This window comes from Achroia grisella, unplaced genomic scaffold (assembly GCF_030625045.1).
Source record: "Achroia grisella isolate CSIRO2021 unplaced genomic scaffold, CSIRO_AGI_Agris_v1 utg1174, whole genome shotgun sequence".
Lineage (NCBI taxonomy): Eukaryota > Metazoa > Arthropoda > Insecta > Lepidoptera > Pyralidae > Achroia > Achroia grisella.
Window position 1 is genome coordinate 747,381 of NW_026712590.1, and position 287,209 is coordinate 1,034,589.

The 287,209-nt window shown below is 32.1% G+C and overlaps 2 protein-coding genes across 6 annotated transcripts; both read left to right on the top strand.

Moving 5' to 3' along the window:
- The first annotated feature begins 14,710 nt into the window (after positions 1-14,710).
- On the top strand, positions 14,711-227,172 carry LOC131851368 (IQ motif and SEC7 domain-containing protein 2). 5 transcript variants are annotated; one of them, XM_059201863.1, is made up of 23 exons: positions 14,711-14,968; positions 43,688-43,710; positions 114,505-114,875; positions 205,488-205,666; positions 207,153-207,297; positions 208,337-208,426; positions 210,710-210,930; positions 212,008-212,128; positions 212,722-212,851; positions 214,270-214,366; positions 214,967-215,117; positions 215,772-215,919; positions 216,638-216,832; positions 218,029-218,246; positions 218,491-218,671; positions 219,154-219,363; positions 219,913-220,050; positions 220,572-220,698; positions 221,354-221,554; positions 222,473-222,551; positions 224,641-224,768; positions 225,517-225,657; positions 225,935-227,172. In XM_059201863.1, exons 3-23 carry the CDS (start codon positions 114,727-114,729, stop codon positions 226,036-226,038), a joined length of 3,153 nt encoding a protein of 1,050 aa, XP_059057846.1. In that variant the 5' UTR covers positions 14,711-14,968; positions 43,688-43,710; positions 114,505-114,726; the 3' UTR covers positions 226,039-227,172. The 5 variants fall into 5 exon arrangements, with proteins under 5 accessions (XP_059057846.1, XP_059057852.1, XP_059057874.1 ...); XM_059201869.1 differs by having other exon boundaries at positions 207,186-207,297; XM_059201891.1 differs by lacking the exon at positions 208,337-208,426.
- A 7,954-nt stretch (positions 227,173-235,126) lies between these two features.
- Positions 235,127-238,743, top strand: LOC131851944 (homeobox protein Hox-B2a-like). The gene is made up of 6 exons (XM_059202506.1): positions 235,127-235,254; positions 235,962-236,086; positions 236,634-236,676; positions 237,085-237,208; positions 237,632-237,773; positions 238,061-238,743. The coding sequence occupies exons 1-6, from the start codon at positions 235,127-235,129 to the stop codon at positions 238,741-238,743; spliced, it is 1,245 nt and encodes a 414-aa protein (XP_059058489.1).
- Positions 238,744-287,209: the final 48,466 nt, after the last annotated feature.

Below are 287,209 nucleotides of genomic sequence, written 5' to 3' on the forward strand. Positions count from 1 at the left end.
GACTATTTCTTAGCACAGATCAAAGTTGTTCGAACTGAAACAAATATATAATATAATGTTGGTATGCATATAAGTGGAAAATCAGTAAGTTTTATAAGTTGAGATATTAATATTAACGTGTATATGTCTTAACTTATAATGTCTTCAACATATGAGGAATACATTACCTGCATACGTCTATTCAGATAACATAGGTAATAAGAGTGCACGACTTAATAGAGATATGTGTAGAAAAAACGAAGTAAGTGGCATAATGCACTAGTCTCGTCATACAAAATATTTGATCTATCATAAAAAACTTAGCTTTTGAACAATAAACGGCAGCCGCTTACGAGAGCAAACAGTAAAAGCTTCATTGACTACGGTTAGATTACCTACAGCAGTTAAATAAAGCACATCGCCTCTTAATTAAAACCAAACAATTCGGATAGCAGTGATTTCTAGTTGAATTTAAATAATGTATTTCAACTTCCGGAATGTGGTATTTAGAGCAGTCAAAATGGAATGTACTAAAAAAATAGTGTAGATAAAATGCACTGATTGTTTATTCACAAACAATGTTATAGATATTGGTGATATTAGTAAATATGTACGAATAACTTAGTACGGTATGTTAGTACCAGGTATGCTAGTATCTTTACATAGTAAAAAACAAAGTCGCCGCCTCTGTCTTGTCTCTTATGTCTTTAAAATTACGTAACGGATTTTAATGCAGTTTTCAGAAATAGATAGAGTGCCTCAAGAGGAAGGTTTGTATGTATAATAATTCATGTTATAGTACAGAACTGTAGTATTTTTAATATAAATGAAATAAAATGTGCACTTTATAATATATATTTTAATTACCTGAAGTAATCACGTTTACAGCACAGAGTATAGATCGGAAAAGGGGAGAGCTTTTTAGTTTTTTATTTTACATTACAAATTAGGTTGCGTTCCATTTCACATCAAGAACAAACAGAGAAATTCAAAGATGTGTAATTCATCTGTGCCGGACGGGTCGCTAGTAAGGTATAAAGAGGTAAAGTTTGTGAAAATGTTCGGGATAATCTCCGGTACTGCTGATCCGACTTTAAAACTTCTTATAGTGTTGGAAAGCTATCGAGAAAGGTATAGACAATGAAAAATAAAATAAATAGTTACAATGAAAAATATTTCAAAACGGGGTAAACGTAACTTGAAACATTTTGTTGTTTCTGAAGCGTTAAGAATGTTATAAGAAATAGCTTTAATAAGTTATATCGAGCACAAAATCAGGAAGGAATCAGGAATGATTTAAAATGTATGTATACTTAATCGCTACTACTGATAATTTGTAAAAACAAATATAGCTTCCATAAAGCTGTTCAAATTATCGCTGACATTTAAAAAAAAAACAATAGTAATGGATACAGATATTCAATTAAACTACGACAACTTTTAAAATCTCGGCAAGCAAATTCATACAATAATTTATATCAATATGAAGTACAATGTCACATTACAAGTTAATTAAGTACCTAACTTATACCGAACTTGCTCCATTTAGCCATTTTAAGTTCTTGAAATGGTCGATTAACTGAATGCATTTAACATTTCAAGCGAGTTGTACATGGACTGGAATAAATTTAATGTCGCATACAATGTTTAAATGGAAGGACCTGATAATTATCTATTTGTGAAGTGATGTGTAAATACTCACGACTGCATGTTTGAGGTACTGACTACTGCGCAAATGTTTGTTCAACGTTGACAGGGCGCTGACGGCTCAAGCAAGACACTCTTCTGGGAATCCATACAAAAATTCCTTGTGCACACAGAAGCTGGTCTATTTCACGTAATAGGTTCGTGTTGAAACTGGATTGGATTCGAATACGGAGGCTTTCCGTTTGTTTGTTTATTTGTGAGCTCGTGAACTATTATTGTTGGAAAGCCTCTAGTAAATTTCAAAGTAATACTCAACGCGTAATACTATAGGCTGTGTAATATCTTATCTGTGCTATAGACAACATGGAATATAGCTATAGAGCTGTAAAATTTAAATTGACTACCGTAAATTCATCCTGCAACCTGTATCTCTGTATATGGTTGTTAATAGAATACCTTCTCGAGTAAAAAATCTCAATTCTACATACTATAGCTTACAAAGGAATGTCGCTGTCAACGAAGTGCGTGAAATCGCGTCACCCGCAAAAGGTTACAGAATGAATCATGCATTAGTTACATGAAGAGTCTTCGAAAACTAACGTAGAGTGCATTGCATGTCTTAATGCACTTCCAACAAAAAGAGAAACACACATCTCGTATCGATAGAACGTGACAGTAACATCTTCACGAAAACATGTTAAACAACCTAACTTGTTAATCCGATCACGTGATTTCCGTCTGTAATTCATAAGTAACTAAAGTTCATTCTACTATAAAATACGACTGTGAAGGATTTCAGAATCGAACCCGTTTTTGGTACAAATGAAATGCACCAAGAAAAGGGACGGGGCTACAAAAAGCAATCGCGGTAAAGCAACTAAACTCGAAAGCTTAAAGGACTTGTGCTGTATTTTGTTTTGTACGAGCGAGATAACTTGATCAGTCTCACAATTCACCAAACATCACAATAACCGAGATGTGAACATATTAATAAATCTATTCTCAGTGGAATATGAATTAAAGTTGCATTCAAAGAAAAATCTTAAGCCCTTTCGTGCCGCTCAGAACGTAAAAAGAACAATTTACAAGTTCGTCTGGCGCAAAGTGGGACGGAGGATATATTCGAGCACGTTAGAAAGGGACGTCAAGTAAGCGGTCCGAAGTTGGAGGCTGTGTATTTTTTCTGAGTTATTATGCCGGTTTCGATCTTTAATTAAGACATTTTGTGCATTTATAATGAAATAACAACATGAGTCAACGTTACCGACACCTCGAAATGCTCGCCGTAAAGTATTTGACCTAAGAGGTAGAATGAGTTATCTATACTTAAGTGGTTTTTATTTTTGAGAATAATTTTTATGAGCCCGCTCACACTGATGCAGCTCTAAAAAATATTGCGGTATTTTTAAAAATTATTGTTTGTCCACTGTAACTTTAGGAAGATTTAATGAGTTCAGAATATTATTGTTTATTTTTAAATCACATACACGAACACATATATATGTCCCCTAAGAACAGTTATGGCGAATTCACCAGGAATTAAATCCTGGTGAATTCACCATGATGGGCTAACTGATCCGATTTCATCCGTCACTGGTATACAATGGTATACCGTTAGCGCAAAAAGGTGCACCATTTTTTTGAGGGTTTTAGTCTACTGTCAGGTGCTAGACCTGTAGCATAGCCACCTACATAGATCTATTGTGCTTGCCCTTTTTCATGGTTCACCTAGACTTGGTTTTTATCGGCTCAAGATAGAGTGTATATTTTCCACAGGAGATATTTCGTTTATGCATGAGCAGGCTACAACCACATAGAAAAATGCAGCATATCATTTGCTTTGTTAGTTATGTTTGGGTTAAGATGAGGCAGTGAAATTATTGAATATGGAGGCATGACATCTCAATACTCCGGAATGGCAACGCCTGAGAATCACGGGCGTGACATGATTACGTATTATCTGCGATGATGTTATTTTTATTTGGGAGGTTTCGGCTATAGTCAGGTGCTTGGACTACTTCGCTACGTAGACCCATCAGGGATAAGAATTGAAGGATATTCTTAGGAGCGGTGGTTTTAAACTCCTTAGGATAGAGTGTAATCTTTCCAAAGGAGATATTACGTTCATGCATGAGTGGGCTACAACCACATAGGATGTGTAATGGCGTTTCCCTTTCAGTTTAGCAAAATCTGCAGATTTTTGTTATGCACAGGCCTAGGTTTGCCATGTGTTTGTTCAATTTTCTTTTGAGGGTCGTAGTCATGATGCATATGTTGTTTTTACTTAATAGCAATAGTCTATTGGAGTATTTGTTCGAGTAGCCCTATATTAGGGCTTTAGAATGTACAAATCCTGCGATTTCCGATGATGTTAACATCATGTGGACAGCTAGCTTGCCATTCCAGTTAAATAAAAAAGAAGGGTGAACAACATGGAAGTTAACCTAACATCATACATCGCTAACAATGGAATTATTGTTCCCATTACTGACAACCCCCTCCCTTTCCCCTAGGAAAGGAACTGGCGACATATCTGTAACTATTTACATGTAATTAGATAAACGTGTGAAAGAAATAAATCTATCAAAAGCTTAGTATACAATTTTATGTGTTTACAAGGTGTAGTTATAACACCTGCAAACGAGCTGATTAGCAGATCCAAGTTCGCGATTATAAGCAAAAAATCGTGGGATTGTTTATACAATTCGTATTTCATAACAATCATAATATTTGATTATTAATCGTGTTATGTGGTATTTATATTACGGTCGAGTTGTTTAGAATAGGTGGAAAATTATATAAGTATAATGTAGTTATTTCCCGCCGGTTTACCTAACATCATTTATATCTGTTGTAATTTTCAAATATTTACGTAGATAAATAACAATATAAGGAAAATATTTGGAGATAGAGATTTATTGGAAAGATTGTCAAGCAGTATATTTAACTACTAGCTATGCCCGCGACTTCGTCTGAGTGGAGTAGTCGACTAACGATGAATTTACATACAAACTTTCATTCCCTATTTTATTCTACCCCATTGAGGGTAATTTTTTTACAAACTTTGAATGTCATATTTATTTATATTTAATATATGGTAATTTTTTTAAGATATGTTTCAAGTTTCTAGCCTTAAAAATGACGATACTTACATATAATGTTTCATCTCCCCTTTCAACCCCTTACAATCTACTTTCACAAGGTGCCAAATGTGTGTATCAAATTTTATTTAAATCAGTTGGCTACCCAGTTGAATAATTCAGAAATTAACCAATGGTTTCTATAGGGCCACTTTCAGGTCGACCCGTAAGGGTGCCACTAGTCATCTACTCATAGACCCTTTCACATATGGTAGTTTCTTTTTAATAGTATAAAAGTGACCGTTTAGTTAAATTTACGTTCACAGAAATAACAAACCATGATTTTAAACACACATGGGACACAAAAACGAAAATGAACGACCACAAAATAATGCTACAACTACAGGCTAACAACGATATTCTCACCCAAACCGGTTCAGGAATAAGCGATCAATTTTATTAAGAGGGTTAACATAAAAGTTAAAAAAAATAAACACTTTGATAACAGTAACGTGTGACAGGCTCTGGCGGAGGAATTTATGTAAATCTATGGAAGTATAAATGTCAAGTTACAACTTTTACCCAACTGCCAAAAGGATGATAATGTTTCGGATGTGTTCGTTTATGTGTGTAAAACTGTAAATATTTATTTGCATGTTATATGTATGAACAGGATTTTACTAATGTACAAAATGCGAAAGTTGAAATGTTTATTTATTATCTTAATATAATCCCTGAATTTGTTAATTAACTCTTGGAATTTGTTAATTAACTTTGGAATGGTCTCTGAACTCACCGTTCAGAGACCATTCTTACTGCTTTTCTGCTTCAGAGACCATTCCACTGTCGTTGACAGCAGCTAGTACATCATTATAATTCATTCACTTTATAGAAAGCGACTACCAGAATGAATAATATGAATTGTATTATAACTAGAAGTCTCTTGTTAAATAAATTACTACAAGGATATTAATGTATAGATTTGATAATTTACTATATAGGTTGTTATCATAAACACACCTGCTAAATAAAACAGAACATGACCTCCAACCGCAGATTTAAGAATGTTACAGACACGTACAAAGAATATTGACGACCTAATCAAATGGATATTCGATTCGATTTAAAAGAGTTCAAAATTGTTACAACTATAATTTTTTGTGAAATTATAATTATTAATTACGTAGAATGTTAAACACTTGTAACATTTCGCATATAAAATTCATCAGATCATTGAGTACTTATTTATATATAATAATTAGCTACACATTTATGTATGTATGTTATGTTAATGATGAATGTTATAGAAATTTATATATATTTTACCTTGTTTATATATACGTATATTTTTCACATTTCTCATTTATATTACTGCACCGCCAACAATCTATCTCTGCACCACTCATGGTTGACTGGTAGATAACGCCGCAAGGTGTTAAGTCCGCTATTGTTTTGTGCATTGAAGTTAAATAAATAAAATTATCACAATTAATATTATGAATGGAAAAGTGTGTATTTATATGGAATTGTAATATTAAAAAGGCTCACTGTCGACCTTGTAGAATCCTTTTTATGTATATAAGTACATACATGAACGGCGTCAAAGACACTACATTACATGATGGTCCTAGTACTTATTACCAGTTGTCATTCCCGAGTACTTTGACATCATGGGTCCGTAAATTTAATGTAGTGATAGAATAATCATCATCTGATCTCATCAACTGAAATACACCTTACAAAGTAAGGCTGTACAGCTTAAAGTATGTTGTAAAGACAAAAGTGCCCACGCAGATGACTCTGTACGAATTTACCTCGGTCTAAATCACTTATATCAGAAATTATTTCAACAGGGTTCGCTGCTGTATGGCAACTGAATAGACAAATTTGAGTAAAGTCAGCATATGGTTATGAATTCCCATGAAGTTCTTTAGCAATTACTACAGATGACACTGCAAGATATTTTAACACTATTACATTACATAAAACCATGATGCATCGTCATGTGAAAAAAGATGAAATATTATTCCATGGTTTCATTACATTTCTGGAATGATTTACCTGCAGTTTCTATCTGATTACACATTACGTCATTTTATTCAGATACTAACTGTTCCCGTGACATCGTACGTGTGTAATTCAGTAATTATAATAAATAGATTAGATCGTCGAGATTCGATCATAATTAATTCTAAGTTTAAAGTTTGAATAATATTAAGGTTCAGTTAGCTTTAAACAAATCAAGGGATTATATTTTACTATTCATGAAATAATAATCCATACGAGGCCTAGCCAAAAGATTTTTTCGAAATTTAGATTTGAAGTTATCTAAGATTAAGAATTTGAATTGTAAACGGTTATGAAGGTATAAAATAAGGAGTTTAGCATAATGATATAAAGAAACAAACTAATAAGAGTACGGACTATATGTCTGTGGAGAAAAAATAAAATATATTCCTCTGTATGCGCAATTTTCGTACAAAGCTTTTGCTTCACGAATTATAATAATACAATATCACCCAATTAACTGTTTGCCCTATGGTTGACTGGGAAAAAATGCCTTAAAGTGTTAGGCCCATTATGTGTACCTTTATTTGTGTATATATACATTAAAGTTTTAATAACTATCTGGATGCAAGGCGATCCTCCACCGTGCGTTTTTCTAGAAATTTTTTGGCTACGCATGACCACATTGTGGGATCACTTTCTAGCAATGGTATTTCCGAACTGATATCATATTGAAACCTCCAAGAAAAGAGCTGATACCCTCATAACGGGCCGGAAACGCACTTACAATTCGCTTAGTGGGTGCTCATGGGCGGCGGTAATCACTTACTAACAGGTGAGCTGCAAGCTCGTTTGTCCTCTATGCTATAAAAAATCTCAAGACTCTTAAACATTATGCTTGTACGCTCTATGTATCTATGCCTACTACCGCCTACTACCAGTAAACTGCATATAGGGTACAAGGAGCTGCAAATAAGAACAGCATCTCATCTAAACTGTATTGGTAAAGATTGCTACAGGTTGTTAATTTTAAATGGACTATACAGTGGCTACTTGTAAGCAAGTTAATGTAGATAGATACTTAAATTAATAGTGATGAAATTTAAAGTATAATACAGTGAAGTAATCTATACATATAAATAACCGTTTTTTATTACATGCATATGAATATAAATACGGTACATACATACGGTACATACCAAAATAACATTTTTTATAATTTTTGTCTGTCTGCCGGAACAAACTCCAGCTAATTTCTGAAATAGTTGGACCAAATTATGACGGGACTTTTTTTGAGAGCTAGCTGATGTAATAAGCAGTAACTTTGTCTACTTTTATTTTAGAAAAATAAAGAAAATTCCATGCGGACGAAATCGCGGGAACAGCTAGTAAAATATGATTACAGTTTCTCTAATAAACTTTCAATAATATTAATATTGTAATAATATATCGAGAAATCAATATAATAATAATATCTCAAGACAACTCACATAGCGCCATCTAGTCGCAAGCTATGCAGAGTTACAGGTTGTAGTATTACGGAATGAGAGACCTGTGTATATGTATGAAATCTGTATTTATTGTAGTTTTTAAATTAATATTAAAAAATAAATAAATATATTTTATGTACAGGAGCTGAAATCCGGGGTCGGTCTCGGATGCTGGAGTGTGTGCTGCACTCCAACGATTCGTTGCTGGAGTGTGCCGTTGGAGAGATGATATCCTCGCTCTAGAATTCAATGTCCTCTTCAAATTCAGTATTTTCACTCCTTTTTCTCTTTTTCTTCATAACAATATTGTTATATTTTCTTTCCAGTTTTGTACGTTAAGCTCTGTATTGTTTGTTTACTATTTACTCTAAATTATTACACATGTCATTTAACTTTTTAATATTTAATAGTTTTCTTTTCTTGCCATTATTTTTTTGTTTACTCATAATCTAAATATATATAACTCAAAGGTGACGGACATAGTGATCTATCAACGTACAGCCCAAACCACTGGACGAATCGGGCTGAAATTCGGCATGCAGGTAGATGTTATGACGTACGCATCCGCTAAGAAAGGATTTTGATTAGTTCTACCCCCAAGGGGATAAAATAGGGGATGAAAGTTTCTATGAAACTTTGTCAATTTTAAACCGATCGGGCTAAGACTTTGCATGCATAAAGCTACTATGATGTAGGCATCCCCTAAGAAAGGTTTATGATATATTCCATCCCTAAGGAGATAAATTAACGCGAGCGAAGCCGCGGGCAAAGGCTAGTTATATATATATGTTTTATATTCATACCACATAACATTAAAGAAGTAGACAGGTGATATATTATTTAAAATAATATTTTATTAATCTGCCTCTTAGTTCACACGACGACTGAGATGATTCACACGGCAGTCGTGGGGACGCTGCCATCTGTATTGTCCTGTCCTGTTCTTTGTAATTTACTTCCGCAAATATAATGTTAATAAATAAAGCAATTGCATTAAATACCACGGAGCCATGACATCGAAGTCCCCCGGAATGGAATGCATAGAATGTTGCCATGGCGTCACGTAACGTCGTAATATACTTGGTGCTGTTCATACCATATATGTGATGATGTGATGTGACAGACGATCAGGTGGGTTGTCAGCTTATTTGCGTATAGCGTTCCAAATTCCATTCCAAAAAATCATGGTTTTTTCTAGAACTAAGTAAAAATTGGTAAGAGAACTTGAGAGTAACTAATTAAGTTTTAACTAAAGCAAATTTAGAATTTGTGTCCCTTCACTTATCTCATCCCGAGAAAATACGAAACCTTATAAATTGGTTATAGATACAATCCCAATTTGGTACATGTTTTATCAGAATCGGCCGAGGCAATTATTGATGTCGTGAACATGAAGGTGTTTGTTAATTAGATCTTTGTTATCAATAAATCCCATCCAACCAATCAATGGCTGTGTTATCTCACAGAACTGCACTGAAATATTATCACATTAGATTTTTTAATTAACTTATCTCTACCTTACCACTTACCATCAGGTGGGCCGTTAGCTTGTTTGCCATTACAGTTACAAAAAATGTACCACAACACTAACGTTGCGATACTTCTGTAGTAAACGTTTTTTATAAAATCCATACCATCTAAATGCTCTATTATATATGTATGTTGGTCTCTCCATCTGTCTGTTAACTTTACAAGACTAAACTGCTCAAGCGACTGTAATGAATTTTGACGAGGGATTACGTTTTTTTTCTTATGGATGATAATGGAATGGTGGACCCGCCTGCGCTAACGGTTTACGCTGGCGGGGCACCAGTGGAGGAGGATAAGATCAGCATGAGGTCAGGTCAGCTAGTCCATCGTAGTAAATCCACCAGGAATTTGTAACAATGGTTTCCAGGAGGAACCACGTGAAAGTCGACCTGACATGGTACAGTACTAGCAATGGGGTTATTAGTCCACATTACTAACAACCCCCTGCCCCCCAGGGATTGTGTTAAGAACAAGCTATCTTTTATTTAAAAAAAAACAGCAGAAGCACGTGTAAAACCTGGCACTTTTACATAATAATCTCAGGACAATTCACACAGCGCCATCTAGACCCAAGTTAAGCTAGCTAGAGCTTGGGGTACTAGATAACTGATACATATACATAGATTTTTTTTTTTGTAAATACATACATATAATACATAGAAAACACCCAGACCGATACAAACAATCATACTTATGGATACAAATGTATGTGCCGTGCGAGGAATCGAACCCGCGACCATCGGTCGTAAAGCGGTGTGCTAGACCGCTAGACCACCGAGGTCGTATATATATACAGAATTGGGGTTTACATCATAGTAGTGTGTGATAGCGGCATCACAGATATCACGTTATCACGTGATACCCGTGATGCTGCTCATGCATTACCATTCTAGAGGACTAAGATGCCTCTTGTCCTGTAATTTCATTGCCTGTTGTATATCATATAACCGAAACACAGCTTTAAAAGCAAGCTGTGTTGCAGCTGAAATAGGCTTGGGTTAGGTACTTATTTAGAGAACATTTTACGTCTACCTCTGGGGTAATATGCGTATTCTTGTGTGACCATCGTTATCCACGTATCAAATGAAATCGATATCCAAATAAGGTATAAAGATTCTATATACGTATAATTGAATCATCTAAAAATTGAAAATATAAACTCTGGGGCGAAACGCAATCGTAGATAACAGCGGGACAAAAAATGAGAAGTCGATATATACTAGTGAGATGTGTGAGTGGAACAGAAAGATATAAAGTCATAAATATTGCACAGCTGGATTCTCCTTACCCGATACTTTTTTCTCCAAAAACGAATATCTGTGAGTCGTTTACGGGTTGAGTATAGTCGAGTACGCAAGTGTTATTTAAATGTCCCATAGTTAGGAAAAAAAATTTTTGGGACAATATATTTATATTAATATAAATTAGTAAAGTATGTCTATTTATTGGTTTGCTACTTTTTCAATAACGGCTGAAACGGTCATTAATGGTCATTATTCAAAATTGACGTTAAGGTAAATTGTAAAAAACCAAAAATATGGATGAATTCGCGGTTGAAGTTAGTCTGCAATAAAATTTCTTCTATGGTAATGAGACTTTACAATAATATAATATATTTTAGACTTTAGCCAGTTTGTAGACTATATTTTCGGCCGATCAGTGTTTTATAAGCTGTGTTCCAAATAATGGTTTGGATAAAGAGTTTTTATGTGAATAATACAAAAATAATGAACTGTGCTAATAGATACATATAGTGTACAAATTAAGCAAGTACTATATGAATATTTTATGACAGCAACAATCGTATTACTTGCTATTATTCTGTTATATTATAATCTGTGTTATTTTCCACTGAAATGACTTGTTGAACTGTAGAATAAAGACTAAATATAAAATGTGGTTAGAGTTAGGTACCTCCATAAATATATTTTCCGTTTTAACTTCCTAATAATTACAAATTTCGAAGTCATTGAACTCTCCATTGAAAATAAGTAAAACGTTTTGTTCATAACATTACTTCTAGGGCAAGCCAATAAATCTAAATAGGCTTTATTGGGAACCCTATAGAGGACCCGACGTCGCGGCTATATCAACATAACATGCGTTATTAATACTATCGGGGACCTCATCGATTAGTCATAGCATTATCGGGTTAAGAAGTCATTTGTTATTTACTTTTTTATTGTAGAGTAGCGTCTAACTGCGGAAGATGGGTTAAACCAAGTGACAGTACAGCTCTGTGGGAATTAATATTAAATTGCTTTTATGTGAAGTTAATTCTTATCTGTGGTATTTTATTATTCTTAGTCATAATAATCACAGACGACTGTTATTTATTTTTTTATTTGATTTCCACAAAAACGACTATTTCTGGTGTTTTTTTGTAGTTGCCGTTCAATTAGATTAGATACTTTAGTTACTTTAGATAACTGGCAAGAAACTAAACTGCTACATTGATATATGTTCTGTTGTTGCGTTTTGTTTCTAAAGAGGACTGGCACTATTACTAGCAAGGTTTAAAATTAAAATTGTATGTATGAATTGGTATGTATCTACTATTTGAGACAATATTTTAAATGGTTAAATTTTAAATTATTTATTGTTAGTTTTTGACATTTCTTCCAATTATTATCTACTACACCACTTCTGCTACACTTTCACCCACTTACCACTTCACATGTCACGCTATTTTATATTGATTGGAGGAGATCTCTTTAAGATATAAGTCCTTCCTTGCTCACGTTGTTGGAAATTAACATTGTTAATATATTTAAAAGTGCAATAAGGAATGTATAAAATAGTCATTTCAACCAATCTAGTAGAATTTCATGGTCCGGTGTATTTAAACCACAAAGCCATATGTAAATCACGCGTCCAATTCACCTATTTCAAAAAGGAAACGTTCACATCGGGAGAACTTGAGATTGTAGTTGTGAGTTGCTTTTTTTACGTCGTAAACTTTCCGAGAAGAGGTGAGTGAGAAAAAAAGTGGGAGTCGTTTCGAAAACTCCAAATGAACGGTTTTGGTAGACTTCCGCCCGTGATGACCGCTGGCGACGAGGGCATTAGGGTGTACGCACAGAGAAACTATAGACTCGTAATTTACCATCATCAATATTAAGACTGTAAATAGAATAGAAATAATATTTATTTAGATAAACTTAATACACTTTTAAATAGATATTGTATTAATTCTATCGCTCTTTCGAATTTTAAATTAATATATTATTATCTGAATACTCACTGATAATTTATTCTTCAATAATGAAACCTTTACCACGTGATGAAATTACTACTAATATAATTTATATACTAAAAAAACGACCATTCAACCTCTATTTTATTACTATAGTAATCTTCTTTACACCGTTTTTTTTCTTTACTTACAAAATTGTATTTCGAACACAGATGAATTCAATAAAGTTGATACTTAAATATAATTTTAAACCAAATATGTCAAATATATATCGTTTTTCAATATAAAGGCATGCTATTGTGTATATAAATAAAATTAAGCAAATAACTTGAGCATATTATTACGAATAAATTCGACTCTATACTACCCTAGTTCGCGGCGTGAAGAATGTTATTAAGTGGGTGAGCAGAAAAAACAAAAATATCTCTATCGGCGTCCGAGACGTGATAATTAGTAGATATAGGAGTTCTGATCCGCCGTCACGGACAAACACGTTTTTATAATCGAATATGTGGAAATATTACTTACCTACTATTATTTATTAGACTACCTACTTTATGATGTCAATTTGTCATGTTTTGGCGGATGTAGTTACAGACTATATATACCATAAAAATACATGATTATATTCCTATTCCTATATTATACCGTATACTATTAAAAAAAAATAGCATCTCCAACAAAATAAAAATCATGTAGGTAGTACATTTTAGCCGATTATGACGTCAGGTATTTGTATTATAGTATAGAATATAATAGTATAGTACAGATTCAATTGAGAAGAACTGGCAAAAAACTCAACTGATTTTTTTAAGTTGTTTATGTAGAGTATCAGTTAATTTTGACGAATCTAGAATTATCAAAGCAAATATTAGTGCACATACCCAAGGATGCATAGCGTTGAAACTTTATATTTCTACTTGTGTATAAAATATACTACTATATTCCCTACAGCACATAAATATAATCGGTAAAATTAGTTTCATAAATCTTCCATTTTAATTAGATGGGCAACGCTAAATAATATGTACATATTTCACATAACGACATCTATTTTTGACCCCCTACCAGCGGAGCTAACGGTATACGCTGCGCTGGCAGGGCTCCATTGAAGGATTATAGGGGTCTGAAATCAGATTAGCAGCCTATGTTGTCGACTTCACATAATTTTCAGGGAAAACCGCGCAAAGGTCGACCTGGCATGCTACGTTGATATTAATAGAACCACTATTAACCATTATTAACAATTTCCTTATCCATATACGGTTATTTGCTATTACCACCGTATCTAGTTATTACATTATTAATTCTAACTAATTAATTATTAATATTGAATAGATTATTGACTAAATTATTGTCATTAAATAAAACTATAAACTATTGCAATCTTGCCTCGTTATTGGTAACACGAAATAAAAAGAGTATAATTACGTTTGACGAAAAACGGATGGATTTTAGATAAAATAATTAACGCCATCTGTATTGAACGGACAAATCATAAATAAGCAACGTGGAAACAGTAGGAACTAATAAACGGGCGGCAGAATGCATCATGTGCTACAAAACTTCCAAATCATTTCCTAATTTTCTAATAGATGTCGCTAACTGCAACTATATGCTTTGAACAATGCTAATAGATGGCGCTAATATAACCCGGCTCATGAGAATGTTCATTTAATAAGCGGAAGACTTTACAATGAAACGTGGTACTAAATTTAGTTGGTTTATAATAAAAGCAATGTTGAAGTCGATATGAACCAGCCACTGTTCTGTCGCGATGTTGTCAGTCTGTTGTCGTGTTCCAAGCAAAATACTGTGAATGTAATGTCACTTTACCAACTGGATTTGTCGTGAAACTGCTGTGTTGTGTTATATTTACTTCAATTGTGACTGAATATTGTATGAAATATTAAGCTTAGAAGCCGGTAAATGCAGTGAAGTGTTTGTTTGTGATTTTTAGTGACCGTTTTTGTGTTGAATCGTGTCTTGAAGCTAAGATCGCCGCGATTACTTCAAGTTCGCCGGCTTATCATGTTGTGGTGAGTGTATGATCGATATTTACCCCCTTTTAGTCTTCAAAGGGCTCTTTTTGTACAAAATAATACTTGTTTAAATTATTTTTAATTGATAAAATGAATGTTTTTAGTTGTCTAGCCTCAATATCTAGCAAAACGATCCTATAAATAATGAATTACCGTTGTTCGTATTTCCCACACATCTAATTACCGCTGTTTACTGCCTTATTATTTAATAATTGTCATGTACACACATAATTTCAAGTTAAACCAATATTTTTTTAATGTTTATCTTATTTTCGTAAACATAAACAGTGCAATTATTCAGCTAAATATCATCTGGAAATGCCTTCAACGCTTTCTAAATGTAATCTATTCATTATTCATCTAATTTGATACAGAAATAATTCATAATGAAAAAAATATTAACGGTCTTTTTAATGAATTGAAAAAAAATCAAACATGGATCAAACAGCAAGTCAAAACAATAGATGGGAATGGTATTCTAACATCATCCCTTAATATTAGTATTGTTATGTGGATGTAATAATTATTCAGAGTATCAATTATTGTTTATTTAATAACTAGGTAGGTACTTCAAAAAAATAGAAGATTAACTTCTACAATTTTAAAAAGGAGGTGGATTATAAGTACTCATACAATGTGGGCATACATTTTATGGGTATTTATTAATTGATTAAGCTAAATTAAATCCTGTAGTTTTGTAAGTCTTTTCAATGTTATTCATAATTACATCATTAATTTGACGTATAAATATATTAATTTTCTCTTTAAATGTTAATTAAGTATAATAATAATTCTGTACAATACACATAGTACTATCTAGCCCCAAGCTAAGTAGAGCTTGTGATATAGGTACTGGACTATTGATCCAGATACTTAAATACATTGTTTTTGTAAATATATACATGGAAATGTTAACTATAAATAACAAAGATTAACTGGATAATATGTTTTTTGTTGTGTATTTATATCAAAGCAACACACTCTATTTTTTTAGTTTTTATAAAAATTTCTTTATGGGTATTACAAGGTCAGGAATGGAATTTACACACATCAGATTATACAGAAACAATTCCCTACTTTCTGAAGACATAATGTTAAAAAAATTCAAAATGAATAAAAATTAACATTCAACAAAAAATAAATCCAATTTCGCAACCTCATTACTATAAAACATAATCACTTAAGATTGTTTCAAAACCAAGTCGTACTGAATGTTACTCCTATTGCAAAATATCTGTTTAATATGTTGCCAAAATTAATTAACAGAAAAATATCAGTGTTAATGACTCACATGTTATCCTTAATAAAGTTACATAGTTTAATTAACAAAAGAAAATATATTCTTTCAAGTTTACATCACAAACTTATGCAACTTATAATGTGGTTGTTTTTCATTAAATCATACAATGCAACTTTTATGCAACATTATTACTTATATGATTCATGACTATATTCGAGCATCTCTTTAGTTAGTTGGCTAAATACAGAAAACTTATACTAGGTTCTCTGTATGTTTTCTATTTGTAATTCAATAAAACCATTTCTATATAATATATGTAAATTTACATAATATACACTATTCTTTATTACAAGCATATAGTAACAAAAAATATAATTTGTTTGACATCAAATTTGTCCATGGATGTTTGAATGCAAATTTGGATTCAAAATTTCAAATATTATCTAATATTATCTATACCCAAATACAATATTTTTGATTAGATATTTATTAATAAAAATTTAAATTATTTCATATATTTAGTTTTATAATTACTAATACTAATTTTAAAAACACTATGAATACTGAAGACATAATAAATAAATAAATAAATTCAGTGTATATTATCCTGCTAACATATAAAATGTTTATTCTATGTTTTTGTTATATGATTTTTTTTAATCAAGACATGGTTCTTTACTATACAAAATGTGTTACAGCAACTGTAACATGGTTGTAACATAATACTACCCACGTAAAATATCCATTCCCATTCCTAGGAACTACAAAATTATAAGGTATCATGTCAGCATACCTGGTAATATTATTGGTACATGTTAATAAATAATAAAGAACACTGGACTATTAACACAGCGCCATCTAGTCCATGATAAGCAGAGCTTTTGTTATGGGTACTAGACAACTGATATAAATACTTAAGTAGATATTTTTTTTGTAAATACAGACGTACTTAATATTAGAAAACACAAATACCGATACAAATAATTATACTCATGAATACAAATGTTTGCTCCAAGCGAGGAATCAAAACCGCGACCATCGGAAGTAAAGCGGTGTGCTAAACCGCTAGACCACCGTGTTATTCTACAATCTAGTATTAGACCTGTGAAAGAAGTTTATAGACAATAGAAATAGTTGAGGTTGTTGTAGATGACTATCCGTATCTCTGTACTAAATTATCACAGATGTCTAGGATGACACCTTATATGATAGCATGACGTGTCAACACTATCAGTTTATCAAGTTTCCGTTCATTCTTTTATCGTATCAATTGCTACTGCAATATGTAATATCATTTTGGGGTTAAGTGTTTATCATAATAATATTGACATATTTTTGTCATGGTTTATCTAATCTTAAACATATGCATTAATCTTCAAAATATCTTTTATCCTACTGTATATCTATGAACGGGCCTCCAGCAAGGTGGACCGACTGTCTGGTCAAGATCGCTGGAAGGCGTTGTATGCGAGCACCGCAGAATGGATAGCAGTTGTAGAGATTATTCGGGGAGGCTAACACTTATTGTACCATGACAGTAATGCTTATAACGGGTACGATGGTTTAGCGGTTTAGCACACTGCCTTACATCCGATGGTCGCAGCTTCGATTCCTCGCACGGTAAAAACATTTGTATTCATGAGTATAATAGTTTGTATCGGTCTGGGTGTTTTCTATGTATAATATGTATGTATTTACGTACAAGAAAATGTGTCTAGGTGTGTGAATATTAGTTGTCATACCATAATTTAGCGTGGGACTAGATGGCGATAAGTGAATTACTGATATTAAAAATGATAATTTGATCTGTCTGTTGGTACCTTTTTACGAATAACAGCAAATGAATATAATGGAATTTAACGTGTAACGTAATCAAGGACATAGGTTATATTTATCTCTATTCAAAAGTGCTTAAATATAAGTTTATTTGAATAAATAATTTTCTATTCTATTCTCTAATAGCAGACAAGATAATGGGAAAACATTATGTGTATAATATAGTGCAGCCACTGAAAAAAAGGGTTACCTGAAATTTTCACGAAGCAAGGACGTGGGAAAATTATTTACGCGCAGGTATTTTCTTTTAGTTTGTTGTATTCATGGTTTATAGTACGTTTATGTACCTGATCAAGTACTCTCTGCCTATCCCATAACAAGCGTAGTATGTTACGCATAGATATTGATGGTGGTATTACTGTTACACGAATAACTACTAGTGAACTGTATAATTCATATTTTTTTGGATATGTTTGTTTGTGAGACGAATAATTAGTACAGAACCCCTCTATAATGTATCTTGCTGTCATGCTATCATAACTTTGTTAGATCATCATTCATAATAGTACAGACCCAAATTCTTTATTTACTTGTCGACAGATGTGTGTTTGTTTTAATACCCTTTCGAGGGTGTGATTTTCTCATACATATTCTTCTGAAGGGTGTTGACTGTTTACAGTTCTATTATCTAATATTATCTTTTCTCATATTTGATGCACAATGCCCGTTTATCATTAGGCGAGGTGTGGTCACTTAGAATTACCTATAAAAACAATAAGTTGTTATTATGGTCTTTGCAAATGAAACAAAAGAATCCATAAATTTAGTTGTGTTTAATGTCCTGTCCGCAATAATATAGTTGAAAAGTCCTGTGTATTAATATAGAATAAGATCTATCTGTGTACCAAATTTTATTCGAATCCGTCCAGTAGTTTTTTCGTAAAAGAATAACAAACATTCATCTTCACATAATTTCGCGTTTATAAAAGTATGGATGAAACCACACAATTCGTGCAAAACAGTGATAGTTAGATCACATGTGATAATATTTATTGCTAATTAGTTACGTAGTTTTGCACCTTTCTGAAATTACGTCCTCCTCCAGACAGTGGTACAGTCAGCTTCAAATAAATCGATGGCATAAAATTATCATAGGACACACAAATTGAATAAAGTACGCTGTCAGAATATTAATAACCCTTATGTGTTAACCATTCAAAGAGACACATTTCTATTTTAAATAAGCCGGCAGAATGAATCCTTTTTTTAATAAATCGATTAAATTTGGGGCGTAAAAGTAAATTCATTAGTTTTGAAATTAAAACGTTGAAACTGACATGTAACTTATGCGTCGCTTAATATTTGAAGCCAACTGTACAGTTAGTGTAGCTAAAGTATACCTAATGTTAATTATGCTAAAAAGACACACCTGTTCGATATTCCACTAGACACCTCGAAGCAAGCAGGTGTCCTGACTAATAAAACTAAAAATAAAAATTAGTCAACCAATGCGTTTATTTGTATCTACTTATGTAGTAGTTAAACCATAGGACTTTTAAAACTCGTGTGGTCAAAACTGATTAGCTGTTATTAGTTACTTGAAAAACAAATTTTATTGTTTACTATTTAGGATCACAGATGAATAGAATGGATATAATCTTTATTGAAATAAATTAATACATATCAACACTTTTAAGTCTGTGTTCCGGAGTAGAGGTGGAAAAAAAAAGGTCTCATTTTTTAATTCCACCACTACTCCGGAACACAGACTTATCACAAGAAGAAAGAGCAAAAAACTTTGTGTTGCTCTTTTAAATTAACCTCGTTCTAAGTAAATATACATTAACAAGGATTAGGCATGCGACAATGACAATGGAAACCATTACACACTCAATATTTATGTATTCATATAAACTGAATGATGAATTGACATATTACTCTACTATAATACTCGTTATCTAAATTAAAACTCAGTAATATTATCAGTTCTAGTTGGTATAGTATTTTTTTAAAGTATAATGTCTTGTTAATTGTAAGCACAAATTTGTGATATAAATGTCGTAAGGTTGCGCTTAATATATTAAATATATTTTAATGTTATATATAATGTAATTGTGTCGGTGTAAACTTTGTTGGTGACATAATGAAATTAAAAAAAAAAACGATATATTCAGAAGATTCAGTTCACCCAAATAAGCATCAAAGGCATCGAAAGGTCGCTATCACAGTTCCTTACGTTCTCGGGGCAACGCCCTACCCGGTTCTTATTTTTTTCTCGGTCTGCGGCTATAAGCCCCGGCACACATGCATCGGAGCCGTTAAACCAGACAATGGTGTCTACACATCTGGGCTGGTGATGTCACACACTCCCCTCGGTTGATGGTCAATGTATTTTGTATAGCTTACGGTATTACGTCGCATTACCTATGGGGTTGTGACAGTGCCTAAAATGTAACATGCTACGTCAATTGACTGAGTAGATTGCCTAAAATGAAGATACCAATAAGCTATCATACCATATACACTGTGTCTAAGACATAACTTTTGGTTGACAACTATACATATAAAATCTTATTTCATTCCCATATGGCAGTTAGTTATGTAAAATAATTGTTAACAATTTTTAATGATAATTTAACTGAAACTCTGATACATCAGTAATATCTTTACATAGTATAAAACAATGCCCGTCGCTGTCTATTCGCTTATATCTTTTAAATAACACAAAGTATTTTAATGTAGTTTTCAGCAATAGATAGAGTAATTCAAGAGGAAGGTTTATATATAAATTACATGTACACCCGTGTGAAATTTGGGCGGGTAGATAGTATATATAATAAATCGCAAAACTATAATTATCTACATAATTTTAAATTGTTTGTAATGAGAATGGTTTGCAACGTCACTACGTAATTAAACCCATGGTCTGATCCATTAAATGAAGTATGAAAAGAGCGAGTCTAATAGTTGAATTGCGATTCAAAATTATAAACAAGGATCGATTTAGATCGAATTAGATTTTGTGCAAAGTCATCCGTGTGTGTCACCTATTTCAGAGGCCCATCAGATTGTTAAATATTATTTTGGTTGAAAAGTGCAAGTACGGTAATATGGCGTCTTGGTACTCTGAAATTGTAGCTGGATCTTGTGATGACGTCATGTCTGTGATGCTGTCCGATATAAGCGATGCTACAATGGTTACCACTTACCTTAAGGTACGGGGCGTCAGCTCTTGCCGTTCTAGGTACATAAAAAACTGGCGACCTAACCAAACTGCGCATAGTTATGTAATAGGGTAAAAATGTGGCCAATACAGTATAGTTTCCTTTGTTCATGGCATCCTTCATAATGTCTTCAACCCTGTTAATCAGTAACCTAGAGAATAGTTTACTGATTAACAGTTAGCACTATCCTATCATCTTGTTAACCCGTCTTATTGATATAATATACACAAAACAGTTTATGTTTAAATTAAAATCCATGTGGGCGAAACCGCAATGAAAAACTGGTCTAGATATAGGATGATTTTAGTTACATGGCTGACCTCATCTTTCCAATTTGGATATCATAAACATTACATATTCGCACGTTGGTATTGTTAAAATGGGGCAGTAGAGCATACAATTCACGAACGGATCTAAAGCTACAGTCAACAAGCATCTTGGAAAGCATACAAGTATGTGTAATATATTTTTTATTAGTCCAAACGGACAATATTTTTTACAAATAAGTAAAGAAATTATCCCAAATCATTACATACTATAAAACAAAGTCGTTGTCGCTGTATGTCCGTCCCTATGTATGCTTAAATCTTTAAACCTACGGAACGGATTTTGTAGCGGTTTTTTTTAAATATATAGAGTGATTCAAGAGGAATGTTTATATGTATAATACATGTACACCCGTGCGAAGCCTGGGCGAGTAGCTAGTTAGTATATAAATGAGAGAGTTCCGGGGTAACAAACATAAATACAACCGAATTCATAATCTCCATTTTTGAAGTCGGCTATTAAATATAAATGAAGCCGACTCTTTACCTATTATTCAGGTATGGAAAGAGGATCAACGTTATAACAATCCAATTAATTTGTAACCAACAAAACAAATTCCACTGGGAACCATTTTCAATTCACCACATTTTTGTATTTAAATTTATTATTATCTATACATATAAATAAAATTGGGGTATCTGTTTGTAATATTGAAATAACCGTTTTTTACTGCATGCATATTTACAATTACAATTTTTGTCTGTCTGTCTGTCTGTCTGTCGGTCTGTTTGTTCCGGCTAATCTCTGAAATGGCTGGACCGATTTTGACGAGACTTTTATTGGCAGGTAGCTGATGTAATAAGGAGTAACTTAGGCTATTTTTAGTTTAGAAAATTTATTTTAATTTAGAAAAATTAAGTTAAGTTCCACGCGGACGAAGTCGCTGGTACAGCTAGTATATAATAAAAATATAGCTGAGCGCTGTCTGTACATAAAAGATGAAGAATGTACATATGATTAATAGAAATATAACAAGAATTAGAATAGAAGTTAGAATATTTATCGGTTTATCAGCGCGTAAATACGCGCTAATCTAAACGTCTATTCTTTCTATGGGAGATAAATTAGTGGAATCTAAGATGAATCAAGCTATGGATAAATTTGGTACATACTGACTTTGGTAACAATTATCACAATTCTATAATACCAAGACAAAAAGTAGACGAAAATCAAAATCAAAATTAATACAAAAAGCATCATCATCTGGAAGATAAGGAAGAACCTTGTTCCATTTATATATGTGTTTATATTTGTATTAATTTTGAATGGTATTATATAAAAATGCGCAGTTTGCAACAGCATATAATATTAAAGCGAAATTAAATGAAATGGCATTTAAATAAAATTAATGAAGCTTCATTAAAAATATTGAGTTTGTTTTACTCCAATTGGTTTACAACAAAAACTTATACGGGTACGAAGTCGCGGGCTTAACTAGTTCAATAACGAAAAATAAAAATACAATATTGTTAAATTTGGAAAGCATTGTAATTTATAAAGTGCTCCTCCAGAGAATCTTGATATAATCAGTCTTCGCTATATTTATACAACCAACGACAGATTACCGAGTGTTTTTGTTATCTATTCGATGGACAGTTGACTGCTTTCAAGGGAATAAGATTAAAGAAACATAGCAAGTAAATGTTTTTTTCTTTAATCTCTTTACCTTGCTCAGTTTAACTTTATTTTATGAAAGAAATACAGTATAAGGAAAAGTATTTCCCAATGTGCCATGTTACAATGCGAATTATTGGTGAAATATAGACGGTATTACGGATACAATTTCGACATTATTTTTTATATTTATTGATATGACATTGCAATACAAAATAGCTAAGTTTAAATCGCTTATTGTGTTGTACTTTTGTATTCAAATGCTGTTGGCCGCAGCTGGTCGTTACCATGAGATTGAAGAGCTCAGAGGGCACTTTCGGAAGAAGGGGTTAAATGCCAATTCCTGCATGACGGATATCACTTTAGCTTAGGGCACCACTGGGGTTTGGAAACCCTGAGGCTATTGTAATAGAGCGTGCAATGGGACGGGGGATTATTATAAGACTTAGTTAAATATTTTATTGTAGATCATATCGTTAGTAATTAAATCTCTCTAAATTTAAATAGAAATAGAAATAGAAATAGAAATAATCTTTATTCAAATAAACTCATTACAAGCACTTTTGAATAGTCATATTTTGATTCTACCACTCATTCGGAATGCAGATTCATCACAAGAAGAATGAGCAAGAAACTTGTGTGTTGCTCTTTTTAATAGATATTTTTTTTTATATAAATAATTACAGTATAACAAGTAAGAGGCATGCGATAATCAACATAGAAGTCGCTACGCACTCATTATTAATGTAATCAGATAATATTGTCAGTGCTATAGATTTAAAGTTTTTCTATAAAAACATTATTATCGTTAACGAATTCTTCAATTTTATAGTAAGCTTTTTTGCAAAGGAACTGTTTTATTTGACATTTAAATCTTTTTTCTGGCAGATTTATAACAGACTCTGGTATTTTATTGTAAAACCTTACGCAATTGCCATAAAACGAATTACTAACTTTAGCCAAACGACATTTAGGTAAAATCAGTTTGTTATTGTTACGTAAGCTTTTATTAGTGCAATCACTAACTCTTTTGAAACTGTCTATATTCCTTCTGGCATAGATGATATTTTCATAAATGTATTGAGAAGCAACGGTGAGGATATTTGATTCCTTAAAACACTCTCGCAATGACTCCCTGGAACCCATACCATAAATGGAGCGAATGGCCCTCTTTTGTAAAGTAAATATTGTATTTATATCAGCTGCTTTGCCCCATAACAAAATACCATACGACATAATGCTATGGAAATAGCTAAAATAGACAAGTTTAGCCGTTGCCACGTCTGTTAATTGTCTAATTCTTCTTAGCGCGTAAGCGGCAGAACTAAGTCGACTCGCCAATTTAGTAATATGAGCACCCCATTGCAACTTGGAATCTAATGTGATACCTAGAAATACAGTATCGTCAACAAAATTAATAGATTTATTGTCCAATACGATTTTTGAATCTACCGGCCTTACATTGGGGAGAGTAAATTTGATACATTTAGTTTTATTTGCATTTAGTAGCATATTATTTGCCGTAAACCATTTTAAAACATAAGAGAGAGAACCGTTTACTTCGTCCATATCATCAATATGTCGATTGACTTTGAATACTAATGAAGTATCATCAGCAAACAGAACTATGTCAGCTATCTTTTCTACCATATAAGGAAGATCGTTTATGTAAACTAAAAATAAGAAAGGACCTAGAATAGAGCCCTGAGGAACACCCATTTTAATACTAGTTCCCTCAGACTTTACACCATTTATTTCAACAACTTGCATTCTATTATTTAGATAGGATTTCATCATGCATAGTGCTTCATATCTAATACCGTAATATTCTAATTTGAGTAAGAGTGTTTCATGATCAACGCAATCAAATGCTTTTGAGAGGTCACAGAATACACCGATAGCATCCTGTGACCTCTCCCAACAGTCAAAAATGAAGAATGAATTTAGTTTATTGAGTGTTAATTTCTTGCGTTCTCAACCACACTTTGACGTCCTCCGTGGTCTAGCGTACCGCTTTACTCCCGTTGGTTGCGGGTACGGTTCCTCGCATTCCTCGTACAAACTCTTGTATTCATGAGTATGACTGTATTGGTCTGAGTTTTTCTATGTATGTTATGTATGTATTAAAAAATATGCATATATATCTGTAGTACCCTTAACACTATCATATCACATCCAGTTCCAGCTAAGCAGAGCTCTTGTTACGGACCCAAGCTCTGCTTAGTTTAGGACTAGATGGAGCTGTGTGAATTATTCTGAGATATTATTATTATAATCGAAACGCGAGTTCCCAATAGCTAAAGTGCTAAGGTCAGTGTATTTCCTCAAGGAGAGCTTCGGTTGTAATCGTGCTATTAATCTCAAAGGAGAAAAGGATGGTAGAAGTCGGTCATTGTCACTTTGTGTGGGTCGAGAATGCCTTTCGCAGTCATCGTACCCGCACCGTGACATGACTGTTTCTTGACCTAGTAAACTCGACTGATGACCTGACTCGCCAATTTCTGACAATTTGCTCTTAACTTATTTTGAAAGTCATTTAACATATAATAGGAAAAATGTAATCGTTTCACACTTTCATTTGTACTACCTGCATTGCAGGTTACACCGCTGGCGTGAATTAGTGTAAAATTTATCTTTTATGTAATGGATTGACAAACAAGTTAACGGCCTGCCTGATGATAGGTGATAGCGGTCGCCTATATACATGAATACCACGGACGTTATGTCATGATGTGATGTCCGTACCTCGAATATCCTCAGTACCTCACATGCGTCTTTATTTCAGAAGAAAGATATGGTGAAGCACCATATCTTAGTCCTACTTAATAACAGTACAAAAATGTGTTTTCACAGTTAACAATAATAAACATACAATTTTGTTTTATTTATATGTCTTATTCTGTAATTGCATCGCCTTATCTCACCCTTCTACCGAAATACATCTTACAAAACAAGTTGCTTGAAGGTTAATTTTTATCTAGGTCAATCATTGTCCCGCAAATGAAGTCTCCGGTGAACAGCTGACATGCGGGAAAAAAATCCAAGCGGAAAAATTTACGGTACATATATTAACCCGTATGTTCGTAGATAAATGTAAACATACTTCGCGTTCTATTACGATTCATATATAATGTATTCAATTGGAAACTACAACTGAACGAGTCAATGAACTTGAAAAAAAAATTGGCGTTGAATGGAAATATCTCGTGCATGATTTATTCATGAAACATTGAGGGGTGGCATGAGATTATTAAAAATGTTTTAGTTGTTTACAAATGGAAAATAGAAATGAATTAGATTTTAATATTCCTCCCTGTCCCCTAGACTATACATTATATTTTTATCACATTTTTACAATTTTATGAAGAATGCTGAAGCCAATGATTTAAGCATTTATATTTGGAAAATCGCTATCTAATAATGATAATGGATCAACAACAATAAATAAGTACATGTATATGACGTCATTTATAATTTTATAAAATACTAATGAATACATTTATTCGTGGCGTATTGAAACTCATGAAGAATAATTTTATACCATCTGGGGTTTTTCTCATATTTCTACAGCGTAAATTAACTCATATTTAAAGACAAATTTTGTGAAAACTTAATTTTTTTCTTCAGTTTGTATCACGTGAACTCTTATTATTAATATATGTATATTTAAAGTACCTTGAGTGAATTTGAATTGTATCAGCTTGGCTATAAGAGATTGCTGAAATAGCAATATGTTTTGTAATACACTTTCTAATACTGTGTTTTGTGTATCTGTGTGGACATAGTGTCTATTATTGTTATTACCTAGTTGGTGCCTGCGATTTCACTAAATACATGAAAATATTACACAATGTGACTGTTTGCTAATTGTAAGTGATTGTTTGTAATTGATAGCGTCCACTCCAATGTTATCACGATAGAATCGCTCCTTTTTTTGTATTGTCAAATTATTTATTTCATTTCGCCATTTATCATTATTTTATTCTAATCATTACATCATCGTATAATTTATACAATCATTTCTATGTAACCATAGAAATGATTGTATAAATTATACGATCTATTGGTTTTCATATTTTAGTCATTGATTATTATCAAATTACATTTCGCATATTATCGTTGTAACCGTAACTGGATCATTTTGCATATTATATTTTACATCGATATCTAGTCGATTAAATAAACATACTATTACAACTGTTATCCCAGATGGGGTAGTCAGAGACATTGTAAAAGGTCGACATTGAACTTACATGCCTATATTTTGCAAGATATTTATGTTTTAGCAGTGAAGAATTGGTCCAAAAGTGAAATTCATATACCTATATTTTTTAGGGTCAGCCTGATTCAAACTCATGGTCCTCTAAGTCGGGGTAGTAAACCACTAATTGCACACTGCAGTTATTGTAGCTGTTCTCAAACCTTGTTGAAACGTTTTTTAAGGTAAGGATAGATTACGCAACATCTCATACTACATCGTCCCTGTACGTACTACCAACATAGCTACACATAAACACTCGTACAAGTCATTAAAAAAACAATTGTACAAAAACGTGGATGAGTTCATCATAAACACAATGGGATGAAACAGTACATAATCTTGATCAAAAACTGTTTACCATATTGCTGCGAAAGAGGCCAAGAGCGACAAACAACGGAGAACACTGTCCAATTAAGAAGATCTCTAAAATGTGTCCACGCCATAAACAAAAGTTAGTTCATCGTGGGAGGTATGACGGTTCAAGCTGTACTGGGTCAGGTGCATAACTGTCCAACACATTATGATCCCATATTAGAACGAGGTTGCCTATTGTTGGGGATCTGTTAAGATTGGTCATTCAAAACAATACTGCCACCGTGATAATGACTGTTGCATCATCAGGTCATTCAATTTCCCGGTGATGTTTTACTCAGCAATTCTCTTCTATTGATATTGTTATCAAATTAATAATTTTGTTACGGTTTTATTTTTTGTTCGCTTTTGCTGCGTTTTTACGCTTCGCTTGCTAAATGCCCAAATAAAAGCCTTTATTTTTTATACGAACAAGCTGACGGTCCACCTAATGGAAAGTGGTAACCGTAACCTATATACATATGTGTATATGTATGTACACAAACAATATTACTTTAGACAATGTTTTCAGTATCTATCAGGTGGTTTTCTTTTATTAGATTAATATGATATAATGCATCGTAAGGTATCCTTTCTGGCTGGGCACTAATAGAATGATAAGACGAATATGAAGTCATGTCAGTTAACCCATCGAGGCACAAGGAATTTACATGGTTTCCTGGGAAGATGAAGTTCAGATACATTGTTAGCAATGGGACCGCTTGCTTCTGTTATTAATAACCTCTTACAAGCGGTAGTCACCTCAAATTTTCATAATTACAATTGTGTTATAGAGAGAATGCTGGATATCGATGCAGTATTCCGCTGCAAAATTAGGTATTTTATTATCAAAGAGTTTCTTTACTAAAATATTTTATAATGTATACCTTGTATTATAACAATATAGGTACTTATACTTAACCCTGTGATTTGAATTCAGGTCAGTAACCGGCTGTTTATCGTACACCGCACCGCTTTATCCTAGTTACTTAAAACCTGACGTGATGGGTTTACGCAATTTATAGACGGCTGCGGTCAGGGGACACCCGCCTCGTTTTACACCACAACGGGCAATTATTGTATCCGCCTTCATTTTAGGGTTTAATCTTCATATACTACAATATTAGTAGTATCCAATACTATCATTTACACTCCATATCCACCGTTCTCATATAATCGGTACGTGGTAGGATGAGCAAAATCTGCGTGATGTCTCGCCAAATTGTGTATTTCAGCTGCTAAGCATATTGCTTTAGACAATTCATACCGGCATCTAGTCCCAATATAAGTAGAGCTTATGTTGTGGGTACTAAACTACTTATAGAAATACATTTATTTATTTATTAAAACGTTACTGTACAAATACACATATATAGATGCATATTGCGAGCTTGACACCTTGAGGCATTAATATTTACATAAATGTTTTTTATCATAAAATACAATGTAGTAGTTTTGCTGTTCCTGAGGACTATGCTAGTTTCAGACAGAACTGATTGGACTAAAACACAAAATTTTAATTTTTACCGTTTCTATTATTAGCTTGCACATAGACAAAATAATTATTGTTTTCAATTGTCTTACGTTAATGGAGTCCTCCTTATGTTTTATATAGGTATAGTGTATACATATGGCACTTATACATCAACTTGATTACATAACGCGTGAGTAATATTAATTTAATATTGTGTTACTACATTTCTCCTATAATCACATTCGCACGTCATGTCTTGTCAGCTTTTCTTGATAGTATCCAATTCCATATCTTGGGAGGTGACAACACATTGTCGTCCCAGACTACAGTATGTTCTATATAACAGACAAGAAGCTCATATTGCTATAAGTAGTTAGGTTCATTTTAGAGTGCATATAATGAAACTACGTTTTTCGCATTTTTAAATTATGAAATTATAGACTCAACGTTAAAGTTGTCATAATTAAGTTATTTTACACTAGTCAATTTTATTACGCTATCGGCGGTAAAGGATATGATTTGCGCTTCTATTATAAAAAAAAAACAATGCATACAAATTGGATATATGCAGAAATAGGTAAACGGTGGGTATAATTGTTCATATATATATAATGTGCAAATTGGAAAACAAATACCAGAGAAAAACTTCAGTCGCATTATGAAGTGTAATTAATGAAACTAGTGCTCAGACGTTGATCAAATGTATATGAGACCATGCGAGAAACATCAGCTTTCAAGTCAAACAATAATCATAATTAACTAATGTAGAAAATTATAGGTATATATGCAATACAGCATATTTTTTTCGAAAATGTCTTTTTTTTTGTCATATTTCACATTTCTATCTGTCATTGAATTACCATAGATAATTTATGCAATTTATTTACTTGTATTGAACATTAGTGAAAACCTATTAAATGCATATTTTCTACGGAATGCTCTTAAGATTATCAATCACACTAGTAAAAACTATAATTTTTTTAACATCTTTTAACGCACATGCCAAGTCCACACTAGATCGTGTTATAATTGAACATGAAATTGTAATTAATTAACGCATAGTTTTAACGAGAAAACGAATTATTGATGCATTTACTTTCACTGAAACATGTTTAAGTTATCTTCAGATTATGTAGTAGTTATAGTAGAATTAACGTTATCCATACAGGTGTGTCTATTGAAAGACTCGACGCTTTGTGGATTTTAAATTTTTGATAGAAACACCCATAATTAATCAAATTATCTGAGGGGCAGTAGTAGATTCGTCCCCAGACAAGTTGAATTCAAAAAGCCTTAGTGAAATATTGCCAAGTCAATGGGTCCACAATGTATGATTACACCATCAGAAATTACGGTCGTGAATATTAATACATCCGATTATACATTTATAGACGCATCCTATATATAGTATATAATGAAACGACAAAAATAAATGAAGCATTTGTACAACACCATCTATTGTTTTATTTTTATCTTTACATAGTATAAAATGAAATCGCTTCCACTGTCTGTTCACTTAGATCTTTTAAACTACACACACGTATTTTATTGCAGTTTTAGCAGTAGATAGAGTGATTCAAGAGGAAGATTTATATGTATAGTACATGTACACCCTCTTGAAGCTAGGGCGAGTAGCTAATTAAGAAATAAATGAACAATAGTGGATAGCATATTTAAAATTTATTAGAAAAAAATACAAATTCGTCGCTTAGGCCGATATTTCTCTAACTTTTATTTAGCCTATATGTCGATACACATTAATTAATATTACAGGTAATATGCTTATGTAATAATATCTTTATATATATATATATATATGTGTGTATAAAGATATTATTATATAGGTATATTACCTGTAATATTTCTACTAAAACAAACGTGACGTAATTAGCTTATGAGAGCATTAAGAGAGCAAGCCATGTTGATAAATTAATTTCGTTAAGATATATAGCAAAACATACTTATAACACCGTCGAATTTATCCTACCTTTTCGTAGTAGGTTGCAACTAAAAAGTAGTCTTCACTAATGAAGTGCAAAGTTTTGTCTTAAGTAAAACTTAGTCGGAATTGAGGTGCATAAAGCAGCATTCATTTCACTTAGTGTGGTTTCGCTAAGTAAAATGTACTATACATATATATACTATAAAGGAGGAAACACACGTTAAGTAAAAGCCTATAGGACCAGTAACTTTTCACTAACAGTAACCTTTTCCGCGTTCGATAAGCTTCTTTCTTGGTAAGGTTACAAGTTCTTATCCGTTAATTTAATCTCGCGTATCGATTGTTCGACTTTAACTTCTCAATTTCCCACAGCCTGACGATAAATTTCCCTTAATAACTGACACTGTAGTAAAGGATATCTAAGATACGTATGAAACTTAAACGTTAATAATTTTTCTTTTTTGCAAGGAAATTCTCTTCTTTATATACTTACGTGTACTATATATATTATAAATTATTTATTATTGTATGCTATTTATTATTTATTAAAAAAAAATATGAAAAGGTGATTTGGTGATTTAGAGTATTTTTTGCATATTTACATTTTTTATGACAGTATTATTCATTATTCTTCTTTAGTCGTATACTCTCGACAGAGTGGTTGTGGCTTTTATGATGGGTTTTAGTGGGTTCTCTTCATTGTTCTCCTTGAATGATCGAGCTTCTCTCAATTTGTGTCCATCTGGTACGTTTTTTGGCTTTACGAGAACATTGTACAATGGACTGCTTGCCGATGATAATGATAAGGTCAGTCCATCGCATTGGTGATCGACCCTGAGCACTTTTGCCCTAAACTCTTATTGATTAAATATTAACAAACTCATCAGCTTTACCTAATATTAGAATTAGATTCGCAACATTTAAATGTGATTTTAAATCACATTTAAATCCAAGCCTCTGTTAAACTTAACATGTTATTTCAGTGAATGCCTACTTGGAAGGGGATTATAAAACTTATATTACGGTCTAAAAACGCATACATTAACCTCAATTTATCATGAAATCCTCTTAGGAGCTTACGGCGAATCCTTCCATCGAAGTTGTTGCCCAGTAAGGCTCGGCTTCCTAAATTACAGTTTAATTTGTTTAGTAAGCCTATTAACTTAATAAAAGAGTTAAGTGTTCATGGCCGAAGGTCAGGAGATGATTGAAGCGTTAAATTTCCTTAATTCCGTCATTATACAATATTTATTTTGAACCTAGTTTGAAAAAATATAATTATAGTTTTCAATTGGAAGGACGGTAGCTATTAGAAGGCGATAACTTTGTTGAATGGAACAGATTGTGATTAGGCCGTGAAATGACATAGTATTAAACATAACATCTTAGTCTACTGGTATTATAAAGCATGACTATTATCACGGTGTTACATGATAGCGTCGGTAATGCTGTTCATGTGGGTAAATTATAGGCAAAGTTTACAGCTTACCATCAGCTTGTTTGGTATTCCACTTAAAAAAAAACACATTTTGATGATACTATATATATTTTAAGAAAAGAATCGTCTAAACGTCTGGCTCCTATGGCTGTATTGATATTATTCTGTTTCACGTAATAAATGTATTACATATTTATGACGAAAAATATAACTAGCAATATCCAAATTTCTTAGAAAAGCGACAATATCCAAATAGTCAATTGTGTGTTTCATACGAAATCAATTTTACTATATTGTGACTAATACTTCCATTTGTTATTGTTACACGTTGAATGAATGTACAAGTCTTTTTCGCGACTTCGTCATGCGAAAACCCGAAATACGATCATCGCGTTGGTGAGCCCATATTTAGATATATCGCTCCCACTGCTCATCTAAAATAATAATTTCTTTCCCGCCAAACTTGGGCGGAACAAGTACAATATTTTACAGATGGCTTGTCGGTTTCCCTCCAATTTATTCTGTCGACGTTCGAAATTCAAAATTCTCGAAATACTTTTTCACGTTGTTCGGTTTTTGTTTGAAAGATTGAGGCTCAGAACGATGAGTTCCACGGAATTGTTTACGAAACGGTCAACGATAGACCTATCAAACAAAAGTTTCGCCTACATTTCAAAGATTCGCTTTCACGTCTCGTAAAATAACAACTTTTTTTAATGTTTAATTTTCGTTTTTCGATCTCTGTTAAAATACATTTGAAATAATTCATGTTACAAGCTATTTAGACCGAGATAGATTTCCCTATAAAGTCTGCATTTGTACTTTGTCTTTACTTTGTAAGACAGGTGTCAGTTGAGATAAGGCAGTGAAATTACGGAATGGTAATGTTAACTAGTACTACGGGCGTCACACATGACACGATATCCGATGCCCTGTCCTTGTATATGTGTGTAGGCCAGGGTAATAACTTCCAATTAACTTGTTTGCTTGAATGGCGAACAAGCCGATGATAAGGTTACGTAAATGAAATAGATATAATAGCATTAATTAATTCAAGTTTTTTCAGTAAAATAATATTAATATTAAAGACCTCGGTGGTCTAGCGGTGCTTTAGCACACCGCCTTATTTCCGATAGGCGTGGGTTCGATTCCTCGCACGGCACAAACATTTGTATTTATGAATATGATTGTTTGTATAGGTCTGGGTACTTTCTATGTATAATATGAATGTATTTACGAAAAAAAAATGTATAGTACCTATAACACAAGCTTTAGCTAGCTTAGTTCTATTTAGTTCTAGCTTAGCTACTTAGGTCTAGATAGCACTGTGTGACTAGTCCTGACATTATTATTATTAATAATGTTTTCCTCTACTTAATATTTATGTTTATTTGGTTCCTGCATTGAAGATCGTCCGTATTTAAATATAAACAAACCGATCCGATGTTATCTGGATCTAAATCTGGCGTCATCGGCGCGCGCGCACCCGTATGCACTTGACAGATGAGTCATGGCCGCCCACGGCCACTGCACTCTACGATGGAGTGTTGTGATTTCTGTTTGTTTGTCATTAACATTTGATATTAGCTGCCAAGCTTACTTTATAAGCTGTTGGTGCGATTAGACAGTGAAATTACAGGATGACAGGCATAATTAGTCCTCTGAATTAGCAATGCATGAGTATCACGGGCTTTAAATGATGACGTGATATCCGTAGTGCTGTTCGTGTACAAGGAATTGATGGTTGTTACTTACCATAAGGTAACAACCATCAATTCCTTGCATTCTTGCATCCTTGCATGTCAACTTGTTTACTCCATTAAAAAAATAAATCGGATGTTTATTTATATTTAGATACTTATGAATGTTATTAATATGACCCACTCTATACCACCTATGCTACTGTTTTGGGTTGCCTGGAATATTTATTTAATATTTGTATTACACAATTTATAGTAAGCAGTTGGTAGGTAGTTAAATTCAAAGCAGAGATTATCATTTTAAAATTGTATATATAAAAATTCAATAATAACTAATTCACGTAATTATTAAAAAATTAAGGAATAAAAAACAATCTCTTGAGATCTATAATTTATTTATAATTTCTTCATCTTTTAATGAAAGTGGTAGGTGATTTTATATGTTTATGAATGACACCAGGATAAGTCCACTTTTGCTAACAAATCTCTAAATAATTTTATTACTCTATTATCTATGCATTAAACATAATGTGTGTATATAAATAAGCATAGTAGACTCACCCCCGTACATACAGATATACAGACACTTCCGTTGCTAACAAGCTACTTTTTATAGCTGCAACAACCGAGACGAATCTCCATCAGTCTTGTTTGAAGCCATTGTTGTGGAGTAAGCGTTAAATTGAATTCTTTTTGAATTTATTACGGTTAATATTGCTCGAATCCCGGGACACGTTGTTATACAACGTAGATTGAATACAAAACAGATAAAAAGGTGTTTAGTATTAATAAAAATAGAGATTGTTATATAAGCAAGGATATATATCGATATAATAATTATCCAGGACAATTCACACAGTGCCATCTTGTCCCAAGCTAAGTAGAGCTTTCGTTATGGGTACTACACAATTGATAGAAATAAAACAGTTTTTTTTTAAATATTCAGACCAATACAATCATACTCAGGAATATAAATGTTTGTACCGTGCGAGGAATTGAACCCGCGATTATCAGAAGAAAAGTGTGCTAAACCGCTAGACCACCGGGACAGGATTATATCATAATATATCTTGTTTCTATTATATCGCAATACAGCTTACTTTCAACCGAAATACAGCTTACAAATAAAGTTTATCTAGACAATTTTTTACACTGTACCTCGGTTATGAAATACTAAAAATTGGTTATTTTGTGAGTAATCAATATATCAGGCAATCATCAGGTCTGGACTTTTTACAATTTTGCGTATGCTCCTATCTCCGTCCTTTTGAGACAATCTGTTTTATCGCCAAATTTCATTAACATCAACCGTTTACTCGTAAAATGGTAACCAATAGACAAATGCACACTGAAGTTTATAATATTAATATTGATATATTATAAAACCTTCACATTGATACAGAAATAATTTACCTATGAATGTTTATATTGTGCGGAGAAATGAACCTGCTACAACTGTAAAGTAAAGGCGTTAAACAGCTAGACAGCTAGATCATCGAGGTAATAATGTAATAACACTTATTTCTTATATCACGGTTACAACGTGCTTAATTAATCTACGTTCCATCTCTACATGAGATATTATTACATATCTTATCTCAACTATGACGATTTCGTAACTAATTAAGAAATAGAATAATATTGCTTACACAGTTCCACCTGGCGGTCATATAACATATGTTTCGACATAATGTACTGTATTTACCTAACACTTTCAATTTGAACAGCCTTAAAATGTACACACACCTTACGATTTGGTACCTGCTGTATCGGTCCGATTTATCAATCCTGATAAATAAATGAGGCTAACCTTTCTTATTAATATTGTAAACATGAAAGTATGTTGTGAATACGGTTGTTAGGAAGGAATATAGCTTATACATCAGAATAAAATATAGAGTTTAAAAAAACCTTTTTGTAAATTGGGCAAAATTTTATAATATTCAAGTAAGTGTGAGTGATGCATACGAAGTTTCGCGGATCACTTAGTAGTAATAATATGTGAGTGTCCATTGTACATTGAAGAACATCTAAAAAAAATGGAAAAATATATGAAAATAAAATACTTGCTGTAAAACTTAACCAGTATCATTGGCGTGTTGGTTCGTTTAGACCGCTTATGAAATGCACACATTGAACGCCGTTGTCGACACGGTTCGTTCAGAGTAAACCTAATAATGTGAGCCTAGTCTAAAATTTTGCTTAGGTTTAGGTTATTAGGTAGGAGAGAATTTTGATAATATTATTTTTTGTTTACCACATTCATACATAAAACATGTTTCCTCGAAAATCTCTAAAATTAGATTAGAAGTACAACTTAACAAGTTTATACTGAAGCGTCAGAGAGCTCAAAAGCCAGATTCACAGACGGGTCCCGGATTTGCATACATTTAATATGCACTTTGTGTTGGAATGGAACTACCTATTATGACATAGCGAGCATGTGACTCCGGTGTCTATTATCACATCAAAATGAATGTATTAATTTTGTAGTTCTCCTGTAGGTATTTATAGAAAGTAATAGAAACAAATGGTGACTAATATTTTTAAAGGTCAAATAATAAATGACTATCTCGCTGTTCTACCGTGTGAAATACAGCCTATGTTATTCGCTGATAAGTTTAGTTTAAGTTAAGATTTTTTACATATGTCAGATATATTTTAAGTTTATCTATTAACAACAAACATTTCGTCTGGTGAAGTTTTAAAGGCCAGCAATGGTTGAACCGCCTTTCATAAAAGGAAGGAGGTTCGCAATTAGATTTTTTTTTGTGTTAACGTTTTCTTAAGTGAACTGATTTCGAAGATGATTCTATTTTCTAGACTAGTGTTTTCCATGTCGTATAATCAGCTCAGCCAGCTCATCATGGCGAATGAACAAGAAATAACAATAACAATGGCAACAATTTCCTATAACAACTACTAACAATACCTCCTCCTTCCAAATTATATATAACATAAGTGTAGAATAAAAATTCACAGCAACGGTCATGGGTATAGTGATACGAAAATGACAAATAGGCACATTGAGATTGTTAAATGTCAGCTCTTTCCACATGTGCGCCATATATAATATTAACGGAAATATTTCGGAGGACGAACCGTACCCAAGTGTCTGTTTCAAAATGACTTATAGCTTTACTAGTGTCGAGTAGTGTCCTTTATTTAAGATAGTTCCGGCCATATCTATATTGATTCTGTAAATGCGAAAATGTATGTCTATTTGTTACCTTAACATGACTAAACGGCTAAAAGGATCTGAATAAAATTGATGTGAAGAAGGTATTATGAGGTCGAACATGAAATATCTTTTTAGAGAAAAGAGGAGTTAATTTGGTGCTAAATCACCGGTGACATCTAGTAAGTATTAATATATATATCAAATTGTCTGTAAGAGATTGCTTTAAGCGATAAAGCTTAGCAGCTTTAACAAATAGCTTTGTTAAACACATTTAGCTAGGTGCAACAATTTTTGAAATAAGTTGAGTACTTTTTGAGATTTACCAATTGTATACGTTTATCACTACTTTATGTTACTAGGCCAAGTAGGCTACTTTACAATAGAGTTAGTAAGGTTAATTTAACTCTTTACTGTTCGTTTTGTTCCAATCAATTAACATAAAAATATGTTAAACATATACAATAATAGCGGGCTCAAATATATAGTTAGATAATAAGAGTTTCGTTTTTGCCAGTTATCTATAGTACTCTAAAAGCACTGTATATAGTAAACAAGAGTTGATAAACGGCCATTCAGACCTTCTGTAGTACAAATACGACACTTTTACAATGTTCCTATTGAATTAGGACAAGTGACATATCCAATGAACTATGGAGTTCAATGGATATGACACCCGCTCGTCCTGTTTTGTGGAGTGATGTGGGTTCAATTTACACCGGTGATTTTGAATTCTATTCTATTTTCACGACAATTTCAATTCTATTTTTATGTCAATGTTTGACTTGCTCCCTTCTGGCATCGTAGAAAAGGCGTTTCGTTAAATTAATTCCATTTTGGAATTTCTAATGGTATGGTGTGACTAAAAATAGAAATTTAATTTTCGTTATTGTGAAATGACAATAATTCCCTATGAGACAGACATTTAAGTCACAGGATTAGGTATAATATTGCGTGTGCTTCTATGTTTCAGTTTGCAGAATTTTGAAATTATATTGTATAAGAAAATGTTATATTTAAATACGAGTAATGCCTTAAAAGAATATTTGTTATTGCGTGTTTTTTGTTTTTTTATTTATTTTATTTATTTATTTCATTGACATTATTAATCGCTATATTACATATTCACTTCATCTGAGTTTTGATACTGTAGAAGTTTTCGTGGGGTTAATCATATTTCACTGAGAGGTGAAAGTATCGCGTATAGGCATTATATAAAACTGTCTAGTCTCCCTTACAGAATACACTGAATAACTAAGTACCTCGTGAGCATTTTCTTGACTAATGGACTGAAATTGCCACCATACCATATATAAGGATAACAAAAATGATTAATATTTGCAATTCATCTAATTGATAGATTTATACGAAAATTGACATTAATTATCACTATGTCAACTCTTAATAAAAGAAATTTATTTTGCAACGAAATTCTTCTAATAATTCTGCAAATTGAATTATTCATTCAGAACAAGCCACCATAATATGAATTCTCATACAAATTTATAACCCACGGGCTATAAACGTCGGATTTATTTGCATAAATTAAGATAAAAAATAGAATTATTTGTTCTGGTAGATATAATTTATGAAATGTTAAGTGTATCAATATTTTATATATAAAATATATAAAACGAAGGATTTATTTTATAGCAGAACAATATATATATATATATATATGTATATATATATATAATTATTACTTATATTAAGTTTAATCGAATAAAGATAATTTTTATTTCAATTTTTTATCGTTAAATATTGATGTGATCACTTTTTATAACACAATTGATGAAAATTAATTTAAGAAGTTAAATTAATAAATTATCCCCATATTTTTTGAAAACATTCAAACATTTCTTGAATATTCTTCTTGGATTGTAAAGAACAATGTGATATTTGGACCCTAATGTAGGTAATATCTCAGAGAGTCAAGACGTAGTTTACGATTGAATTTATGTTGAATTTACGATATCTCGTAACAGAATATTTATCGCGGGTCATTTGACTGTCTCAATATGTGCGGGATTTTTATATTTCTTGAAATCGGTTACAGCATGTCAAACTAAATAGATAGTATTTTTAATATAAACAATATTGATAGTCGTAATAACAAGTAATTTATTTTTATTTTCAATTTAGCAACTTTGTTTTCTTGTATTTGTAGAATTTGCTTAAAACATAATTAGTATTTTACATGCTTATGCAAAACATGAAATTTTGAAAATACCTATACTTATTGTAATGTAGATTTTGTAAAAATCATTAAAAAGATATTAGAAGAGTAACAACACTGGAATAAACTATTAATGCAGAGAGATATATAATATTAAATTTATTAAAACATGTCGAGTAATAAAAATACTACATAAAAATGGCACTACTTGCTACTTTACTTTTTATTATATTATAAATATTTACTTTTTCATATAATATCTTCTTTAATTTATTTCCAAGTATGTACTGACTATGAAAAATGTGCTAATCGGCTTTCATATTGAATCCCAGATCATTGGCTTCTGTGACGAACAAAGTCACACCAAAAAGATTTTCTTTTACCACTTTCATTTTAAATCCTAAAAAGCAATCGAGTTTTCAAACGTCGTCCTTTTGAAGTCAGATGAAAATGAAACAGATATTCGCACTTAATCTTAGTAGGGATAAAATAGGTATATTTAGATACAGGATTTCAATATTGGCAACGTTCATAATTCTATTTGGGACGCGGGACAACGGCACAATCCCGGTCTGTCGAAACGAGCTACCTTCGATAACGAATGCGCAAAACAAATCGAATTTGTATCCCGCATTTTTTAGCTCCCGTTTCGTTGAGTGTTTGTCAATTTGTAGATATCTTGCTGTCTTTTGTTTTCAATGCATAGAAAACTATATTTATGTTTATACTTATGGTGTATAATATGAATGAGTTTAATTGGAATCACATAATATATTTTTTATCTCCTATTATGGATGGATTATTTACGAAAAATGAGGAAATACGACACTAACTGTGTCGTATCGTATCAACATTAAAAGAGAAAAGTTATAGGAAGTGGCAAGAGCTTCATCGATAAACGCGCGGCTCTTAAATTATGAATATAATGACTAAATCTAATATAAGATTTAGTTAAAAAAAAGTCGTTTCCAAATTAGTATAGGCCCAATATAAGAGTAAACCTTGTTGATTGTAAAAATAATCATTAAAATTAGTTGATATCTTCCTATTATAAAACTTTTCAAAACATAAAATCTTCAATTGTGATGATGTTGAAATAAAATAACAGAGTGCTTAAACCCTTAGAACTACTATCTAATAATTAAAGAATGACACCGTATCATACATAAAAAAAATGTACGGAAATACTACTCTTATTTAAAGTTGGACGAAAACAGCCGGCGGTAGCACTTACCAGATATTGAAAACCGGAATATTTCGCCGCTGTATTGATCCAATGCACCCTGGAATTGCACTGCTTGCAGTAACGATACGTCAGGGGGCAATTGTATAAACGGCTGTGGATTTTCGACTCTATTTCAAAGTCTAGAAGGTGTATAGGGGAGGTGTCGCCATGGGGGACATAAGTAAGGGGTTTGCCCCACGTGTTACATGCATTATTGCGTGATCTATTTTTTGTTTGTATTTTCGAAGCCAGCGTTTTTGAACTTGTTAGAGGTACTTACATACAAGGAAGATTATTTTGTTAAACGTTTTATTGTTTAAGTAGCTGTGCCCGCCGTTTCACCAGTTTTAAATTTTAATATAAAATATAGCCTATTTTTTTTTTTTTTAACTTTTGTGTTTAATATACATTATTTAAATTATTAACCGGGTCTTAACACGAATAATTTTATGGCAAATAAAGGTATTTACCTCTCTCGACGTTTCGACTAGGTTGCACTAGCCGTTGAGTCAGCTCTTGACCACCTTTTCACAAATTATTAACCAATAATTTAAATAATATAGCCTATTTGTTATTCTAATGCATAACCTATATTACTGTAAATTTTAATCAAAATCCGATCAGTAGTTTTTGCGTGAAAGAGTAACAAACATCCATACTCAAAAACTTTCGCCTTTATAATGTTATTAAGATAAATATAATAATAGTTTACAATTTTTAGCTACGTCCTAAAAAAATATTATGGAAAGTAAATTGTAGCTAAAATTATTTAACTTTGTTCTATTCGCTTCCTTTATACCACAGTGGTGGCATGCAATTAAGCATACGACTCATCTGATGGTTTACTGTACCTCATATTTCCGACGCCTAAAGCATTTGACACAGAATCCATATTCTAATTGTATTTATGATTAATCTGTTTACCAAATTTTATTTAAAAAAACTTTTTATCACTAATTATTTTTATTGGTCATATATTGGTGACATAATTGCAGATTAAACTAATGTAATGCAAATAATGGTCTATTAATCTGTTAATTAGGTGCATTGTTATTTAACGGAGTGCCCTATATTTTATAGCTATATCATTAAGTCTCCCCCATTCTGATTACGCAAGATAGATAATAACACAATGCTGAACATAGTCCCGTATAACGTACATTTGTTCACTTCGCCAACTAAGCAAATATATCGATGTGTTTGGGATGATAAAGGGTCACCATTGTTTGAGTTCTTTTTTGTATTTATGTTAAGGTGCGTTTACACGCTCAGTTATTTGGCCAAAATATTAACTATAGCAATTAAGTGTGTCTAAATTTTATAAATTTATATTGGAAACAATATATTGGAATCGGTGAAGGAAAGGTTAACCACCCAGTTTTTAAAATCACGTAGGTCGTTTAATTCAATAAGAAATCGAAATCTTCTGCACCATGAAGTTTTATAACTCTACTTTTAATATAACTAGTTGTTCTGCGACTTCGTGTACACTTGTAAACGCTATCTATTGATGATAATCGATTCAATGCAAATGCTCAACCACCTTTCCTCATATTTTTGTATAACTATTTTATTCGTTTAATGTTACAAATGCAATAAAGTATAAATAAATAATTTCTATGATCTACTATTAATTTATACAGATTATAGATTATGAAATTATTATTATTAATATAATTTATATTAATTTATTACATAAATTGAATATGTACCATGATAATATTATTTATATTGGGAGCTTCCTCTTGTATCACTCTATCTATGGCTGAAAATTGCATTAAAATTCGTTGCTTAATTTAAAAGATATAAGCCAACAGACAGCGGCGGCGATTTTATTTTTTACTATATATAGATGTGTAAAAATAATATATTAATAAACGATTTCCTAATAATTTTAATAGGTACAGATGCACGTAAAGACGCGAGAAAAATCTAGTATCTATAAAATACTGCATCACACTTGTTCACTTATACCTGTACACACTTGCTCTACTGCACTGCACTATGTCAGATAGGGTCACCATTGTTTGATTTAATTTCGTTTGCTTCTATTGACTTACGTTTCACAAACCAGAACGGAAGTGCAGGGGACAATTTGATGGTGTATTAGTTTGGTCTCGGCTCCCATGAGTTTATGTTGTTGCTCTCATATTGAAATAACATAGCAATTAAAGTAAAAATCCTCGAGTGACTTTTTTGCGTGTCTTTTTATAGTTTATATATATATTTTTTATACTACGATGGTGGCAATCAAGCATACGGCCCATCTGATAGTAAACGGTTACCGTAGCCTATGGACGCTTGAAACACCAGGGGTATCACGTGCGCGTTGCCCACCCTTAAGAAACCTTAATATACCCTTTTTGAAAAACCAAAAATAAAATTTAATTGTTTAATTTTATATTTGTTTATTGTATAAATAATGATATGCCGCTCCAGTGGAAGTCGACCTGATATGGTACATTGGTAGTAATGGATCACTAGTCTCCATTAATAACTAACCCTTCCCCCAATAAGTGATGTAGGTTACAACGTTGCCCCAAATACACCAAAATTGCCATCGCTTCTATGGGTGAGATCTAAAATTTTATAATGATTAAAAAATGCACATTTAAGCAAATGGACAATACATATTTCTTATTATAATGACACCGTAACGAATTAAATTTAATTAATATCAAAGTTTGAAAGTTAGTTATTTCTACATGCATATGTTAATATATATATATTCAAATAGAATAAATAAAATGATGATTTCATTATCTAAAACAGTTTTGTCTTCTGTTACAGGAAATGCTGCTAACTTCTGTGAGGTATGTTAAAACCAAAATTTAAGTCGCCTTCTAAAATAAAATGAAAGGTTTACGATGTGATTATTTTTTTTACAATCGATAGAATAAACTCCCGTGTCGGTAATTTTATTTTTGAAGTTTTTGTTATAATCTTATATTTACTTTTACACTAATGGTATATGCTGGCGGGGCAACAGTGGCCAAGGATAGCACGAGCATGAAATCAGGATCAATTGAAGATTGACCTAATATGGTGCACAGCTATCAATATCTATCACGTCAGCTTGACCTACACATGGTTTCTTCTGGAAACATTCTAGGTGAATTCTCCAAGATGGGACTAACCGACCTGACATCATCTTACCATCCACCATTAGTATACAGGCGATGTATATTTGCCAAGGCGGATGTACCAATCCATGTTCATTCAAACAAAAGAAACTCTCTGGCGTAACTTTAACGTAATTGTCAAAAGTGTATTCTAAATATAATTAGTCTCAAGTGTTTCTGATTAGTAGGCATTTAATTAAAATGAAGGAGTATTAGAATTACATTAATTACACTTTAAGAAAGGTTAGATAAAGTCTCTAATCCCAAGCCAAGCCTGGAGGTTGGTCCGTCTTTGAAATTTAATACATTTATAACAGGAATCCTACATCAACAGAATATACTTTGTGGAAATTTCATCTGCTTGAAATTGTTAAAATAATGTTTGTGTTTTATTTCACTGACCTTTTGTTGCGACAAGTATTATTCGAAAAATTTACATACAAAAGTTGACGATTACAAAAAGGTATTTCAAATTAAATATAAACATTGTAAGCCTATATAACCAGCCAACCTTAATAGATTTGTAAAATTAATGTTTTAACTAGAGGTAGACTTTATAAAAGTCATTTGCGTAGGATACCTACCTCTGTTTTACCTATTTCAGCCGCAAAGCAACTGTTCTGTACGTTGTATTGTAGGGTGAGATATGGTAGTGAAATTACAGAGCGCAGACGTATTTTATTTTTCGATGGCATGGCAACACATGTCGGGTACTATGGGCGTCATGATGACGTGATGTTCGCACTGCACACTCGACTGTTCAAATATTTAGACGACGTTTGGCACCTACCATCAAATAGAGCGTAAGGCCATTATTTACCATTCCAATATACATAAAAAATAGGCACTATTGTTTATCTATACATATAAATAAAATTGGAGTGTCTGTTTGTAATATTGGAATAACCGTTTTGTACTACATGTATATGAATATAAATACGATACATACACCAAAATAACATTTTTTTACAATTTTTGTCTGTCTGTTTGTTCCGGCAAATTGTAAAAATTTTATATATGTATAGATTGGAGTAATCGCCGGACAGTTCGAAATTTAAACTATATGATGTTATTCGCCTTAACCACTAGGCAAGACCATGTCCGGCATGATTTCTAGAACCAAACTATTCATAACTTTACAATACATAATTCACTAGATAATAATATACACACAACTTGTAAACATCGAAACTTGACCCAGCCCTTGTTTCACTTTATAGTTGTACCTATGAAAATTAAATTTCATGGAATTTCATACTACTCGACCAATTCACGTATGCCCCAAGCCATTTGTTAAATTATGCAAACATATCCGTTATTCAATTTCACCGAATAAACATTCAGTTCACGTTGTACTCCAGGCTTACTCTGTATTCGGCGTAGTAATTTGAATGAGTGTATCAAAGACCTATTTACTTGAGATAAATGTTAATTTGCAAAAGCAAGCTTCATACGTCATCATTATAAATTAAAAAAAATATATCCTTGGACAATTCACACACCGCCATATAGCTAAGCCGAGCTTGTGTTACAGCTGTCTAGTACCCAGATAACTGATATAAATATATAGATACTTTTTTGTAAATATATATACCAAAAAGTATACTCATTAATACAAATGTTGATACCGTACGAGGAATCGAACCCGCGACGATCTGAAGTGAAGCGATGTGCTAAACCGCTAGACCACAGAGGCAAAATAAATTTTATAGAAGCGTATCACGTATGTATATTAATAATGAACCCGCCATGGCTTAGTAGTTAACTACTCTGATTTTATAGACTTCATAACAAAAATTTATGTTATTGACATTAAATGGATGACTATATCTCCAGTGATAGAAAACATCGATAACAAATCAAATTAATTCAAAAGACAGCGGTTGATTCGCTTCTTGCCACAGCGTTGGGATAACAGTCCTGCCGTGTACTTGTAATAATATTCACGATTGTTATCCCAGATGTCCTTTTCTTGCCATTTTTAGTATATCGACTACCTTTACTAATTTTTTCAAATTTCTATTTACTGTAGGTAATTGTATGTAAAAATCTGATAATTGTAAAAACATTAGTAACTATGTACCGAACGATACCTTGCCGTAAGTTCGACTGGCACGGGACGTAGTTTTCTTACTTTACTACATTTAAAAATATATCGCTACTAGGAAATATTAAGTAATTTTATATATACTTGATTAGTTTGATAAAAAGTTACATTTATTCCTATAATTTTTAAAAAGAAACAAAAATATTATATTCTTTTCTAAAGTCGAGGCTAAAAAGTTTATATTATGTGTGGTCTATGTGTTTTCGATGGATATAATCTAGGCATAATCTATGCATAGTATTTACAAAAAAAGTATTTATGTATGTTATCATTTGTTTAGCCACACAAAATACGAACTCTGCTTAGCTAGGCGCAGTATGAACCCAGGAAAGATCAGCAAATCCAAGTTAAAATATGACATACAATATATGAACATAAATATGTATATAAAATAGATCAGATAAGTAACAGTTAACATTCGATTATCATATGTAGACTATATATACCAAGAGCTGCGGGCTATATCTATGTATTTAAATTACCAAAATACTTGTTACTTAACGAATTACTAACGCGAGAAGAGACGTCATCTCTAACTAGACGTATGAATGACTAATTGGCAGGGGAGTGCGTCTAGTTAACCAGATTTTGTAACGAACAAACATTGATAAATTGTTATTAAAGTGGTTAATATACCGCCATGTCGGTTGGGCTATGGGGGGACACCACAGATTAGACATGTACGCGTAATTTAGTTTTAAAGCCCTTCCGTTTGATGTGATACGCTAGGTTTGAGTGTGATTACTATCCTATCAAATTAAACTGTTTGTGTGTAATACAATTGCACATCATAGTCATTATTATGTAACTGGAATGATAATATGGTAATAAATATTCTGGTATCTGCAGGACAGGCCCAGCTTAGCGTAGGAATTAATCTTAATATGAGGTAAAGAAAGTACTTCGTTAATTAAATAAATGGTTATTATGAAAAAAAAATTACTAACGTTTTAGTATTTTTTTCAGATGTCTGAAATTAGATGATCAGACATCTGAAAGATCAGAAATCTCGATTCTGTGCCTTAAACTTACAAATATTTTATTTTTAAATTTTAAAAGATGTGGTAGTTTTCGCTTATAAACATAAATAGCATGTCGACTCGATGAAATTATTTTGTAAAGCCAATGATTTGCGTCATGTGTGCCATGCTTGAAAATTACGGTGTCTCCGTGTCCTGGAATTTTACTAATTTATTAATTATTGCTTGTTAGCAATAACTTTATTCCAAAGAGTCTCGCATGCTTCGTAGCAAAAAAATGAACAATATTCACATTCATTTGCTATTCAATATCATTTTAAATGTCATGATCGATTCATATTAAACATGATACATAGATAAAACCTATGTTCGTACAGATAAACAGAAGATATAGACTTTCTCTCCAAATTCAGATAAAGGCATCACTATACATTCAGCTTATGATAATAATACTTAAGTAAGAAGAATATGACATATTGACGTGAAACTAGTGTCAACACAGAGTAATTAGTCCAAACAGAGTTCTCGAAGAAATATAATGTAGCGCATATAATTACATGTTCCCTAAAGAGTTGATATTTATCTCACTATAATTATTGTAATGTGGTTAGTTTATCTGTTATCTACATGTTTAAACAGAACATGTGAATACAAACACAATGCATTACCAAAACGGATTATGTGCCGTTATAAAATATAGTTCACGACTGTAAGGCGGATACAGAGATATTGTCTACATCAGCGGTCTTCAACGTTTTATAAATCAAGGGCTAAAAACATTGTTATTCTGCACAGCGGGCCGCACCATATATATTTTTATAAGGATTTTTTTATTTTATTTTAATTGCAGTTTTTATTACTTAGTTGTTGTTGTTATTGAGAGTGGGCCTATGCTGTTGGCGGGCCGCAGAAACATACCAGCGGGCCGCGGGTTGAAGACCCTTGGTTTACATCGTGGTGAACTTAACATTTGACATTCCTAGATTTCGCTGCGTACATTTGAATTAAGTAGGGTGGGTCTATAGAGGCTTCGGCACTAAAGTGGTAAGAATAACTATCGTCGTGGTTTTTAGCGAGTAGGAGTCCGGTTGTTCCTCTTTTTGATACCATAGGTTTCCATGATAAATTTTCTCGACAAGAAGAGAAAAAGATATACTTTAATCGAATGTTGCCTCGTTGCCAAAATGTGCCTTTTATCTGCGAAGCGAAACTACTACCGTATCCTTCAATTTTTGTCTGTTATCGGTGTTAGTAAGAACTGTGTTGTCACAATTTTTTTGATGTCGGCTATATTTTACTTATTTTACTTGTGACTTTTGGTGGTTACTTTGGATACTAAACAACGAGACCTCGATGTTATTATTTATTTACCATATTTATTGAAATCAAGTTCCGTAGGTAATTTTTCCATCAGGATTTACCACTTTCACCATGTACACCCACGTTAAACCTGTGACCCGTTTTCATGTACCTTTAATGGGAATATGCGACAAACTAATTCCAATACCTCTAATATAGTAAGACCTGATAAGCCTATAAGCTCTCTGCTTAGGGTTGTTTGCACGTTAACAAAGCAAACGCGATGTTTACCTTCTATGTAAGGCGTCGGCGTAACTAAAGAGCTACTGTTTAAGTCAAAAGCTGTGACGAGAAACTTGGAGCTATACATTTTTTTCTTTTTAAAATCATATATTTTTAATAATATATTTATGTTTATCTACAAAGACGAATATATATTATAAAGTGAAGCAGAGCCTTGTAGGCATGTAAAATTCCATGCTAAAATACAGATTTGTGGAGAACTGGCGCCTGTACTAGGTATCCGAAGAACCTGTGTCACAGGTCACTAGATTTTGCGTGCTAAGATTTATATGTATATTCATTGATCGTGAAATGTTAGTAAATAAATTATAAAATTTCCGGAAATCAGTTTTATATGATTAAGAATTGTTTTAAGGGAATTCAATGATAATTTCATTAATTTTCCGTAAGAGAGTTTTTTTGTTTTCGTTTTCAAATAATTGTTTTGAGTTCATTTGAAAATGTCGGATCGATTCAAATTGCATACTACTTTGTAAATGTTGTAATGATCTCTTTTATTATATTTCATATACTAAATATTAATTTATGAAAGTTATCTATCATCTATACATTTTCATTAATTTACGAATACATAAAATTGGAGTGTCTGTTTGTAATATTGAAGTAACCATTTTTTATTAGATGCATATGAATATACATAAGGCACATACACCAAAATATTTTTTTTTACAATTTTTGTCTGTCTGTTTGTTCCGGCTAATCTATGAAATGGCTGGACCGATTTTGACGGCTTTTTTTAGCAGGTAGCTGATGTAAGATTAGGCTACTAATTAAAAAAAAATCTTTTATATTAGAAAAATAAGGTTATATCCACGCAGACGAAGTACAGCTAGTTGTATGATATAGATCGTGTTAACGGGAATTTTATGGTAAGCTCATTAGTTTGAAGTCTTCTTCAGTTAGTTTATAGTTAGTAATGATTATAATAAAAATAACAATAATTGCACTTTGCTTTTCATATGTCTAGACACCGATTATTCCTTCTTCACAACAGACATACGTATAGGGTAAGTGACCCAAACATGGCTACGTTTGTTGTTAGGATATACAGGCTCTATTATAAAAATATTAATTAATTAAAAAGCAATATCCGGTATGCTTGGCGGTTATATCAATATATAATAATTACGTCTATATGTATATAAACCCTCAAGTAAAGCAATTAGTAAAGCTATTAACATTAATTTAATATAGATAGTAGTCGGCATAGTAATTTGAAGTTAAACATACAAAATGAATTTACAATGAATAATGAGAGATTCATTGCTTAGTGGTTAACTAGCTAATTAAGATCTCAAAAACGTTGAGTTCAAATCTGGCCGACACTAAAAATCTTTGAATGTGAATTTATATTTCTAACTGACTCTCCGATGATGGAAACTCCGATAACAAAGCATATTCTTCCGAGAGTCAGCGATAGGCTAACTCCCTTCGGTGCTGGACTGAAATGGATAGAGAAACGTGGGCATGCGTCATTGTTTGTAAATGTATTGGTGGATCGAATAAGGATCTTTAAGCTGTGGTACACGATTATTATTTACATAGGCTTGTTTTCTGTTGTTCTCGTATAAATTGTAATGCAATAGGCATTTTTATATTTATACTTACACTAGTGGATCCGTAGGTACAACTTCGTCTGCCTCACATTTTCTCCGTTTTTGCTACATTTATCATTGGAGCTCTCCGCTTATATTAATCATGGCGTAATTTTAGGCTTTCCTTGATAAATGGCTTATCGAATATTAAAAGTATTTTTTAATCGACTCAGTAATACCGGAGATCACATATCCAAAGACACAAACATTACCTATGTATAATGTTACATATATGTCATAGATATATATCATTAATAAAATAAAACTTTTGAATTAAGGATTTTACACATATTTAGATTAGACTCACAGCAGATATTACTTATATGAGCGGTTAGATGCGCAGGAAAATCTAATATTTATAAGATTTAAACCCGTAGAAATGTGGTTTGCTTGATATTACATAAGGGTTCACTTGACCCGTCCTGAAACGTTGGGTCTGGTCGCTATACAGATCTTTTAGGAATATTACATTCGTATTTATATGCAAACTCTACTGTGTGGGTTATTATCAGAATTTCTTGTAACTGGAATAGCAGTTATAAAAAAAATATGTGCAAAATAACTCATTAAATCAATTATGCCATCATCTTACGGTGGGAGTAGGTATACTGCGCTGACCCCAAATAATGGGATAAAATAAAATCGAACATAATTTTTTACTTGTACTTGTAGGACATTTTAATATACAGATTCAATTGAGAAGATCTGGCAAGCAGTCGACTGAATAACTTTTTTTAAAAAAGACAATTTATATACATTTTGTTCTAGGTGTCTAACATTAAATGAAAATTAAATGATGAATTCCCGTGTATGAACAACTATTGCCATGCACATTTGTCACTTAAATAATCGTGTAGCGAGTGATATACTTTGTAAGACTAAAAGCAACGCAATGATTATCCCATCATCGGCCATTTGTCGTTAGTGCAATCGGGTATACTATTCAACTATAAAAATAAACTTACTGATGTGTGCGAGTAGTGTGTGTATATATAATATACAATAATACTGTCTCTCTTTTTATTACAAACTTTTGTTTCTCCTTTTAGTGTACGGTTAGACTAATCCAATTCGTGCCCATTTTGTTACATTTCTGACCATTTAAACTAATTTATGGATACAGAATGAGAAAATGTGCGCTATATTTTTTATGGTTCTTGGTTTCTTTCATCTCGGAATATTATTTGGTTCTGTGTATTAGTATGTGTTTTGTTGAACAATTAACTAAAAACGTGAAACCAATTGGATAGGATTCAGCTACTTAGTTTGACATACCTACTAATATAAAAAATGCTAAAGTGTTAATGTCTGGTTGTCTATTTTAATATTAAGATGAATGGTAGGTATTATTAGGACGGGAATAAGCAATCTTATCTCAAAAATGAACACGAGATGAAAGTTTCTGGAGACAAAGTCAAAGCATTAGGTCATAAATAGGAAAAAGCGGTAATAGAAATGCCAAGTAGCGAGTCAAAATGTAATTTAAAAAATAATAACTTTTTTATTTTGTTTTGTCTACACTAAAATGTGTATCACAATTTGGGTAAAGCCTTAAGACAATAAGACAACGAAGTCCTGTAGCCTCGGAGGGCACAAGTTTGTTTGAATTATGAAGTTAATATTAGAACGATAAAATAGAACTTTTGGCTTAAACTCGGATTGTCTAAAGAAATTACGCAACTTAAGGAGTTATTTAATACAAGTAAATTTAGTTATGAATGCAGAGAAATGTTTAATTAAGATTTTAGTATTCTGATTTATAAATAGGAGGCGTCGTTGCCTAATTGTTTACTACAGACTAGAGTATATATTAGACGTCATGTTTAAAATGTAATGTATGTAGACAACTGAAAATCTGTGTGTAAATTTAGATTTATTTAATCGAATTAAGTGTTATTTTGCGGAAGTATATTTCACTACTTAATAAATTTATATCCATATTGCAATATGGGTGTAGTAAAATCTGTCGGAATTTGATAGCCATTAGAGAAGGTCGTAGTGGTAGTCAAGTTTCCACACTAAATATTTCACACACACGCTAATTGTAGCGGAATTAAACAAAATAATATAAATCCATTAAGTAGTCAATTTATATTATCTAACCCTCCGGTGATGAAAACGCCGATAACAAACTAAAGGAATCCGAGATGACGCGGCGGTAGGTTTGAAACTCTGCCACGCTGTACTATTGTTTGAATCTGGATGATTATTTTGCATATCAAAATGCTAGTATATTGTACTTGTTCTTTTAATGAATGAATGAATAAATACTATATTTTTTTATTCATTGATTGATATTGGTGATGAAATGTACATTTGGATTACCTATGTGGTGTCCAAATTTACAGGATAAGAACAATGACATGATAGTCTTCTAGAATAGCAATGAATGTCGTCACGGGCGTCACATTATAACCTGATGGAATTCATATAGGCGAGGGTTACTACATGCCATCAGGTGGGCAGTCAACTTGTTTGCCATTCAAATTAAACAAGCGCTTGTGGGTGTGTAGCTGATCTGTATTCTGTTTATGGAGATGGTTGGAAATGAAGTTTGTCAACGATCCTAAGTTCATAATTGGTATCGGGCTCTGAAATCAGAGGAGAAACAGGAACACAGACTGTATTCCCGTTGTGTGTTCTAGCATTCAACACTAGTTTATGCTAGTTATATGGCTATAGCTGTATTTCAATTACTTTGAAGTGTATCATATATTTTAATATTGTTGTTAGGTAACCTACACGTGAGTTATAGATTATAATATTATAAGCTGACCTGTGCAACTTCGTTTCCGTCACATTTTCCCTTTTTATTTTTATTTCGTTACGGGTCCGTTCTTTTGGTCATTACGGCAACCAATTATTTCAAATTGATTGATATATGGATTCTAGACTATATTCTCGCCATCATAGTAGCAATAAAATTAGACAAAATATTTATTCATTAAAAAAATAGGGTTTGGAGATTATAATATTTCATATACATCTGTATATTTATTTATAACCTTATATTTTATAAAAACCCTGTTCTGATGATTACAAATGCAATAACTAAGAATTAACAGAATAGGTACAACTGATTTGAAGTGATTTGCGTACATGTATTCCGTAATCAATATTTATTTACATAGATTATTACTACTATTGTTATTTATTCATAATAAAACGTAACTAATCTATCTGTACAGGGAAGATGTATATATATACAAAACTATACTTCAGGTACTTTCTTAAAAGAAAATAGGACTGTTGTTGTTTCTGTATATCTGAGATATGCACAATAATCTCAGACAGGGGTTAGCCATTTTAATTGCGATTTTCATTAATGTTACATGTATATTTCAGTGGATTTACAAACTAGGGTTGAACCGACCGCACTTACTTAATTACCTAAGGTACGATTTATTACTATTTCTGCTATTTTTACCCAAGACCTCAAAGACACAAAATCTACAAACCCACTATAAATAGACGTTAATAGTAATTTATTGACGTGAAATGGACAAGATCACGTGCCACGTCATCGTAAACCACTCCCCCATTGCCAATTACTTGCACCTGTAGGGAGGGACAACAGTCAATGTATCGATGATAATAAAATTTAGGTAAAATACTAGACCCAGTCGTTACTTCTGTCATATTTCATATAAAAGAATAGAATCATCTGATTCGGATCTGCACACAGCTTCGTGTGTTTACAACACCAGATCACGTCTGAACTAAGGATTGGTTTAATAAATAAAATACCATACTGATGCAGGTGGTTGGTGTATTCTTATTATTAAAATATAAGGCCAACAATGAATACGTGACACCTAATGTTTCAAGCGTCCATAGGCTACGGTAACCATTTATGATCAGATGGGCCATATGCCAGTTTGCTAATATCGTAGTATAAAAAAAATAAGCACTTTTAGTTTTGTAAGCTATCCTCGTATTCACAATGTTTGTAGATTTAACCGAGATGGACGGGATGTAACCCCGTTACTACTCTTTTAAGAACACCGTAGTATTTTATAAATCTAAAGTTTTCGTACATTAACTAAATTATTTAATTACCGCGAATCCCATTAAGGCTTTGAATCAGAATAGATTCGAAATGACTCAGGCCTTATATGTTAAAAAAATAAACTAATATGGTGATCAATTAAAATCATTTAATTTCGTCGAATTGATTTCCTATGAAGTCATATTTTTCTCTGCTATTTATGATCCATAGCATTTAATAAATAACTTAAAGAAGAACTTTGTGCAGACAAAGCTGCGAGTAATAAACAGCTAGAAACGAATTTTGAAATACATGTATTACTAATTGTCTTCAGACCAAACCTTATTAACGTTTATAATCATAAAATTAGTAAGGATTGTTGTAATTAGTATGCATGTGAAAGTTTACTTGTCTTTTAGACGTCATGAAGAAAGCAATAAACAAACAAACTAACTTTCACATTTATAATAGATATTAATGAGCATTCTACGTCTATTATCATCAGATTCTTAATGCATCGAGATTTTGATATTGGAACGTGAAATCGATAAAGTTTCATTAGGTAGGTATATTGTGAACATGACTAGTGTGAAAATACCCACTTTGTCCTGCTGTGTTGCCTAAATTCGCCTTAATAGTATTCTATATGTTGTTAGAACACGATTCATTTAGGTATGTATGCGAATGAAATACATTCAAATTCGTCCAGTAGTGTGAGTGTTCGTCTCAAGAGTAAGGAATATCCATTCATTTATTCGTCCTCACAAACTTTCTCGTATTGGAAGTATTGAAACCGTCAAGAATCCTGCTTTTTAAGTTGTGTTTCAGAAAGTTGAAATATGGTAGTGATATTACTGGGTATAAGTATAGGTCCTTTATAATAGTCACCATTAGGATTACTACGACGTAATGACGTGATGTTCATGGCTGGCACATGTAAATATATAGACAACGGTTACCACTTACCATCAGGTGGGCCATCAGATAGTTTGCCAATACAATTATAATACCTAAAAAATGTCGACATAATGTCGACACTTATTTCGAAGTAGAGGACATTATCCTTGCAACATTACGTCATCATTTCGATTATTCAAATGCTTTTTATTTGAGGGGATAGGGTAGGTCGGGGGTACTTGACAAATTGCCCCAAGGTTAGATGGGGATGATTGAAGTACTTTTATAGATGTTTAGGGTATACTAGCGAATAGACGGGGTTATAGGATTCTCGTTGGATATACCCTTATAGTATCTATCTATGTATGCTTCAGTTCACATAATTTAGTGGGGGAAATTATAATGTATATTTATATCTTTAGACAAAGCTTGGAACAATGATATCGATGTATAAAGAAACTGTAAATGTATAAAGAAACAAATACATCGCGTGTTGGAAGTATTAGACTACTGCGTTGACTTTTCCTGAATTTCGATCTGGAGTTCTTAGATAAATTATTTAATAAATTAGGAAACACGTTTATAAGATATCGAGACTGGCATAATTAATGGTAATTTTCGTGTGGTTTTTTTAATTATTCTACTGTAGTTAGCTGCAGTACTAGTTTAAAGTCCGGTGTAACGGTACTCCTTTATATCGGACTTTAATCTGAACTAATGTTTACTGTAGGAAATAGAATAGTCAGTAAATTGCTTTGGTAATGTGCAGAAAAGTAATTTAGTAATGCAACATATAGTCTATCTTTGCTTACTTAAATATAAATGTTGTTTATAAAATAAATTAGATTTTCATATAATGTTTTATAACTAGTGGATAGTCGTAGATTTAAAAGAAAATGTAACATTACCACGAATTTTGCAACCACTGAACGCGACTTACAAAATAACAACCCTCAATATTACTTCTCTACCATTTATTCTCGTTGGTCGACGACAAATAATCAGTTTAAATACAAAGTAAACATAGTCTGTGGTTCAAATGCGCTGGAATCGTGAACTAAATGGATTACAAATATAAACACATTTGAATCGTGGCCATAAATTTTCACTGCGATAATTTTGAGAATTTATACTAATATTATAAATCCAAATAGTTTCGTGCTTGCTTGAATGCAATAATCTCAAATATTGCTGATTTCTATTGAAAATTTATTGCCTTTTATTGTTCATTAAACCACTTATAGAGCCATATACGTTATAAAAGTAATCTATGACCAACAGGATTAACAAAAGCGGAGTATCATGAAAAAGTTCGAAGAAATCTACGTTCGTACGGGTCATTTAGTAATATGTAATTCACCCCTTTACAAAGAAAACAGTGCATACCCAAACTTCAAAATCCAACGAAACTTATACCAGCCGCACCGAGGAAAGTCTGCTGTTAATATTGTTCATAAAATATTTTTCTTCTGAGTCGATTCCTAATAAGTAGTCAGCTTACTGTGGTATAGTAAGCTGATTATATAATGTTATTATAAAATAGTTATTTGGAACATAGATATTTGCAACACTTATAACATCGTAATCATATCGTGACAGACAAACTAATTTCAACTCACTCTGAACCGGTAGTGTTAGAAACATGAAATTTTGAATGTGCGTTCATGATAAAATTATTGTACAGTCACTAAGAAACTATATCCTGAAATTTCCATTGAAACTTGAGCGGCTTCGGCACTTGGGAATCCACGATTAGCAGGTAGTTTAGTAGGTTTAAAATTCTAAGTGTTATTAGTACACTTATGTATGAGTTCTAAAGACAACCTTTGTTTTTGCTTCATTCTTGCTAAAGAATTTGTACCAGCTACTAAAACAATAGCCTTAGACATCTCCAGACAGTCTCGACTACTCTAACACACCCCCTACATTGATTCAGACCCTTTTCCATTAAACTTAACCAGCGAACAAGATCAAATATTGCTTTATGCTATATCAACAAAGTCTATTTTCGAATAACACTGTCGTATAATGCTTTGTTACGCAACAAAGGAGGTTGACCTTTAATGCAATAAGTTCTAGGTTGTTAGTCCTTTATCAACAATCGTTCGGATGTAATGGAAAATTACTTTAGGTGTGCCCCTCGGTCCCGCGTTGGGCGCCAGTTATGAGGTGTCGAGAGGCAATTTATGAAAGCCGAATGTTTGTTAACAGTTCCTTTACCATTTTAGCTTACGCGTTGTTTTTTGTAGCTTTTACTCATTATACATTTTGACATATTTTTTTTATATATTTTTTCTACTGACGCAAAGCTTAGAAGCAAATAAAATCGCTGACAAACGTCAATAGAAAAATATATTTTTCCTATAAAAAAGAATATTTGCCTATGGACGTTTGTCAGCGATTTTATTTGCTTATCGGCTTATTGTTTACCTAAGTTTACTTTTTTTTAATTTAACGTCGGCGAACTTTCAGAATCGCAAGCAACTTACATTAACCTTGCCAAAGCTAAGCATGATTTATACCTTAATAATATATTTCATGAAATATACCCGTAAAAGTTCTGGCAGGTTATGCTTTTGTATTCCGACGGGGCCATTAAAGTTATCTGTAGAAATATTTTATCGCCAAAATAACAGTTGAAGCAAGCAATTCCATTATGATCTAAGCACAAACATAGTTCAACTTAATATTAAGATGTTTTGGTACTCCTGGAATGGCTTTTTATAATATACTAACTGTTTCCAATGACTTCGTCTACCTTTATTGAACTTACAGATAGTCTGTATAGTGTTATGTCGTTCTTGTGATACAATATATCTTCAAGTCAAATTTCATTATGATTCGATCAACTGCTTTGTCTGCGTAAATAGATAATAAACACTATCTGTTTATTATATATACATATTCAACTATGCATACTCTTTTATATTTTTATAATAATATTTATTGAGGATAATAGTAGAAATGTTAAAACGCAACTCAATGTGTCATTACAGTGTATGTGACGGAGATCGTATAACTGTATATTTATTATACTTATCCTTCAGGGAAAATATCGAAATTGTAGTGAAAAACATATCAAAATGTGTTGCGTGGTTCAAAAGTAAGCGGGAAATAGACGGACAACAACAACGACTGTTTATATGTGTTGGATTGTAGAGGTGATGGATTATGTTATAATATGTATATAAACACAGATGTAAATTACGTTTAACTTTTATAATTTGATCTGCTTTCGCTGAGAAAATTAATGAAAAAACTTTTTGTATACAGTTGTATTCTATTTCTTTTTTAGATCAAACGAAATGCTCATCGGACCCTCTAAGGGTATTAAGGATGTCAGGAATAGTTGACGGCTTTTTTTCATAGATTTCGTGGAAAATAAGATAAACATTTAATTTTCTTTATAAATAGGTATACCTTCCGACTATACTTTTGAAATATAATTTCGTTTTTGTCATATTAAGCTCTTCTAACCTTGAGGTATTTTGGTATCTTATTTTAGGATAACAGGATTATATGGAATATTATTATATTGTTCTCCTACAACGAGGTTACATTATTATATCTTTCGTGAAATTAGAATTTTAATTACAGTGAGTATTCCGTTAATATTAGATGTAACAAAGAACATGACGCAAATTAGCAGTGAACAGCACCTTCATGAAAAAACACCAGTTTACATATATTACCTACCTACTCGTATGCTTTATAACAAACTGTCTGCCACATATAAGTATACTAAGAAAATATGTTTGTATGTTAAGTTTAAATCACAAGGGCTGTAGCAATTATTATTAAATATTCACGTTATGTTGTTAAATATAGGTCAAAATATGCTAAATATATTTTATAACCACGTGAATTTAATGAACTTACTATGTTTTTATTTTTCGTGACGATTGTTGACAATACAAAAAAAATTTAGTGTAAAAATGAACATAAGTTGTTGAGATCAGTACTAGAATAGTATAAAAATAGAACAATAAAAAGGATGAAATAATTATATTTAACCTACTGTTTTATTTATTGTTGTCGTTAATTTTCATCAATAGGTGGCGTTTATAAATGATCACGCTTATGTAGTCGCGGGCACAATTAGTTTCGGAACAAAATGTTACAATACCTAAGATTTTAAATAGATATATATGTAGTTTATCAAGGATTGCCTTTATTCTATTATTCAGTGTCGGCTCAGCTATGTGATCTTCCGCCGGTCCCTATCAACCGTCATATCTGATCTCACTCTCCAAATTCTAATTCAAATTCAAAATATCTTTATTCATGTAGGTCTATTACAGACTCTTATGATATGTCAAATCTACCGTCAGTTCGGAATGATATCGAGACGAGAAGAACTGACAAGAAACTCAGCTCGTATTTTTTTCAAATAATAGTGGAAGATGTTTATGGAAAATTCAAATTTGGAATAGAGTTCAAAGAATACAGTGACCACCAGCATATGCTATCGCAAAGAACTCCTTTTATGGATATTAGTATATCTTTAACACAGTCCATCTATCCATTTTCACGGTCGTCCCCTCTTTTTACATCCATCCATGTATTTTATCAATGTATATCTCTCATAAATAAAATCAACATAGATATATTTGATCTATATCTCATCTTTTTGTCATTATATAATCTGACTAGGACAACAAAGTTTTGCTACTGCATTTGGGCTTCAGGGTGATTTATTCATAACTTCGTCTTATCTTACATTATCCGTAGAAAGATCCTTCCTCGATTGACGAAATCCATTAGTGTAACGTTGTATCCATCTATTCATTGATTATGCAAATGAGTTTCATCAAAAGCAACAAAGGAAAACTATTCCTGTTCACACGCCGATATTGGATTTGTTATCTAATATTAGTCGTTACTAGGTACCTACTGTTTGTCGTTTAATAGCAGTAGTTTTTTTAATTGGTTACCAATTGGTTTGTCTATCTGTGGAACGGTGTTAATTCACTATTCCATACAGCGGCGGTGAAGTTAAGATAAGAGGTATGACATCTTAGTCCTCTGTCAAATGATGACGTGATATCCAAAGTGCTGCATGTATCATAATCGAAAGTTACAGTTACGTAGTACTAAAATAATTTTTAAATTCAACCAGTTTTAACAGTTTCTGCGTTCAGACACACAGATTAATATTATTGCTTAGCGATAAGACCGCCTTTCAGGTTAATGTATATATACTATTTTAATATTTTTTATTTGTATTTGGTGTAATAAAAATTATAAAGAAATAAAATATTTAGGATTTTTACAGTAGCTATCAAAGTCATGTTGTTAAATTCATGAAAGAAACTTTACATGTAACCATCATCTGAATAGACTTGACAAGCTACTGGTGTTAAGTTTTATATTAAAAATATTTAGTTATACGCTCTATAATTTTCATATATCCATTCACCGTCATAGTTTAGTACTTAAATATTTAAATAGTCTACTTCCACCGGAATAATAGCTGTCATGTATCGCTTCTATCTTTTACGATCTCGTGAAATTATGTTTCTTCATTCAGTGGAGCGGAAACGAAAGAGATTGTAAACTAAAACTGTGATAATTTCAAGTCTTTATATCAGTTTATTATCTCAGACATTTTAAGAGGTTTTTTGCGTAATATCCATACTAATAATATGTGAGAGTGTCTGCCTGACCGTCTGTTTATTACCTTTTCACAACGAAACAGCTGAACGGATTTTAATGTAAGGCGAAAAATGTATGTCGTGTTATCTATATATAGGTTGTATCCTTACGACTTTATTTTTATCTATAAAAAGTAGATGAAGTCACAGGAAATAGCTAGTCATATAATTGACATTGGGTTAATAGTAGGTACCTCTAATTTTTGCTTATGCTTGTATACAACATCTTACCGATTGTGAAGCAATTTACATTTTTTCTTCTTAGGATTAGTTAATTACAGTAATTATGAAAGGAAGAATGAAATATTTAATAATTTTTACATTGATTGCACTATATATTAGTTTTATAAGGCGGCAATAAATTGGGAAACTTGTAAGTAAAATCATAATATTTCATATATATAATGAGATACTGAATAGTTTCTTCCGTTTTATATGTACAATCTTATCTTAACGTCGTTTCATTAAATTTTAGCGGATTTTCTAATGTCGATCATAATAACAAAAAAACTAAATCGTCTCAGGTTTTTACAATTTTTATATTTATCCATAGGGGAATTGGGATTGTCTGGTTAAAGGAATTAAAACTAATATCGTTAAGAGTCTTATTTTAATTCCATGTTCTTATACCTATCGTTCCCCTGGGCAATATATCCTTCAATAGGCGGGTAAGAGAAAAAAAAAAACGTTTTCGAAGACAATTGCGAAAATCAGAGACATGAAAATATTATGAATTGATGAGTGTATGAGGTTTTAATTCGGTATAGGCATAGATTTACACCTTATTTTTCTTAGTACTGATTAGGTATAGGATGTTTAGAAAAATGTTTTTATTTTAGAACCATATCCTAAACTTAAGAGCTGTTATATTCTATAAGCGATTACGTAAAGAAGGAAAGACTTAAAATATAATGAAAATTATTTTTATTTTCTGTACATGTATATAAAAGTCCTAAAAATACATTTGCAACTTTTTTTGCCAATGAAAATTTCCTTCTGACGCAACATAACCCTGAAATATTTCATATTTGCCGACACCTCACAAAATAATAGACATTATTCACCGACATATTTGGAGTTTTACGTCAATAATGTACTTTGCGCGTTATTACAAAGGCTGTTTACAATGAACAAGTGTTAAAATTAACAAGTTAATTATTGGACGTGTCCGCTATTATGATGCAATGTTTTACATATAAATTATAGATTTTCACACTAAATTGAATTGTGACAGTTTTGTATCGTTCAGGTGGTATTATAATAAGTTCAGTATAGTATCATTATAATTGGTAATTGCTTTTATTGTGATGTAAAAGAATGATAAATTTATAAATACAATTTTCAAAAATAATATTATATAATTTAGTTCAGTAGAGTAGCATTCATCTTTATAATTTGGTAAATTGAATCCTTCTTCTTGTGATGTGATAAATCTATATTTTAAAATATCTATATGTATCTATATAGCGCCAATTTTTTTTGTACTGTGTAGAAATTTGAATATAACCTCTATATTCAAAGTTCTACACACCATACAATAATTATTTATGTTATTTTACTCAACAATATTTTTGGTTTGTAAAGCTTAATAAAGTAATTTATTATGAATTAGTTTACCTCTATCAAGTATATATGCTAACATGCAAACAACAATTATTCTAATTATTAATAGTGAACAGGAATGCTTAATATAAGTTTTAGCTGATCCACGCGTGGTCAATGTTAAAGCAAGTTCAAGAGCGTGTCTAACACAATGTGGGCTTGGCCTAAAAAAACACCCAAATATGTTTAAATAACTACTTGATGACGTCCTCGTATTCGCCTGCAGAGGATGGCTTTCCCTCCTCCAAAGAGAACTTAATGGGTTCGTTTAAAAACATTCGTAATGGTGATAATGATAATAGTAATCTTTTTTTAGTCGAGCAGTTGACAGTTCAAGTTCACAGTAATCTAATAATATCTCATTGATATTATAAAGCCGATTCAATAGAAAGTGTCAATTATATTATTTATATTTTTGGAGAAATATTTCATTCACGGTCGCAGTTTTGGTTCCAGAACAAAGCAAATATAATAAGAGTATGTATGTCTGTTTTATTGGGCTATTTTCTATAATTATTTCGTGTGCAACAAAGAAGTATAATGTAGATATTTTCTGTCACTCATTAAACACATGTTCTGCTTTGATTTACACGTTAGAAAAAATATTGAATTATTTTGTCTTATAAAAAAAAAACTATTTCGTTAGTATTCACCGGCTATATTCGTATAAAGATATTCTTATTTTATAAAGATTTATTTTCAATATTCATAAAGAGAGAAAAATGGAAAAAAATAACATCGAGTTTTCGTTCAATTCTATTGAAGTAGAAATCTCTAAATGCATTTGAATTTAAATTTATGTCTTCAATAGACCAGCGGTAATATTTAAAGTTTGAATGACTCGAATATAAACAAGAAAAATTTTGAGATGCTATATTAGTATGTATTTGGAAAACTTGTTAGAAGTTAGAAGATATTCTTGCATCACTCTCCGAAAAATCGGAAAATAAATAAGGAAATCATAGACCATCTAAAATAAATATTATGTTAGAAATGTGAAATTGAAGTGAAAATGTGGCATGCTCTATAAAAGATTTGAATGCTGCGTTCTCGATCACAACTTCGTTGCAATATTTTTCGATTTTCGCTTATCCATTTTGTTTGGTATGCTAATCCGCTAGAGAACTGAGTCCGTAAATATATTTGATTTTTATATTAAAATGGCATTCATTGTATACTAGTCAACCCCTCGATCTATTTATGTCTTGCTGTGCTTTTTCTGCACTGTGCTCAGTGACCCATATAAAGCGAACCAACTGTATTGATTTTCTGTCCTACTCATGTGTAAAGTTTGATGTTGACATGGAATTATCTCGTTATAAACTTTGTAATAATATCGGCTAATCTAAAGCCGTCTTACTCTAGATAATCTGTCCAACAGAAGTACGAGAATTGGTTAAGTGACTTATAAATTCACTAAATAAGTAGGTACTGATAATCGTAGTAAGTAATGATTATGGTTAAAAAAAGTGGACTTATTTTGAAGAATATCCTCATGGAGATCCAACCGCCCCGAGGCAGATAAGTTGGTACTATAGTCGGTACGGATAATAGAATTGTGCACCCTCCTGCGGTAACGGTTTAAGCTGGCGGGGCACCCATCGTGGTAAATTTGCAATGAATTTATCACGATGGTTTTCAGGGGAAACCATGTGGAGGTTGGAAACATGGTACAGCCCCCCCAATGAACTGTGTGACACCTACTCACTAAGGAAACGATCGTTGTTAGTTCTTGATTTATTTCCTGCGTTGGGCTAGCTGATGAGGTCAGATCACAAACAGATCACAGATCCTAAACTAACGCCCCAGTAGCGTATACCACGGAATTGATGGATAAATTGGAATCCGCATTAAATAAACCTGTATCTTAGAAGTCCACATAGAATTGCCATCACGGATTAACAAAGGGGTCTAGTGCGGCAAGTTCTGTTATTATATACAGTCCAAATCAATTGATGCAACCATTTCTCAACTAATCGTTTCCATACTGTTGTGGGGCGATTGGTTTCTAATCTGTTGGCTTCTAAAGTTTTGTGTTGGAGATTATATGTAGTTAGCGAAACTCTAGTATGCGTTAACGTTTATCTTAAATGGAACAAACTCGATTCAGAGACTATACAACTTTTTGCAATAAACAATTTTCGATAAATCTTTAATTTAAAACAGTTTCATGTTGCCTGTAGTAGTTTATAAATCGCTCTATCTGAATGTTAAATTATAGCCATCAAATAGAGCTAAGAGAACATATACTTGTTTATAATATGTTTTTATAAAACCCGTAATGTTTGTCTATCTTCAAACCACTTTTCCCCTCCTGTTAATATTGATCCTACTTGGTATTTTTCAACCATAAAAAAGAACAGGCTTTAGTTAAATGAGAAAGCACTTAAACTTTAACATTTTTTGCTGGTTTTTTTCGTAAAACAGACTGGAAAAAATGTGGCTTTTACGGTGCCCTTTATTTTATCCGCCAAGTAGTGAGCTGCCAACATAAAATTAAAACAATAAGTAGGTACTTACAGCCCGCTTAACTTATTATTCAGCTCTTGAGACTGTTTGCTAAATTTATTAATTGTCGTGAAAGTTTAATCTTTATAAATTCTAGTACTTGATTTATAAATTTCATAAGTCTTGTAGGTCTTGTTTTAGGCCTTTCATCGTCAAATCCTGGTCACCATCTGATACGTCCGTCTAGTTACCAAAATCATGGTAGTCGATTATTAATGGTGATAACGGTAGATACTGTGTGCGAGTGATAAGATGAGCATGAAGGGAGGCCAGACTTTCTTGACTAATTAGCTACGAATTAACAATTATGGTTTCCAGAGGCTATCACGTGACACTCAACCTTAGGAGGTCTGGATAACATTTTAATAATAGGGACCCTATTATTAAAAATCGCTTGCGATAATACAAATTGGCGAGACATTACTGATAGATGTAAGGATGAGGATAATTTCAGACCACTTAGCTTATTACTGTGAATTCTCTGACCTCCTACACTCTTTTGAAACCAAATCCAGTTTATCGGCCGTTTCACAACTCTGTATGTATTAGTTACATATTGAATGAACTCAAAAGTTTGTATTGAAATTCGCTATACCCTTATTAATTTTATTTAAAATTAAGGGTGTAGCGAACAATATTGGACAGGATTAATAACGATATTGCCATTAGACAATCTAAAGTCGATATACTGATATCGTATAGAATATAGGTATAGATTCGAGAATTCGGTGAACTTACAAAAGCAATACAAATAAAAACATACATCTATATCATCAGTTCCTTGTCCAATATCCTTACCCATATCTAAGCGAATATGTAACATTTATGATTTTATTTGCTTCGCTTTTGTAAGTTGACCGAATTCTCGAAGTATTTTCTCATAATTTTTTCACACAAGCCACATATTTTCTTAAGTAAGAAGAAAGGTAAATGTTGACAGGTTTCGTAATATTTTATTTGAATTTGCCTTGTTTCGCGAATATGTACAGACATCTTTAGGGTTTTGGGTTTAGGAATATAATCTACAATACAATTAAAGTACATCATGAAATAAAGTAAACAGAAATATTCATTTTATTAAATTAGATAAGTCTATTTGCCTTTCATATATTAAAACCTCTTGCAATCAATCTATTCATTCTCTCACCTACTTCAGTCACTAAGCAGCTTGTTTTGTGAGCTGTTTCGGTTGAAGAGATTTGGCAGCGAAATTACAGGGTATGTAGGAAGCACGACATCTTAGTCCTCCGGAATGCCATGAGCGAACCACATTGACCACCACCACACTGTTATTAGTAGTGTATATAAGTGATTACCACTTACCATCAGATGAACCATAAAAATATCTAAATCTATAATGTCGACAATGTCTACGCAACGACTACAAATTTCCAAAGTAAGCAAACGCTGAAAAGTTTTCACTCTTATATGTATTATACCTGAGTGGTTTAATGTTATCATTCAGATTGTATGATAACAGCACAAAACAAATTACATCTGCCACATTAAGAAAAAACCTCTTAAACGTTGAATCAACTCAATTTTCCTATTATAGTACACCATTATAACCCAATTTTATTCTTAAAACGGCGTTTTCATACACATTAAATGGCAGTCAAAATGTTCATTGCTCCATTCACATAAACATCATAGTTCTCACACAATTCAAAACAATTGAGCGTCGCCGTGTGTTTGCCGCTTAAACGCAATTAGTGTGACCCCGGGGCAATCGTCCAATTACGAGCTGTTATGCGCGCGCGCACCGTTTGTGTACGCGCGCGTTACGCAGTATGATCAATGGACCAGTTTCACGGTAGATACCTAGCGGAAACCATAGTTAAGCTTAATAGAAGAGTGCAATCAACATCCCTGTTTATACGAAATTGAAGTAATAGGTTTGATGGCGGTATTTATTAATATATTTAAATCGGTCTATAATCGAAAAGTTTCAATATTTTTCTTCGTATAGTACAAGAAAATGAAACGCTGCTCACGCATATTTCTAAGGATGTTTTTTTTATTTAACGTCGTCGGAATATAAACTTAAAAGAAAACTGATATTATATTTACCTTATTTTAAAAATACTGCAGAATACCTTTATTGTTACCCTTATTTCCTATATATGCGAACATTTTAAATAGTTTTCTTTCTTAATTAAAATAACTGGAGCATCTTTCATATGAAATTTTAAATGTATAGTACTGGAAAAGTGTGTTATGAGTTAATTTTGCTGTAATTGAATTTTTCTAGACTGAGTTAATACTAAATTCTAGTTTTATAATTAATTAGATATGTCGTGACTCTCATGGGGTCATGCCTTCTCTTCTAACTCCTTCATAGATTTTTTCCATTTAAATTATTCCTGTTTTCAGGCTGAAGCCATTTTGCAAGTCACCACTGTATTGCCTAATTGCTAAAGCGACCTGTTTTTGATTGTTTTAGGAACTAACTATTATGTTGTATCGATTTAGAAATTTTTATTTATATATATTTTATACATATATTTTTATTCTAGATTTTTTTGCAATAAGACCGCCTTTTGTAGATCAATTACTCTGCAATAAAGATTGAATAAAGACTGCAATAAAGATTGAATAAATAAATAAATAAACGTATTATACGTGGTTTTCAAATTACAATTGAGTTGCAACTTTAAGGTATTTGTTCAGTTAAAAAAATACAAACTTAGGAAAGAATTACGGAATGATAACTACGCTACTACAAAATGGTACAGAAGTATATAATAACCAGTTCCATTGCGGCCAATCAATTCTCGTAGTCGGAGCTACGCTGGACGTCGATCAACAAAAAGTGCGATCTCACTGACCTATAGTTATGTCATCTAAACGAGTAGGCGGTACTCTCGACCTCAATAGACCAATGCACTTGTGAGGTGTGTAAAAAACTACACCTACTACCGTTAGTCTTCGGAATGTAGTTAATAAATAATGTAATATATGTATATCGTATGTTACGAGTATGCCTTAAGTGATGCCGTTTCATTGAAGAGCCATACTTGTGTTGGGGATTTGATTAATCAGCTATTGCAATGTTTTACGGGTTATAGTTATACTAATAAAAATGTTTTTTGTTACGTAATACATAGAAATGAAAGTGTAATTATTGCTATTATTGAATAATCGTGATAGTTTTGTATAGATTTACAGACAAATAGTTAATTTATTTATTTATCGTGTGCAGAAGTTACATTTTGTCTTCAATTCCATATTAATATTACATTTGTTATTTTTCGCGGCTAAACATGGCTCATGGGTCATCTGTGGGTCAATATGATGTCTGTAACATCAAATGTGACTGACTGTAACAAAATAAATCATAATACAAGATAGTTGTGCTAATTTACTGTGCTGCATTGTTTCTGAATACAACAATTGCAGTATCGATGCGTTTTATTGTTTCACCCCAAATAATGAGTATGAATCTCTTAGTAGGGGGGAAGGGGATTGTTAGTAATGTGGACTAATAACCCCATCCATATATAATATTACATTTGCTAAATTTTTGAATTTGCCACAATGGGCTAACTCACATAACCTCATAGTCTTCTTATTATACTCCACTGGTGCGCCGTCAATGTATACCATTAGTGCAGGCGGGTGCACCATTCCTTTATCATATATATGAATATGTGAGTCTAAATTAAGACACCACTGCATTTTTTAAAGATGCATTCGTAAGTTCATATATTCTTGCATTTTAAAGCTAACCACGTAACTTCCGGAGAATCCGTCGTGAACTCGTGACACGTGCCGACTGCAAACCAAAGTGGAATAACTCTTAACATGTTCCTTGCCGAGTCGAGGTAAATGCGAATACTCCAGTTCATGTTTATGTCAAAGTTATCTGTGAATTTTATATTCTAAGCCTAGATATAAAGTGCTTAGATTCTTTTTGGTTTTTGTTGCAAACGTAAAATCAAAACCATTTGTTTATAGTTTCAGTGTAATTGTAACTACAGCTTCTATTAATAATTTTACGATTTTAAAACTTATGATTGGTAGAATCTACATTATTTTTATTAGTATTATACATTACGTTATATTTTTTTTTGTTTCTTAACTTTTTTCCACTCTTGTGCTGCGTACATTATTTGGAAGAGATTGAAGATTGCCTTCTGTACCTGCTTCTTTCTTCATTCTACTGTTTTATTTCTCAATGCTCTTAATACTTTTAATGCTGGTGCAATAAAGCATTGTAAATAAATAAATCATGATTGCTATAATAAAATGGAGATACTATATTATTGCATGCTCTCCTTGCTATACGATTTTCCAGCTGTTTACAATGTATTATAAAATGATATGCTTTCTACTCGTATAAATACTATTAAACTGTGCATAGGCATTTTTATTTAATTAATTTACTGGACCAAATACAATATCATGATACTCAAACAACTCAATATTAATATCACATCGTAAATCACTTATCAACATCAATCAACGTTGTTCAACATTTGTAAATCTAAACAGGATGATTTTTTATAACCCATCAGCTGTGTTGTTGATCGTCGAATGTGTGGACGCGCTCCCGGTCTCTACATGCGTACATCGTACACGCAGCTCGGATGTGACGTCATTGTCGTGATAGCGGTACGCGAATAGATTTTTTGTGTTGAAGACGTTACTGTGTCGTGTAACAACGCAATGTGTTTGAATACGATTCAAAAAGTGGTTGGGTCTTCATTAGACTATTTTTAAATCAAATCAAAAATAATTTACCTGTGGAACATTTGAGCCGGTTAAGAATGTTAGATCAATAATTTTTAGTGTATTATAATTAATAGATTTTATTTATTTGGGTAGTCTTATGAAGTCGATTTTATGTGTTTTATAGAATACACTATCATGTCCTGGACATCGGTTTAATATACCTCGCAATATATTCCTTGCGTGTACATCACTCATCTTGTCCTCGAATCTATAAATAATTGGAAATATAATATTTTTTTCCATATAGTAATCTAACTTTATGGCAGTGTTAGAAGAGGTCAGTTTTCGGTTATCAATGTCGTATCGCCCACGGCTGCCAAATTATGTCATTAGGACGCTACATCGCCCACATACGTTTTCGCAATATAGCCATAAACTTTTAGCATCTTAGATGTAATTTTATATAACTTATATAGGTATGGGGTCTTACTAAAATAGTGTCCGTAAATTTTGGAAGTTGATGATATCATTGAATAATATTTTTACACCTGGTATCCCTGGATAATTTACACAACGTCATCAAGGTAAGCAGAGCTTGTGTTATGTATGCTAGGTATAAATACTTAGTTATTTTGTTTTGTAAATACATTCAAAACACCCAGATCAATACAAACAATCATGCTCCTGAAAACAAACGTTTATACCGTGCGAGGTATCGAACTCGCGACCAACGAAAGTAAGATGGTGTGCTTAACCTCTAGACCACCGAGGCCGTCAATATTTTGAAGTGTTTGTCGTTTGTACTGTAATAATAATTAAGAAAAAAAAGTATATAATACTAAGTAAGAAAATGACATACTGCACCGACTCCAAATAAAGGGATGAAGACAAGGCAATGATGATGATAATCGTGATACAATAGGCTAATAAATACAATTATTTCCATAGGCTACGGTAACCGTTTACCATCAGATGAGCCGTATGCTTGTTTGCCACCTACGTGGTATAAAAAAAATATCGTGGTACAATCTGTTACATGTTAAATTGCATTGAGATGCTTTCAACCGTTTAAAATATAACAAACAGAGAAAAATACATACTTTCGCATTTCTAACATTAGTATAAATTATAAGGAACTGTAAAATTATAATTTAATTATTTTATTACTAATTTTATATCCATTTTGTTGCAGGTAACGAACGAGTAGTACAACAATATTCTAAGATATTCGTAGTAAAATGATAGATGAGAATACAATCCACCTATTGGTAAGAGACTACATCTGTTGAAATATATATTTATATAATGTTTTGTTTATTTACATATATTATTATGCTATCGGAGCCTCCGATTTAGTACTACATATATATTTATTTTTAAACCAATAGTATCCATTTATTTATATCAATTGTCTAGTACCCATAACAAGCTCTGCTTAGCGAGATCGGCGTTGTGGTGAACATAATGCTTGATATACTCATATTTAGTGAGCCAAATTATATTTTAATCCAAAGTCCCCTGTTTTCCTACTATAATCTCTCAGAGTAATTCTGACTGACAGACTGATTGCGGTGATGGAAATACCGATAAAAATCCAAATGTATAATCTAATCTAATCCTAGAGACTGTAGTAGACTAACATAACAATTGATACAGAAAATTTAAAAATCGGTAAATACAAACAGTATCGGTACCCCGATACAACAGTTACTATTTGAAAGTAGCATCTAATACTTATATATGAGTATTCATTCAAATAAAGCAAAGCTACATTTAAAATGAAACTTAAGACAATACATTAGTGAAAGCTGCACCCAATTCGGTTAAGCGTTTCTGAGATCACTGCTTACAAAAGCACAGATAAACAGGCAAAAATCTAACAATTATTGTTCTTATTTCTAGTTTTTGTCATACATATATGTACATATTATTTTACTTGTGTATGCAGATCAGTTACAGTTTTATTTTTTGTTTGTGTTTTACCGCGTACACTTAGATTGTGGAATGAACTACCTGCCGAGGTTTTCTTGACAGCATGGGGTTTTTCAAGAAGGGTATATTAAGGTTTCTTAAGGGTCGGCAATGCGCACGTGACACCCCATGGTGTTTCAGGCGTCCATAGGCTACGGTAACCGTTTACCATCAGATGGGTCATATGCTTGTTTGCCACCTGCGTGGTATAAAAAAAATTGTTTATATGTTGATTTTTTTGTATTGTTGTAGGAAGAGATTAGGCATCAACAGGATATGAGACACGACTTTTTAGTCTTGCGAAATGGCAACACATTTTTATTATAACGGGTGTTACATGATAACGTAATATCCCTAGTGCTGTTCATGTATATAGGCGACAATAAATATTTACCATTAGGTGGGCCATTAGTTAGTTGTATGTTATATCAATCTCATAAAAAATATCGGTATAACAAACCGTAATACAAACAATTTTTATATTTGGTCTATGATTTATGTAACTCTATTATTATATAGTCTGTGGTTACTTAGTTGCATAGAACTAACCATAATACACTACCCTACAATTAATTTCCTCAAGATATGAAAGCTAATTACGCGATATACTCGTACAATCTCAGTAAACTATATTGCAGTCATTTCGACTTCCAATAACACGATTTCACCCGAACAACACACGTAACAAGGAAACATCGGATATCCCTCGAGCCACCCCCTTCCACCCTCAATATCCTGAAGCCTATTTAGGTATATTCGTCTTTCACAGTTTCGTAACACTAAATCGGTATTATATTAACCTTTCCCGCGGTTTCGACCACATTTTTCTCCACCTTCCAGATTATTTATTAAAATAAATAATAGAGTCAGGCAACAAACAATATATTACTAGCGAACTCGGTTGCACAAAATTTCAACCCCTATTTCACTCCCTCAGATTATTTTTTAAGATAAAAGTAACCTATGTCGATCTATATATGTAATAAATCTTAATGTATTTAATTAATTAATTAATAGGTTATAATCAGACAGACACACTTTCACGTTTATGTATAATATTATGTATGGTTAATTGTCTTGCTACTAATGGTGATGGCAGGATAATGAGAACAAAAGGTGAATAACCTTTCATTAAATTTTTTTGCTGCCCTTATTCGGAATTTTGTCGGAAGAGGTAGGTCAATAAATCAGAATTGTAGAATTCGCATGAATTTTCCTCGAAAGAATCTCAAGTTGTACGAAATTACCTATTGGACTTCGCAAACTCTTTCAATGTTCTTCAGGTGTCAGTTTCGGCTTTGGGAAATGAAATAACCGGAAACAAGTCTGAGAGGGGAAGTAAATTGATTTAAATACAAAATTAAGTGTAACAATGTATAGCATCTTAGTGCTCCAGAATGGCAATGCATGAGGGTTAACAGGGTCGTAATATGATGATTTCATATTCATGGTGCTGCTCATATATAGCAGCCGTCACACTCCTGAACGGGTGCTACTTGTGGGGACTGGTCTTTTCTGGCTACGGTCACTGATTACACTATTTCCTTTTGACCACATTTCAATAGCATATGCTAGTGGTCACTCTATTCTCTCTAATTTCGAATTTAAAACTGAATCTGTATTTTTGTAAACATGTACAAGCACATTTGAAAAGAATAAGGGCTGAGTCAGTTCTTCTTAGCTCGAACATATACCTAAGAGTCTATAACATACCTACTTGAATAACGATATTTTGATTTGATTTGATTTGTTATATACTTGACAGTTGCCAAGTGTTACCAAAAGTAAAAATAAAATCATCTGTTAATCGAAAGATTGATAGTAATGTATAATATAATAGTAATAATCCAAAATTCTTTGTTGTGTACACAGAAGAAATAATAAGAAAAACAGTAAGTATATCGAAAAGTAATAACAAAAAGCGGTCTAATCGCTATAGGCAATTTCTTATAGACAACCTAGGTACCTTTAAAAATAGAGTAACCTTTAATATAGGTATCACCTTATTTCAGTGGGGATAGGGGTTATTGTTAAGATTAATACACTATATTTGAAGCGTAACGTTTTATCCGATATGTAAACTAGTAGAATATTCATTTCGAAATAATTTGCTATTTATTTTAATCCTATTAACCTCATCTGTTGAATATTATATTACATATTGGCTATGAATTTTAGGCTACACTAAATACAAAGGTTAATTATAAAAGTACATGATTGTAATACCACATCTTGTGTTGAGTTCGTTTTATGAAAATAACTCAACTGGATTGCTAATACACTTATCCGTAATTTTGTTTTGTCTTAATAATATTATAAACGCGAAAGTTTGTACACACAAACGTATGGGTGGATAGATGTTTGTTACTCTTTCATGCAAAACTACTAAATGGATTTTAATGAGGCTTAACAACAATATATACATCATAATCTGCGGGCACAACTAGTGACGTATAAAGTTTCATGCTTTAATATCCTATAATTTCGCTGCCATATCCTCACCCTTGAAACCTCAACACCTATTCCATAACAAAGTGGGCGACATTTATATTGTGTATAAACAAGAAGGTACAAAATAAACAACATTCATAAATACAATCTCAAAATTGGAATATATTACTTAACTTTCTGTTTTATATTAGTACATAAAGAACATATAAAAAAATAGCATACACCTGTACCCTTAGTCCCTAAGAAGATTCCCTTGACGATTACTATGTCTGTCGTTTACGTAGCTTTAGGACGGTCTCGATAGACCTGGCTGGATTGGGTATTGTGTACATGTAATTACTAAAACATGTACATGAATATAGCCCGGAGGTGTGTTGGAAGGCTAACTTGTAGGAGTATGTTAGAATATATAATAAATTAAATAACGGTATCCGCTAGGATGTATATTCTGCAAACGTGTGTATTCAATATTTTTAATACAATATATTAATCAATTGGAAATGGAGGAGAGATTCAGAAATGTTAACTCTTTTTTATAGTAATGGTAAACAAAATTACGGTCTACCCTATGGTAATTGCCGCATATATATCTGAACAGCAGAACAGCCGATATATTACCATGTGGAGCCCGTGGTGCCCGCTACATCATGACTTCTCATTCCAGAGGAATAAGATGTTATTCTTCCGTTTCCTGTAATTTTACAGGCATGTCTTATTATTCACCGAATATAGTTTAGAAAGTAGTTGTTAAAATCCTACGTGTACAACTTTGTACAAATTCATGCTCGATATTGTTGTTATTTGTGAACAATCCCTCGCCATTTTCTTCTTGCAGAACTAGAAATCAGCTGATTCTGAATACAATAGTTATTTCATAATGTATTGGTCACCCTACTTGATTTTCCCCTCGAGAGTAATACAGGGAGGGACATCAATTATTCAGTTAGCCTCCTTTTTTAATGGAAACATTAATTAATGTTTGTTTACGAAACCCACTGGTTTTGAGTGTGGGTTGTAGATATGTTAAGAACAGGGTAGGAGGGTAGATATACTCAGAAACTAGTTAATATTCTGGTGGATATCTTATGATATTTTATTGGATTAATCCATACTAATATTATAGATGCGAGTCTGTATATCTATCTTCTTAAATGAATCCTAATGTTACTTGACCTGAATATTGATTACGGGGATGGACATGACTGTCTCTTATTTTAAAAACACTTTTCTATATATGAATTTATATAAAAAAAAACTGTAGCTGAAAAGTTAAAAGAAATAATACTTTACAATAAACTGTTATCCACTCACGATTTAACAAAGTTCCGAGCAAGCTTTTAATTTGTTTTCCAATCTGATTGTTTTGTGATGCTGGCTGGAGCAGAATGACGTCACAATCTCATTGTATTACGTTAAAAGCGCTTGAAGAAATCCAACAGTGGAAAAAGATAATTAAAATTTGTTCTCTTACCTGTTTAGTTCGCATTGTTTTTAATATAAATATGAAGTTTTTTATGCCTCAAGGGAGCAAAATCTTACATCTACTGTTTTGTGTATACAAATAACAATAAATAACATTCTCTTAACAAAAACCAACATGTGCTGACAGAAAGGACAAAAGAAACTGGAGGAAGAACAAAAGGATAAAATGGGAGTCGTGTCGTATCAAGAATTAAAAAACATGATGGAAGATCGCGGAAAGTGGCAAGAGCTGCACCGACAAGAGCGTAGCTCTTAAATTATAATGAATGAAATGAATGAATGAAGTGCTGACGGAAAAGCTTATTCACATTATCCTTATCTATAAAAGCATAAAATCTAATAAACTTATTTAAACTATTATACTATTTTATATTTTTTTCTTTGAAAATAATTTTCTTCATTTGAAAATGGTCGTTGTTAATTCCTAATGAATTTTCCACGTTGCGCCTACTTAATAGACTTATATTAACTTTATTGTTCACTAGCTAAGTCTGCAACTTTTGACTTGTTTCTGTACCTATTGAAATAAAATATTTAAGTGAACCTCACAATAATAATTTTTAAAAATTTTAACAAAGCGTATGTTTTTTTCTATTACTTCCAGACCTTACGTCTCTTAATCATAGTTTTTCTCACATATCTTTCATGTAAATACAAATATAGAATTTTTATTTTATGTACAGATTCTGTCGTAATAGGTCGCTGGATTTTTTAAGAAGAAAAATGTTCTTGTCATTAAAGAAAATAATCGTGTAATCCCTTAAAAATGTTTTGAAACAATCAAAGAGAAAGATTCAAAAGAAAAATGTTTTCTTAATCTCCTGTGAAATAATTTGAAGACATCACAAACATTTTATTACTTGTTCTCTTTATTTTAATAGACAAAAATGCACAGAAATCCTTTTATGAAAACTTAGGCATTTACTAAGATAACTAATACTTGCGTACTTAGCTATGGTTATTGAGGAAAACATTTAAGGTAAACAACTCAGAAAATGAAAAGAAGCAATAATTAATAATTATTGTGGTCTCAAAAACCACGAAAGATCTAGTGGAGATTCAAAGACTAAAAAGTTTGGAAATAGGTGGCTACAAAGTGCTCAAGTGAGTACATCAGTGGTCATGCGGTTTAGCACATTGCCTTACTTTATTATAATCATGGGTTCGATGCCCGCAATACAAATAATACCTTAATGAGAATTTCTGTTTTTAATGGTATGTATGCACTTCTATATATATTCCTATGTGTATTATGTATAATATGAAAGGTATTTACAATAACAAAATGTTTTTAGGTATATCTATTAGTTGTCTAGTATAATTGGTACGAGACCTGTCTAGTATGTTATCACTACATGGCCCTTACTTATTTTTGTATACTATTTTATTGTTCAAGCAAAATTTAAATAAGATCCGTTCAATCGTGAAAAAGTAACAGACAGACACAGTGGTACACTTTCGAATTCATAACATTAGCATAGATGATATACACTGCCAAACAATTAGCCTCTTTTCTTCAGCAGTCGGTTAAAAAGAGCAACAGAACTAAGGGCGTTATCAGAATGGAATAGAACGGAATGCCTTTTGTAGCCGCCTGTCATGAACACAACCCCCGCTGTTATACCTTACATTGTGTTCAAATCACAATACTTCGATGCGATAGTCGGTCAGGCCGATATCCAGGTAATAGTCAGTGGTCTCTGTGGTTAGCTTTTGTGATGGACTGTTATATTATTTACTAGCCTTTGCCCGCGGTTTCGCTCGCGTTAATATATCCCCTTAGGGGTGGAATTTATCAAAATCCTTTCTTCAGGGATGCCTACGTCATAGTAACTTTATGCATGCAAAGTTTCAGCCCGATCGGTTTAAAATTGACAAAGTTTCATACAAATTGTCATCCCCTATTTTATTCCCTTGGGGGTAAAATTAATCAAAATCATTTCTTAGCGGATGCCTACGTCGTAACCTGCATGCCAAATTTCAGCTCGATCCGTCCAGTGGTTTGGGCTGTGCGTTGTCAGTCACCTTTGAGTTATATATATTTAGATTAGATGCTTGCTATTGGTACTGTAAATAGGACGTGGAATTAAAAAGTAGGTAAAAGTGGTTTTTGATATTGTTTTTACTTTTTTTTCTCTCTTAATATTTTTTGGGAATTTTTGTAAGCAGAAAATAATGATGACTACCCCATCGTACATATGGATTTGGTTTGTGTGTGTGTATGTATCTTGCTTTGTTTATTGGTTAAATTCATTTTATTCCACTCAACTACTAATCGACATAAATAATGTGGAGTCAATAGCGATTGCAAAAACGCTTCTACGTTCCTACATTCTACGTGGAGCTTTAAACAAGATACGAGTACCTATAGATTATATAGTACCTAGTATGGAATCGATCCATTTTAATAAATAAACAGAAAACCTTGGAAAAATCACACACCGCATTATAGTCCCGAGTATATAAGCAGATTTCTAATATAGGTCCTACACAACTGATAGTTATACTTGGTTTTATGTGTATATTTATTTATAATTAAATTTTTACGAGTAATTGCAGGAAAACTTACTATTAAAACTAAGACCTTTGTAACTTCTGCTTCACAAATATGGAATTTAAATACGAAAAAAATATTTAGATATTTTTTTTAAATACATAACTAGCCACAATTAGAAGAAAGTACAGCCATGCATATGGATATTATTTTTTGCAATTTACCATCATCGAATCTTCAATTATCGAAAGATAAACTAGTGTTCTGAACCACTAGACCACCGAGGAGGTGAAATTTATTTCTTTCCTTACAATTAAATTTCTAAGTAACAAACTACATAATTCAAACAATCGCTCCACTCTTATAACCGTGTAACTAAACCAGACAAAGTTACTTTCTCATTAGTAAATATTGACATGTGCTTTAGTTGGCATGGGTCAGTGACCTTGAACTAGTAGTATATGTGAAGTGCTTCTCATAAATTGAAGTGTTTATTGTTTTGTCACGCGATCAAACACACTCTACAATTTTATATGTATCTATATGTGCATACATGTCTTCGACTAATTTGTCAGTTTCCCTGTAAGGCGGGAAATGTTCCAAAGTGTTAATTTTATCACCTACGTAAGGTGAAGTTTGGTTTATCGTAGACTAACCTGTTCTAGCATCTAAATGTAATAAAATCGGGACGAGGCAAATTCTGTCTTTTTGTCAGTTTATCTATTCGTGTGTCAAAGTATCACGTCAAAACTATTATATTATAAATAACACGTTAAATAAGGCTATATCTTTAGGCAAAAAATTACCACAAATTTCTATATATTATTTTTAATTTGACGTGTTCATTATTTATCATGGCGGTTGAGAAGTGCTTAAATATCGTGAACTCAATAAAAATAAATAAATCGTGATAAGTTGCCGTGGTTTTCCTATTTGTATGCACAAATTTTTAATACTAATGTTTTTAGAAAAAAATCTTTGCTTTTAATGTTTCATCTCGTTAATCTGTGGTTTAGCGTCGCGTTGATATGTCAACGAGGCTACCATTTTAAAATTTTAATATTCGCTATAAAAATTCCAGTTTATTAAACCAACGAGCAAGTGGTTATTAAAAAATATGCCTGCAATTTTCACGTACTTTCTAGTACATTTACTTAAGTAGGGTTGCTACCTACGCAAATGTTATTAAACAGGTTTAATTTACTTGCCATGTACTGAAAGATTTCAGGTATACATTATACGTTATATAGCCTCGTTAGATACAGTTAATATGAAACTAACTGATACAGCCACGCGGTGTAGGGGTTCAGTATTTTTTTGTATTTATGATGATCGAATGTTGCACCAGCCTGCGCCAGATGAATACGCTGGCGGGACATTTGTGATAAGGTGATGACGATAATATAACGTATAATATTTGTATCGGTCTGGGTGTTTTCTATGTACATTATATATATATTTACAAAAAATATCTAAGTATTTATATCAGTTATCTAGTACCCATAACTAAAGCTATGCTTACCGTGGGACTAGATGGCGCTGTATTAATTGTTCAGGCTTATTTATTATTAAAGTCAAGTCAGTTGGTAAAGTTAGTAAGTTGTGCGGAATTCTTTAGGAACTAACAGCAAAGGTTCCCACATCGACGTCGACTTGACGTCGTATATTGTTGCTAATTGATCCACAGCAATGGTATATATAATTAAAATATTAAAATCAATAATAATAATAATAGATCTTTAAAGTTGGACTAAAATCAAACATAATTTTTATGAGTTTAGTTAAAAAAAATTCTAAATTTAATTGAATACTATTTTTACTGCAGTAATTGTAGTTTCAGAGTTTATTTCAAACAGACATCATGACGCCAGCTCTTATCATACTCGTATATACAATAAATTACTGTAAAGTGTTAACCATTATTCGAGTGGGAACAGATAATAATAGCTCTTTTGTTCTTACCTGTCTTTATAATAAAGTTTAAAATATAATTTTAGACAAGAAGATTTGGTAAGAAGTTTTAATTAAAACAGCAATATTGTAACTGAGGAGTAGAGAGTTCTGTATTTTTGGCACTTGATTCTGGTAATAAATACTTTTATGAAATATTGTACTGTCTCCGAGACAGTCTTTGTATAAATTCGTCTCCAAGATAATCAATAAAATTGTCAATGTCTGATTTTATTGTTTGCGTCAGTAAGTAGCTTACTTTGTAAACTATAGTCAACTTTGGTTTGTGACGTATGACTTACATTACATGGTAAAGAGGAATCAATTTTCTCTCGTATGGCAACACATAAGGGGTGCCACGAATGTTACCAGACCATGCTATGCTCGTTCATGTTAGTTGACATTTGCTACTCTCCGTCAGGTGGGGCTCAGGTTGTATGTTATTTTATTATAAAATTAATATGTTAGAATTATACAATTCGCCGTTTATATTTGAAATAACAGAATAGAATTATGGGAGATCTGTACGACATCTATAATAGGTACATGTGTAGAATAAATAATTTGAGGTAATAAAATTTAAATACTTTTTGTTAAATTTATGTAACTTGTGTTATGTAGATTATTCTCATGCTGTAGACACGTAAAATATGAATTTAAAAGGTAGCAAATTACTAAGCTCATTATTTTTAATATGACCAACATGCAAATTCGCAACTACTTGCCATTGCAATATGTTTACCATAAATCAACGTTACGCAGTTCTCAAATTACCTATTATGGTGAATCAGCCACTTCCATATAGCCATGAGTAACGTAATTTATTTTCGTACATCCAAAATAAAGCGTTGACGCAACATGCCTTCATGAGTTTGCGGCTAAAACTGAACATCAAAGGCCTGAGCCCGTCCCTGGCACTCCCTGGATGCTACCTCTGACGTCAAAGACGGGGTTGTCTGTTAATTACTGTGTCAAATATTCAGCAAAATACCCGCCCAAATGTGGTTTGTTATTCTTTCGCTTAAATCCCTTTGTGCTCGATGAAGTTTCCATTTATATGATGACAGTTGGCCAAATATTGGGCCAATGTTTGGGACACACTTTTAAATTTTATGAGCTGACCAAATTTACGCTTCCACATGCACCTTGGTCGTCTTTGTAATAACATTTCGGTTCAAAGAGGCAAACAAAACAAGGTAATGTACCTTTTATAATTATACTTCAAATAAGTCCCATTTCGCATGTATGCGGTAATAAAACATTGACTTATTGATCTCTCTATTCTTTATGTAACTGGGAAGATAAATAAGTTGATATCCTAACTGATGGAGAGTAATAACATTCGCTTACAGGCATTAAACAGCACCACGGACATCACAATTTGTGCCGTCCTTGATACTCCCATGAATAGCAATTCTTTCCAGATTCTAGAAAACTTAAGATGTCATGCCTCCCTACCATTCATACCGAAACAGCTAACAAAGTAAGCTGGTATATAAGTATATATTATAAGTTTAATTCAGATATACTTATTATAAAAACATATTCAATATTCTTCGTTTGAAAAATTTACACTACCTTATCCCCCCACCTATAAAAACGTTTAACGTTCATCTAATTAACCAAGTTTAGTTATTATAGTGTGTTATTCCTTCATTTCAAACTACCTATATTCTTCACTAGCCTACAGCGTCTTCATCCGGGTGCTCATAACTTTGTGAGTTTTGTATATATTAACATAATATATAGACTATGCCACTCTGCAATAAGGTAACATATAATAACAACAGTGGAAGGATATATTAAATCAGTACAGTAGTTCCAGCGCTTACATTCTTTATAACAAAATCCATACGCTCTCTTTATAGTATTAGTTTAGAAAGAATGTATGTACTGCACAATATAGTATAATACAGAATACCTCAATAGGAAAAATGTATTTGTAGGTGATTTTAGTTGCAGTGAGTCTTAGGGTAATATGTGATATTATATGTAAAGCGAACACTTTACATGTATTTGAACATTTTTTTTGTCATTTATGATAAAAGATTCATCCAGATGGATATAGACTATATACTACATGTATACACTTTTTATCTACCCAACTGCCGGGATATACCATTTTTGTTAACTGTTTACACTAAAAGGACATGTTTTTGTAATTACCGTGAAAACGGGCAACCGTTCGATCGAAGTGAGTCAGCGGAAAGTTTAAAATCGATTACACGTGGGAAAGACTATCACAATGGCGATGCTTTGGAAACAAATGTCTAAACTTTGATGCAGGTGGAATTGCTTTCTGTACATTCATTTATTATTTAAAACAGTAGTACATTATATAAAGTTTATTAAAATTCATAGTAACATTTTAAATGTGGAGATGTGTCTATATTTTTATTCGACTGTTCTGTTGTACGTATACGTTACTTATTTTATTGTTTTTAACTTAAGTGCTAATATAGATCACTGTAGCACTTCACATCGCAGTTATATTACGTAAAAAAAAAATATTAAAAAAATATTCCCGTTTTCTTTAGTTTTTTTCTCTGCTTAGTTCTTCTAACACTAATATTTAAATACGGTTTTCACTAGTATTTCTAGAATACTAGAAGGTTTTATGTATAGGTCGTCACATATTATTATCCACACGCTTTACAAACCGAGGGGTGACGCTTGTTTTTCATATAGTTTCATAAGACACCCGATGGCCCACCTGATGGCGAGCTATTGAACAGCATTGCGGATACAAAGCGAAGCTTTGACTCATGCGTTAGAATTGCTGAGCATTGAGATGACTTAGCTCCGTTCATATAATATCACATATCTCATCCTTAGAACTTAAGATATATAATGTAAATAACTTGGCGGCAGAAATAGGTAAAACAGCGAACGTTAAAAAAGTCAATCTTTGGATAAAAGTTAGTAGACAATAAACTGCAATTTTCACCGTTTCCATTCCTCACTTTTTTAATAATCCCTCAAGTTGTTTTTACGATGTTTTTATTAGTCGTAAAATCTAATAGCAATTAAAACAGGTGATCGACTATCAATAGTGCACGCGAGTTCATTGACCCTTCTGCCCTTTTGTTATGGTGCTGAATCATTAGACCGAAAAATGGGTGTAATATAGGGTTCGCAATTCTGATATTATTTTATATTAGTGGTGCCAGAGATTTTGTAGGCGTATACCTATATTTGTAGGTCGCAATTTATTGATGGTAAAGAAACGACGATAAGAAATTAAGCATCTATAACGCCACTTATTTTTTTATTAATTAATTAATTAATAAAATTGTAGATACCGTATTGAAAATTTTCACAAACTTTTTATTACTTGGAGTTAAATTATGAATTATTACTTGTTATATTGGAGTATCTTTCAAACTTGTTTTTAGTCTATATGTTGACTCATATATCACAACATATATGAAAATGTCATTTTTATGTGAAAACTTAACAAACAGACAATTTTCGGCTTATTTAGGATTTTATTATATATAGCGATTTGACAAAAATGCCTATGGCGACCCTAATCTAGGATAATAATCGTAGAAGTTATAAAGAATAAAGAGTCTTACACAGCAGGCACTCTACATCGTCTACTTCGTAAGGGAGATAACGTGAATATTGACACTTTGACAACAAAGAGATTTATGAATACACGACAGACAATATGTAATAAATCTCACATGAAAAATGAAACGTACTTCCTGTAACTTACTCGAACAAATGAGTTCCTTCGAGACGTCCCATGTGTTAATCTGGCATAGTTTTGTTATCTATGTGTATAGTAAATTTTATTAAAATTCGTTAAGCCCTTTCAGAGTGATAAAAATGCAAAATATCAAAGTTTCACCTAATATTCTTGACTCTATAGTCTATATAATAATATATTATTAAACTGAATTGTTAGGTTGTAGAGGTTGGTAGTGTGTACTAAACGGATTTTGAATATTCTTTTAGTGTTTGATGCCCACTTTATTGCGAATCTAGATATCCTTAAACTCTATCTACATATACTTAAACTCTGCTAAGTTCTATACTTTGTCAGCGTAATTTTCGTTTAAAATGGTAGAAAGGTTTTTTCGCGTATTAATATATGAAAAATGTAAGGTAGTCCTTATAACTCATTTGAACAGATCAGTTCCTCCGAGACGGTCGGCAGACAAATTGGGATCGTTGGCAGCCCTGATGGCGTGTGCTTATCGATTTTTCATTTAAGCCAAAAGCACTGGTCAGGTAGAGTCTTTAGGCGTTTTTGCATACATTTCAGTTAGTTTGATAAAAAGCTCGCTATTTAGGGCGTACCTATAATAATAATCGCAGGATAATTTACACAGTGTCATATAGACAGAAGCTAAGCAGAGCTTGTATTATGGGTACTAGACAACTAATATAAATACATAGATACATTTTTCTGAATACATACATAATATACATAGAAAACACACAGGCAGACACAAATAATCATATTCATGAATACGAATGTTTGTATCGTGCGAAGAATCGAACCCGCGAGCATCAGATGTAATCCAATGTGCTAAACCGCTAGACCACCGAGGTTGTCATCTATACAGGTAGTATAAAACTTAATAGTAAAAAAGTATGAAAAGTAGTCTAATTTACCCACTTTATAACTTTATAAACCATTAATTAGTTATACATATGGAATGGCAAACAAACTGACGCTCATCTGATGATAAATGGTGTCCGTTACAGATATCATCTGATATCGTGTTAATCTCATGGTGTGATACCATTTCAGAGGATGAAAATATATAATTGTCTGATAGCCTGTCTCGCCTCAGCGAAGTAAGTTACAAGTTACAGATTCAGTTTACCAACGGTAGCAACTGACTTGACCTATCATCTTTCATGATCTATCACTGGTTACCCGCAAATATATATTCCATTAGCACAAGCGGGGGTTGCTGCTCCCGATTAAGCCTTTAAAAAAATCTGTAGGTAGAAAACTTTTCGATACAAAATTACTGAAGACCACTGAAATGATATCGCTCTGAAACGAGCAATAAATCTTCAGGATATAAAATAGAAAAATGAAAATATAATGCCACAAATATTCTACGGTAATAAATCACAATGTTGGCTCTGCGAGCGATTAATCAAAATTGTTAGCATCCAACAAAAGTATCCCACAATCAAATATTTCGTTTTATTACTGAAAGGAACAAATAAATTCAATACATATTAATAAAGTTATAGAAACCACTGAGGTCATCAGTACGCTTAGCCGACTTACAGAAACGATAGTTATACTATTATTTATCAACCGACTTTAAAAAATAGACTGTATTTTGTTATGAATTAGCTCTCGGATTTTGATGATTATTTTATTTTAAAACTAGTGTTTGTCATGTGGTCACTAAATGACTGAATCTTCCCGGAACGGTCAGATTACCTGTCCTGAGAAAATGACCTCTAGTTTAGTTTAGGGTGTCATTCTAAATATTATTATTATAGTTAATCAGGCTTCTTTCATCTTCCTAAATATCGTTGTCCATACACAAATAAATCGGTTGCTGAACAATTAACTGAAATACTGAGAAGTCGAAGACAAATTTGAGAAGTCGTCTGTATATATGTTATATAAGTTTAAGTTTTTTTCTAGTTATACTAGAAAAAAAGAACAAAAATTACTGATCTGATAATATTTCATTAAACACTAGATAACATTACATACTATATAATTAGCTGGCAACATAACCCCCACTCGACATATGCTATTATTAAATAGCGCTGATATTCTGTGTAGGCCATAAGTGACCACACGGATGACTGATGACCATGACTCTTGACAAGAAAAATACAGGATTAGAACAAAAGGATTACAAGATGATGAGGGTATCTATGAGGATTAGTTAGTTATATACTTGATTATATTTGGATAACGTAAATAAAGAATGTTCCACAATAAGACGCGCACGTGTGGTGGAGTCTTTTCTATAAGCAATCGGGCAGATGCGCGTGTGCACCTGGCCGAGATACGTGCACGCGCACCGAGACGGCAACCGCGGGATATTCATCTTGATTGTCATTTACATTTTGCAAGAAAGAGTATTTTAATGTGTTGGGCAATGCGTTGGTATTTATACCTGTACTAGTTGTTCCAGGGACTGGTTTTGCTTTTTTTTTAATTTAAAGGATATATACATACTATCTTTTTTTTATCTATTCTATCTTCTCTTCTTCTGCTTTTTCTATATAAAAGTAACAAAGTCAGGTTAGTTTATAACTCGAGAAAAGATTTCATTGATTACTGATTTGTTGTATGGTAACGAATCAAACAAATCAGAAATCATTAAATCGGTCCAATTAATCGGTTATAAATAAAAGACCTGAAAAGCATTCTCGTTAGTTTTACCGATAATTATAACTATAGAATTATCGGTAAAATTCACGGAAAGACGGCTATTTTGACACACATAAAAATAGTCGAATCGAAATATAAACAGAAGTATCAGGAACATATGACAGCTGTCATTGCCAAATTGATGATTGGTCTTCATTATTCAGTATTTAAGTCTCGAAAGTTGGTGGCGCGTTCGATTCCTCGCACAGTACAAACGTTTGTATTCATGAGTATGATTGTTGTAATTGATCTGGATTTTGATTTAATTGTATATTATATGTATATATATACAAAAAAAAAATGTATTTCTACCTGTTGTGTAGTTACAAGTTCTAATTAGTTTGGAGCTAGATGGCGCAGCGTGAATTTTTCTTTTTTTATACAACTATGGTGTCAATCAAGCACCATCCATCTGATGGTAAACAAGGAATTGTCTTGGGTTATTATTATTAGTATTACCTGTACAATTCTGGAATAGGACACTTCCGTCCTATTCCAGAATTGTGACCCCTAGGGTTCGGGATGAACGATTTAATGTGTCAGTTTGCTCTTTTGTCGCCTGTCCAACTTGATTTTGACAACTCCCCAGCCGTCGTATCCTGGCTTCAACCCACGTCTAAGTCGACCCTAAACCCGACAATTATGCACTCACGTCCCCATCGTATTAGTATGTGTGTATCAGAATAAAGTCGTGTCCACAACGACAGTTTACACAAAACCGGAAGGTTATTTATTGCGATCTATATATGGAAGTGACCTCTGCAATGCTTGGTTACTTGACTACTGGTATTGTTCAATTAGAGATTGGGTCGGTGAACATGCTTTTATTCTTACAAGTTTGCTATTATTATTATAATATCTGTTATATTAATTCTTAGCATATAAGCATTTTGTTATGAATCTCTAGTACTAAAACAATTTTACATTATAAATGTATATACTAATACGGAGTAGTAGGTATATCAATTTTTTTATGCAATATATAAGTACAAATACATAACTTAACTTATATCTAACAAAACTTTAAATTTTAAGATAACATAATAAAATGCTTGATTCTATGATGGGGCTTTAAATAACAAATATTTTATTTAAAGCCCCATCATAGAATCAAGCATACGGCACGTCTGATGGTGAACGGTTGCTATGCAGTTACATATCAATGTAAAATGTCTAAAACGTCTAAAAACCACTTTAATAAGTAGGAGTGGTGTGACCAGTTGTTTGTTGTGCCTTCAAATACTCCTGTTTAGATTTGCACTAGAGCAGTGGTTCTCAAACTGTGGTCCGCGAGACCAAAAGAATAAATGAAAAAATATTAAATTAGATAAAAACTCGCGGCATTCCGTAGTAAAAATATAAAAAGGGTTAAAAAATTTATTGTATTTGTAATATAATCTGTATAAATATAAATTATATGAGTTTTAAAGAACACCTATTAGAAAGGTATATAATTAGATACTGTATGTAACCCTCAAACATTTGTCCAAACCTTGACTGAAAATTTAACAAATATCCTCATGATTGTAAGATTAATATTAGACAGAAAGTATACTCCATCACGTTTAAACATAGGCCCAATTAGAGGAACACATTTTTTTTTTTTAATTTTTGTAAATTCAAAATTTTAATTGAAATCTTTTTATTTGCTACTGTTTACTCATTTGCGTATTGATATGTATTATGTAATGGATTAAGGGACCGTATTAGGCACAATGGTGGAAATAAATATAATCCATCGCCATGTTAGTAAGGTTTTTAGGAACAGTAAAATAACATATAATATATAATAATAGTAACAATAACCCTAGACGATTCACAGCGCCATCTAGTCACAAGCTAAGTATTGCTGGTGTTATGGGTATTAGACAACTGATAGAAGTACTAAATATTTATTTTTGGTAAATACATACATAGTAGGATTCTGATAGTGATGTGTTTGAAAGGTTGAAATAAACTATTAAAGAATAAGTTATATTTAATTATTAATTATTCACTGAATATCTCCATCAGTTAAGAACCACTGCACTAGAGAATCTAGCCCTTTATCCAACTTGTAAGTTGAGTGACCTCAGGAGGCGCCCACGTAAGAAAACAATAGAGCGAGCATATTATATATACGTGTTGTTTTTATATGTACAACGTCAGGTGGTAATGTATTTTCTGCAGTCTATTTACCCATGACGAGACGGACTTGATGGGTTTACTTTAGGAAATTACCAGCCGACTTCTCTACCCACCTGATATTTATTTGTTAATGTTATTTAAATAGTAAAAATCGCTTCTATTTAAAGATAACGGTCGTTTAGCGGTTTGGTGCTAGTACCCCAACTTAAGATTCGAACAGGGTTCGATTTCCGCAAAAGTATTTATTGTTTTCATGGGTACTGCATTGGTATGATTATGTATAGTTGTGTATTGATATAGTATATATATATATATATATAGACAGGACAATTCACAGAACGCCAATACATACATAAAAAATATATAATATTATACTTATGAATACAAATGTTTGTATTCATAAGTATAATTGAATAGTTTAATTAGACCATCTAGGTCGTCATATATTTAACGGTATACCAAGGCATAACAACGTCTTCTGAAACGTCCTAACGTTTAAAGGGAACGCTTACTATTTTCCAGGTGGACCATTCAAAATACATACATAAAAAATATATAATCTTATCTGTAATGAGAATAGTGTAATTGAGTTTTTGGAGCAAACAAATGATTTACCTATTGAATAACCAATTCAAAATATTCCCCTAGGAACAATAATATTTTTACAGCACCCCACTGTACACCTACGCGCGGTGTTAAATTGGAGGTGAAATATCATCAATCAATCACTCAATCCTATTGTATGTTTTATGTTTATTCAATAAACGTTCTTATTTTCTACGTAATACAGACAGATAGATAAATTTTTTTATTAATATCTTTGTGAATGATGGAGACCAAGACGACGAGCAAAGAAAACAGCACCGGTACAGTCATAAAATAATTGTGTATTAATGACTTATGTCATATAAAAACAATATAATATTTATAAAAATATAGACAATAAAAAAGGTATATAAAGTAGTTTCCAACAATTTTAGTACAACTAAGATATAAATAAAAATTCTTAACTGTCTATCTGTATTACGTAGAAAAAATATATATATAATAGTTGCTGTATTAAAAATTCAAAATAGATTAGCTATCAAATATGAATACTATTGTAAAAACCTGACAGTTTTCTGTAGTAGTAAAGTCTGCATTTCTCTGACCTATTTCAGACGCCAAACAGCTCTTGAATCTGTGTTTTGGTAGGCAGCAATGCAATTACAGTATAAGAAACATAACGTCTTAGCCCTCTGGAAAAACATCATATTAACGGTAATAGAATACACATGATAACGTGATGTCAGTAGTGCTATTTACGTGTACAGGCGACGATTACCATCAGATAGGTCGTTAGCTTATTTGTCATTTCAAGAAAATCAACTGATGAAACGACCCTTAGTTCTTATATTTGTAGTCTGTTTTAACATACTGATTACCATGAATACTAAGAAGTATTCAAGTGTATTAGTTTATTATTAAATTTATTTTTTACTTACTACAGAATACTGACGATAATATTTTATTTATGTAGCAGTCGCAAGTCTTTAATCCCCTGAGTGTATTGAAGCGAATTCCTTATGAGAACGTGATTCGCCCGCGGCGTCACAGTACAATTTATATAAAATTGTTTGGATGTGACGCGCCTCCACAGAATTATGTCAGCTTGCAGCTTATGAGTATATGGCCGGATTTAAGACCTCTATACACCGGATTTGTTTGTTTACCGTACGGAAAATGTAACATAATTGGCACGTGAATGCGATTCGACTGATATAATAATCTTTTCAAATAATAATAATGTATAATAACTCAAATTGCATACAGAAAAATATTTATAAAAATAACTTCACATAAATGTACTAAACTGAAATTGCTTATTTTGCTTAAATGTAGTACTTCTATTATTTATATACCTATATACATCAAATGTGCTTGTCGGGTATATTTTTCCAATGTATGTATAGTTTTTGTGTCAGGAATAAAATTTATAATACATATAAAATTCAGGGGAAAATTATTACATCGTGAAATAAATAAGTAGGTCAGTGGGATATGATAGTTAATTGTCAAAACAAAAATAGAATTATATATTAGTAGAACCAAACCACAGATAAATGAGTATTCATACACTATTCGTGGTTACTAGTGAAAAACAAAACTTAAATTGACACAAGCATCCCGCGGTCAGCGTCATAGTCACAAAACGTACCGAAAAATAAAACATTTATGTGTTTATTTCAAAATTTGTATCTCAAATGCACTAACAAGTATTTATGATCCTCAGAAGTCCTTTATTATTAGGCATATTGAGACTTGTTCACGAGTTCTCACTGCTCCCCGGAGGATTATATCCACCGGATTATATCTTTAATATTATTTTTATTATATTGAAGCAGCACTTTGGATGATCTTTTTTTCTCAAGGCTCTCTCTATAATAAAAAGGCTTATCATTTCATATTAAATTATGATCTCAAATTTAAATTAGTGTGTCAATACCTTGTGGTTTACCACCACGACTGAGATCGACAATTTGTTTGGTTAGAGATAAAGAGTACGCTAATAAACCTAATAATGATGCCTAGTTTACAACCACGATTTAAATCGAAAAGTTGTGGGTTCAACGATTCTGTGGACGCCAAAACACTATGTGTCCATTTATACTTCTAATTGTGTATATTTCTGCAGTGATAGAAAAGTCGATAATAAATCACACTAATCCCAAAGATGACGGTAGGTTCATCTCACCAAGTAGGATTCCAATATACCGAGCAAATTGTTATCATGTCAATTGTTCAGTAGATGTTATTGTTAATAATTGGCGACCTCGATGGTCTAGCGGTTTAGAACACTGCTTTCCTACCAATGGTCGCGGGATCGGTACAAGCACTTGTATTTACGAGTATGATTGTTTCTATCGGTCAGGATGTTTTCTATATACATTATGACGTATGTCAAAATAAAATGTACTAAAAAAATGTACTATGTATTTATATCTGTTATCTAGTACCCATAACACTAGCTCTGCTTAAATCGGGACTAGATGGCACTGTGTAAATTGTCCAGGAGTATTATAATATTATTATTATAATTTCTAAATTTGCATAAAAGCTATTTATTTTACCCATTTAACAGCAAAAGATAATCCAATGTATGCCAGACTTTAACAATAAAGAGACATATCATTAAATTCAAATGCAACATTATTTAGAGATTGCGACCTTAGTCTCACCTGTTTCTTCATTTGCCTTCAAGCAGCTTTCCTTGTAAGTAGTGTTTCAGTTGTAGGATAATATCATACTCCTCTGTAATATCAGCATGTGAATTATTTCACGGGGCGAAGGTTGACGATACCCGTAGCGTTGTTCATGTATACAGGCTGAGATTACCGTTTACCATCAGGTAGACAATCAGCTTGTTTGCCCTTCAATTTACATAAAAATATATATTAGTGTAAAGATTTTAATGAGAACTAACTATTTTCATTAAAATAGTTACTCCGACAGTTTCCTTTCTTGTGCTTTCTACATTCCAACATTCTGTTAGTATTTTTGTAACCTCATTCAAAGACCGAACAGTAAATACCAGTATTCTATTATCAAACACGAAACTGCATATGTAGGTCACCGTATATCCAAAAACGGATTAAAATATCATCGCAAAGGCCCCGTCTCCTGGTTAATACTTAATTTGTATACTGAAAATGCAGGAAAGTAGCTAATTTGCGCTTCTCAAACCAATGGTGCGGGCGGATTTTTTTCACTTGAATGTTCTCGAAGAGAATATGTTCTTTGAAGATTAGGCTTTAGAAACCCGCACTTCAAATAGACCTTGAATATCTTTGTAGGTACTTCTTGCGAAGATTAGAAGTGAAAGACGTGGTAAACGTTACAAGGAATATTTCTATAGTATCGTGCTTTCAAATTTACTCTTATAAATTACTGGAAGGAATAGACTGTTACTTAGGTACATGTCAATATCCAGAATATACGCTTTTTAACTTAGTTCATACAAATGGAATAATTCCAACTACTTACTATTGTTACAATTAAATAGATAGATTTGATATTACTTTATTTATAGATAAACATACAATATCACATTTTACATTGTAATAAAATATGATGAAAATAATCAGAATATTAAAAAAATAATTCATTAATTCATTTCAATTATTTATTCATAATTCAAGGGTCACGGTCTTATCGGTGGAGCTCTTGCCACTTCCCACGATCTTCCATCATCCTCTTTAAATGTCGATACGACACGACTCTAATTCTATCTTTAATTTGCTTGATATAACTGTACCTGATCTTCCCCTCCCGCTCTTTTTTTTATATTTTTCCTTCAATACTAATTTTCATAAATTCATCGCACGGTATTAAATGCCCCAACGTATAAAAATTTTAATGAGTGAAAAATACAACTCATTATGTTGATTACGACGAGAACACATTATCATCAATTAAAATTAATTTGGTTAAGTCGTAAACTAAATATATCAATGGATGAAAGATAATGTGTATATAATTTTCAATAAAATGAACAAGTCTTAAATCTTTATAGGCATTATATAATTTAATAAATGTAACAGTGAGTTAGTTTATTCGTTACCTTTTGCACTTTAATGATTCAATCGTCATGAAATTTGGCACATGTTTATGCCAACTTTATTATTAAAAACTGTGTACGTATAATTAATAAAAATCTTGGGATCTAACCACATCTTATTTTTACTGATAAAAAAAAACGTGATAGGATCCCGTGATTTTTAGTATTTGTATTAAAAACTATATATATGTATGTATAAAAAATTATCTTGCGGAGAAAAATGACCAGTCTATATTAATAATATAAAGCCAAGGAGCGGATTTGGTTTGCAGAAAGTAAACCCCGGAACTACTTCACTGTACTTATTAGAGAAATTCTTTCACTGTTTATCCGATACATTATTTCTGAATTATATGGGTTCTGTATTATATTAATAGATATAAAACTCGTTGTGAACAATAGGCGTTGCCGGGGCGGGATAGTAAAGTATAATTCTGTAGCGTTGTGCTCTTACAGTCGTAATATGCTCTTACTGACGCAGTCACATGGGAAATTTAAAGCTGCCTTTGTCATCTCGGTATGTAACACGTGTTTGATCAGAAAGAATAAAGAAATGTAAGACAAATAACTTCCTTTTTTAAGTGAAACAATATGAAGCCTTAAAGGTATACACAAAGTGAAGGTTCCATTGAAATGATGGCTTTTTCATACTTTACTAGCGACCCCTCTTGGTTTCGCACGGATGCATTACAAATCTTTGAAAGTCTCGCCTAGTTCTATAACACGCATGTATTATACATATAAACCATCCTCTTGAATCACTCTATCTATTGCTGAAAACTGCATTAAAATCCGTTGCGTAATTTAAAAGTAATAAGTTAACACACAGCGGCGACGACTTTGTTTATTCTGTGTAAAGATACAATATACATTTTCAGTGTCCTTACATTGATAGTATCGTCTATATTAATGTTAATATATGTAGAAGAGGATATCAATATAAGAACACTGGAAATGAAACTTCTGCCTATCCCATTTTAGGCTATTAGTGTTTTGTCCCTTTCTATACCGTTGAGAAAAAATCTCTGATGAAAGGAACAGAACATCTAATTAGCTAATTTGGGTTTATTGAATGTAATTGTTTGAGGGAATTAACCATTAACTTTAGAGAAATAACATCGAGAGGAAATGTTGAGGACAAAATGGTCGAAAATTTTCAGTTAATTTGCGGACAGCAAATTGCACAATTTTTTATTTTTTTATATATAACTGGAATGCCAAACAATACAATTTCACTGCCAAATCTTAAACGCAACACAATTTTGAAAGTAACTTTGCGGCAGAAATAGGACAGACAGTTACACAGACGGCTTTGTACAAAGTCTACTCTGTAGAATAAAAGATGATTCGTAAAAGAATGTGCGGCATTCTTTCGTTGCAAGTAATTCGAATTTAAATGAGATTCAGATCAGGATTTTTTTCAATATGAACTAATAACAAAAGGCTCTAGTAATCCTATTACGTTCACGTGAATGAAAACTGGCTGTTTTTTTTCAAACGTTAGAAGCACACAGTCGATCTAGATATTAAAAGTAGCAAAACCTTTCAAATTTAAAGTTATCCAGTTCTGCCCTTGATTTTCTATTCGAAAGTTAGCAAAAATACTAAAATTAACGTACTCATGTGTTAACTTAAAAGAGATTTAAGAAGATTTTTATAGGTAAATTATTACTGTATTATATTTTTTTTAAACATTTCGGATTTTCTGTTTGTTCAAATTTAGTAATATGTAAGAGTATTTAAGTATATATGCTTAGGATTAAATGATAGAACGCACGTTGGCTATGGGTATACCCACTTTTTATATCTGTCCTTTAGTCCTATGAGATTTTAAAACTGAATAGGCGTAATACGTATATATTGTTATTCAAAACTCACAATATAGAGAAATGTAAATTAAGTTCAAAATAATTTTCCTCTACGATATAATAGGATTATTTGCCTGAAAACGTACATGTCTCCCGCAGGTTAATAGCTAGCATGTAAACTTGTTGCTGGTTTACATGCGACTTAATTAAAAAAACAGTCAACAGCGTAGTTTCAGTTTGTTTGGAATACTTTATTGCGAATATAGGAAAATAAAATAAAAAATATTTACGCGTACATATATTAGTACAAGTCATTACTAGCTTACCCCGCAAACGTTGTTTTGTTAATTATTAATTAAAATCGCTATTAAAAAATAGGGGTTGGTGATAGAAGGGTTAAAATTTAGGCTAGTATGTATTTTTTTAAATAAAAAAAATTATCCACATAATTAAAAAAAAATGTTAGGGATGGACAACCCTTATCACTTGGGTATGAAAAATAGATAGTAGCCTATTCTCAGACTTGTTGAATATGCATATAAAATTTTGTAAAAATTAGTCAAGCCGTTTCGCAGGAGTATGGTAATAGGCTAACATTGTGACACGATAATTTTGTATATAAGATTGTATAGGTATAGTATAGGTTTCTATACTATGATATATGTTATACTAACACTGTTTCTAGATCTACTAGTCTAGTACCACTAAAATAGGAGGTGTAGAAATTATTAGCCTTAGTTAGGGACTAATTGGCATTATGTAATATTATTATAAGATAAAAAGTATAACTTTTACGATTAACTCTGTAAAAAATTTGCAATTTAGGTATTTGATTAATGAAACTAAACAAAATTCCCAAAACAGCAATCATTTATAATACTTCCGTACAAACTGCGTGGTAACGTTAACCATTTAGTATGCGAAGTTCAAAATTTATCCTCAGATTTCAACTTTGTTTTTTGGGAAATGTGGTTCAGTTTCCTGAGTATTCTTATTTTGGCTTAGTAAGTCTTTTACTAAGCCTGTAAAATTAATGTATGCGACTTTATTTACGTATCCTGCAACAAATTTAAAGAAGTATATGTCCTTCCCCATACCAAGTACTAAGTGTACTTCATAAAACTAATGAATAAATAAAGTAACGTTCTCATTGATTATTTTAGTTATGATTTGAATGTTATAGTTAGATAAAATTATAAGGTACGGAAGCATCGTTGTTCTCCGGAATGGTAGCGCAGGAGGGGTACTATGGCTGTCACACAATGACGTCATACCCGTAGCGAATTACATGTATATAGGCGACGGTTACAACTTACCACCAGGCGGGCTGTCAGCTTATTTGCTATTCCATAAAAAGTATCTAATCTGAAATGTAATGTTTTCTCAGTACAATTTAATTGTCAAGGCTCGCAAAATCCTCTGTGTCACCTTTGAATGTTTACCTTTGCCATTGAAAACACATAACCACCAAAGTTGAATATGAATTATAAACAGAACAAGAGTTCTCTTTTAGGCAACGTCTCGCTTGTATTTTTAGACAAAAACGATGAAAATTTTTAATGAGCCCACGACGCTTTTGTTCAACACATGGCCCTTTATATTTCATTCGCTTAATCGAGTTTCCCGCAACGTTAATATTTTATTAGATACAAAAATTATGTTATGCCTTATTTCCAAATAAAGAGGTATACTAAATAAAGATTTATTTCTCCTACTGATTTATCTCTTCCTAGTTTTAATATGGTCGATTATTGATTGACCGAACGATTTGAATGATCGGGACATATTGATAGACCTGAAAAAGATTTTATATACTATGAACGTCTCTTGCGATAATTGCTTTCTTGGTACCGTCCAGACGCAAAGAGGTAACAAACAAGGATTTTTTAAAAATTAAATTTCGCAAATTTGTCATACGAGATATATTTTTATAATATATAGATCTCCATTACTATGTTAATAATCACGATTTTCATATTTAAAGTTTTTAGCAAAATGCAAGTTGTAAACATAATTTTATTTTGCATTTGCATAATGATGCGTGATGTAATATCATATGACTAAATACTACTGTAGTAATAGCTAATACAATAGCGTGTTTATGTGTCTTGATTGAAAGTTGTATAATTCTAACTACTAGTATTATAAATTCGAAGGTATCTATGTCTGCGTATTTGTTATATTTTAACGACTATGTGACTGAATTAATCTTTATTTAATATATTGTCAAGATAAATTTGAGGACGCTGCTGTTCCCGACATAGGTTATCCTTTATCTTGAAAAATAATTTGGAACATGGTGAAATAGGAGATGAAAGGTTATGCAGACGAAGTCGTCGGTTACAGTTATGTCCGAATTATAAATGCGGAAGTTACTTTTTCTTTTTTACTTTTTCTCGCCTTTACCGCCTACATAGTTAACATAATATATTTGTCATATAGATCGTATTTAGGATGAAGAAGGACTTTGGCTACTCTAAGCCGATTTACTCATGTTCAACCAGACAAAGTAGTAGGCAGAAGTTAGTATTTGGTAATTTTTAAAATACGACATAATTTTTATTGTAATTATGTAACAATAATATAACTTTACCATCTGGAACATAAATACAAAAGCACACTTTGCATATATTTGTTTAACATATGTCGCCCTTATTGCTAAAAGCAATTTCTTATAGACAAGTTTTTGTTATACAATGAAATAAAGTTAGGTATATTACAAGTTTTTATTAAGTCAATCATGGTAACGCAGAGGAAATCGCGTGCAGAAGTTAGTCTTTAATATTAATCCTCAAATCGCATGATTTCCAACTCGACACATGTAAAATGCATCGAGTATTCCGCTCGCGTAACAGAAACGAATTCGTACACGGCGCCATTAACATTTATCAAGAGAAATGGAGTGCTGACATGAGATACTTGAGACGCTGCAACTGTACGGTGCTGCAGTGTGAAAGTCCATTCAATTATAAACTTTATTTGCTAATACTTAGGTCTTAGTTTGTATACAGAAAATTGAAGGACCCTAAAGGTAAATTGAATTAAATTTTGAAGATAGCAATTTAAGGGAAGCATTAATTTATTTTTGGAATTAAGAGTAACTGCATTAAAAACTGCCTCCGTAGTCTTAGCGATTTAGCACACCGCTTTACTTCCGATGGTTGCGGGTTCGATTCCACGTACGGTACAAATATTTGTATTCATGAGTTTTGTATCACTCTGGGGATTTTTTGCGTATAACATGTATGTATTTACGAAAAAAAAAATGTATTTGTGTCGCTGATTTAGTATCCATAACACAAGCTCTGCTTAGCTTGATCTAGATGACGCTGTGTGAATGGGTCTGAGCTATTATTATTATTATTATGTCCAAGAACAGAATTCGTAAGTCATGCTATAAACAAATTGTCCTTCCATACCTATTTTGCATTCGTACCTAGCAGGCTACAGTTTCATCATCAATATTTGCTCTCTGAGCAAAAGCATAGGCCTACTTGCACTGTTGCAGCATACAGATTTTGTAAATACACACATTGTGTGAAGTTTATGGCGTACACCAGTATTTCTTTTTAATTTGTTACTGTTTCAGTTATGAACTTTATTTTATTAATTTAAATAACATTGTTGACCAAATAAAACATGCTACAAATGGCAAACATGCTGCAATGACTATCAATAATTAACCGAAAATTCACAAATAATTTACTCAGTTTGTCCAATGCTCGTTTGCACACTATACTGTAGAAAGAAACAATGGTATAGAGTCAGGAATCTTTCGAAACAGAAGGTTGTAAAACCACGTAGTCAACTTTCTATGTATTGAACGTGTATCGGAAGTCGTGACTACTGATCATTTGCCATGGATCTGTAATGGTCATATATGAACCATATCCCACCATGTAATTGAGTTTTCTGGGTTACTATTATGACCCACTTTCAACTACGTTTATAACGTAAAAGTTGTGTTAACTGACTTTAAACATAGAATGCTTTGAATTCAACTCCACTTCTCAATATTGTCATTGAAATGGCAAACAGTATGACCACCAAAATCTGACCACCTGATGGTAAGTGGTAAAATTTGCTTATATGCATGAACAGCAATATAGATATTACACTATTCTATGACACCTGTAAAACCACTCATCTTTTGTTAAATTGCATGCCTTTTCCACGAGTAGGTATCCACTGTAATTTCACTGTCTTATCTCCGAAACAAAGCTTTACAAAGCAAACTGCTGGACGCTTGAAATGGGTAAACAAAGGTACCCACGCTTACCACTTTTTAACTTCTATGTAGGTTGTTTAAAAAAGGAGTAAATAAATAATGTTTTATTTGTATCATTATCATCATTTCAGCCCGGAAGAAATGAAATTAAATACTTACATTAAGTTCATGTCAATTAAGATTATTTCTATTCTATTTTAATGTAAGTTGGTAAGGGTTACTGGTGCCCAGTGAAAGACGATTAATATGAGGATAAAGTAAGATCAGATAAGTCTTTGTGACGAATTAAGGACGACAGTTTTCGGTTAAGATCATATGGAGATTACATTGATAGTAATGGGTCGGCAACGCACACGTGACAACCCTGATGTTTCAGGCGTCTATAGGCTACGGTAACCGTTTACCACCAGATCTGCCGTATGTTCATTTGCCACCTACATAGTATAAAAGAAATGGAGCCACTAGTCCATATTATTAACTATGCTCTCCACTCTTTACTCCCCTTTTCAATACAATATAATATTTTAACTATGGGAGTTAGTTGATCCGTAGAAATAAGATATAATCGTAACTAATATTATAAATGCGAAAGCGAGTTTCTTTGTTTGTTTGTCACGCTTTCACGCCTTAACGGCTTAACCAATCGTCATTTAATTTGGCACATACGTAGTATAGTGATGACATGCAATTTTTTTTATCACAGTTAATCATGTCCATACTCACAAATAGCATGTGGAATGTCAATTTTTTTAAAGGTTTTCGTTAAGTGTGACTGAATTGGGCAATTATTATCCAGATGACATGTTGTTCATTCGACATATGTAGAGTTTTATTTTAATGCCCTTATGAAATGGGTGGCTTTGTTAAATTTACACCTGGTTATAATGTACTCATTGAGTAATGCATAAGTTATAGCAGTTTGCGTAGTATCAACCTTCTGTAAGGCCAATGTAGTTAAATCAACTAAGTAAACCCAAAGGTTTAGATTTGAGTACTCTGAATAATTTATCAAGGATTATCGTCATTATTTGCGTGGGAACTGGAACTCCGTCGCACCTAATTCTGCCGCTAACACCTTGCTTTGCAAAATGTATTCCGGTCTGAAGGGTGAGATATGGTAGTGAAACTATAAAGTACGGGTATTAAGAACTTATACCTCAAAACAACGTATGTATAGATGATGATAGGCGATGGTTACTTCATTGTGTACCGTCAGATTGTTTGCCAATATAAAAAACATTGAACATTGGATGTAAATTTGTTTGATAAATATTTTTTATTCATTTAAATATTTTTATCTACTTCCTTTTATTTTTATTTCGTATTATTTACTTAAATGCACAGCGCAATCCAAACACAAGTTAAGCTAGCTAGCTTGTGTTATGGGTAACTGATACAAAAATATAGATTTTGTTTTTCGTAAACACATACATATTATACATAGAAAACCGACCGATACAAACAATCATAATCATGAATACAGACACACAAATGTATATGCCGTGCGAGAAATCGAACCCGCGACCATCGGAAGTAAGGTGGTGTGCTAAACCACTAGACCACCGAGGCCGTCAAATATATATACGAGTCAACATCAAGTTCTTAATATGAACTCTAATACAGTCACTAAACTAACAAAGGGCCTCCTGCTTGACCATGCGCGTGTCGTTAATCATTCTACAGCAACGTGATCCGACTGCCAAGCATGGGGCCCGTGAATGAACTGCTATCAATTAACTAGTAAAGAAAATATTGAAAATGGTTTTATAGTGACAGTACAGTTGGTAGGGTTACTATCCGACCGAATTTGATAGGACTTAGTTTTCTGACACAGTGGCGGACATTGCATTACTTTTTTATTTGTATTTATTGTACATAAAAGGCCTACAAATTTTTATTGATGTACATTTACGTATATCTTAGTGTAATTTCGTTCAGCTATCAAGCAGCTTTGTGAGCAGTTTCGATTGATGGAACTTTAAAATTGCAGGGTACTCTGAACTCTATAATTTAAAGAACATGGGCGTCACATAGTTCCTTGCTGCTGTTCATGTATATATGTAGGCAATGGTTACCACTTACCATCAGGTGAAGCCTCAGCTTCTTTGCAATTTTAATTACATAAAATAAATTGGAAAAATAAAAACAAAGCTGATTGTTTTTATTTTGTTGACTTGACTCAAACTCACGCGCGACTGAGAAGAACATAGGCTATAATACTTTTAATCCCTGTCAATCAATAGTTAACAGTAACCAGAAGGAAATTGCGGCTAAAAACTAGTATATTTGATGGCCTCGGTGGTCTAGCGGTTTACCATACCGCCTTACTTCCGACGGTCGCAGGTTCAATTCCTCGGAAAGTATAACAATTTGTATCCATAATGTACGATTGTTTGTGTTGGTCTGGGTGTTTCCTTTGTGTGTATTATGTATCTATTTACAAAATGAAAATATCGGTTGTCTAGTACCCATAACACAAGGTCCACTTAGTTTGGGATTAGATGACGCTGTGTTAATTTTTCAACGTTATTTATTATATTATTTTAAAAGTCAAGTTATAATGTAAATAAGAATAATAATAACCCAGGATAATTCATCAGGATATTCTGGATTATTATTTTTATAACGCTGCGTGAATTATTCTGGGTTATTATTCTTAGTCTTATTTACATTATAATTAGTCAATACATCACATATTCATAGTATTAATGATTATGTCCTAATTAATCCAAATATACAAAGATAAGCATGTTTTTTATATGCAAAATGGAGATTACGTCTTACTTTCAAAGGTGTACCAATAAATTTACTTACTTGATCTTTTAAAAAGAACGGAAATCAGAATCTCGTCGTGTTTGAAGTCGATCGACTATGTAGTAAATGGTTTTACAAATCTATCGTCGCTACGCTACCAATAAATCACGCTTGGTATGCTGCGAGCATGCCAAGTGAAACTGCGCAAACGCATTCTTATTAGGAATGCAAGTAAAAGTATCCCAACGTATTGACTGGATTGACGCTAATATTAAAATTATAGCATTAAAAAGTATGGTAAATATTCAGTATATTGGCAAAAATAAATATGCAAATAGATGGGTCAGTTTTATAAATCTAGATGAATTGACATACAGAAGGAATTGTTTCAGTTTATATCAGGTGTTTCCTGCGGCAATGTTCATTCAAATTCAAATTAAAAAATCATTTATTCATATAAAACATTTTAGCCGCTTATAAACGTCAAATTTCTATATCTATCATATTTTTTCCCTACTGTCCAAGTTCAGTAGATACATATAGTTGTTCATATAGAATGCAATATATATTGCTCTCTGATAATGTAGCTTTCAATCCTTTAAATCATTATTTTATTTTTTGTTTATCGAATATAAACAAACATAATAAATGAAATCTTTCTTCTTTCTATTTTTGTTTTATTCCAATAAACAAAAAAAATATTCATATTCGAAGGGCTCAGCTAGTTTGTTTCTGTTTGTTTTTACGTGATTGAGTAAACGCACAAACTTTCACATTTATAATATTAGTAGAATTGAGAGTTTGCTCATAATCCATTTCAAACGATGCTCGTGATAGCGTGATAGTGTGCATAGCTGTTTGTTTTATTACTCACAATTTGCATATTTCCGTGAATTTGTAACAAAACGATCAAGTGCGAGTGAAAATATGTACGATACCACGCAACAACCAAACGTACAAATCAAACAAAATTAAATATTAATATATGTGTTTCCACTTATTATCTGTTGTAGTGTATTTCAAATTAATTTTATAAATAGTTAAATTCGACTCTACCTGCGAACAAGGTTGTTCACAGGTAGAAACAAATTTATTTCTTTTTAATTACATTTAATTTTACAGCTATAATATTATACAAGAGATTTGATGTATTGACAGTTACTTGAAGAATTAACAAACTTTATACGATTATATCCACTAAGCATTTGTTAAATCAGTATTATTACTGTATCTAAGAGTGCAATAAAGAATATATCAATTATCACCCAGGACTGTACTCTACCAGAGATGTTCGTAAGATCCTTGAATACGCAGTCGAGCATTACACTAACTAAGCATCTTTAGAAACAGATTGTAATCGGTTCATATAGTTCAGAGTAAAATGTCGTACATAAATATAAAAGAGAGAACACAGAAAGACTTATTTAAGGCTATTACGACCCTTACGGTGGTAAAAAATGGATACACGCACAGCCCATTTTTACCCTTGTTAAAATGTGAAAGGTAACTACCGCATTTACCATGGAGGCGAAACCTACAGTATCACCCTGACAGATGGAATGATTGTATAAATTTTCCCCTCCTTTAGCATCAACAGTTATAAGCTTATACATTTCCATACGGTACCCTGTAAACGAAGTATTGCGTGCATCAATACATTTTGATGTAATCTCAGGCACCTTGTAAAATGTTATTACGATTGATTGAATATTTTGTGCAATGATATACACGCGAGGTCATACATCCAGAACGCTTAAGTATTTGTTGTAACAATTTCCTTCTCCTATTATCTCACTGCCGGCGGGTCGCATTAAAACTCAACATTGGGGATTTTGTTAGTTTAATTTGTATTATATGCTGCTTGGTGGCTGAAACAGATGATATCAGTCTATAACATACCTAATACCTATGCAGACGAAACTGTATATAGTATATTCTTGGATGATGTAAAATAGGCCAAAGAGAAACCCATACGTTTGACTGCTCTTTTAATATTACTTAGAATATTCTAAGCATAAGGATAGTTTTATAATCCTCAGTGGTCTAGCGGTTTAGTCTTATTTCCATAGTCGCAGGTTCGTTTCCTCGCATGCCACAAACATTTGTACTCATGAGTATGATTGTTTGTATCGGTTTGATTGTTTCTATATATAATATGTATGTATTTACGAAAAAATGTATATCTATGTATTTGTATCAGGTATCTAGTACCCATAATACAAGCTAGCTGAACTTGGATCTAGATGGCACTATGTGAAATGTCCTGAAATTATTATTATTATTTATAATTCTCAGAACTCAAGATTTATATATACCAGAGCCCGGGAATTACACAGCTTTCCCTTTAAATTTTCGTAAGTGTATACTTACGTAATCTTAATACAATTAATAATTTATATAACAATATAAAGTTTCGTTCGAAGCGTAATTAGTAACAAATCAAATGATTGATGATGAGTAAGAAATTTAATTCAACTGAACACTACTATTTAGAATTAAATCAACCAGGAATATATTATCCCTTACTTAAGTTTGAAACGAGCTTCGATTTTTATGACAAGAATAATATAATCTGTTTCAGATTATTTTCCAAAGATAAGATCTAATATTTTGAATGCAAATGAACAGGAACTTCTGTACCAATTTCATTACTAACTTGATAGTTTTAACCCTTTGTTGATTTAGGCTTAAAATTACTTTAGTCTAACGAAATTAACATAGCTGTGTATATTTTCTTTTGATTGAAAGTAATGGTGCTCGAAATTGCGATAAATAATAGCTTCTGAATTTATTTGCAAGTAAATATTATACATATATATATTAATATTAACATGTATGTGTATATATTAATATAAACAAATTAAAAAGTTTACTTAATATAAAAATGAATAAAGAAATAGATACAGTGGATTATTTAGTTAATTAAAGTAAATACTCAAAGTACTTCATACGCCTGCAGAGCTTTTAGGATTAGAAAACAATAGCTCCTCCGAACCGTAAAATCTCAAAGAGAGATCTTATATTATATAATAATAACCAAAGTTCAATTATAGATAAGAGCTATTAATACGCCCATTTAAATGAACTTATGATTTAAATTTAGTCGGTAAGTAAGGTTATTTCAGAGGTTATTCGCAATTAGCGAGTCTTTTAATTGTCGCTTAAAATCGTCCAATGTTGCATGGACCTCAGAATTTTAGACTATAACCGATTTCCTTCTAAGAGATTCTTCTATGAGACTACTTTTGTGATGAAATGGTAAGAAGGTGTTTGTCCATTTATCGGGATGTTAATTACAGCAACTATTCATAGCATATTGTACAAACTTCAAAAATATTACACAAGTGTACATATGTTGGTTTTTTGATGTTATATTCTGACGAAAAAGAATATGGTTAAATAAAAAAATTAAAATAATTATTTAGTATTGTTTAGGTACTAACCTATTAAGTTATGAGCAAATAGCTTGTTCCTGATAGAAATATTTTAATTTATTTTAATTTACAATGAAGCTATAGTACGTCATACCATTTTTTTAATAAGAAATAATGTAACAATAATAGTCACATAGGGTTTTAAATAATCTCTATAAATGCGTTCCCCCAAATACTTGATTCAGTTAATTCAAATGCTTATAAACTACGTAAAGCAAAATTTATTCTTTGTATGCAAGAAAAAATACCAATTTTATATTATTTGTCTACTAACGCCTTTGTAACTGAAATAAAAATCATGCCCACTATTGCAGACCTGCTTACTTTGCAATCTACAAAGGTAACAAACGTACTCGATTGAAACATAGGTGGAACAAAAATAAAACTAACGTGTTAGCGAAGTTGAACAAGTCAATTAAATGAAACATCAAGGAGACCATAAAAATTAAAGAATCCCAAGAGCCGAGCCCATTAAAATTGTATAGGCAATCAGTACGAGCGTAACATTAATTGGGTCGGAATAAGAATAGGCTAGATTAGATTTATGTATAAGATTTAATTCGTATCATGCTTACCGAGTATATTGTCTTGTTTCTGACATCCCCGATTCAATAATAGATTCTTTTGTTATGCTCGACTAGAACAGATCGCATATGTATGTTAAAAACTAGTTGTTACCCGCGACTTTGTTTGCGTGCATTTTTACTTCTTTTAAAATAATTAATACTTCTAAATTATAAGTAGTCTAAGTTACTACTTATAACATTAAGAATCTGCGAGAGGACGACGTGTCCTGCGAGATGTGCGAGAAATTGCTATCAAATATTGTAGGGCCAGGTGTTTCAGAGATTAGGAAGAATATAAAAAATATTATTGAAATCACATATACATTTTCAGATGCATTTAGAGAAAAACTGTTAATTTGAAGTTATAACCAGACACATTACTTTTTACTACTTTGTACGAAGTCTATATACCTACTATATTCATAAACGCATTTTGATAATGTTTTTACTCTTGAGGCGCTCCTCCTGCTGAAGGTTGGCGCTCATTCTGACGACACGACTGACAGTCTTGAGACAGATCTGAATTACAGAGAAATTGTGCCTGAATACCGTGAAACCACACAAATTGCGGAATAGTAAGCACTTTCTTGAGGAATGTGGGGCAACTATTACGCGAGTGTCCGAAGACAAACAAAATTTATGCCAAGTAAAATAAGGGTACTAAGTATGATTAAAAGTGTTAAAAATTATCACAAAAACCTTTCACCAAACATGGCTATTTTGGTACATAATAGAAATGGAAATAATATTTATTCGAATAAATTTAATATAAGTTCTTTTGAATAGTCTTTATTTCTATTCATAACGCAGACTCACCACAAGGAGAATGAGAAAAACACTTGCGTGTTGCTCTTTTGAATAAACTAACTAACTAAATTTAAATAAACCTTAACAAGGACGAGACATAAAATAATTAACAAGAATCGCTACACACACATTATTTAATCTATCGTTATGTTGCGAATATGATACGAGTCCAATAAAAGTATTTCAGAATTCATATGTCAGATTTTTTGAATCGAGACCGTACAACACTAAACAATAACAATAATTTATGTAAAATTTTAACAATATCAATATTGATCGAGCCCAACTATTGAAGTCGAGCAAAGCTCAAACAAACAACAAGACTCCTATAACTGAAATCAATTAAAAACTTTCCATCCGTCAGGTCAGGTAAAATTGGGAGAGCGGCCGTAATGTAAACACAGTAAACTATTGGGAATTCTAGTACAGCTTTTATGGATTCTGTGAAACTATGTAACTTGTAAACGTGATATACTGGATCAGTATTAATTTCTGTTAAAATACTTTTTTTAAATAATAAGGCTACGACGAGAAAACCCTAAAGATTTGATGATTATACAAAAGAAATTTGGGATGCAGACGCTAGTAAAGACTTCTAAGCAAATCCATAATACATATTTAAGGATGATTATTAAACAAATAGTGTTAGGTAACTTGACTTGGAATATAAAAATAACTATCAGAGTGTCAAAATGTCTATTATATTTCAATATTAGAAAACCACATGTCAGTTTTAAAATGAGTTGAAATTATAATTAAAAAACAGGGATAATAAATACGGTGAATGTCACAAGGTTATACTTACTTCAATCCATATTTTTATTTAAAAAGTAAATTGGAATAAATAATATTTTAGTATGCCATAATTTAATTTTAATTTTTACATTTTATCATTTGTACTTCACAATATAATAATTTTAGAGTAGCATAATATACATTTAAACGATAAAAGGTATGGAAGCCAAATCCGTTCTGATTAAAATTATCATAAAATTAAGTAATTGTGGAAAATGTACTGCGGTACTCCCGATATAATTATGGTCGCAAAGTGAAATTGATTGTACATTTTGTACAAAGATAATATTGAATAAACCTATTGTTGAATACAGGATTCCCCTAGACGCAAGATTATGTCTGTCTAATTATTCGCTTTCAATTATGACTAATCCTTTTAAATCCTACTTGGCTTAGTTTAGGACAATTATAAATCAAAACAAGATGTGTGTCTTATATTTTAGTCATACAAATTTAATTTATATGTAGTTTTAAAACATTTGTCGCATACAGACGAGTAATAGATAATGTACAGATGGACTTTCATATTTTCCGTTCCAATTGAATTCTCTACTTCAGCTATATTTTGGTGTGAGCAACGCCATCTAGTTTGTGTAGTGTTTTGTTTATATTGAATCAGCTGAGATATGAACAGATCGCTTGCGCACGCGTCTGTTATTTCGTAGATATTGTAATAAAGCATCCATAGATGGCGTTAGGTGGTTCGATTATGTCGTGTCTATGTTTATCTTATTTATAGTTTAAATTATTCAATATTATGTTGTTTAGTTTTTCAATTAAAATTCACCTAATAAATATATTTAAAAATAAATTAAATCAATAATAATTTATTCATATAGGACATTTTAGCCGCATGTTAACGTCTAGTTTTTAAATATAGGTATTTTTGTCCCTGCCGTACAGTTTCAGTATGAAGATTCAATAGAGAAGAACTGGGAAGAAATTCGCTGTTTTTTCTTAAAAGCCAGTTTATTTACTTTGTATACGTATGTATATAGTTGACTGTCTAACATTAAATGAAAATCCTATGCATGGACAACTATTGCCATGCACGTTTGTCATTTATATGTCTGTGATGTATGCTCACGTCAAGTATATTACTAAGGTATTAGGCGATCTTCGATGATTTTTATATTAAAGTAATTACTTTAGAATCTAGTTTAGTAATATAATTCATAGTTTACCGTTTAAAGGTAAAAATTGATGAAATAATAGATTACGTGATCATAATGTCTAATCTGTCAACGGAATGAAGGGCTCAATGGTCACCCATCATCCTGCGCGTCCCCTCTCCTTCATTTATAGATCACGGTCTGCTTTATTAAAGTTGACATCGGCGCGTAAACCCTATTAATAAAAGATATTTAAGTCTTCACAAACGACATACTTAGTTTATTAACTAAGTAAGTATTTATATAGATGCCGCCAAAACCAAATTACCTCCATCGCTGCTATATAATAAGATTAGTTTATTATACCGAAGTTGGGCCAAATCATAATAACCTTAAACGGATAGAAATAGATCATAATTTAGTTTAAACCGCATATTTTACGGGTATAGAGTTCGTAGTATAGAGTCGCCAACCGTCCTGTTTTCCCAGGACATGTCCTAGTTTTTGAAGTGTCCTGTGAAGTCCTGAATAGTTATTTGCCAGCGTACTGGATTGTTAAAATATGCGCGCCTCTTAATTACTGATTTTCAGCAGTATAATTTTGTAAAATACTTTTTATTAAAACCCTATTTATATTAATTACTTGAATTTTACTACATATTAATATAAGTGTTGCAAAACTATTACTGCGATCTGTTTTTAAACTGGATAGTCCTGGTTTATTACGCTTTCAATCCTGGTTTTTTAAATTTGGGGTTGGCAACCCTAACGTAGTATATATTGTAGGTTTTGTTGTACTTGTTAACATGGTTGTGATAATATATGTAGTATAATGACGTAGGCATATAGTAGGACTATATATTTTTTATTTTACCAATGTTAATACTACTATTACTCTCTCTAAGACAGCACTGTGACAGTCAGCTGTGTATGCATATGCTGAGTATGGGACCATATTGTCAATTAATAACATATATGTTTAATTTCGTATAGTTTAATTGTTAGTTGATTTTTTATAATTTCCTGTTATTACTTGACAATAAGTTTCTTTTCTTTTTTCTTTCTTTTACTCGCCCATAGCTGTGACTTGATGAGGCTAATATTGGCTATATAAAGGATATTGCTACCAGCTCATCTAGGCAATATATCACAATTTCCCCATACAATATACTACAAACTAATCCATCTTATTTTTTTTTAAAGCTGACTGCAGATTTATGGTAATTGGTAGCTTTCGCCTATGTACACCCTTATCTGTTCTATTGATACTATTACTTAGAATAGACCGTTAGGGTCTTTTGAAAAATTTCATGGACTTTGGAATTATTTAAGGGGCGAAGACGGTTTGTTACAGTTAAGATATACTTACAACACATTTGGTATAGATTAATAACGAGAACGTGAATCAGTGCAAAGTATAAGTATTACAATGCAACAGATCTCCGCATAATTATCGTCAACCGCCGCCGTGGTAATTGGTTAATGAAGTAATTTCTCACCGTCTGGATTCAGCCGTGAAGAGCTACCAAGGCGATGGTCGGCATGGCCCAAGTTATAAACTGTTAGTGTTTTGTCACTTTAAAATAAAAAAGATAACTCGTAAGTCAATGACATATAAGTTAAATAGTTAATATGGCTATATAAGAAACTTATAAGGGAGCTAGTTTTACAGTAATAATACTCTCCTTTCGGTCCTCAGTCCAATTTAAACGAGGATCGTAATTACAAATACCTGAGCCAAAGTTCGAACACTTAGCGATGCCCTCAGACTAAAGTCGTATCCATCAGGCAGGAGGCCTTCTGCCGCTCCATAAATCCTTCCGCGGATTTGGATGTGCCATCTGTATTCGTTCCCTATTGTTCGGTGAAGCTGTAAAGGCCAGAGGTGGTCAACAGCATTAGAATAGTTCGAAAAAAAGTATTGTCTGAGCGGGGTATCTCTGTCTTACCTATTTTAGATGCCATGAAACTTGTTTTGTAAGATTTTAAGGGCGAGGCAGTGAAATTATAAGGTATAGAGGTATGATATTTTAGTCCATCACAATGCTTGCACATTAGTTAGTTATTGTTCAGTTGCAGTAATGCTATCGCTTTATTTCGCATTGTTATCAATGTTTACATTACATTCAACCGAAATTCTGTTAAGTTGTTTATCACACGTACTAAATCCATTACAGATTAGAAATAGAAGAACCTTTATTGCTATTCTTGTCTTTTATTTCGGGCTTCAGTATAAAAATCAACCTGCTTTATGGCAATAATATGTGCGCTAACGGTTTACGCTGGCGGGGCACCAGTGGAGGATGATTAGATGTGCATGTGGTCAGGTCAGTTAGCTCATCATGATAAATTTATCGCGATGGTTTCCAGAGAGAACCGCGTGATACCCAGATAGGTTTTCTGCCTATCACTTGTTCGGGACCTACATCGTACATCATGGGCCTTCCGCTTAGCTTTGTTATTTATATGTTGGTTAGAATTACATATTATGCACGATTATGGGGATATATTTCATACGAGTGGCTTTACACGGATATACGAGTATGCTGAATGATAATTTGTTGTCTACCTATTTGTTATTTCAGTTATATTTGGGAATCCGCAATAGAATTATCATTATCGAAGGATGGTTGATGATGATGGATTTTAGGTTTATTAACAAGTGTCATTACACAATCTTACTGATAGTGGGATGAAAAAATATGAATTTTGGAAAAATAATGATAATGATCATTGGAAAATTAAATAAACGGTAGCTGTGCCAAAATAGTATCAAGAATACCAAATATGATTACAATATTTACAAAAAATCTCGTTACATTCATTTTTCTTGAGTATCTTGCTAACTACCTACTTTTGCAATACAATAGTGCTAAATTTTAATGTGCATCGAACAGAACATTATTAATATCAAGATTAAGACATGACTCAATTCTCGTACTTAGTCATGTGTCAATAGTAATAATTTTCTCGCTTCTTTTAGGTCTTGTTCAGTCCCCTCTGGAAACCGTCGTGGTCAATTCCTGGTGAATTAATCACGATGGGCTAACTACCTTATCTATATTTCATGTGACGTCCGAGATACATTCGTTGGCATTTCTCAGGCACATCATTGAAACTGAAACAGCCGGCGAAACTATTTTCTACATGTCGAAGTTGGTGAAACGGATTCTAACTTTCTACAAAGTCGATATAGGTGTTTCTGTTATCATTGATTTAAAAAAATCACAAAGAAATCTCCATATTCTGTGACCAACTTACAATGCTAATAGGCAGGTAACAAATAAACAAACATTTACATTTAAATTACTTAGGTTCGTCTCGTAAACATAACCTAACCTTTTTACTAGTCACCCTTTGGAAAGGTTTGTTGGGACAAGCAAGCTTTTACGTAAACAAAAGGTGCTTATATAAATTAACGGCGCAGTAATTATCCTCTTTGAAGAATTTAGGCCGCTTAAAGTAGCGCGGACTTCAGTTATCGAATAAGCGTTATATAAAGAATTTGCTTAGGAAGAGATTCTGAAGAAATATTTTTTAAGTCAATGTATACACGTAGACTTAATTTCTATTTTCCTAACCAGGAAGAGAGAAAGCCTGCCCTATTACAACTATAGGGCGGAATATTGCCGCTGCGCCGTAGTCCTAGATTATCAACGCAATCCCAAAACTCCGGCAATGATGCTCTCGGAGGTTTAGCAAACCGCCTTACTTTAATGGTTGCAGGTTCGATTCCTCGCACGGCACAAACATTTTCTTTATGAGTATGATTGTTTGTATCGGTCTAGGTGTTTGTGACATTTGTCATATAAGTCATGACATTTTTTATTTACATACTTCTTTAGGTATATTAATTAGATTTGTATACTTGTTGTTTTATATTATTGAATTTGACAACCTCTGTAGTCTAACAGATTAGCACATTGTCTTATGATGATCGCGGGTTCAGTCCCCACAGAATGCAAACATATTCATATACTATATATGACTGCTTGTTTTGACATGTTAGTCAAAATATACATAGAATTACACCTAATCCAAAGATTAGGTGTAATTATATATATATATATATATATATATATTTAGTGTGTATTTTATATATATGAGCATGAGTTGTCTAGTATTAAATACAAAATAGTAATCCATAATTCAGAAGTAAGCAAAACAAGTAGAGCTTGTATATTTATTTATTAACTCTTTAATGCATTAGAAGACTGTCTTTTGTGATGTAGATTACAATAGGCAGTCTTATGACCTAGCATCTATTATAGAGTAATAAGCCATGCTTACTATGTGATGAAATGGCGCTGTGTATTATATATCCACGTTATTTATATATAGCTAAAGTTTAATTACGGTGAAATAATAATCGCTAAGGGATTAAATTATAAAAACAATCTTCGTAAAATGCATTAATGGTAAATTATTATTGTTTTAACACTTGCTGATTACTTTAATAGATAATAATGTCCGACACGGAAGCGTCTGTGAAATGATTAACATTAGTCGTCGAGTAGGAGCAGGTTCATAATCAAAATGTTAATGTGTTGTTCATAATATTATTAATATTGTCACCGGTTGGCATTTACATTTATTTATCTATTTTTTTATTGATGGCCTCGGTGGTCTCGCGGTTTAGCACACCGCTTTCGATGATCGCGGGTTCGATTTCTCGCACGGCACAAACGTGAATACAAATCATGAGTATGATTGTTTTGTATCGGTCTGGGTGTTTTCTATGTATAATATCTGAAAAAAAAATCTATGTATCTGTATCTGCTTTCTAGTAAACATAACACGCTTTAGCTAGCTTAATTTGGGTCTAGAGGGCGCTGTGTAAATTGTCCTGAGATTATTATTATACTTAATGTTTCTTAAAATATCATAGATATATTTTATATTCTTTAAATGGATGATAGTGGAATGGTGCAACCGTCTTCGCTAACGGTATACGCTGGCGGGGCACCAGTGAAAGATAATAGGATGAGCATGAAGTCAGATCAGTTAGCAAAAGTGGCGTGTTCATAAATAATTACCCACAATGGAGATTAACCTGGCGTGGTACAGTACTAGCAATAAGTGCATTGCTAGTTCTTTCTCTCTTCTTTCCCCGTCGAGTATTGTCAGGTTTCCCATTAAAATGTTGTTTATCATGTGCTTAGTACAATACTGTGTTAACTCAAAACAAATTTTTGGACCTAGACTTTAAAGTTATAACCTTAGAGTGGATTTTCTAAAATTTCTCATATTTAAGGAAGTGCTGCATTTTATTCCACATGCAATATAATATGCATATTATTTGTATTTGTTTGGTTGATTTATATATTTTTATTATTCTCAATGTTTTTAAATCGTTTAATCGAGACTATATTGTATACTAGTGATCCCCTGTGCCTTCACAGGACTGCAATTATTATATTATTATTAGTTTTAAGAAGTTATGTATTTTTTTAGTTTATTTAATATAAGTGAACATATGATCAAATATTTTCCGTTTGTATTTATTGTACTTATTATTTACGAGAGGTATCGAAACTGGATAAACAAATTATATTTGGTTAATCCTATCGTGTTTATAGAATATTGAAAAGACAAATTGTTATAAATACGTAAGTAATCATTCTAAAGGAAGGAATTGAGATTAGAATACAGTGCTTAGTCAACAACGATTCGCTCTGCCCATATTTACAATATGCTTTTACTTTTCTCCCGGCACAATAGGAATGAGCCAGAAATACTGGCCTGTTTGCACAAAAACAACCAATAAAGACGGCTATCCCAGTTATTTATGCCTATGTTATCATAGCTCTCATGCTTGCTACTTCATATGCCCTATTGTGAGAGTTTATGAACAGAATATTTCGGATTCTCATACCGACTACGCGATTTTCTTTTACGTTACATTCTCTCACAGAATGATTTATTGTTTCAGATGCCGATGTAGGCTGAGCGGCCAGTGCGAAACAGTGAAATGCGGAAATAAACAAAAAATATCTGTGAAGTTCTCAATTTAAATTCCATATTATCGACTAACGGCGAGTGCGTGACGTTTTGTGCTGTTCGAAATTTAAATGCGCGAACGCGATTGGACGGCGTGCAGCGCCTCGTGATTAGTGATGTGCTGTGTCGATTGTTATAGTGATCGATAGTCGAAATGGCGACAATGGATCTCACCAACGAGGTGGTCCGACTGCGGGCCGAACTGGAGAAGGTGTCAACAGAGCGGGACATGCTGCTCTGTGAAGTTTCTAACCTGAGAAGGGAGTTAGAGCTGAGCGAGTTGAAACACTTGCAAGATGACAGGTGAGTCCAAAATGTAGAATGTACCATAAAAATTACATTTAAACTCGTACATGATACGGTATCATATAGTTACATACATAACAACCGTTTCCTAACAAACAAAGGGCGTCTCCGTCTTGTGGGTCCTTTGAAAAGCTCGACAGTTCGTCGGGGACCTCTCATACCAACCATACTCTGATTGTGGTGTAAGTTATAAGAGGTCAGTACTGACATAACGTGGAGTGTACTTTTTATATATATGAGCATTTAGGTTTAATATAGTGAGGTGATATAATTACACATTAGTAGAACATTTTACACTTTAAGTCATCAAGAAACTCAAACATACTATCAAGTTCCAGTCTATGAGATAAAAAAATTAATAATCATTTAAATAATTATGACGAAAATATGAAAATTAAAATTATACCTAATTATGTGTAATTTATAAATAAAAATGAATGTTTGTGTATTTGTCCACTATGCCTTCCAAAACCACACACCGAATTTTAATAAAAGTTTTCTGAGTTATCTGTGTATACCGGGAAAAGTTTCTTGTAGAAAAATCCTTTTTTTTCGTACTACGATTGCATGTACAAGCATACGGTCCATCTGATGGTAAACGGTAACAGAAATACCAGGAGTCTCATGTGCTGACTCCGATAGTTTATATAACCGGCACAACCAATAAATATAATTAGGCATGCTCGTAGTATTTGTTCATTAGCTACTACTTTAGTTAGTTAATACATCTCCTTACTCGACATCACGGACAAAAACTAGTTCAATATATTTGTTGCTATAACGGCGGCAGGCGGGTTTACACGAAATCGCTTTTCTTATGCATTTAAGGCAAGTGCTTACCCATACCTATTACACCTATTGTTTAGTGTGAAGCATCCGACGATACTGACATCAGGCCCTTCCCATCATTCTCTTTGTGTAGTCCCGTCATTTAAGTGCGGAGCAGAAAATATATAAATGCAAATTTAAGTTATATATGAGTGACATACAAAGATTAAGTTTGATATTGTTTATAAAAAAATTAAAACTTTTATTATATGTCAACCTTCTTGTTTGAAAAGATTTGTTATGTTAATTTTATTGTTTAAACGTATATTTTATGACCTTCAGGCTTTAATTAGATCTGCAGTTAATTTATTCGAAACAAAATTGAATATTAAGTACTTCGGAAATCTTCTTTTTAGGTAAGAGGAAAAAATCAATACTGACACCTAACGATTTATTAAATATAAGTCACTAGCTGTTTCCCGTGATTTCGTTTACTGTTTTTTATATAAAACTATCAATATTAATGTCAATTTAGTCCTGTTCCGCCGTTTCATCGTGAATATGTAATATTAAAATATAAGTTACAACTACTATACGCAGATTTATTATGTTTAAATTATTACAATTTATCTGTCCGCCCGGCTTTGCACGGTTGTACATGTATTATACATATAAACCTTCCTCATGAATCACTATTTATTGCTGAAAACTAAATTAAAATCCGTTGCAAATTTTAAAAGATCTAAACGTACAGACAGCCCTAGGGATTTTGTTTATTACTATGTAAAGATGTAATATAGCTATATATTATTTATACTTTAAATTTCAATAAATTATATGAGTAATTATCGCCCGTTGAAATAACACATGTGAAAACGCTATATCTTATGACTTGCGACGACGATACATGCATGCCTATTACTCCTATTGTTGAGCAAGAAGTTTCTGTCGAGTGACATCAGAAGGTCCTTGCTTTCCCACTCCTTGAATGGAACCATAATGTGATGAGTCTGGTGGCGTCATGAAATAAAAGCCTTGCCTTGAACTTATATTTTTTAGTACACACAGCGCCATCTAGTTTCAAAATAAACAGACCTTGTACTATTAGACTCGAAAAACGAGTAGAGAAACTCAGATATTATTTGTTCGTACAGAATTATGGAGTATCAATATTTTTGTACATACATAATTATGGAGTAAGTATATCTATGTGTTAGAGGTTTTTTACGACAAATTCCTCAATAAATCTAAATGAAAAGCACCATGAAGAAAGATCACGAGGACAGAAAGTCGCGCAAAATAGTTGGTATTTATATATTTGTTTTTATTTATATAACTAGCTACTCACCCTGGCTTCGCCCGGGTGTACACGTATTATACATATAAACCATCTTCTTGAATCACTATCTATTTTAAAAAAAACCGCTTCAATATCCGTTGCGCAGTTTTAAAGATTTAAGCATACATAGGGACAGACAGACAGCGACAATGACTTTGTTGTATACTATGTAATGATGATAGTACATATATAGACGACTTACCATTATTTGGGAAGGCGATTTGGTTACCATTCCAATTACATATAATATAGGGGAAACAGTATAGTTATTGGCCCCCTTACAGTTATTAGCCATTTCAACTTTACTGCCAAAAAACTAGCAACATTCTATACAAATAGTAGATTTGAAATCTGATTAATGGTGACAATTTTATTCTCTGTCTAAAAGTTTCAACAAAATTCCGCTAGGTTATTTGGTTCTTTTCCGATGTGTGATTTTTTGCCGGAGGAACAAAATCAGGTGAGTATATTAAAAAAATATTAAGATGCATTTATTTTTTTGTGCGTTATTTTGAAATGTGTATGTAGTCTGTCCGTTATGTAAACTTGATAAAACATAGCCTTTTTATGTGTTATAAACAGATTAAAGTTGTATTGTAACTTATTTTCTTCAATAACCACAAAATTTTGTTAGCCAATTAGTGTCTCGATTAATTGAATAGTACGTAGTAATTGGCCTACTATGCTAATAGCTGTATTTATTGAAAAAAGTTAAGTTAGTGTTTTTATTAAAGATAACGTCTTCTGTTACACTGTGTAGTGTCCTACACAATTTCTACAAATTTTAAACCATTACTCACAGTTAATAGCCTAGGCCAATAACTGTATCGTTCGTAAAACTAGTCTATAGAAAAAGTATGCCAATTACTATATCTTTTTTTATTACTTTTGATAAATAACAAAGCCTATAATTAACTCAGCCAGCAGATGTTTCTGTATTTGGACCAATAAAAAAAATGTACCGAAATGCAGTACGTAAATTTCAATCAGAAAATGTTGGAGAGGTGGTAACGAAGCTCAACATTGCTATTATTTTAAAAAAAGAAAAAAGAAAATGTTCTGAAGACCAAAAAAGGTAAAGGTGTAGGAAAGAAGTAAAAAAATATTGATAAGAAAAATGAAAATATTGACATGAAGACTGTAACGGAAAATGCTAAAGAGGAAAATATAGATACTGAAATTAACAACCATGGTAAAATAAGAATTTCATCTAATATAGTGGTTGTTACTTGTGATATGTGCCAGCGTCTGACTAATAAAAATAAGTCAGTAGTATGTAGTTTATGTAAAAACTATTACCATCGTCATTGCATTCCTCAAAAACACCTAGAACATATGCCAGATGACGATGAGCTTTCTGACTTTATATGCCACAACTGTTTATCGTTAAATGACGACACTGGTGATGATTCTGAATGTTCTGAAGATGAAAACCACGATGAATACTACTTTTTTGTTAAGTTTTCAATTTATATTTTATTTTTCAGTGTGGCCAATAACTATATGATTTGATGGCTAGTAACTGTAATTTTATGGCCAATTACTGGGATCTCAAGTTTTATATTTTTAAGTTCACATTATTCTTATAATATTTAATAAAAGTTTATGTAAGGCACCTGGTATAGTAAATACATTAATAAAGAAACATATATCATGAGTTGTATTTATTTTAGAGCCATGCATTTTTTTTTAATTGTATTTTTTTATCGAGTGGTCGCTTAACTGGCCAATAACTATACTGTTTCCCCTATAAATAAAAAATTATGACCCCTTGAAACAAAAATATTTTATTACCGTAAAGTATTTTTTTAATTGTCAACAATGTATAATAGACTTTTTTTATTGGGGGGTATGAGCTATTGTCAGGTGCTGGAACCTGTAGCCCTGCGACCTACGCAGACCTATTTATGCTCGCCCTTTTTCAGAGTTCGCTTGAATATTCATCAGATTGCAAAGAAGATAAAAAAATATATTCTATTGAACATAATAAAGATTTCTTTAAATACATATAATTATATATATTTTTAATATTTCTTTTTCTATCTGTCGCAGTCACATAATCTTTTCCATATGCGGGCAATTGTTAGACATGAGTGGTTAACCGTGTCGTTTTATGGTGAAAGTCACGCAAAGGAAAACCAAAACAGCCATAGTTTTTATAGTCTTTCGTAATGGGAAACGTGTACATTACATGTTTCTCATTCCAAAATAAAACAAAGATAAGAGGTATCCGATTTAGAGTTATTTTATTTAACTCTACATTTATTAACGTACAGATTTTTATAACAGTTATTTCAGATGCCCATATTTCCTTGAGAATATTTAGATTCTAGGAGTCGGAAGACTTCAGATATTCTCTGTTTTCGATCACCGGATTGTTAGTCGCATTTAACACATATATTCAGATTCGATCTCCATTACCTTTGAGAGCCATGAGACTGATAGTAAACCACTGTAATTATGGCCTTAGAGTTATATATTTATAATAAATAAAATATAATATAGTAATTTAAAATATGTAATATGAAATGTTATTAAAATTAATATTAATTCATAAGAAAAATTATGCGAATGGAGTCGCGGACACAATTAGTATTAATATATAAATGTTGGTAGGTGATATTAAATATTAAAGTAACTTCTGCAGCTGAGTTTAATTATACAAATGTATGGTAACTGAAACAGCGCCCGTAGCACGAAGTAACATGAAACAAAGTTTATCATACACATGTAGAACAATTGCAAGAGTTAACTTAATTTTCAGTTTCATTGTACACTCAATACAAGGTGAGATAAATTCAGCGATATTCACGCTGTATGGAGTAGCATCTAACAATGAAATTTAATTTAATGATGTGCATAATAAGGATTAAATTTAAAACGTAAACATTTTTTTGTTACAATGTACAGAAATTAAATAATAGACAAAAGAAATGTATACTTTTTTATAGTGTATTATGCATCGGTGCACCCGCCTGCGCTAATGGTATACGCTCGCAGGGTACCCAGTGGAGGATGACAGGATGAGAAATGTTGGCAGGTGGGTTAACACATAGCGTATTCAATAGGAATTAAATCCAGCGTTTCCCAGGGTGGGTGCGGACCTGGGTACATTGCTAGCAATGGGCCCACTGATCTCCATTATTAACAAATATTACACTTATGCGAAGACAGGGCGGATCGTTAGTCAATAATAAAAATAAATTAAATATTAACCGCCTATTATTAAGGGGTGGATAGATGTAATTAAAAAGAGCCATAGAATGCGAGGTCTTTATCCGGGACAGGGTAAAGTGATGGAGAAAAAAAAAGAAAGCTTTTGTTGTCAATTGTATTTTGGTCGAATAGTGAGATATGACCGTGAAATTACAGGATAAGTTTCTTCTTATTTCTTCGGCAGGGCAACGCATAAGATGTCACATGATACTTTGTTTGCTGTTACCACTTAAAATCAGGTTAATCGTCAGCTTTGCACAACAATAGGGTTCTTTATCATTTATATACATATATATAAGTACTTTCACCCCCTCCAATCGATATCCCGTCCAATTCAAACGGAGACGGAAATTACGACCACCTGAGCGGAGGTTCGAAACTCTAGCGGTGCCCTCAGACAAAAGTGGTACTCGTCAGACAGAAATTGACCTTCAGCCACTCCATAACTCCCTCCGCGAGTTTCGAGTGCTATCTGCACTCAGCCCCTACCATTCGAAGCTGTAAAGGGCTAGCTGTGGCCAAAAGTATTAGTATAGTTCGAAAAAAGTCCCTTGTTTGTTATCTGTGCGGAATAAATTATAGTTACATGTATGATACATATTCATATCTTACTTAGTAGACATTTAACCCAATACTTAAACGCCATTTTACTCTATTCCTGGCAACACCGTATAAATTACAAAAGGTAAGGTCCATTACAACAAATAGAGGCATTATCGGAATGTTCAGTTCGAAGGGTTCAGGGTCTACCTCACTTGTGTTTGATAAAGTACCACTTCACAGACAATATTAACAAGACGGATAGAGGTAAATGATATGTCCGTTTGTTCTAAGGGATTTGCCACTTCGTACACTTCTCATAATTGGAACTGAAGCCTTTGGGCTTTGAACATTTTTCATACGACAAAATCCATACTTCTTTACATAGCATAAAATGAAGTTGCTTCCGCTGTCTGTTCATTTAGATCCTTTAAACTGTACAACAGATTTTATTGCAGTTTTTATTAATAGATAGAGTAATTCAAGACGAAGGTTTACATGTATAATACATGTACACCCGAGCGATGCACGACGGGTAGCTAGTATGTTATAAAAAGTGTTTCTGTTTTTACTTTTTCACGATTAAACGGCTGAACGGGTCTTAATGAAATTTTGCATGGAGATATGTTATAAGAGTTTTGTTATATATCATAGGTTTATCTTTTAAAAAAGCAGAAGTCATGTTGCGGGTAACAACTAGTTAAAGTCAAGTCAAAATTAAAATCAAATCAAATGGTGGAGTGGCATGATTGCAGAAGATCTTTCTAGTTCCAAACGCAATCAAAGGATCGTAATAAGTGTTTGAAGATGGTAGATATCACTTGCTGATTGATATACGAGCTGTCAATTACAACACAAACATTTATTTATATTAGAAGTAACTACTATTGGTCCAAACTAATATTATGAATATGAAAATCTGTTTGTTGAATCTTTATATATAAAGATTAAATTTTAATTGAAATCTGTTCAGCCGTTCAATTATGAAAATATGTCAAAAATACATAAATAAGTTGATCAACAAATGAACAAACTGTCACATTTGTGAACGTACATATATTGTAGCAGGATGACCGACGAAGGCGAATTTTTGAGATAAAAAAATATGTCAAAAAAACGGACTACATTGCTGGTTACAGTTAGTGATATAAATATAAAAGTGTCTGTATTTATTGATCTATTTGTTATTCATGACTAAATGCCTGAACGATTGTTAATTACATTTTACGTAACATTGTAGCGTGAGACGTAGGCTTTCCTTTGTCTTTAAAACTGATCTGGAAGGGGGTATAATAGGGGTGAAAGTTTCTGCAGACGAAGTCCCGGACAACAGCTAGTTGCATATAAATTAGATTATGAACCGATTATAAACCTGATAGTTATAAATAAACAATTTTAAAAGATGTTGAACATTTTAAAGTGTTAGAATTGTGCAAGTGGAGCTGAAATACGATTTAATAAAGAGCATATGGTTCCTACTATATTTTTATCTAAAAGCACCGGTGACTCAACATATGGTCGATCGATATTTAAGACCTTCCTATTTGAAAATAGTATATTAGCCATTTATATTTATATGCCACTATTTTTCGAACATAGTTTACTAAAATCAATTCATTTCATTTTGAACTGAATCAGTTTGATGTTCGTATGATACCATAGTGAAGTCTCTGATCTTTGTTGTGCTCATTATACAGTATACGATAAAACTAGGAATAAGTTACAATTGAGCTGGCATTAATATTTGATAAAAGTCCTTAAATTAACCACTACAATAAATATACGAATATTTATTTATATAAAGATGTTATAAAAAAAGGATAAGAGGCTTGACATCTTAGTCCTCTCGAATGGTAACGCATGAGTGGTAATCGCAGGTATCATATGATAACGGGCAGTGCTGTTCATATTATATAGGCGACCGTTACAGCTTACCATCAAGTGGACCCATACCTTGTTTGCAATTTCATTTACATAAAAAATAGTTATTGCAAACGGTAATAAAATAATTCATAGATATTGTGAGCAAAAGTGGCCTTGTCCCTAGAAGAGATCTCTGTCAGTTAACCTAAAACAGAGGCTTAGGTGGTTGAATGGGTAATAATTTATGCAGTAAATAAATATAAAGTTAAAGATAAAAAAATATTTATGTAGTTATTATAAAAAAAAATCGTTATAAGTATTAGCATCGCCAATAACTTATCTCTGCACCACCTATGGTTGAGTGATAAAAAATACCACAAGTTGTTAAGTCCGCCATATATATATTACTTCTCTATTACATTAATGTTATATAAATAAATAAATAAGCGCAAATTCTGTCTTTATCGTTATAAAAACAGTCCAGCATTCTATTACATCTCATTATCGAATTTATAAGAAAGCACCAATTCAAAATTAATCAATTCAAACGGATTAATGAATTCCTAATTGAGTAACTTCTGCAGAGTATTGATACAATTTCGAACTTGGAACTTTTAATAAGTGTCTATCACGTCGTCTACTTGAACACTAGACTCTTTAATATAACTCCGGCAAGATTGATTACCTTAGTAATTTTCAGTAAAATATGATCTTTTGATACTTTTTCAGTTACTGTTTAGTTGCAGTTTTTTTTTATAGTAATTAGAATGCCAAAATCAACTGTTAGCCAACCAGGTGACAGGTGATGGTAATGGTAACAATCGCTTATATACATGAACAGCACTACGACATCACGTTAACACGTGACGCCTGTGATACAACTTATTGTGCATTGTCATTCCAAAGGAATAAGATGTCATGGCTCTTATGATGTAATTTCACTGCCTAATAATAACCCTATAACTGAAAAATAGAACAAAGCAAGATGCTCGGCAATTTAAATATGTAGGTGTGACTGGATACACACGCAGGCGATTTTTTCAGGTACTTCGAAGTTTATACTACGTAGATAACTTGAACACTAGATTTTTAACATGGCTTTGGTAATATTTATTACCTTAGTAATCTTCTTCAATAAAATATGTTTTAATATTTCTTCACCATCTAACTGCAGTTGAAGGTGTTTCACAAATTGACACACAATCTTCACTGCCCACTGGTTGATTTCATCTGTTTGCGTATATGTGTTCACCACTCCTATTTTGTTACCTATATTAAGTAACTCTGCTTTTGTAACCAATAAAACCTTTTTCATACACCCGGAGACCCGGCTACTCGTATTTCTAGTGGCTACATTCAGTTTATTGTCAAGTGGGCGTTTATAGCCTTTACGAAACTGTTATGGCAGGTTATCTTTAAACGCAGGCAGACCAGGTTAGACTGTGTTTACACTTTGATCTATATTACTTTTTTTTCTTCTACTGTGCATTTTTATTATCTTAATGTCTGTTTGTAATTTTTGGACCAGATTTTTACAAGGTTTGTAACTTACTCGCAAGAATATAATAATACCTCATGCCCGAGAATAAATTAATCAAAATGTTAATTTGTTAACCAAATATTACAATTTTGTCTTTGAAGGGGTATGTTAATAAATTTTGTTGTAGGTACATTGTTATTTACTTAATTTACAGCTTTGTTTTGTATAAAGCAATTGTGCTATGTTCGAATGGCCATCGAAAGGTACGTACTACAACGCTCCACAACCTACTTTTTAAAATACCTACTTATTATTATGACATTTCCATGAAGTCTAGTTTTAATCTTAGATTTATTTGCTTATAACTTCTATTAAGTATTATAAAATAAATATTACATTCATTAGTATTTACATAATATTGTAGGTATATCATCATGCAATACATTTAAGTATAATGATACTCATTAATCTACACCTACTTTGTAACGTAACCACATTATGTTCCACTGTTAATGTTATAATGGTCTGTGGTCATCTTGCGGTGAGATTGCTACAGGTTCAATAGTTTTAGACCTTGACCTGTTACAACATTGACCTCAGTGGTCATCACGTCTAGTGAATCTTTTGTCCAAGAGTCATTGAGATGCGATTGTGCTTTTAAAAATATATATGTTCTCTATTTACTGGCGCGTTTTTAATACATTAAAAAAGTATTTATTATTGTTATTATTTATTGGTATAGATGTGGCAACAGAGTAAGAACACATTCCTTTCGTCCCCAGAAGTCGTAAGAGCTGACAATGTAAACAATATATACAATAACAGAATACGATAAGAAACCTATACGGAACTTGAACTGCTCTCGTAGTAATGGTATGCTGATCTCCTACTTTTATTTAGACATCCGTAGTTTTTTTTATATTAGTAGTATACTTAGGAGATGATTTTTATGTTTGTAGTATAATAATTGGTAAGCTATGAACTTATTATGTTTTTATTGACCACAAAAGTAAACATATAACTTGAACGTCAAACTGTTTAACGGGTAAACCTATAAAGATCGCCAACTCCCAGTTGACCTATTGAAATTGACTGTCCGTTTTGCACCCCATTAAAATATTTCCGGGAAATGATGCCGGAAGCGATATAAACATAGTTTAGGGCATTATTAATAGTGTACGATAAATAAGCCCCTAGAGGAATGTCAGAGAGATCAAATGTGGAACCATTAATGGTGGAAAGAGACGAAAAGTAGAATGGAAGAGTTAGAATATAGAACCAGATAGATTTCGACACACATTTAGTCTAAACGAACATAGAAATTCCACATAAGTACTTACGTTAAGCAAATTGTGAGATTTCTTGCATTGTAAACATGAGACTTGGCATTGAAATACATGAAGTTTCTGTGACAGGACACATAGTTCTAAGGTTACCAACACTCGAAGAGTATAACCGATAAAGACCGTCAAGTCCATAACTTTATGTGATATAGTCACCATTGGCACTTTCTATCGAGTTGACCATTGGCTCGTTTGCTAAGTCTATACTCTATTCTGATAAATGTTTCTAGTAAAAATTTAAACGGAAATTGATAAGAAGAATAAATTTTTAGACTAGATATATTTCTAAAGGTTTTAAAGGCTATTTACCTCGTATCGGTCTACTTTGACTCACTATCCTGTAACCATATCTGGCTACCTTCCCATTATCCGTTTATATTTGAATAGCCTGGCATAAAGCCATTTAAGGCAGGTATGAAGGACATCCCGTCTTCACGTTTACCTACACACGATATCAGCTTTCTATCGAGATTTTATAGTATGTAAGATACAGTTTTATGATTTCATTCATTTTTATACCTAACTTTTATGAAAGCGACATGATTTACGAATTACATCTCAAATTCAGAGCAGTTAGCCCACCGTGACAATTTGACCAGAAATTTGTCATGATGATATCCAGGAGGATCCGCGTGGAGGTCAACCTGACATGGTACATTGCTAACAAAGTTCACAACACTACCGATCCCTTTTCCCCTTTGTAATAACAATTTACATTGGCTGTTTTTTGTTTTTTTTTTTATTGATCGAAATTTTGTGTGAGCCTACACTGGACTAAATCCTATCCATTCTGAAAACCACATTCGAAATCCGTTCAATTTTGGCGAAGTTGTTCCGTAATAAACACAAAAATTTATAACTTTTGGTAAATTTGTACATTAAAATTAATATAGGTACAGGTATGTAATTTTATATGAGTATATATTAACGCGTGTAACTGAGATTGTTAACATGTTTTTTATGAAATATGCCACGGAGGTATGGCAGGTAGTTAGCAGAACTGTAATATGATGAGTATCTTGCGTAAAGGGTTTAATTTGACATCGTGCGAGCGACATATTTCATACACGCTCACAAATTACGTAATAGGGTTGTCATATTTTAAAATATAATATCATTAAAATTATATTTATTAATTTTAATTAATATATTTGGTGCGAGTCGCCTAGCCTAATCTGTATTTTTTGCTGTAATTTGAAGTCATTATTATATACAATATATACAATGCTCATTATCTTTTGGTAACTATACATTTTTAAAAAGTATGCCCACAAAAAAATCTTCAAACGGCACAATAAATTCGAAGTTTTTTTTTACAAATGGAATATGAAGAATATGGTTTTGATTATACATATTAAACTTCAACAATGACTCCCAAAACACAATCTCTTCCGTATCTCAAGCTTCAAACCGGAATATAATTTCAAAACTATGGCGAAATAATTACCAATATTGGCATAACATTGTTTCAATGAAATATTAATTACTGTGATTAAACAAAATTACTAAAACACATCACAGAATTGACTTAGGCGGTTATTTGATGATAAAAAAAGACTAATATATTTACTCTACTCTAACCAATACTCTATATCTGTTCAAAGCATTAGTATCCGTAGATTATCAACCAATAGAGCATGGTTCTGCACCCAACGTATAGAGTCAACCCTAGTATGGCTTATTTTGCACATTCGAGGTCAAAGGAACTGCCCCAGGAATGGGTTTGATGAACAGCGGAATGGTAATGTTTTTATACAAGGACCATAAATTTATGGAAGACCTTTGAAGGTACACAAACTAATAAATAAACTGTACCATGGATTTTTATGTCGGACATTACAGGGGGACAAAGGGTTATTGTTAGGATAATGAAGTGTTTTATACATATATATATGTTACAGCCAGTAACTGAATATTGTAATATATATAAAAGTTATTAACATATATGGATTTAGAGAACTGATTTACGAGTAAGTTTATGTGTATGTTAGAGCAGTTGTAAATTCATGATTAATGGTATTTGTGATACAATAACTACTGTATTATTAAGAAATCTATATTTTACTCAATGTTTGATGACTTGATAAATAGTAAAAAATAGAATTCATGTATTCTTTGACGACCTCGGTGGTCTAGCGGTCAAGCACACCGCTTTACGACCGATGGTCGCGGGTTCGATTCCTCGCACAGCACAAACATTTGTATCCATGAGTATGATTGTTTGTATCGGTCTGGGTGTTTTCTATGTATAATATGTATGTATTTACTAAAAAAATATCTATGTATATGTATCAGTTATCTAGTACCCATAACACAAGCTCTAGCTAGCTTAACTTGGGTCTAGATGGCGCTGTGTGAATTGTCCTGAGATTATTATTATTATTATTATTATTATACTTAATACTTAATATACAAGTCTGCTTTTAGAGTGATATGCAGTTACATTATGGAATATATCACATATAACGTTCATGAAAATAATAACTAATGTTTTTGATATAATTAAAAATTTTACGATTTCTTCTTAGGGTTTATTATGTATTCATAAACAGTAGAAAGGAAAAACATTTCTCTAAATTTCTAAAGAAACACTGCTACAAGATTTTTCTCTAATATTATAAACACATAATAAATTTATACATGGATCTAGATATGATCATATATATTTATATAAGTAGTATAAATTATGGTGACAAGGATATTATATAATGTATTCATTATAAGAAAAATAATATCCGGCTGCGTTCCTTGGATTTCACCTAACTTCTCTTCAAGATAGATAGATAAACCTTTATCGTCAATAAAAAGATAACCAAACATGCACAAAAATAAGACAAAAAACATACAAAATTAGCAACAGGAGCTGCATCAGCTATTGCTATTGTACCTGATATTCAAAATCTTGCCATTAAAGATATTTTCATTTTTATAATCACACTAGCTTTTGCCCGCGGCTACGTTAATTTATCCTCTTAGAGATGGAATTTATCAAAATCCTTTCTTAGGGGATGCCTACGTCATAGTAGCATTATGCATGCAAAGTCTCAGCCCTATCGGTTTAAAATTGACAAAGTTTTATATTCATCCCCTATTTTATCCCTTTGGGGGTAGAATTAATCAAAATCCTTTCTTAGCGGATGCCTACGTCATAACATCTACCTGCTTGCCAGATTTCAGCCCGATCCGTCCAGTGGTTTGGGCTGTGCGTTGATAGATCACTACGTCAGTCACCTTTGAGTTATATATATTTAGAAAACTTAGTCCGATAGTAATTTTATCAAACAAGCCCCCTAATGTTAACTGGTAACCGGCACCTATACTATACATGATCAGCACCACGGACATTACGGTAGCTTGCTCAAATACATCAACAAGATTCCGTCACAAGATGGTATTAAAGTTCTTTTAATAACCATTCTCTTGTATAATTCGCTGGTTAACTCCTTGATTTTATTCTCCTCATCTTTCAATAACCCCCCGGCAGCGTTTGCCGTTAGCGCAGGTTAGTACTATTCTATAGTCATAAAAAACTGATTCTCGTCTGTTCCAGAAACATGTAGTCGATTTTTGTTGTAACAGTTCTAAAATAATGAGCTATTTCTATAGTAATGTTCTTTTAACCCCATACGTAATAGAAAATGTCTAATTAATATTTTGTACTATACACTTTTTGTCACAGTAAATACTCTGTCAAATTAAAAAACAGAAATAAAACGTCTTATTTCTCGATATTGTTCTATTTTTTTATAATCAAATTTTCACTTTTTATTTATTTGTTATTAAGTTATAATTTATAAACATTAGAATACCGATTTCTCAGTCTTTAATCGGTTGGCATTATGAATTCATGAATAATCTCGAGATTTCACAAGTCCAGTTTTTCTCGGATGTTAACGACTTTAGTCGTCGCTTTGCAATATTTACGGCAGATGTCTTTCTTTATTATTTATAATTCATACGACCTTGACCAGATCGCGACAAAATCATTATTGTCAGAAATACATACATTTAAAACGTAATATTATTAGTAGATAAGCCGTGCCTTGTGATTTATGTGATTATGCTTGAAGTTTACACATAAATAGACCTACCATAAGTAAAAGGTGAAATGTTGTCTCTGGGTACCTCAATCTCACCTACTTCAACCGCCAAGCAGCTTGTTTTGTAAGCTGTGTTTCAGGTGCGACTAGGCAGTGAAATTGCAGGATAAGACGCATGACATTTTAGTCCACAGTAATAGCAACATACTCACGGGTGACACATGATAATGTGATGCCCATGATGCTGTTCATGATATAAACGACGGTTACCGCTTACTATCAGATGGGCCATCAGCTGGTTTGGCATTCGGATTACCTTAAAAACGTATTATCCTCTACTAGCGCAATAATTCTGTTCTGATCTGTTCTGAGTGAGTTCTGTCAGTATTTGCAAAGTATGTCTGGTATGCATTTATTTGCATTAATATAAGTTTAAATGTGAGTTGAATGTTATGGAAGCCTCAGATGTACTGCAGCAACACTTTACAACGTTCATTGTAGTCTTGAAGCATGTGATTAAGCCTTCGAATGTAGGTTTTGAGTTAGCGTTGTAGAGAATAATAAATAACTGCATGATTCAACAAAATACGTTCATCCTTTTGTACGTTTTTTTTTATTTCGTTCTTTTTATATGGGTATTAGAGATAATAACAAATAATGTTATCTACTTTTATCTAGATCATTGGGTTTCCACTCAATGATTCCATATTGTGTAGGTGCCTAAAATGTGAAAATAAGTTTCTTTCTTTCTTATGTTTTGATGCCTTAACGGTTCAACCGATCATAATAAACTTTATCATATACGTAAAGCTGTTTTATAATATATACCAGGTAGGTAGACGAGTATGCGTGTAAAAAATTGTATTGGTGATTACGTGAAATAGACTGTTATTAGTGAAATATATATATTTAGTACATTAGACCAATAAGAGACTAAGCTCGACATCTTATACTAAATGTAATAATAAATAAATAACCCAGGAAAATTCACACAGCGCCGTCTAGCCCCACGGTAAGCAGAGTTTGTGTTATGAGTACCTACTAGACAACTAATTTTTAAGTACATAATATACATAGAAAACACCCAGACCGATACAAATAATCATACTCATGAATTCAAATGTTTGCAACGTACGAGGAATCGAACCCGCGTATATAGGAAGTAAAGCGGTGTGCACCGTGTGTAAAAACCGCGAGACCACCGACGCCGTCCATTTTTTATTAATTATTGTATAATAATAATTAATCATAGATTTTATTATTAAAAATATATATATATACTATAATTATGGACAATGTCGCTCGAATTAGGAACCCCTTTCTTTCTTAAAGTCGGTTATAAAATATATCTTAGAAGCTTATAAAATCTAAACATTATTTTGCGATTACAAACATTGTGATATTACCTCGCCCACCTCAAATAAATCTACCGTCACTTAGAGGCAGGGTACTAAAGAGGAAATAAGTCTAGCGGCCCAATTTCCCGTGGGTGCCTCTATATAAGTGAGAATTTCGTATCAAACGCCTGGCATGTTTGAATTCTCAACGGGTTTGCTACGTTTACACTTTTGTTGATATTTGTACTTCAGACAAATAATATACCTACATATTAAGGCTTTTCTTGTGAATGAAGATAGATCCGTGATCCCTCTTACCTTAATATTTTTTGCCGGTAGGATGACAGAACGACAATGAAATCAGGTAACTTTTTTATGTAATTAGAATGCCAAACAAACTTAGGAGCTACCGGATGGTAAGTGGTAGCCGTCGCTTATATTTACAGCACCATATTATCATGTGACATCCGCCATTCTGGAGGACTGTCAGAAGAGAAGATGTCTTGATAACCAGTAATTTCACTGCCTTATCTCGTAATGTTTTAATAACAATATATTTTAAGGGAAAGCACAGTTTATTTATTGTTTGTTAGAATGGTTTTCAAAATAAACATTTACTTATAAAAGTTCTATGTCTTAAGGGAAAACATAGTTAATTATGTTTGTTACAATGTTTTTATAAAAAAACATTTGCTTTTAATATATATACTGTCTGGGTTTATTTCTGTACCTAGAGATATATGTTGTAATAATAATAAATTGATGACGGTACTTTTTACAAAGTCCACATCGGTAAAATTTGATTTTAGTAAATTTATCAGAATTTAACTATGATGTCTTCAAGGGCCGCGTGGTAAGCAATCCGAGAAATTGCTAGCAAAGGAGCTAATTGTCTGTTTTTAACCCCCGAACGGTCAATGGTGATATATTTAAACCGTTCAATTATTTAATCGTAATACTTTTAGTTTAGATTTAACTTTATTTTAATTATAATTGAGCCGAATTAAAAAACAGTGTCTCACTGTATTTATGAAATATATATTTAAACAGCATATTCTAATCCTATTTTATCTATATGTTTCTGTTAACGCCCACTCGTGCTTAGTACGAGTATTAGAGCTTGCATCTCATTTTCATATGATAAACAGTCTGTAGGTACTTATAATGAATATCGAATTTATAAATCCATTTCAAGGTAAATTTATACTACAAGCGAGCGATATGTACTCGTTTTACCTATATTAAAATTTTTATTTCATTATAGTAATAATCATAAAGGCATTTTTCATTAATTTGTCTACATTTGGTAATAATTTTGTGTCTTGATTTTTAAGTTTACATCTAAATTTATTGATATTGTCACGTATATAATAGAATATTGAACTTTAAAGATTAATTACAAGAGCATATACTTTACTGAAAGGCCGGCAATAAATCAGATTTTTTTCAGTTTTAGTCGCTCATGAGGGGAGGTAATCTCTCAGTCATCTCGATAGACCCTTATGCTATAAAAAAGCTGGAGGTTTTGTTTGGCCTAGAATTTCTATAAATAACATATTTATAGAAATTCTAGGATAGAACAAACTGCTTTCTAGCCAGTCAATCAATTCATCCCGATAACGATCGATTATTCACGTTAACGGAATGACGGCTACGATTTTAACTATTAATTAAATATTTATATAAACTATATTAATTGATCCCTGTCTCTTACACTAAGAATTTGTAATACATTATATTATATCCGCCCACATTAAACAGTATCAATTTTCACTACGAAATTACGACTAACAATACAATTAGGTGATATTGAAATAATAATGCTTTTTCTAAATAATATTGACAGATTTTTAGCCTAGTTATTGAGATGGAGTTTTTTAAGTTTTCAAATCAAATCCAATTTATTTGCGATAGAATATCATAATTGTGGTTTAGCAAGTGATATTTTATATAATATAAAATATAGTGTGATTATTAATATATTAAAAATGTGTACATATCCTGGGATTGGTAGCGAATATACAATAAGATATTTTTGTTCAAGTGCTGAAATTGAAAATGGATATATTAATGAAAGGTAAGATTGATTAAGTCTACTCTTTATTCATTTATACCAATTCGGCGAACTTAGGTAAAGTACTACTTTACCTAAGTTTGCCAAACGGGTTTCTTATTAAAAGATTAGTAAATAATACAAAAAGATTATAATTTATCTAGAAAATATCTAATTCATGATTCTGTGAAACTGAAGCGCCTTTATTTATTTCAGGAATGTTCCATTCTCGCGCTAGTACTAGGTATTTGAATTATTTAACAGTAATGAAATTTGATGTTCAAAAAGGGCGCATTGAAGGATCTAAGAATTAAAAAAATATATATTCATGTATAAAAGTAATTCACAAAAGTACTTAAAAATATTCATATATTGGACATTTCTGAAAATTTGTTTATATTTTGTATTTATAATGTTATTAATTGATTGTTTAAGGGTCAGCTAATTTATAACCATTTTATTTCTTCCTATCTTTTCGTAGCTACATGTACCATATGGTGATGCGATCAGAGTATCTTATAATTCTTCGCCGTTTACCCTGTCCTCGCCCTCAAAGATATGCTAAGAGCATTCCAAAATTTTACACCTATTTCATATACTTTGAACAAAATCTAAAAAACTATAAGTATTAATATTGATGTTTCTCGAAAATATGAGCACAAGGTTAATATGAAGTTTTGCGTTTAATTTTATATAGATATAATCCAAAATAGATATGACATTATACCAGGATAAAGATAAGTTAATATTTGTACTGGATTTTCCGACATCATTGTATAATGATGTCATGTAAGGTAGGTAAGGACGCGTACACAATGTTATCGACCTGACTCTACGTGTCACCAACTTTTGCGTGTTTTTAAATTATACGCATACTCTTTTTATGTAAGCAGCAATAAATAATTATGCATATAATACTGTTGCATATAAATAATTCTGAATATTGCAAGGCTTAGTACTATCCTGAATTACCTAAGAGGTCGTGAGTTCAAAAAAAACTTTTGCAATTGCAAAATAACACTTCTATTTTAAATAGGAATAAGATGAATATGTAAAATATTTATCATATTCCAAATACAGCACTTCTATCACTGCACTGGGCATTATTAAACGTCATACAAGCATTTCCCTATTTACTATTATTATTTTACAGATTTAGATCCTGACAACTTTTTAGTAATTTACTAAAAAAGTTTTGTAATAATTGATTAATTGTTTAGTTTAAATTTCGCCACTGTTTGGTCTTTTTAATTAACAATTGTTAATGATTTGATTACTTGTGTATTATTTATTTTTTTTATTTTGGGACATACCAAAAGAAATAAGACGCTAAGCATAATAAAGCCATAGCACAATACGTTCATTTTTTCACCGCTGGTAAATAAAAATATACATATATTTAAAATTGTGTTCAAAGATATGACTTTATAGTAAAACAAATAGATACTTTTAGATTTAATTGACATTAGTGTGTACTATTCTTAACTTGTAAATAGAGGTACATGTCCGTTGAACGAACTTTGAAATCAAAACATTGCAATACTATTTGAACATGGCCGATCTCAAATTGTTTGAATCGAGTTTAAGTGAGTAAATAATAATATTTGAATAGTATTATCTAATAGATTATTATGTACTATCCTAATATATACCCGCGTTAAAGTTCAATATAAAATATAGACTATGTGTAATTTTGATGCATATGGTAAAGTTTCATCAAAATCCGTTCAGTAGTTTTTGCGTGAGAGTAACATACGTGTACAAACTTTCGCGTTTATAATATTATTAAGATTAAGATTAATGTATTCTAAAGCCATAATCATCAGTCACACTCAGAGGCTATAAGTTTTGAATTGTTGTCTGTATAATTGTGATATGTGTAATAACGAACGATCAAAACGGCAGGATTTAAAATTCAAATACTTAACGCGATTTTCATTTTCTGAATGGTCCTGCATAGTCCTGCATATTTGAAGAAAGCTGTTCGATATACAATTTTTTATTTTAAATACATGTATTATTTTATATGCCATTTTATTTCCATAATAAACTTTTAAAACACAACATTTGTATCAAGTGCCAAAAAAACTATTTCCATATTGATATGACAACGAAACCTTTAAGAAAAATAATATATCTACCAATATCTTCCATCCTTCAAAACACACTTCCTATTCCTCTAGTGTTACATTGGAATTATTTACAATCTCATAAACTGTTTCTTCAATAATCTATAAAACAAAAAATATCTATCTGTTAAATATATACGAAATAAGAGCATAATATAAATTGAATACGTTTCAGATAATATAAAAGAAAGAATAATGCCGTCATTCCGGTAATGGAGTTTACAATACCAAAGTGATTATTGTTCAGCATCCAGTACCGCTTTGTTCTCATTGTATTACATTAGAATGATTGATATCGTATTGAGAGTATGGTGCTGACGTCTGTCCGTATGTTGTGACGTAGAATACAGTAAGGTGACTAGGGAAACAAACAGGAAACTATAGTTTTTTAAATGTATATGAAAGAGCAAACAAGCAAACCAGCAAAAATAGGAATAGAAATAATTTTTATCCAAATAAACTTACTATAAGCACTTTTGAATAGTCATATTTTTTTATTTTACCACTCATTCGGAACGTCGACTTATAACAAGCGAATCGAGAAAGAAACTTGCGTGTTGCTTTTTCAAATAAATATTGTTCAGAATTTAGTTTTAACATTTTTAAGAATTTTGTATAAATGGTAAGCACATGTTACGTATGGGGACGTAACATCACTCCCATATATCAATGTTATTCTATTCTCCAATAGAAACACGTCTTACAATCCAAGCTGCTAGGTAAAATATGCGACATAGATGTATTCAGAAGTACGCAGACGACTTTATAGATATGTTACGAATACAGAAGTGACTGTAATTTCAGCAGATTTTCTTATTTTTTCCGCCAAATAAATTTACTATAGTTGCCCATATCAGGATATGATATAGTTGACACCGTGGTAGGTTGTATATAAAGTCGTCTACGTAGGTATTATATATTTCATCTATTTCTGGAATTTGTAAGCCGTATTTAGTAGCGACATATGGCATCGAAATTTCGGGCTACGGAGAGGTAGCATCTTACTCCTTATCAATTGGGATACTATGATACAGGCCACAAGGCGGAAGGGGATTATTACTAATGTGGACTAATAACCCCCATTGCTAGCAATGTTCCATGTCAGGTCGATCTCCACGTGGTTTATCTAGAAAACATTGTGATAAATTTATGGTGAATTTACCACGATGGGCTGCCTGACCTCACCTCATGCTCACATTACCATCCTCCACTGATGCCCCGGCAGCGTAAACCGTTAACGCAGGCGGATGCATCATTCCATTATCATCCATAAGATACATGCGATGCCACTTTCATCACTTTGGCCGTCGGGTTATTTGTCATTCTAGATACACAAAACAGTACATTCAAGCAATGAACCTCACCAATAGCAAATATAACGCGAGGTTTAAATCTTGCAACACACGTGTCGTAAGAATTGTAACAACACACGATGCGATCTGAATTCTGATTTACTGCGACCATCAAATGTGTAACGGGAGTCTAATTCCGTACGCGAATTTGTCGAGTTGTCGACAGTTTATGTTTGGCCTTAAATTCTTTATTCGCCCCATTTTATCACATGGGATTTAGAAGTACAATGCTTTTATTATAAATATTATCTCATGTGTTGTATAGATCATTATTATATATATGGGATATGTTGATAGCTGGGTAAATAATTACTCGGTACAATGATGATTTGTTGTGGGATGGTATTTCACAAGATGGGATAGGACGTTCCTTTCTTCATACATTTCGCCATAAAATACAGATTTTATAGCTAGCTAACTTATTTTGAAATTTTGAATCTTGTATATAATATCCATGTTCTATCAAGGCTAACTTTTTGTCATATCCACACTCATGTGTGATGTCTTATTTACCGTCATAAATATTACAACAGAAAAATGAAGTGTGAACCCTTCGCAAGGTCTGCTTTAATAGTACCTATTTCACACAAAAAATTGAAATGTCTGTTTGTAATTTCCAATTAACAGCTTTTCGCTACTTGCATATGTACTTACATAAAAAAATTTAAACATAATTTTGTTTGCCTATCTTTGTTCTTGCTAATCTCCGAAACGGCTGGACTAATTTTGACGGGAACTTCACTTACAGACAGCTAATGTTATAATGAATAACTTAGTGTTATTATGAATTACTTTTATTTTAATTAATATAATAATAAAAGATTAAATTACGGATGAAACCGCTTGTGACAGCTATTTTATATTTCTCGCAAAACTTAGTCCCTATTACGAATAATATTACTACTCGCAAGTCTAGTGTAGACTATAGTTATACTGTCGACTGAATATAAAAGTATGATGTAAAATGTCTAACGTCATTACGCAGCACAAACAAACACAAACACGCATTGTTTGCCAACAGTGACGAAACTGCGGCGTGGCGTTGAAAAGGGGAAACCGTGTGGTGTTATTCATATTGAAACTATGTGTTAAAAATTAAACTGTAACAATTGTGAAGTAAGGATAATTCTCTTGTTAAACTTTCATAGATTTACATAATTGTTCTTGTTTATTTGATCTTTTTTTTTGACACAACGCTATTTATTTCCAAGCTAAGCAGAGCTTGTATTATGTTTACTGGACAACTAATAAATATATACATAATTTACACAAGGAACATTAAAATCAATGCAAACATTAATAGTCATGAATACAAATGTTTGTAATGTGCGAGGTATCGAACTCGCGAATATCAGTCGGCGGTGTGCTAAATCACTAGACCATTGAGAACGGCAATATTGCTATTTTTATATTATTGTTTTGTTATTTACATATTTTTAAGCAATCTTGCACCACTTCGCGAAGGTCTCTTTGCCTTCATTATATGATACAAATATTTCATTTCACCAATTGGGTTCATATGTTGACTCACATCTCTTTAAAAACATTTTCTGTGAATATTTCATTGTCATTCCTCTAGTTATTTTTACGTAAAACAATAACACATATACAGATAAAGAAACGTAGTTTTTTTATATATAAAGATTATCCATATGTATTCCGTGTGAGATACTACGTATATATATGTATGTGTACATAAGTCTAACACAATATATCTATACAGAGTGATCTTTTTACGGTTATAGAAGATTTAAGTGTTGACGCAAGGATATTTTTGATGGAAAATTTTGGTTACACCTTCAAGAGAATTTTCAAACTTATACGTTTTAATATCTTTATTACGTGTATGCTTATGATAATAGTTCTTACAAGTTAGTATGTTATGGCTTAATTTGCTGTAATTTGGTGTAATATTATATGGAATTTAAATAAATAAATTAAACATACACACACAACTTTTCTGGATGTATTTGAATTCAACATGGCAGTTTGCGAACCTACGGTCGTCTCAGATTAACTTAGGGTATTAGAATTACTTAGAATACTATAATTTTAATACAAATTTCTTTTACTGTATAATGTAAAAATCTACTAAAAATTAATTCTCGAAATGACCATGGAATGGAATGGAATATTACATAAATAAATTGTTTCATTAAATTAAGTACGAATGAAGCCATAAACCAGTAGTTTTAAATAACCAAGAAGATGAAGAAGAACCAATACAGTATGAACTGTTTTTTTATGGCAATAAAACTGATAGGTGATCTGATAGTGAGTGGTAATTATCGCCTATGCATAACATGATAACGTGATATCCGTGATGAACAGCCTAACGGATATCATGTTATCATACAACCGCGGTAACATTTGGGGGAAAATTATGTCATGCGTTAGTTTCTTGTAATTTCACTACCTAATCTCACCCTTCAAACGAAAGACAACTTTGCGCGGGAACTTCAGTTTTCTATTTCAGTCTATAAGCAGCTTTGTTGGTCTTTTAAAAAGTCAAACTCAGGTAGGGTCCTAGCAGATTATTGTTGTACAATACTGATTAGGTACAATAGCGGTGTAAGTGTGTACAGATGAATTCAGAATAGCAATACAGAAGACATGACACGTGCACAGAGTTAACACTACCTGTAAACGAGATACACTTAGCTAATAGATAGGGTTACCACCGGTCCAAAATATAATCTCTAAATTCGCTTCAAGTCGTAGTTTTCATTGTGAATTTCTCCTCTGACTTATAAACCTCACATCGAATTTTGATAAAGTACACTATCTTTCTTCTGGCAGGTTTGTATGTATAATACTTGCATATTATATGTAGCAGATGATTTCAAATATTTGTATAAAAATAGAGTTAACTGCTGTGATTGCACCCGTATGAAGCCGCGGCAAATTGCTAGCTCGAAATAAAAAATCAATTAAAAAAAATAGACGTCAAAATAAACTAATATTTATTATAATAAAATGTATCGACATGTTGTTCTCATTTTAATATTGAATTATCGTTATTTGTTTCGTTTCATTTATTTACTTTGTATATGGAATGCGAGTAAGTAATCGACATTGTAATCTTGTAAAGCTAAAGGTCTAAAATTTATTAAAAAACAAAGATTCCAAAAGATAGGAAATAATTTCAATTAAAATTTATTTCCTTCATTCTACTTCATGTAACGTATATTGTATATTGAAAATATAAATTCATATTATGACATAGAATTTTGGGCTTTTGTTATTTGAGACAAAGAGTAATAGCTCTGTTTATCTTCTCTGGCTTTTATTAATAAACGTAGTATATACATATGTATTCAATTTATTATCGCACATGTGACTAAAATATCTCATATTTTTGCTTCAGTTTTTTTTATCAAGACTTTGCAAGTCTGACAACCTTACGAACAGGTGACACTTTTGTAACTGTTCAAATAGAGTTTATTCCTACCGGCTACAAGTTAGACGGACTTCTAATTTTGTTTAGTAAGTCCTAATCGACCATTACATGAGTATAACAGTTAAAGTTGAGACCGTTTTATGTGTGGTAGTTCTGACGATTAAAATGGTCAGTACAATGGTCAGGAGTCCAGAAAATTTTAACATTTTAAATATTTATGGATTGTACAATATTAGGTATTCTTGCGCTAAATAAGAAAAATATGTACAGTGATACAAAAAATATAGTATATATTGTTGATTAATTAATTTTACACTAAACTTTTAGACAGATTTTTTTTAAATTATGTTCATAAAGATAAATAAATACTAGAATACGGACGCAATGAGTTCTTCAGTTTTATTATAATACTTATTTATCAGCCTAAATAAGTCTTTGTTAAAAACTACCTTTTGACATTCATACCTTGAGTTGACAATATGGACAAATAAATAATTAATAATAAAAACTCAAGACACAGCGATATTTAGTCCCAAACTAAGCAAAGCTTATACTTTAAGTACTAAACAATTGATAGAACTACTTAAATATTTTAAAAGCGTCGGTGATATAGCGGTTTATCAGATCGCCTTACTTTTGATGGATGCACGCAAACGTTTGTATTCTTGATTCCTCCTTGAATTAGTACACGACCTATCTGTTCACAGCAACAGTTAATCGTGCCCCTTATTAGCCCATTTGAGATTATATGTTTGTATGTGGAGGAATCAAGAATACAAAATTCTTGATTCCTCCCTTGAATTAATAATCGACCTACTGTTCACAGCAACAGTTAATAGTGTCTCTTATTAGCCCATTTGAGATTATATGTTTGTATATAATTAATACATTTACATATATTACACAATATAAGGTTCACTATTCCATATTTAGAGTAATGACTAACAACGTAATGGTGGATACATTGGTATTATTTACATATAGCATTGAGAATGGCCTAAGTCGGTCTGTGAGCGCAAAAAATCTGGATCCGAAGGTTTTCTCCTTAATACTGATCAATAGTGGGCGAGTTTGTTTGAACACAGAACACAGGTTTTAGTTTTTATTCGTGCAATTACTATATATGATCTGAATTATGAACTTGTTAAAAATCAGCCTCCTTTTCAAATACTACTTATAGATTGCATTTTTAGACAATTGGTAGAGTTGGTAACGTGCTAACATGTATAAATTAGGAATGTTAAGCCATAGATTATTATACAATTAAAATCCTAATAAAATGATATTTTTTTTAATATTTCAAAAATATATTTTAGTAAAAAAATTTAATAACATCCGATTTTGTCGTCCAAGTCTCTTAAATTGTAACAATTCAAAAAGAAAACAAGATCACCCTCAGACTGATTATAGGAAATTTATTTTTTAAGTTGACTAATATGAACGATTTGTTTTTTATAACCTACTAATAAAACAAAAGTCAAACTACAAACATATTAACCCTTATTAACTCGACAAACATGAATCCAACCAGTCCACTGCGTCAGAGGAAACTATAAATTGTAAGTAGGCGCCAGTGGAGTTGAACACTCGTTTACGGCTATCGACCACAATATGCAGGTAACTGTAGCAGTGGGACGACCGCAGTCCGGTATACTATCGTACTGTGGTCCGGTACAGTATACGTACCACAGGAGGAACAATACGTGCAGTAGTTCAATTACGATAATTATTCTACAATGGTCTTTCTAAGTTCAATTCCGGTCAGGGTAGTTTGAAACTTCATGAACTATCATTGTTTTAGTGAATGTATTATTTAAAATGGTTGGTTTTGGTTTGGTTAAGGTTTCTAATAATAGTTATATTCAACGTGCATAGCTAAATTCGTGGTAGGAAAGAAGCGCAACGCTGTCGCTCGAATTTTATTTTATTGCTGTATCCCTGAAGAGTTAGCTTGAAGTTTGATGACTACCAAATTCGACTTTAAAGATCTACGGTTATTTGTAGGTAATAAACAATAAAACCTCGACACTCAACTGATATTGTAATATTTTTATATAAGGCAGTCCGAGGAACTTCATTTAAGATAAAGCTTGTGCAGTTTATAATTTCCAGGAATATTATAAGATTTGCTAAGTCTAATTTAGCTTACATTTTATTAGTTATTTTCATCCTTTTGAAGAAATCCTATAATTTTTTATATAAGTACTTCACTTCGCAGTCAAACTACTGTCATATGAATTCTGCCTGTGCCGTAGCCTTGCGTACTCCTATGCACTTGTATTAACTACCAATTACAGAATAATTAATGAACCATGTGGATTCAAACAGCTGCCTACAACACGTTCAGTTATTAATCATACTGGTTTAATACTTTATAAGTTTGTCTATATGTACATATACATTGTGTTAAATATATAATATACTATATACATATATTATCTTTACGTTTGAATCAAACTCCACAAAAACCACCAAAATTGGTTGCAAGCGAGGCAATTCTCAGAAACTTTTAAACCAACCGGGAGAACAGTGAAATGGAGAAATTTTCAATTTACGATTACGCGGCATGTTTACGGAAACTCTAAGGATTTTGTTGATAAGAACCGATATCGTATGACATATAGATATATATCTCAGTGGATATGAATAAAGATTTTATCTGTCTATTCATATCGTTGATTTTTTTTTGTAATCCCGATGACATCCGGCTTTGTAATTTTTTTTGCATACGTATATGCTGACTAAGATCAACCGCTCTGTCAAGAGTTTATCGAATGTATAGAATAAAGGTTTGCTTTGACGTTTTACTTTTGCTAATGTTCTACTGTTGGCGACTAATGGTAAGTGGTAATCGTCGCCTATATATATATATATATTTGAACAGTGCGACATCAGGTGCTCCCCGTGGCATTCTCACGGGTTACCATTTCTGAGGACTGACCTATCATGCCATATCAAACCCTTCAACTAAAATATAGGTAACACGCAAAGCAGACTATTTTGCACTGTCTCCCGTTATATTAAACTGTAATTTTACTTTTAATCAATATATGTAATTATAGAACGTCGACACTAAAATAAAATAGAAGTTTATAAGCCACTAAACCATGTAGAAACTGTTAATAATTAGTAATGGAGTAGCATTCGGTGCAGGACCGGTTTCCAAACGACCTTGCGCCCGCGCACCTTCACTTAGTGATCTATAGATTTGAAACATGTGTCCGTCGATATCCGTTTCTTCTTACATATTAATATTATTATGAAATATACAACTATATATACTTATATATTTATTTACCAGACTTGGATTGTAAAAAGTCGTTTGTCTCTATCAGTCACTATTTCTACCACTAAGCAACTTGCTTTGTAAGTTGTGTTTCGATTAACGATTAAGCAGTGAAATTAAAGGGTCAGAGGCATGACATCTTAGTTCTTTGGGGTGGCAACGTATGAGTGGTATCATGGGTGTCGTATGATAACGTGATATCCGTGGTGCTGTTCATGTATGTAGACGACGGTTGCGGCTTATATATGTATAAGAGCTTCGCATTCGCATTCTAAACGCTACGTACAAGTATGGCAATTTTTATGATGATTGATTCAAGATGAATGCTCAAAAAATAAACTCTTTTTTTCTATTTTTTAATATCACAATTAAGCTCATATATACACTAACTAGCTGTTACCCGTGACTTCGTCTACATTTTACCCTCTCGTTCTTAAACAGGTTATAAACAAACAAACAGACAGACTTCCACATCTATATTAGTATGGATGCAAATGGAGCTTATAAATAAATTCGCATACATCCGTGTGATAAATTGGAAAACCAATGTTAATATAATGAAAGTTGTATTTAAATATTTACTTTCACTTCTTAGCATTAAAGTCGATAAAACAGGCCTTTGATATTATGTTACATATGTTTGTTGCACATATGTTAATAGTATTAAATATACAGTAAGTAAGTTAATATACTATACTGTTTGAGTGTGCCTGACAAGGAAAGCGTATAGTAACTAAAGTGGTATTGTACAACATTATTATACATATCTTTATATGTATATGCTGTTTGTATGCTTTTAAACTACACAAAGGATTCTAATGCAGTTTTTAGCAATAAGTAGATTGATTCAAGAGGAAGGTTTATATGTATAATACATGCTTATTATATTAATAGATATATGTAGAAAGTCGAGAAATTCAAAGATTTGCAATACGTAAGAAGCCTGAGCAGGTTGTTAGTATAATATAATATAGACTACAAATACTAATTCAACGCTAATTTTTAAATTGATTTTTCTAAATTGCTGCAGTTTGTGTAAGGACCTTAATTTTTTATAGAAATATGTTGTACAAATATATGTATAAAATGTACTTAAATATTTCAGTACTCTAGATGTTGAGAAAGCTCACTTAAATTTAAAAAAAATATCGTCCATCTATTCGTAGATATTCAAAATAATGAAAAAAACCATAAAATGTTATTTGCTTTTTTTTGCCTATTTATTATATGTACTTATATACGTATAATTATTCAACTTATTTAAAAATATATCCACGATTAGCGAAATCTCAATAAGTTTGTCTCAGAATCTAATATTCAAGCGAGTATCATCCTCATTGTAAGAACCGTGCCATTGACCTTCGCAATAAGTAAATCACCTTGGTTAGCTCTATTGTTGCCAGGCCACAGGTGTACTCGTATCTGGTCAGGTCTCAATGACGTGTACGACTCAATGTAGGTACATGTGACAGATGGTCTGAATTGCAATCACGTTGCAAGGCTTCGCAGATTGTGCAACAGGAAGGACATGTGGTGGATTAGGAAGGATAATAATATCAACGGGAAATTGGGGAAGAGAAGAGAGTGGTATAAATGTCACTTGTATGATATTGCTAATATTTTAAAGGAAATTGCTTTTTTATTTGAAATGTATAAATTAAAAAAATCTTGAAGTTTTATAAAAATTCAATCATCTAACACCTATAGAAAACTTAAGTGGCTCGTAATATGGGTTGTATTAACGGGAATGGGTTGAATTACGAGAACTGTAGTCATGATAGTTTTAGTAGGGTCGCTGATATGTATATTATATACTAGCAGACTCGCGCAACTTTACCTGCGACACAATTTCCCCTTTTGCAACATTATTCGTTTATGTTTCGATCCTATTAGTCGTAATGTGATTTTACATAGGCTCTATCTTTCTTCTATAAACGAACACTAAAATACTTTTTCAATTCGAGACAGTAACCTCAAGCGTTCAATTAATTAAACTTTTCCGCTATATATAATACATTAGTTAAGATTCTAGTACACATATAATTTGTACATATTGATACACATGTAATTTGGAATTTTTTAATAGCAATTCATACTTATAATGACTGCCCACAGTTCATCTGAAAGGCCACGTTACCAAATATTTCCCAACATATTAAGACCTTAAATTGACCTCGTCTATAGAAGCCTTCATTATAATTTAAAGATTATTAATGATTCTAATCATTGCCATTTCCAATACACTGTCGACAGCATCTAACTTTAAAGTTGACCGTCTTAGAAAGAAATTGACCAGACTCGTAGAAAGCATTTCTCCTGCATTTTGCAGCGAAAAAGCGCTTCTTTTAGAAACAGCTGAGGAGCTATATGCGCTGAAGCATTACTTTCCCTGAAGCGACGCAACGCTGACACTGCGCGTGCGCAAAGGTAGTCGCTCACGGCCGTTGGTTGGGGCCGCACGCGTCACCCGTTTGAAATTTAAGTTGTAATAAACAATCAGTCGATGTTTACGTCACCAATCTAAGTGGTAAAGTGTTCACAGTGCAAAAACAAATATTGTGCGAGACATTTGGACTTACCAAGGTTAACAGTGTAGTGCCACAAAAACTGGAGGATCTCAAGTGTTTTTTCGTTGGCTATCGTCACGCGCGTTGACTTGTTGTTATATTGGTTTGCATTATTGTAATTGTGCTTGTAATTATACTTGATTGATGGAAGGCCGTTCTAGATGTTGGCTCAATTGTCTGGTGTCGCTTCCTCTTTCTATTATGTTTGGATTGGTAGTACTCTGCATTTATTTACACGTTTACCATTATCGCTTAATAGTTAATCGGATCCGTAGGCTGCATTCAATAAAACAACTTGAGTAGGAAGTTGAAATAGCAAATACCAAATTGCCTTGAACAAGGATGTTGAAATGACACAGAAGGCAGACGAATTATACGGAAGAAGTGTCCTAACAATAGAAGCATGTAGACTAATTTAAGAAGCAACCTGAATACTGATTTACTACACCTTTAAGATGCTTAAACGATTAGTGTTACTTCTAATCATTTTCAAAGGTTTTTAGAAGCAAATGGCACTGAGTTTATTACAAACATATAACAAGAAACAAACGTCATAATTCGAATTGCCTGTTTATAGCTATACCTTTTTTACTTATCTCTATTCCCACGGCATTATCTATAGTTATGCAGTATATCTGTTTATCAATCATGGTCCACAAGTTTCCTAACTTAAGATGACGGAAAATAAAGATAGCAAAGTGTGAGAACACGAAATTAGGTCACATCACGTTTTGAATGTAGATAACTCGTTTAAGTAGGACGTCGAAGGAAAACGAATTTGTATTCGTACCCGTCCAAATTAATTTAGCCATTAGCAGTTTCGTTAGTCTCTGAAATAATGATATTGATGAAATGTTATGAACCTAACAAGGCAAACAGATGTTGGGCAAACATATAAAATTTTATTCAATGTTCTTATACACATTGGTCCATGATATATTAACATTGCTACACGTATGAGTCCTTGGCTTTCATATAACACCTGCTTATACAAAGAATACGTTTATTTTCAGAAACTCTTGAGTAAAACACCCTATTGTTCATTTTTGCAGCTCGCTTTGACAATGTCTACAGTACACATTGAATTGGATTGTTTTGAAAATTACGAACGAAAGCTCGAACTCATGAGAATCTTCAGGAGAGTATAGAGAAATTTCTGGCTTTCTTTTAAATATTGCAATATTTTTGTTATGAATATGCATCGATTTTAAAATTATTACCAAACCATCTATATTATGCAGATCATATTTGGCGTTATGCGCATAATGGTATGTAAACTAACGCCAAACTTAATGTTACTCATTATACAAACAATCTTGGAACATTTTACAAGAAAATTATCATTTTTGCGTATATATTTGCTTGGAATGCAAGGTCTACTGGATAGTGTAATGGTAATCCGTGACATACTTCAATACTGATTACCTATCGTCCATCTTATCTTTTACTAATTGAATATTAAATACATTATTGCCTAAAGCTAAATAGATGTACTGCTAATAATGATACCACAGGTGTTACAAGCGATCATACCTTTGTGATTAATGATTAGACAGACACCTTGTTGTTTTCAGAAATAAGACACATTTTGCTGTGTATGTCAATTATTGAATCCAAATCCTGTTGCTTTAACTAACTTTATTAAATCCTTTACTCTTAATATTATTATTATTATTCAAATATCACAATTTACTAAGAAAGAATTGCAGATGTTATCACTTTTAGATTTATATAGTATTTTCATTATTTCGTTCCAATTACCATAAATTAATGTCATCTAAATTTGTAATTTCTGCGTTGTATGTATATAGACAGTCAACATTGCTTCAGTTTGGAAATAATTAATTTAATTTGTCTTTTAAAAGACAATAACAAAAAGGTGCTAGATCATCATACGAGTTTGCTACATTTAACCGACCACCCCTGCCGTAAGCCACCTGTATCCCCGTCATTCTTCAGAAATAGCACCAGTTTAATACGCAAGTGTCACTCCACTGAACGTTTTAATATAGAACAGCTGTATCTTTTTCATATTCATCTGCGTCACCCACCTGTGACGTGCATGATTATAAAAAGTTCACCCAACCGTCGGCGCTGTAGTAAGCTGTAAATAACTTGGATGGAGACATACGAGTATAAACATAAAATACTATGCGGTCAATGTTCATATACGTCCTAGAATGTTACTCAAATAAATGCATTCATAAATCTTACCATTCTAAGTCAGACATGCATATAACACATTTTTCCTAAATATATCATTGTTTTTAACACTACCATTGAATTTAGCTGGTCGCTCCGGTTTAGTAGAACTGATAAGAAGCTCAATTCAAATTTAGCAATTTTTCTCTGTACAGCCTTTGATTTGATTGGGCATTGAAATGCCGTAATGTGTTAAATCCACCACACGTAATTTTACCACGTTATTTGTATATTAAATTTATTTAAGTAAATACTTTAATTAACGTTCTAAAGATTACACCTAACTTAGTATTAAGTAATGTAATTTTAAATTCGTCAGCAGTATCAAAAATGAGGTTCGATTCGATACGTCAAATTCAGCAATTCGCCTAAACAAGTACAATTTGCACGAATATATACGTCCTAGAAATACTAGACATTCTTGATTGATCGTCATGATTTAGCAATTCTATTGATGCAGCAAAAAGTCACAAATACTGTTTGTAATAATTCAATTGAATTACGGTATTGTGCATTTATAGCAAGATGGACTGTTATTTAAAACCAAAGGATTAAAATTAGAGCCTTTTAAAGTATTACGAAAAAATATAGAAGCCCATTTAAAAATAACGTTCTTCGAAAAGAACAAAGCTGTTTTTTACTCTGTATAATGAACATTATGCCCATAAAACAAAGTAATGTTGGGTTTCTCCAAAAGCGTCTTCTAATCTGCTTTTTTTTTAAAGTCCATTGAGATATGAATTTACGTTGGAATAATGTACCATTTCCTTTTTAGAATTATAATGCCCGCCAGCTTACTCTCACTAATATTAAATATTACAATGGAGTTGTTCGCCTTAAATGTCATCAGTACCTATTATTATATATGTGTAATAATTAATGATATAATTGTAACCTACCGTATAGAGAAATGAAATGGTTAATTGAAATTTGCAGATACAATATTAAGTTTCAATATTAAATCAAGTTCTTCCTTCGTTAACATCGTTGATGATAAGGAATTACAATATAAGTTCAATGACATAAATGCCAATAGTGAAAGAATGTTATCAACTTTTGATCTTATGAAAATGAATCGCTTTATGAAAACGTCAAATGTGATGTGTGAAGATGAATTTAAAATTTTGAAGTAGCAACTAAGACCTATATATTAAGATACTGAATCCCTGACACATAAATATATACCCAGACCTACTGAAGCTAGAATTCTGAAAGATACACTGCTCTCTTATGTAACATAGATATTCATTAGTAAAGTGTTTTTGGAAATGCCTAAGGGAATAGAAAATATCGAAACCTATCTGTGGAAGTGCGTAGTTTCCCCGTATGAAATTGACATTATTATAAGAATGCTTTCCGTTTTCATCGCAAAACCCTGCGGCTTAACAAGATTTTTGTACCAATTTTTATATCAAAGAGCTTTCTTCTCTTAATTAGCCGGTTGTGCGTCATTTATTATATTTGAATCACGTTCTCAGGTATTTCTTTTGAATCGGCCTAATTTACTCAATCAGCGTTCACGTATAGTAAAAATTTGTTTCTTCTCTTACCTACGTGTTCGAATTTTTTAAGAATATCTTGGAAGATTGACATGAACCTGCATAATTTAAATATTAGTACTGAAACGTTTCATGTATTTTATTATTAGCCTTCCCAATGCCGCTTTTTTGCCTAATGCAATACTAATTATTTAAATATATTTTAACCTCGCAAGTAATCGTATATAATGAGACATCTTTAATTTATTGAATTATAAAAATGATCATGTATATTATTATAATATAGCAGTATTGATTTTGCTATGGTACGGGTTTGAAAAAAACTATACAAGATTATAAATAGGTAAATAGCTTACACGTGTTTAAAAACAAAATTGTACGCCTTTTACCCGTAATTTCGGATAAAAAGTTTTGATAGTACAAGCAACATATATATCTAGTATATATGCTAGTACCTCTAAGATTGATAAATTATAATCTGATTTGGTTGTTGTAATGATAATGATGACGTAAAACGAATTGAATAATGTTTGACAGTTGCATAATGGGTTAGTTGGGTATTGTTCTCACAAATGACCTCAAATACTCATTTTGTATTTCTGGTTCATCGCCATCTTGTGTAATTTAATTGTATGACTACTAGATTACTATTATTTTGACTCATTGTATGTGTGAGATCACAAATTGTTATGGACGACTAATTATAGTATGACTTTCTTTTCTGTCCCATCGTAACATTCATTGACATCCTACGACTAAGGGGAGGTTATATTCCTGTAAAAGGATGTTTTAATTTACTATTTGCATGTTTGTATATATATATATATATATATATACCTATTTAGGTGTTTTATTATGAATTCTACCTTTCTATCGATCGATCGATGGTAGGGACGCTTACGCCTAATCTTCAAATGGTCGCAAGTTCGATTCCCGTGCAATAAAGACATTTATTCATAAGTATGCTATTCTGTATTAGTCTAGGTGTAATGACTATTGTTATCTATATACTTCTATATATTATAAATATAAAGTTCCCCCCACACATCGGTCTGTATGTTCGTGATAATTTTGAAAACCACTATTCAGATTATTTGCTGTATTATCTACCAAAGTGAATTCTGAGCAAGATTAATTTGTAAAGTTTAGTGTAAATTGATAATAATGTCCATGCCATACTGACGCGGCTCGCTAATCCTGCATTAGAAATACATACAGGGTTATAACAAAAAATACTACACTCGACTGCATTGAATAAAATTTAACTAAATATTTCTAAATTATTCTCTAGACAGAAATATAATAGTTAATAAACAGGTATCATGATTGCAGGTCTAATTACTTAATATTTATGTTACCACTGTGAACAGTGTACGTTAGTGATGACGTAACAGACATGATCTGCGAAACTAGACACCACATTTACTTAGCTTTCGAAACCTTACCGATCTGTCTAATCGGCATATCCGTTGTCGGCTTATCATAGTAGAAAAAAGCTCTAATTTATACTTAGTCACATATACTTACTCAGTCAGTTAGAGAAATGTAATAGACTTTTTTTTGTTAAGATTAGCAATTGGTGTCAAACCAATATTTTATGTAATTGGAATGGCAATGGTTCTTAGCTCACCTGATGGTAAGTGGTTACCGTCGCCTATATACATGAATAGCACTGTGGTAGTTGTCATGTGACGTGCGTGATTCTCATGCGTTGCGGAGTACTAAGTTGAAAATGCGTACATTGTAATTTTACTGTCATATCTCACCCGTCAACCACTACAGATTGGTAAGTGATATCAATAAGACATAGACGCCTGCTACGTCTACCTCAGTATTCATCATCGAATTTGGAATATACGCAGCTGGGGGAAAGTAAATTGTTAGTAATATGGTCTGTTGACATTGCTAACAAACCACCATAACAGGTTAACTACCACATAGTGTCTCCTGGAAACCATCTTGACAAATTCCTAGTGAATTCACCATCACATAGTGTCTCCTGGAAACCATCTGGACAAATTCCTAGTGAATTCACCACCACATAGTGTCTCCTGGAAACCATCTTGATAAATTCCTAGTGAATTCACCATGATATGCTAACTGACCTGACCTAATGTTTATCCTATCATCCTCTATTATGCCTCGCCAGCGTATACCTTTAGGGCAAACGAGTGCACCATTTCATAAAAAAATATATACGCAGCGTTGGAGATATAAAACGTCATATGTTTTCTTTTTATCCCAGCCAATTATGTCCCTTATAACAAAGTGAGCTGGGTTCGTGTTATTGTAAACAGCATATCTGTAGATATGTTAGTAAAAACAATACTGAAAGAATTGAAATTAACAGCCATTGTTGCACTTGACCTTTCATTCCACAAGTTGTCAGTCCCACGGGTTCCGTCTGTTTTCATAACTCGCCCACGATCTAAATGGAAAAGTACTTAATAAAATACTAAAGGTGAAGCTCAGATGACATCTCTGCTCTGTAGAAAGATGGTAGTATTTCAATTTCAAAGTTTCCCAATTCGTTTATGTATACTTATTTGTTTAATCAAAAATTTTGTGTTAACTTCATTCTGATTATTCTTTTTTTTTTTACTGTACACTGGCACTAGTTGTGCCCGTGAAGTTTATAGCTCATGTGTTATTCTGATGCATAAGCTAATAATATATTTATATTATTGTAAAGTTTCATTAAAGTATATTGAGTAAGTACTGTTGCGTGGAAGAGTAAGTAACAACCATACATCATCCACATTCCACACTCACAAACATATAGAATATTGGGAACATATAATATGTAAGACTCTAAACAATTATCTTATATTCTTGCTTAAATAAAGTACTAATCGATATTATTTATTAAAATAGTTAAATTGGATTACTTATACACAATACAGTAAATAACTTAAGTATTCAATTATAATATATATTCGGAGCCATGTCTTTATAAAACTACGATATTCCACTCAACAAATGTGCACGGAAAGTAAAATATCTAAAAGTAAGGTACATAGTACAAATTGTTGACAGAAGTCGCGTGTGACATTATTATTCCGACCTTTCTTGCTGCGTGGGTTTGTATCGAGTTCCAATACTTACAGCCTTGCCAATAATATTAATGTGAAACTTCACGTTTTCCTACACGAGTTAGTTAACCAGTAGACCTATGGATATAAATTACCCGAGGAAAACCCGCTCGCAAAGTGTATAAAAGATTTTTTTATAACTAGCTGTACATGCGACCACTTCCGCGTTGAATTTAATTTTATTTTTCTAAAATAAAAGTAGCCTAAGTTACTACTTATTATACTTATTACATTAGCTACCGGCCAAAAAAAATCTCGTCAAAATCGGTCCAGCCAATTCAGAGATTAGCTGGAACAAAGAGATATAGACAGACAGACAAAAATGATACTTTGATGTATTTACCGTATTTGTAATCATAAGCGTGTAGTAAAAAAAAGTTATTTCAGTATTACAAATAGACACTCGAATTTTATTTATATGTATAGATAAATAATGATGAACCCGCCTGTGTGTATGGTGGAGTGGACTGGAGAATGTTAGGATGAACATGAAGTCAGTTCATTAAGCCCATCTTGGCGAATTTACCGGGAATCAACCATGATGATTTCCAAGGCCAGGAGAGCGGATGTTGGTCGACCTTACGTGATATGTTTTAGCAATTGAATCACCATTTCTCAATACGAACAATTAACATTACTAAAAACAATTCTTCCCCTAGTGTTACTACCAATAGGTTTTTTTAAATGGTGATGGCAAAAATGTTTTTCTTTTTATTAATTTAAAGAATTTTTAAATTTTACTGAACTTACTATATTTTGATCTTTCGCCATAACTGTACAAAACTGTACAAATCAAACTGAAAATCTGCGACAAATGCTCCATACAGTTTGAAAAAGATTTTCGGATAAAGTCGAAAAAATTATAGCCATATACATGATAAAATGGTCATGCATAATTATAAAAAAAAATATATAGAAATGAACATAAGTTTAAATATACCTAATACTAAACATATTTAATATAATGAATTCTATTTGATTAGGCTTGTATTATTCAGTTGAAGAGAAAGGTATGCTAAATATATTTGTATTATGAAATTTATACTCCAAAAAGATAACAAACTAACTTACGTCATATGACCAGCAATGGAGCAGAAAACTGAATAATATACATACAAGACTTTCAAATTTGGTAACAAACTCTATTATTGTTTTATAATTTTCTTAGAGCTTATAAATTTAAACTCTATTGTGCGAAGTTTATGAACGAAAATAGCGCAACATTCATTAACGACACGTGTAAATAAAGGATTGCTTTCACGGCAATTTCATATTCACAGAATGTCGTACACGTAACTTTTCAGACAGTTCAAAGTCCCGTCGGAAGAGACTGAACTTGTTCGCGCGCACAAGGAATACAGATTGGGAAATTTGCACGCTTTTTTATCGTGCGATGACAGAATCGGGCCACTTCAATATTTACTGACTTGACTGTTATTTACATAAACAATGTAAGTTAGTAAAATCATATATGCAACAATATAGCAATGTGTACATATACTAAACTGTGGGAAAGTAAAGGATACGTTTGTTACGCTTTTGCTGTAACTCTTAATAATTTACAACATTAAATTTTAATCATAATATAATTTTATAAACACGAAAGTTTTTTTTTATGGATGATAATGGAATGCTTCACCCGCCTGCGCTAACGGTTTACGCTGGTGGGGCACCAATGGAAGATGATAAGATAAGCAGGTCAGGTCAGTTAGCCCATCGTGACAAATTAACTAAGAATTAATCACGATGGTTTCCAGAGGGCACCGCGTGGAGGTCAACCTGACATGGCACATTGCTAGCAATGGGGTTATCAATCCACATTAGTAACAATTCCTTTCCCCCCAACGCGAAAGTTTGTGAGTATGGATGTACGTTATTCTTTAATGCAATAACTACATTACATAAGTTATATTAAGTATATTACAGTAATATACAGAATAACACATGCGCTTTATTTTTATTGCAATTTGACGCAGGTGAAACCGCGGGCACAGCTAATAATTAATAATTCTCTATCTTCAACTTATGTCATACTGCGAGAAAGGCAGAAAAAATCGAGAGTCGTAGAGTCGAGTAGTCGTGCTTCATCCACCTCGTCTCAAAGACTTGATCCTTTGGTCTGATAGTACTTATAATATCTATTTGATATCTAGAGCATAAAAATCAAATGAAAACAACATAAGGCATCCATTCATGCAATAATATTGTATCTGTGCATAACGCACCTTTTTATATGATAATTATATTTTTTTATATATATATTTAAATATTTTATGTTTCGTTCGATTTTTATTGTCAATTTGAAATATATGTCTTTTACCATCAGCGACCGTAGTTTCTCTTAAAAACTAAAATTATAATATAAAATATATACAGTCCTTAAGAAACTATTAATAATTAAAATTACCCAGATCCCACTTTTGATAATTGTCAAGAATTTATTATTAATTTACATAAACAATAAAAAACCTGTAATCAATTAATAATTTTTAAGTACATTATAATTGCATTTTTTATTAACCTCATTATTATTGCATTCTTCAGCTTCATAAATGGTGTGTTCAACTAATTATGATAAATATTTGTCATATCAATGATGATTTGTTTACTGACGTTTAACATATTACAGTATCATATACTAAAGAAAGAGTGAAAGGATGAATGAATTAGTAAAATTGGTCACTTTTTGAAACAATCTTCATTAATGCAATTAATTAGTAGTTTTTCCGTGAAAGAGTAACAAACATCCATCCTTCAATCTGTTGATACAAACTCACGAACTATCACGTTAAAACTACTATTTCGAATTGACTGACTGACATAAATCAGTCAGTTCGAAATAGTAGTTCCAGAGATTAGAGCGTACGACCAACCATGCAAACTTTTCAACATTTTAATATTAATGATAACAAAAAATGGTAACACTTTCCTAACCTACACATTTATTTAACAATGGCTACAATTTTGTTATAGAGTACGTAGTTCCCTCTTGAGTTTTTGTTGCTCAGGGTGTAGGCGTTTCACGTAATTAGTTTCAGCACTGACATAATAGATTAGAAAGTCCCTTTATAATATTTAACGCTTTGGGAATTGAACCTGGAACCCACACGCCACGCCTACAATTCTACCAGTTGATTGATATACTGACACTATGCCTTTGACTTTAATTAATTATTTAATGCATTTCTGTTACAAAGTTTGAGATTCACAGTATCTTACAAGGTTTATTAACATATTTATGATTTTATTATAATAATGATATCTCAAGACAATTCACTCAGTGCAAACTAAGCAGAGCTTGTGTTATGGGTACTAGACAACTGATATAAATACATATACACTTTTACGTACATAATATACATATAAAACACCCAGACTTATACAAAACATTAATACTCATGAATACAAATATTGATACCGTGCAAAGATTCGAACCTGCGACCATCAGAAGTAAGCCGGTGTGCTAAATCGCTTGACCGCCGAGGCCGTCAATCACAAAATTAAGTAATATATTATTATATTCTTTTTATTTCCAAATAATTTTAACTATTGATCGATACGAATGTGATAGAGAGAGCGAATTTTTTTATGAGGAAAGTAAACTCTGAAATCACTGCACCGGAACTCCAGTGGGGCAGTTAATTTAAACGAATCTCACAAAATTGAGAACACACGAGCGAAGTCGGGGTGGATCACTAACTTAACGAAATTTTATAACTTTTGATACCGATAAATATTATGTCAATGTAAAATGTTTACAAACAAAATTCCTACAAAGGGTTCCAATCCTCAAAAAGCATTAGCCAATTGATGTCGAAACGCACAGACAAGCGGACAATGGCCGATTTGTTACGTTACGTCACTTTGGACAGATGGCGCTCTCACTTTCACGCGACTAATGACAACGTTCGATACAGCGTTCGAAAAATAAATTTACAAGTCTGATTTTGTTGTCATTTTTCGGCCAGTGACATTGTTGAATTTTTGTGGTGATTTGAGAATAAGCGAAAGTGAAATGGAAATGAATGGGGCGGATTAGACTTTTTTTTATTAATAACAACAAAATTGACGTGTGAGACTAATAATACATGTTTTTATAAATAAATTAAAGTATAATTAATCATCCTCAACATCACCCTCATTGCGTTTTATTTGGCATCGACGTAGTATGTCATCTGCTTCCACTGCTTCCTAGCGGCCGTCATATTTGAGCTGACTAGGAATCTGTACTTAATATTAGAAAGATAAAATGCAAATTATGTTTTCAGGAAAGTAAAGAATCACTGCAACTTTTTGTGTTAAAGGTACATTATTACTTAATGACATAGGTCATAAAGAAAAAGTAAACAACACCACTCCATGTCTTTTATTGTACTCGTAATAAAACATATGTCATTAGATTTATGTTACTATCAGGAAAATTTAAGGTTATATATACCCGAACGAAATCTAGGCGGGACCAGTAAGGTATGAATGTAATATTTTTCTTATGTATAATAGATTAGAAGATTGTGGCTCACGTAAAATTTATAGCGTGTATAAAACTTAATATCTATGATTTCCATAATATGAATATGAAATTCAGATGATTTTAGCTAGAGGATATTAAAGCGATACGTCAGCAGTTGAAGATTATTATTAAGATGTATTTATGACTCCAAGACAATGAGCATAGGATCAACGAGGGGTTTTTAAATTTGCATTTTATTAATTCTGCTGTAGTTCCCGGAATTCTTTATCTTTGTTACCCTCAATTTTTTAACCTTTTGCAGTAGGTACTGTGTTTTGGTTATTTTCCACATTTAGACTCTCGTTTGGGTCATTGCGTATACAATAGGTACTATTTGTATCAAGTATTTATTCTGCGGTACTTTTGAGAACCACTGCTCCTTAGGTTTAAAATTGGAGTCGTGTCGTATAAACATTAAAAGAGCATGATGGAAGGTCATGGAAAGTGGCAAGAGCTCCATCGACAAGACTCTTAAATTATGAATGAATGATTGCTCCTTAGGTAGGTATGGATGGACTATATTATCTATATAAATTTTTTATCTTCGTAAAGCTGCTTTACGTTTTTCTAGCTGTTTTCACCAATTTTGTGTTTTTTAGAGATAAAATGTAATCTTACATAGGTTACATTTTATCTACAAATAAAAATTCTTATCTATCTATCTATGTATGTTCGTCCTTGTGTTAGAATCTATCTTCATGTCAAATTGTCAGTCGTTGAAATATCCTTATCCGACGTAATTTTCTAATTAATATTAACATTATATTTTTCCATTAACAGCACGATTTTTTTAATTAGATTTTTATGAGTATATTATAAATACGAAATTACGTTCGTCTGCTTGTTACTTTTTTATGTATAACTAAACGGATCTTAATAAAATAAGATTTCCAAATTATCACATTGCCTATCTTTTATCTCAAAAGCAGACGAAGTCATGGATGATAGCTAGTTACATAGTAATAGTTTTCTCCGAATCTGCGTTCCTTATACGCATGTCAGTGGATATCAAATCCGGTTTACCCTTTTACCTTGTTCTTTAGATTTATAACCGCAAAGTACGACAACACTAATATAGGCAAGGTCGCGGTTTTATGGAACCAGTTTTACTTTCTTATAAGGTTTTGTAAATAAAAACTCGTCTTGTCTATTTGCTATTTCTCCATTTGACATCAATAAAAAAAGTATTGATGCTAGAAAAGATAAATGCTTATTATTGTTTATATTTTATGGACATAATCGAATACAAGTGGTCATTTATCTGGAATAAAATTGTAAACACAATAGTACCCCTACTTAATGTGCAACTGAAGAAATTGATTGTGCATATTCTTCCCAAGAAATAGCTGTTAAGAATATCGTAGCCGATAATACTTGATTTTAAAATGTTTGACTATGGCAGTATGGGGCATGCTCCATGACTGTCGGAAATTAGAAAATTTTGAAACAACGAAGAAAATTTTATGTTTTTTTTGTTCTAAATTCTAAAGTTTTGTATATAACGTAATGTATATACTATTTTATTTTATTACTTTTTAGAATAGAAATCTTAGGTTTAAAAAAAGAACACCGTACTAAAAATTCTTCTAAATTTGGAAACACTTTATAAAACATATAAATTGAACGTTATAACATTTTAGTACATACAATTTAGTAGGTAGGTGATATAGTAAACATACCTACTGTAATATTTATATAATATCATATATGAATAGACGTTATATTTAGTAACCAATGGATTTTCCTTATCGTACGTAATTTTCCTATTAACATTAACAGCTATTTAATGTATTGCTTTGTGTGATGGCTTTCGTTTATACTCTAATAAATTTCATCATAAGGACGGTTCTTTCAGCTGTGGATAATGAATTAGAAAATAAGGAGCTAATTTTCTGCAATACCATTATGTCCTAAATTTCTATAAAAATATAGCATATGGAATGGACATATTCCAGGAGTATTATATATCCATCGTAATTATGATCTGCGGTTTCCCCTACAAGATACGAACTTCTTAGCATTCCGTGGATTCACCGGAAAACTTCGAGCGGTTCCCAGGACTTTAGAGCCGGGTGTAAATTTAAGATATCCCTTTGCCGACGTACATCAGCACTCACCTTCACCGCTCATGTTTCTTTCCCTGTCCAGCATCTCTAGTAGGAAGCTGCTAGTACTGTATTAAATATAACTTCTGAAGTTACTATAGTTAGGAAATTATTCTCTCTACTTGTCTAAGATGCAATCAATCTATTTGGGTTGTAAAAAAGTGAGCGAACATTTCAATTAAATTGCCAAATGTCTAAATATATAAATACCTTCACGACTGTTGTCTTAGATGGGATAGTCAGAGCCGATATCGCACAATATTTGATATGCTCACGTTACGCTGGGTAAATTTAAATCTAACGCTGCAGGGGACATAATCTTGAAAAGGCATAAGAAAGAGACGAACACACTTTCGCATTTACAATATTGGTTAGAATTGAATATATGCATGAGTAGAATGATTGTGAGGCAGAAGTGCAATCGATCTTTCTGCTGTACGTAAAAACTACGCATGTCCATTTTAAAACCCACATTTTCTGGCATTGATGCACAATGCAGTCGTACACCCGAGGTAATGTGAATAGCGTCTCGTGTGTCATAAGTTTCGAATACAAAATATATATTTTTCTTAATATCAGGACTCTAATGTGTTGCATTTTCCATTACAATGTAACACAGAAGATTACATGTATACAGAGTGAAAACCTTTCAGCCAGGGGCCATTCGGGAGACAGATATCAAACAATTACATGAACAATACAGGAAATATTATTAAAGGTACAACTCAAAGGAATTCTTATCGGCGATGTCGTTATAATCGATATAATAATCATACTCCCTTTAATATCAGGATCTTAATATGATAGAGCTCTATTAGTCATAATGGAACTGCATCACATTAGCACAGAATTTCATTGATAATGTAATCTGAGATTAGACATACAGAGTGTAAATTTTTCAGCCAGTACTCATGCTGCATACAAATTTATATTGTTTGAAGTCTTTTGTTCATTTTGCACTAATATTTTATAATGTAAATACAGCGGATATCACGTTTTTTGGAGGAGTAAGATGGTAACCTTATCGGTGGCGTTATCTCTAAACTAAGGAGAGAATATTTGGGATATAAATATATGTTTGAGAGCACAATAGAAAGAAAAATACAGTTCCTAATATTATTTGTATAGCTATTTGTTTTCTTTTGATATCGCTTTCTAGATGAACTAGTGCTCAGGTTTGCACTCTGTATGTAGGTGTGTAGTCCTGTGTACGTAGGTCGCAGCCGTGACCTTCCTGTTGACCTCGGACGATCGACGGAACCGGTCGGCGTCGCGATGCGACCGCGCCTCGTGCAACCGAGTTCCGGTAACAGATTGCATCAATGTTTGGTGAACGTATTAAAGTAGTTTTAACAGATTTACATACATAAAAAAAAAGTTCAAAATATTAAGTAAATGATACTCGCTATTTTTAAATTCATTTTTAGTTATTGGAATAGTGCTGCCCCCTGCGCTGACGGTATAGACTAGCTAGATAATGGACTATAATAATTCTGAATACGACTATTTTTTTTACGCGATATGAAACATCAGTTAGTGATGATGATAATGTTTTTTTTTTGCATTACATTAATTTGTTTTTCTTTTTTTCAAAATCATTCTGTCTAAATGATATATCTCTAAAATATACTATTTTAATTGTAATAATTACAATAAAACAATGAGTTTTCTTTAGTTACAATATGACTTATAGGTTGTCAAAACTTTCTATTACTAGGTTTTCATTTTGTGAATTAAGTACATATAATTAATACTTCAAGAGTTGATTACAACATTAAAATTACTTATCAACTGCTTAGTGGAATTGAATAAAACAATTTATTAGTTAAATGTGCCCACTCGTTAAGGTAGCCCTCGACTATATTTTCCTTGAAAGCCTTAACCTTGCTGCAATAAAGCTTTTCGAACCAACGCTAATTTGTTACCATGTCAAACAAGTTCAAACCAACTCTGAAATTGAAATCCAATTCTGAGAAACGATTCGGTTAATTAATTATATTATACTAACCCGGTCTAATTCGGAAAACGTACTTTTAAATGTATTTTTGACAAATAAATTTCAATTATAATCAATTTAGACGTAGCATTCAAATTCGTTAAAATACACTTCATCAGAAAATCGGCTTGTTAGATTCTTGTAAGAAAGTCTTCCTATTAAAATAACTACATACTACAACTATCGATAACTGATTTCTATAGATATACATGCATAGTTTTTATCATAATTACTATAGAATTTCATTAAACTATGATATAATTATTTATTATACTAAAATGTAGTCAAAATCAAAGACCAGAAATTGTTGCCTTGTGCCAACGAGTGTATGCAAGTTATGGCTGAAAATTATTGTTATTTTTTTTACATAAATATAACATCGTCTATGTCACTATATTCATCTTATTTATATCTGAATCAAATATTCATTAGGTATTACCTAAATCAAGTCTTATGATATTTGATAAGAGTTCTTCTTAGTTATTTTTAGCTTAAACTACACTCCAAACTGACTATAGTTTTGACTTAATTAAGTATGCGTCAAAACGTCATAATTATATAAAAAAAATGTGTTCGAATAATTTATTATTATGATTTAAATTTTGTTCTCAAGAATGTCTACTTATTCTACTTTGTCCACTAATCTTTACGCTTTTGTAAATAAAACAGTCATGGTAGTAAATTGAATTTTATTGCGTCAAAAAGCTGCGTTTGCAGCGCAGTGGCCGGCACGTCTCTTTTAAGGACCACGTGGCCGGCTAATGTTTGGATTGTAATCTAAACGATGATGATAGCAGCTTCTCGTGTTTGATCATGATCTCCTAGTATTTCAGGGTTGCCAAATGACGTAACTTGAATATAGTTCATAATATTGCTTCCTTGTACCGACCAGTTTTATTTAATTAGTAATTTTAGATTGTTTAAATTTAAATAACATTAAACTTTGTTTAGTTGATATTTCCAAATTTATTTATATTTAATAATAATAAAAACACTTTTTCCTTAAAATAAAAACGATTGTCACAAAATCATTAAAAACCGAACATGGGAGTAAAATTAAGGATATTGAAAATGAAAAGTGGTTCAAAATTACGATATAAAGACCTTCCGTTATGAAGATATTTTTGGCGAGTCGAAGATATCTACTACGTAAACTGCAGTCGAATTGAGGATGAAAATATATTTATAATAAAATATTAAAAACTGTATAAAAAAGACATTAAAAATTTATTTTTATTTTAAAATGCACTGCCAACACATACATCTCTATTTGCCCAATGGTTGACTGGGAGAAAATACCTCATGGTGTTAAGTCCGCCATATGCATATTATATATATATTTGTGTATTTGTGCATAAAATATTAAATAAATAAATAAATAAAAATAAATGAGAAACCATGATTAAAAAGAAACAACACGTTTAAAGTTCTATAAAACATATCTTCGCTATTTAAAAAACAGTTAAGTTAGCTGTGACAGTATTATTTTCAGTTGACCACCCTAAAAGGTGCATGCGTGAGATTCAGGTTAATTGATCACTATTTCTGGTCTAACACACGTCGAGTATAGACGTGTCGTAATTTGTGCACGGTTTATTTTACTTTTACCGTAATGGTAAAGGTGTTACGAATATATCAACGCAATTGCTGTTCCGTGCCATTAACACATGTGTTATTGTTTTGTTTTTCTCGTGTTTCTAATTTTAATAGTGTTTTACATCGCCATTGTCGATGGTGTTTCACTTTATCCGTTTTCGTGCAATGGTATATGGTTGTTGTAATTGACTAATAAAAAGTGTTCTAAATGTACATTTAAACGTTACATTTTATGTTTTTCTTTGTACTTGTCGCTTTTTTAGTGCAGGATGGTATCCTGAGTTAATTTCATCAATCGTTTATTGGTTGTCCGTTTGTTGTGTTATGCATCTGGTTCATTGACACTTCAGATTGTAGCATCTTCTGGCTTTCATTTTCATAAATTTATCGTTGCTGCCTTAATAATGCTTTGCAATAACAAAACGAATCTCAGCGTATACTTATATTCTATGCTGAAATCGGAACGTGCTAGAAAAAACCTAAAGAAACAACACCGTCTACCATGACCCAATAAACCACGTAGAGAGACTTTGTTTATTTAATTAATTAAAAATACCGACTACATTTATTATACATTTGGCAATGTCTGAAACTGGTCTGTGCAATTTGTATCACTAACAATAGACAATTAGATACCATATTGCCAAATTTAATAACACCTTATTCGTCTTTCCGTTACACAATATTTCAATACTGCGCGCTTCACACGACTATTACGCGAATTATCCGAATAGGTGTCAAGTGTGAAGACAATAGTGTAACATGAGGTATTGAAAGGGAGTCTTGTAATTATGACTGTTTCTTGTAATATAGAAGAACAGTTTCAAAAGAATGTCTAGCGTGAGATTGCATCAGTACTGTTTAAAATTAGTCAGTAACATGTAATGCTTCATGATTTGTTTTTTTTTTTTGTAAAGGAAGATTATGCGCCCGTTGTGCAAAAGGTATATGCTGATAGGGCATCAGTAAAGGATGATAAGATGAGAAGGAATCAGGGTAGTAAGCACAACATGGCGAAATCATCAATCATTCAATTAACCACTACGGTTTCCAGGGAGGACCGTGTGGAGTCAGTCTTGCTCTCAATTTAAGATACTCGTACTTTATATTGTCAATACCAATTTAAAATCATTTGTTAAATTTTTGTATCTGACGACATAACAAATATAATAACGTAAAAAGGTACCAGTTGAGTTTTTGTCCAGTTCTTCTCAACTGAAGTGGCTAGCCAAACTGGACGCTAGGGCTATCCCTAAAATATGATAAAATATGATATGCACAAGAGGCCGAAAGGCCCTATGTTAATACATAAATAATATAGAGTTTGAGTTTTAAGGTTTCCAACTAGATTCCATCTTGGGATTTCCTACACCCAAAGTAATGAGTCTAACCTTGAGGTTGTAGTTTATTAGATTTGTTTCTTCAAATCAACAATTTTTCCAATGTCACAACATAACTTATTATTGTTTTGTCTACTTCTGGTCGCTAATGTGGCTTTGGTACTACCGCCATGGTAATCCCATTGTTTCGAAACAATTAGTATTCACAGTTCATTGCTTGCTTGATTATCTATTATGGTCTAAAATAGACCCACTGAATCAGCGATGTGTCAACCCATTGAGTAATTCTACTTAACTCCATTTGGTTTTGTGGTTACAAATTATCGTAAATAGAAATAATAAAAAGAATCATTATTACAATATTTATTTTAATGACGTTAGATAAATTTAAATCAAATATTTTTTATGATGCTACCAAATTATCTGCATTCTCTGTAGGGTTAGTATGAGATGTTACATTACATGTCTATTTTTTATTACATACAAAAAAATGGTATCCCTAATAAATACAGATATTTAGTTTTTCTTAAATTAACCTCTAAAAACACCATTTGCTGATCTGGTCATGGTACGCTTTGGTCGGCACTATAAGGGATCAACGAGCTGCTTTACTATCTAAATAAAGGTCTATTTACTTGAGAAGAATTTTTGTATGATTTTTAAAATATTTTAATAGGAATAAGATATGACATTCCTTTATTTTGATAATATAACTAATGCTGTATATTATTGCAGGAAATGTAGATAATTTGACAACACATACGAGTATAAGGGAATATGACACATTCTAAAATAAAGATATATAGAGATACAGATCATAAATATGATTGTTTGATTGTAACGTCTGGGTGTTTTCTATGTATAATATGTATGTTATCCTGTACCCATAACACAAGCTTTAGCCAGCTTGAGTATAGATGGCGCAGTTTGAATTGTCCTGAGATTATTAATTCGAAACTATATTAAGTTTCCAAGCGGCTCTTACATCTCGATCTAATCGAGTTAACAACTCATCCACAATACACGCTTTGCATTTGCAACGATAAATATAATTGCCGCAGTAACCACCATGTTTATTGCCACTCCGTAATTATTAGGCACGTTTTCTCTGCGCGTGCGAGTCTGTGCGCAGGCGATGGACTTGTTAGGGTTGACACTTTATGCTTTTTATGGACCATTAAATTGTATTTATGATTGAAATATAAACACTATATAAGATGATGAGATGATGAATGACACTTTAAACAACAACAACTGGAGTACAATATACGTCTTTTATAATTTAAGTTTCTCGTAGAAATTGTATGTGATATACAGAATTATAATAATATATACAAATAATATGTGAACAATTAGACAGCCAATAGCTTACTGTTTTTATTATTATAAATATGAAAGTAAGTTTATATGACCACCTCGATGGTCTAGCGGTCTAGCACACCGCTTTACGACCGATGGTCGCGGGTTCGATTCCTCGCACGGCACAAACATTTGTATTCATGAGTATGATTGTTTGCATCGGTCTGGGTGTTTTCTATGTATAATATGTATGTATTTAAAAAAAAATATATCTATATATTTGTATATGTATTGTCTAGTACCCATAACTCAAGCTTTAGCTAGCTTAACTTGGCACTTTCTAGATGGCGCTGTGTGAATTGCCCTGAGGTTATTATTATTATTATTACGTTTGTTTATTTGTAACATAACATTTAAATAATTCGTAAAGTTTGACATATGCGTACTGTTTAACCCGTAGTATTTCGGTCAAAAAAGTTATGTTATGTACGATATACGGTACGGTACTTACTGATTTTAATATGTAATGTAGTTAATTGAAACAAAAAATATTCATAAAAGCATATACGACGTATATGGGCCTTTCTCCACTAACGGGAAAATCATGGTCCAAGCATTTTTTTTTACTTTGCCTATATTAATGCACAGTTTTATCTATTAAAACACGTAATATATAACCTGTTATTTAAGGAGCTAACCTTAATCAATATTTAGAATCATAATTATTTCGTAAAATTGGTCTGAAAGTCACTATAAACAGTCCTCTGTTATGTCCTAATTCCGGATCGAGTATGATTAGGTTCGGTTTTTATTAGTTGTATTTAAAAATGTAAAATCTTATAAGTCTATGAACATAAAGAATATTGAACTCGTGTGAACAAAAAAGAATTATAATTTTAGAGATTTTTTTTGTACTAAAAACTAATGTTCGAATTTTGTCCGATACATTTGTGAACAGTCCTCTGTCACAATTTGAATATCGCGCCACAAAGGAATTTAACACTATTGTGGCTACATTTCGCGTGAAACGGAACGTTAACATTGTGAAGTTTACTCGGTCGCCATGCTAAACAAGTCGCTGACATTTTGCGCAGTGACAACTCCGCGTCTGTGTGGGAGCCACGTCTCTGTAGTGTTGAGTGAACATTCCTCTGGTAAGTCTATTTTACGGTGTTTTATGTGTTATAATTATATTTATTTAACAAAAAAATTGCTCAGTGTGATAATTTAGAGCTTCTTCTGTGTAATTAAGTAATATTTAAACTGATACGTGGTATAACATGTTTTACGTAAAAATAACAGTCCTCTGTGCAACAGTCCTCTGAAAATTTATAACACAGAGGACTGTTCAATATAACAGAGGACTGTTTTATTTGATGTCCGTGTCGTTTATTAATATCCTTTATAGTCTGCACTAACCTACTGCTTGCCGATAACCTCTTTCTTTCTTACATTGGCCTGTCACGCTAATTCAGTTGTTTTGTTTTCTATTATTATGATGATTTTGGAATATAAAATAATATGTACCTAATAACTACCTGGTTTTAAACCATTACGGTTTTTTTTTAATAATGAAAGTATGTTTTTATTGTTTTAGTATTGCTGCAATGTCACCAAAGAAGAAACCTAAAACCAAAGAAGAAACCTAAAACCAAAGAAGAAATAAAAGAGCAGAAACGAATTGCAGAAAGATTAAGATATCAACGGCTAAAGAATGACCCAGTAAAAAGAGAGCAATTGAAGGAAAAAGAACGACGAAACTACCAAAGAAAGAAGGAAAAAGGTACAAGAAAGTCAGTTAAAGATATGAGTCGACGTGAACACAAAGCTGTGACTAAAGAATGGAGAAAGCACTGTGCTACCTATCGAGCAAAAAAAAAAAGCATTGAAAGAAATTACAAACAATTTTGTACGACAAAATACGCCCGAATCCGAGGGTTCACCTCCTCAAAGTTCTGTCTCTCCATCAATACTATTAATGACCACTCCACGAATTGATGCAGGTAATGCGAGAAAGCGTAATGCTAGAAAGAAACGTGACAAAATTATAAAGGATAAAGACAAAAAGATCGAGTATTACAGAAAAAAATCCGAGAAGTACAGGAAGAGATTACAACGTTTGGAAAAAGCTAAGACAAAGGAAAATGTAAACACACCTAATACTAAACTTACTCAGATGTTTGATTCGCCAGAAGCTCGCAGAGAAGTAGTCAAAAAGGCGCTATTCGGTGAAGTGTTGAATGCCCAGCTGAAAGAAAACTACGCTAATTTAAAAACCTGCAAAGAAAAACAAATATTCGGAAAAGTCGTGTCCGGTAAACTAATACACAAGTACAAGTTATGGCGAAGCAAAGATAGTTCAATATCTTATAAAACAATTCAGAAGTCAGCGCGTCAATCAGGTTTAGTACCCAAGATTCGGACTCGTAAAGACAAAATTTCATTTGATTGCATAAAAACTGTACGAACCTTCTACGAAAATGATGACAACAGCAGACTTGGCGCAGGAAAACGAGAATGCCTGACCAGAAAAGGAGTTAAAAAACAGAAAAGATATCTGTTGGATAGCATCGGAAATTTATACAAGAAGTTTCAAGCTGATCATTTTAAAATAAGCTACACAACGTTTTGTCGTCTACGTCCTTTCTGGGTCATAACACCAAATATAAACGAACGTGACACGTGCCAGTGTATAAAGCACGCTAACATCGATCTGAAACTGTCAGCATTGCACAGAAGAAAAATTTTGACTTACAATAATCACACTGCACTGCTTGAAAAGACATGTTGTAATCGCTATGACGAGCTATGTTTGTCACGAACTTGCCAACGCTGTATTGACAAGAATCCTGACTACAGGGAGTTTGATGACAACAAGCCTATTGAATTTAAACAATGGATATCTGAGAAACAAACTTATAACGACCCCAAGACCAAGAATGCTCGAACAATTACCAAATACCTAAAGAAAACGTTCACGGTTCGCCCTCGAGAATTAATAGAAGAACTGCACGAGGATTTGGAAGCCTACTATCAACATGAGAGAAACATTACCCATCAATACAATGCTATCAAGAAATACAAACAAAACCTTACCGACGAAGATGCTGTCATACATATGGATTTTTCAGAAAATTATTGTTCCAAATACGGTCAAGAAATACAAGCATTTCATTTTGGAGGGTCGAGACTTCAGCTAAGTCTTCATACTGTGATAGTGTATACCAAAAATTCTATCAAGTCTTATTGTACCGTTTCCAAAAATCTCACACATTCACCAGCTGCTATATGGACACATTTGCGGCCAATCTTCAAAACTCTCCCACCTAACATAAAGAGTATCCACTTCGTTAGCGATGGGCCCGTAACTCAATACAAAAACAAAACGATGTTTCACATTTTGGTATCAAGGCTTCAACAAGAGGTTTCAAATGTGAAGAAGTTTACCTGGAACTATTCAGAGAGTGGCCATGGCAAAGGGGCCCCTGATGGTATTGGAGCCACCTGTAAGAGAACCGCTGATGCCATCGTCGCTACAGGAGGTGATATTGATAACTTGAAATCATTTGTAGAGGCCATTCAACAAAGATGTTCCGCAATTACCTTGTTTACAATCGACGATAAAGCCATCCAAGAATTGACAGACGACCTTCAAAATGAAACAGTTAATTTAAAAAGCTTTAATGGCACTCTAAAAATACATCAAGTAAAGGCTGAAATATTAAGAAGTCCCCTGGAATTAACAACAAGTGCCGCTAAACTCATAATGAAAAGTTTAAGTTGCACATGTGAAGACGAGTGCCAGCATTTCAATTTAGGAGTGTTAGAGTACAAAAGCAAGACAAAACTTAACGTAGATGATATTTACACAGACTCTGAAAGTGAAAACATGGAAAACTCACAGGATTCCACAATGGAGACCCACGACAACGCTGCACTGGCTGGACCTAGTTCAATCAACCAACAGAATTACACCATTGGTGATTACGTCTTAGTTAAATTTTTAGTAAGAAATACTGAATATTGTTATGCTGCAGTAATCAATAATATAGACACGGAAGAAGGCGAACTAACAGTAACCTTCTTAAAAATTTGTGATGACAAAGGACACACATTCAGAGTCGATGAAAATGATGTTTCTGATGTGTCCTTTGACCAAGTATTAAAGAAGTTACCAAATCCAGATATTGCCCTAAAAGGGAAACGAATATTTTATTATTTTAATATACCTGTACCTGTTTTTGAGAAATAAGTCTGCATTGATAAGTAAAAAAGGCTGATTCTTAGTACTTAAGCTTAATTTTGATTATAATTATTTTAATTCGTTACTAAGAGAGCTAAGCTCGCAATTTGTTCCTCATTTATCATAACTACTTATAAGTGTTTAATATCTGTATGATATAAAGAAGAGATTTATTTGATTACATTTAATAATTCATATTGTGTTTTTCTTCATATAAACATTGACATAAACTGTTCTCGGGGTGGAAAAAACAGTCCTCTGGGTGGTAAAACAGTCCTCTGCCGCATTTTTTTAGAAAATTGCCTATAATTCGAAAAATAAGGGAAAATTACAATGGTTTCTTGTTTATATGTATTTATATTATAACTATCTATCAACTTAACACATTATATTTCTAATTTTCTAGAAAAATAGGGTTGGGACAACTTTCTATAGACAAGTTTCCAGTTAGTAGAGAAAGGCCCATATATATAAACATATACGACGTACGTACATATACAATTAATTATAATAAGAGTAATTTTATTTTGGTTTATAAGTGTTTACAATGCTTAGTGCCGTATGAATATATATTCCAGTTGAGTACAGTGATCGTAACCCTGTCAACCCTAATAATCGCGTGCTCTACCGACGCATGCGTGAAGGCGCGATTTGCTCTACTTGTGACTTTCATGTGTTTACAACCCTAATACGTTCCGTACCATTGTCGATTGTGTTTGCAGTTGACAGTGATGGTATTTAAATGTTGGTATAAAAAAAGTTTGAGATATGTCAACCAGTTTTTTAAAAGACAACTCAAAACAGCTGCCAGTATGTCAGTGTGTCAAAATTAAATCGAGTAAAGTCAAAAATATATTATGTATGTCCATAGCAGACACTTATGATACTTCATATTTGTTTTACTTTCTCCATTTTGTTCAGTTTTGGAAGTAGTTTTAATATAGTTGAACTAACAGGTACTCGACTCTTATTCAAATTAGATTTTTTTTATTGTATATATTTTTTATTCACAATAACAAATAAAAACAATTGTATACCTAATGGACTATATCATAGAGTTTACTATAGCACAAAACGTTGTAATATAATTCCTGATATGTTCTCAAATATATAATAACAATATAGTAACGATAGACTTGGAATGGTCTGTCCTTGGTAGTAATAACCAGCTTCACTGTGAAAAAGAAAAAAAGTTATTATTATTAAATATATATTATACAAAATAGTATTTATGTATGTGTATATCTACTTAATATTTCTTTTATATACTATAACTCTACAAGAACTATTATCACAGTGTCTTGTTACAACTAGGTTGACATATGCAGAATTGCATCAATTTACAATGACTGTGTGTGCGTGTGCGTGTAATAATGTGACGCCCCCCATACATCGCCAGAGGTATTCATACTGTCTGTAGACTAGCTGTCAGTTGACACTTACCATCAGGCGAGCCGCTAATTTATACCACCATATCAAAGATAGATTTTTCGATTGACATTCTCAAATTAGCTATCATATTAATAAATAGCATATTGATGCTATTGTCGTAAATTTTCTATTCCCATTTTAAACAGTGATGTCGTGACAATTCCTTTTAATGTTAGAAACTAAATGGATCTGTAACTTAATGGCAGAGACAGTCGTAAATCCCCAACCGCCGTTTTAATTAAAGGATCTCGTAAAATCTCTTTCATCTGGAAAAAAATATTTTTAATGCTAATTCTCGTTTATGAATAGGTAAAGATGTCGGGATTTTTATTTCTTACATGACAAATAACTAACAATAGAATTAACAATAAAGATAACAACGGTGTACATATATGTATATATTATTTAACTAACATTTAATGTTTCTATACAGCAAATCAGAAATAAATATAATAATAAGTAAATATTATTTCTATGAAACTTTATATGAATAACTTCTGTACGAATGTGTTCTGATTATTTTTTTCTGAGCTGTATTTAGAAAAACATTAAATGTTAGTTAAATAATATATACGTATATTAATACGTCACAACTGTTATCGATGATGTGATATGGGGGAAAGTGGGGGATGCAGCCTATAGCCAGTATAGACGTCTTTAGGATTAATTTAGTTTGTTATCGGTGTTTTCATCAATAGACGCTTAGGCATAAATATAAATTGAAACGAAAAGTTTCTTTAATGTCGGCCTGATTCAAACTTACGACTTTTCAGTTAAGTCAGAGTCATGATCCCTCCCTATGATGTGAATGAATTGACACATTTTGAATAAAATATTATAACAGTGTGGATATAGAGAAGTGAATATGTTACTCTCAATCTTTTATCTCTCAATATATGTAACTTGATGATTTTTAAATAGCTCACCTGATATATTATGTAGATATATGATGCGCAATAAATTTCATCTCTACGTTCTAAGTGATAAAGATGCTTATTAATTATACCCAAGGTAATCCTGAAAAACATGAGAACCGAGACGTAAATTAGAGCCATTCCTTATGAAACTAGTTATATATTATACATTGTTTTAAAAAATATGTATTATATACACATACGAGGTAGATCGTAAAGTTAGTTTCTTAAAATTGTCTGTTAGAGCATAACTGATTTTAAAATAGGGCTTGTTTTGAATTCGACTTTATTTTTTCGCCCAAATTTGTCATCATTTCAGCCTATGTTATCCACTGTTGGATATGAGCCTTTCCTAATGACTTCCACTATATGAGATCTTCCGCCTTCCACATTCATCCACTATGTCGTATGGAATTTCAATATCTTGTACATTATTCTTCTGTACGTCTGCACCTTAGATGGTATGAAACGAGACTCTATATTTGGACCCATAATATATTCACTGAATATATAATTTATTATATTTGCTCCTTCCATGACAAAGTGAAGCGCGCCGCTCTGTTCAATTCAAACAATGTTTAATCAACCGCGAATATGCAATATTATACCTTAACCTCCTTATGTTCTGGTGTCAAATTGCTCGTGAACCAATCTAGAATAACAGCCGACATCGGATAGTTATATGCGATATTAAATGTCTAAACAGCATGATGTATAATCACGCTGTATACGAATAACTACCGTTGCTACCCATACAATAGGTGAATGTAAATAATATTCTTTTTCCAAATATTTATATGTACATAAATATTTATATATCTGTTTTGTCATAAGGCAGTCAAAGCAAATCGAGTACGATAGGCATATAATATTACATGGTACTTCTAACATTAATCACTTAAGCCACTTTCATGTTTGTGTATATACAAGGTTAGTCGTAATTGATATATTAACCTAAAAGAATGACACTAAAACTCTCTTACCACTAAAAAAAAAGAAAATGACCTCGATGATCTAGCGGTCTAGCACACCGCTTTACGACCGATGATCGCGGGTTTGATTCCTCGAACGGCACAAACATTTGTATTCATGAGTATCATTGTTTGTATCGGTCTGGGTGTTTTCTATGTATAATATGTATGTACTTACAAAAAAAATATCTATGTATATATATCAGTTCTCTAGCACCCATAACAAAAGCTTTAGCTAGCTTAACTTGAGTCTAGATGGCGCTGTGTCAATTGTAAAAAAAAATGTAAAACTAAACTAAATTGTATTATTATATATATAAATATGTATACTCTCTAGGAGAAGAAGGAACGAATTATTTGTGTTCATTTTAAAAGTAATTACATAGGTCAAGGCCGGAGGAATTAAAAAAATACTTTATGCTAATTTAATAGAAAAGAATTAATGTTACTCTACAACTAATTATCTCACTGTTCACATGGAAGTTAGGTATGTGAATTATTATATGCTATGTTACGAACTGGTTTTGTAATATTTTATATACTATTATATTAGACTGAATTAAATGTCTTTCAGTTGCAAGGCAATTTTTTTGTGAGATATATTTCGGTTGGACTGTAGATATGAGTACAAAGGCATAATATCTTATCACCTGATGGTGATTATTTCAGCTCGGAAGACGTCTTGTTGAACAAAGGCCTCCCCTAAAGATCTACATGACGATGCACTGCTCGCATCCAACGCTTTCCAGCAATCATAATATCTATATCATAGTATCAGTATATCTAGTCCAGAATGACAACCCATGAGTGTTATCACATAAAAGAATAACTAATATAGTAATCCCTTGTTCAATTAGACCGACATTCTTTGAATGCAACTCGCTCACGTTCTCTCACGTATTGCTGTATATTTTCTTTACTTATAATAAATTCCAATATGGTTTTCCATGCGGACGTGCATCTGAAAGAGAAACCTTTAATATATATATTACGCGCAACTTCATCTGCGTCACATTTTCCCTGTTTTTGCAACATTTTTCATTGCAACTCTAATCCTATTGTTCGTATATATAGCGTGATGTTACATATTATTATATATTGCCTATAACATCAATAAAGGGACAATGTAACCTTAAAAGAATTATCAAAACATGTCTAGCAGATCCAGAGATTACCCCTACATACTTACAAACTTTACCTCTGTGTAATATTACTATAATTTTATACCAGATCGAGATTTTGTACTAAGTTATATGCTTAAGTACGGCAAAAGTCTGAACCATCATATTCGAAGTGTGAGATGTGGCAATGACATTAGATAAATCCTGAGTTTTCAAGAATAACTAGAATGGCAACACATGGGCGTCCCATCACGGATATCCCGTCCGTGGTAGTGTTTATGTACATGTATGTATATATGTGTATATAGACGACTTACCTTCTGGTGGGGAGGCCGTTTGACTGCCATTTTAGTTACAAAAAATTTGTTTAAAATTGCAAGGATATATTAAATTATATATTATATCAAATAATAATCATAAAATATTTTATATTTAAAATGAATTGAAGTTCTACAAAGCCCAAGGCTTTCTGTGTAAATGGGTATAGAAAAAGAAAGATAAATAGGTAGTCCACCTATTTTATTATGCTTTATTATTTTTTAATTACAAACCCCTTTTGTTCAGGAAAATTCTAGCTTTCCTATGTTTTAATTAAGCCTTACAAAAGCAATAAAAAACGTTACATTGTATTTAACATATGAAAGTGGAACCTTATAGCGTGTAGAGTTATGAAAGCCTTATGGCTGAAATATAGCTAATAAAATATCAAATATAGCCCTTATAGTATTAAATTCTGATTTATTTTGCGTTAAGGCGATAATGTAAAATATACTTTACTAAATATTACATTTGAGTTCTAATTTACTTATTTTTACCTAAAGGATATGGTTACATGATTTTAGATTTTATTGCATATAAAATAAATGTTAGTTTACGTTGTAGTTTGTTTGTGTAAGTCGGCGACGTCTCCGTACAGACCAGTATCGGCTTGCCAGATTACGTGCTGCAGTCGATGGAATATGTCATAAACTCATAGCGTTAAAAAAATATATAAGGAAATATAAATATTATGTAATTTAAATACCTTTAATAACTACACAAACTCTTTATACAAGTTATGTTTCTTTTTAATATAATAATAGTTTCTTCTTTTGTGTATCCCTTTTTGAATTGTGTACGCTTCAATGTTTTGATGACAGTAGATTATATTCTACGTACCAATCTTTGTCGAATTAGATGCAAAGAGATTAAATAGTAATTATCGCTGAAAATGTCTACTTTAACAATGATTATGTTATTATTATTTTTGATCAAATATGTAAAGAAAAATAAATAGTCAATTAACCTTTGCCTAATTGAATATATCATTAAACTATTTATTGGACTTAGTGTAACTCCCTTTACACAAACAACGAGTGGTATATTTTTTCTTTTTTCTTTCTTTCAGCATATATATGTATATATATAATTTTATAGTCTGTCTGTGGCGTGTCTTATAGGTCGGTCCTGCCGTCTTCTTGATATCATCGGACCATCTGGCAGTTGGTCTGCCTATATATCCTAGGTCGCCACATTAAGGATCTGTATGTCCATCTGTTGTCTTTGCTATGATATATATATATATATATATATATATATATATATATATGAAAATATAGATTACGGGGGTAACGTAATGCCTATGCCTATATATCATAGTATTTTATGTGTATAAACATATTATATATTTTCCAATACCGCCGTCTGGTAAAACTCAGAATGTCAGAAAGTCAAGAGCATCAGAATAGGTGGAAAAGTAATGAATATAAAAACGTCGAATGCCTATAACTTGTACTACAATCCAATCACGGTCTCGATTGGTCGCGAAGGTCGACCGCGGACCTTTAGTGTACCTTAACCTTTCGTCCGGCAGTTTGTTTGACTGTGAAACCATTAGCATTAACAATCTCTAGTTAATATTACTAGAAAGTGGAAGAAAGTGACTGCAGTCTGGAACTATTGTTAGTGAAAAACCCACTAATTTGCGAAACAACGGCTTTTATAGGTATTATTTATAGTTACTTTTTATTGCATAATAGTATACTTATTATCAAATTCTGTCTATTCGTTTTTGTTGTTGGAAGTCGCGAACGTGGATATCGTAGCTTTATGTAGACGACTGTTTAAATTGACCATAAAAAATTGAATTTTTATATACGATTTTGACTTTAAAATATAACGTTTAAAATTTGTTGTCAGCAGCTATTGCTGAATCTGTACCAATAATATTAATGATCTTAGTGTGTAAAATTACTTTTTTTTATACTACAACATTATAGTGGGCAACATCGAGAAATTATTTTTAAAGTTAATTTAGAATTTAAAGTTGACGTTGAAATCCATCAAAAACAATACACGACCAGCTGGCTTTAATTGATACAACCTTGCGTTACTTCCCTCTTTCTCTCGATACAAATCAGCTGTAAAGGTCTCTTAAATTAATTAACTTATATAACTTAAAGTCGTTTCGTATTTGAGTGTAATTTAGTTTTTTTATAAATATATCGATTTACATACATTTATCAAACTATTTCTTTGTATTGCTGTAACACACACATCCAGGCTTACCAACATTGTTGCATTGTTTTAAACAATCTGTATTGTATATTATTTCTAATTAAGCCTACATGTAGGTACTAAGATACAAATAAAAATCTTATCTATCTATCTATTCTATTGCTGTTGGCTACAGCTTCATCAGATCAATAAGAGTGAAGCAAAAAATTTGTATTATGCCTTTGGACTAGTGGCTGCCTCTCCTGATTTAAACCAAAGGTTATCTATCAGTACAAATCTGGTCTACACTATAATAGTTTGTTGCAAACCGTTTTAATGCAAACAGACAAATATCAAGAGAAATGTGTGTTTGTCTTTACCACGTTGACAGTTTTTAATTATTGCCTCTGACGATATTTCGGTTTCCCAAAGTTTTTTTTTTAAATTGACAATATTAGTAATAACTCTTTCTTTTTTTATTTTTTATTTTCGGACTACTCTAATGCTGTTGGCCGTAGCTGGCCTTTACAGCTTCACCGGACGTTAGGGGCGAGTGCAGATGGCACTCCAAACCCGCGGAAGTACTTATGGAGCGGCTGAAGGTCAACTCCTGCCTGACGGATACGACTTTAGACTGAGGGCACCACTAGGGGTTCGAACCTCGGCTCAGGCCGTCGTAATTTCGATCCCCGTTTGTATTGGACGGGGGATTGATCGGAGGGGGTACTTTCATATACTAAACATGTTATGCTAAATGATTTAAATTATCTTTTAATCATACTTACTTTACATTTTTAGCATCGCCTAATTTTTGTATAACATCTAAAAATGCATATGCAAATACATGCATAATGCATGCAGTTTATATTTCAAATAAATTCAATATTAAAGCAAATATTCTATAAACTCACTTCTATTCTTTTCTGTAAGATTTCTAACAGCATTATATAAAGACCTTGCAAGATAAAAACATCGTACATTCGCTATCCAGGTTAAATCTTTTAATCTATAATTCTTTTAAACAACCTTTGATTCTGCCTCCAACATTGTGCCGTGTACGGTAACTTTGTTGAATGTAACAAGCAATTTTAATCTTTAACCCCTACGAATAAAGTTAAAATCACATCTAAAACGATCGACAATTTGCTCCACATTTTACTTGACCATTTAAAGAATACGGTCACTTTTAGTATTCTCCTTAGGTCTGCAGGATTTTAATGCTTTTAGTAAATTAGGTATATTTATGTGAAGTAGTTATTGTGTAAGACAATTTTGTTTCTGTTAGATTTTGCTTGGTAAATAATTTAGTTTTATTTTAGAGTTTAAATAGGTAGTGAAATGGGTGGCATATATGGGTAGGCAGTGAAATCCATGCCATTCGCTTCTGTTCTTTATGTACAATTCTTGCTTCATTGACATACTGGATAAGAGTCAAGATATCCTAGCCTCCAAAATGACAATGCATAAGTGGTATTACGGGTATCACATGATAACGTGATGCCGTAGCGCTTTTAATGTACATAGGCGACGGTTATCGCTTACCATTAGTCCACGTCACTCGTTTTAATCTAACTTTCTACAGCTAAAATATTTTTTTTTTATTCAGGGATGTTTTTAATTATTCATTACAAGTAAAAGATGCAATCCGACCTCTTTATTATGTCAAGTCTAGATAAAGAACCACACCATATTGTATATTCAAAAGTCAGCCCTTTCTTAAAAAAAAAACGTTTAATTAAGTCCCTTATCTTTTAATGTCGGCTACATTATCTAGATCGTGACCATTGCTTAGATCTCTTACTCGTGAGATTTAAATTTAGCATTTAGAAATACTTTTAACGGTTTCAAATCTAGATCCAATCGAAATTGCAAAAATGTATTTGATATTTTCGATGATCTTTTTATGTCACTATCAAAGGATTATTTAACTGATATTATTTAGGAAGAAAGTTTATTTGCGTTTCTGTATTTTTTATTTACATTACTGTTATATTTGGGCTTGACTCAATATTCAGAAATATATTTTTAAAAAAATTATTTCACAAATAAACAAATCCTTAGTATAGTCACTGTAGCGCACGACTTGATAGATTTTATATTTTATTATCATATTTTTGACATATTCTTCTGTTATGTTGTAGTACTAGTTGCTTTTATATCTCCGTATAACAAAACCCTTCAGTCACAAGAAAATTACAAAAGGTTATAAAAATATTAATCTGAAATCCTAAGGTAATATACTAGAATAAAAAAAATATGATTATTAAAAGTACTTGTATTGAGTTTATTTGAATAAAGAATATTTCTTTTCTAGTTTAATCACAAAAACACTATACATATTTGGTTACATTTCCTATAAAAAGAGCTACAAAAACATGTGTGTAACGATAGCTAAACAATTCGCTGGAACGGATTACATTTGGTGCGATTACGAGATACGATTGTGTGTCATGTCGATTCACGGATCGCTGCGTTTGGTAACATCCTCCCATCTCGAACGAGATATACTTTATCATCCAAATTAGAAAAGGAAAGTTTATCTGTAGCTGGGCTTCTTATTGGTATTAATTATAACGCAATTATATCTGTACCGCTATGAATTGGTCTCGTAGGAGACCGTTTCAAATAAATTAATGGTCCAATTCTCTATTACTAATTTTGTTTTTTTTTGTTCTGTTTATCCTTTAAAGGAAAGCCAAAGGGAACTGTGCCCATACAGCCATTTCTGCATGTTTTTGATGTTCTTTTAAACAAAATTATTCCTAATTTATCCTATTAAGATTTCATGTTATTCAGTTTCTTCATACTTTTTGAAAATAACGCATCCCGCATTCTTTTCTTCTCTCGGGAGACTCCTTGAAATCTAAGGTAGGTTTCAAGGAGTCTCCCGGATAGAACTTGTTAGTTTAAATCTATCAATGTCAGTAACTTATATTTGTATGTCAAATCTATATGCTATCTGCTGTCTATGTGCAGCAAAGTGTGTAGAGCTTAGCAGCTCTAAGAATTCTTGATGTAGAGAGAATTTTCTCTTCTCCATAATTATTTGTAATAAAAGTATTTAATAAGTAAATAAATAATTGCAGTCGACTCCAATATTTATAATTAATAATTGCAGTTGACCAATGGCAATGTTCTGTCCAATAGTAATCTTGTCATGTGACACCATACATGCGTTGCCATTCCTAAGAACAAATATATTATGCCTTCATATCTTATAATTTCATTTACTTGCTTGAACATTCAACGGTTTATAAAACAAACTGCTTTGCTGTGCTCTAGTCCCAAGCTAAACAGAGCTTGTGTTGTATATGACTGATATGATTACACTAAAACACCTAAACTGATACAAATAACCATACAAATGATACTACCGTTCGAGGAATCCAACCCGCGATCTGCCAAAGTAAGACGGTGTGCTAAATCGCTACACCACCGAGGCCGATATTGATTGAAATTAACTAATATTGATTGATATAAACTAGCACTAAACTACATCCAATTTCATCCTGCAATCCGTATCCAATGTGTGTCTGAATGGAACGCTCCAATTCCCAAATTAGATCGCATCGCTAAGTGGCGATATCTGTGATAATATATCTTATTGCTCGATTCCCAGTGCCACAGTTACGTTGCCGGGTTCAATGGCCGTTACGTATAGTGAATTATTTGTAACACTTATGTTGGTTGCACATTAACAGTTAATTGATGGATATCATTTATATAGAGTTTCGTTTGATAATTTATAGATAAATATATCATTTAACACTACACAAAAACATCAAAGTTAAGCAAGTATGGTATACATACTTTACATGCAAACAGTAGAAGTACTTATATTGTTTTACATTTAAATATAGATACTTTTAAATAGAGTAAGTGCTGACAACCCTTTTATAGTTATTATGTCGTGTAAAAGTTCTAATGGCAAAAAATATAATAATAAATAAGAAATAAAAGAAATGACTAAAGTAGTTATAAGCGAGCCAGAGTGCTATAGCGTTATCACTTGAAAATATGAAAATAGTACTAATAAAAAAAATAAGCAAGTAGATATGTGCAGGTACTATTTAAGCTGCAAGTTTGTTTTTTCATTTTTTAAGCTTTAGATATGAAAGCATATCATAATACAATAATATATATATATTACTATACTAAATTTTCAGTAGTTTTTACTGAAAATTTTGTGATGATGATGAGGTATTTTGTGTTTATTTTAACCATCAAACGTATTATTACGTTTAAAGGGACATTTTTGGGTTATTTAAGTATGAATCGTTTATTGCGGTTAACCAATGTGGTTAATACACTAAGACATTGTTATCAGAAGGCAAGGAATATACCATGTACATTATTCACGCGTACGTGACGTTTAGTTGAGTCATAGACATAATTTTCAAAATTAATCAGATACTCGTAAACGTTCATAAGGTTTTATTTACGGCACAAGATTCTCTACCAAATAGCAATATAATATATAAATATTTACAAACTTCTGTTGCTTTCTCTGCTTTTTTAAGATAGATAATAGCATATGACTGTTCTTTTATGGATGATAATGGATTGATACACCCGCCTGCGCTAACGGTTTACGTTGGTGGGGCACCAGTGGAGGATGATAAGATGTGCACGAGGTCAGGTCAGTTAGCCCATCGTGACAAATTCACTAAGAGTTAACACGATGGTTTCCAAGGGGAATCGCGTGGAGCTCAACCTGACATGGTACATTGCTAGCAATAAGATCATCAATCCACATTACTAACAATCCTCTTTCCCCCAGCCTATGACTGTTCTACAAACCATTGTCACGTCTTTCACTATAATCCGCCCAGATATTTACGCAAGTAAATACTTGTGGAAAGTAATAAATAAACAGACATATGGGGATAGAAGATTGTTAGTAATGAGGACTACAGTCTCCCTGGAAACCATGTCTTTAATTCCTGGTGATTTCCTCTAACTCATACTGATCTGACTTCATGCTCATCTTATCACTCTACTGGTAACGCTGTCCTCTGGATAAGTAACGCATAATCGGTAATATAGGCATCACTTAATGGCGTGAATATCCTGGCGGTCTTTATGCATGCACTCTCCATGGTCAGCTATAAGTTAGTTTGTTGATCTAGTTAAGTAAACAATAATGTGGGCAGGTATCTAGTGTTGTATATTTTAGAGGCCTAACAATCACAAAATATTCCTTGTGGAATATCAACATTTCACAATGCACATTTTGTTCGTAAACATGACAAGTTACTCGTAGCTGAGACGAATTCGCTAGACAGAGAATTACGCAACTCCCATTACTGGAGACTGTTAAGTAATCTATGCCACTGGGCTAGTTGCCATTTCTGTTCCACTACTGGTATTTTTTTATTTGTTTTAATAGTTGCAAGTAGTGTGCTATAAGTATTTCCTAAAGAAAGTTACGTGTTATTACTGTGTTATAAATTAGTTCACGTAATCATATTACTGTAGTACCTGGGCGGTCGATTATTTCCGTATGACCGATGATTATGTCACATTTTTTTTGTAAAATGTCGGTTCTTTAATTCGCGAAGCGTATATATGCTATAAAAGTTTTGAACGTTATAGATCTAAAAGTGACTTGGTATTTTTGTTATAGTTAAAGTTTTAATAGTTTTTAATAATTGTTATTTCTTTTCGTGTTTGCTTCGGTCTGTGTGTTTAATTATACAATTGTTAAATAAAAATAAATATTATCGTGTTAATATGATATGGTGTTATTAATTTCAAATGTTATTAGGTTCGTAATCGTACCTATATAGACTTCATATAAAGTTCTCTACCTCACATATTCTCCCGTTGTTGAAGCTGTAACGTGTGACATGTGTATAGTGAAATTAAAGTTTACGGAGGTATTATGCCTTACTCCTCTATGAATGATGCCACCGCCTTGTAGTATATTTTTTTTAATAGAAAATATATCTGACGCATGACGCCTTGTTCCTAAGGATGCCATTGCCTTGTAGTATATTTTTAAAATAGAAAATTGCATACATCTGACCTCGTGATATTCATGTTCACATGAAATTACATTAAAATTGTCCGTTTAAAATCGTGGATAGGATATAAGCAGACAGATATAATTTCACAATTATAATATTAGGACGGATCGGGAAAGTATCTAACAATTATTATGTTACTGAATAGGTTGGTATTAATTTCAAATGATCCTAGTTTCGTTATAATAACCGATTTTATATAGCACCACGTTTATCGATTAATTTAGATTTACCGATTGTCATAGAGACAGTTGTAATACGATTGTAAATAGACAATGGATAATACTTAATAATTAATTACAGTGCTAGCAGTGTTGAGTGCTAATCGTTTTGCTGACAATTAGAGGCAATAAGAAATAATCTGTTGTCAATGGCGAAACGTGACAAAATGGTAAAATGTATAGAAATGGAAAGCCTGTGACTTAGTTATGTCGCAATGATAATTGTTATAATTGTGTTTGAATTATTCAATACTAACTGTGCCCGCGGTTTCACTCGCATTTTTATAGCCTCCGAGTTATTCTGATGTGTAAGCTGAACAGCTTCTGAGTATGGTCGAAATACGGAAATAATTTTTAAATTATGAATCGATTACACAATTTCATTATTACTTTACGCGGTTGCACAATTGATATTTTCTAAAAGAGTGTAATTTCTTTTAAATATCTACGAATTATTTTACTTTTATGACTATAATCCCAAAGGAGGGCTTTCTTTATTAAACTAACATTTTTATTTTTTAATTAAAGTAGCATAAGTTATTTTTTACAATATTAACTATTTGAGTGAAAGTCGTGTCAAAATCGATCCAGCCGTTTCAGAAATTAGCAAGAACAAACAGACAGACAGACAATCAACTTTTATTTCGTATACCGTAAATAATTTTAAATTTAACAGACACTCTTCTTTTTTTGTATACATGTACAGTTTCCAGGTGTCGACCAGATGGGAACTCACGACGTTTCCTTTCGAGTCAGAATAGTAAACCACTAGGCCACGGCGCTCTCTAGAGCAATAAATAAGAGAAATCCTATGATAATGAAACGTAAATGACACAGCAAGTCCCATCAAGTCGCCATTACTACTATGAAATATGTAAACGCTGAGATAATCATTCTGTATGTATGTTGTTCATGACTGGCATAATGTATATGACCAACTTGCAATAATGTAACGTGGTTTTTGCATGTGTAGTACGGTATAGATTGGAATTGCGGACAAGCTCACTTGGGTCGTAAGCTATTGTTTTTATATTACAAAATTACTTACGACTGTGATTTTCTTTAAATTAAAGGAAGCATACATCCTTTTCTCGTTAGTCGTCAAAAGGTAATAAACAAACAGATAGACACATTTTCACGTTTCTAGTTAGTGTGGAATATTACGCGATATATTCATAATTGTAACAGTTTTCGGTATAATCGGTCTATAAATATAAATAAAATTGGAGTGTCTGTTTGTAATATTGAAATAACCGTTTTTTACTACATACATATTAATATAAATACAGTACACACACCAAAATAGTCTGTTTGTTGTTGTAATAAGGAGTAACTTAGGCTACCTTTATTTTAGAAAAAATCTTTTATTTTAGAAACATAAAGTTAAATTCCACGCGGGCGAAGTCGCGTGTACAGCTAGTCTTATATATAATTTTGTTAAATGTATATATACATTAAATAATTCAGAAATTACTCGTACTTCCATCCAAATACCATAAATCTTTAACTCGTGTTGGTCTTTGTTCTTTAGCTTTATGCAAATTATTATTGAGCCAATTACGGTTTACTTCTGTCAATTAAGTGTGACCATGCTTTTATTTTGCTATATATCTTTTCGTCAATTCACAGAGGTCTTTTTTTTATTATTCTGGCAACATTTTATAGTTTTCGCATACTATTCGCAGTACGATGCAAATCTACTTTATGGGTCGACCACAAATTCCAAAATAATGGGATAAGGGTAAAAGAGATTTTATTTCAAATAAGGTTTGGATTTAGTTTGATCAAACGGTGATCAAACTCCAAACGACGCAATGCAATTACGAAGATGTTGTAGTAGACGCACATTTAGGGGACTTTTATATTGGACGCAGATTAAAAAGTTTTTTTTTTTATTTATCACAACAATATATAATACTTCTTTCTTAGTATTTTAGGTTCTTTATTGTTGTTATTAGTCATTAATACACGCTTAAAATTAGGCGACTTCATTACATAGTATAAAATAAAGTCACTGTCACTGTCTGTTCCTATGTATGCTTAAATCTTTAAAACTACGCAACGGATTTTGAAGCGGCTTTTTTAATAAATAAAGTGATTCAAGAGGTAGGTGTATATATATAAATGTACAATGTCTATAAATATAATATATACATGTACACCCATGCGAAGCCGGGGCGAGTAGCTAGTTTACAATAAACGCAGATTAACATATAACTAATATTTTATTTACCTCATTTTTTTTCTTAATTATCTAAGTACAATTAAATATTATATTATATAATATTTGTTTCTTAGTATTATAAGTTCTTTGTGGTTATTAGTCATCGTATTTTGATAAAACTAAATGCATGCAGTACGGCGCGTGTCCTACCGGAAAAATAATTAAAAAAGATGTAATGGTCAGAACATTTCTACAATTACATCATTCTGAGGCAGTATTACGGATATGAAGTACTACTAGTTACAAATAAAATATATCTTTTTAAATTTACTTGAATTTTATATTGCCAGAATAATAAAAGCATTTTAAAATATCGTATGATTTATAACAGTTTTCACCACTACAAAAATCGTCACACTTCATTAAATAATATTTAATAGTGACAAAGTGATTAGTGAAATCGGAAACGATATGGAAGTGAGCTAACAAACGAATAGTGTTGCATTAAAGTTGTCGTAAAGTGAAAAGTTCAAAGTGGCTAAGTCAGAGTCGCGGTTGGTGTTAGTGGGAGACGGCGAGAGCGATGGCTGTTGCTCTTGTTCTGGCATGAGGATTGATCTCGGCGGGGTCTTACTCGAAGCCGCGAAGCTGACTAGATCGTGGTTCTGCCAGAGGCCTGACTACGGGTAAGTTTTGTTACAGACTACCCGCTTATACGGATGTAAATAGTACAGAGAATTGTGTTGAATTTGTAATTTTATGACGTCTATTGTCAAGTATATATTATTATTTTTGATAATGGATGGTTTTGGAAAAAAATGCAATTTTATCTATTTTATTCTACCACATAGTTTGATTTTAAATGGATAAGTTTTGTGATGTACAACTCGCGAATTGTTATGTATATGTATATTTGTGCTATATAATTAATAACGAGAACTGAGTTAGATTTGTGATTGTGTATCTATGTTTATCGTGTTTAATAATGGATGGTCTTGGAAATAATAGCAATTAAATTAATTAGTTCTTTACCTGTCTATAGGTTATTGTTGACTTTATAATAATAATCTTTATTTTATTGCTCACAAGGAATATTAAAATGTGAATAAATTATATTAAATATACTTACAAATTATTCCGTGTGAGAATTTAGTCTGAACCAGGTCTAAACCTACAGTACAGATCTCCAGGCCCTCTCCAGGTCCTTACTTAGTATTAACATCCTGAAATTTCTTCATATGTAAATAAATTTTATTTAAACTTACAAATTATTCCTTGTGAGAATTTGAAGTCTGAAACAGGTCTAAACCAGTACAGATCTCCAGGCTCTCTCCAGACACTTACTTATTAACATCCTGAAATTTTACATCATAATCAGCGAAATGAAAAGCAAAACAATCTGTTTGGGTTTGCATGTATGTACTCTATACCTATAAACTAAATTTTTACATTTTTTTTAATGTTATTGTTTAGTTAGTTGTAGGAAAATTTATCTCTAAAATAACAGACATAAGACTTCATTCACCATGTATTATATTTCTTACGTCGTTGTGATATTAAATGACATATTATATACAGTTAATATTATATTACAGGATAATTTAAAGCAACAGTAAATCTCGAATCGTTCAATCAATTGAATCTTCCGTCAACGGAAGATTGACAAGTTATAATCCTAATGTCCACAAGTATAAGAGTCTATGTCGTATTGAGTGAATCAATCATATTGATAATTCGTTATTCTATCAACTAATTTACGATTAATACGGCCTCGATGGTCTAGCGGTCTAACACACCGCTTTAGCTCCGATGGTTGCGGGTTCGATTCCTCGCATGGTGAAAACATTCGTATTCGGATTTTTTGTATCGATCTGGGTATGTATATATGTAATATGCCATATATATGTAAGTATTTATATCAGTTGTCTAGTTTTGGGTATAATACAAGCTCTGCTTAACGTGGGACTAAGTGGCGCTGTGTTAATTCTCCAGGGGGGTTATTTATTATTTATTGAGTGGAATGCCTGTCCGGTATTATAAGAAATTATTAATGTACCACAGATTAAAAATTGTATGAAATAGTACTATTGCGCAATAACTTAATACATAAATAAGACGACTCCAACTGCTGTTCGTAACTTACTTAATTTAGAGCAATCCACAGAGCAATTAACGCTACGTTTTACAAGACTTGGCATTGCCCTTAAGAGAACTAAACCAAAATTTACGGTCTCGATGGTTTTGTTCAGACCACCTTAGTTACGATGATCGCGGATTTGATTCCCTGCACTATACAAATATTTATATTTTTTGTAAGTTACGCCCTTATTGTCCACAGACTGATATGTCTATGTCTGTGCCATTTTTGTGTTTTATTAATTTTGTCTATTCGTTTCTTTGTTCCTCGCTTTTGTTCTTGACCAATAACTAGTACGTACCTACACTACTCATTAGTAAGTGCAATAACTTGTATTTGTTATAAAAAGAAGCTTGCACAGTTTCAATTGAAAATTGTTTTGTTCGAATTGATAAGACTGCTCATCTTACACACGAAAAACGTGCACAATAAATCTATGGAAACAGTTGCTTTCAAATATGCAAAAATAAAATTGGTTACACAATTTCGTACAAAAATATTTTGTTTCAAGTGCCACGAGCCTGTATAAAACGTAATTTCATCAGATGTAATCTTACTGGCTATAATAATCTATCAGGTTGTTTGTTTGTTTGTCTCACACCGGGTATAGTAAACAAGTTGATAAAAGAACTTGTTTACTGTACCGGGTGTAAAGTTATAAGTTATAATATTATGTTTAACAAAACAAAATTACATTTGTTATTTATGAGACGCAGTAATATAAGTTTAAAAGCATTGTGATATTAAGAATATTTTTTTATATATATTAATTTCATTAGAATGTTTTTAAATTATGTTTAACAGATCATCTGCTTGCCAGCTGCTTGTTACCTACAAAAAAAAACATAATTATGATAAAAATAATTAACCCCCAAGTAAAAAAAAATTGTAGTTAAGAAACAAGTAGATCACATCAGCTTACAAACAAAAAATCGCACCAGAATCGGTCTATTCGTTTAGGAGTTACTGTACCACAGATAAGTACTCAGATTCGTATTATTTTTATAATAACAAATTTTATCGGCAATTGAAGAAAAAAATATCCTGTAGCATCATATTTCTCTTATATAAACTTGTATATACGATAGTTTCATAAAATTCCAGGAATGATTCCAAAAAAGGAAGAGTAATTTAAATATTGAACGTTCATATACAAACCGACTAGTCACGTGGTAATGTGAAAGGTTCCTTATCGTTGTAATATTAGGACCCTTGTTCTATTGCGAAAAACCATCGAATTCACGAATAATGTAGCTCAATTTCGGATTGTAACATTCCTTCCGACACACCTTATGTTATACATATAAATATGTAGAGGATCGTCGAAAAAAGAACAAACGTAATCTTAACTACATAGAATGCTCAAATACACAATATCTGCCTATAACATTGGAGAATTTCTCTCGTTTACCCTGGGATTACGTCATCAGATCCTGACTTAGACAACAATAGAACCAACTCTTCAACAGCAGTATTTACCCAAGCATAAAATGAAAATTAGTCCATATTTAACGAAGATGTCGATGAATATACATAAAAAACTACATAACGACCTAACATTGAACCTCATTTTTTGTATATTTCGTTCAATTAAATTCAAGGTACAATACTATTATCATTACCTTGTCTTTATCTCATAATTTAGGATCGCTGTATCTTCCATAACTAATAATTTTGCAGAATATTTATAAGAACGGTGTACATAAAAGGTGTGGAGAACAGGAGTTCCTAACTCATTTGAATGAAGTTTTTAGTATTATTAGTATTAGCATTCTGTAATTGCCTGAGCACGCCGGCAACTTTGATTAAACTAAGTCGACTAGGGTTACCAGTGTTTATTTATGTACGTATTAAGAGTGACTTCGCGGAAATTGAGATGGTGTACGATTCTGTGAAGCGGCTAATTGTGTTAATTGGACTATTTTCAACGTTAATATTAATACGGGAAGCAAAAAGTTTGTAGCCCTTTTTACGACGCGCGGACGGAGGAGCATGAAATGGAGAAGTAGGATGAAATTTCGTACACTTATGGTTTATATAGAGAAAAAAATATTTTTAAAATTATTCATGAAAAACACATTAAATTAATTAAATAAAGAAAGAAAAACATTAAAAAACATTGCACACAGAACCATGCATTTGACACACATGCATAAATACTCTTTCCTTTATTGCCTGCGCGACTGTCAGTGCCTGTGGTGAGAGATGTATAGTCTTGAAAATAGAACCTAATTCAAATTACGACCACTAGGCGACTAGTATGCTTTTAAATTGTAATTTACCTCTATACTAATTACATATATGTTCCTATATATATTATGCAGTGCACTATTGATTATATAGAATTTCTTTTATTTTTAATTCTCTAAGGAATAGGTAGGTATAATGGGTACCAAGTAAAGCTACGGTATACATCTAGTAATTACTTTATGTATGTATATCATCATCATTATCTTACCTTTATCTCATTGTATGGTGCCGGCGCAGTATGTTATCAGTTTCCACAGGTCAATTTTTATTTTCATCTCTATTCAGAAATACACATAAATATTATATTATTATTAAACTTATTATTGGTTTAGAAAATGTAGTAACTAATTCCCAGTCTTGGAATAAAGTTCGAGAGTTAGCTGAAAGAAGTTGCAGCAGTAACTTAGCACATAAAAATAAACGACAGCCCTATTGCAAGCATTAAAAGCGGCTAAGGAACTGGTGAAGAGAAATTGCAATCTGGTTTTATTAAACTTGAAAGGAACAACCTACTCGTCTGCTGGCCAGCAAGCTAAAAGGCGCTTCCTCTTTGATGTAAAGAATCTCACTGAGGTATAATCTCAAATGAAAAAAGTGGTCAATGTTTACAGAAAGCATAAAATTATTTTTTAAACCAGAAATAGAGATTAATAATTAATTTAGAATGTATTATTCAAAGAAAATTAAAAATAGACCGAAAGTGGCCAACATTTAACACAACACAGTTGTACAATATTTTTACTTATTTAATTCTCATTCGGATATTACTAATGGACTAGCTTACCCGCGCTACTTTGTTTGCGTTACATTTTTTCCCCCTTATTGCAACATTTTTCACTTCTGCCCCGCTGCTATTGGTCGTGCCATGATATTTAATAATTTCTCAATAAATAGGTTATCCAACACTTTAAGATTTTTTTTAATTCAAACCTGAAATTGACGCATTTACCTAAACAAATACTTTGATTTCATAGTATAGAGTACAGATTTATATTTGTTTGAACTTTGAGAGTTATATTTGTTATAGAACAACTTAAATTATATTATCTAAGAAATATAAATAAATTATCATAATATAAACAAATAATAATAATAATAATAAATTATCTTTTTAAAGATATAGAAAAAATACCAACAACTAGATGTTGCTAAACTGGCTGACAATTATGTAAAATATACTTAGAAACTAAGTAATTCATTTACATACAATACCAGCTCCTTTATTCTATTTTTTCCAACAGTTATTATAATATCTTTTACATAAATAATTATTATGAATATATTAAACAATTGTAAGTATTTACATTTTAGCGTTACTAAATTATCTGTATTATTAATTTATTTTCTTAATAGTGATAGCAAATGTGTATTTTTTTTATTATTTAATAAATAGCTGTATAGATTGTAACTTTATACTCTGTTAATGATTTTTACTTTTCACTCTTGACAAATATGTGTCAAAATACGAGGAACTGTTTCTTTATATATACATGTACAATACAAAATATTATTACAATAGAAATTGTTTCGATAATTGTATTTATTTATTCTTCCGCACAAATTGTGTTGAAACTATAAACATGCGTATGTTTACAGTTTCAATAACTGAATAGAGTATGAGGAATTACATTTGCAAATTAAATCTCAATTATTATTGAGGTTTATAATCTAATATACTGAAAAAGAAATGTCAGTTACTTAGTAACGGCTGTTTAAACAGAATACAATTTTATGTTTTACACTGCATATGTTGTTTCTCTAATATGGTAGCAGAGCGGTAACGAATTACGATTCATACACGCATATACTCTTCAAAATGACTTCTTCATCGTTAACTATGGATAAATTGTCGGGAATGGCAAATTACGGCAATTGGAAATCCAGATGAAAATGACACTCATACATGAAGATTTGTACGATTGCGTTGTTGCTACTAAAAATGGAGAACCCGAATGCATATCCATGCATTCGGGTTCTCCATTTTTAGGAAATATAGGAAAAAGCAAGAAAAAGCATTAGCGAAGATATGCTTAAGCGTACTTCCTGCCGTCTATTCAAATGTTAGAAACTGTGAAACAGCATTTGAAGCGTGGAGAAATCTGCAACGTGCATTTGAAGACAAGGGTCTCTGTAGAAGGTTAGGTCTTCTTAGAATATTATTCTCTTTGAAACTTGGACAATTTCAGGATATGGACGGATATCTCACAAAAATTATGGATATCGCTCAACAACTCCAAGACATGAATGCTCCTCTCGATGATGATTTTGTCGCAGTCATAATGCTTAGTGGACTCCCGAAGGATTTCGACCCACTCATAATGACACTAGAAAATGCAAATTTAACTCTATCTAGTGATCTCGTTAAAAATAAATTGCTACAAGAATCACAGAGACGAGATGGTACAACAAGCTCGAGTGCCCGAATGTATATCTAAAATTTGTTATAATGTAATATAAAGTTACTCAGTTTCATATCTCATATATAGTATGAACAGAAATGAAAATTGTGGTTTCAAGTTAAACAAGTTTTAAAAACAAACCTTAAGTCGAAACATAAAAAAATCTACTTAATAATATTCTTTATGATATACTTTAATAGCAAAACTCCAACGCTGAAAATTCCCTACAGTACTAGAATTGAGGGTAACGAGTTCAAAATGACCCAATTTTTTCTCAAATAACAAATCGTAACAAACATTGTACTTCCATTATACGTAAGTACTGTGAGTAGGTGTGCCAACCGTCCCGGACTGCCCGGGACATTCCTTTTAAGCGGGACATTAACGGTGCATCCTAACAGACAACCGCGCCGTCCAGATAGGTGTTTTTATAGTGATTCCACTTTGATGATTACTTTTTAATGAGTAAGGCACAACATTAAAGATAGTTTTATGATATTTTGAATAATATACATATTGCGGAAGCATGGAAAAAGTTTAAACAATTTGTTTGCAGCTAGAAAATCAGTTGGACAACCATGGTTTCGGCAATAAGAGTATATTTTTTATTTAAAATATGACACCAACATTATTGGGATCCCCAGTTGTAGCATAATGTAGGATAGTGAAATAAACGTTAAATTATTATATTTTACAACATTTACTACTTCTTACTAACAACGATGGTCCTCGTATACTTTCCGATCTCTCAAACAAAATCCAAAAAGGTTTTCTATTTTAAAAATAATATTTCTTCGTTATGATTTCTTTGCCAAATATTTTAAATTTAAAAATATAAAATCCCGCCAAATATGTTCAACTCCCGGATATCAAGACTTGAAATCCCGAAAACGCTGTTACAGCAGTTGGCAAGCCTATCTCCGGCCCAGCCCTCGCTGCACCCAGTTTAATAACCTACAATTTTTCGCCGCAGAAAGTGGGTCTTACCCAAGAGCGGTGCATTGAAGCGCGTTAATCAACTGCAGTTGAATAGAACTATCCCCACTTTCCCTCCACAAAAGGGAGAGGTTCCCTCCAACAATACGACAAAGAACGTTTAAATATTGGATGTACATATAAAATGTCACAATTGGATGATTTTCATCCTTATCAGTAAGTGTATTAAGATTATAAAAAGTGAAAACGTATTTTGTTATATGGACAATTAACTCCAGAATCACTGCACCTATTTAAGAAATTATTTCATTGTTGAAAAGGCAAATTGTTCCAGAGTGACATAAAATATATGTTATGTTAATATATACGAAATCTACAAAGTTGCACTTGGCATAGATCACAGAACAATGTGAGATGGATCACCGAATGGCTTGTTTTCGTACGGCCTCAGTGGTAGCGGTATGGTGGTAGTGGTAGGTTGACCTGTGTGAATTGTCCAAGGTTATCATTATCATTAAACATCGTTAGTGCCGTTTATATCAGAATTGTATTATCGATGAAAGTATCACAATAAAATATCACAAGTCACAACATAACTCTTTTATACCTATATACCTTGAATGCAGCTTTCTACTTTCCACCTTGGCGCTATTCCAACGTACTCCCCGAACATAACAACTGAATCCGGTTAATTGGCCCCCTCAGTTACTGGCAATGGATTCTGCAATGAAAATTTATCATGCCGCTAATGAGGGTATTAGGCGGGAAGGTAAAGGGTTGTACATGAGTTGTTTGGATTAGGGGTATGAAATAAAATCCTTTTATTGTCCCTTTTACAGGAGACATGGTTACATTTTTTATGGATAATAATATAATATTTCAAACTCCTGCGCTAACGCTATACACTGGCATGGCACCAGTGAAGGATGATAAGATCAGAATGAGGTTGAGTCAGTTACCCAGCAAGTAACCAGGAATTAATCACGATATTTTTCAGGGAGATCTCCGTGGAGATCGATCTAACATGGCACATTAATAGCAATGGTATTGGTGACACCATTGCCATTACTTCTCATTCCTAACAATCCTCTTCCCACCAACTGACATTTTAGTTTTATAGGATATTTGTTTTACTCGCACATGATTTAACTTTCTAGTTGAATGAATTTTAAAATCACCAATATTGTATTAAAAAATTGTGTAAACTGACACATTTTCTATCTAAGTCTTTACGTCATCTGAAAAAATTGTGATATGTCTTCGTCTGCGTCTCGTTACGTATTCGTAAACAGACTCAGATAGCCGTGAATAGTGGGTACAAAAAACAATGAAATTTTCTCTTACATGCACAGTGTAAAATATTTCATTGTTACATGCATAGCGATATAATGTAACAAAACAAATAAATCGTCAATTGCTTTCCCCAAATCAGTTTGGGACGAGTCCATAGTGCACGTATATGACAGTTTCAAAATCCACATTGATTGGCGATTTTGTTATAGTTACTGTAAGGATGATTTTGATATTTTTTACAGGTTGGGTTATATTATCGAAGTTTTCATACGGGTCCCTAATATTTTTCAAAATGTTGTGTCACAAATGTTCATCAGTCATCAGTCATCATCATCAATTCGGTGGAATTAAGTAGAGCTTTTCTTTCCCAGAAGAAATGTATACGAGCCATATTTGATGTTTCACCAATAACAAGTTGCAAACCGTTATTTCAAAAATTACTGTTTTGCCATCTATGTACATTTACGAACTGTGCCTATTTGTTAAATCGCATCCTGAATTATTTAAAACATCTAATGATTTTGAGACCAAGTACACAAGGAGGCGTCCTAATAAATTATATTATCCGTTGATAAATTCAACGCTAGCAAGCTCTAATTGTTATCCAATGGCCATAAAAATATTTAACAAATTGCCAAAGGAGTTAAAACAATTAAATAAAAGCAAATTAAAAAAAGAATTGTATAATTGGTTGTTATCTAACTGCTTTTATAATATAGACGAATACCTTTCACAAATGGTGAAAAAGTGACTAATACTAATAAATTAATTAATTATAATAATATATGTATGTAATGATGAGCAATGTATAATGACAATATTTCAATTGACAATTGTCTGTTGCATGTCAGAAATGACTAAATGTGCGAACAATATAATAATATTCAAAATACCACATCCAATGTACCACATTTTATGCAATAAAATTTCATTTCATTTTATTTCATTTCATTTCATTTCAGGAATAATGTAGGATTTTAAATGTAAAGGTATTTTTCAAATCGGTCCAGTAGTTTCGGAGCCTATTCAATGCAGACAAATAATCAAATCTTTTCTATTTCTGTAATTTATTTACCGACTACCTACATATAAGTCAATTCAATATATTGAGTGATAAGGAAGTATAACATTTTTCATATCCGCTGTGCCGTTTTCTACTCACAGGTTTATTACTATTATTTTGTCATAACTAAACGTAAGTTTGCAGATGGTTAACTTAAGAAATTACCGTCTTTCACGAACTTTCTCCGAAGGTTCTCGTGACTTGTATTATAAGAATACTGTTATAAACTTTCCTATATATTTATACATTGTCAGTGTATATTTTACTAGCTGTGCCGCATGAAATTTATAGCCTATATATTATTCTGATGTATAAACTATATTACTGAACGGATTTTTTTCATGATGAAATGAAACGATATTTATTTATTTCTGATAAAAGCGGTACATGCAATAGATGGTAAATTTATTGAATTTATTCTGTTCTTACTTAAGTCATTACAGACATGCAAATAAATTGTGGTTAAAATTAATTTTAATGTAAAATAGAAGACGATCGCTACTATACTATTGTTTCGTAAAATACATAAAAAACAGTCAAGTAGAATATCGCTTTATGTCTTAAGTCAGGTAAACTGTAATTTTACATTACTCACAAACGCTTAACAAGCAAATGAAGTTCACTTGTTAGTGATAAGAAATTCTACAGTCCTTGATAGATGGAAAGTTAAAAAGTAATGTATTTTCCATTAAATACTTACTTTTCTGTGCCTCGATAAAGAGAAAATGTAAATGTGTGCTAATTGTGGTGCCTATCAATTCTTATCACGAATACATTAACATCATTGTCGGTTCACTGTGACAGAATATTCTCTGTCTAAATTTTTTCAACCGATCATGAATTCAGGACAAATTAAACATGTTTTTAGATGGTCTAGTGGTTTAGCATACTGCTTTACTTCTGATGGTCTCGGGTTAGATTCCGCGCACTGTGCAAACATTTGTAACTTTGTAAGATAAATGATATTATCAGCCTTCTTGTTACGTCTATTGTTGTTTATTAAAAACTATTTCAATGCTGTTGGCCGTTAGAAACAACATTTATCTATGTCTATGTAAATAGATATATGTATTTTAGAAAAAATAATGCCATAGTATTTGATTTTTTTTCCAATATATTACATTTATATATCTTTAACATGTTAAAAGTATATTATAAATATATATATTATGTATAAATATATACATAGGCGTATACATATCTTGGAAGCTTATGAGGTCTGTACTTAATTACATACAGATCTTTCTTATCGAGCTTTGATAACATTTTCAATTAGGGAATGAATTAATGCAAACTTCAGAATTTTGATATAGAAATAGTTCTAGAATTATTCTATCGTCACTTCATAGGAATTCCTGTAGGCTTTGTTGGGCAGATTATTGCAAAACCCCACGATGTGTATACTAAACAAGTGATTTATGGTTGCTTTTGGTACGTATAAGATACAGAACCCAAGTTGTTTGACGTGCCATTTATTATACTCCGATCATGGAATTTAATTTAATGGAAAAGGCAGTTAGTTGTAACTCTAAACATTAGTGGAGGAATGAATGGATGAAATATAGTTTATATAGGACTAGCTACCCGCCTCGACTTCGCACGGATGTACATCTATTATACATATAAACCTTCCTCTTGATTCACTGTTTCAGCTAACGAAGTGGAAAGTAGCAACCGTCGCGTATATACATGAACAACACCATCGTCATATAACTCCTGTGGTACCCCTCATGATGACCAGCTCGTTACCATTACTATTATCCTCTGTACTTTCTAATTTTACTGCCATATCTCAACCCTCCAACCGGAACACAGCTTACAAAGCTACAATAAATACCGTTTGTTTGCAAATGACGTAGAAATCAATAAATTGATGGCTAACTTGGGTCCATTCCAAGCTTGAAAGAACTGTTTTTCATATATTCGATAGTTAAAAGTTTCACAAAATGTACCGTATTTTGTTCATTGTTTATATCTGTGAATTTGATAGTTAGGTACCCATTCGACGTTCTATAAATATGTCGTGTTTTGACTGTAAATTATGGATTTTATGCGACGTAACTGCAATTTATGTTGTCGAAAACAAAATGGAAATTGTATCTTTGTGTATTGGTATTAATATATATTATGGATGATATTGGACTGGTGCACCCGCCTGCGCTAACGGTATACGCTGGCGGGGCACCAGTGGAGGACGATAAAATTATTACGTTTGCTAAGTTAATCCATAATGGTAAATTCTCCAAAAATTTATCACGACGGTTTCCAGGGGGATCCGCTTGAAAATCAACTTGATATGGTATGTTGCTAGCAATGGGGTTAACACATTACTAACAATACCCTTCCCCCTGGTATTTATATATCAACTATATATATTACAGCTTATAAGGATAAGGAAGAAGCAGATGATGATGATGATGATGATGATATTACAGCTTATCTTACAAACTATTTTATATTAGACTAGCTGTACTCGCGTCTTCGTCCGCTTGGAATTTAACTTTATTTTTCTAAAATAAAAGTAGCCTCAGTACTCCTTATTACATCAGCTACCTGCCAAAAAAAAGTACCGTCAAAATCGGTCCAGCCTTTTCAGAGATTAGCCGGAACAAACAGACAGACAGACAAAAATTTAAAAAAATATTATTTTGGTGTATGTATCATATTTATATTCATACGCATGTAGTAAATAACGGTTATTTCAATATTACAAACAGACACTTCAATTTTATTTGATGACTTTATAAAAAGTCATCAAATAAAATTGAAGTAACAGGGTGAGACAAGGGTGTAATTATAGAATAAGAATGAAATCTTATTCCTCTGAGATGACAATGCCTGAGTGGTATAATAATAATAATAATTATTATTTATTTAAATATATTATTATTATATTTAAATACAGTTAGTTATTCTTCTTATAAACTACTAGCTTTTGCCCGCGGCTACGTTAATTTATCCCCTTAGAGGTGGAATTTATCAAAATCCTTTCTTAGGGGATGCCTATGTTACAGTAGCTTTATGCATGCAAAGTCTCAGCCCGATCGGTTTAAAATTGACAAAGTTTCATATAAACTTTCATCCCCTATTTTATCCCATTGGGGGTAGAATTAATCAAAATCCTTTCTTAGCGGATGCCTACGTCATAACATCTACCTACATCCAAATTTCAACCCGATCCGTCCAGTGGTTTGGGCTGTGCGTTGATAGATCACTACGTCAGTCACCTTTCAGTTATATATATTTAGAGTTTTGTTAAATACGCATCATACAGAGAATTTACTAGTAGTATCCATACTAGGCCGAGCCTGTATCGTACATACTATTATTTTCCAGGGACAAATAGGTAAAAATTAAAATGTTGAATCGCGGTAGTGATACGATATTATCCGTGTTGTTCATGTATATAGGTGACTGAAAAAAAATAAAAATAATATATATAAACTAATTATTTGTTCTTCCAATTATATTAAAATATGATTGCTAGACAGTAACTGTAGCTTTGGCACAGCAATTACATTGTGTAGCCTACGTTACAAGTGAGTTAGTTAAATAATGGCTAGCTAATGATAATATTTTTTAAACAGGATAACAATAAATTAACCGTAGGTATAACAAACATCAATTTATAACAGTATATATTTATTTTATTATGCAATGAATAAATTAAACATACAGTATTAGTAATTAAAACACTAACTTCAGTCAAGTTCACTGTACGCACGTCATTGATTTAATATTTCGTTCTGATGCTTGGTGTAAGATTAAAGGATACCTGTTCCTGTATATTGACGAAATGTCGTCTATTTCTTATATATTTAATTTGTGGCGAAGCTCAGATCAAGACTCAGTGGTATGTAAATTTGCTTTCTTATTTTAGCACATTTATTATATTATCATCAAAACTAATTATTTAACAAAAAATTGAATTGCAAAAAATTTAATATTGCATCTGATGCTATGTGATAATCGTTTGAACAGCACTACATATATCACTTTATCATGTGACTTTTGTGATACCACTCATGTTTTGCTATTAAAGGACGAGGACTAAAAGGTCTCTTATCCTGTAGTTTCACTTATCTCACATTTCAACAATAATACATCTTACAAAGTTACTTTGCGGCTGAAATGAATCACAGAGGTAGCCATGGGTATTATTCTTTACAATATGTAACTAGGTAATAATCATTTAATATTTTTTTAATATATCCCTAATTTTATTTTTGCAATAAGAACTGAAGTTCTCAGAGTAAAACCTACATAAGATATGAGTAAAGATTTAGATTAAATTAGATTTAGTCTACAAAGGTGGTCAGTGGGTATTAAACATAGAAGAATGAGCACGGTCACTGTCATGGACATGCGCGTGCGCAACGGCCACGTAGAGGCGTGTACAAAAGTGCTAGTACAATAATTTTAATAAAACTTTAATCTGTAGAGATTATTAATAGTTTATACCAGTAGTAGTATCGCTCACAATTTAAAGAAAATTCATTATAATTACATAAATTATGTCCAACCAATATAATGTCATCAGTTTTTAAACTATGACAGATACAAGCTAAATATTGTTTCTGGATGAAAAATACCTGAAGAGCATACTAAATCACTTTCGAAATATCACCGATTCTTAGGACGTGTGTAAACGTTTTTATACATTGTTACATTGACATTTTAATCTATACAGAAATATCATATCTACACAATCAAATGGCGTTTGCTACATTGCAAAATGAACTTAATACGTGAAATTATTATGTTGAAATTAACACTGTACAAAGTTATTGTTGGTGACATAACCTGTAATGTAATGTTGGTAATTTACTGCCATCAAGGAAGTAATTAAGTATCAGTTGCGCACTCGACTGTACAAACTGTATTTTTCAACGGTCCGTCGATTTCTAGCAAATAAGTAGGCGTTATTGTTTAGTGGTACATACTGTTACTAGTGCTCTATCATACAGTGTAATAAATGTCAATAGTCATTCGCTTAATAGACATCAATTTTAGTGTACAAGTAAAAAAAATCAATTACAGTCTTAAAAATTGCCCAATATACACACCCTTAAACGCAACGAGTGTAAACCTAATTGGTTTGAAGGGCAGCGTTGATGCGAGAGAATTGTCCGATATAATATATGTTCACGCCAGGTCCTCATCCTACGCAGTGGATATAAGAGAGTGTACACCTAGAATATATGGAGGATGTTATTTTATATAGTATCAGTATTTTTCGCAATGCACTCTAAACTCTTTTATATACAAATATTACACTGACCCAAGATATATTAGTAAGTTTATAGGTATTTTAAATAGGTTATTTAAAACATATCTTATATCTTTACTGTTTACAACATTAATTGTATAATATATCCTATTTATGGAATTTAATAAACTCACAATGAAATCGTTCCATGCGCTTCTTATTTCAGAGTTTTCTGAATAAAAATAGAAAGTATCATTAATAAACCGCGTCCTACTTTAAACGTATTTTCAAATAATAAAATACTCATAATAGAAAAGCCACGCCACAGTTTTCCATTAACAAAAGGCGTTCAGAACGTAAAGCAAACAAATGGAATCGCGGAGCAACAGGAAAAGTGCTTATTTGCGTCTTACAAAACTGCCCTACATTGCGCCGGGCAAATACTTATTTGACTTAGATAATGAAGATGTTTAGCATCGCTGAGATGCTGTAGGTACTTTCAGTACATACTTGTATCCTATATTTAGCCAACTTCGTCAAAAGTGGAGGGACTATGATTTGCCACAGAAGCTTTCAGTTATTTACTGTAGATATAAGTTTGGGGCGGTTTTGACATTTCTGACTCAAGCATTTTTTTAACGACAAGCATCGCAGTTAGTGCATTCATGCTATCAAACCCCAAACTAAGCCTACAAATTTTGACAATAGAGGAAGATAGTGAAATATTTTTTTTTGTATACCCTAATATCTTGTATACCCTTATATTAATCCATTTCTTGAAAACTGTTGCATTTAGTTGGTAAATTATTTTTGTATGGTATTTGTACAAGGTTTGTATGAAAGAGTTTGTATGTAGAAAATTATTGATAAATCGTACGGAAAAGTGTAAACAAACTCTAAATAAAAATATGTGTTGAGAAATTACAGAATTAAGTTACTTAGTTCCATTACGTATATTATATTAAATGTTACCAACTTACAAAGTATGAATGACTTTGTTTAATGTTAGTCTAACTCACATATCTTGTGTTTAATTTAAGTTCTTTGTAGTTAGTAATCTCAAGTAACTACATTGAAGCACAAAGTGAATTGTAGTTAAAGGTCAACTAACGCCCACACAATGTCCTGCCTTCTCCAAACGTTTGTTGGTATCTGTAACATTATACCATCAGATCACCTCGCTATTTGCTACGGGGTCTACCCGGCTTCACTTGTTTTAATTAGAATAATAAGTACCGTAAATATTGACGTAACTATAAAATATAATATATATAATTGTTGACCACGGCTTTACATGAGTGAGGTTGAAATTGCCGTATATCAGGAAAACAGATTTGTTTTAAAATATTTATTTCGTGACATAGCCCTATGGATGTATGGATATCGTTACATAGCGATAAGGAGGTCTATTGTTACCTCATTTTCTGGATTGTAATGATGTATTTTTATATTTCATCACATAATAGTTCTCTGATTTTACAGTGTAGTATACATTTTAATAAGTTAAATAATTTAATTATTTAACTTATTAAAATATATACTACATATGTATTCATAGTTACATAGATAATATATATTATTATATTCAATACTAGCTGACCTGCGCAATTTCGCCTGTATCACACTTACTTGCATTAATCGTTATATTTCACCCAAATACATATATTTTTTTTAATTATAGCGTATATGTTATTCTATATATGTTTATACATGTCACATAAACTGTATTACTGTAAAGTTTCATCAAAATCATTGTTTTTGCGTGAAAGAGTAACAAATGTCCATCCATATTCAGATTAAGACAGTTACGAGTTCCTGGGCCAAACCAGGGCAGTATACACGCACAGAACGCAACAGCACGAACTAATTCTGGACGTCTTTTTTATTATCTGTGTTTATATTATTTTACGTAATTATAATTATCATAATAATACAGATTAACAATTGTTTTTGTATTATCTAATTAAAACTTAATTGATTTTTTATCTATGCAAATTATTACAGAGACTGATTAGGGGTTCATGTTTGGGTTGATGTATGATATGTAGAATGATACGTACAAAGCAACACCTATCCCCAAACAAGATAATGTGGTATGAAAGGTTAAAAAATTACAATCATACTTCTATTAAATGCTGTTAATTATTTATATATCTCATATAAAACCTTTTTACGTGGGTAATACATTCAAACACCAACATTATTATTATTATTATTATATGCAGTTGTTGGCTTAAGTTAAGTAAGGCTGCAGTTGTTGTTGTTGAATGCTTGTTTATTATTTATTATATTTGATACACATATAGATCGTACTCATAATTAACAAGTAGGTACTTTTACTAAATTTCACTATGGACAGCGCCGCGTGATATATACTAATGTAATTTTTTTATACCTTTCAACTAACTAACACATTAAAAAAATCAACTCGTTTCGTATTGAAACATAGTACATCTTTTACAGTAAGACAATGTGTAGTAGGTACTCATAATATGTTAGGATATAGTAGGAGATATGGGATACGATAGGCGAGACGTTAGGATAGAGTATATGTACTTGCTATATATACATATGTATGTATAGGATAAAAGACTCCTCAATGTAATATATCATATAATTTGATAGCATTGATAACTTTGAGAATTTTATCTAAAATATTTTCAATACCTAATATTTTTTATCATATTACGTTTATATAAATATATATGTATATATTTCGTGTTCTTTGATATATTGATACTGATATCAAAGGTTAGCCTCCCGTTCCTATGGGAAATTAAATAAAATATAATATTGATTACTTAGGGTATCCGATCCTGTTATTAAAATAAGTTCTCTAAACTTAAAAAAAATACTTACCATTAAGTGACTTGTAGGAATAGAATGTTTGTTATTCTTGAATTTGTTTATTTATAAAAACGTTTATTCTAGTTTCAGAGATTATCCCTTACATATAGTGAAATAAACATATATTATTTATTTCTTAAAGGTAACATTTTATGTTTATTGGGTACATATGTAATTCCTTGCTTTTATATTTGATCGCCATATAATGTATCACATCCTTCCAGGATGTAGGAAGTATGTGGATTATCAATTTAATAGTTAAACTGAATCTGCATTTTTTTAGTTACAGTAAGGTTGTCTGTCTGTAATTAATGTACAGAATTTAAGTGACGGCAAAAAATAATTTATTCGATGCGATTTGAGTTTTGTTTATGTACAAGTGTGTTATCATTCCATAATATGCGCGATTAAAACTTGTGTGCCTCATTACTAGCAATGTACCTTGTCAGGTCAACCTCCATTCGAAACCGACCTGTTTTTTTTTGTGATAATGGATGGTGAACTTTCCTACTGTAATGGTATACCCTGACGGGGCACTAATTGTATCATGTAATATTACCACCATCAAATTAACGTGTTTATTGTAATCAAAGATATTTTTAAATTGCTGTGGTTTAAGTTTATTTTTTTTGCTGATAGGACAGAGTAAGGTCGGACTGTCTTAACTTCACCATGGTAAGTTCACTATGATTTACCCAAGACGTACTACTCCGTCTTAGGTAAATCATAGTGGGGAAGCCATGTAGAGTGTACCTGATAGGGACATTTTGCAGATGAGTACTTCTGATTTCCATTATTATTAATCGCCGAAACTCACTCGATACAGCCGTGATTTATTTCTAGAGAATTCGACATAATTAACCTCAAAAAATTGGTCAGTTCAGTCTTGTAAGTTCCCAACCTAGCCAACAAATATCATTTGCGCAAACGGAAGCAACATTTCATTGTAATCTAGAAAAATAATAGTCACACCGTTGTATACATAACAAATTTCGAGATAATTGTATGTAGGTGCCAAAAAAGTGACAAACAAACATACATTATTTATGTTAGTAAAGATGCTTTTAACTATAATTAACTTGATAACAATTGAATACGTCGCTGATAAGAACACGTGATAACGTCCCACAGTACGTAATCCATTTGATATCTGCCTGCAAATGGTTTTACTCGTGAAAATATGATATAAAAAATATTTACTTCTAGTTGTTAGTATAAAAAAAAATTGGTTATATGCGTGTGGTGTCAGTGAGTTAAAGAGTTAATTACTAGATTTGGGCCTGCACAAAATAGTGTGAGTGTACATTCTTGTGCATACGAGTATTTGTGTATTATATTATACTTTAGTGTGCATTGGATTAAATTTAATCGGGTAATTATATTGTTTCTTAGTATATGATTAAAAGGTAATGAATACATATCTATTTATTGTTATTTCCATTATATCAAAGTGAGATACCTAAAAGACATGCACTTGAGAACAATACATATTCATTTTGTCCTCAACGTTTCTTTCTGTTATAGTTTTTTCTAGTTAGAAGCTCATTTCACTCTTGATTTTCACATGTGTATAATAACCGATATATGCTTGCAAAAGTGTAATTCTTTTTCTCTGGCTGGACAGGACTTTGGTCCGGCGAAGCTATAAACTGCTCAGCTGTAGATAGCTTAGACAGTTCGAACAACAAACCATCATAATTTATATTAACACTTTATTACATTCGTAATCAAAATAGGATCATAATATTTCCTTGTTCATTATATATGTATTATTATTTTTGTAATCGTATACAAACTAATTTGAAAAGAATAAGATCTTAGTTACTTGTCAGTTCTTCTTAAATCTTCGCATTGTTCTCGAAAATATTCCGGACTGACAGCAGATTTGAGATATTATAAGAGAAATAAAGATATTTTGATGTGACGTCTATATGTTACTCTTATTTTTCAAATGACTAATAGCGATAAGACATGCAATGATTGGTTTTTAAATTGTAATAAACACTGCCATATATTTATTACAAGGACGTTATAGAAGACATCTGTCTTATCGCAATTAGTCATTTGCGTATAAAATGATGTTACTAATGCTGTTCCAAATCACACTCATTGTAACAGCTACTTAAAATCCATAATGCAATGCGTTGTTTCTATAAGGTTAGTCGTAAGGGGTACATCAAGCAAAGGTACAGTTTGTTTATTATGAGTACTTTAAACATGAGTGGAATTTCTTAAAATTTCTCGGTGTGGGCGTGTCCAAACTCCTTCGTGTGGCAAAGAGAGAAACCCCAAACATTTCCCGGAACTTTTGACCCGGGTGTAGTTTTAAGGGCTATTTTGCACATGTACGTCTAGACTCAACTTCATCGCTCGTGTTTTTCTCCCTGCCCAGCCGAATCTGATAGTAGTAGCTTAGAGTCAGTCAGTTATATGTGTACATAAATGAAGAAAGATTTGGAATTTTACATTAAAAATTATTACCAAGAAGAATTATTCCCAAGTATCACTTGAGGAACATGTTTCAAATGATTTATGGGGTTTTATTTTGTTGTTTCAGCTTCTCACAGAAAGTGGACGAGGAAGAGAGTGGAGGCGGGGGTGCGTTACATCCACCAGACGGGTTCTACTCCCACAGCCACTCGATCCACAGCGGTCACCATGGTCACCACGCCGAACCTGACAGAGGTTACATGGAGGGCAATAGATACGTCACTGCTGTCCATCGGCCATTGCCTGGTGAGTTACAAATAGCAGATCTTACAGCTAATCGCAATGTCGATTTCAATTCAATCCAATTTTGTACTTAGTCTTTTTGAACCCCATCAGGAGTAAACAAAATTAACTGGTCATAATATTAATTAGTTAAGTTAATAGACACCGAATATTCATTAAACTATTACGATGCTAGTATACTAGTACTTTCAAAAAGGTACGAAACGGCTGATTTTAGGTAATATATGTATGTAGGAAACAGACCTTAATAATTCTGGAAACCAATTCTGGTGGATCTGTATAGGTATATAGATCGATCATTTTGGTTTTATTTATAAACTAGCTTTTTGAATTGAATTGAATAAACTTTTTTTTATTAAAATATATGAAGTTTTTAAAATAAAACTATTATATATAAAAATTTACTAAATTAATGTTTTCATGTAAGTACCGCATTTTATGACTTACATGAAAACATTAATTTTAAATTACAATCAGTCACTTCAATTTTATTTAATTGTATTGAACTATAGATAATTCCAAGTTAGATTTGATCATATATAACATCACCGTAGAGTCATTTAAATATAAAAATTTAAAAGATTTTTATTTATTTTGTGGGCTACATTTAAACTGAGCTTTGTATTCTTACGGGTAGGTAACCACTAGACACAACTCAAAATAAACACAGTATTTTAAAGTTATTACTTATTTTAAAATAATAATCTTCCATAAATATTTTGATCAGGCTTGTTTACCAGAGCTTATAATTTGAATATTATACTCAGTCCGAAAGTCGATCAAACAAAACGTCTTAAATTAAAGCCTCTCTAAGCATTTCACTCTGCTGAATTACAAATTATGTGTATAGTAATTTTTATAGTCTGTTTTCCAAGTCTGTACGGCGAAAGGTATGAATAAAGAAGGATTTCCTGTAGTGAAAGTGGATTATAGATTATGTATTATTGTACCTATAGTGTTCATAGTATTGAATACTAAGTAGCGTCTTCGGTTAGACTTCCATTAAATCGAATAAATCAAAGTACATTTAACTTATGAACGTGAAGTTTTTTGAATTAACATTTTTCCTATCGTTTAGTTTAGTATTCAGATTCAATTCAGAGGAGCTGGCAGTAAACTTACCAGAGTTTCTTTTTTTTAAAGTTAGTTTGTTTTGATTGACCTTTTATGTAAGTGTCTACGTCTAACATTAAATGAAAATACACATTTGTCATTTAAGTAATCGTTTAGCGAGTCGAATTAGCAAGTGAATCGCTTTGCTCAATATATATGATTTAATTATTGAATCAATATAGCTTATATTGATTAAATTTAAGTATTTATGAATGAGGGGTGAAATATGGCAGTAAATGGTGTACATAAAAAATGTACCAGACCATCACATTAATTTTATATCAGTGAGGTTGTTCACTTCATTACCACTTACCATCTTCTATCAGCAGGGTCATCAGCCTGTGTCATTCTAGTTACATACAAAAATTGTTTTCAGCATTAAATCATTCAAACTCGTCATGTTCGTCAGCGTCGAACGCGTCTACTGGCGCGGGGCTCTGCCCGGGCGCGACGGAACCCGCCCCGCCGTTGTACATTGCTGCGCCGCCCGAGGGATTCGGTTTAGCTGTACATACCAACAGGTCAGTGGATTACATTCATTCATCGATGTTTTTATTGTCGAAGTTTTAACAGAGCGTAAGTTATTTATGGTAACAGTCATTGTTGAGGAATAACTTGTTGTTTATTTTCAACAAGAAACGAGTGCGGAGAGTCATTTTGGTGTATGGGGACCAGTGATTCCGTCGCTAGCAATGTACCATGTCAAATTGACCACGTTTCTTCATGCAAAGCCATCGTTATAAATTCCTGCTGAATTTGCCACATTACTAACTGAATTGATGGACTAGAGGAGGGCGCATGAACATTTCCAAAAAAAATGAATATCTTAAATAGGTTTTATTACCTTAATCTTACTGTTTTACTTTTGTCGTAAGTGTTATATGGAATTTATACAGTTCCTTTACACTTCTGAGAGTAATGTTTTGAACTTACACACTGTTAGAACTTCATTAACGTTATTTACTTAGTAAACTAACCCATCGTACAATCAAGTGCAAAAATGTTTATGAATTGCAGTATAAAAATTCATAATTTCATACTTTTGTGCGTTGTTGTTTGTTATCACTTGCTTGTACTATTATTTATTTAATGTTAAATGTCGTGTAAATAAATATTTATACATATATGCCATATATATGTAAGTATACTTTGTATTCTTAAACATTATTTGTTATAATTGCTAAGAATACTTTGTTAACAATAATAAAATTTATCTGTTCTTTATATCCTCGATCGAGTATATGGTCGAATAAAATGGATAATAAGTATATCTTTAATTTATTGTTATTTTATTACGAATCGTATATTTATAGTAACAATATGTTATGTTTATTCATATACAATATGTATATGCTATATATAATTTTTTACGCAATAAGTATATATTATAAATAATGTAACATTCGTGACTAATATTTATTGTGATTACTATTAAATGTTTTAATAATTATTATTAATTACTTTCCTTGTATATAATATTTAATATATTTGTTATATGTTAACATAAGGACGTGTATAATGAATGTTTTGTTTATGTTTTATCATACATTGCTTCCATAGGCGTGGCACAGACGTGTCCATCATTGGGACAACAGGAATTACACAAAAAGATCCAAGTTTACCCCAAAAAAGGGGTAAATTGATGAGAGGGTACGTCCCCGAACCTAAGATCTGCCTGTCTTGTGTTCCTCTTCATAACACCTAACTGTCCTAACGAGTGATACTATCCTATGATATTTGAAGCGAAAATTGAAGTATATTAAGACAACAGTAACATAGCATGAGTTTTCAGAGCATACATAAGTTATTCATTCATTTCCCAGCATAAACGGAATGTAAATTAAGGCCGACAGTGTATTGATTTTAATTCCACTTGTTTATTCTTCCTTATCTCAGAGTACCTAACCTCTGAGTTGAATGTTAACGTGTTTATTCAGTACATAATTATACATTATTGTTCTTTCGTATGTAAACTCGACTGGCACCGACATCTCCTTATTTTTTTGTTGGGAAGTGAATCGGTTAACTTTGATAATAAATGTTTGTATTCACACCTACCGATGCTTGATTTAACGCATTTGCAATCGTATATTGTTACAAACGGATTGAAATTTAAGTTTGCAATTATGTATCAGTCATTATAAAGTTGTTATTGCGAAACGTTTAAAGGAAACAGCGGACAGTGTTTCCATCTACCTAAATGTATTCTTCTGTTTTCTACCTGGATAATAATACTAGACTAAATAATATTTTGTCTAAAATGTACAATTATTATTAACAAGTACGAAATATATATATTTTTAATAATTAAAATATATATTAAATACCTATAAAAATATATAAAATTGAAAATCAGAAATATAAAATAACTATTTCCGCTATTTCTCAATCTATTTTATATGATAAACAATTGCAAACGCGTTTTGAAATCAAACTGGTATAATAAATAGAAGATAACAGAATTGTTATAATGCGCTTACTTATGAATGAAGTTTATCACAGCATGATTCTAACTACAAGATATGAGTATTTGTTGTAGGATCAAGTAACATAGTTAACTATCGTAGAAGACACCTACTATTTATACTAAATTACTCTTGTGTCACCTATTAAACTGGGCTCACATTATCGAGTTCTGACCCAACGATCCGTGTTGATGATGCCGTTCGATTGGCCCATTATTTGTTAGCCCCGCCCTTTTCGTAAATGCGCCAATCGAAATGCGTTCGCCCATCGAGTTAGAACTTGATAATGTGACCCCACTCTTAGATATATGACAACTTCCTAAATTTCAGTAGTTAGTGTATTCTATAAAACAATGTAGGTATATAACTACTCATTATACCTGTTATCAGCGAATCATCTGTATCGTCGACAAAGTAATTTGCTCATATCATGCCTAAAAACTAGCTATAATATTTATAATAAGCTACTTTTAAATAATGCATTAAATTGTTTTATAATGATTTTAACATTTAATTAAGAGTTTAAATTATAATTAACTTGATGGCATTCCACTGTTACGAACCTAATCATTCAGTTGCTTGATCCATACATCTATAAACATCCAAACAATCCCGTAAATCATCATACAATTGCGTCATGAATGGAGTTAGAGCATTTGCACATATATTATATGAAAATCAATTAGATACAATCTATTTCTACAATCTAACTAAAATAGTGCTTAATAATTTGGGATACCAAGAAGTAGATAAAAAATAACTTTTTTTAATGTCCTACGCAATAGAGAAGTTATAAATTTGATGTGTCTATATACATATATATTTGTATGGTACAAACCTCCTAAATAAATGGACCTATTACAATGGAGATTTTTTGTTTGAATGCTAACGTCATCGTCAGGGTATTTGTTACAATTTTTTTTTATATTCGGCGTTAAAATTATAAACTCTATACTTAATTATTGTTATATCTTGATTATTTATTGCTTCATACACATTCTTTAATTGACTTATGGATCAATTCCAATAGTACATTATTGTAAATTAAATTTCCGATATAAATTTGCTGTCAGGTGTTTCTTATACATTGATAACAAAGAAAAAGGTCAATAACACATTTGTCGATTTCTTTTATGCATAGTGGGAGGTCATTGTATATAAAAATAATCATAGAATTACAGTATTAAACATTATTTTTTACAATAATTGTACAATTAAAATGCTAATAAAGAGATATGGACCCTCTGCTATCTGGGGGATAGAAGAATTTATAATGAATTATATATTATTTTAATAACACCCATCTCTTTTTTAACAAGTGTTCATAATGAAAATATTAGAAATATTTAGTTAAAAAAAATCGTATATTATTAAAAAAGTACTAATCAGAATGTGTCGCATCATAATGCTCTAAACTCCATTCTACAAAATCTCTTACTGAATTTATAATGTCCAAAAACCTTTCCAGTCGTTATGAGATGTCCCAAGATCTACTCGATAAGCAAGTGGAGATATTGGAAAGAAGATACGGAGGCCTAAGGGCCAGAAGAGCGGCCGTGACGATTCAGAGAGCGTTCAGGAGGCGACAGTTGTTGAAGAAGTTTAGCGCCATCACGGCGATGGCTAAAGCGGCAGACTCCAACACCAGGAGGCTGCAAGACGGCCCTGATCACGGGCAACTAGTCAATGGTGAGCAATGACAGAAATTTGCTTTTTCGCAGTCTTTTTAAGCCACAACAATATTTAGATATTTTTTTTTCTAAATACAGACATAAAGTATTTTACTAATATTTGTATATATGTAATTTATATAATCAATGTGTTAACCCACCATCGAGTATTTCTGCACTTCCTGAAGGTTGATTGGTAGAGAATGCCTATAGCATTACGTCCGCCTTTTGTACAATAATTTATTGGTCAATAAAGTTTTTAATAAATAAATAAAGATAGACAACACCAAATCCAATGCAAACAATCATACATATGAATATAAATGTTTGTACCATGCGAGGATACAACCGGTGATCATCAGAAGTAAAGCTGTCTGCTAAACCGCTAGACAAGTACATTTAGGTACTTATTTTACACTTCCAAGCACCTTTTCTTCAACAGATTTGAAAATGTGAAGTTTTTGTATAAAGACATATTCACGCGTAATGCAATAAGCATTACGAGTGTGATTAAAATTTGTTAATTTTATTGAATATATTAAATTTGTCTATACATATATGAATAAATAGTCTGTATGTACAAAATAAAATACGTTTGCGTTAGACAAATACGTTCCCTATTTTTCTATACTGTTTTAATATATTTTGATTGTATTTAATTTTTTATTGAGAATTGCTTAGGTGCTTATGTGAGTTTGAAATTTTAATGGACTTTTGAACTTGCGGTATTAACTTACAATATTGCGTAACTTGTCATTCTGGAATTCTAAATATTTACCTGAAACCTGAGGGTTTAAATATTTCAGCCTAATATATTAAATTAAGTACTCTTATAACAAGTACCTGCCTGGGTCTAGAGGTTGTGTTTTTGATACTTGCACAATATAATATGTGTATTCATAAGTATTAATACACATATTATAATAAACTAAAATTAGTCTACATGAGTTATGATTGAAAAATACCCCATTATTTTATGTCTCATTAGGAATGTAACTTTTTTTTCTTATTTACAATAGTATAGAATCTGCTGAATTTCGAATGTAATAACTCTATTGTTCAGTGTTATTTAAAGAATCATTACTTCGCATTTCAGGTACAGATATCTACGCAAACACATTACTACAGAAAAGTCCCGCTGGTCAGGAGAAAATGCTAGCAATGACCAGGCCAATGCGGTCCATGTCGCTGCGAGAGCGACACGACATAGACCTCAGGTAATAAATATTCTCATACTAGCTGTGCCCGCGGTTTTACACGCGTGAAATTTATAGCCTTTATGTTATTCTGATGTGTAAGCAATATTACTGTGAAGTTTAATTAAAATCCGTTCAGTAGTTTTTGCCTGAAAGATTAACAAACATCCGTTTACATACAAACTTTCGCATTTATAATATTATTAAAATAAGATTATCAATGAAATGAACTGTTTTTTTTAAATAAATGTAACTGTTTACTTCAAATAAATATAAAGTACTTGTAATATTTTGTACATTCGGAGATATTGGCGATTGTTTGTTGTATTTTAAAATTGAACTAGGGTTGATGGCGCACTTGTGGAGGAGATATTTGTATAAACTACAGTACCTCAAGATGCCAATTTTGCATATTTGTAATACCAGTAGTATTCTAAAACCTGACATCCCTGACTTGTAATTAATACTCAATGATACTATACACTAGTAGTTCTTCTTCAGTGGGTGTCCTCTCTCCTACTGAAGGTTGGCCATCATATTGGTGATCTTAATCTTGTCTGCCGCCATTCTGAACAGGGAACTGGTGCTAATCCCAACTTTATTTTAAACTACAGTAACCATTTACAATGTGAGGCTCAAAACGAAGTGGAAGCAATGGTCGCCAGGGTGCAGCACTCGGCCCATCAAATCCACATGATCGCTGCTGAAATGCCTCATCATCACCGCAGCGACACCGACAGCGGGGTATGTATTAAAAATAAACACGTACACTCAAACATACATGTTATAACAAAGATATTAAGGCTGAATTTAAAACATCGATGAGGTAATCGATATTTTTAATTAGAATGACATAAGCTGACGTCCTCCTCAGCACTACACTCGCGCTACATCGCGTTATCCCCCGTGATCCCCGTGGCCATTCCAGAAGACTAATGAGCCAGAGTTACCAAATAAACTTACTAATATACAATAAATAGTACGATTATTTCACCTGTATACTCACTACCTACATATAACGACAAACAAACAAATTGTGTAGCGACACCTCATCACATCACATATAACGCACAGTGGTGAAGAATAACCACCGCGCTACAGCACCAACATCCGATATATTTATTTCATAGTCTGGGGTATTTCTACATCCTCTATTGTACCACATACTTGATAATTTTGTGAATTGCATTTTTTTCACTCATAGGCGGAATATAGAGAAACTGCCAGTTGCCACCTGTATACCTATATTGAGCAAAATAAAGTGATTGATTGATTTAAAAAAGTAACTTTGCAAAAGGATAATATCCAAAACGGAGTCTATCATCATCGCAGCCCGGAAGACGTCCACTGCTGGACATAGGCCTCCCCCAAAGATCTCCACGACGATCGGTCCTGCGCTGCTCGCATCCAATGCCTTCCCGCGATCTTGACCAGATCGTCGGTCCACCTTGCTGGAGGCCTTCCCACGCTGCGTCTTCCGGTCCGTGGTCGCCACTCGAGGACTTTACTGCCCCAACGGCCATCTGTCCTACGAGCTATGTGCCCTGCCCATTGCCACTTCAACGTCGCAATTCTTCGGGCTATGTCGGTCACTCTGGTTCTTCTGCGGATCTCCTCATTTCTGATTCGATCACGCAGAGAAACTCCGAGCATAGCCCTCTCCATTGCCCTCTGAGTGACTCTGAGCTTATTGATGGGGCCCATAGTTAGCGACCACGTCTCTGTTCCGTAAGTCATCACTGGCAACACACATTGGTCGTAAACCTTCGTCTTGAGACACTGCGGAAATTTGGACGAAAAGATATATCGGAGCTTCCTGAACGCTGCCCATCCGAGTTGGATTCGACGATTGACCTCTTTCTCGAAATTGGATCTACCTAGCTGGATAGTTTGCCCTAAGTATACGTAGTGATCGACAATTTCGAGTGTAGAATCTCCGATTTTTACGGGAGCAGGTACGACATGGACGTTTGACATAATTTTCGTCTTGTCCATGTTCATTTTAAGACCTACTCCTTGTGAGACTCTACTGAGGTCTTCGAGCATTTTGCTAAGGTCTTCCAGGGTCTCAGCCATGACCACGATATCGTCGGCAAATCGAAGGTGATTGATGTACGGAGTCTATACATTTTTACAATTATTTTTTTTGTTGTTTTCCGCAGATGTGCAGTTGTTCCGTAAGCGGATCAGTCACCAATATATCGACATCGTCCTCACACAATGATTCACTGCACAACCATCAGCTGATGAACAATTCAGGTTGGGAATTCATATTTCATATATAAATTTCTGTTGACTCATTTGTGTTTACAAATCTTTTTAAGTTTATACATTGTAGAAATATACTAGATTCTAGTGTTTGGAAGAAAAACAAATTGCTCCTTTTCGGTATCAAAGTATTAACTTTGAGCCTTCTTCATTGGTAGTTTCAGAGTTCTCGTGAGACAGTTACTTTAGAGTCATTTACTATGTATGTGATAAGCGCCAAGCTTAACAGAACTTGTGTTATGGGCACTAGAAAACTTCAAATATAGCAAGTGTTTGAGAGCATATATATATATATTTATTAGTAGGATAGATTCTGCTCTACGTTTGTTCGTAATATAATATACTAGCTGACCCGCGCAACTTCGTCTCCATCACAAGTGATATTTATCAGTATATATCGCTCAATTTACATAATATTCTTAATCTGATGTATAAGCTATATTACTGTAAAGTTTCATCAAAATCCGTTTAGTAGTTTTTGCGTGAATGTATGCTTGTTACTCATTCACAGATCATGGATGGACCATAATCACAAACTTTCGCGTTTATAATATTAATAAGATATTTCTTAAATTTTGTTTTCTATTCCAGGTCCTATATACGGCAATCTGTTGTCATCAGGAGGTAAACCACTGTCATCGCCGACAGCTCGACAACAGCAGCAACTGGCTGCTATACAAGCTGCCAACGCTCGACGGCTGCCTCCCGAAGTTCCGAAGAGAACTAGCAGCATAACGCTGAAGTAAGTCAATCAATCATATTGCATAAAAACCTCAAGTAGATATCTGTGTCAAGATAAACCGAGGCATGTTTTTTTACTGGCTCTAAAGTTATTAGTGCAAGAATGGCTTGAAGTTAAAGGGTCAAGTACAGTAAGGGACTACCCATAAATTAAATTACACTCTAAGGAGGTGAGGGAGGGTATCGAGGAAATGTGACATTGTGTGACAAGCTTTGGAATCCTAAAGTCCTAAGTTTATGATTTCACATCTCAAAATTTAACATATGTAAGCATGAAAACGTGAAATTAGCCCTATATACGGTGACAATACATGGATTTGACTAATTATTATATATCCATTTGGTGGGACGTCGCCTTGTTTACCGTTCCAACTACATAAAATTAACGGCGGGAAAGTAGATTGTTAGCAATGTGAACTGATGACCTCATTGCTAGCAATGTACCATGTTAAGTTAACCTCCATGCGGTTCCCTCAGAAACTATTGTGACATATTCCTGGTGATTTTTTTACCTTAGGATAACTCACCGGACTTCATGTTCATCTTATCATCATTAATTGGTGCCCATCCAGTAAACCGTTAGCGCAGGCAGGTGCACCATTCTAGTATCATCAATTAAAAAATAAAATTAACATCATTTTTTATGTTATTCCAGTGCGGAGAGTCCAGTGTCGCTTCGTCGAGCTGAATGTGGTGGTGCCGTGGTCCGTGGTGGCTCAATGTCCTCGGTGCAGTCGAGTTCCTCGTCATCCTCACAAGAGCACCGTCATCATTACCACCAACCATACCAGCCAAGAGCTCCGGTTAGTACCATATTTGATCACCAGCAAGTTATGTTATGTTATCAGTCCAGTGCTTTATATCGCTTTACTTTCGATAGTCGCGGGTTCGATTCCTCGCACGGTACAAACATACTTAAAATGTATTCTTAAGGCAACGCCAATTGCTCTTCATTAAGCAACAATTTTTGTAGATAGGTTGAAGTATCTGTTGTCAAAACATTGAACGAAAAGACTTAAATCCGTAACACATACAGGGCTTCTGTTTGTTTTTATTATACGGTAGCTCCGTATACTAGCTTCTCTTGAAGAAACAGTATACTGGCGAGGTACCATTCCAGGATAAGAGAAAGTGCTTCCGATAACATAGCCTATATAAACAGATTGGCTTGGAAGTGAAAGCACAATGGTTCTCATGATCGTCGATATGGAACGAATGGGATGACTTCTCTTTTATTAATAACTAACTCAATGAAGAGTTACAGAAACCGAAATAGCATGTATTGTGTCAATTCTTGTTTGAACATGTTTATGTCACCGGAAATGGACTGTCGTGTAATGAGGCATGATACCTAAATTTTCTTCTCCTATTATCCAATTAATACGTCTGTGTTTCTTATTGTGTTAGTCAAAAAATATGTTGCATTCATTCAATTAAAAATTTAAGACCTAACAAATCATTGAACATTGACGTATTGATACCAGCATGATATCCTGCATTAACCCTTACCCTTCCACCTAGGAGCCACACGTGCACATCCAAGAGCAGCACTTCCAACACCAGCGTACAGCATCCGGGACGGTGTATGAAGGACCCGAGCGGTACGCAGTGTGGAAACGGCAAGAAGCGCCCCCATACTACGAAGCGCCTCCTCCACCAGCGGCGTGCTGTCGACCCCAACATGAACATCATCAGATACGTCATCAGCCGCTAAAGGTAGAGTTGAAACAGATAGGATGCTGTGTCAGATTAATTAGAAGAGCTTAGGTTTTACTGAGATCATCGTTGCTGAGATGGACATTCTAAATTTCAGGAATCATATCATATAGGTCTAGGTTATCATATTGAGTTGGTATTTGATATACCGTAACAAACAAACATAATTAACTTGATGTCAATGTAACTATTGAATTAATAACTTGACGGCCCCGGTGTTTGTCAGTTTAGCATACCACTTTACTTTCGATTGTCGCGGGTTCGATTCCTGACACGGTACAAACATTGTATCAATGAGTATGATTGATTGTATCGTTCTGGATGTTTTCTATATATATATTTTTTCTTGTATAACTTGTTTAGTATCCATAACACAAGCTCTGTTTAGTTTTGGGCTAGATAGCGCTGCGTGAATTGTTCAGGATTTATTATTATTATAACTATTGTCTGTTTGCTACGGTATATATGTGTAAATACCCAGTGTACAAAAACTAAAAAAGGTAAAATTCCATCGACTATTTATATGTATGTATGTCCCTTATCACACAATGTTTGTGGAAAGTGATTTATTATTACACAATGGCCTAATTTTTATATATTGTTCTCTCACATATCTGTAAATGCGACCAGACAATTGCTAAGATATTTGAATGAATAATTATAATCGCATGTAAAAAATACCCCAGTCTATTGTTCTTGCATAATCATATTGTTTATTGTCAGTGCGGTTTTATTGTGTGGTATCTTTCCTTTTGTACATAATACTTCAAAGGTTATAAAAGAAGTAATGACCTATTTTAACATGGATTAATGTGACATGGTCCGCTCGCCGTACTCTGGTACCAATGGATGATAAATATATATGAAATATATATGAAGTCAGGTCATTAGAACAGCTTAGGGAATTCACCAGCAATATATCATATCAATATATGTATATATCAATATATAATATCTCAATATATCATCATCATTATTTTCTCATGATGACAGCAGGTTTCCAGGGCAGTGAGGCGCCAGTGATACAGGGGGGCCTCGTGGAGGTCGACCAATTACAGTACATTGCTAGCGATGTATATTATATGAGTAGAATAGTATATGAGGACTACGTAGGAAAGGATTGTAAAGAATTATGGACATTACTAACAATGCTTTTCACTCTTAATAACAATTAATTATATGAAATATTTGCACAGGTGTCGGAAACTGTCCGTAAGCGACAATACCGCGTGGGATTGAACCTCTTCAATAAGAAACCAGAACGGGGCATCGCGTATCTGATCTCGAGGGGTTTCCTGGAGAACTCCCCGCTGGGTGTCGCGCGGTTCCTCATCACCAGGAAGGGGCTCAGCAAGCAGATGATTGGAGAGTACCTGGGGAATCTGCAGAGTCAATTCAACATGGCTGTCTTGGAGTGAGTGGTCTCGCGTTTTTTTAATAATATATAATTTTAACTGTAAACTAAGATGTAAACGGAGTCATTGCCAACTGTCAACGTTGTGGTATATAAAATACTTGACTTGTCCACGCTTTCTTGTTGTTCTTTGAATTCTGTGTGGCAGAGTGAATTACTGTAGTTACACTAAGTAACCAACCACTGTTCTCTAAAACATAAAACATTAGAAAGAGATATAATTAAAAGCTCTTTTTTCTCACAGATGTTTCGTGAACGAGCTGGACCTATCAGGCATGGCCGTGGACGTAGCATTACGGCGATATCAGGCCCACTTCAGGCTGCCTGGTGAGGCGCAAAAGATAGAACGCCTGGTAGAAGCGTTCGCTCGTAGATACTGCATTTGCAATCCTGACTTCGTACAGCGTTTGCGTACTCAAGACACGGTTGGTATTAGGTTTTATATTTTAACCAACTTCAAAAAAGAAAAACTTTCATTTACTAATTTATTTGCTTATATTGTATGATATTGATTCTACACTAGACGACCTCGGTAATTACCCGTTTAGACTTTACACTGCCTTTATTTCTAGGTTGTGATTGCAAAAGATTTTTGCTCGATTTTTTATGCTGACATGAGACAGCTTTCCGAATGAGCGGTACATTTAAAAAAGAAGTATGTGCGTAGGGCAAGGAAAAAACTAAGCTATATATTCATATAAGTGGTAGCGTAGTGGTAGCTCGATGATAAAAATGAATACGTAAATAACGAAATATATTAAAATTTAATTGGCTATAAGTGAATTTACTAATAATATGAATTAAAATTAGGTAGTGATGTTTTATTGAACTACACTGTGCAACGACCCGCCAAAGATAAAAATAAAAAGATATTTTCTTTTAAAAAAAGAAAAATCCTTTTTTCCAGATATTCGTGTTGGCTTTCGCCATAATAATGCTAAACACGGATCTGCACACGCCCAACTTGAAACCTGAGGCGCGGATGTCTCTCGACGACTTTGTGCGCAATCTGCGCGGCATCGACGACTGTGGTGACATCGACCGAGATATGCTGGCCGGCATATACGACAGAGTGAAATCCAGTGAATTCAGACCCGGCAGCGACCACGTTACACAGGTATGGATCGGCATATATGAATGATGATTTAGGAATCAATTCATCATCTTACAATACTAAACTGTTAAGGAAACTCATACATTTCCTTCATTGTATTTATTCATAATAATTGACATTGTGTTGAATTATTTCTCACAGACTTATAGTAACAATTTCGACGAAACGTGATGACTGCGAAATGATTATATTCATCGTTATATTCTTATGTTAATGCTATAAATAATTATCAGCCTCGGTAGTCTAGCGGTTGAGCACACCGCTCTACTTCCAATGGTCGCGGGTTCGATTCCTGGCATAGTACAAATATTTGTATTCATAAGTAAGATTGCTTCCTATTGCTGCAGCAGTAGCTTGCTTTATAACAATATAAAAAATGTTAATTTATGCTAAACACTTACAAAATCTGAAAAGGTCTGTTGTTATTAAAAATATAACAATAAATATAATTTTATCTATGTATTTATTACATTGATACATTTACCTATATCATGTCGATGTAAAGTTAACTATAACATTGTGTGATAATTAATGATAAAATGATGAAATCAGGTGATGAAAGTGCAAGCAACAATAGTAGGCAAGAAGCCGCACTTGGCTCTTCCCCACCGTCGTCTCGTGTGCTACTGCCGACTCTACGAGATACCAGATATACATAAGAAGGAACGGCCCGGGGTACATCAGAGAGAGGTAAGTTTCACGAATGTTTTTTATTAATTTAAGACTATTTTCCCAATTCTTCTTATGTATTAGCTGTCTTTACACATGCGCTCTTTCACGTGGGAAAGATTGTGCATGTACATGTAAACATGCACAATCTTTCCTGTGTTAAAAAACAAAGAAAACTACAAAGATCTCGCCCGCGCCGTTTGTACTCGCGTTCTGCAGTTGTGCGTGCTGTAGCGCCTTTTTGTAATAATTATTTAAAATTGCAAAATGACTGACATTTAACTATAACAGTAGTAGCAAAGATTATTTATAGAGTTAAATACTAAAGCGTATTTTTAGGAAATAAAATCTGTGGAATATAAAATAAAATATAAAACAAAGTGAAACGATATGTGAAAGACCATGAATGACATAAAAACAATCACTCACGTTTGCGCGCGCATGCTTTCCCGCGCTAAATATACACAAGTCTATATATTTGCGATTAGCGGTAATGTGTGTACAGTTACTCTGTCATAAAGCTGACCACTTCTGTATTCCAGGTGTTCCTGTTCAATGATCTGCTGGTGATTACGAAGATCTTCAGCAAGAAGAAGTCATCTGTTACGTATACGTTCCGGCAGTCGTTCCCTCTGTGTGGAATGTCTGTAAACTTATTCGCTGTGCCACGTAAGTTTTCAGAATTAAGTTACTAAATAGCTTACTTGAAGGGTGAGAGAAGGTGGTATCACAGGATAAGAAGGCATAACAGTAACAATTTAGTTCTCAGGAATGGCAACGCATAATGTTATAAAGTCTATAACTCTATATTTTGTCTATTTAGGTGTTATATTGCGGAGGTCCATTTCATTATTGAATGGATTTGTATTATTTTGTTTAAGTCCACAACGATTAGCATGTGTGAAATCAGAATACGATTGTAATATGGACTAGACTACAACCAAACCATAGTAGACTAACAGTCCAAATTTGATTACCAAAAGAGAAGATCGTAACACTCCCAGTAGTGATGGTCAGTACGGAAACCTGACCATCGCTACTTTCTGTTTCGGTGAGAGGGCCTCTAGCTGTTTAGTATACCGCTTTACTTCCGTTGATCATGAGTTTGATTCCTCTCACGGTACGGTAGATATTTTTTGTAAATACAACAAAAAATATCTATGTATTTCTATCAGTTGTATAGTACCCATAACACCAGCTCTTCTTACGCTTATGTGAATTGTCCAAGGTTATTATTATTATTTATATATCTTTATTTACCCACGCTGATGACTTATTACAAAGACAATCTTGGTAAAAATTATAATGTAATTTATTATTTCAGATTATCCATTCGGTATTCGACTCTCTCGACGAGTGGACGGACGTCGACTGGCGACGTTCAACGCACGCAATGAACACGACCGCTGCAAATTCGCAGAAGACCTACGCGAGAGTATCGCGGAGATGGACGAAATGGAAGCGATGAGGATCGAGGGCGAACTGAACAGAGGGAAGGGCAGAACTGGAGGCAATAATAGACAAGGTGAGAAGAATATTGAAAACCATTTATATTTTGTATTGATGTTTATTTTTGTAGCGAATCAAGTTAAAAACAAAATGGGAGTAGTGTCGTATCACCATTTAAAGAGCATGATGAAATTATGAATGAATCTTTTGCATTATAATGACAGTATTTTAGTAAATACAGTAGAATCTTTTGAAAAGTATAAGTCGTAAGAAAAACACGACCAGTCTTTCAGACCTTTCAGCAACGGTATTTCTGAATGGATACGATATTGAAACCTTCAAGAGAAGAGCTTATTCCGTCCTAAAAGGCCGGCAACGCAGTTGCAATTCCCTTGCTGTTGGTGTGGCGGTAATCACTTACCATTAGGTGTGCTGCAAGTTCGATTGTTCTCTACGCTATATAAAAAATGAAACTGCAAATCCCTGCAATTTCATCTGCGTCACATTAATCTCATTATTGCTTCGGTCCTATTGGGTGTAGTGTTATTTTTATTATTCAGATTAATGGTTTATCTAGTATTAAAATAACATTTCAATTCAAACCAATAGTTCCTGAGATTAGCGCGTTCAATCAAACAAAGAAATAAACTCTAAAACGTAATAATATTAGTATAGATTTTAATGTTTGTGATTGTTATGGTAAATCAATGTCTATCTAGAAGCAATAGAACAAGTTTTATATATTGTTGAGATATATATTTTGGATTATATTATACTTTCACTTACCCGCATTTCGACTGCTTTTTTTACATAAGAATTTATAGATTTCTATCAATGTTTTCTTAAAATCTATCTTTACATCAAATTTCAACTCTTTTTTCCGTTCTCTTGTTATTGTTCATTAGTATGTGTTACATTATATATTCCACTAGAGTCGCTCATATGTATATCTCATCATACATTTTTAATTTATTCCCTACTTACTTGTTTGCAGTAATGGAGAACAGAGACAGCGGTGTAGCGGACGTCGAATTAGACCACCAACAGTGTATGGATCACGTGCATATGCATGGGTGAGTCATTAAAACATCATACATGTCCAACTTAAACTTCAAAAAAAGGAAATAGCTCGAAACATTATACTTTTTAATTAGTTTTCGAATTAATAAAATTTCTTAAAAGGAAAGGATAAAATGGGTAAAATCGGTTTACTACACGTTTAACGTTTTGTTAACAAGAAAATATATGAATGGGATAATGGTTTATAATTAATATATTGTAGTTAATATGGTTTAAACACAAATAAGAATAATGTAATAAATCAATAAAGGTTAATCTTTAAGTTAAATACATTTCGTGTTAAAATCCGATTAACCGTATTATTAAGTGTTGTAGTAATAAAAAAAAAGACTTGGTAAAAACAGAGAAAATATATTAATAATAGACTGACATATTAGGAACAGAAAGAATGAATTGAATTATCAAAAACAAGAATGTAATATAAAAGAACTATAAATTTAAATACAAATTTAGAATATAAAATACATATCTGATTAGCCAGTTACAACACTCCCTCTTAATCAGAAATGGTCAAAAAGCAATAAAAAAAGGAATTACAAAAAAATATATATTTGCCAGCCCTATACCTACTATGTGTTTGATAAAACATCAGCAGGCAGCTTTTGAAAATATTCTAAAAATGAAATTTTATTATATATCTTTTCTCTATAAATTAAAAGATATATTTCGTTCTATTATAATACAAGTCACATGACCAAAAATAAAGCCAAAAAATATCAAAGAAAAGATAATGAAAAATAACAATATAAGTATGAAAATATATGTACAAAAATATAGTATCTCAGCACTATTACTATATAATTTAATTGTACAATCATATTATTTCCTTTATCGTTCTAATAAACATATATGGCTGTAAGAGAAGATCAATAAAATCTATATCTAGGGCATTAGAGTTTACAGTATATTATAGGCATCACTAATATTAAACTCACTGATACAAAATCTATAATGTATATTACAAGTTCTATCAATTCCATACCTCTTGATGAATTATAACAGGGACATGGATACCACCAGCACAACCATATATTGCTCTGGATACCACCAGCACAACCATATATTGCTCTATCAGGTACAACCACAATTAATACCCACAGGGACGTAGACAATACCAGCACAGATTTTAATCATATATTGCGCCATCAGGAACACCCACAATTAGTTCCCAAAAATCCTCAAGCACTAGTCACAACTCTTCATATATTACCGTCAAAGGTCGGGACGATATATATCAATTAATTATTTTAATAATAAAATAACTTATCCATAAGACAGATTCCAAAAGTGAGACTTCGTAGAAGTATATATTATGACAGCAACGTATTAATCTTGTATAACATTGTCAATATGAGCTAAGTTTTCAAAAGTCGCCATAACTGCATATTTATATTTCCCTATATGTTCAATATCTGATAGACTTCATCTATATAATCTTCTCTATGTCAATCTATGTCCCATCCCTCTATCTTTAAAAGCATCTAGTTGCGATGTCCATGCTTCGGGCTTTATTGAGCACATTTTACGTGGACTACTGCTCCACCGACTACCGTGAGGCATTACTTCGCAATTGCCTTTATTCCTTGCTTTCTGATCTGCACCGTAAGCGCATATTAGTGATCACAGATCCTAGAATTGGGCATTTTAAATATCCACGAAGGATCCCTTATTTACTAGTAAAAGACAACGACGGAATTGATGAGGAATTCGACTTACTATGTAAATTTTTCTCCGTTTGTTTTCATGTGACATTTTTGAAGAAAATATTTTTTCTTATTAACACAAAAATATTCACAATAAACCGTCTTCTTCAACGAATTTAATTTAAAATCTATAATGTGTTAAGCTCGTGCTGATAACGTGTTAACAAGTAGTAATAAGAAAAAAAGACTTGGTAAAAACAGAGAAAATATATTAATAATAGACTGACATATTAGGAACAGAAAGAAATGAATTGAAATTATCAAAAACAAGAATGTAATATAAAAGAACTATAAATTCAAATACAAATTTAGTATATAAAATACATATCTGATTAGCCAGTTACAACATTAAGTAACTATAATGGTATATTGTTACCAGCGTGGTGGTGCCCCCACCGCCCACGTGTCCGGCGCCGGCGGCCCCCTCGCGTATGTCCAATCCACCGCCGACGACTATCATCAAGCGCAACGTACTCTCCAACTCGCTGGTTGATATCAATGATCCAGGTCAGTATGATCAAACGTTTTTTTTTATTTGTTAGGTCATCAACAAAGGTTTACTAACCAACCAACACAATTACATTATATATAACACATGTAGTTGATATTTGTATGAAAAATTTGTATGTTAATGATATAGGCCCGTAACTCGTTGAAAAAATCGTAACCTGTTAGTTAGTGTGAATGGTTTAATGTTAATACGAAGGCAATGTACGATGTAATGTAAATAATTAAGATTTGCATGGCTTTAGACGCCAATATTCTTAAATTTGCAATCAAGCGAATAGATAACATACGTATCAACATTTTTTTATATTGATATCTGCAATCGTAAAAGTGAATCTATATGACTCTATGTAGATTTTCTTACCACTTAACTGCTAACTCTTGTAACAGATTACAAGACTTACAAGTAAAGTACATAACCAATCCACGATATGTTAAAACATTGACTTGTAAATTCTGTAAAATTTGTATTCACACTGTAGTTTGTATTCACACGTTTCGACTTGTAAATTTAAACTTAATTTAAAAGAGCAACACACAAGTTTCTTGCACGTTCTTCTTGTGATGAGACAGCTTTCCGATTGAGCGGTAGATTATAAAAACAATTGTTATGACTATTTCAAAAGTGCTTAAATTAAGTTTATTTGAATAAATGATTTTCTATTCTATTCTATTCTGTAATTTACTAATCTGTAAAAATCAGTAGCTTGAGGAAATTAGCATTTTTACCAATTGGTTCACGTTACAGTGGCGCTAGCAGCAGAACGCTTACAACGTCGCGGGTCAGTGGGATCTCTGGACAGCGGCATGTCTGTATCATTCCAACAAGGCAGCCGCAACGCACTCCACGCCACCTCACCGAGACATCCAACCGACCAACGATCACCAGGTGCGTCCTTATATCTTATTTTCATAGGAAGACCTTATTTAAAGACTACTTGAGTGCTTTGGCACACCTATTCCTGACGTCAAGCAAGTACTTTTCTAGTAAATGAAATAAGTATATTGAATGTCGTTAGGGACTAACGATGCAATCTGCCACGGTAGCTGATACATCTCACCCTTCGGCCAGTAGTAGCCTCCTTCATGAAAGTGGTCAGCATGTTGGTGGAAACCTAGTGCAATTAATACCATTTATGTTAAATTAGTTTTAAATTCTATTACAGGTCGCCTCTTCAGTGGCATGTTCCCTGGTCGACAACGGAAACTAAGCGCATCAGGTGTACCTGACACTAAACATGCCCAGGTCGGAAAAAGTACTGAGGTTTAAAACGGTCGACATGTCGAAACACGCTGCGGACGCATAGAGACGCCATTTTGCAAACAAAACAATTAATTTATTGTCTATACTTTTCAAATGCATCATAGACTAAATGCGTTCAGTTATAGCATTCGATAGTTCAGACTTTTCTGAAGTTGATCTGATTTATAATCTCTTAAGTATCTTATAAATAATAGTGAATTTTGTGATTTTGTCCTTGGAATTAAAGTATATATTTAAAGTTATAGATATAAACATAAATTTGAAGTTATATTACCCAGAGAGACTGGGCACAAAGGAGTTTACGAGGATACCTCTGTCTCCACCTAATTTTGATACAGAGGTATTTAGGCCTGTGGGGTACCGTGAGGGTCACACTCAATTTTGTGATGTTCGAGACGATGTTTAGACATTTTCCACCCGGAAGGTTATTAGCTTATTTGCTATTCAGCAGTTAGATAAAAAATTGGAGTTATATAAAAACAATCTGGAATTGTTAATCAACTTCAAAGTCTGAAATATCATGGTTCGATTTAATTCTAATGTATATTAAAATTGGTTTTATAGTGCCATCCTTCTTGTATCTTTTTGTAAGAGATTGTGTATATGAATTTGACTTTATTTATAATATTAACAATTATTACCGGCTCTTTATATTAATTTGATAGAATTTGCGTACGTAATAATCAAGATTTGAATTCGCATGCCGCTAAATATGATACCGAAACCTTAAGACACCTAATCCATAAATACATCATATATCTAATAAATCTTTTATAACAATTGAAATATTTTGTCCTTCTCAATCTGGATATTTTCTTGATTAAAAAAAAACGATACGATTAAGGGGTAAAGGAGTTAAACTTACTTTGTTGTAAGTTGGTATTTATACGAATAAATTTAGTACAAGGATTTGCAATAAAAAAATTAATACAATGCATGAATTCTATTAGGTAAAATGTATTGAAATTTGACCAGCCGGTCTACTCTGGAAGCAATTCCGATCCAATGACATTTGATTGTCCGTTTCGCACCTGTTAAACTCTAGTATTGTTAATTCAATGTTTTGTGGTCAAAGAACTAACCGGCATTGTTACCGATTTCGTCATAATTACGACTCAAATAATATCTACGAGGTAAAAATTCAATAATATTGATAATTAGTCTTCAGAGTAGACCCGCGCATGAGATATGAAATAGTAGAATAATATTTTTATTATTACAAATATTGTCGTCTTAGTGTATTCCTGCCTAAAATAATAATAAACATATGACAATTGTTGGTGTCAGGCTCTTAACGGTCAGGGTAAAGGTTTTATAAAGGTATATTGGTTATATAAAGATGGTTACTTCCTAATATTAGTGCCAATACGGTGACGCGATCTTTCCATATGTTTAAAATATAGTCATGACTCCATTTGACAATATCGTGTTTTAGGAACGAAATTCATACGTGTTAATAAAAAGTTTGAGAATTTTTGAAGACTATAAAAATCATTATTATTAATTGATTAACATGAAATAAACTTCCTTTTTATCGAAATAAGTACATTCTTTATGCATTTATTTGAAAAGATAAATATAATGTTTTGAAACTCAAGTTTTAATGTATTCAAATACATTATAAAATTAAGAATATTTTGAATCAAATATATAATTGTAATTAGATATAATATGAGTCTTTAATGTCACCTTACGAACTCTACAAAACAAGCCAAGTTATAAGAAAACTCCTTCAAAACTTTTAAAATGTAATATAATTGTTTAAATAAAATAAAGTCTATAAATTAAAAATAATATCTGTTAAATAAATTTCAAATTGACATTTATTATTATTATTATACAATTTAATAATTAATTCATTATGTAATATAACTAAATGGGGCATTACATTATCAATAATACAAATGGAATGATTAGTCGTACGATCACAAATATTGGGTCCAGGTTTTTGAAGGTAGATGTTGTAGGGTACGGTTCCAATTAAAGGCCATCACTGATTTTCGATTTAAAACTTATATCATTTTAAACACTTCATAACTTAGGTATTATATAAAGGACTTAAAAGATAACTATGAAGTTCAGTAATATAGTTTAAAGGATTTCAAACCCATAATGGTCATTTAAAAATGCATTTATCATCGTTCCGGGTTACATGTTACCATAAACAAAGTATTAAATATTTCTTTATCATAGAGGAAAAGCATAGATTTTATCTTAGCATTTGTTCATGGTGTTTCTTTAGAATAATTGTATATACGTTCGGAATAGTGGGTACAATAATAAGCAGTAGGATCACATAATATTTTTTGGCACACAACAATATAGTAATGATACTTATATCACGGTAAATTAAATTAAATATAATTATAGTAAAAAAAATACGAATTTATTCACTATTGTTGATGAATTTTATTAGCTATATAGGTCGTTTGGAGATTTGAATAGGATAATAAACTGCTGTATCCTCATCCTTAATTCCGAGGTGTGAATCTCGTTTAAATGACATCTAACTGTCAACTATATTTCTATCAAAATGTCCATTCATATAGAAATATATTGAATAAGTGTATAATCTTCCAGAAACTTCCTAATAATTTGTTAGACTGTACCTATAGTCTAATTATAGCGTTCCAAGTATGATGCCTGAGTGAATGTTACCGTTTGATTTCCATGAACATTTACCATGAAGTATACCTAAATAGTGATAAGTAATAATTATAACTCGTGGCCGGTCTGCAAGCAGATTTTCTAGTGCATATATAAATATATATGAACAAATCTAATAATATGTAAAGTGATTTAAAAGCTGTGAATCGTATCAGAATTTTTCTATTAAAGTAGGCATAGATAGAGACAAAACTAATACGAATGTGGAAGCCAAATAGATTTAATTCTATCTAACGGGGTTATTACACTATCATATACATGAGTTCATATCTAGATCAAGTTATGCATCTAGTAGGTAGCAGCACTTACAATATCATGAAATAGATAAGAGACTTAGGTTAGGTCTAACCTGTCATAATTTTTTTTACCCTGTACTTATAACCTTAGTACACACATATGATCTTAGATATATGATAATGTAATAACCCTAAAAGACCGGCCAGTAATAAAAAAAATGTTGATTAATATAAAGTAGCTACTGTTGACTTTGTACCGGTTATAGGCTTGTTGTTTCTACTGTTTGATACGTGGGTAGATAGAAAATAACTGTTGAAATATATTCTTAAAAAAAAAAAAGAATTTTTCAATCTATGACAATCTCTTTTCTACTTTCATTGATAGAATATGTACTCATTATTTCTGATTCTTTAATGGATTAATTCTAAAGTTTTTACAGATTGTTGAAAGAGTAATTCGAAAAGTAAATAATCCATTAACTCCACGTAGATATTATATTTATATTTCTACTTCATTTGAATAAGTTTAATTATCTATTTTTGTAACTTTTATGAATAAAAAGATTTCTTTTTTTACACATTTAAAATAGATTTAGACACATTTGTAAAGCAGAATATTGAGGAGTAATACAACAAATACTACCTGTAAAATATTACATTCAAGAAAGTTTTTTTTTATATAATACATATTTGAAATATGTTTATCTTGTTCAGTTTTAAGCGTGAAGCTATTCTAGTATAGTCTAGTCTATACTAGTTTGATCCAGTTCGGTTGAATCTCCTTTTATATATGTACTTCGTATTGTCTAAGATTTGATTGTCATACTTTAAGATTTACAGTCAGCCACACTTATACCTATTATCATTGTTTATTTATTTTTCGTTTTACTACATATATTGAATTAGTTATGGCGTTTCAGTATATTTTTTGTTGATTATGTATTTGTGAGGCCGACTGTACATAATTTACGTCTGTTCTAGTACTAAAAATAATGTAATGCATGACAAAAGGAAAGGAATTGATTAAATGTTTCTTGGTTGGATTTAAACTTTTAAATATATTGTAATAAAGTCGAATTATATTCTAATCCTATTAAGGGCTGATATTTCAAAATGTGACCAAGGATAATGCATTAAGACTTTTCGTTTGATATTGTCTGAAATATAAAATATTTGATTATTGTGTATTCATTATATTTGATTAATGTGTTGTTTTTTTACATTTTCATACATTGGTACATTTACCCCAATTATCAAGAGTATTTTAAAATGATTTTCATAAAAATAAGATATCAGCCCCAATAGTCTGCACCAGTGGCAAACTAATGTATATAGCAAATTGACTTCTACCACACGCATGGAAAAGAAAGGGATGCGGAATGTCGCTATCTCGCTTCATCTCATACGTGATTGATTTACTATTGATACATTTATTTGCTACTCGTCTAGACCTTGTTTTTGCGAAGTAATTTTGACGTTATTTCAAGCGGAATACGTCAGTCATTTAGATATATGATTTGTGATAATTATAGTGCGTTTCGATTTACAAATAAAACTGCGGTATATCTTACAATTACTCTACTTTGAATATTACCTACTTATAGTGAATAAAAAGTATATGATATAATGATTTATATATTCTCAAAGTGTTTGCTTACATCGGAACGTACCGTAATGTAACTGGTGTGAAATAAATTTGATTTGCTTTTGTAAATTTCGCTTGAAACCAAAGATGTAATATTTCTTGTGTTCAATGAAAACTTTGAGTTTAAAACTGCTTGTAAAAAATTAACCAGTCATACGCGCTATTAAAGGCGTGTGTTAAATGAGCTCGTATTTTTGTATCCGTATATCAAAGTTTAGCCTCCATTTTGTCGTGTGTACCGTCTCTTTCTCCAGGTGCATTCATGTATATTTTAGTTATAATTTTAATACTGCGGTGTTTAGTTATCTGTAATATTTTTCCTGTAACATACTAACTTATCCCTTAACATGTATGTATATTAAAGAGTACATTCTAATATATATCCCTTAGTTATATAATTGTTATATAAATTAGTATAAGCAATAAACGCTGATGCGTCAACTTATATGTTGTATGATAATATTGTTGAGAGATGCTACCGCTAAGTCACTTACAATAGTTTTATTTAAAAATACAAAATGATAATGTATTTATTTATTAAATATGAATTAACATTCATGAAGATGTGGTTGTTTTATTTGTCTCTTTTGTTTTTGACTTTCTACAAAGTCGTCTGTGAGATCCCTATCTTATTTATTTTAAGCAGTTTGCTTTATAAGTTGTATTTCGGTGGTGGTGGCCAGAGAAATTACAAGGTGTTCTGCCTCCGTGCAGAATTTTCGTCCTCCGGAAAGGCGGCACATCAGGAGTACCATGAGCATCACGTAACGACGTGATATAGGCGATGGTTGCCACTTATCACCAGGTAGACCATTAGCTTGCTTGCCATTGCAGTTATAAAAATTATGTATTAATTAAAAAAAAAAATGTTTTAAATGATGAAGAAATAGTTCTCTCGCATACGATGTACCAGTAAATGATACAGATTTACAGAATATAATAAAATATATTAATATGAAAAAATTGACACAGCTCCCACTAGTCCCAAGCGAAGCAGAGCTTGTGTTATGAGTAGGTACTGACTAGACAGCTCGATATACTTAGAGATTTTTTTAAATGCTTACGTTATTCATAGAAAATACTCAGCTGTATGCAAACAATCAAACTCCTAATATAAATGTTTGAATCGAACCGGCAACCATTTGGAAGTAAAGCGCTGTACTAATCCGCTACGCCATCGAGGCCATCAACGTGTAACTAAATTTTCTTTTTTTTATACAGCTAAATAGAGTTTGGTCTCTGTATTATTGATGAAAAGCCGCAGCGTGGACAATGATATGTTGCATTTCATAGGCTTCGCTTCGCTCTAAGCACAGCTTAGAGGTATACGTATCTATATTATATGTATGTATGTATGATAAACGTCATGACTTTTCTAGGCGGACAGACAGAAATGTAGTGGAGTGGTGTTGATTGTTTTTTTATTAACTGCCTTTGAAAGTGAACAAGGCAGATGATCCATTAAAAAGTTAGTGATGTGTTCACTACAATGTTAAAAATTACTTATACCTCTATCTGCGATTACAGTGTGGGTATGTATGTAAAAAAATGAACATTATATAATATATGTATTGACAGCGCAGGTTAAAGTTCTGTTATTTTTCACTCAGTGACCAAAATTGCATTCTAAACCTACTATTAATGATTATTGCTTGCAGTATATATTATTTGCAATCTTCTCACTTCAATACTGATTTCGACAAGAATCACAATCGAACTAAATTTTAATGCCGAACTTTTTTTTAAGAATGACCGTTACGATGCTTTTTTTGTTTGTTTTGATTTTTATAAAAATGTATTAATGTTGAATATCTATAGTAAAAACTATACTAAGTTTTGGACTAGATTCCGCTGTAGGACTTGTGTAGAGTTACCTATTTATCATATAAATTCTTTTCAGTAAATAATTAAAATATTAGTTGCGTGAAGAATTTGAGAGCCGCTCTATGCATTCCTATGTTCCGTACTGCGCGCTGTATCGGTAGGTATTCACTTCAGTATTAGTAACCACGTGACAATAGTTACCGTTCCTGTTAAAGATAGAAATTGTATTAAATAAACAAAATTGGGCATAAAAGTGAATTGTGAGGGTATGTATCTAATTTTTATTATATATAAAATTAGATTTTTTCTTTTATCGAAACTAGATTAAATTACATCTAAAGTAAAACTTGTTCTATAATTGACGAAGTTAACACCAAACATGAACACGGTGAAAAATACAGTCAATTTGATTTTCTTTCTTTTATAGTCGGTTGAAAATCAAACGCACAGACTACTACTGAAGGCCTTTATATGGTGAGCCTTTTGCCATTCCATGAGATAGGAAAAACCGCACAAAAACAACATAGATTATTTAGATGATTTCAGTATTCCATTAGTGTACAAAACTCTTTAATTAATAAATACCCATGTGTTTAATAGAATATTTATTAGTATTCTCCATGAAGGATTTTCTCCAAGTAAAAAAAAATACAGATTTTAATTTATTTTACTATTTAAGTATTTATGCAACAGCGATTTCACATCATCGAACTTATTATCACAATTTATAGAACACCAACACTGAAATATTTGCTACAGAACCTGCAACTATAAACCATTTAAAATAGATTTTTTGTTTGGTTTATGTGTTTGAAATGTCATCGCATAAACCAAACAAAAAATCTATTTTACATTAATTAAGTAATAATTTTACAACAGGAACTTCACTTTCATAGTTTTTGTCACCAAAACAGTATTAATAAATAACTAATAAAAGTGCTCCTTTATGTCACTTGGATTGACAAGATGGCGCCAAAACTGAGTGCCGCAACAAACGCGTGTCATGTACAAAACTGTTCTGGTAAACTAGCAAAAGGAAAAAACGACACAAATTATCCTCATTTAGTGGTAATTTAATAAAGTTAACTAAATTATAGGTATTTAATTCAATTTAAGTTTACGTTGACGGCGCGAGTCGTAAGTTATACGCGGTCAATCACCCCTATTTACAAACGATGCGATGTTGCTAAAGATTACGTATGAAAAATGAGTTTAGATTTATATTTCAAGATATTTTTATGAAGCAAAAGTTTCAAAATACATTTAGAATTAAACAATGATGTATACATCAATAAACACCATTAATCTATCACTCATATGTACCTATAATAATAAATAATGGACCTACCGTTATATTTTTGACCATTTTTTCTCGATACCTCTCAGTTTTATTATAAGCAGCAATTGTTAACAGTTTATTAAGTGAGACAATAAAGACGATTTTATTATTGTAGGTACAGATAAGTGATAGATTAATGGTGTTTATTGATCTATAATACTAAAAAGACATACGAAAAAACTTCTTACCAGATTTTATCAACATAATAGAACCAAAACCATATTGGGATATAGAATATAAATAGATGAGACAGACCTAAGAAGTCTATTCCGAATACCTACATAGACAACTTTGTACAAAGTCTCGGTAAACTTGTATTATTTATTGTTTAGAGCTATCATAATTATATATAGTCGAATATATAACATTCGAATACGCTACCACCACACCCGGGATGCTATTAGTGTCTCCCAATAGCAATCAGAGTGAGCACTGGTTATAAAGCTTACACTCTGCAAGTACATGGCTCTGTGGTCATATTGCCGATGGGCAGTGTTTTTTTTCACATTTCCTCAGAATTCTAGATGCGTTCATGACGTTTACCTTTACCTCACCGTTTGCGATAAATATTTTAGCAAGTTCTGAAAAACTTCGCCTCACTTACAAGTTCCAATCGAAGCTTCTGGAATGTTTGATTGGTTCCTCGCTTTTTTCAGTTTGGACAACAATATAGAAACAGTAGGATGTATTATTTATTCACTTCAAGTTTTTGTTGGGATTTACCTTACTTCCATTTTGTGGAGACGTATCTACTTTGAAAATTTTATATAAAAGAATTGCATACAAGTGGTAAGTGACTTATTCGGAATTTAATTCACTTCTAGCGACCCGTCCTAGATTCGCACGGATGCATTACAAATCTTTAAAATTCTTGACTTGTTCCATACTATAACACACATGTATTAAGAATCAACTTTCCTCTTGAATCACTGTATCTATTGCTAAAACCTACGTTAAAATTCGCTGCGTAGTTTATAAGATCTAAGCGAACAGACAGCGGAAGCGACTTCATTTTATACTATGTAAAGATATTATTGTATATTAAAATGCCTAGGTGGCTTTATAAGTACTGTCTACTCTAATACTACAAAATATTATATACTCGTAGAACGTTAAGACATAAGTTGTTGTTGTTCTGACGCTAACTGACCTGACCTCATCCTCATCTTATCATCCTCCACTGGTACCTGGCCAGCTTAAATGCAGGCGAGTGAACCATTATCACCCATTAAAAAAACTGTTTTATTCTCTACGCCGTTGACAGCTGAAAAAGCCTTTGACTTTTCCACCTGGGATAACAGCCGTGAAGGTTAAATTTGAAGAAGGACAATTAATACAGACGTCGGTGGATATATAAGAACACTCTTGAAATAACATTTCAGGATGGAGGAATCTTTGGACGGGAGGGAAGTTGGAGCTACTACGTCTGGCTTCGATTCGGCGACCATACTGAATGATGACGTATCACCAACCACTAGTTTCTGTTACAACATACCAAATCTTTTTAATGGGTAATACGATACTTTGATTTTGTTTAGTTGCGACCTCTATTTCTGAAGCCTTATATATAGTAACACAAACTGAATTCAGCCGCTCCATAAGTCCGTCCGCGGGTTTGGAGTGTCTTTAGTTCAGTGAAGTTATAAAGGTCAGCTGCGGCCAACAGCATTAGAATAGTTCGAAATAAAAATTAAGTTTATGCGTACAGTGAATTTATACAAACCGAATTATCTTGTCAGCCTAGAATTTAATAAACGAAAAAAATACATATATTTAGATATACAATGCAAAAAAGTCGTCTTTATAGGTCTATTAGTCTCAACTATTTCAACTGCCAAACTGATAGCTCTGTAAGCTGCATTTCAATTGTAGCCTGCAGATAGGCAGTGAAATTACGGGATAAGAGGCCCATGCCTCTCTCTCATTTCACTACCTACAATTTAGTCTCCAGAATAGCAACGCATTAGTCATCACGGATGTCAAATGATAACGTGATATCCATAGCAGTAGTGCTATGAATATCACAGCATAGCAGCATACCCGCTTATCAGGTGGCCTGTCAGGTTGTTTGTCATTACGATTACATATAGCAAAAAAAGTTCTTTTATATATGAGGAAAACTTTTTTATAATGTATGTTTGTTTATTGTACGAATTCATTAGAACCTATCTACTTACTAAATATTTTAACATACCTAAATCTTTTTATTCGTATACAGTTTAGGACCAGCTTCAGTTTTATGTGAACGGACAGACACCGACGAGAGTTATATAACCACTGAACCCTCGGAAGAAGCAGAACACCAACAGTTTGAGGATGATGAAGAATATTCACCGAAATCAAGTTAGTCATTGTTTTCATATTTAATTAAGAAGCAACTTTGGAAAATCCACTGTAAAGATTTTACTTTAAAATCTAATTTCAAAAATATGTTATTTTTCGTATTGTACTAAGTGTGCGATCTGTAAATACTTAATAAAAAATATCTACATATTAATATAAAACTAACAATAACATAAAACACAATACATCTCTAAACTTAGCTAAAGTATTAAAGTAGGTACCTAATATACTATAGCTTATATTATTATTCCAGACCTACCGTAAAAAGAGTGCATTAGCTAACATTAGGATTAAAATCGGTTGATAAGATATTTCTTATATATATCCAATAGCATGTACCTTCACAGTAAACTCGGGGAACACCTTATCACAATAACAGTATTGCTTACTAGATACTTGTGTCTATGTCTTTTTCTACGGTACATATAATGTTAATGTCTGTATAACCAACTAATCTTTGTATTTTTAAAGCAATATTTATCGAGCTATGTCTATAAGATTGTTGATGATTACAAAAAAACTTATCAAATGTCTACCAATATTTTAGGTACTAAAAGCGACTTACCGAAGAGGAAACAAAGAAGGTATAGGTAAGTAATTGTTACATGAATTCATAGATTTCTTTAGAAGCAGTGATGTAAGAGGCATGATACCTTAAGCATTAGGTTTTTTTACAATATAGAATGATGCATGTGTCCACGATAACGGTAATCAATGAATTGATACTAGTAGTATAGGCAATAGTAGACAAACCATTGATTTTGGTTTACAATAATAGCTCTCAGTAACGACCGAAATGAAATAAGTAGGTAAAGTAAGATAATAATTATTATTTTGTTTATTGAAATTGACCTTATATGTACATTCCAAAACGGATACTAAGGATTAAAGCATGATCCTCTTGGAAACAGAATGGTATCCTTCTATTTTTTAGCTTATCTGTTTGTACGTTTCCAATATACAAGTTAGTGTAATTTAATATAATTACATTGTTTTAGGACAACATTTTCAAATGTACAGTTGGAGCAACTGGAGGCTGCCTTCCACAAGACCCATTATCCTGATGTCTTCTTCAGAGAAGAACTTGCCATGAGAATTGATCTGACTGAGGCCAGAGTTCAGGTAATAATAAAAATACAATAAATGTATTATTCTTTACAATATCGTGGAAGTCTCTCGGACATGTAGACTTGGTGAAGAATTACAATCTTCAATTATCTACCGGCATTTTGACATAAGATTTGATTTCTAATGTCACATCCCATTCTCTTTCCGTAAGAGAAAGATATTGATTTACTATTGCATAGATAGCCAGACGGTTATCAATGCAATATATAGCTGTAGAATTTGAATTCCACTTTTCTTTTTCTTACACTTGGACGTACTTTGTTTTTCACTCAATTTTACTTAAGAATTCTAATAACATATTTACTCCATTATCACACTTCTCATATGAGTATAGTAAATTCCGTTTTGGTTAGAATTCGATTTTCGTATCTTGGAGTTTTACTATCTGGGCTATACTTGCTTTCATTTCAATTTCAGGTATGGTTCCAAAACCGGAGGGCTAAATGGCGTAAACAACAGAAATTAGGATCTGATACCTATCCCCCGCGGGGTCGGTCTCCTGACGAAAGATCTCCATCTGCATTGGCGCTTGAGATGAGAGATTTCATCACTATACCTGGTTGGTTTGTGCATTGTATATCTAAAGAAGAATAAAGGCTAATTATTCTAATTGTCGTAAATTGAGGACAATGTTTTACACACTATTGGCATTACCTTGTATCTATTGAGAATTATAACTTATAACTAAAAAGTTGTAATTGTTCTAGGTCGCGTCATAATTCATATCTTTTAGTATGTTTATGCTTTCCATTTCACTGTAATAAAATCTAAAGTGACTAAGTAAGTATTGATAAGATTTATTAAAATCTTTATCATTATTATTCTTGATATATTTATTATTTACAGTATCGTCTACACAAATGATAAATATATCTGAGACCACACAAAACAGTTATGCGAAGAAACAAGCTGCACCGGCCATCCATATACAAGCGCTACCAACTAAACAAAACCCACAAGGTGACTTCCCCTCATTTTCCATACCCCTTCAATACAATTTTGGCACATTCAAGAAAATTGGAGAAGAAGTTCAACTTGATTTAGAGACTACTGAGGCCGTGCAGCAACCACCATGGGATTCAAGAATGATACCAAACTTTAATCTATTGAACTTAAAGCCTTTAATAGAACCAAGAGATAATATTGAAATAACTGAACTGAAATATGATGTAAAGAATGAAAGCCGTGTAAATTTTAATGAAATAGCAAACTCAAGTTTACAAGCAGCTACTATAGAAACTGTAGATATTTTATGTAAGGAAACGGTAAATGAGGGTCAAACTATATCACCAGATTTTGGTATAGAAAGATATCAGAGTTATCACAATGAAAATGAGAAAAGGTTTAGGGATTCTAGTTTTGATGAAGCTATAATGGAAGACGGTAGAAACGAGTTTGTATGTGAAACTGATTTTTTGTGTAAAAACAATTTTGGAAAGGGTGAGGAGAAACGGAATGAGTTTGAAGATTGTCATCTACTAGATACTGACAGTGGTGTTGGAATTAGTAATTTTGAGAGTAATTTATAAAGACCAGAAATTCTATACAACTGTGCAAAATAATAAAGAAAAAAACTTGTTGTTTTATATTATCTATTAATAAAATAAATCATTTAAAGATAACGTCCTTAGATGGAAGGACTGTCTAAGCCATCTGCACATCATGGCTGTTGGGATGGACAGTCGACGAATAAAAAAGAAACGAATATAAGCGTATAATAAATAATTTAGTTTCTAGAAATTAAAATAAAATAAAATGTGCAGCTCACTAAAAATTATAATGAGTAAAAATTTAGAAAAGTTTTGGAATGGTTTATATTTCATTATAAATATAATTAGTGAATAAAATTATGTAGTTTAATTATTAATGATAGATGCTACCCGCAACTTTGATCTCTTTTTTGGACAAAAAGGAGTCTATGTCCGTTATCCTGAAGTCATCTATTTATCTAAATGTCATATTTAATTAAAATCCGTTCAGCCGTTTAAACGGTAAAGAGACCGATAGACAGACACTTTCACATTTATAACATTAGCTGTAGGTACTTACATTTACTAATGTGGAGAACATTAGTCATTGTTATAATCTTTCCAAAAATACTGTTATATTTTTAATAATCTTTATCATTCTTATTTAATGTCAATGCAGATATAAACGCTTTTATCATATCTACTTATTATTCTGTATGTATTGTATTTTTTTAACCTGTGATATTTGATTAGTTACAGTTGGGAAACCTACCGAAGCATTGACCTACTCCCAATCAGCATAATGCTATATTATAGGAACTCCAAACCGTAATTTTAAATTACATTAAAAAAGGACGAGGTTCTCAATTTATGTTTATTTTTAGATATAATTAGAATTTGTTCCTACAGGAAGGATTTGACAATTCTTTTTATTTGAGATCTGGTGCCATTCATATGATCCCATATAAGTTTGATCAATATCTGAGCAGTTCTTTTTGAATTATCTTTGAAATAATCTATGTTTGAAACCTACCTATAAATAATTTGTATGGGAAAATGGAACTCTTGTCTTTTAGTTCTTTCCTTGGAATTTTTTAATATTTTTTCACCTTTTGAAGTTTTATTGAGATTAACAAATGTCAATTTAGTTTTAAATAGAGTTATTAATCATCATCATTATCAACGAACTGCTGGATATAGGTCTCTCCCAAGGCGCCCCACTTTGCGAAAAGGGCTGGAGATCGTCTTCAACCAGTAGCCCTACCTATATCGTCGCTCCACCTTGCTACGGGGCGTCCTACGCTACGTTTGCCAATAGATGTATTAATACCTCCACGATAAAAGCTGTATGTTATAGATTCAAACAACTCACATCTTATAATGTGTTGCATAATATAGAATAAACAAATACTACTTTTCCACTAGATTTACTTTGAAAAGAAATAATATTGCTATTGTGTTGGAATGTTGAATAACGCTTGTACAAAGAAAACAGATGAATATGTAAAATTAACTGCGTCGGGTTGCCCGTTGTTTGCACTGAGTACATTCAAGTATATTAAGCAAGTATTGTTATGAAAGTAGTTGTCTAGTATCCGACTAAAACTAGATTTCGCAACTGAATTTTTTTCCACGCACAAGCATAATCTGGAATCACCTTCCAGCAATGATGTTTCCGTAACGATACGATATTGAAAAGAGCTTATACCTTCTTAAAATGAAGACAACGCACGACTGGTGAAGATGAACTAAAAACTTGTTTCTCCCCAAAGTTAAAAAAAAACTGAAGTCGAAGAAGAATGGATTTTTTTTAATTTAGAAAACCAACAGTAAAGGTTTCAATCTAGTATAATGGCGTAACATAAATGTATGTCATGTTAATCAATGCCATATAGTAAATTCCTTCAGAGAACAAGAAAACAAATGTCTACTCGGCATATGGAATGGTGCATCTGCCAACAACAGTATACGCTGGTGAGTTCTTCAAAGATAATGATTCGTGCACCTGTCTACGCCAACGATATACCTTGGCTGGGCACTAGTATACGCACGAAACCAGGTCAGTTAGTTGTTAAAGATATCCAAGAAGGATCGCGTGGTGTTTTCTTCTTATCTTGGTAGTTTCAGGCCGGACATTAGTTAACATTTGAGTGACAATATTAACAAATTCTTTCACAAATATCAGTATCCCGTCACTATCAAATAGTGAGGACGAGACACCTAAATATCTGTACCAGGTAGTTATTTGCCATAAAATTATTCATGTTAATACCCGTTAATAGTATAAATAATGTACTACAAGTAGTTAAAATTATCCATCGAATTGTATCAACTAGGAAAAAAATTAATCTAATTAATTAATTGATAACCTGTGGGAAGACAACACATATTTTCACGGAACAAGCAAAGCAAGAAATAAACGAATGGACTGAATAAACAAAATGCAAAAAAAAGGCATGGACCTTCAGTTTATAGACAATAAAGGCGTAACTTATAAAAAAAACAAGGTAAAAACACGAAGGCTTCCATAGGAGACCGCGTGGAGCTAGACCTGATAGGGAACGTTGCTAGACAACTAATATACGTTATTAAGAATCCCTTCGCCCCATATGAGAACTGCTAGTCTTATAGCTTCATTTTCATACGATTTCTATTGGAAATCAAATCCGGGGAGGTTAACAGTAATGCGGTGTAAAATGTTACAGGTTACGCTACCGTCCGACGGTATAGTAGAATGGTGTCGCGTATTTATAGATTCCTAAAATAAACATCGTATTGTGTAAATCAATACGGCTCATAACGTAGTGGTGTATTTGGTAATCGGTTATTACTGTAGTTTAGAATAGAATAGAAAATCATTTATTCAAATAAACTTACATTGAAGCACTTTTGAATTGTCATAACATTTTTTTTTAATCTACCGCTCATTCAGAATGCTGTCTCATCACAAGAAGAACAAGCAAGAAACTTGTGTGTTGCTCTTTTGAATAATTTATTCTTACTTACAATTTAAGTTTGTGTGAATACAAACTACCGATTAGCACTAATTCAATAAAATAATAAAATAGAAAAAACATTCAATACACATTTAGATTGTATGGTATTTAATAATAATGATAACCCTGGACAATACACGCAGAGCCATCTTGTTCCAAGCTAAGCTAAAATAAGCTTGTGTTATATACTAGGTAACTTTTGGAAATACTTACTTAACTTAAACACTTGTAAATACACACAATATTAGATATATCTGACGGCCTCGGTGGTCTAGCGGTTTAGCACACCGCCCTACTACCGATGGTCGCGGGTTCGATTCCTCGCATGGCACAAACATTTGTATTCATGAGTATGATTGTTTGTATCGGTCTGGGTGTTTTCTATGTATGATATATGTATATGTATTTACAAAAAAAATATCTATGTACAAATTTGTATCAGTTGTCTAGTACCCAAAACACAAGCTTTAGCTAGCTTAAGTTGGGTCTAGATGGCGATGTGTGAATTGTCCTGAGATTATATTATCATAATTATTAGATATACCTACGTCTAATTATTTCTTGGTATTACACAGGTATTATTAAATAATAGAAAAGTATTAGTAGGTACTAGTCTAGTAATTACTATTTTTACTTTATCACCCTCAAGCATCGATAATAACCCTAACGAAGGTCTTTTTATAGTTTTTCTGAAAACTGATGAGTTACAGCGAGGGTTGTGTTGATAGCGATCTATTGCATGCGTCATGTAATGATTTAGTTGCAGTTCTTACTTTCATGCCTTCTAAATGATAAATTGGTTAGAAATAACTATTTTTAGTGTATAAAAAGAAAAAAACTATATTATTGCAGGGAATTAGCAATTACGATTTTATAAACTCGTTTTTTATAAACGAGTAACGTAAAGTACTAAACTAATGTTAAAAAAATTAAGTACTGTACAATAATTGCAGGCTTGCGAAATCGGGGCACGTCGTTAGTATTAATATTAGAAAAAAACTGAAATAAAAGTAGATAGTAACAACAATAATTTCTTTATTGATTATTTATTATTTGAATGGTTTTAAAAAATAGATATCATTATTTATAAAAACGAAACGGTTGTTATAGTAGATACCTAGAAAGTATTACGATACATCCTCAACGGCGATCGGATCGGACCACCAAGCATGACGCAAGAAGGTGCGCTACCGAGAAAGACACCTGCGATGAGTCAGTATTTCAATTCCCGCATTTTAGAATTAAATTTAGTTTTTCTCTATTTTTTTTTATTCTTCCGCCAGCGACTTCATCGGTCTGGGTGTTGGTGTTTGGGTTTCTATGTATGATATATATGTATTTACAAAAAAAATATCTATGTACAAATTTGTATCAGTTGTCTATAACTTAAGTTGGGTCTAGATATATTACGAAATTACAAACTCGTTAAACATTACCAATATAAAACATATAACACATCGTCAGTAGGGGACCAGTACCCAAAGTAGAGGGGCATGGGATTCTAAGTAAGAAGCCACAGGGTCCATTGCTATCAATGAAAGAGATTTCGATTGATGATGATTCGCCATGATGGCTAACTGACCGTATATTATGGTCATCTCATCACCATCCCCTTGTTTCACCCGCGTATACCGTTCTTACAAGCGGGTGGTTTTATATTCCTCCAGAAAGAGCAGAGTACCAACAGGTGAATTAAGAGAGGAATCTCCTCATAACGCGATCGGTACCAAGAGCCAACGCCTTTGATACTGTCTAGTTGGAGCCCCTTGAGATATTGATTAGGACTCTCGCTATAAGATTATCAATTATCTTGACAATTATCGTTGCTAGTTAGTAAACGTATTACATAATAATTCTAAGAAATAGAAATAATATTACAAAATACTATACGGCTGTTAGATAATATGGGGTGGGCAGTAGCGTTGTCAATTTGGATATTAAGAATTGTTGTTTGTTCAAATCTGGCCGACACCTAAAAACTTTCTCAATTTACATTGTTGACTAGCTCTGTGGTGATGGCAACGCCAATAACAAACCAAATAAATCTCAGAGACGAGTGCACAGTCTCCTCGTGCCAAGTTATATTAATAATACTCAAAGTATATTTCACTCGATAGTAGACAATAAAATTATTCTACAAACAAAGCAAACGTTAATTTAATATTAAAACTTTAGAGCGAGTTAATTAATCTGGAAGTTTAAAATCAAACTAATTGTTAATAGTCATTATAAACATGTCAGTTAAATAGGAGGCCTATAATTCTAAAATTTAAAAGCGAATTATCCTCAATTTAAACTCCGCGAAAGCAAATTAACTATTTAAACGGAACCTTATCTAAATCTGCGACCGAGGGTGACCGTCGGTCATTACAGTTGATGTAAACACCCTCTGTCTCGGGGCCTTTAGGGCGACCATATACGAGCCACTTTGACATATTACTCTAATTAAATAGATAAAACTAGCATTTGTCTAAACTAATATTGACGACCTCGTTGGTCTAGCGGTTTAGCATACCGCTTTACTTTCAATGGACGCGGATTCGATTTCTCGTACAGTGCAAACATTTATAGTCATGAATATGATTGTCTGTATCCGTCTGGTTGTTTTATTATATTATATTATATTATATTATATTATATTATATTATATTATATTATATTATATTATATTATATTATATTATATTATATTATATTATATTATATTATATTATATTATATTATATTATATTATATTATATTATGTATGTATTTACAAAAAATATACATCAAGTATTTGTATTACAACTAGCAGACTCAGTCAAGTGTTGCTATGGCTAAGGTTCTTGAATAAAATAATATTGCGAATATAAATTGAGATGTATGCTATCCTATTTTTCAAGTTCTACTTACCGTAGGACTAGATGATGCCATAATAATTGTCTAGTGTTATTTAAAAAAAATTATAAAGAAGAATAATTTTGTTTTTTTGTAAGTCAATATGATAAATGAATAAATTTATATGCGGTCGAAGTGGGAGCGAGAGGTATACCAGTGAAATCTCTACAATCTTCTAAAAGATTTCACATACGTTTTTGTTAGATCTAAATCCAAATTGTATAAGTTCCATGACAAACATATAAAGAACTTTCATATGTAATGTAGAATGTAGTTATGATAACGATAACTCGTCTAAATAGGTTCCAATCCCCAAAATTATGCATGTGTGATGTGTGTTTAATACAAAAATCGTTGTTGTGTTGTAACTGTGTGGTTTACATGTACAACATTCGGTACTCGGTGAAAAATAGAAGTTTTAAAACTCCGCTACTTATAATAAGGCTAGTTTCTTTTAACAATCACGCTACTAAAGTGAGGGACACACCGAGAATATTTACTTATAAATGTTATTAAACTCACGAGTGCGCTGTAGTTGTTATCCCGGATAGAGTTTTCCGACGTACTGTCAACTGTCAACGAACATGCTAAATATAACACCTGACTCTAACAACAGGGGCAAGCCTACTGTCATCTCTCCGATTACTTTAGTTCGTTATCAGTGTGTCCATATCAGAAGAGTCAGTTAGAAATATTTACTTATTTCAGTAAACAATATTGTTTTTTCGAAGAAATGAGGCAGGAAGTACAATGTTTAAGTAAAACTAATTTACTGCTTTATAACTGTTAATTAAAATTTAGAGATTAGTTGTTTTGTTGGATAATGAACTGATTTAACAGAAACGGGCAAATTTTTTTTGAGTAAATAATGAATAATGTATAATTTCTATTTTTTTTTTAAGAAAGACAAGAAATACCTGTCGTTGTTTTTTTTACCAAATGTAAAAGAGCCCTTTTCAATTACTTTATTCCTAGTTTTCACAATCTACAACACATTTAATAAATATCATCGACATCTCGGTGTGCCCACAACTTTCATACAAGTCACCCAACACCTATGCGTGTCGACTGTGCATTCAACAACGTCACGTGACTTCCATGAAAATAATAATAACAGACCTACACAATGGTACTGGTCTTTTTTTATGTTGAGGATACAGGTTGGCCTTTGTTATCGAAACGTCGGAGTAATCTCTAATAACAAACAAGGTAACGGCCCACCTGACGGTAAGCGGTATCACGATATCACATAATCGTATGATATCCGTGATACACAGAAGTTGGCATTTCAGAGTACTAAGATATTATGCATGACATCCGTGATACTAATGTTCTGTCGTTTATATAATAACTGTAGGTAATTTTTTAATTTTTAAGGTTACTAATTGAAGGTAAGAAAGAAGAAACCCCTCCTTCCTTCAGTCGTCGTATTACCTGTCAGGAATACCTCATGTAAAATATTTTTTCAAGTTAATAAAATATGTTTTGGGTAAAATATGGTAATTTGTTCGGGATAGTGGTTATTAATAACTAAGGGATCTATAGGGTTGAAATGTCTGGGAGCCGTCTGGAAATCTTATGATACTATTGCTTTCTAAACTGAAAAAGTTTTAATAACTCTTTATTACTATTTATTTTATACGTCTATCTATAGAACACACATCTAATGTTTATAGAATTAAAAAATATATAAATAAATATTAGTATTTTTAACTTCATTCTTTTATCTATAATTCAAGCTTTTATCTGTGGAGTTCTTGCCACTTCCCATAAGCTTATGTTTTATTTTCTGTTATTCTTTTTATATGTTGACATAATACGACTCCAAATTTCTCCTTATAGTGCTTGTCTTCACGTAAGTTGTAAGACTTTTTCTGTGGTTATAACTGAGTTTTGACCTTCCTCTTTCCTCCTTTCCTTACCTTCTATGCTTCCTTCAATAATACTTCATTATGAAGTTTTCATTTAATACACCTAAATACTAAAAATAGGTCTGTTCCTTAAAAAATAAATTACATGTCAACTTGGAGGTATAATTAAAAATTCAACTAAGTATACAATTTAACACAATTTAGATGGATTCTGACCGCCATATTTATCAGACTTCATGCAGTCTGTGAAAATTTTGAAAAATTTATATAGTATAAAATTAAGTCGCTTCGGCTGTCTGTTCGCTTAGATCTTTTAAAGTACGCAACGGGTTTTAATAGTTATTAGCCTTAGATAGTTCATTCAAGAGGAAAAAATTTGTGTATAATACCTGTACATAATTTCGTAGCCGAGCCTAGTAGCTAGGTTACTATAAAATAAAAGAACTTTAGTTGCCATCAAAATTTATACATATCAATGGTGAACACCATTGGCTTGGATCATATATTTTATTGTATGTATATTTCAAATGTAAACGTCATATTAGTATTTCTTTATTTTCATATAAGAGATTTACAGATTCACGCATTTACAGTTCATTAAAAAAATAACAACACTAATCTGTGTTATAACCTCGTATTCACTTAACGTTCTCTTTTTTTGTTATTAAGCTCCTAATTGACGAAACTTTTAGTCTTCAAGCTTTTAATTATACTTATAAATTAAATTATTTAGTTAATGTTTTTATTTCTGATCCGCCTGTTAATTTCGGAGATTAACGCATTCAAATAAACGAGTTCTCTAGTATTAGTTACATTGTTATATATAATGAAAAGTAATAAACCAACACCATAGAAAAAAACCTGTACTAATATTCTGCTTTGTGAAACTTCAAAACACAGGCTTAAATAAACTAACTAATATACCGCGCTTCTGCCTATCCTCATGGGACTCGGCATGAAGTTACGAACATTGTTATAACTTGCTTGTAGAATATATTTGTTGTCCAGATTATTATAACAATATCGTTTATATTATTTTCATACCTGTTGCATTGTATACCAATACTATTTCTCTTCTTTTCTTTATATCAATCATGCAAGGCCATGCTCCTTGTAAGGCCTATTACTAATAAGGCGCTTCAATAATAACTTATAGATAATGTATTAAAAGGAGCATATGGGAACTTTAAAAATGTAATATCTATTTGAATATTAATTATTGTTTTATAACTTACGAGGTGTGTGGTTACAGAGATGTTTTAGGTAACTTGAATGGTATAAAGCAGTTGACAGCCTCTGTGGTCTAGCGGTTTAGCATACCGTCTTACGTTCAATGGTCGCAAATTCGATTCGTACATTCAATCATTGTATTAATGAGTATCATTGTTTGTATTGGTCGGGGTGATATGTGTATTATGTATTTACAAAAATGTTAGTGTGTTACTACTGACCTTGGCCTAATCTCAAGTAATATATGAATTATTCTGTAAAAAAAATGAAAGCCAGACCACCTGATGGAAATGGAAGGATCAGATAACCGTAACATCTCTTATCTGTTATCATTATGAGATTTAATGGCTGCTGCAGGAGTTGTTACCATTAAGAGTTTTAACAGCGAATGAAACATTCAAGGCTATGCCAAGGTCAATTACTAAAAAAGGCATCTCTTCCATAGTGACTTATTGATAATATAATATATGGAGCAGAGATGGATCGATATTATGTTTATAAACATAATATCCATGTGAGTATTAAATGTATATTGTATTTTTATGTTCATATTCATTATTACAATTTTTAATTGTTGATGTTTCTGTGGACCAAATCTATTAGTTTATAATTACATTTCTCGTACAAAATATCTCTGCATTGTAGGAAATAAAGGACTCATTTCACACAAAAGTCAACTTTGACTCGGTATGTAAATTACGGCTTAATGAACACAAGCGATATAAAGTACGTAACAATACCCTTTTTACTGTAAATATAATTTGGGTAAGCTTTTTTATTACCCGCGGACATACGGTAATGATAATAACTTTTATAATTTCTAAATCCATACTAATATTATAAAGAGAAAGCGGGTTTTGTGTTAAGGAATATTGTTGTAGAAATGATGATAATTTGAATGAAAAGATGGCAATTTGAAAAATTCTTTCACAGTTTAAAATATATCTACTCTGGCATAATGCCAGAGTGACATAATCTGTATTATTATATTAACAAGTGTTAATACATTTCAAAATTAATACAATGACGAGCATACATAGCGAAAATATAAATCAAGTATTTTTTTTAATAGATATACAAACTATACTGTTGTACAATTATTAGTGTTTTGTTACATATATCTTTTATTAATATTTAAAAAGAATAGATCATAACGAAAAAACACGATAGTTTATAGAAAAAAAAACAAAAATTGTTGTAGATTTATGTTTTTTTTAATATGGGTAAAATATTTCTTTAATTAAATCTTCATTGAAATATAACTCGTGAGTCACTTTAAATTAAGGTCAATTTTATTGCACAGCAATTGAAAACAAGTGACCCAGACAGCGAGCATTGATATCGAGTTCAACCTCATGAACTGATTATTTAATTTAGAAGTTATTTGATAAAAGATTAATAAAAACATATCCTATAAAATTTCTTTGAAAATTTCTTAGTCGCGATTAATTTACAAACAGTATCATGTCGTTGAACTATCGTACTCTTAGTACTACTATAGTATTTTTAAAACAAACTAGTTTTGTTCATTGTTGTAATAAAAATATATAAAAGGTATTTCCTTAGAGATTTCCATTTTTACAACTGACTTGTCACCTTTGAATAGACGATACAATAAAACTATTTAACCAATCTGAAAACATTCTTTTGTTTTCTAATGCTAAATTCAAGAATATTTTCATCTTCTTGAATTTAGTATTCGCCAAAATGATTAAGTAACGTAACCCGTTATTGATTGTTAGAACTATTTAAATCTGTATTGGAAAATAACTGGCCTACTTTATTTTTAAATTCGTTTGAGAGCATTATGCAATTCACTGATACGCTTATACTGATCGTCCATACTATACTATATACTATTATAAATACGAAAGTGTATCTGTCTGTTTGACACCTATTCACTATGAATCCACTAAAAATAAAATATTAAGCGTCATCATCTAAATAAATAAATTTTATTATAGAGATAGATATACTAAATACTAAATATTTTTTTATGTAAATATATATTATACATAGAAAACACCCAGACCGATACAAACAATCGTACTCATGAATACAAATGTTTGTACCATACGAGGAAGCGAACCCGCGACCATCGGAAGTAAGACGTTGTGCTAAACTGCTAGGCTACTGAGGTCGTCAAATATAAGTATATAAAGTACAATGTTTCACCAAAGAAATAGAAAAGTCAGCGTAAATCGAAAAATATACTACTTGAATTGTTTACGTAGACGCAATCATAGGCGTATCACATATACAAATGGTAGAAGAAAATAATTTCAATACATTGAAATTCTTTTCTTTTAACATTTGCGGAAATAATTGATCTTATGAAAACAGAAATGCATTGAAATCGACCTAATTTAGATGCTACGACGGTACAGACAGACAGGCAAATGCTTCAATCTTGTAAGGCTCTTGTTTTTAGGTCGGCGGTTATATAACTTGTAACTAACTTGACCTATTTTCTCTAAATAAACGGTACTCTGCGGTGACAGCTCGGTTTCTGTAAATGCAAGTCCAGAACGATCATATTTCTGTTACAAATCATCTTTTAAACGATAATTTGTACCTTCTTCATCTATTACACATCATATGCTTAATACTGCATATAAAATATTTGAAACTAAACTTTAATGCTAAATCTTTAAAGTGTGTTTTGTAAAATTTGAGATTTTAAAGTTTATATACACAGTTAATTTATTAAGCGCGCGATATAATGAAATGGTAAAACGTTACAAAGTGAAAACTGTCAGTTTGTTTTTAAATGTTTTACTTAAAAATGGCAGCTCAGGCATGATTTAACGATTCTATTATATGTAAAGATTTATGATGTACTATACAATTCATATATATTTAAGTATATTAAATTTGCAGTTGTAGTAGTTTATAAACAATATGGTAAGTAACAAATAGTAAATAAACCTTCCGTGAATTCTAACAAGCATTAGATGAGGCCTGGGCTCAAGGACATGACCTCAGCACCAACCTTTCTTGGGCCCCATTAAAAATGAAAACCCTATTAGGAGCACGAACTCGCGGCAAACTACTGAACCAATTTTCGTGAAACTTTACATGATGACCCTTTGATATTACGGCCCAAAGACGTTTAGAAGTGGAATGAATAACTTCATGTTGTTTCAAGTATTGTTCAGATCAACAATTTTCCGAATGTCAACGTATTTTAACTTGAAAAAACTCTGACAAAGTTTCGGGGAAACTTATTTGTTATGACTCTGCCTATTTGTAATGGAACTCTTTGAAGTTGAAAAAATATAATAATTGTTTAGGGCACAGAATAAAGTATCATGAAATAGAGAAAAAGAAATATAATCAACGTCTTTGTGATAGACTCGATCCATTGGCTTGATATTGGCAAGACATTGCATCTCTGTGTATTTTCTACCGCATATATTGTGTTCTGAGGAACTGTTCGGATTACCAGCTGCTGAATTTCACCATCGCACTGCTCGCCAGAAACTAAAATCTTGATCATCTAGATGAATGACGGTCGTCCATTTTGCGTTTTTCGATAAACTTTTTGGCACGCACAACCATATATACCTTCAAGAAAAGTACATTATCCTTCTTAAAAGGCCGGTGCTCATATGCGGCAGAAATCACTAACTATCAGGTGAGCCGAAAGCTCGTTTGTTCCCTGTACTTTAAAAAAGCATAAACCAAATTCATGATGATTTTAAATTAGGTGTGCAGTATATAGAGAGTAAGAGAGACAGAAGGCGAAAGGAAATTCTTTAGTTATAGGTACTACAATATATATACACATATTAAAATTTTGCTTCAGAATGTTTGTTGGAGATAAACTCCGAAACTATATGATCAATTTTTATGATACAAAAACATTTTTATATAGCGTAACTCAAACTTAAGTGTAATTTAGGGCAAATTAAAAAAATGCATCAAATTCGTTTCATGTTAAAAAATAAAAATTAGTCGAATACAGGACCTCCTCCTTTATTGAAGTCGGTTACAAAGTAGGTTACTTTTGCTTCAAGAAGTGACGATCAATATTTTTTTTTATTTAATATAATAAAGAATGGGCAAAGTTATATGTAGTATAGTATATATATATATATTAATATGGCCTGCTATACTGTCGTTGCTACGTGATACTGGGTAGCAAATCGTAACGAGAAGTTAATAATGATTACCTATATATATATCACTGTAACTCTTAGAGTTATAATGAAACATTTATATAAAAACGAAGTAAAAATATAAATGAATTAATTAATAGTTTTATTTATTATGCAGGCAAATATGGTAAATATTTATTTACATTTTTACATGCCACAATCGTGATGCGCCTGAATCTGAGATGCAAAAACTTTACAAAATAAATTTTGTATAATTATATATAATTTATAGAAATAGTATAACGAAGTAGTGATATTTGAAAATTTTAAATATAAAAAAATGTAAAAAAAATACATCGCTACTAATAAATTTATAGTGAATTACGAGAACCACTAAGTCATAACGAAATGTAACGTACAGTAATAATAAAATATATATATATATTTTTCAGATATCCAGAATAAAACTTACATTTTTATAATACTATGAAATTATTGTAAAACAAATAAATGATTTTAATAGAGTTTTAATCGGAATGTGACAATTTCGCTGTTTTATTAGTTTACAAACTGTGGGACACTAAACATAATATTACAAATATTTGGTTTTGATATACGAATATGTCTCTTACAATTAACCATATAAGAACCATTATTAACCCGCGGTACATAACAATTACATCGTAATCGAATTCGGACATTTGTATACGCACATACACATAAACTATTTTATACACCTCAGTTTTGTATGCAGGTAGAAAAATAACTCTTGCCACACTCACATTAAGTTGAAAATAGTTTAATCTAATTTTGAGATATGTAACCTACTGGTTTGAGGGACAACTTGCATTTGCGTTTCCAAAGTACAATCTTACCGTGTGAAAATTATTCGCATCTACATTAAAAAATAGACTTTATAAACGGACAATTAGAAATGAGAAAATTGAACGTAAAAGCCAAGTCTCTTGAGATGTTCTGCTTTTGAAGTAGTGGCCACGGCCGTGGGCTCAAAGGGGTGCAAGCGGGTGTAAGGGGGAGTATTGGGGCAGCTAAAGCCTTTCCAGGTCTACTACTACGTTAGTATCATCGCGGCGGTCGAGAGACAAGCACGGATGGCGCGCAAAGGATCGCGCGTGCGCTTTTTGATTTTTTTTAAACCGTAATATCATGCATACCGTCGACAATAGTTTATTTTTTATTGCTTATTAAAATTATTTTGTGTGCCAGTGTTATGTTGTCTGTGTATGTGTGTTGGATTAAATGGAACGAAGTTTAATAGATACGAATCGAGGTACGAGTAGCTAATGCCGGGTGAATGTATGACCTACTTGCTCATGATAACCTGGTAACTTGCAATTTCTACAATTAACTATCAACAAAAAGTTTTTATTTGCTCTCGAAAAAAAGGTGCTCGAATAGAGGCTTGTTGAATTTAAAAATAAACGTGTCCTGTCGGAAAGCGCGGGAAACCACATACGGGCGGGTTAAATGGCGGGAACACTGTACAGGTATCAACAAAGTACGCGCAACATTCTCTCTTATTAAAATTTCAAGTAGAATTTAAAATGGAAATTGTACTGTAATCCTGCAAGCAACGGAATGTTGCGGGGAAATTGAGAATTAAAATATTAACCAAGTACTTGTAATAATAACTTTCACATAAGAAGAACGTCTTATTAATTTTAAACTTCCACGAACTTCGTAGCGCAATATTAAATGATATGATCAACACATTCATTGAAATATAGCTACGGATTCTACTCTTGATGACTTCCTTGTATTGTAACCATAAGAAATTATTGTTAATGTGTAAGGTAATATTGTATATAATATTAATATTGTTAATATTTTCTTATACCTTCACGACTGTTATTTCAGTTGGTGGTAGTCAGAGGTGTTAAATGTCGGCATTATGGTAACCACAACTAGTGTCATACAATTCGCAGTACAGAATATACCCCATATAGAATCAAACGGGACAGACGGAAAACCTACCGTCGCCGTCTCTCGGATTTAGATATTTAAGTTAATCATAATTACGATTTCAATCATTTACACCCCTTGTGACTAGCGAACGAAAAGGTCCCAAGTCATTTGTGTTCTTCTACTTGTAATATATTTCAGTTCATTACTCTTAGTAATTAGGGACCATATGAAATCAGGATAACTACTTTTGCCTGTTACATTATTTTGTTGTTACTATCCACCCTTTTTTCGTTAATTCTTTAAATATAACACAAACTTTAGTTTCTTTCCCATCAGCTCGCCAATTCTTTGTACTAAGAAATTTAGACAATTTAGTTTTTCAACAGTTCTTACAGCTGATTCGATTACAGAGCAAATCTACAAGTACAGCCGACTCCATAGCTAGTTTTGAGTCGACTTTCAGCTCTAATATGTAACAACCAATATCCAATTACTTTGCCAGTTACCAGTAACACGCACTGGTTAAGAACTTGTGTCTTCTGCTTAACAATTGTTTCGCCTAAAATGCTTTAGTTCTGTTATGGATCCTACAATGGTTTCAATCAAAAGGCCCTTAAACATACACCAGGCTCACAAGTCCGGGAATTGCTTGGACTTCCCTCTCTGCCATACGATGGGCCCGGGACCAATTGTAAGAAGTTTGTCTTATACCAAAACTATAAGCATGTATTCTCCATAGCCCCTTAAACGGCCTGAAGTTTCCTGTATAAAAAGTATAAATAGTAAATCAAAATAAAAGTATACCGGTCAGTTACTTTCATGTTCTAATTCTGAGGTCATTTAGATATGAAGACCTGACGCAAACCTTCAATAATTTAGATTTACTCAAGACTTTAGACTTGAGAAATTTATGAAGTTCCCATACAAACTGTCATTCCGATTGAATTTGACCAATTTATATTTTATTTTCAATATAATTGTATTACGGCTACTCGACGGTAAGTAGTAGTAAGTTGAATTGATGATTAAGTGAATTATAGTCCAAAATTCAACATAATCAATTCAGTGGTTTAGAAATAAAGCGTAGCGAAAACTAAAACTCACTTTTGCAATTATAATATTAGTATATTAGCTGAGACACTTCTGCGTATTGATAATTATAGGACAAACTTAGTGCCTGATATGTACTGTACGTTAAAGTAATACAATAGAATGTCTTATAGGACCTACAATCAGTATGTGTTTCCAGGTATTAAAAGTTTCATATTAAATATTTAGACGTTTGAAAATTTACCAAGTAAGAACAATTTCTTGTTTCTAAGTTTCTTAACTAAAAATACATTTATTTATATACATAAAAGATATGTAAGAAAATAATAATAAATTAATGGGGACTTTATCTGCTTTATAGAACCCAATACAATAATTATTAGAATATTTCTTTGTTTTTCTGTGGGTTTGGGCATTATTGAAAACAACTTAACCGATTCAGGTGCAATTTTCACAACTATATTGTGATAAAATTTACTTAAATGTTTATGTTTATTTTATTCCAATCGGTTATAAATAAAAAAAGTTATGCAGGTACAAAGGCGCGTGTTTGGCTAGCGATAATAAATTAATATTTTTTGTGACAAGCTAACATATCAATCTCAAATAAGAGATCTTGTCCCACTCCCGCAGGATCTTAAAATATATTTTCCTAATTATTTGTTACTAATTTATTTATATTTAAATTTAAAATTATTATTCCTTGTTACTAATTTCTAATCACTTTCGGTCTAAATGCAAATATTAAACGGTCTCGATGGAATACTTCCGACGATTGCGAGTTCGATTCCTTGCACAATAAATATTTGTATTCCTGAGAATGATTATTTCTATAGATCTCGGTGTTTTCTATGTATACTATGTGTATTAGTATTTACAAAAAAATGTACATAAGTAAGTCTATCAATTGTTTAATATCCATATCATATGGCGTTCTGTGAATTGTCCTGAGTAATTATTATTAACTTCTTAGCCTTCTCGGCTCTTATTTAACTCTCTTTTGTATATATTAATATACATTATCTGTTTGAAATTAGAATAACCAATATTTGACTACATGTATAGATAAAGAAAGCAAAACTTTTTCCATATCACCTACAACCCTTTCGCGCCATTTCAATTTCTTTTACACACTGTATATTTTTATTATACTCGACATTTTTACGATAAAAAGGAACGCCGAGATGTAGTAGGTGAAACATAAATGTCGCATCTAAACGTCTACGAGACTTCGTAGCTATGTGCTACGGAGCTTTGGTGCTACGGCCTACGGAGCGGTTGTCTATGCTATCTTTATTACACCACTTTTATCTGTTACAAACTGTAAAACCGTGCACAGTAGATTGTTAAGTTGTTCAAGTTTGGGTACAAAATTTGAATGTATCATAAAATCATCGTAATTAACTTTGTAAACTCGAAAAGATATTGATTAGTCTGTTACACTCTCGCGTTTTAACGGCTTAATCAATAATCATGAAGCTTTATCGCGAATCTTTTATGGTCAGCCGAAAGAAGTTACAGTTCGAAATTATTAACTGAAAATTCTACATGTACATATTTTCACTTGAATAGAATATTTAGAGCTGAAGAACAGAGTTTTAAGAGACTTTAAAAATGAATTTCTCATCAAAACTGCATTATTTATTTTATAAAACTTTACAATTTAGAAGCTATGAAATTTCTATATTTCTATTATAGCGTTCCTGTATTATTTTTTCATAGGTATTTCATTTATCGAGCAGCTATATGACTATGACTTTTTGATGAAACAAAATATAAAATTATAAAGAAATAAAGACCGCATGGTAAATAAATAAATATTTGTTTGAAAATAGATACAAAAAAAAGAATTTCGACCGTGTCCTAACTTATCGGAGATATGTTGGTGGTACAAGTTTTTTACAGTAAGTAAGTACTGCGTGATCTATCCTCCCATGGGCGAACTAAAGTCTATCTTACAGCCTTATATCACTATTAAGGGAGTTCCTTACTTTCTCACCAATTTTGTAAAGGTCTGTCCACACGTGTTTTCCTGTTAAGACAAATAATCTATAGTAATATTAAAGAAAAAGTCAAAAAGTCATGAATAAAATTCATAACCATGCTTCATCAGTTTTGAAATATTTTTAGTCCACTCTATTCAAGTATAATATAAAGACTAGTATAACATCACCAATTAGTTTCAAAAATAACAGTCAATTTAGAATTATAAAAATAAGTATTTTCAAAAACGTTAACTTAAATAATAAGTATTTATTGTAAGTATAATTAAAAGAGAGAAAGTTTCAAATTAATTCAGAAGGTCAGTAAAAAATTCATTGTAACGATTTTTATGCACTTTCCAACGTATTGTGTTTCTTGTTTTATTATTATACCTAATTCTATTTTATTACCAGTATTTTGTATATATATTTCTGTATCTGTATATATCAAATATAAAAAACGTTCCAAAATTATTTTTTAAATAAAATCTAAAATTGTAATTGTATTTTTTACACAAGTAATTATAAAAAAGAAAATTATACTTCACAATAGTGATATCACTAATATACACAGTATTAAGCCTAGGTGGTATCAGTTTAGTACCTAGACTTGCTCCGATAGTCGCGGGATCGAACCTCGCACGGTACAAACATTTGTATTCATGATTATGATTGCTTGTATCCGCCTGGATGTTATCTATGTATGTATGTATGTATTTACAAAAAAGTCTTTGTATCAGTTGTCTAGTATCTGTTAATTAGATTGAGACTAGATGGCGCTGTGTGATATCCTGAAATATTATTATCAACTCATTTATTCTCCTCAATTTTACAACCCAATATGCGATCGTAAAAATTACTCATCAATCGGATCAAACCCGATGTTACCCGAAAGTAATTAAAATAAAGGTTATATGCCGCCGAGTGGTGTGTCACGGGGTGGAAATCCAATCAAAAACTGATTAGTACACATCACCTACTGCCTCAGACATGCTGACGTTGTTTTTTCTTATAATTATCTTGCCCCTTCATGTGTTCGTGGTTTATATACACATAACGTATTAGGTCTTTTAATTACTCAATTGATTTAAAAAAAAGTTAAAAAAGTTAAGTTCCACTATAGTTATTTTTTGTTTGTATTTTACCGATTATTGTACCGAGTGTGGATTTCGATGATTACAATATTTTGTTTGTTATAGAATAAATAGACAAACATAATAATCCTAATAGGCCTAACGTTTTAATTACGAGTACCAACGCATATATAAATTTAAATTGTTGTTCATGTAGTCAGCAAGAAATTGCTTTGAACAATAAGGCCGGCTTTTTGTTACCACATTTTTGTTTTAAATATGCTATTTTTTTTATATTATATTAGTAGTATTATTATTATTAAATTGATTGTATTTACAACCAACTTTTAAAAAAGGAGGAGGTAAATCCTTGTTATTTAGAAGTTAGCACTTTATATATAGTTCCGAAATGAAATTTTCGATATATGATGAGAAATTTTTGAGTTATTCTTAATAATGAGATTGAAATCGGTTTGTTGGAGTTTAAACAGATAATAAATACATAGATACATGTTTTTTGTAAATACATACATATTATACCGTGCGATGAATCGAACCCGCGACATCGGACGTAAAGCGGTATGCTAAACCGCTAGACCACCGATCACAATGAATAATATGTAAACGACATGATATAAACAAACAAGCAAAATATAATTGTAATGTTCCCCTTTCTGAAGTCAGTTGATAAGGTACAAAGTCAACGTAATATCAACATATAGTTGAAATCCTTGACTGCACAAAATGGATAAATTGGAAAATGGCGTCTTTGTTTCTGGGAAGCCGGAAGACACACATCCACTATGTGATTGACAGGTCGCTATTGGTATTCACTGGGTTATATATTCTTGTTTATTTACGACATTAATGGAAATACTTGTTTTGTTTGTGTAACACACCCAAAATCGAATATATATTATGTATAATATGTAGATATCAATTTGTTCTTTTAGTTTTAGTTTGGTTTGCTATAATTACATAACGTATCTGATAATGTATGCGCAATAAAATGATACCATCAAATTTATTTTGACGACCGATTTTTTTAAATAATAAAATATATTTTTTATTGTATCTGTATCCACCACTCCACAATGCCCTTCAGTCACTCAAAGGTTGACTGGAAGAAATCCCTCTTTTGGGATAAGTCCGCCATTTTTTTTTAGTCATATGTGTCTGTTAATATTTTGTATAATAAAGAATTACAAATAAACAATATAATTGTATTTTGACGGCCTCGATGGTCTTTTTGTTTAGTACACCACTTTACTCGCGGTCACAGGTTTGATTCCTCGCACAATACAAACATTTATAATCATGAGTATATGATGGATTGTATTGATCTGGGTATTTTTTATTTATATTATGTATGTATTTACAAAAAAAATATCTAAGTAGTTATACATCTATCTAATACCCATAACACAAACTCTGCTTACCTTGAAACTATATTGTGCTTTGTGAACTGTTCAGGGATATTATTATTAACCGAGGCAAACTTTGCACAAAGTCGTCTGCGTGGCTCACATGATAACGTGATATCCATATGATATGACATGATATGATAACAGCAATACGCTGTTCAAGAATTATATTATTATCTTGTTATAAATATATAACTATAGTAATGATTATTTATTAAAATCCGCGACTTTATGAATCAATTCCATTCGGGAATCTCAAAATGTGGTAACATTTTTATTAAAAATATTCTGTATAAAATTTCAGGCACAGCTTTACATAAAAATTATAGTGGAATTAAGAGTATATTTTTTTGAGGTTGGTTGAAAAGTAATACAATTTCGATGTGACTATAAACCTTTTGTATTTTTAACGAAATAATTGATTGGGTACACTTACATTTTCCGCTCTGTTTAATGTTTGCGCACATGAATTTCCCACTGACTCGGGGCGCGTCATTTTCAGAATCATTTCGAAATATTTAAAGAGAGAGAAAGTGTAGGAATTATTTAACACGTTAATTTATATTATAATTGAATACGATTTTATTGTCTTTAAATCCATACTCATATTATAAATGTAAAAGTCTGTCATTCTGTCTGTTTGCCACTGTTTAACATAAATAGCTGAAAGCATTTTGTGATTACAAATAGTATCACGAGGACGGACATAGGCTGTCTTTCATCTTAAAAAGCAAACGAAGTCACGTGGATTTTTAAATTTTTTTATTGAGGGTTTTCGGCTCTTTTTCGGTGCAAAGACTTATAGCACTGCGACCTGCTTTGTGCTCGCTGTGAAATGGATATTCTTAGGAACTATGGTTTTTATCTCCTGAGGATAAAGTACAGGTTACAACCACATAGTTTATGTAGTGACGTTTGCTCTTCAGTTTGGCAAAATCTGGAATATAGTTGTTAAGTCGCGTGAAAACGCTAACGTAATCATATATCGTTACGCCTTTTGTCCCAGATGGGACAGTTATTGTCCATTCTAAATCGTTATAGAACACAACATTTTATATATCTAACCTAATTTCGCTTGGTTTATTTAAACTTAACATAGCATAAACGATTCTTCTTCTCTCTCACGGTTTCGGTTCATGGTTTATAAGGCGTGTTTCCGTCATCGGAGAGTCAGTCAAATCTCTTATAATAAATCTACTTAACATCTTAAAATAAAGGTCTAACGTTTCGAAACATGCTAGATTTAGGAACGAAAAAAGTAATTTGAACACAACTGTTTCAGGCATCGTTTTCCAATACGTAGTTGGAAAAATCCGTAGAAATAAATCGTCCCAACATAATTGTATTGTCTCGGATATAGCTCCGTATAATCGAGTACTCGACGGATCGATTCGAGACGATGCGATGCAAGGGCGATCGAACAGGGCGGCGGACGAAATCGGCCAATCATACGAATAGGTATTATAGATACTTTCAATATCATATTCAGTACAACTCTATTATAACTTTTAGTTATGGTCAATTAATAATTAAGTACCTATTTATTTATACTAAATAGTGATAGTCATTCAGCACGCGAGCTATTTAATTAGATAATCAACCAATTTGATGTAACCGACCTAGCGGAGTTTTTACTATTTCTTTTACGTCGACAATTGATAATCTACGTCTACTCCGTCTAAGATAACAATCGTAAAGGTATAGTATTTATTTTATAATTATCATTGTTTTTTATTTTGATGCAATTGTATAATTACTAACTGAACCCGCAAACGTTGTTTTGCCATATTAAAATCGCTATTAAAATAGGGGTTAATGGTAGAAGGGTGAAAATTTATGGTTGTATGCATTTCTTAATGCCACATTATAAAAAAAAATAACTTATTATCCAAAGAATAAAAAAAAATTGGGGTGGATAACTTTATCACTTAGGGGTATGAAAAGTAGATAATAGCCGATTCCCAGACCTACTCAATATATATATAAAATTTCATAAAAATCACTCAAGCCGTTTCGGAAGAGTATGGTAGCTAAAATTATGACACGAGAATTTTATATATAAGATCAGTTTTTGCACACTGAAACAAATGTAATCTTACTAACGTACACTTTTTACAACAAATAAACCGACAAACATATCTCGCTGATGTTTCTAAAATAATTATTCAATGAAAAGGGATAAGCAGGTATTTATTTGCAGAAATTGGTTTACCCTCGGGCTTGGAGAATCCTAAAAGGTCCGTGCCTTGACCGGAAGTCGGCCATATTTTATTTATAGTCAGGTGTAGCGTCACGGTGGAAACCTTTTATAGGCACGAAAAAATACCTTTTTATATTTATTGATTCAAGGTATGGGGTTGAAACGTCATTGACGTGCACGTAAACGCAACGTAAAGTCTATTAAAAATAATAAACAGCTCCTTTTATTAAAACACGACAGGGTTTTATTAATTTTAGGAGTTTAATAAAAGAAGTTATTGTGGATACTTTTTAGATCATTTTTTACCAGATATAGACAATGTACCAAGGACTATTATCAACTATTGTAGATGGTTATTTAGGAGACCATCTTGTGATGCCATTAATAAAATAAATAATCCCTCTCTCGTATGAACAATCTTCATACGAGAGAGGGATTATTTATTTTAAACATATTAGCCATATAGACTGATATGTACGATTTAAAAGATGTTGAATTAAATATTCAATTAAAAAAATGTACCAATTGAGTTCGTTATATTGTCAGTTTTTCTCAGGAAAAATTGGTTTAAAATACATATTTGTATGTCTCGATAACCTCAGTTAATTTGAAATTCTGTTCTTTTTTTACTTTTTTTTTATTATGTTTTTAAAACATGGCAATACACATATTTGTAGACTGCCTGTTACAATTTTATTTTTATATATTACTTAGTACTGACCACTTACCACCAGGTGAGCTGTCACAGTTTTCAGTTACATACAAAATGCCAAAGATATTGGACATTACGAATGTCTATTTATTAAATAATTAACTCTGGACAATTTACACAGTGCTATAAAACTGCATAGTACTTAATAAGTATGTATTAAAAATTGAACATCAAAAATATACACAATAAGCAAAATAAGTATATAACGTTACTTTATATAGACAAACAACTAAAAATCTAAACGAAATTTGAACTTGTCTGTCAGTTGAACGAACTCACAGTCAGACATGAATTTATTATTCCTGAGTATCACGCTTACAGATGTACCTACACACGAGTGGTTTTAAATTGGCTACCAGACGTTTTCTCTTTCATTCTGAATTAATATAAATACGTGACAGTTTACAGCTGTTGGGTTGTTATACATATTAAAATAATAACTCTGGATGATTTACAGCGCGAGATATCTCAAGCTAAGCAGACCTTGCGTTAAATAGATATTTAATAACCCATATATATTTTTTATAAATACATATAATATACATAGAAAACACCCAGACCAGTATAAACAATTCTACTCATGAATACAAATGATTGCATCTTGCCAGGGTTGTACCTGCCAGACCGTCTAAACTATACAAAAAATATAAACATAGTTGTAAACTATTATTCGAGTATTTGTAAAGTTTTTTGTAAATAATGGAAGTTTTAAATTTATTTGACACTATTTTATTGTATTAAATTGTTGTTGTATGTTATATACGAGTTCGGTTCCGGGCATAGTACAATTTTTTGTATAGATGAGTATGATTGTTTGTTTAGAACTGGATGTTTTTTTATATGTATGTATTTAGTTTTACCTAAGTGCCGTTTGACGAAAGTCAGTAATTCGTTTTATGGAAATTGCGTAAGGTTTTACAACAAACTCCCAGAGTCTGTAGTCAATTTGCCAGAAAAAAATTCAATGGTGTCATAAAATATTTTCTTTGTAAAAAAGCTTATTATAAAATTGAAGAATTTATAAATGATAATAATGTTTTTGTAGAAAATATCTAACTTAAAATTCATAGCGCTGACAATGTTATCTGATTTAACAGAGATTAAGTGCGTAGCTGTTTCTATGTTGAGTGTCGCATGCCTAATCCTTGTTGTTAATTAAATATAAGTAATTCTATATTTATTTAAAAGAGCAACACACAAGTTTCTTGTTTATTCTTCTTGTGATGAATCTGCATTCCGAATAAGCGGTAGAATAAAAAAACTTGACTATTAAAAAGTGCTTATATTAAGTTTATTTGAATAAAGATTATTTCTATTTCTATTTCTATAAAAATATTTATATATGTATATATCCGTTATCCAGTACCCATAACACAAGCTCTGCTTAGTTTGGAACTAGATGGCGCTGTGTGAATTGTCCAACTTTATTATTATTATTACTGCAGTTCAATAAATATATACATTATTTATTATTACGTATTATAATATGTATATATTAAATATAATGTTGTATTTTTATATAACCCATTACTTTTTCTACGAACCAAATTAACGAATCGCGTTGTCGATACGAGTTACTTGTATTTCATAGAATACATTCATGTAACCACACCATCAAATGTATTTACGTCTCATTAATCTTAATATTTTGTAGTTATTATTAATATCCATGAGGCCCGCCTGATAGTAAATGGTTATTGCAACCTTTCTTGTGTCTCAATAGGCACTTTTAACAATATAAGTTCAAAAATATTCAATCTCAGATTTGAACAAGAAAAATATGGTAAACATTTTCTTTTTGTTTTATTTTCGGTCCGCATATCAAAGGATCGTAAATTTTCAACTGACTCCCTAAAGTAGGAGGTTATCAATGTGACTACATTTTTTGTGGAATTATACCCCGTGATATCTTAACTCTGCGCCGATTTTATATATGATGATTCTTTTTTTTTGCGTAATAATCTCATTCTAAGTGATTAATTCCCATTCTAAGTTTTTAACGTTTTCTGTATTTAAATATACTATACCATATGATAGCACAATGCAGTTTCTGTTCGACCTTACTCTACGGAACGATTTTTTTTCACGACCCAATGTTTTCCAGTAAAATTCCACCTGATATAAAACTCTCAAACAGGTATAAAAAATAACAGTTAAAATTCTTTTAACGGACCTCCATAGACATAAAATATGCAGATAAAAGAGAACAAATATTGGGCGGTAGAAATTTTATAACATTATTTTTACAGTTTAATTTCAATTGTCTTATTATTATTTTGAAATGAAATCATATTAAATTTATTGCATCAAAACAATACATTATACTGTACAGTAATGTTATTATTATTAAATAGTTTAAATAGATAAATAACCCTAGACAACTCACACTGCACCATCTAGTCCCACGGTAAGCAGAACTTGTGTTGTAGATACTAGACAACTGACATTAATAAATATATATGTTTTGTAAATACATGTATATTATATACATAGAAAACACCGACCAAATCACATTCATAAATACAAATGCACCGTGCGAGGAATCGAACCCACAATCATCGGAAGTAAAGCGTTGTGCTAAACCGCTACCCCCTAGGCCTATGGATATGCCTGTTTGGAATTACATTATGACTTTTATTATGTAAAAATATTTTTCTTATCGAATAACTGTTTGACTTGGAAACCGTTACTTCTAAACACGAAAAGCAAACAGCAACACGGGCATCACGAACTAAATTCGCTTTTTTCTCTATTGTAAGTTTCCAAATAAAGTAACAAAAAACTAAACTTGTTCTACCTAAACACTAGACGCAGATGGTGTCTCAATACACCAACCTACTCTGTTCAGCTTCTTAATGCCACGCATATTCGACGGCCTTGATGGTCTAGCGGTTTAGCACACCGCGTTACTTCCGGTGGTCGCTGGTTCGATTCCCCGCATTGTGCAAACATTTGTATTGACATGACTGTTTGTATCGGTCTGTTTTTTACGTATATTATATATAAATAAAAAAAAACATGTAAGTATTAACATCAGTTGTGTAGTAGCTATAACACAAGTTCTGCTTATCGTAGTTCTAGATGGCGATGTGTTAATTGTCCAGATTATTTATTTATTTATTTATATTTTTATTTAATATATATTATTTATAAATTGCGTCTTTTCTGGTATAACATACAATAAATGTAAATCAAATCAAATTGTATATTACTTTCGGTACAGTAAACAAACGGTATACCGTTTGTCCGTTTGTTTATGTGAGTGTATACACTCAGGTGTCATTTACCTACTTATCATTTCACATCAGGCGGACTGTCAACTAGATTTTCATTGTCTAAAAAATATAAAATATACAAGTATTTAATATATATTTTCCCAACTGAAATATACATTTCACAAAACTGTCTAAAATATAATTTTGCACTGACTTTAAACTGTATGTAACATGAGAGTTTGTTTATTTCATAATATTAATTTCGCAAGTCGACGAACTGCGAATGTGAAACGAAAGTTCAGACACCGGATTAACTAGCATATTATTATATGAATATCACACGTGGATGAATACACAGACAACAAGTTGGATTTCACATTACAATTAGTGAATACGTAGTTGATTATGTTATATTAATTAAAATATTTGTACTATTTAGAGCGTCGTTTACTGCCCAGTCTTATATAAAATCATATAAAAAATTATTTACTCATGTAAGAACATTTTAGCCGCTTATATCTCATGGTTTTTAATAATATTTTTCCCTACAATCCAGTTCAGTATATAGATTCGATTGATTCTTTTGTATGTAGATACCTTAAACAGGTGTCTATGGTTAATATTAAATGAAAATTGCGTGCATGAACAACTATCGCCATAGTTATTCGTGTACAGGATACCATAATAATTATATCATATTCACCAGTGTGTTGTATCTCATTTCCGACACAGCTTTAGGTCAACTTTCTTGAACACACAGATATACTCGTTAAAAACAATCGTATTTTTTTATATTACCTATAGTATATAGTTACGGGTATGATGGTGATTTCTTCAGAGTTATATTCAGTAAACTCTTTTTAATTTTTTGTTATAACTAAGATAAAAATTGAAATAAATCTAATGTTCTTCTCGGTTTCCACAAGAAAACATTTTATTTAACAATCGTGGAAATGATATTATTTAGGTCATTGTTATATTTAATACTAGCTGTTCCCGCGACTTCGTCCGCGTGGAATTTAACTTTATTTTTCTAAAATAAAAGTAGCCTAAGTTACTCCTTATTACATCAGCTACCTGCCAAAAAAAGTCCCGTCAAAATCGGTCCAGCTATTTCAGAGATTAGCCGGAACAAACAGACAGACAAACAAAAATTATAAAAATGTTATTTTAGTACATGTACCGTATTCATTTGCATGTAGTAAAAAACGGTTATTTCAATATTACAAACAGACACTCCTATTTTATTTATATGTATAGATTTTTGTGCCGAAATTAAATAATTAATTAATATAATAATAAATATATGGTCATGTCATGTATCCTTGTATGGAAATATGACGTCGCCAAATATTGAAGATCAGCAACGATATAGATAATGTTTTGAAGAGAAATCCGTTTTAGGCCATGGTATATCTCAATTAAAATAAATTATGCGCTCGACCAAAGTTATTTCTTACGAAATATAAGTACAAAGTAATAGTCGAAAAATTTCGGCCCGTTTAATGAAATTCCCCTTAGATAGGAGAAGTTAGAACAAAAGTAATATGAGTGAGGATTTTTCGCAAAAGTTAAATAGCATATTAGGAATTCAATTTGTTTAATGCGCCCTTAACGTTAGGCGGGGAGTACATGGACCATTAATAAAAATAATATAGTATTTTTTACGACATTACCTACTACCATCCTCATCTGCTTTTTCCTTATCCCATTTATGACATTACCTACTATATGTGTATTATAAAGATTATTAATCAATTTTTTATTCAAAGCGATTATTAATCAGAATATTGTTTTTTTTTGTATAAGATTATACAGATTATACAGACAAATTACACAGTAAAATATTGTTGTATAAAATTCATAATCAAATCATAATCAGAAAAGTATGAGTAAGTAGTATTAAATGATGATCAGTTAATACTACTTACTCATACTAATTTTGTCAAACCCATATCTGTTTTACTTAAGCGGAATAAGGTTTTAAATATTCAAAGTATCCACAGATTTGTATCATAAAAGTACGTTACGTAAAAAAATAAAAAACGAAGCCTATTCTATAAACGGACTGTCTAAAACCGTTATTTCTGATACTCACAATCGGATGCCAAAACTTGAGGTATATTTAAAAAAAATAGAACTACTTGAAAACATAACGTCTTTTATATACCTTCCTAATATTCTAAAAGAATATTAATATCTTGAAAGGTATATATTATTATTTATTTATAAATAGAAAATGCCAAACAGTGTTCCCGCAATTGGCCGAAACAGATTAAAATACTTCTTTGACATTGACCGTAGGAGGTGACTTGTTCGTGTTATAAAAATATTAAGTACTCATATTTTTTATATTATTGCTTTCTTACATAAATATGAAAAAGAAACAGGCATGTTTTTTAAAGTAAGGTTTTGTTTTTATATTTAGTTATTTTAAACTAGCGGATCCAACAAATGTTCGAAAAGATAAGGTCATTAGGTTTTCTAAAGAAATTTTTTTTAATTTTTCGTTTGCAAAGTACAAAGTACTTCTACAAAGTACTAGGATACAATAAAAAAAGATAAAAGAAATCGGTTAAATGGCTTTTAAGTTATGGCGTGACCAACAGAAATACGGATTCATTTTTATCTATACAGATAGTACCTACAGATAATGTAAACATTATTTCCGAATATCTGTAGTATTTACCGTTTCAATGCAGTAGTAGTATATTTTAGTATAGCAAGACCATATCATATGCATTTGATTTTTGTTACATACTAAAAAGAATTATTAAATAATAATTATGATAATATCGGAATGTTAAAAAGCCTAAATTAATACAAATACTTGAACGTCGTTTAATTTTTAATATATACAGAGGTATAGGTTACAGGTTGTGTGTGTGTGTATATATAACATCTTATTATGTCAGAAACTTCGTAATGTAATGTTACAGAATCGAAGTTAGACGTAAAAATATTTTCACTCGCCCATAATGGACGCGAATGTAACGGAACATTTTTACGTCAGTTAAAAAGGCAAAGTCATTTGATCAAATTGGATTTATGTTGTTGAAATAAAAGTTAGGCACCTAGCCGTTGGAACGCGGGGTTTATTAAAACTTTATCGTGAAAACGAAGCGTGGTGATACATTACAAATAATTGAATGCCGAGCGTGTGTGACAGACCTTATAATTGAACATTTAATTTTGTTCCGTTTTCTTTGCATATATACTTTATTTTCAAATATCTTTGTATAATCATCTCATTTCTGTATCTTTTCAGTTATAAGTGAATAATTATTTAATATACAAATAACTTATATTTCGTGTAAATCTAAAGTCAATTATGTACGTAAGTGTTAGCATGAGATAAAAAAATACATATCATAGTTCGTAGGAAAAATATATTCAAGTATTATTATTAAAAAAAGTGTAATGTGAAATAATTAACCGATGACTGAAGAAAAGGACAGTTGCAATGACAACGAAAATAAGAAAGAGAGGAACAAAAAAAAGAAAGAAAACCGTTCACAATTGCAAACACAAGTGGGTTCTATGAATTGGTTGTTACTGTATAATTTAATGTTAGCAAAAGTGCGTGCGGTGGGTGCAATTTTTGCAAAATTCCATGCGTCCTTCGCGGGATATTTTGCAAAAGTGCATGCAGGGGGTACATTTAGGTCAATGTTGAGATTTAATTGTGGAGTATGGGTGGTGGCATGTGTGGTATTCCTGGCTTCGTGGGTGGAAGGGAGCGAGTTTCCAGAGAGGGAATGCTGCGACCCTGTGTACCCTCCAAACACGGCTACAACAGCAGCAGCGCCTGTGACCCCTCCAATCACCAAAATTGCAGGTAAGTCATTATACATTTAAATTAATGAAATACATTTTACATGAACCTGTATGTGATTGATTTTAACAGGTTAAACTTTTAATACTTCATAAAGAAATAAAACAGAATAACGTAGTCAGATACATTGTAAAATATCGATGTTGTGGTGAACTCAACGCTTGACATGACCACATTTCGCTGGGTATATTTGAATCCAACATGACAGAAGGCGGGACTACCCTCTCTCGAATTATTGTTTTGGTTTTCTATCAATATAAATATAAATTGATACACAGTTGTATATTGGTGTCGTCCAGATACTATATTATTGGTGTTGCCCAGATTCAAGATCTCCAATACTCTTGGGAGTAATTTAGGATGGTTAACCAATAGGTGATTTGGTTTAAACCAAAAAATTATTAACAATTTTAGTATAGTTATAAGTAGGAATGTATTACTTTCCTTCTCTTTTTATGTAATATATTATATTAAAAATATTTCATTTAATAGAAATACAGTAAAATAGTTAAAAAAAAGTATTTTTAAGATCATATATCTGTGTCTAAGGAATCCAGCCTTCCAAATACATTTATCTTTAGATTCTCTTCTCTAGCCCCTAAATTTTAGGTAACACTAAATCATATTTGTTCTTACATTGTCTTGAATATTATTATGTGAAACGAATATTATACTTAAGCATCTAAATAGCACTAAGGGAACTTTAAAAGCATATACTGTCGAGAACAATACGTTTGTTATGTATGTATAACAAAAAGGAATCCTTACACAGCTGTAATTGGGTCCGTTCCGTTACGCACCAACTATAATGCATCTCTCTGAATCGCACTCGGAAGACATTACATTTACTACATTTAAACGTAAAACGGAACGCATACGTTATTATGTACGTTACATTGAATTTCGAATTAAAATATCGTGTTATATCTTTTAATTCTTAATCTATGTATTATATCATATAACAGATATTCTTTTCTTTAGTTTTATTGCTATTAAAAACAATTTTATTGCATTACCCTTGGTTTTATGATTGAAAAACTGCTTTGAAAAAGTACACGATAATTTGTATAGTTTGAATGCAGTTTTTACCGACTCATAGCATGCTTGTCCTTCAACTGACAGTAGTTCAATAGAGTATAGATGAATTTGTGAGATGATTTCGAATTGCACGCAAAATGTTAATGTCAGTCAAGATTATTTTTAAAGTTGTTTGTTAACAATTCCGCTTCGATCAGCAAATGCCTTTACTATGTTTGGATGCAGATTATAATAGACGGTTTTGCGATTATTATTCCATCGCATCTTCTAATTATAATCAGGTAAAAATTAAGCTCTTGATGAAAAAAATATCGACTTTTGAGTATACTATAATAATACTGTTATATATAGTAATCCAGGATCTCGTCTATTTTTTTTTAGTTTTAACTCAAATCTGCCTATGTATATTTTCACTTCAAATTTTATTAAGATTCTTTCAGCCAAAAGGTAACAAATAAATAGGCAAACTTTCAAAGTAATAATATCAATATGGATATGGATTGTTCATTGCACACTCTATAGACAGTTAACAGACAGTTTGAGTAGGGATCATTTATTTCATGATGCATTATCTTTTTTTTAATAAGTATATAAATAGTTTTCATTATGAACAATGTACAAGATAACGTACCTACTATTTATTATTTAAATATTATGTAATAATATGTTGTCATGAAATTTGGTATTCAGATATTCATATATGTTGTAATCATCAACATTTGGTTATTACTTTTTTTAAGAAGATTAATATTATTCATTGTATTTTTAAAACTATGACCATACAATTTTGCACTAGTATTTTTATAACTATGTACAAGAATAAATTGTTTTCGTCTTTCGCGACAATTGTTTCGACTTCCGGAGATGCAAGACAATGCAAGGCGAGACGCTGTAACGGACGCGCCGTACTCTCCCTGAAGAAGACTTCCGGATAAAGTCTAAACTATTGTCACAAGAGTTGAAAATACAGTAAGTTCATTAAATTTCCGTACATACGTATTTTAATTTATATAACTTTCATACTCACAGTATGTATATAAAGAGATATACAATACGTTATATAAATAAATAATATAGGTACTTAAATACATACCAAACAGTCTTAGTCAAACCACAGAAAATAAAAAGAAAGATATAAGGAAAAAAGAAACGAGAGAAATAAAAACTTATAAATTCAGATACAAATCGACAGATTGAAAAAAATAAATTTAGTAGCCTACTATAGATATGTAGTTAAAAAATAATAATATCTTTAATCTATTTAAATCTTTAATGCACCAACACAATATAAATGTACATATAGCGAACTTAACACCAAAGGGCATTCTGTTCCAGTCAACCATAACGCAAACTGAGAAATTAATAAGTGGCGCATTATATTTTATAAACAAACCTATATATTTGGTAACTTATGGTCATAATTTATAACCGGAACAGCTACTCTATCTATCTTATCAATAATACATATTACTTGATATATATATTTACATACAATATATGTTATTAAAATCATCTAACCAATTTTACAGAATCAAAAAATTTGATGAAAATTTTCTACAATTTTGTTTATGGATACGGATAATATAAAGAATATCACAATCTCAATTCTTGCAGAAGATAAAGAGCGAATCTCTCGTTTCCATTATCTAGAATTAATTTATTCAAATTAAGTGTGTTCCTCACTGGCTTCGACTTGCCAACTCGACGGCGTCTGTGTTTGAATGGATACAATAAATTTTAACAGAAAATTCATCTAATAGAACTGAATAAATGAACGGTGAAATTTTTAACAATTCCCAGTTTTTGGAGTGCTTTATAAATATTTATTAAAATAAAACAAATTACTCCTTGTCTTATTCCGTAATAGAATATAAAATAATATTGCTTTGTTTGTAAAATATTAAAAATCTGATTTGTATAAGTGGCATGAGAATCTACTAACTCATTTGTAATATTTCAAGTTTTACGTAAGTTCAGGAAGGACATTTATCGTTAGACTTTGTTAAAAGTCGGCTGCATACCTTAGTCGGTGAGACTAAGGTATGCAAGTATATTTCAGCCATGAGGCAGTTTTTTCTCGACTACTTTAATACTGTTGGCCGCAGCTGGCCTTTATAGCTTCACCGACGATAGGGGGCGAGTGCAGATGGAACTTCAAACCCGCGGAAGGATTCTGGAGCGGCTGAAGGCTAACTCTCACCTGACTTTAGATCCCCTTTTAAATTGGATGGTGAATCGATCGGAAGGGGATTAAGCAGTTTGCTCTATAAGTTATGTTTCGGTTGAATGATGAGATAAAGCAGTTAATTGACAGGATAAAAGACATAAAACCATAGTCCTTCAGAATGGTTACACCTGAGAGGTGTCATGGGCATCATTCATCATTAAAAATCCCATTTATATAGATAAAAAACATTGCAATATTTGTCATATTTCCAAATGCTTAAATAAGAAAATGTTCACGTTATTGAAACTCAAACTTAAATCGAAAGATAAAAAAGACTGTAAAACTATCTATTTTCAGTATTAAACTACCATGAAAGCTGTACGTACAGACAACAAAAAAGAAATGTAATAGTGCCCCGTCACGAATAGGGATGTTCCGATATAAATACTACACTATAAATACTCGATACTTTTATTTCGAAATCAAGTACGTTTGGTATGTTGTGGTAAATGCGACACTTGACATGCCCACATTTCGCTGCGTATATTTGAATCTAACGTGGCAGGAGGTGAGGCTGCCGTTGTCTCTCTAATTATGTTTTTGATTTGGTATCTATGTTTCTTACACTGAAGAGTTATTAAGAAATATAAATTAACACACAAAATTTTTTATCGTGTCACGCAAAACTACTAAGCCACGACGCTCTCAAGTGATTTGAATAATTTTTATTGATAGAGATATGTAGTGGATATACAGCAGTAAATATAATTTATTCTTAATTTTATCACAGTTGCAAGCAAGACATAACAGTTATTTGGCAAAAAGGACACAAATTTTAAATGTGGTGGATTACACACTTTACTTCACAGTCAATGTGCCTAATAATATAAGTAAGTGTCGATAGGTATCGGCCCATCCCTAGTTATGAGCCGTCAGATATGACAAGTGCGAGTGTCGTGGCACACGATTAATATCTGTTGTGGCATTGTTTTTTACAGACAGACGGACAGATATCTGACATGTACGGGCAGTGGATATGACAAATGGCCGGACTGCGAGAACTAGCTATTAAATACTTAGTGACCGATTTATTTTTGCTATTTTTTCGAACTAACTTAATGCTGTTGTTCGTAACTGATATTTACAGCTTTGTAGGAAGTAAATAAGGGAGAGTGCAGAGGATGGAACATAGAATGAACCTGCTAAAGAACTTATACAGTGGCTGATAAGCCTCCAATCTATCCGATATGACTTTAGTCTGAGGTTGTAGTTGAACCTAAGTTCGGATTGTTATAATTTTTATTCCCATTGAAATGAAAATTCTATAGAGATAGAGAAATAGCCCTGGATATCTTTTTAAGCTATGTTCTAATCTGAAAGGTAAAATAGGGCGAAGAAACAATATATGTATCATGCATAACGTACTGGACACTGCAAATTAAACACGGCAAACCTAGGGCAGTGCTTATCAAAAATTTGCAGATTTTACCAAGTTAAAGAGGAAACGCCGTTATATGGCCTATGTGGTTGTACTCCATTCTTGAATAAATGGAAATATCTCTTTGGGAAAGTATGAGGAGGAGATAAAGTCAGCCTGAGAATATCCTTCAATTCTTGTCCCTGACGGGCGAACTTTAAAAAGAGCGAGCACAATAAATCTCTGCAGGTCGCAGTGCTACAGATCTTCAGCACCTGGCAAAAATAATTATGTTCACTAATTTTCGTCGTTGACTGTACATCATAAGGAAAATCAAATTTATACATTCGGCCTTACGACAAAATCTTCACAGTATTTATTTTAGGCTAAACATTCGATTCCTTGCCTCATTATTCGAAAATCCGAAATATAACAACTGTCCGTCTTCCGAGCATTTAATTTATTGTATTTTAAATAAGTATTTTCAAAGTATCCCTTCGTTACCTTATGAATATAAAGCAGCTTCGCAGTATAAACAATGTTATTTGCAAAGTTATTTTCTTTTATTTTTAACATATTATTAGATAATGACGTCCATTGTACCTGCCAATTATGTTTACAGACAGATAATACGATGAAATCTCTACATAATATAAAATCAAGTCGCTTCCGCTGTCTGTTCGCTTAGATCTTTTAAACTACGCAACGGATTTTAACGCCTTTTAAGCAATAAATGGTTCGAGGGATTTAAATTATATTTCCTTCAACTTGACTGTCATCACAGATGGTGATTCGGACAAAGTAAGGAGATACGAGAGCCCTTGGATTTTATCATGGCGACTGCTGCAGGAACTGATGAACAGATCACCACACAACACGCGCGGCTTAATTATTATATATACACTTTGATAATAGTTTTATATTAAAAAAAATAATTAAATTAATGCAATTATGTGCTTGTGGTATTTCTCAGACACAAGCGGAAACGAATAGATTTCGCTATCTTTCTTCCTAGCAGCGGCTCGGGTGTACTCGGCTCCTTTCGGCCCTAGATCGTGAAGTATGTCTCTCCCTGTCTATTATAAGAGATGTGCATTTATACAAACAGATAGAGTGATTCAAGAGAAAGATTTATAAGTATAATATACGAAGTCGGGGCAGGTAGCTTGTTTACAACAAGATACTGAAGTGTGTTCTGGATATCAATGGATTGGAATTCAATAGTTATAAAACTTTTATTAAAACATGGAGCAAAGCCATTCAATAAATGATTACTTATATGCGAAACGTGCACTGCATTATATGTTCATATATGGAATTTTCAGTGTAATGTTATACATATATTAACCCAAATATATAAACATTTCTATTCATGAGTACGATTGTTGGTACTGGTCTGGACGATTTCTACGTATATTATGTACAAGCTGCGCCCGCGGTTTCAACTGCGTGAAATTTATAGCCTGTGTGTTATTTTGATGAAAAAGCTATATTATTATAAGTTTCATTAAAATTCGATGAGTAGAATTCGCGTAAAAGATTACAAACACCCATCCATCCTCATACACAAAGTTCCTCGTTTAAAATAAAGTGTAATTCGAAATAAAATTAATGAAGTATTTTCTGTCAATTATCTAAATATTAGTTTAGTTATTAGTTGTCTTATTAAACAAGATCTACATAGCTTGTGGCTAGATCTTCTTTGTCGATTCCTTTGCCAAGTGGACCGCCAACTGCATATTTCGTTTGACGGCATCTCGAACGGAATCAGTTCGTCCGTTACTAAACTGAAATTTAACTTCAAGAATGGCATCGTTTACTATACTGAGAGATACAAATGATAATTACATCTTTCCATCAAGTATTCAAATGAAAAAAAAAATGTGTAAGTATATATTTTTTATTTTTATTAAGCTTGCACACAATATTGATCGTATGTGATAATTAACATTGTTCAGCAAAATATTGTGAAAATACACACTAGACTGTACCTCATTCAGTTCATGACTGTACTTAACTACAGCTATGAGAAAATGGCACGAACATTATAGCGTTATTTCCATGAACAAATCAGTTCGTGAACATTAAAAACTGGGGTGTCTCTAATAGCGGATTATCAAAAGTACACAATTATAAAAAAATTGCATGCAATGCACTCAGCATTCGAATATTATGTGTAGGAGTTAATAATAAATTGATGGAGTTATCTTCAAAAATAATATTTTCATATTTTTTGTAGAAAATTAAGTAACAGAGGAAGATAGTCTCATTAAAAACATTATACAGCATAAAAAAATATATGAACAGACTAAGCACTGAAAGCTGTCAGTAACTTATATATAACTTTATTAATATTAGTCAACGATCTGTAATGTAAATATGTAAACAACTGATGTAATTGTCGTTGAATTATTGAAACTGTCTCAATTTTGTTTTATATCATCGGAATTAACAATCTGACGATCATCCTGATAGTAAGTAGATGTTATCTGTGGTAACCGTCACCATACATGTCTATATGAACAACACAACGGCTATCATATTATCATGTGACAACCGTGGTACGTCTCATGCGTAGGCACTATACAGGTAGGCAGAATATTCTGTCATGCATCTGTACTCTGTAACTTCACTACTTTCTCACCATTCAATGAAATACGCAGTACAAAAAAATTTTGCTAAGCAAAAATCATAAATAGGTTAATCGGTGCTACCGTGGCCGATTGGCGTCATCAGTGCCGTGACCACAGACGATTTATATTTTATTTATATTACCGTTATCTTATGTATTTTAGACTATATAAGATGTGCCATTAGTAGGTTGAAATAAATAAAAAATACAATACAACTACACTTCTATGTTAGTCCAGGAAGGTCTGTGGGTCCCACCTGTCAGTTACCAAACAACTTTCAAAATAAAATCATTACGAGTGGTTATAATTTACTGTGATTAAAATACATAGAATTCATCATTCGCTTACATTGGGACCCCATAACATTGGCTATCGGGCCGGACCATCGGTTTACGTTTATGAATACAAATGAAGCCTGCAATTTAGGGTTGGTTAGGCGCATACTGCTCGTGCAGATTTAGCTGTGTCATTTTAAATTCATTATAATTATAAGTGGAGCCAAATTTGGAATAGTCCAAAAGTCAATGTATATGTTTAAAAAAGTCCATTTCAGCTGTTACCGTTTTCTATATGTTATCTAATCAAATCAATATTCACTTAGTCATATAGGATATTTTAGCCGCTTATGAATGGCAAGTTTTTTCTTTTAATTATTTTTTCGGGGGCATGTTGTTAACGTAAGGAGTGAAAGTAATGAAAGATTTAATATAAAATATGTTATTTTCATAAAACACGGAATAAAAATTACGCAAAACAACTTTTGAGATCAATAATCGATAAGCGAATAATTGACATTTTGAAAATATACTTTTCAGTAAATGTTTTTGTCATATGACTATTGTGAAGGTTGGTAGCCTGCAGTTTCAACTGAGAAGGACTGGCAGGAAACTCAACTTAATTTCTTTTTTCTTTTTTTTTGTTTACTTCTATAGATGTCTGTGTGTAGGTAATAGGTAAAGAGTTAGTATGAATGAATAATGATCAGGACCATGTGAATTTTATTGCAGATCCTTTTTACGGTACGCGTTAGAGAGTAGATCTGATGTGCTTATTATCACTGTGACGTTGATGCTATAAAAATATATGGACGTAAAAGTAATTTCGAAACTGCTGTTTTAAGTTATATACATATTTATATATACTAGCAGTCCCGTGCCCACTTCGATGGGCGGTATACATTTTACTTCCAGAATTGGGGTGGTGAATTACCACTTAAAGATAATGTACATCCTATTCTCAGACCTACTGAATATACACACAAAATTTCATATGAAGCGGTTGACTTGATTTGCTCATGGCCGCTTTAGGCTGAAACGCTGAATGTTAATAGTTATATGTACTTAGTAATAACATCTCATACAGCTATGTCAACAGGGTCTGTGTACAGTGCAATGTTGTGTATCTGTGGCTCATTACGTTTTGCGCGGAAAAATAAAAAAGACATATTCTGTAGATTACTTATTTGTTGTGTTCATTAATAATTGTTTTTATGATCTTATACATAAAATTCTCGTGTCACAATGTTAGTTACCATACTACTCCAAAAATACTTGACCGATTTTTATGAAATTTTATATGCACATTTACTTTTATTAGTAGTCTGACAATTGGCTACTATACAATTTTTAGCATTGAAAAATACATATAATTTCAAATTTACACTCTACTACCATCAACTCTAATTTTTTTATAGCGATATTAGTACTTCATTTTATTAATGGCAAAACAACGTTTGCGGAGACAGCTAGTATTCTATATACTTTTTGTTAAGTCTGTTTTAAACTTTTAATACAATGTACTACCTATATATAAAACAAACTTGAGTATCAACACTGCTTGTATATAAATTTCTGCGAAAATGTAAAAAAAATATATCATTTCTAACGGTGATAAAATTCATGCAGCCAAATATAACAGCTAGTGAATTATGCAGTATATGTTAGGGTACCGTTATCTAGGATCTAAGCAGCTATCGTTTCATTCTAGTGTTTACTGTAGGACTAGACGCAGTAATTCATGCAAATAAGTTTGTATGAGTTACTACTCTGAAATCATAAGCTTAGGGTTCAAATCAAATATTACAATAAAATAATATATGTGTATATTTCATAAGAGCTAAAGGTGTGAATTGTACATATATTAATGATCTGGCCTTGCTTCTACTGACTGCAATAATTATAGGACCATTTTTTAAATAAAAACGTATCTTACTAATTGATAATGTGATTATAGAATGCTATATGGTAGTATCGTTTTCTATAAGTGATTTTTTTTTAATTCAAAATGTCTTTATTCATGTAGGTCTCTTACAGACTCGTATAATATGTCAAATCTACCGTAAGTTCTGAATGATTTCGAGAACAGACTAAACTCAGCTCGTATTATTTTCAAATAAATGTGTATGTACATGTAAACATGTACTAATAAACATGTATAATACGGATTGTTAAATTAAAATTTGGGAGAATAGAGTGACCACCAGCGTATGCTATTGCAAAAGCAAAAAGTCTAGTCAGTGTTTGTAACCTTAACAGACCAGCCTCCACAAGCAGCAACTCTCATTCCCGAGTATGAAAGATATAAAAAATATTCATTACTTCTTTAATTTTTTTTAATAATAAAATTGTCTTATTTTTATCCGAGATAACAATTGTATTATAATCAGATAATTTTGTTACTATTTTTTTCTAATTTCACTAATGATATTAAGTTTTATAAAGATATTTCGAACACTGAAATGCCCATTCTCTGCGCTTTTAATTACGTTTAAGTGCGATCCAAACATTTTCATGAAATTTAATATACAAATAAATCTCTTATTATCTCCTAAGACACTTTTGTTCTAATTACGTAAAGCTATCTAAACCTAGTTATTACGCGTAGCAAATCTTAATAATCGCAGCAAATAGCAATTATAATATTAAACTGACTTAATAAATCAGTGTTGAATATTGTAGATGTGGCTGTAATTTTATAATTGTCTGGCATTTTATAAACTAGCTACACTATATTTTTACGTTCTTTTTGCTTTGGAATAAAGTGAAGTTAAGTTATTTTTTTGGCTCCTAAAACTTATAGTTGAGACTACAAATATTCAGTACGGAAACTTGACCAGCGCTACTGGAAGCATCTACTCTATTAGTGATCAATTTCCGACCGTTATTGGAAATACACCCATATTGCGACACGTGTTTCGCCTCGGTACGAGGCATCATCAGGGAATACAATGATGGCTGGCTCTTCCGTAATACTCGTGTGTTATTTGTGGTGTACTCTGATTATTGTGACTAATTTATTTTGTTGATAAAGTAACTAAGTATATATGATTAAAGATTATCTCCTGTCATTTCATGGCTTTAAATTGGTTTCTTTTTGATTCACACAAAATTTTATGAATATAAAAGGTAAAACATTTATTAAAACAACTAGCTGTGACCGCGATTTCACTCGTTTGAAATTTATATATTCTGATATATAAGCTATATTACTGTAAAGTTTCATCAAAATCCGTTTAGTAGTTTTTGTTTGAAAGAGTAACAAACATCTATCTATACTCACAAATTATCGTCGATTTATTATAATTATAATATTATAAATTACAATTATATTATAATTTATAATATTATTAAGATAAAAGATTATTTTTTTCTCATTCTCTTTAATTAAATCAGAAATGAGATTGACAAAAAAAGAAATTGAATTTAAAAAAACCATTCAATATTATCCATGCTTATATTAAGTTTCTCTGAAGAATGATTATTTCTATTTTGAAATGAGAATCATGAGAATCAATCACCTATGTGCCATGTATAGGCCTGTGACGTGTTAACAAAGCAAGAGTTAATTCGTGCTGATTTTCATTGCAAAATATAAATAATCATTTAATTTTTATTTCTATTTTGAAATGAGAATCATGAGAATCAATCACCTATGTGCCATGTATAGGCCTGTGACGTGTTAACAAAGCAAGAGTTAATTCGTGCTGATTCTCATTGCAAAATATAAATAATCATTTTATTTCTATTTTGAAATGAGAATCAGCATGCGTACCCTATGTACCCTATATAGGTCTGTGACGTGTTGACAAAGCAAGGGTTAATTCGGATTTCCAAAGGGCAGCGGAGGCACAAATGTGTCGACACGCGATCTTTGCGTCACGGAGTCAGGGTTATATTTGCTGGATTTAAAAATACCAATGAATAATGTATCGGCCTTTATTAGTCTCTATTACGTAACTACCTATATTTCTGTAATTATGTTATAATTTATTCAATGTTAGCAAACCATTCATAGCTTCAATCCGATCTTAAAGAATTTATTTACAAAACGACTGAATTGGGTATTAAAATTCAAAATACATTAACCCCTGAAAAATAACCGAATTACAACTTCAAAATATCCAGTAGCTATTGTAATGAACTACACTGTCAAATATATTTCAGCTTTTTTCACGTATCAATGATAAAAAAACGCACAAAGAAGTGAGTAGCCAATAATGCTTTGTTTAGACTTTAGTAGCGTGAAGGAATGTGAAATGAATCACAGAACAACTAAAGTAATAAATGTATCCAATCCAATAAAAGGAAAATCAATAAGAAATAGCGTTGACTGGACATCCGGTCCTAAAAGAACCGAGAATTAATAAAAATAAATATTTATGAGTCGGAACACCAATAGTATAGGCAAAAGCAATAGGTTGATGGTGGATTTTGTTATGCTTTTCATGTGATTGTCAGATCAATAAATATCCAAACATAATAACAAACTTAAATATACAAAGAAAATAAAAATTATCAACACAAGCACCTCATTTTAAACTATCTGAGGACGCCAATTCATAGCCGTTGTACAAGAACAGTTTATGACTTTCTTCGTTGTAAACTAATTTAAATAAAGCAAACACAAAATACCACATTATATTAGTGAAACGCGCAACCGAATAGGCCGTTTCTAAACAAGAATAAAAATATAACTATCATTAGTTTAGGTTCTGTTAAGAGTACATTGATAAAATCCCGCAATAATAGTTTTCAGATACAAATATTGTCCATGTACACACTGTTTTTATTATAATAATTTATGTGATAATAAACAACCTTATAATATTTTCAATGTTTAAGACAACAAACATATTCATATGGTCTGCCTCCAGATAAAATCGTCAATAAACTTCGAAACTTGAACTCAGGAAGTTAATTTCAATACAATTTGGAAATGTTCAGAAGTTTTATCGATACGAATGTTAAAGTTGTTATCATTGAGAACTTTATTGCGTTTATTTACAAAGCTTATTTGTGGTATTATTCTTATTAGTTTTCATGGAATTTTGTCAAAATGGACACACATTTTGAAAATTTTGGCCGAATATTAGGAATCGCAAGGTACTTAATTCCAGAATACATTATAGGTTAGAATATTTGTAAGATTTATTTGATCAATAATACAATTACTTTTCCTTAAGTATTCGTAACCGAAATACTTTGAATGATCTGGATAAAAATAAATATTTTATATTATGTTGAGCAATGAATGTACCATATATGCTGTAATAAACTAATTAACGTGCACATGAATAATAAGCATCGGTACCATACGATAATGATAAGGATAAAACGCTTTTAGAAGAATTAAAAAGGTCTTATTTGTAATTATGAATGCTTTATAAAATTATAAATACAATGAATTTAACTTGGCCACTAAATAAAAGTTCTTTATTTTGTCACTCATAAAAACAAATTTCATTGTTGGTGAACATTAAAATCTACGAGGTTAAGTTGGCTCGTCACATGCAATAGGAAGCAGTAGTATAATATAATTATAGTCAACATAGCTACAACATAATTAATTACGAACAATGCTAACATGTTATGTTCTATTTATTTCACTATCCTACATATTTACAGAACAGTATCGTGTAAAATTTTGAAATTAACTATGTAAGAGAATGCGAAGTTTCACAAGGGTCGATTATATGACAAGTACCTAAATTTTGTATCAATTTTATTAGAACTTTCATGTTTAGCTCACTATTATTTCTTACCTATATTACTTTTTACTATAAAAAAAAATAACAAGTAAAATCTATACTTAACAATATTACACCTAGAATCAATATCATGAGATAATTTCACCTATAATTTTTCAAATCACAGAACAGATTTCGCTCAGCTGTCTGGTTCATAGAATGGTATACTTAACGCATTTTCATGTCGGATTTTAATATCTTCATTTCTATTCTATTCTCTTTATTCTTATTTAATTCATGCAACAATTCTCATTATTTTCAGGTATTGTGCAACAGAACTGCTTTAGTGACATTGTTTCTTTTCTTATGTAAGTATCGACATTTTATAAAATACGTTTCTACTATTAAGTTATTGACAATTTATATGTTTACTTTGTTAGTTGTAGTTTAGAACTTAACTTAATGTGCTATCGTCGTCGTCGATCTCTTATTGTTATAACTTACTGGTAAAGGCTATAACAGAATAGCAGAGAGGGCGGACTCACTGCCCCCACTGAATTATAGACCGTTTTGTCTCGTTCATTACTTTTAAATTTTATTATTGTATGGGCAACAATTGTATTAGTTTTTATTCGAGACAAATAAAGATGATTATTATTATTATTATATAAATTGTACAAATATTTTATGTTTTTAACCACAATATCAGGCTTGGTAATTATGATTAAAAAAATATTTGTTTGGATGTTTTGTTAGACGTAATTTATATTATTTATACTAAAGCTTTCTTCGCACACGTCTTACATTCGCACTAATTGATTAATTATTATAATCACTAGCAGGAAGTATTTTAAACACAATATGCGTAGATAATGAATATTGTATTTTTAAATCCTTCATTGTATGTTTACGATACTGTGTTTGTTTTTGCTGTGGTCGCGTGGAATGATTACCAACCAACATAAACAGACTATTTGGGTCATGCGTGCTATCGATTTCTACCAATCTTTTCGCTTTTAATGCTTAAAGTAGCGTTGTAAACGACAAAATGCAGGCTATGTACTTTTCGGTTGTAAGGTTATTACAAATTTCGTTTATAAGGTGATCGGACTATGGAAGCCCGTGAATGGAATCCTTATATAATTATTAAAAAGTTGTCTCTTTAATCATAATTTAAGAGGAAGGTGGACAACAACACTAAAGGCAGGTATATTTTTATATAATATTAGCATATAATAGTTTATTTTTTTAACCTCGGCGTAAAAGAAACCTGTTATGAGTTTCTGTCTGTGACATCGTACCTCCGAAACGAATAGGCAGAACATGATGCGTTTTTTTCAAAAGCCTGACGTGATCAAGACGGTTCTTAGCCTTAACTTATTAGAGAACTTAAAACTTAATTATTATAAAAACTTTGTTCTTTATTCTGTTACCTATAATATATATTTACAAGTACAATATACATACTATTTTACAATAACTGCAATCTCGAGCTGGTTGTCTTATAAAATAATATCGCAGGCCCAAGCTCCACAAATCCCGTTTGATGTTGGTACTTAATGCACGACAAGATGACATACATCTTATGAGCTATAAAAATGACGAAAGTAATAATGTAAGGTATAAATAAAAGTAATAATTCTGTTTACCTCACAAAAATGAGCGAGGCATGGTATACGATTATAGTAGTAGTTTTTAAATATTGTAGTTGAATATACTTGTACACAACACTCCTTTTTGGACGTACTATTTTTAATTTGTTCTAAAAATTGTTTTTCTTTTGTTCTATTATTATTTAGTTGGAAAATACAACTCTTTACTAAAAACGACCATAAATTTTCTTCATAAAAAATAATATACAATCCTTAAGAACGTAATCATTAAAAATACTAAGTAATATGGGAAGGGATTGTTGGTAATGCTGCTAGTGGCCCATTGCTGGAAATATATCCAATCAGTTCGATCTCCATATGGTCTCCATGGAAACTATCATGATTACTTCCAAGTTAATAGTCACAATGTGCTGATTGCTCTGAGATCTCCTCATACTAAGCATCTATTAATGGATATCTTGTGCAGACACCATAGCATTTCGTTATCTAACTGGAATGGCAGCTATGTCTAGCTGATGGTAAGTGGTAACCGTCAACGATACACATAAACAACACCACAATGTTTTCATGTGACGCCAGTAATACCACTGATTTGCCATTGCACAGGACTAAGATGTTAAACCCCCATAGCCCTGTAATTTCAAAGACTTATCTCCACCCGTCAGTCGATACATCTTACAAAGCAAGCTTGTTTGCAGCTAAAATAGGTGAGGCTAAGATGACCCATGCAGAGAACTATTTACAAAATGTAATAGATGATGTATGTAAGATTTTTTAGTGATATAAATTAGTTGTCCGTAATGTAAATTTATCAGAGTTCATTTCCGGTGAATTCACCACCATAGGCTAATTAACCTGACTGATTCCAATGTTATCTTATCATCTGTTTTTATTCAATGATGGTGACAAACAAGCTTACGGCCCATCTGTTGGTAAACAGTCACAGTAGCCTATAAACATCTGAAACAATTTCTTACATTGACGCTCCACTAGCGCTACTAATAGCGCTTCAGCATGAAAATACTATTTACTCTGAATGTTTAGTCTTCTTCGAGTAATTACTTTTGCTTCAAAAAATTTGTAACACTTTTTGGAGCAATGGACAACTCAAGTTTTTACATTTAGATTCTCGCAGTTGCAATGGCGTGCATATAGATCAATTACACATTTCTCTAACACACATTTTTTGTATAACGCAAAGTTGAGACTATCAATTCCATGCCACATTAAATCGATATATCTCATAGAGCAAAGTGACCCATCCTGTAACGTAGGTTGACAAGCTAAATCTCTAGTAGCATGTGAGTTCTCCGGGAGTGGATCTGAAAATGTCAAACGACCCTTTTCTTATTTGACTATGCGCTCCTACTTTATGGTTGTTTTATTTGGTGTGGACATCGAGGTATTTATATATATTCTATATCTTGGAGAAGTAAAGTTTCAAAAGAAAGTATTCATGTCCAATACATTGACAAAGATATAAATTTCTTGTCACACAAAAATAAAGTTAAGTTAAAGGATATGGAAGTACGATATCTTAGTTCTCTGAAACGATATCGCATGCCTGCTTATAATCAGTTGTGCAGCAAACTTGATCGCCATTCCAGTTATTAAAATAAAAGGTATTTCCTGATAATTAATTGCCTTTGCTTAGCAGTGAAACTAGGTAGACTTTAAAAAAAAATCATTTATCTTTTTCCACACGCTTCTTACAATTGTCCTATCTCAAGTAACCTCGCTTCATTCATATACTTAACACAGTCGTTAAATTACATGTCATTTCCAAATTAGTTAAAATTGTACATTATTGACTATTTTATTTCTGTTTATATACTGAAATAATATATTCATATTCATTGATTAAAATGAAATGGTTAAGATGAATAAAAATTTTCACCATCCAAGACCAATACCAAATATCGTATTAAATTGACTGTAAATATAAATCAGGCAAAATACTAAAGACATGAAGTCTTTTAAAATTTCTTATACAATTTTGAGAAAGTAAACAAAACCGAAGGAGAATTGTAGTAAAGCATAAGCACTCATCCGTCTCAGACGCGGGTAGACATAACGTTACGCGCTTGAATAATTTAGTTCGACTCGTCATTGGTCCGTAATTTGTATTTGGGGATACCCTCGTCGATGTAGCTGGATTATTATAGAAAATTATGCTGGCAACCCTATTTACTAGTTCTTTTATTATTGTTTATTTTCTTATTCATGTTTCTATATAAATAAATAGATGTATTATTATTATTCCTGACGACTTCATTTACTATGTACGTGTACCTTAAAAAGGTATTACAATAGAATAAAGCGCCACCTACCTATCATTTCTTTCATTTTTATCCCAAAGGCTGTCTGGAAGATATTGCATAGGGATGAGTACCGTCTTTTGAACTGGTTTATGTAAATTGTTTTCTCTGTTTTCGGTGCAATAAAATGTATGAATAAATATAAAGTACAGTAAAATACATAATACTAATATAAACACCTGAGTTATAAATTTCTTTAATTTTTGACCAATATCGTAGATAGACGACACACTAAGAGTATAAAGTGCGTGACTCAGATCCCTCAGAACCCTTTTGAAAATTCGATGCTGTACTCACGATAGCAAATCTATATACCATATGTAATATTATGTTATCTGTGATACTATTAACAAATTTTATTTTAAATTATGCCAAATGTAAACTATAAATGAACTATTAAACCATTGCAGCTGTCGAGCTGCTTGATTTATAAGCTGTGTTAAGTTAAAAGGGCGAGATAAGGTGTGAAATTACAAAATAAGAAACATGACTTCTTAGACCTATGGAATGGCAACGTATGAACGGTATGTGATGTCCGTAGGGCTAACCATTTATATAGGACCACTTATCATCAAATGATTATAACATATTAGAATTCCTATTACATAAAAAAACTAGTCTAAAGTTGTTATTGCAGGAGAAAATATTTTCTATCATAAAAACTGTACGCGACCACACGACAAAGAGAAACCCTATAGGCTGATAATGGCAGAGTAATTTGTCAGTCCCCTGTTCAATGTCGCCGTGTATCGACGGAGTGGCGTGCCCCAAGGCAGTTACTCGGCCCAATTCATTTGTTTGCCCGTGACTTTTGCTGGGTACTCCAAGATACGGCAAGAGTTTGATTTAGGTTGAAACCACGGTGATACTCCAAGTCAGTTTTTT

Coding starts and splice junctions, on each gene's coding strand:
- LOC131851368 (XM_059201863.1), top strand. CDS start 114,727: ATGGCGACAATGGATCTCACCAACGAGGTGGTCCGACTGCGGGCCGAA. Junction 212,852..214,269: donor GCAGCGACACCGACAGCGGG/GTATGTATTAAA, acceptor TGTTTTCCGCAG/ATGTGCAGTTGTTCCGTAAG. Junction 222,552..224,640: donor GATCACGTGCATATGCATGG/GTGAGTCATTAA, acceptor TATTGTTACCAG/CGTGGTGGTGCCCCCACCGC.
- LOC131851944 (XM_059202506.1), top strand. CDS start 235,127: ATGGAGGAATCTTTGGACGGGAGGGAAGTTGGAGCTACTACGTCTGGC. Junction 235,255..235,961: donor ATACCAAATCTTTTTAATGG/GTAATACGATAC, acceptor ATTCGTATACAG/TTTAGGACCAGCTTCAGTTT. Junction 236,087..236,633: donor AGAATATTCACCGAAATCAA/GTTAGTCATTGT, acceptor CCAATATTTTAG/GTACTAAAAGCGACTTACCG.